General features: G+C 35.6%; 2 protein-coding genes across 2 annotated transcripts; both read left to right on the top strand.

Annotated features, from left to right (window-relative positions):
- The first annotated feature begins 39,218 nt into the window (after nt 1-39,218).
- LOC149551491 (ubiquitin-like-specific protease 1D) lies at nt 39,219-219,444 on the top strand. The gene is made up of 13 exons (XM_089786986.1): nt 39,219-39,853; nt 45,869-45,914; nt 46,244-46,511; nt 63,322-63,370; nt 92,173-92,252; nt 92,427-92,459; nt 92,606-92,701; nt 124,044-124,146; nt 125,319-125,410; nt 164,099-164,218; nt 188,014-188,128; nt 218,625-218,732; nt 218,830-219,444. The coding sequence occupies exons 1-13, from the start codon at nt 39,617-39,619 to the stop codon at nt 218,929-218,931; spliced, it is 1,449 nt and encodes a 482-aa protein (XP_089643112.1). The 5' UTR covers nt 39,219-39,616; the 3' UTR covers nt 218,932-219,444.
- On the top strand, nt 149,402-151,893 carry LOC149551492 (uncharacterized). Its single transcript, XM_089789518.1, has 3 exons — nt 149,402-149,429; nt 149,790-149,877; nt 150,022-151,893. The coding sequence occupies exons 1-3, from the start codon at nt 149,402-149,404 to the stop codon at nt 150,539-150,541; spliced, it is 636 nt and encodes a 211-aa protein (XP_089645644.1). The 3' UTR covers nt 150,542-151,893.
- Nucleotides 219,445-280,392: the final 60,948 nt, after the last annotated feature.

The following is a 280,392-nucleotide window of genomic DNA, read 5'->3' as shown; positions in this document are numbered from 1 at the left end:
TAGTGGAAGAATAGTATTAGATCCATCAAGTGTGCCCTAAGGGGTTGTAAGACCCCTTAAGACACACTTGATGGTTGTATTGTGTTCAAAGGGGTCAAGTAATGTCCCATTCAAGAAATTCTAGGACCCCTTATGGCCGCTTTTGACATATTATAGCCATCAAGTATTCCCTAAGGGGTCTTACAACCCCTTAGGGAACACTTGAGGATCTAATACTATTCTTCCACTAGATCTATATTTTAACCCTTTTGTAGATCTACATGCTCCATCACATGCCTAAAGGATTGGCCAAGAGGAAACTGTGACTTTATATCAACTGATAACAAAATATTAAGTTGAGGAGAAAATATTGTAATGATCGAGATGAAAATTGGCTATGTAGAACATGGTTATGAATTTTATTAAGAATGAAACTATTAATGGAAAGGATAGATCTTCTTGGACCCATGTCAGAAGTTATAGACAAGGACCTAAATATATAGGAGGGGGAAAGTGACAAAGGAAAGAAGCAAGATATGCATGTGATCCTATGCAAGATGATGATGAAGAATACTCATCATCTACTAGTAGTTCAAGTAGTGATAAAAGGTATTCAATGCACATATACTCAAAAACAAAATTTTAAGGGATCTTAAGGGGTCTTAATGTTCCTTTCAACACACTAGGACCCCTCATGACCCCTTTCAACACATTAGAGCCAACAAGCATTCTTTAAGGGGTCTTAATACCCCTCATGGAACACTTGATGGTTATAATGTGTCCTAAGGGGTCATATGGGGTCCTAAGAGGTCTTAATGTCCCTCTCAACACACTAGGACCCCTTATGACCCATTTAGACACATTTGAGCCATCAAGTGTGTCTTAAGGGGTCTTAGGACCTCTTACGACATACTTAATGTTTCCAATGTATCTCAAGGGTTCATATGGGATCCTAAGGGTCAATACAATATAAATGGAATTTACTTCCATGAGGTTGTAAATGACTGTAAGTGTGATCATAAAGATGCTTTAATAAACCCATATCTACTTTCCTCAAGGGACATCTGGTTTTTTTTATCGATTGTAGCATATTCAAGAATTAGCAATCTCCATTTAAACTAAAGTCTCTGAAAGCACTTGTCAATGGAGGAGATACACCCATTAGATATGCAATAACTTTATATCCAAAGAGAGGGAGAGGAATTCTAGGGGTAAGGGGAAAGAGAGAGAGAGAGAGAGAGAGAGAGAGAGAGAGAGAGAGAGAGAGAGAGAGAGAGAGAGAGAGAGAGAGAGAGAGAGAGAGAGAGAGAGAGAGAGAGAGAGAGAGAGAGAGAGAGAGAGAATGTGTAGTAGGGGTAAAAGTGGAGTGTGAGAGAAAGAGGGAAAATCCCTATAAAAAAAGGAATGGTATAAGTTGGATAGAAAGGATCACTCGACTTCATAAATCAAGAAGGAAAACATAATCTTAGATATCTCACCTCAATTGATGTCACTGATTTTGAATCTTTCTCCCATCTAGACCTCCTTGTCCTTTTATAATACCAACATGAAAACAAAAATCTAAAGTTCAATGATAAGCTCTACAAATACCTTTAAAAAGTGGTTGCATTGAAACACGTATTCACATGATTTATTAACAAGTTATAGGAGGGATGACAACATATAAAGCATTCCAATTGTAAAAAACAATATCAAACTGAGCTTGATTCAAAAAGGCTACATGTATCAACTTGATACCTCTGTCCATCTCTACTAGTATGTTCTTGTTCTTACTCTTGTCACTCTTAAGAGTTTTGTGAATTAGGATTCAATGGTTGTACAAAAGCTTCCAGGCAGGCTCTAATTATTCTTGGGATTGTTTAGACTGGGAAGACCTAGTTAACATTTATCTTGGTTGCACTTAACACGTGAAATAAACAAAACTTCTGATGAAGATGACACCTGCAACTACCAGTCTATCACAATTTTTTTTACCTCTCTTGTTTCCAATATTTTGTCTGGCCATTTGAGAAGAAAATTATTGCAATTTTCCTTGTTTGTCACGATAATGCACCCTTGGTTCAACTTCAGACCCTTCTTCCTCCTATTCAACACACACAAAAATACATCACTGAATTTTCCTACATGATAAAAATCAAAGAGAAAGTTGACTAAAATGAATGGATATACCTTAGAGATTTCATTGGAAATTCCTATATTTCTCTTTAGAAGATAATTTATCTTTTGGTTCAACCACAAGAATCTCTCTCCTATATCCTGACCTTACATTGTATTGTTTCATTGCAATCAGGTGTAATGAACAACAAATTGAATGATTCCAAGATCTACAATATGATTTCCAAAAGCTAAACTTTCCTTGATAGAATTAGCATTTGAATCTTTGTATAAAACTCATTGTGCATTGTCCCTCCACCACACTTCTTCTATGATGGGCTTTGGGTAGTCTTTCGTAATAAACATGTTTTCCTTACAGTATTTTTTCTTATGACTCTCACAATATTTTGAACCAGATGATGAAATGATTGAAAAATTCACAATGAGCATAAAAATATGTAACCGCGAAATCAATTTCATCATGTACAATTACAAGAAACACTTGATTGTTTTAATGTGTCATTCAAAGTGTGAAACTTAGAATTTTAATATTTTTTAGAGTGCCCTAGCTGATCCAATCATTTATTTGGTTAGACTTGGGTAGTTACTTCTTACTTGCACCTAATTAGGCCCATTAGGCCTTTGAACAATTGACTCTACTTTTGCATAGACATAATGTGATCACATTATGAGTAGCATAATTTTACTAAGCATAATGTGATCACATTATCTCAAGTATAACGATTTACTCTTACAAAGCATAACACAATTACATTTTGTTAAAAAAAAGTGTGATCATGTTTAGGCTTGGTAATAAGTGTGTTAAATTATCTAATGGCTTGGGTTGATGTTTTCCCTCCAATTTTGTTGCTTTAGACAATTTTTTCATCTTCTAAGATCAATTATCGTCTTTGGCTTCAATAGGTTTGCAAATGGTGAAGTGGGTATCTCAAAATGACCACCATAATCTCACATATTTTCTTACCTTTCTAACCATGTGATTTTTTTAAAATTTTGAACAAGATTAGCATTGTGAAGTTAATTTTTCACTATCAATGCCTTGATAGTCCTCTCAGATATACATCTACCATTTTTTAAATAACTTTTGATCTACTTAACCAAGTGGGAAATATATTATGTATTACTATTATACACTTGATTCTATACACTTAAAAAAAAAGTGTTGATGAAACAAAGTGCCAATTTTAGATTATCTTGATGCAAGTTATGCCCTACATATGAAGAGGTACCAAAATTTCAGGATGGGGTCACTTCAAAAAATCATAGAAAAAAACTACTTGATAGAATTTTATGAAAAAATATAAAACTTCTAGATCTTACTCTTACCTACCATCTGACAAAAAGGGTTTTTTTTAATATTAAATATAACTATATGTTTTGTGGAGCACATGGAAACATCTATGTTACATTTTTCAATAAAAAATGGAAACAAATTTATGTGTACATAGGGTTCACCCCTCTTAATCTTATGCATTTGAAAAAAACCTTAGTATTTTAAAAACTACATTCAAAGTACTGCAATTTTTGTACTTTACACATTTTCTCATATTGAGTATGTGACCCTAAAATGGGTCTTTCCATTATCATATTATCCTGATTTTAGAAACAAGGTGTCCACTTATACCACCTTTTTGCACACCATCTTGTTTCACTTATCCATAATCCAATTAGTAAGAATCAATGAGATATGAAGGGGAAAATAATTATAAACAAAAGCATCACAATTCATTCCTATGATCGAAAACATATAGAAACCCAATGCTAAGGAACATGGAATATTTAAAAGGATAGTAATGCTTTAAATGGCCCATGAATAATGATGGATGATAACTAGATAGAGTATGGTGGGAGAAAAATGGGAGTATTAGTGTTGGAAATCTAATTGAAAAGATCACTATCAAAGAAGGGAGATGGTTGATAAAGAATGTTTTCAATCATTGTTTTGTCATTGATGTCAAAACTAATATTTGTTGGAATGAAAATTGCTTATAAGATCCAAGTACTATTACTTAGTTGATTGATGAAGAGGATTTAACCAACAAGATGTAACAAAAGCACCTAAGGGAAAGGTTGAGTTATGGTTTTGTAATGAAGTGCAAGAATCAGTTAAGACAATGGTAAAATGATGTATTGATAGTATACTTGAAGATGCAAAGGTTGGCCACACTTAGAAATATTGGAAGAATAAGTTGTAACAAGGTTAACTGCAAAGCTTAACTAAGTTCATTGGTGAGTGTCGAGCAAGCTAGTTAGAGCCGAGCAGATTTTCAGTTAGTGTCGAGCAAATGCAAAATCTAGTGTGTGTCGAGTGATATAGAAGGAGTCGAGCTTGTTCAGGTGTCAAGCAAAGTTACAGGTGCCAAGAATCATAAAAACTTAGTGGATGTTGAGTGAATTCACAATAGGTGTCAAGCATCAGTAAAATGTAGTTGATGCCGAGTAATACAGTATGTGTCAAGCACTAGAATTTTAATAGTGTTGAGCTACGCATTATTAGAAAAGTCAAAGATTCGCCAAATTTGAGCTGACAAGTTTGTTACCTTGAATTTTGTGAACCAGTTGGAGGATAAGGATGATGAGCTGGTGGCACAGAAGTTTAGATAAACCATTTGTTAGCGAATTCAAGAGGATCCTTCAAGATGTTTCTAGAAGGAACAAGATATGGGTTCGATTCAATGAATCCTACCTAATCCATTCAAACTAAAATTAAAGGAGGGAAGATTTGAGCGAGAAAACCAAATCTAGAGTTCTATTTAATGAGTCATAGACCAAGAAGCAAGAGTTGTTGGGGTGCCAAATTGCAAAGCGGTTAAAGGGTGTCAAGGAGAAGGCATCGAGAGGAGAAGGAAGAATAGAGCACAGAGACTCTACTTCAATAAGTGGTCAGAAAGAAGATTGCACTAGTATATTGAGCATGAAGACTCAAAGAGACAAAGCTTGAAAGAGGAGTATGAGCTGTCAGAGTTGAAGAGATTGAAAGTCAGGCAAATTGTGAAGAGCTAAACAAAAATATGAAATATGTAAGATAAGTTGTAAATTGTAAATAGGTAAAAACCCCTTATTGTTACTCTCTAGCAATTGTATTAGTTAGGGTACAATTCTATGGACTTAGGTTGGTTTAGCAACCACTTGTAAATCCTTTAATAGGGTGACATTCCAAGTGAATGTTCTAAAGTCCTCTAACCAGGCCCACTTTTATCAAGGTGGTTAAATCCTTTAACCAGGTCATATTTAACAGTGTGTTGTAGCCTTTAACAGGGCAAGCCTTTCACAAGGCATCATTTCAGAAGAGTGAGAATTAAGTAGCATGTTATTGGTGGTTTTTTCCAAATTGATTTTCCATGTAAATCACTGTGTTATGTGTTGGTCTTTTATGTGTTATGCTTGCATGTTTGATATTAGTAACTTGCTAAGTAGGAAATTTTAAGCTTGGATGAATGAACAATTTTATAGGATCACTTTACTTGATGAAAAAGTTTTATTAGGACATTTGGACCTTGAATACCTGATTCACCCCCCCCCCCCCCCCCCGTCTCAATTATTCTAAAGTATTTCTAACAATTGGTACTAGAGAAATTTTTTGATTTAGTTTAAAGGTACTAGAAGCAGGAAGATCAAGATGTCCAAGAGGGAAGTTCCCAAGCTCAATAGAGATAACTTTGCTGCATGGAAAAGCCTGATGAAGCTACACCTTGGATCAATAGGTGATTATGCAAAAACCTCAATTGGAGTGGAACATGTAGACCTGGCTGGACCCCTTACTATAGATTATTTGAACAAAAGGAAGGAGCACAATTAGGCAATGTTGGAGATTTCCTTTGCACTCAACTATGTTGAATTTAATGACATTGAAGGATGTGATTCTGCATTCAAGATGTGGAAAGGCCTGTCAGATATCTATGGAGAAGATCAAAATGTACAAAGAGAAAAGAGAGAAAGCCTTAGAGGAAATTTTGATGACATGAAAATGGAGGAAGGTGAGAGTGTTGCCCAGTATGCCTCTAGAATGAAAGAAGTGGTAAGTGCAATAAGAAGTCTAGGTGGTCAATTGGAAGATGATACTATCAATAAAAAAATACTAAAGAACCCTACTCCCTATCTATGCTATTAGATTTTCAGCCATCCAACAGTTAAGATGTGTACCAGGAAACCAGCTAACTTTTGAAGGTATAGTGGGGAGACTCACTACATTTGAATTGTCCAATTTTGATAACTATAGACCTCAGAATCTTGAATCTTCTTTCAAGGCCAAGTTGACATTAAAAGACACTAAGGAGGTGAAATCAAATCAGAAGAGTAGAAAAGGAAAACATGCATCCAATGATAGTAGCACATATAAGAAAGATGTGGAACAATTGGAAGCACTATTGGCTAGAAGATTTCATAGAGGCAAAGGTAAATTCAAAGGTAAGTTGCCTATCATTCATTTTAATTGCAATGAAGTAGGACATATTGTTGCAAGGTGTACATAGAAGAAGAACTACAAAGAAAGAAACAAGTACAAGAAGAAAAGAGAAGATGATAACAAAGATTATAAGGACAAAGTCAAAAGATGCTACATTGTTGAAGAAGATTCTGTTGAGAATGATGATGAAGTAGTCTATGTAGTCATGAAGGATGAATCAGATGAAGATGAAGCAACAACACTGGTAACCTATGTGAACAATAATGACAAGTGGATCTTAGACAGTGGATGCTCACATCACATGACAGGAGACAAAAGTAAGTTTATTACCATTACTCAATATCATGGAAATAGTGTTAGATTTGGAAATAATGCCCCATGTCAAATCAAAGGAAAAGGTCCATTAAAATTACGGAGAAAATCTCATGTGATAATGCATACTATGTTGAAGGATTGAACTACAATTTGTTGAGTGTGTCATAGTTAGGCAATGTAGGTTGCAAAGTAGAATTTGGAAACAAAACTGCCAAAATCTATGATACTGATGGAAATCTAATAGGAAAAGGTGAACAGACTAGGAGTAATCTGTTTTACCTAGATATGGAAGATGCAACCTGTCATATTATTAGAATAGATGATGTTTGGTTATGGCATAAAAGACTATGTCATGTTAACTTTGACAATCTGATTAGCATCAGCAAAAAAAAGAAAGTTAGAGGTTTGCCTAAGACGAAGAAGCTTGAAAATACAATGTGCAAACAATGTCAACTAGGGAAGATGACTAAGTCTAGTTTCAAAAGAAAAACCTACGCTTTCAAAGAAGTATTAGAGCTGATCCATATAGACATATGTGGTCCAATAGAAGTGCAAAGCTACCAAGGAGATAGATACATAATGATATTTGTGGATGACTACTCCAGGATGATGACTGCCATGTTTCTAAAGAAAACATTTGATGCATTTTAAATGTTTAAGTGGTATTTGGCCAAGGTTGAGAAAGAAACAGGAAAGAGTCTGAAGTTTCTGAGATCAGACAAAGGAGGAGAGTTTACATCAAAAGAATTTGAGATATTTTGCAATGACAAAGGAATCAAGAGACAAACATCAACACCAAGAACTCCACCTCAAAATGGCATTACAGAAAGGAGGAATAGATCAGTGATAGACTATGCCAGAACATTGATGATGGAGAAAAATGTTGCTCTGAAGTACTGGAGAGAAGCTATAAGTATTGCTATTTACACCTTGAATCGATTACAAGTCAAGAAAGGTAAAAATGCAACACCTTTTGAACTATGGTATGGTCACTCACCTAATGTAAAACATTTCAAAGTATTTGGTTGTAAATGCTATATTCTTAAAGATACTAGGAATGGCAAGTTTGATGCAAAGAGTGAAGAAGGCATATTCCTTGGATACTCCACTAGAAGCAAAGCATATAAGTGTTTGAATACTAACACTAACAAGATTGTGGAGAGTGAAAATGTAAATTTTGATGAGCATACAGAAGTTCAAGTTGATGAATCCAAGAAATCAGAAGATTATAAATCGTTTTTATACTTCTGTGAAGGAATGTCTATTGAAGATGATGCTATCAATCAAGTTGGGAATTAGCAAAAAAAATTAGTATTAGCCAAGTTACAACCAATGAATTTTGAGCTGCATTTAGAATCCAAGTTGCAGAATGAAGAAAATGCACATTCTAATTCAAAAAATAGTACACATGGGAGAGTTGATGAAACACTTGAAAGTGATGTGCAAAGTGACTCTGAAGCTGAAGGACCAAACATGGAAAGAAGGATAGAACCAAGACTATCTAGATATGTGAGAAGACATCACCCTACAAAACAAATAATTGGCGACAAGGATACTAGACCAATGACAAGGAATAGACTAAGGAATGAATTATGACTGTTGAGAAAGATTGAGCCTAAAATAGTGAAAGATGCACTGTAAGATGATAATTGGCATAAAGCTATGGAAGAGGAAATAGACCAAATTGAGAAGAACAAATCCTAGACCCTAGTTCCTAGACCAGCTGATAAGAATGTAATTGGTACCAAACGGGTGTTTAGGAACAAACTTAATGAGAATGGTGAGATCAAAAGAAATAAGGCCAGACTAGTCTGTAAAGGTTATGCACAAGAAGAAGGACTGGATTATGGAGAAACATTTGCCCCAATTGTAAGAATGGAAGGAGTCAAAACATTACTTGCATATGTTGCTTACAAAGGTTTCAAAGTCTATCAAATGGATGTCAAGTCTGCTTTTCTGAATGGAATACTGGAAGAGGAAGTCTACATAGAACAACCAGAGGGATTTTTTGATGACAACAACAAGGATATGGTTTGCAAACTACACAAAACACTCTATGGTTTGAAGCAAGCACCTAGAGCATGGTACGAGAGACTGCACAAATATCTTGTGAAGATAGGATTTGAGAGAAGGGATGACAACAACAATCTGTACATTGAAGTAGAAAAAGATAAAGACATTTTGATATTTAAAATTTTTGTTGATGATATAATATTTGGAAGAAAAGATGTCCTATGCAAAGATTTTGTTGATCAAATGAAACATGAGTTCAAGATGTCAATGTTTGGAGAAATCAAATTCTTTGTTGGATTGCAAGTGCATGAACTGAAGCATGGCATTTTTGTGACCCAATCCAAATATATCAAGGAGATACATAAGACATTTGGCTTAGAAGACTCAAAACTAGTTAGTACACCAATGGTAACAAGACATAAGTTATCCAAGAATGATGAGTCAGCTGAAGTGAATCAGATAATGTATAGATCAATGATTGGAAAGTTGCAGTATGTTGTGCATAGTAGACTAGACATTGCATTAGAAATTGGAATAGTGGCAAGATTTTTTGCAAATCCAAGAGAAAATCATCTAATGATAGTAAAAATAATACTGAGGTACCTAAAAGGAATTGATGACTTTGGCTTATACTACAAGAGGAGTGAAAATTTTGAGTTGAGAGCCTATACTGATGCAGATTGGGGAGGTAATATTGATGATAGAAAAATAACTAGTGGAGGAGCACTTTTCTTAGGTAAAAGATTGGTTACTTGGACTAGCAAAAATAAAAGTTGTACCTCACAGTCCATAGTAGAAGCTGAGTATGTTGCAACTACTATCAACTGCACTAATATTGTATGGATCAAACATCTGTTGCAAGGTATGAAGGAAGAGGTAATTGAACCTATGATACTCTATTGTGATAACACAAGTGCCATCAACATATCAAAGAATCCTATGATGCATGCCAAAACAAAGCATATTGCAATTATCACTATGTAAGAGAATTGATGCAAGACAAGCAAGTGAGAAGGGAATATATCAGCTCAAAGGAACAAATTGCTGACATCTTCACAAAGGCACTACCTAAAGATGCTTTTGAGTATCTTAGATGTAAGTTAGGGGTGATACCCCTAGCCAAGGCCACTTAAGTAACAACAAATATTGCCTTGCATCAAATGAGTTGATTGTTGAAATATTACATTGATGCAGAGGATACTTACTTTAAGATTTTGCTTGAAGTAATCAAAGTGCTATAGTTCCAAATCAGTCACAAGCAAGGTGACAAAGGGAGAAATTGGAGTACCTACAGATGCTATACTTGCATGATAAGATGCTAAAATAATGTGTCTTTGGCATTGTTGTCAAAGAGGTAGAGATATGCAGAAACTGATCAACAACATTCAATTGGATAGAGGGAGAAAATCAAGAAACTAATCAAATCTACAGGATCAAATGGACAAAGTCAGAAGTAGTTGATACCAGAACATGATCAATGCATATAAAGGGAGAAATAATGTAAGGAGACAGGAGCAGTACAAGATCAAAGTGAACAGTGGTAAGCCACAAAAAAGAGAACAAAAAAAAGGATGTTCAAGAAGACATAGTAGAAAGGAAAGAAAAAAGAAATAGCAGCTAAGAGGGAGAAGAAAAAGTAAAATAATTATGATAGCGGATCAAAAAGGGAGATGTAAAAATTGATGGTAACACATTTTTCTTTTTGGCATTTGACCTACTATTCTAACCTAGTTAGCATTTTGATAACTTGGTTGAATAGTTTGGTCTGATGGTTGATCAATTTGGTTTGCCATCAATGCCAAAGAGGGAGATTGTTGGAAATCTGATTGAAAGGATCACTATCAAAGAAGGGAGATGGTTGATAAAGAATTTTTTCAATCATTATATTGTCATTGATGTCAAACCTAATATTTGTTGGAATGACAATTGCTTATAAGATCCAAGTACTATCACTTAATTGATTGATGAAGAGGATTTAATCAGCAAGATGTAATAAAAGCACCTAAGGGATTGGTTGAGTTATGGTTTTGTAATGAAGTGCAAGGATCAATTAAGACAATGGTAAAATGATGTATTGATAGTATACTTGAAGATACAGAGGTTGGCCACACTTAGAAACATTGGAAGAATAAGTTGTAACAAGGTTAACTGCAAAGCTTAGCTAAGTTCATTAGTAAGTGTCAAGCAAGCTAGTTAGAGCTGAGCAAGTTTTCAGTTAGTGTCGAGAAAATGCAAAATATGGAATGTGTCGAGTGATACAAAAGGAGTCGAGAGTGTTCAGGTGTCGAGCAAAGTAACAGGTGTTGAGCATAAAAAAAACTTGGTGGATGCCAAGTGAATTCACAGTAAGTGTCGAGCATTAGTAAAATGTAGTTGATGCTGAGTAATATAGTATGTGTCGAGCACCAAAATTTCAATAGTGTTGAACTATCGCATTATTAGAAAATTCAAAGATTCGCCAAATCTAAGTCGACAAGTTTGTTACCTTGAATTTTGTGAACCAATTGGAGGATAGGGATGATGAGCTAGTGGCACAGAAGTTTAGATAAACCATTTTTGAGTGAATTCGAGAGGATTCTTCAAGATGTTTTTAGAAGAAACAAGATATGGGTTAGATTCAATGAATATTACCTAATCCATTCGAACTAAAATAAAAGGAAGGAAGAATCGAGTGGGAAAAGCAATTCCAGACTTTTATTTAAGGAATCACAGACCAAGAAGCAAGAGTTGTTGGGGTGCCAAATTGTGAAGCAATTAAAGGGTGTCAAGGAGAAGGCATTGAGAGGAGAAGGAAGAACAGAGAACAAAGACTCTGCTTTGATAAGTGTTCAGAAAGAAGATTGCACTGGTATATCGAGCATGAAGACTCAAGAAGACAAAGCTTGAAAGAGGAGAACAAGCTATCAGAGCTGAAGAGATTGAAAGTCAGGCAAATTGTAAAGAGCTAAACAAAGATCTAAAATCTGTAAGATAAGTTGTAAATTGTAATCAGGTCAAAACCCCTTATTGTTACTCTCTAGCAACTGTATCAGTTAGGGTAAAATCCCATGGACTTAGGTTGGTTTAACAACCATTTCTAAATCTTTTAACAAGGTGACATTCCAAGTGAATGTTCTAAAGTCCTCTAGCCAAGCCCACTTTTAACAAGGTGGTTAAATCCTTTAACCAGGTCACATTAACAATGTCTTGTAGCCTTTAATAGGACAGGCTTTTCACAGGGCATCACTCTAGAAGAGTGAGAATTGAGTAGCATGTTACTAGTGGTTTTTTCCAAATTAGGTTTCTACATTAATCACTATGTTATGTGTTGATCTTTCACGTGTTATGTTTGCATGTTGATTTATAGTAACTTGCTAAGTAGGAAAGTTTAAGCTTGGATGAATGAACAGTTTTATAGGATCACTTTACTTGATGAAAAAGTTTTATTAGGACATTTGGACCTTGAATAACCAATTCAACCCCCCCCCCCCCCCCCCCCCTCTCAGTTATTCTAAAGAATTTCTAACAATTAGTACCACAAATTGTATGTATCACTTGCAAAAGTCAACCTCTTCACACCACTCCAGAGCTTAGACAATAATTAGTATCCCTTTAAAGATGTTTGTGATTTTGGAGAGTGCACAAATATAAGAATGAAGGTGAAAGTTTGAGTACGAGAGCATTCCATCAAAGGGAAATATTAAAAGATTGTTGCAAAAGAGACTATGGGCCCTTTCAAATAAAATGTAACAACAAAGATGGATACACTGGCACATTTGCAAAAGGGGGTTGAAAGATATCAATTATCAGCGAAATGATTTTATCCAAGTGGTATCATGGTGGTTTGTATTCCAAACAAAAATGGATAGTAGTAACAACAAAGATGTGTTGTTTAGTGTGGAGCTTGATCAGTCCCCAAGTGGGAGATTGTTAGATTGTGGTGACTAATCAGGAAAGTATTGTACATATGTCATAAATTATTTGGAAAAAAAATTTGGGTTGTGATTGACGTTGTAGCCAATATATGGCTGACATGTTGTAACCCTAAAATGGCATAAAATACTTGTATAAAAGAGTTTAGGGTTAGGTATTTTTTCATTATGTTGTGATGCGAAATTGCTTCTTATAGCAGTATTGATTTGTAAGGGATTACGGATTGTAATCAAGTTGTAATCACTGGATTGTAATAATATCGAACTTGCAGTTTGGTGGACATAGCCCAGGGATTGGGTGAACCACGTTAAATCTTGATGCCTTATGTTCATTTTTGTGTGATCTATTATTTCCTGTTATTGGTTATATTTGCATGTAGGTTTTTTTGTTTTTGTTTGTGGTTTTATCCTAACAAGTGGTATTAGAGTAAGGTTGCCTTTTAGTTATCCGCTGTAGGAAAGCCTCATAGTTGAGTGGGAGCAATGACAGACGAGGGTAAGCTGAGGGTTGATAGGTTTAATGGGCAAAACTTTCAGTTATGGAAGATGCAAATGGAAGACTATCTTTATGAGAAGGATTTATGGAAGTCGTTGGAAGGCAAAGCCAAGAATCATGGATCTATGTCAAATGATGAATGGGATCTTTTGGACAGAAAGGCACTTGGAAGCATTTGATTATGCTTGGTACCATCGGTGGCATTTAATATTACAAAATTGAAGACAACATAAGAGTTGATGAAAACCCTAGTGATACTGTATGAAAAGCCCTCTGCTTCAAACAAGGTATTTCTCATGAAGCATTTATTTAATATGAAAATGAAAGAAGGTGGTTCTATTGTAGATCATTTAAATGAGTTTAATACTATTACTAGTCAGTTATCTTTTGTGGGTATCAATTTTGATGAAGAAATTAGGGCTCTCTTGATTTTGTGTTCTTTGCCTAAAAGTTGGAATGGCTTGGTAATGGCAGTGAGTAATTATGTGGATCTACATCAGGAAGTGCTTTGAATGCACAAAGCAGGGGTAGAATGATTGAGAGAGGAAGTAACTTTGGAAATCATGGGAAATCAAGAGGAAAGTCAAAGGGGAAGAGGTCTCAATCAAGAGGACCAAATCAAGAGGACCAAATGACTGCTGGTACTATGGGAAACCAGGTCATAAAAAGACAGATTGTTGGAATCGAAAGAAAAATGAAGGAGATAAATCAGATGGAGACAAGGAGGCAAATGTGGTAAGTAACAAATTTGAAGAGGATGCTTTGCTTTTTTCTTTAGAAAGTGTTGATGATTCATGGGTTTTAGATTCTGGTGCTTCATTTCATGCTACACCTCATAGAGGTTATTTCATTGATTATGTCCAAGGGGATTTTGGGCTTGTTTATTTGGGGGATAATGAACCTTGTTAGATTGTTAGAAAGGGAAAAAATAAGATTAAGTTGTAGAATGTAAATCATTGGCTACTACATGAGGTAAGACATGCTCCAAGGCTGAGTAGGAATTTAATTTCAGCAAGGCAACTCAGTGATGAGGGTTGTGTAGTAACTTTTAATGATAAAAATTGGAAGGTTTCAAAGGGTTCCCTTGTAGTAGCAAAAGGTGTGAAAGTAGGCACCTTATATCTTTGTATATGTCATATTGTTCCTTGTACTTTGATTGTTTCAGAGAAAATGGATGTTTAGGAACAATTGCTACAGTTGAGCAGGGAGAACAAATAGTTGTTGTAGATTTTGATACAACAATGTGGCACAACAGACTTGGGCACATGAGTGAGAAAGGTATGAAAGTACTTCATTCAAAGAAAGTTTTACTAGGTCTGAAATGTGTTAATATGGATTTCTATGAAATTTGTGTGTATGGAAAAGAAAAAAGAGTGAGTTTTGTAAAGACAAGGAAGGAAAACAAAAAGGAGAAATTAGAGCTTGTGCATACAAATGCATGGGGGCCGGCTCAGGTATCTTCCCTTGGTCGCTCTCATTATTATGTTACATTTATTGATGATGCAACTACAAAAGTATGGGTTTATTTCCTTAGACAGAAATCTGATGTATTTCAAACTTTTAAGAAATGGAAATGCTTGGTTGAAAATCAGACTGGTAAGAAATTAAAAGTTCTCAGATTTGATAATGGTGGTGAGTATTGCAGTCATGAATTTGAAGATTATTGCTCCACTAATGGTATTCGTAGATAGAAAACTATTCCAAGGACTCCACAGGAAAATGGAGTGGCTGAATGCATGAATAGGACTATAATGGAGTGCACAAGGAGCATGAGTTTGCATGCTGGGTTGCCCTTACACATGTGGGTAGAGGCTATGAATAGTACTATATATTTGATTAATAGAGGTCCCTCTACTCCTTTGGGTTGTGGTATTCTAGAGGAAGCATAGACTGGTAAGAAGGTGAGTTATTCTTTTCTCAAGACCTTCGGTTGTGAAGCTTTTGCTCATATAGACTCTAAAAATATAACCAAGCTAGAAGCTAAATCAAAGAAATGTGTCTTTGTTGGATATGGCCTTAATGAATTTGGTTATAGGCTTTGGAATTTTGCAAATCAAAAAACTGTAAGAAGCAGGGATGTCATATTCAATGAGAAATTGTTGTACAAAGATCTGTTGTAGCAACATGAGAAGAAAGAAGATGATTATGTAGTGTTGGATGATACTCCAAAAGATGATGTTTCAGCCATTCCTCGTGATGTGCAACAACTACAACAACAAATACCACACACACCGGTGACTGTTAGACGGTCAACGAGGCAAATTAGACCTCCACAAAGATTTTCTCCCTCTTTGTATTCTATTTTACTTACTAATGCTGGTGAACCTGAAAGTTATGATGAAGTTGTGCAGGTGAAAACTAAGATTCAATGGGAGTCTACAATGAAAGATGAAATGGACTCTTTGCTGAAGAATAGGACATGGGATTTGTGCAAGTTGCCTGCAGGTAAAAGAGTTTTATAGAATAAGTGGGTTTACAGGTTGAAAGAAGAGGAAGGAGGTAAGAAAAGATTTAAAGCCAGGTTAGTTGTAAAAGGATTTGCACATGAAAAGGGAATTGATTTTGATGAGATATTTTTTCCTGTTGTTAAAATGACTTTTACCCATACTGTTTTAAGTCTTGTGGCTACTGAAGATTTGCATTTAGAGCAGCTTGATGTTAAAACTGCCTTCCTTCATGGTGATTTGGATGAAGAAATATATATGGCTAAGCCACAGGGTTTTGAGGTCAACGGTAAGGAGAACTTAGTGTGCAAATTGAAGAAAAGTTTATATGGCTTGAAGCAAGCACCTCGGCAATGGTATCTAAAGTTTGGCAGTTTTATGCATGAGCATGGATATAATAGGTGTCATTCAGATTACTGTATTTATTTTAAGAGGTTGGATGATGATAGCTACATTATTTTATGTTTATATGTTGATGATATGCTTGTAGCTAGGTCTAACATGGATCATATTAAGGGGCTAAAACGCCAAATAGCACATGCATTTTCTATGAAGGATTTGGGGACAACAAAACAAATCCTTGGTATGAAGATTTCTAGAGATAGGAAGAACAAAACATTGACGCTATCTCAGGCTGATTATGTTGAGAAGGTGTTGCAACGTTTCTCTATGGAGAATGCTAAAGCTGTCAACACACCTTTACTTGGTCATTTGAAGTTGACTAAGGAGATGTGTCCCAAGACACAAGAAGAGTAGGATAAGATGTCCAAGGTACCCTATGCTTCAACTGTAGAAAGTTTGATGTATGTTATGGTATGCACTAGGCCAGATATTGCACATGCAGTGGGAGTTGTTAGCAGGTATATGAGTCATCCAGGAATTGAGCATTAGAATACAGTCAAATGGATTCTCAGATATTTGAGAGGCACATCCAATAAGTGTTTACACTTTGGGGGCTCTACTACTAATTTACAGGGTTATGTTGACTCGAATTTGGCAAGGGATATTAATACCGGGCGAAGTACTACAGGTTATGTCTTTACTATTGGTGGGGCAGTTGTGAGCTGGGTTTCTAGGTTACAAAAGATTAATGATCTATCCACTACAGAGGCAAAGTATGTTGCTGCTATAGAGGCAACCAAGGAGATGATATGGCTTTAGTTCTTCATGGAAGAATTGGGACATCCTCAGAAGGATAATTAATTGTTCACAGATAGCCAGAGTGCCATTCATCTTGTAAAGAATTTAGCTCCGCATTCTAAGACCAAACACATACAGGTGTGGTACCATTTCATTCGATCATTTTTGGAGGATGGACAGTTAAAGCTGGACAAGATACATACAAATGACAATCCAACAGATATGTTGACAAAGGTCGTAACAAGGGAGAAGCTAAACTCCTCTTCAGTTTCGGTTGGTCTTCTAGACTGAACATGAATAAAAGAACAACAGAGTCCAGGGTGATTTGATCCAGTGGGAGCCCCATGTGGTAGTGGTATTGCTACATGATCAGTCTCCAAGTGGGAAATTATTGTTTAGTGTGGAGCCTGATCAGTCGCCAAGTGGGATATTGTTAGATTGTGGTGACTGATTAGGAAAGTACTGTACATACGTCATAAATTCTTTGGAAAAAAAAATTTGGGTTGTGGCCGATGTTGTAGCCAACATATGGCCGACATGTTGTAACCCTAAAATGGCATAAAATACTTGTATAAAAGGGTTTAGGGTTAGGTATTTTTTCATTATGTTGTGATGCGAAATTTCTTCTTGTGGCGGTATTGAGCTGTAAGGGATTACAGATTGTAATCAGGTTGTAATCACTGGATTGTAATAATATCGGACTTGCAGTTTGGTGGACGTAGCCCAAGGATTGGGTAAACCACGTTAAACCTTGGTGCCTTGTGTTCATTTATGTGTGATCTATTATTTTCTGTTATTGGTTATATTTGCATGTAGTTGTTTTTATTTCTGTCTGTGGTTTTATCCTAACAAGATGGATACACTATCACATTTGCAAAAGGGGGTTGAATGATATCAAATTATCAGCAAAGTGATTTTATCCAAGTGGTATCATGGTAGTTTGTATTCCCAACAAAAATGGATAATAGTAACAACAAAGATGGATACACTGGCATATTTACAAAAGGGGGTTGGACGATATCAATTATCAGCGAAATGATTTTATCCAAGTGGTATCATGGTGGTTCGTATTCCAAACAAAAATGGATAGTAAGAAGTAATAAAAAGGAGGATTCAAATAACAAAAAAATGATATGGTCACTACCCAATAGGGACGTTCAACAAGTGTTGCATCAACAAAGAACAAGTTGCATTGCCACACCTGCAAAGACATCATTTGATGTCACTTCATCAACCAATGGAATGATAAAAAAGAAGGTATTAAAAAAATATTTGAAATAAATTAGCTTGAAACATATTGGATAAATAGTGTGCCCAAAGACGAAAAGATAAAATGGAAGCAATAGGATTGACAAGAGCGTGGACCCCATAATGAAGTATATGATTATAGGGAAAGGATATAGGAGAAATTTAAAAAGATGGAACAAAATGTACAAATCTCGTTGGCACAATTCACATCACACTGTCATAGTTGACTACAACCAATTAGCATTATGATATATACAAGGTCTAATTAATTTATTTGTTCAATTATATGTAACTATAATATTATCAATGAGTATTAGGATTGAGGAATAAATATGATGATGAAGAAAATTAATTATAATCTTTGAAGGGGATACTTATTGAGAAAACATGAATAAAATCACAATTGGAAAGGTACAAGAAACAATCATAAGAAACAATACAATAACCATTTGAAAGAAGATGAGTTAGTAAAGCTCATTACAGTGGATAAGTTTGTAAGAATCCCTTTGTGTTTAAGTTCGTGATGGATAGGAAGTTTGCACATGGGGGAGAGTAATTTGATTGCACTGAGTCAATTGAGTTCCACTATGGATAAGAATTATGAGGGAGTCTTGGGTAGATTATTTCTTTCCTCAAATAACAATAATTCTACCATCCATTACATAATTAAATACACAAGGAGAAAGATAAATAGTAGTCAAAATAAAAATGAATATATCAAGAAGCATGCAATTGAAACAAGAATTCATAATGAATAACCCTTTTAAGTACATAGTGGGTGGGGAGCTTGTATAGGGGGAGGAGATTAGTTCCAATATGGATGTAAGCCCAAGGGAGTCCCAAGCAGATCATTTTCAAACTCAAGCAACAATAATTCTACCATCCATTACATAATTAGTGGGTGGGGAATTTGTACAAGGGGAGAAGTAATTCAACCACATTGGTGAAAGAGAGTCCCAATTATATGGATGTAAATCTTGAGGGAGTCCCAAGTAGATAATTTCCAAACTTGACCAATAGTAACGAAATTAAGCACATAAGAGAAAGTATTCAATGAGGGAAGAATTGCTAAGACACTCGATTGTAGTACTGGCTAAGGAAAAACTACTATGAGACACATCTTCAAGATTTTTTTCCACACAAAGGAAATGAGCATGAAATTTATGATCAAGCCAAGTAAAAACATCTTCTAACCTTTTTGTAACTATAGAAAAAAAATTCTAACAAAACTTTAATATGTGTATGCTTTGTGTCTACTCTATGTCTTCATGCACTAATATGTTTGCTTCATGTCCACATCATGTATGCCTTGTGTATTCATGCATTAATGTGTCTACATTCTATATGTCTCATTTATTTATGCATTCATGTGTTTACTTATGGATGCCTCATGTCTTCTTGTATCCTAGTGTATACTTTGTATGGTAGTTCTACTAGAAAAGCTTTGTATAAATGGTCATTGTTTGAGGACAAGTGTTTTTGAGAAGGTAGGAATATCATGTACTATACTCAAACCCCCCCTAATTACAGCAATACAAATAAATAGATATATGAGATAATATAGTAATAATGTTATTTATATTAACATATTAATTATGATAGCTAATTATTGTAAGAGGAACTAACAATATATTAATTATATTATAAGTTCTTTAAATAAATATATTAATAATACATTTGGACTAATTATATACAACATCATTAATATAATATATCAATCACTAGAATTTTAAAATAATGAACCAAGTTATAATTAATAATGCATAATGAATAAATAATAAATAAGTCAATGATGATATTGTGAAGAAATATAATTAATAATAAATATATAAGAATTTTGATAATGTCACACACACACACACACACATACATACAAACACACGTATGTGTATGTATGTATATGTATGCATGTATATGTATATATGTATATGTATGCATATATGTGTTTATATATATATCTATATGTATACACATATAGAAATATATGTTTATATATTTATATATGTGTATATATATAGATATATTTATATATGTGTATATATATAGATATATATATATATACACACATATATACATACATATGCATATATGTATACATATACATATACACATATACATTTATATACATACATACATATATACACACATATGTGTGTGTATGTGTTGATTGAACCTTCTAGTAGCCCATAGAATAGTAGGGTAGTCACCCACCTAATCTCCTCTAAATAGTTGAGGGAGTCTCAGTCTAGCCCCACTAACTTGTGAAGGCCTAGCCATCATTTGTTAATCACCATACAAACCCTATTAGTTACTCAATCTGAGCCACTTGATCCACCCAGAACTTATATATTGCTCAAGGTTGTTGCCCAAGCCCATTACACTGCATCCGAGAACCCACCTATGTGCCCTACATGCACACTAAAGATTTCAACATTGTGCTTCTTCATCCACTCTAACTATTCTAAGGGTAACAATTACTATTATCTCTGGCTATTAATAAGAACTTGGCCCTACCTGCTATAATGTGACAATAAAAGAATGCTATGGATATTGGGTATTATGTTGCTTAAACTACTAAGTCACCTTAATCTATTCGAACTGAAGCTGTTGGGTCAATTCATTTTTCGCACCAGCACACCATCAAACCCCTTACTAGAATATTATCCCACACACACACACACACAAATATACATATACGTATATTATACACACATATACATATACATACATACATACATACATACATATATACACATATGTGTGTGTATGTATATATGTATATATATGTATGTATACATACATATATATACATATATATATACATACACATATACACACTCACTATATATATATATATATATATATATATATATATATATATATATATATATATATATATATATATATATATATATATATATATATATATATATATATATATATATATACACGTGTGTGTGTGTGTATAAGTAGATGTGTGTGTGTGTGTGTGTGTGTGTGTGTACATACATACATGTCTATACATACATATATATCTAAACACACCCATAATTAATCAAACGATGATAATATATAAATAATATATTTAAAGGCAAGAGCCTACTACACAACGGTAAATTGTGAGCCTCTTATCTAGGAAGTCTTGGGTTAAAATCTACTTGACCTTAAGTAATAATTGTTATAATTAATCACAACAAATAACAATAATTAACTTGGCTTCAACCTTTTACTGATATATATATAATAATAATAAAAATACATAAAGAAATGATAATATAATCATAGATTAATCAAATAATATAATTATTGTCAAAATGCCCTTGGTCTACTAGTTGAATGAATCACAAAGAGCCAACCAAGGATCAAGTCTTGCTAAGTGCAGGGCTTGACACCATAAGGGACAAGGTCGGGATCGTTCCCTGGGTGATTTTGATGACATGGATGCCCCTCAGTCCTTGTCCCTAAGCTGAAGAGGTGCACATGTGGGCCCGTATCGGGTTCCTAAACCCTCAACCAAAAATAAATAAATAATATAATTATTAACTATATAATATAATGGTAACATTTGTAGGAAATAATGTTAATCACATTAAAATTATTCTACAACATTATTAAACAACCCCAAAGGGCATGACCCTTGGGATAAATAGATATATAATACAAGGATGAAACATTAATGAGATGGTACAGAGTGATTTTCATAAAATAGGATATTTTGAGAGTCTGCAATCTAGAAGAACATTATAGGCTTCATAAATTGATAAAAAGGGGACATTATACTAAAGCACTCTCTACAAGATCCCAATTCACGTGACAATAATCTATGATACAAACCTCCTAGTCATTGATACAATTTATCCAATGATCTTCAAGACGAGTCTCGTGCACATAACTCTTCCCCTTTATCTCATTGAAGAACCGAAAAGTATCATAGACCAAATGAATAAGCTTGAATTTGTCCATTGGATATTCATCCCACTCACTACTAAGGGTCATGATTATCTTAATATATGTGATAGTGTCAGGGATAACTTTAAGAAATCCCTCCCAAAAAAAATGCCTAAAATGTTGGCGAATCCAACATTTTGTGGGCTAGAAAATTTTAATGTCGAGGGCAATTTTTCTGTTCCATATAGGGAAATAAAATATTGTATGTTGGCGATTTTTTCTTGTCCTAGCAAAAATTATTTTAAATGTGGCGAATTAATATTTTTTCTTGCTGACAGATAAATAAATGGTGGCTATTTTTTCTCTTTCCAAAAATGAATTAATAATGTCAGAGGCAAATTACTTGTTTTGTAGAAAAATGAATAATAATGGTCTTGGCTAATCTTTAGTGGTAAACTGAAAAAGTGTTTAATCTTAAAGAGAATTTGCACGTGTATTGGCTAGTGATTGTACCCACTACTAAGTAGTCACTTCAACTTGTGTATTGTCTTAGGTCTATTATTGATAATGTCGTTACGTCGGTGTCACCATTACCAAGTCAACTATTGTCACTTTCGTATTATTAATACAATAGTTTAATCAACCATTGATTAATTAGAGATCAACAACAAAAGATGCATTTCAGGACCAATCGCTTGAAAAGACCTAAAGTCACATGAAATTCTTCAGAATGGAGACACGTGGAAAGTTTTGCATGAAAATCATTAACTAGAATGTACTCAATGTAGTGAACATCACATCAAGATTAAAATCATAAATGTGGTACTAATAGTTACAATTATTACATTCCATTTACAGCCACCTTGGCAGACACTTTCGACTGTCCGACATTAATGTGAGTACATTTTGCACACTTGAAAATTAATAGGAATACAAAAAAAAAGATATAAAAGATCATGAATACCAAAAAATTTAATGCAACTACCATTAAATAGCCTCTTCAATTCCTCTTTCATTATCATTTCTCAAATTCTTGAATTTGAATTCGGTTTGCAAAGTTTCTTAGTCATGGATACGCCAATTCGCCTGAAATGCACTATAATGGCTCTACAAAAGCCCTTTTTGGGCATGATACCTGATGATGTCCTAGCCATGGTTTGCAAGGAAGATGCTCAAGGTCCTTTTATCCACCATGCTTTATTCATGGTCATCGGCCATGAATTCTTAAGAAATGATAAGAGGTATCGTGTGTCCACAGATATTACCTCCTGCTTCCTCGCATCTCTTGTCAACCTTGGAGGCAATCAAGTAGACATTATGATGCTTCTGCATAATGTTTTTAAGGAAAAAAATTTAAAAGACGATGTCAAAATTCTTGTATTGGTCAAGCAGGTACCAGAGTCAGACATTGGCATCCCTTTTGCAGATGTAACAAAAAAGTGTTGGAAGCAAGGCATAAGGAGCATTGTACATAAGCATCCCTTCTTGTTCAACGTGAATGGACAACAATTGACTCGCCATCGGAAGTGGGCACGGCTTGAAAGGGATTTTCTATAGAAGTGGTTGTTGTTGGACGAAATCAACAAGACAGATTTCACATGGCTGGACGAGTTCAGCGACATCATCTTCTCCAACAGATTCCTCACAAAGGGACTTGAAGATCTTTCTGATTGAAGGCTTCAAGCCCTTAGCCCCTCAGCTCGCTGATGCTTTCAGCCTCCCTATTCCCTGGTTCCCTATTCCCTATTTTCTAAATCATGTTTCCTTGACCCTTGCCCTTTGGGAAAAAAATGTTTTTAAGATATATGTTTTTTCTTTGCACTCGGCCTTGCCCTTTAATGTAAATTATGAAATAGTAAAACTAGGCTGATTTAATTAGCTATTTTGAATATCTATGCTATGGATCAATATTATGTACATTGTACACTCTAAACTATTATCAATGGAAATAATAGTTTTTGGCTTCTCAAATTGTTGTTCATGTTAGCCTACAACTTTGTTTTTGGCATCTCAATGCACTATTGAAATGTTAGTCTGCGACTCTATTATAAAAAATTAACTCTTAATAGTTATAAAATTAGAAACAAAAAAAAAAGATTTCAACAATCCCTTTATGGTTTCATATTTGATTAATGATTTATAGTAAAAAATTATTCAATTGAAAATTATCCAATTAAAATTTGTAAATTTGTAATATGTATATGTATGTCCTTTAAATTTTAAAACTTGTAAAATTCTATAATATATGAACGTAGGGGCCAGGGCCATGCAAGTTAATAATTATAACAGTTTTAACTATTATTAATTTATTTAAAAATAAATAGTTTGTTAAAATTAAACTTATGATACATGTAACATCATGAATCATGAATCTTGAATCCTGATCAATGATCATGCAATTTAAATTGTATAGATAATATTGAAATTTAATTTGAAAATTAAAAAGTTCAAATTATAACTTATATATAAATGTTCATATAAAATATTGAATATTAATTAATTTATTCATTTCTTCCTATTTTGAAATGTAGATTTATTTAAATATCATGATCATCATTTTTAAAAAACTTTTTATCATATTTTGAATTAAATGAAAAATGTCACGGTTATTTAAATTTAAATTAAGTTATCACTATCATTATCAAGTTGAAGCAATTTAGCAAATATTGATTATAATCTAAATCAATTTTAATTAAGTAAAAATGTCATGATTATTAAATCAAGTTATCATTATCAAGCAATTAATGATCGATGAATGGCAATTGATTACAATTTACAAATTATAATATTTTATTTTTGAAAATTCGATGTTTCATTAAATTTACATGTTTAATTTTATTCATCCAAATCATGGATTTTGGAAATTGTCAAGAACTTCAAATAATTGGTATATTTGCAACTGGTTACTGCACTTTGTGATTTAAGTTTTAATTTGCATTGTGCAATAATAAGATAGAGAGAGGAACTAGTACTCACGAGGGCTAACTTCGTCAACATGTAGCCGCTACATGAGATATCGTAAGACCTTCATTTTTTTAAGAAATGTAAAATGGACATTGAACTACCTATAGGCTACAACTAAGGTTTGAAGTTGTGACTTGTCACACAACTCGTTAAAATAGTGCACCTAGTGAGATGTGTCCAAAAAATGACTTTTTAAACATTCGACCAAAGTTTAATCTAAAAACATCTAATAATTAAAATTAAAATTATTATTTGTTGTTAATAGAATATTGTATAACATATGAAATGTAACATATATGTAACTCAAATGGACCAAATAGTTATTATTAATCACAAATATTTGTTATATATAACTTTTATATATAACACAAAATGACAAATACTTCAAAAAATAACACATTATTATATAAAATACAAACCTATAACCAACACAAAGGGACCATTAGTTGAACACTAAAAGTTTTTGACAATCTTACACATTTCATAAGAAAATACAAAACATTTATTAGTATTCACCTTTTATATAAAATGCAACCTATAACCAACACAAAGGGACCATTAGTTGAACACTAAAAGTTTTTGACAATCTCACACATTTCATAAGAAAATACAAAACATTTATTAGTATTCACCTTTTATATTTGTGAGACATATTATTGATATGATTTACTTTATGCATATACATTACTACCCCAATAGGTGTACACATAAGAGTAGTATTTGTACACTTAGATATCAATGTTTATTTAATTGAGCATATTATGTTTTGAGTGACACATATATGAAATAACTATGATATTTTTATTTTTATATGAGGCAAAAAGTTATTTATTTCACTCATCAATGAAGTCGTATATTTATTTTTTCTATAACATTTATAAGTTTTCACGTGTTCAAGTATTGGTATATTTTTATCGACGCTTGGATTTTTTTATATGTACAAATAGTTCAATTAATTATAATATACAGTATAATAGTAAAAATGTGTTGGAAGATTGGACTCTATGTTCATGATAGGGTGATCATAATTTAAATAATTAATATTAGTTATGTGAAAGGTTTAACAATTCACGATTTTGATCTGGAATGTTCAATGAATGATAGATCAATGACCGCGGCTCTATTTTGAGCCAAATTTTAAAAGATTGAAGTTAAATTTTATTTCTACCCGAAATTGGGACACATGTAGTCGAAGATTCTTTCTTATAAGCTATAGTTATGTCTGTCTCCCGACTCCTGACCATTGACTAAAAGAAAGATCAACAACCTAAGATGAATTTTGGACCGATTTGGAGAATGTTTTCCCGTGTGCCTAGATTCATCCAGAATCGTGACACGTGTCCCGTCATTGCAAAACTCAATTAAGTGTCAGGACTTGGTTAATATTAATAATTATTATATTTTTTCTTTTAAAAAATTATTACTTAATCCAAACTCGGCGATGTCGTGATTGTTAAGAAAAAGACAGATCAATGAAACGAGATAAATTTCAAATAAATTTTAAGAATACTATCGCTATTGTCAAGAAACATCCATAATCGTGACACGTGTCCTTGATAAGTGTCACGATTCCATATGACTCTTGACAATAGTGATAGTATTCCACAAATTAACCTAAAAATCATATTGATTATTAAGATCGATTTTTATCAATTAATTTATTTAAAATGAAAAAATTTCAAAATTCAAATGTATATCAATGTAATGAATTTTTACTTTTTATTATTATAGTTATGTACAGTATTGAGTCTTTAATATTTATGTTGTTTACATGCACATTGTACATAGTATTAGTAAAGTACCTAAAACCATTAATTACTTAATAATTACGTTTTAACTTTTATCTATTAACCTTTTATGTTTTTAGAGTATGAAGTTCAGAGTTCTCCAAGTCAAGAGTCCGATACGATAGGGTTTTCAAATTTCAACTTTTCAAAGATTGATTGAATTCTATTTTGTATTCTGAAGACTGAAAGTGTGAAACTTGAGTATCATAGGACAACACCAATTATTTGAGTATCTACTAGCATCAGTATTGTCGAATCTCGATTCTCAATTCTGGGTATTTAATTTAATTTTTAAAAAAATTGTGCAATTTGTAGCAATAAAAATCTTGATTCTTATTGTCTTAGGTTTACACTTTACAATTTTTTTAAATGGGGCTTGAAGAAGAATTGTGTAATAACCAATAGCAGGCATGGGAAAAACAAAGTCAAAAACCTCCAATACAAGTGCAAGCATAAAGGAAAAGAAAGACATTATAGAACTTAGGCAAGTGCTACAAACCCCAGGTTTTATCGATAAATGTCATGATATTTTTTAATCCTATTATCCATAGAGATTTAGGAATCATGGGAATTAGACATTCATTGTTTAATAAGTGGAAAGATCCACAAAAGGGGAGAAATTGTTACAAATATAACAACAATATTCGTGCACATACAAATAAACTAGCTGCTTTAGTTACTAGATTAGCAAACTTCGTTGTACTGAAGTATTCCCTTGCCCTAAAATTATAATGTTATATGCTCATAATTATAATGAAAATAGAAATGTAATTGTAAACCAACAAACTCAGGAGGAAATTTTATCCATAACTGAGAGTGAATTTTTTACTCTATTAGAACTAGGGCTAGGATTTAAACCAAAAAGCTTTTATGAGCACATTGACTTGGATAAAATAGCATAGGCTTATGACAAACTAGAATTTTTTTTTCAAGATTCATATATTAAGGGTTTAATAAACTCAGAGTCATCTACTAATGTTATTGTTACACTGGACATAGACCATAAGCCTCCTTATCAGTATGATATTTTTGTGCCATGGGTTCATAATACTATTTCTTTGTTATCATTTTGTCTGGGATTGGACAATGACAAGGAAGTGGGGGCTAGTGTTCTTGAAATGATTTATATTATCTATTATCGAGGTTAATCAGTTGAGAAGGTAGATGTAAGATATAATTTTGTTTAGCACATTGTTGAATCTATGCAACAATAATTACTAATGATTAAACAAAGTACAACTACAAGTAAGACAAAGACATTTAGGTTCACAAGTTACTTGTGCTACCTTCTTTTAGCAAAGCATCACCCAATATTTGAGACAAAGAACAACAAGCTTTATATTGAGGTCTATAAGTTTGATGAGAAAACATAGAAGAAATCAGAGACTACAAGTTTAGTATATGAGTGGACACATAAGATGAGGATGATTGCTAACAATAATAACTACAACCATTTTGTAGACTTATTTTTGGCACCTATTTGCCAAAAAATCACAGGCACTTTGATGCCTAGATTGCATGTGTCTTGTAAAGATTATATTCAACTGGAAAGTCAAATTCAATTGGCTGACTGGTTCTTCATGGAAGAGCACACTATTTTAAGGTTTTACAGTTCAGTGGTTGAACCGTAAAAACTTTCAATGCATGTTACAGAAAGGGTTTTTGCACTGGAATATGTAGGATAGATGGAGAGCACAGATGAACTTTTCACTAGACAACAAAAGAAAACAATATTTCCTTCCTTGACTTTCACCATTGGAGGCTTTAAATTTGAGAGAAAGGCTTTCAAAGTGGCAAATGAATTGGTAACTTTTTTTTGCTTTGATTTTGTAAGTCACTGGAATTACAATCCATTGAACATAATAAATCAAGAGTAATTGCCAATAGGAACTCTGTAAGAAAATATCAACTTTAGAAGATTCCATTGATAGAAAAGTTTAAAAATAAGATTTTTTGGGATGAGGTTAAGAAAGAGATGGAGAAACATGCAACAAAGAATAATATTTCAATGCAAGAATTGGCATCCCAAATTACAACATTGCACATATCAGAGTCACACAAATCAAAGCCTCTAACATACTTAAATTTATACAAGAAAGCATCTCAACCTTCTAAGAGGTCTATGCCGAAAGAAATTAAAGAGGCATGTGCATCTTAATTTTGGTGTCAAACCAAAATGACTAATTTTTGGTAAATGAGGCAAAATTTGGGTGAACCAAAGACATCAACAGGTTTTGAGGAAATTGAGGAGGACGAACTTTTTATCAATTATTGGAATAAAGAGTATCCAACTATACTATATGATTTTGGTAGTTGCAATGACAGTGATATTCAAAGACAGAAGGACCTAGAGTTTGATGGGGACATTCAAGGTATTCAGGATTCTGGGTCAACCAGGGGCAGACATATTGTCAATCTTCAAATGAGTGATTCTATTAAACAAACATATAATAAAGGGGCAACTATGATACAAAAAATGGGTTATGCAGGTATAGGGCCCATTGGTGCAAGTGGTGAAGGGATTTGAAATCTAATTCCAATACCAGATCCACCCAAAAAAGGAAGTAAACCAATCATTGGACTCTCTGATGAGATTGAAGATGATTCATCTAGAAAGGGTAAACAACATTATACTTCTACTTCTGAAGGTCATCCCAACACATTATTTGTTAAATCTTCAAATCCAGTTGTAGTTGATCCCACTAGCACTAGCATGGATGAGCCTTGTACGAAAAAGCAAAAAGTTATGACAATTACACTGCAAGCAATGTTAGCAGTTACTTCACCAATGTATGCACCAGTAGCTTCTGTACAAAACCCTGTAAATAGTCCTAAAATGTCAGGATTTGGAATCGACCATCTTCAGTATGTTGGCAATTCTCAAAATACAACTGTAGGTGGAGTAAGTTTAATTGGAGTTGGAGGAGCATACAAAAATACAACTGATAATTCACCTTTTAAACACTTAATTGTGTCAGCAAACCCAGGTTTTAGTTTAAAAAAGTTTGCATCAAAGTTTGATTAGACAAGCAAAAGAAATAGGCAAATTATGAAGACTTTGAAAAGTGATTCAATTATTGAATGTCAAGGATCTACTAATAGTATATTTCCAACATATGATCCAAACACCGAAATGATGAACTTCATGGCTATTATGCCCCTAGCTAGAGATAATAATCCACTAGAAAATGTAATAAATTGTAACGATGTACAAGTTACCAATCTTCAAATGGATTTCTCAAAAGTGAAAAATATTGACAAAATCAATATATCAAAAGAGAGCAACAAAATGGTATACTCTATACTTTTGAAAGCAGAGAGGGAAAACAAAAGACTTATAAATAAAATAGAAAAGTTGCAGGCAGACCCTGATAATGTGAAGGCCAAGGAGAAAGCAACAGGCAATAGGTTCAAAGAATTGAAAAATAGGATAAAGAATTCTTCTCCTATAGAGGCAATTGTCCAAGAAGAAAAGATGAATGAACAATTGAAAAATTTGACTATAGAATTGGACAAGTGCAAAAAAAGAATTCGACATGAAAAAACCTCTATTACATAGTTGTTTAAGTCTATAGAGAGTAGTGCATAGGTCAACAATAAATTGAAATTTGACTTGGACTCTGTTGTCAAGAAAAATAATAGTTTGAAGATTGAATTAGAGAATGAAAAGAAAAAAGAGGAGTCTAAGGCGAGGATAATTGATAATTTGTAGAAGGAATTGGGGAATGAGAAGAAAAAAGAGGAGTATAGTGCAAACACAATCCATAATTTGAAGAAACAATTGGAGAATATGAAGAAAAAAAAGAGTCAACTGCAAAAATAATGATTTGAAGAAGCAATTAAAGAATGCAAAGAAAAAAGAGTCTAGTGCTACTGCAAGCAGTAACACAATCCATCATATGAAGAAGGAATTGGAGAATGCAAAGAAACAAGAGGAGTCAACTGCAAAGAAAATTTTGGATTTGAAGAAGGAATTGGAGAATGCAAAGAAAAAGGAGTCTTCTCAAACACTCCATGATTTGAAGAAGGAATTGGACAATGGGAAAAAAAAGGAGGAGTCCACTAGAAGACAATCCATAATTTGAAAAGAGAACTCGGGGATGAGAAGAAAAAAGAGGTAACTACTACAAAGACAATCCAAGATTTGAAGAAGAAATTGGAGGATGAGAGGAAAAGAGCAACTAATTGGCCAAGGCAACTAGAGGAAATACAAAAAAGAGTGAAATAGAGATGTCTGAAATGAAGAAAAAGATGGAGAATATAATTGCACAAAATATAACGACATCTTCTGAAGACCAGCATGTCAAGGATACTATAATAAACATGGTTAAGCTTATCAAACAAGAAAATTGGGACAAAATAATGAAGAACAATGATAGTTTGTTTGAATAGCTTGATTTAAATAGAAATCTTAGACTTGTCTTTGAAAATCTAAAAACAATATGTTGAGGGTAAAAGAAGTATCTTCGCCAATTCTTTAAAAAAAAATGCTAAACAAATTTTGAATAAATTACAGAGATCCAATAACAGGGATTTGGCAAACCAAGGAATAAACAACCGCTTGGATGCCTCTGTAATGACCTTTACTGTCAGTCACAATTGTGAACAAGTAATGGAAATAGAAGAAGCTCTCAAATTTTCTTTCAGAGACTTGATGAAGATGAATCACAACATATTGAACTTGTTAAATGTTGGATTACCAAATACAACTTACTCAAATGAAAAATTCATTGGAAAAGAAGATTACATGAAAAAGTTGCACAACACCATGAATTCTAATTTAGGCAACTTGCCTAAGGAAACCACTCCAAAAAGAATTGCAAGTTGCATCAAACCACTATCAACAATGAATGCAATTATAGATGAATTCTTTGATTCATGTAAAAATATCTCTTCGAAGTATTCATCATTGACGAGGTTACAACTATTTAGCTACAACCTCAAAAAAATAGAGCTTCCAAATGATGCAGAATGGAGCACCCTAAAGAACATCATTGGAGTTAGGTCATCTTCTCAAACTGTTACTGTTGTTGTCAGTGATAATCATAGTTGATAGCACTAAGAAGTAACAACTTAGTGAGTGATAGTACTGTAATCATTTTGTTACTTGTTGCTCTTTAATTTCAAAAATTGGATTTAATGTCAACTTTGTTTAATGTTAATTGTTACAGGAATCAAGAGGCAGCATTTCAGGATAGTTGGAAAGACAGGAACTAACATACTATTACTACATAGAGCAAATGAAATTTTTTTCCCTACTCCTACTTGAAAAAATTGTACAATTGGCAATGTGATTGTACACACATAATGTATTATGTAGTAATAATTTGATTATATATATACAATTACAAACCAACCTACAATTATTGTTGCTCCCTTGTATCTGTAAAAGGGAATTCAGGGTCATTTGACATTGAGTCATTTACAAAGGGTTGTAATTGTTTGTAATTGTTAAATGTATTATGTTACAGGCTAATTTATAATTATAAATTATAATACAATTCTTTTAAAAATAAAGCTTATTCTATTAAATGCATCATGTTACAATTTCTTAAAGAAACTAGAATCAATGAAAATCTAAAAGTAAAAATGTCTAAAAACTATAATGAATGAAAATCTCAAGTTCAACATGTATTATTGTATTAAAACTAGAATCAATGAAAATCTCGAGTTTCAACATGTTTAAAAAATACAATCAATGAAAATATCAACATGTAAGTTTATAACATCAACATGTTTAAAAAACAATTTAAGCATCTATAAAAGGATGGTGAATGAGGGCTATAAATTAACTTCTACAAACATAATTATTTAGTAGATAGAGTCTTAGATCAGAGCTACTAGCCTACTACTTGACTCATGCAGAAGTTAAAACTTGAAGTTGAGAAGCTGTTATAGTTGCCACTCTGCCTAGATTAGCTCAGCATCACTATCATCAAAATCCTCGTCATTTATTGCATATAACATTTCATTGTTCATTGTATTTTCTTCAAATTCACTGTTAGTGTCAGTATGCATGCCAAAGTCAACATCAGCTTCATTGCTTCCAATATCAGGACATGAACCACTACCACCACCACTACCACTGCCACTACCATTGCCATTCGGGTTTGAAATGTTGGCCATCCCTCTTCTTCCACATTTGTTTCTCCAAATGTTGAGAGCTTTGTCATAAGAGAAACTATCTATCTCATACCTAGAATTATAGAGCCTCAAACGATTATCCAAATTCTTGTCTAAATTGTTTCTAACCTTTGACTTAAGGAAACCCAAAGTACTGAAAACTCTCTCATCCTCCACTAAACCCAATATCATTTTCAAACATAAATCAGTAAGCTTGAAATATTTTGGTATTGACTCTCAACTGATTGCTTTGACCAAGGTTTTTCCAAAGCTCTGTTACCGCTCCCTCTTCATTTGGATTCTCCATAAGATCATATTGTTCCCTCATTATGTTTGCAAAAGAATATGATTGATCTCTTAGTTGAGGTTCATCTAAAATTCCATTTATAGATACTCCATTGATTACTTTAGGTTTGCAAAAGTGTTGAATCAAAGTTGTCATCCTTTTTCAAAAATCAATCGGACAGTTTAGAGACCAATATTGAGGAAAAAAAAAATAGACATTATTTTGAGCAGTTCCTTTGGAGGGAATCTGAATCTAATTTCTGACAAAAGATTGTAGAAAACTCGCTTGACATAGTCAAGCACAGAGTCTTTGATCTTCTTGAAGTCTTCACTTGTAACACGTGAAAGTACCTTCTCTATTTCTGATTCTACTTCACTTCCTACTTCGTTTGAGTTAGAGTCGGGGTTGATGCAGGCATAGTACTGCATTGGTATGTCAACTCCACATACCTTGGCACATACCTCATCATTTGCACCAATATGTAAAAAGTTCTTAGGATTGTTCAAATCTGTGATTTCTATCCACTTTGCAAACTTTGATTCATCTAATGGTAGTAATCGATACAGAGTATCTAGGCTATTACATGCCATTTTATGTAGCTTATTATATTCTACAATGTACATAGCTCTTTGTTGAACCTTTTTTTTTATAATATTTCTCATGTCCTGTAACATGGGGAGAATAGTTGCTAAAGTTAAGAGTATCTTAACATTAGTTAGACTTGAATATAGCTGAGGGAATTTTTCTCGCACGGAGTGGATTAGTCTAAGCAATGACAAAAATTCAGATAATACTCGATGCGCTGGTCCATCCAAAGAGATCCATCTGGTATTATTGTCTTTAAGAAGCTTTCTCCCACTAGTGAGTCCTTGAGAAAAGTGTTGAAATTCCTAGACTCATTTTGGACTTCGAAAAAAATATTGGTAAATCTCTTTGATTAGAGATTCCACTTTACTTACACAACCAAAATCGCTGACATTTCAAAAAGCTAGATTCATTTGATGGGCCATGTAATGAATGAGAATAGCGTAGGGTGGCAAATCATTCTTGAACTTTTTGCAAAGACCTTCTTTATGACCTTGCATAATTGAAGCTCCATCCGCTCCAACACACTAACTTTTTGGCAATCTCCATGTTATCCAAACCTCCACATTCAATTAGAGTACTCTTTAATAAATCATATAAATTTTCAGCTGTCACACTACAATTCAATTTAGCAACAGATAGTAGAAAGGGTTAACGACAAAGATCGTTTACAGTATAAACATGCATGCACACCCAGGAAGTATTATCAATTGTTGTAACTCCATCTAGAGATAATGCAATGAAATTTGAGTGTTTTATTTTTTCCTTCATATCTTCTTTTTCAACCTATGCAAGACAACTAGCCCATTCCCACCTGTTGTTTATTGACCAGTAACTGTTCAGATAGTTTCAAACTTTAAAAAAGTGCAATAAGGTAGTAATTGAAGGGTAATCTATCATAGGACATCCTCTACTCAAAGTATAAAAGACCACACTTAATTGAACTACTTTTCCCATAATTTGCACTTTTGTTGCTTTCCCAATGAAATCTTTAATAAAACCTTTTACTGCAGAACGATTCTCCCATAATTGCTTGTGTAACTCATATATTTTGACATTCCTCATATGCAGACAATTGTCCTTTGTTTTCCAAGTTAGCATGGATTTTTCAATTCCATCTATTGTTTCCTTTTTGTAAACTTTACCGACATGCTTTTTTATGGTATCAAGTTTAAGCTGCAACTTCTCCTTCTTTTTTATCTCTGCACAAATATTACATTTGCATTCTACAGGAGGCTCACTATCAATTGGATTGGCCATTGGTTCAATGAACCAGTACTTTTTGACCCATTCTACTTGAAAATCCCTTTTGGACAGATCCCATCAAGATTGATTTTTTTTTAATTCCAATTTTCTTTTCCCCTTTTGTGCATGAACATGATTTATGGAATCACTTTCACTCAACTGGTCATTAACTGACTCCAAGTCTATAATATCAGTTTGTGACTCCCTACTCAGGGGAAGTACCTCCAAATCATGTTCAAGTTCATCCTCGATTGAGATATCAGGTTCACCAACTTGAACTTCTTCGATATGGTCTCCAACTTGTGAATCTTGTAGATTGCCAACATTTCCACCACCAAAATATGTGGATATGGTTCTGCGTTTTGGTAATGAGTCAAAGATTGTGAACAATGACAATAGACTACTTAAGACTACATATAATAACAATAATATGATTCATTCTCATAAAGAGGATGCTACTGCTATGGTACTATAGTCTATGGTTCTACCCAATAAAATTTGCAAACCTATAGGCCATCTTAGCATGTGAGATGTCCAGTCACCAGTGGACATTGGATAGTAAAACTAAAAAAAAATTAGTGCCAGTACCACTGTCCACAAAAAAAATATAAAAAAATCACTTGCCTTTTACGAAAACCACGGTCCACGAGTCAATGGGTAATACACTTAGCACTCTGAAACTTCGGCAATAATAAGAAATGCCAGTCTCAAGACCAAAAAAGAGAGAATTGTGTAGAATAATAATATCTTATAGTCCAATCTAGGTTGGCGAATTACACAGGATTAACAAGTGGGAATGTCAAATGTAGGTGAAACACACCTTCCTATGCAAGCCCACAATAGGAAACAATTGGCTAAATGAGGCTAGTGGTTGACACATGTGGCGAAAATGGTAGGCGATGCCCAACCCAAAGGAAAATTATCTGGTTGTAGTAATGGTGAAAGAACGTTGTTCAATAAGAAACAACATGCAAAAGTTGGCGAAATGTTTAAAATAAATGTATCCAAAAACGTATATTACATTGGCAATTGGACTGATATTTTTGACCAATCATGTGATAACTAATAGGCGACTACCACATGCATTGGACCCAAATTTGATAAATATCCGGTGATGTGGTTGACCTACGTTACATGCGCTATTCGCCAAATGATGATCGACCCATGAGACAGGATTGCCAAATGGCGAAGATTCGCCACTAAAGTAATCTCTGGATAGTGTAGGCCTTGATAAAAACGGAAAAATTCTAGCAATGCTTCTTTTTATCCTTAATATCCTCGCAAGCACTCTCCAACTATCTACCAATCTCCAGAAGTGCAAACTAATCAAAGGGGTACCTTGGAAACTTCTTGGGGTAAGTGGTAGATCTTGATACCTTGAACTATGTGAAGGTGTGTAACTAAATATAAAATGCACCAATTTGATTAAAATGAGTAGTAGCTTCGTGAAGGAATTAACCAATAACTATAAATACTCTAAACCCTAAAAGACATCGAATAACTCTAAATAATAAACCTAGAGCCTAACGTACCACTTATAAGATGCAAATAATCTGAATGACACAAGACTCAATCCCTAAGAAGGCCGACCATGACCCTACACAATAAAACCAAAACCAAGGCACACTAGGTTTAAAAGATGCAAGAATACTTCAAACAAATACTAAAAAATAATGAAGATTCCTTGGTGGAATATAATATACCCTAAGAAGATGGTGATGAGGATGCAAAAAGGGGAACAAAACACCTCGAGGTGCTAGTATGCGAGGAATCAAAGACAATATGAGGCTTGGGGATATGGCAGATGTTAGAATTCATAGAAGAAGAAAATATTTATAACCTAAAATGACCTCGATATGCACTCAAATTGGCTCGAGCTTGTGATGAAGTTGGTACAAAACTAGACTCTAACCCTAGTTTTGGTGTTTGAGTGTCTAGAACTTTGAAATACTAAACCAAGACTCAATCAAAGACTGGATTTATGGGGTTGCTGGACTTCTCAGTGCCTAACAAGTCTCTAACTATGAGAATACACTAAAATTTTAAAACAAAATCAATAGACTAAAAATGACTCTCAACCTTTTGAGCATGTTGGACATCACATATCCGATAAGTTCAAAACATTTGAACTCTATCCAAAACCAAAAAAAACTTCAAGGGACAATTGGAGTTGTTGGAGCTTTGAAAATATAAGAGTCCAATAATTCAAAAAGTCTGAAGAAATTACAAACTTAGAGAAAATAGAATGGAAAAAGGTCAAAACTGACAAACAACCCAAAAGACTCAAAAGATTGACAGGGGTCACCTGAGACTACACCCACCTATTAGGGACACTCAACAATGAGCACAATCTAATGCATCAAGGAGAAAAAGTGATCAATCCAGATAAAATCGAAGGACTCCAAAAGCAAAATAGGTGGTCCCCATTTCAGGTAAGTGCTTGAAAAGAGGCATGTGTTGTGAAACCACAATAAACAGCCCCAATAAAAGGTAGAAATGATGAAAGCATTTTTTATCAACAAATACCCTCTAAACTCCATCTTGTAATAACCAAATACAAATATCCCTTTTGGAAATAGTGTATCACTATTTCGTAGGATTTTATCCTTAGCTTTCACATCTGTTTGTGTTTGTTTATTCATTCTTTCAAAACTTAGATGAAGACGACTCAAGTAAGAAGTTGCATTGTCTTAAATTGGAAGCACTTCAATTAAATAAATGTTCTGCACCCATTTAATGAGATTTCATCATAATTGCATTTAATTTTTATTTTCCCATTTCTTCTTATCTATATTTATTCCTCCTTGATGGAATTGGGTTAGTATCTAATAGATCCTCCATGGTGTTCCTATTCTATGTCACAATTCTTAAGATATGACCTATCCCTTTGGTGTCCTCCTCTTCCATATTCCAATCACCAAAGTCTCTTTTATGCATCGAAATAGGGATTTTCTTGAGATCTACACCTAATTTCCCAAATTCAACACTTAATTTCCTAAAGTCAACACTTAATTTCCTAAAGTCAACACTTGTTTCAAAACCCTGGGGGAATCTTAGAGCTTTATGGGGCAGTGGGTCAGGGATGTCTAACATCCCTACCCTAGGATATGGATGTATTCCATCCCTGCCCCCATGTTAGGGACGTATTATGTCCCTTGCCCGGGTCAGGGATATAGTGCATCCATACCCACAACCTATTTTGGGTCCCCTTCTCAACTCTCGTGTCTTGGTTGATTCAGGGCAATTTTCCTTGTCTACTTGGTGAGCAGGAGAAAGTTTATTCTGAATTCTTTAAAGCACATCCCATTGCCTCATTTTGCATATCATCTCCATGCATAACATCAAGCACATGAATATTCATTCAGACATTCAAGCATTCAAGACATTTGCACGTACATTTAGGGAGATCCTTTTGCAACCCATTGGAGAGTGCTATAAAAAAATGACTTGTGGAAAATATCTCCTACTTGTCAATTGATGAGCTTATGGAGCTTCCTAACAAATGGTTCATAAGGCACAACACTTGGTCAATGTTTTGCAAATGAGGTTGCAAGCAAAGTGGGTTTAACCATAGAGGAAACTCCGTAGTTAAGCACACTCAAGTCGGAGTAGTACTATGATAGGCAACCTCTAAGGAAGTCTTGGTGCTTCTCCTCTATGAGCAATACTTTTATCTAATGAGTGTTAAGTATTCCATTTATTCTCGTGAGAGATGGATTTGTATGAACCACTACTCATGAAACATGGGTTGATGAGTTTGACTCAAAAACTACAGAGTTAAATCCTGATAGCAATATCAAAATTTGACTCACTATGGAAAATATCTCCTACTTATCAATTGATGAGCTTAAAAGGCTTTCTAATGAATAGTTCATAAGGCATACCACTTCGCGAAGGTTTTGCAAATGAGATTGCAAGCAAAGTGGGTTTAACCATAGAGGAAACTCCATAGTTAAGTGCGCTCAAGCTAGAGTACTACTGGGATGAGTGACCTATCGAGAAGTCCCAATGTTTCACCTATGTGAGCAACACTAGATTTAATGAACGTTAAGTGTTCCATTTATTCTCATGAAAGATGGGTTTGTGTGAACCACTACTCATTAAACAAAGGTGAATAAGTTTGACTAAAAAAATATACGTTAAATGTCAAATAATGAGAACAAATCCGAATAGCAACAATAATTGAAAATTTCCATCTCAACTTAGAATGTATGACTCTTAAAAATTCAATGCTAGGCCAATGTATTAAACATAACACTACCTTAAAAAAATTGTAAAACGGAGGAAGATCCCTTCAAACTGAATTCCACTTAGGTCTATATTTTGAGTAAATTTAAATCTCAGAACATGACAGAGACACGGTTTGCACTAACTTTTACAAATACGCGGGAGCAAGCAATAGGCAAAGCCTTGCTTTCGTGGCCAACATATATATATATATTTTAATATCGGCGCTCTTCTCGACTGTAATCTTCTTCGTAACGATTGAATTTGGAGGGAGAGGAAGCTTTATTTTCGTTTTTTTCTCTTTGTTGCAGAGAAGAAGAGAGAATTTTCCCACGAATCAATCAATGAAAATTTGTAACACTTGAAAGGATGAAATTGTCAGCTGTAATTAAACAAAAATCATCAGGAAACGGCATCGTGTTTTGAGCAAACAGTGTAGAGGGAAATGAAGAGACATAGGGAAAATGGTAATAATTACAATAATGCAGACGAAAGTTCTGCTTCAATTGAAGTGGAAAGTCTTGATGACCATATGCTTGATGAGAAAATTAAAAGAACAAACAATTTGTTGCACAGACCGTTGCTCCGTAAAGTAATGGACGGCAGAAAGAAACTAACGACTTTTCTGCAGAAATTATTGGGAGAGAGAAAAAGGAGAGAACAGCGAGTGCAAGTTCAAAAGGTTCGTTTGATATTTACTGAATGTTTTAGGTGACATTAATTTGAATAAGTTGATATGTGTCGGTCCTTTTTTTAAGTTTTTGGGATGATAAGCTTATTCTTCAATCTTCTTTGATGCGAGTTTGATTAAAATTCAGAGCATGGGAGACACAGTAGACACAATTAGCAGCCCTAGAAGCTACCAATTTTGACACTGGTTAGAGGGGTTCTTAGATGAGTGAAGAGTGAGTGCCCATTTGATGGCCCGCTTCAGGCTAAGTGTGTGCAATTTTCTTTCGTGTGTAATTTGCCAAAATTTTAAAGAATTCAAGCTGTTGAGCTGTCAGATGTTTTTCCAATCGTTTGACGTGTAAGCATTCTACTTCACATATGATAATATTATGGGCAGTTCTGGTATCACTTCTTTCGAGCCCTCTCTGCTTCAGTTTGTCATCTACGTTTTCCTTATTGCCGTGGTAGTATAGTCCCTTTCTCCGGTTCGAAGTCTGCCCGTGTTTTTGATTTCTTGCCTTACCGACCCTCCCTGGCTTGCTGTTGAATTGTCGATATCTATTTTTTAAAATTAGGCGGGGCTTTCATTGTGTATCAAACTATATAATGTTTTATCAGGATTCAAGTGCATAGTTAACGAGTCAATATTTATTAACCTAAGAAAACTATGGAGTTTCTCCAAGATGAAGATCAAGTCCTATTAGCTTGTTATCCCATTTGTAAAACCTTTAGCAGTGTTGGACCTTATGAACCATTAATTTCAAAGGTCCCAAGCTTATCCATTTTTCATTGAGGTGATATTTTGTAGTCTACCAAAATATATATCAGCACTCCATTTCATAATTTTTAAGTCAATTTTAATTGAGTCATATGTTATAAAATCTCCAATAATACATAGTGCTTTACAGGGTTCATGAAAATCATGTTTAATCATGAATATTTTGCAAGATCATGTCCACTTGGCTTGCTCTCCTGTTTGCAAAACATTAAGCAAGTGCTGTATCTTTTAAACCATTCATTTATAGGGCTCCCTAGCCCATTTATTTTTTCATTTAATTGGTGTTTTCGTTCTACATCAAATAGTCTAATGTTTTTATTGGGATTCAACTGCATAGAAGTCTTGGTGTTCCCACCTGTGAGTATCATCTAGATACAATGAGTGCTAAGTAGACCATTCAGGATCATCAGATATGGGTTTTTCTGAACTGCTTTTATAAAATATGGGTTGATAAAAATCGACTCAAAAACTATGCAGTTGAATCTTGATAAAGCATCATAAGATCTTGATAGCTCTGTTATGCCCTAGCTCTATGTGCTTGTACACTCCTCACTGGTTCTAACATTAATGATTGTTTCAGTATCATAGTTTATGGGGCCTTTGTGGTTTGTGGGTAATATGTGTGAGATGCCTCCAAGTGATGCTCTGTCATCCTTCCTTTCGTTTGTCCCACAATAGCTAGCAGTTTTGGCATTATGACTAATGGGGCCTCTCTAACTTAAGATCAATATATCTGTGTTGTGTTTTGCATTGACATTTTTAGAGTTCTAGTTGCCAGTGGTTTTGGTGTCATGAATTATGGGTTTTCTCTAGCTCATGGCTTTTTTTCTATGCGATGATTGTAACTTGTCAGTGTTCTGAAATGTAAAAACCTAATGATAAATCTGGAAAATATAAAAAGTTATTTGAAAGGAGTCCCCTTGTTGGCTTCGACAAAGGTGTATGCTAATTTGATGTATGGTTTAGTTGTGACTGAATGTAATTTCCCCATCTTTTTAGCATCTTAGTGGAGTTCTTAGCCTTTATGTTCTCCGAAGGCTAAGTGGAGAAATAAGGAGAAATTGATTAAATTGATTTCTTATAAAGTCATTAAATAAATTAAAATTAAAAGGTGACTTTATATTTAATTAATTTAATTTTTTAGAAGCACAACTAATTATTGTATTGGAAAGGGGGAAGCTTTTAGAGAGTGCATTTTTTAGAAGTACAACTAATTATTGCCTTGGAAAGGGGAAAGCTTCTAGAGAGTGCAATTAAATAATATTTTATTTCTTTCTAGAAGGGTAAAGGAAAAGAATAAATAGGGAGGGCAACCTCATTGTTGAGCATCAAATGGTTGCCATCTACTCTTCCAGATAGCGTGTGGAGCCAAGGGTTTTTGTAGTTGTTATATTGATTGTTGGGAACAAACACTCCCATTGATTTGCATAACTGAGGTGGTGAAATATCTTCCGAAGGGTTGCGACTGTTGGAGAGGACAAATCAATCTTTTCATTGTGCCAAATCTATGGCCTAGGGCCAGCTTTGTGGAGTAAGGAATAAGTTGGAATTTGCTACAGGAAAATTCATGTTTTTGGAGCAATTCCAATTTTTTATCTACATCTTGCATTGTTTGAGAGTAGATATTTAGGGCATTGGGAGGGTTTGTAAAATCTATTGTAATTTGATTTATATTAGAGTTTTATATTAGAATTTGTTGCCCTAATGTCTTATTGTTGTAGATGCATATTTTCCTATTTGTAATCAGCGTTATTCAAAAACAATTGCATCTCCATTGTTAGTTGTTTGGTGTGTTCTTTGGAAGCATATTTATTAAAGTTTGGCATTTAGAAAGCAATCAAAATTTACACATGCAATATATCTCTTTCTTGCAAAGTGTTTGACAAAATGTCAAACAATTCAATTTGAGAAGGATTTGGTGTTTCATGAAGTTATAACCTGTTGGGGTTATTACATTGCTATCAGAGCTAAATCCTGTCATCTTGAGGGTTTAGCAATCACATGCAATCACCTGGTGTTGGCTCTCACAGATTTTCCACTTGCAAGCAAGCTTTGTTTGACAGGGAACAAGATCTTGATAGGCAGCTAGACCATGGGTGATAGGCAAGAGCATAGCCCACCAAGAGACAATAGGAATGAGGATCGGGAAACAAGGGAATTTTTCAGAGCAATGGTTACAGGACAAAAGCGGATGGCTCAAGCTTTGCAGGCACTCACCACCATGGTTGAGCGCATGAACCCACAAGAGAGACGAAATCAAGAACAAGGGGATAATAGGAGTGCAATGGGATCGCCTAGAGCTCATAGAACTCTTTCCAGAACAACAGACAGGCCCACACGTCCTACCTTTGTTAGAGAGGAACTAGTACAAGAGCCAGCAGAGGAAGCTGAGGATGGGACATTTGCAGATATTCTTATGGCTGCTAATGATGAAGGGGAATTACTGACACTGTAGGTATGAGAGAGAATGACTTTTGAGAGGTTTGTGAACCAAAGAAGAGAACACTACCGTGCAATCAGAAAAGACAGGAGACCTCGTGGCGAGGATAATGAATTAAAGCGGGCTACAGGGAAGCTTTCCTTGACTACATTTGATGGGAGTAGTAGAATGATAGCGCAAGCTTAGATTCACAAGCTTGATACCTTCTTAGCACTAAGACCTATGACAGAAGTGGAGGCAATAAAATATGCCACGCTACATTTAGAGGGAGCTGCACATGATTGGTGGTACCATGAGATGGTTACCCTTCAGCATAACCAAGTGACTTCATATTAGGATTTCGTGGATAGGTTGGTAGAGAGGTTTGATAAGAAGGATCCATAAGTCTACTTCAGGGAGTTGGCACAGTTGAGACAGACAAGCGGATTGGAGTATTTCATTAGTGATTTTTAGAGGCTATCCATTATGGTTCTAGATATATCAAATAGGAGATTGGTTGTTTTGTTTACGGAGGGATTATCCGAACCACTGAAGGGTTGGGTAAAAGTCTTTGATCCATTCAATTTGCAAGAAGCAATTAAGAAGGCTAGAAGTATGAAACAAGCAGCCCCAGTAAATAAATTTCAGTCAAAGGGAGCATCATCTAGCAAAGACAAACCATTCTTCAAGAAACCTGACAAGAATGAAACAAAGGCTGAAAATAAAGATAAATCATTTGCTCCTTTGGATAGAGAGACATTGAATGATTTAAGGAAGAAAAAACTTTGTTTTTATTGCAAAGGACCCTATGACATGAACCATAACTGTCCCTTAAGGCCAAAGGGGAAAGCAAACAGGGTTATGTGGGCATATTATGAGGATTCTGATTCTGAAAATTCAAACCAGCAATCTGAAAATGAGGAATCAATTGAAGAAAAGGAAGGCACAGATGATATAGCTGATGAGAAGACTTAGGGTGGACTTAAGGAGGCCCGCCTCACTAGTGTACAACAAGAGGGATCATTTAGGATGAGAGGGGTATTGGTTGGTCAACGAGTTATTACTTTGCTTGATATAGGTGCTACTCACAATTTAATTGATTCCAAATTGATTGAGAGGTGTGGGATACAGACAGAGCAATTTGAGGCTCTGCGAGTGAGGGTAGTTGATGGCTACATCCTCAAATGTGACAGGAAGATTACAGGTCTGCCCCTAAAGATCAACAATTTTGATTTCAAAGCAGATTTTTATGTTGTTAACATGGGTGATACAAATTTGGTCTTGGGTATGACTTGGTTACATGACATAGGGGAGTTCACTCTCAATTTGAGAGATATGGAGATGAAGTTTCAGTCAAAGGGGAAGACCCATAGACTTAAGGTCATTCGTGACAGTGGGTTTAGGATGATGTCTTGCAGACGCATGGAGAGCTTGTTGAGACATGACTAGGTTGAGTGAGTAGCCCGTTGCACTTTAATGCCATCACAGGGGCAGCAAAAATCAGAATATCACCCAAACATATAAGAACTGAGAATCAAGCACTACAAAGTTTTCAGTGTGTTGGTACACATATGGATCCAGATTTTAAACTTTCAGTTTCAAGTCTTGAACCTTTTAGTTTCAGGTTTTGAACCTCTTTGAACTACTTCGAACTTGGTTCAAAGTGGTTCGAAGTGGTTCAATAGCTCAAAGCAATTCAAAGTGGTTCGGTGGTTTAAATGGTCCATCTTGCACATTCAAATACGAAGTCTTCATATAGAATTTATGCTCAGAGTTTGAAGGCCCAACATCTACAAATCAATGAGCCAAATTCAGAGGTTCAGTTTTGAAATTTGGGTTTATCAGAGACACACTTTCAAAAGGCTCAAGATTTTGATTTCAAGTGTTCAAACTCAGGTGTTCATGACTAAAATACAAAGTGCAGATTCACTAGTTTTAAAGTGTAAATCTCAGGCTTTGGAATACAGGTTCAGAAGATTTGAAATTTGGTTCAGTATTTGGACTTTCAGTTTCAGGTCTTGAACCTCTTTGAACTACTTCGAACTAGGTTCAAAGTGGTTCAAAGTGGTTCAGTGAGGTTCATTTGGTTCAGAAGAGTTCATCCCATAGGTTCGAATGAGTTTGGCAGTTCAAAGAATTCAATCGGTTCGAGATGTTTCAAATGGTACAGCAGGTTCATGGAGGATCAAATGGTTCATAGGCTCAAGGAGCTCAAATAGAGACAAGTTCAATGCAAAGATTCAACAGTTCAAAGTTTGTTCCCAATGATCTAGAAGCTTCCCCCTTTCCAATGCAATAATTAGTTGTGCTTCTAGAAAATTAAATTAATTAAATATAAAGTCACCTTCTAATTGTAATTTATTTAATGACTTTATAAGAAATCAATTTAATCAATTTCTCCTTATTTCTCCACTTAGTCTTTGGAGAATGTAAAGGCTAAGAACTCCATTGAGGTGCTAAAAGATGGGGACATTACACTGAAGAATCTCTATGTTTAGATTTTGTTTTACATTAGTACAATCCTAGGCAGTGCACTAGCCCGCATGTCTGTAGCAAGGTTTTGTATTAGCATGTGACACACCTTAATCTCTTCTTTGTGAAGTTACCATGAAATAAATGATGGCAAAATGGAATTGTTCTGCTGGTGTTAGAAAGAAACAAGGAATTCTCTGACAGATAGACAGCCATGGTTATTGTAGGCTGAAGGATCTTTGTTTCACTCTGCCATTTTTTGTTTACTTTATGTAAATAATCTTACCCTTGGTGCAATCAGAATGTAACTTTATTTGGATATCATGGCTTTTGATGTATGTTGTTTATGCTTGCAGGCTGAGCCTGATACACTTTCTTCTGTACAAGAACTTGAGATTATTGGTAAGGGAATCATCTACCTTTTTCTATGCTATAAGTGCAAGGCTTTCAAAATTTAAATATACTCCACTGCTACTCTTCTTGTCTTGTTGTGTTTTTTTGAGTGATGGAGTTTTCTGGTTTATTGGCATGATGTTAATTCTTGGTATGATATTTCTAACTAATGGGAATAGTACTCATGCCAAATGTGACCATCCTAATAAATGAACGGCTTTTTGCCTACATGGTGTTAGTTAAACATGTAGACTTGTTGGTTTTCTTTATGACTTTCGCTTCCTATATAACAGACATTGATCTAGGTATTGAAATGGATTCTTGTGAATTTTCTCCAGGGAGAGAGGATTTTTCTTGTACGTCTTGTACTACAAGAAATTCAGATTATCCAGACAGTTCCGGTCTCAAATTAGAGCATTTAAGCCCTTCAAGTCACAATGCCCATCCAAGGAATGCTAATCACTCTTTGATTACATATGGCAAGAGGGCTTGTAATTATTTTCTTAGGGAAGAGGATTCTTCTCAAAGGAAAAAACAAGTATCAAAATGTTCTACACCTACTTCTATACTCACAGAAAAAAATGCTTGCAGAAATTCTGATGAAAAGTAAGTTGGCTTCCATATATGTCCAGTTTTGTTTGATTTTCTTTTTGTAGTTTATAGTATGTGTCAAGCTGATTGTTCTTCCTTGTTTATATGTGTTGGGGATTTTTAAATCACCTCTATGGGGAGAGTTGAATTTCTTTGTAAGGACATTGTAAATTGTTAAATTCTATGCATCATTTTGCTTGTATGATTATATCTCAAGTACTTGTATGCTTGCTTAATACATCACAGATGATGTATAGGAGAAAAAAAAAATACCACATTATTGATAATATCTCTTGCTCTTTCTTGTTTGGAAAAGGCCTTATGGCTCTAGCATAATTGATAAGTAGCGAAGAACAAAATGTTAATAATGAAAGAAAGCATACTGTCACTAGCATCTAATGTTAGAAAAAAAGGCAGGGTCCATTCGAAAGCATGACTAATGATACATGAAGTCAAGAGTGTGTACAACATAGAGTCTACCCATATTGTATGAAGGGTTTTCCCAAGATAAGTGCTTGTGTCCTCTGTCTGTCCTGTTTTGAGTTTAGTATATTGCATTTCTTTGTATTCTGATTCGAAAACATTATCACGCCCTACCATTAATAAGAGAAATGTTCAGTTACATTTTATATCTTGATCTTATATTGATTATGAAATATAGAACATAGAATGATTACAAAAACATTCGATAGTGAACAAGGAGCAAAAGACTTTTAAATAATAGTTAGAGATGACTTATCCACAAATAATAAGATTGAAGACTAATAAAGCAACAAGATAAAAAATTAAAGATGTAATTGACCTTTATAAAATAGATATTACAATATTACTCAAATACTCTCCCTTAATGGTCAATCTACTAACTACATGTAGTTTATTTTGGAATTATACAAATTTGTTAGGATTTGAGGACTTAGTATAAGAATGTCTGCAGCTTGCTCCTCATAAGGATAGTATTGCAAAATTCTGATCCATCTTTTAAAGCAATAATGTCTACAGTGCTCCTTAGAAGGATAGTATTGCAACATTTCTGATTCATCTTTAACAAGTTCTTGGTAAAATGACAATTAAGCTCTACATGTTTGATATGCTCATGGAAGACTATTTTTGGCAAGTTTTAACACACCTTGATTATTGCAAAAAAAGGATGAATATAATGTCCCAAATTGTAATAAAATATTTTAATTAATTAATGGTCCCAAAATTTAAATAATATTATAAATGGACCTTAATTAATAAATAAAGGTGTTCTTGTTTTTGTTTTAATTGTGTATAGGTGTTTGTTGCGTCAACACATTTTGTAAACCCCCAAGAGTTTCCCAAAGGGGTATTTATCACTAACATATAGGAAGTTGTTGGTATACATTTTGGAATATTTTATTTGTATTGCGAATTCCAATTGGAGTTCTTGTTTGCCACTTTGGCGGTGAAAGATCCTCCCTATTTGATGTTATGTAGTTTTGGTGAGAGTAAATCCTCACCCTAGTCTTCTTTGCTTTTCGTCCAAAACTATTGTAATTTGGAGGACTATTATTATTAATCTGAACATCTCCTACATGTGCATTCTAGCCCATCTTGTAGTGTTGATTTTCTTGCTATTTGGCTTTAGTGTTTTTGGATGATTATTTGTTTGTGCAAATAGGATTATACGAAACCTATACACTTCAATAGAATGTGGTGACTATTGTACATGCCTAGTAGAAAGGTAATATAGAGGTAGTACAAAGCTAGTACTGAGGTAGTGTAAATGTATTATGAAGCTATTAGGGAGGTGGTACATTGCTAGTACAAGGAGAGTATGGAGGTAGTACAAAGCTAGTATGGAGGTAGTATGGGTGTATCAAGTTGCTACTGAAGGTGAAGGAGTTGTATGAAGTTAGCATTGGTTGTTATACAACTAAGGAGGCCTTCGGGTCATTACAGATTAGAACTAGTGATCTTGCCAACGTGTTGGGATGGTTGAGAGGTTTTGGGATTCAGATCACACTATGGCACCCAACACCGATGTTTAGTGGTCGTTGAATGCACTACAAAAGATTGACAAAGAGCTCTGCAATGGCATTGATCTTCCATTAGATATATTGGATGCCTGTTTGTGTAGGGTCAGTCACCTTCAAAATTTATACTGAGGATCCTTTCTCTGATCAAGGTCACCTTAAGACAATCTAGTTTGTTGAAACACTTTGACAAGGAAATCAAGTTGGTAGTTGTAACATGTCTAAGGAAAATATTGAGAACCTTGGCTCCTTGAGTACCATATGATGATGACATCTTGACAAAAATACTATACTTGATTATTGACAACTTTGAGAGACTTGATGACATCAATGGTGATCCTTTTGGTAGGAGATTTACAATATTGGAGAGTTGTGCAACTATCAAAGTAAGTAACATCCCCTTAGATCTTGAGTTGTAAGATTTGATCCATGATATGTTTCATCACTTCTTGGTCACAATCAAGGAATGCCATGATAGTAAGGTTTCAATTGCTATGAAGAGCCTTAGAGCCTTAGAATTTCTTGCATTGAAGAGATGGAGGAAATACCCCTATGGGCTGTTCATAATCTAGAATGTGTTCCTTTTTTAGCAACATGTAAATTGGTTAGTAACATATTTACACATTTCAAAGAGAATTTGATCTCATTTGCACAAGTGGGAGAAGGTAGGTGAAGGCAATAAGTGTGATGCATTACATGAGGAAAATGAAGAGCTACACGAGGATAAGCAAGAATTTTATGCTACCCCTACAATTGGAGAAAACCTAAGCCTACATAACAAAAGGAAGGTCAAAGATTGTACTTGCATGGAGTTTGTCTGGAAGACAACACTGATCAAGCATGGAGAAATAAACACTACAAGTGATCCTCTTTATGGTTATGACCACACAAAGATTTTGGATCAAAGCTTTGATGTGTTTTATGGTTGGCTTTCATGGGGTGTTGATGACTTTGGGCATGACAATGTTTATATCTTAGTGGAGCAGGGAAATATTGATGGAGAGTTACTCTTCATGAGTAATGTGGTAGTGCCAATTGATATCATGGTAATGTCAACTAGTATTGTAGTGCTGATTGGTATGGTGGAAGTATTGACTAGCATGGTGGTAGTGCTGATGGGTACATGGATTTTGGTGGTGTCGAGTGGTATAGTGGTAGTGCTGATTGACATGATGGTAATGCCAATTGGTACTGTGGGAGAACTGATTGACACAATGGCAGTGTCAACTAGTATAGTGACAATGCTGATTGGCACAGTGATAGTGTTGGAGTGTGGTGCATTCGGGGAAGGCATTGTTTTTGTGCTCATGCAAGACCATCCTCACGGAAGCAACAAGATTTATGCGAGTTATGAGATTTTGGAAGCAATTGGTGTGCATGATCACATAAAGGTTTTGGATTGGAGCACCACTATGTTTTATGATTGGTGTCCATGGGATCTTGGTGCCTTTTGACATAACAATGCTTATATTAGAGTGGCGCAATGGAGGATTGGGGGTAGTCTACTCATCTTGACCAAATCCAATTATGTACATGTGATTCTAAAGCAACATGGAGCTCTCAACAGATATAGCTATCAACATCCACTCATGGTTTATGATATTGGAGTTTGTGGATCCCTTAAGGGCAAGCAATCTTTGGGCGACGAGGATTTGTAATGTCCTCAGTTTTAATAAAGCATTATAATTAATTAATGGTCTCAAAACTTAAATTTTATGATAAATGGACCTTAATTAATTAATAAATGGGGGGCATTTTTATTTTAATTGTTCATATGTGTTTGTTGTGTCACACTTTTTGTAAACCCTTAGGAGTTTCTCCAAAGGGGCATTTATGATTGACATGTAGAAAAGTTGTTTATATGCGATTTGGAATATTTCATTCATTTTATGAATTCCAGTTGGAGTTCTTGTCTACCATTTTGGGGGTGAAAAATCCTCCCTATTTGGTCTTCAAGAGTTTTGGTGGGAGTAACTCCTCACCCTACTCTGCTTTGCTCTTCGTTTGGAACTATTGTAATATGGAGTACTATCATCATCAATCCAAAGATCTCAATGTGCATTCCAGTCCATTCTATAGTGTTGATATTCTCGCCATCTAGCATTAGTGTTTTTGGCGTATGTGCGATGAATGATTTTTTGTTTTTGTGAATAGGATTGTAAGTTGAAACCAAGACACTTCAACAGATTGCCGTAACTACCGCACATGCCTAGTGCGAAGGTAGTATGAAGCTAATACAAAGGTAGTAGAAGTGTATCAAGATGTCGTTAAAAACAAAGGAGTCGTATGGAGTTGGCATTGGTCATCACATGACTAAGGAAGCCTTTGGCTTATTGTGATGAAGGTCTTACAAAAAGTATTTTCATGTCTAAAAGCATACTTTTGAGCCATATTGCCTCACATGTTGCTCATACTGTTCCTTTATATTGTACTTTTGTCGAGGAAAGATCTATTTCTTGTTGCTTCTTTTTGGTCATGTAATTAGACTTGTACCAAAGCTGAAAACATATCCAATAGTGGATTTTGTGACATCGACAAAATTTTCCCAATCTAAATCTATGAACCCAACAAGTTTAGGATCTTTGTTTTTTGTACAAAATGCTAAAATCAAGTGTCCTTTTCACATATCTTTTAATGTCCCTTTTTGGGACACCTTATATTTAGCCCAAATTGACAAATTCAAAATGAAACAAAGAGCAAAATATAGTTAGAAATATAATTTTCACTCAAGAATAAGATGAGATAAGCCTGTTTTGAAACCTGCACTAATTTAGATTGTAACATAATATCACTCATGAAATGCAATAAGTCTAGGTTTAGGAAATCTATATCAATTTAGACAACAAATCTCAATGATTAGGTAGGAGCTCAACTGTAACGAGGGTTGTGATAGAAGACATGATGAGGTGCCCCAAGTATCCTCTACCCTAGTCCGAACAACATGACCTTATCCCTTGTGGCCTTGTGTGGTTCTTTACCATCATCACAAGTTGGTGTCCCTAGTGAGGGCTATACACCATTCCCCTCCATCATGTCCTCTCACCTCTTATGATTGATTATCCCTGTTGGCTCACTTCAACAATAGAAAAATGTGGGGATAGGAGGGAGCTGCAATAGGGTGCCCTTAACCTTTCTTCTGAGGCCAGTTGCCTTTTCCCTTGCCCTTGCTCATGGAGGCATGTTTAACACTCAGTGTATCACTGCTACTACCAAATTGCTTATTGCACGTGTCCTGTTGCAATCAAAGTAGTAGATGTGATGTTGAGTTTCTCGAGGAAATATTCATATGCTCATGATAAAATTTTCAGCATCATGACCGCCATATCTTCTTCCATTGTGAGACCTGTGGCTTGCAATTGATTACAAATGCCTTTGATCTTCATCAAAGGTTCTCTCAAAGACATCTTCTCATCCATCATGATTGAGAAAAGCATATTTTTAAGAAGTCCCTGCCTCTATCTAATGTCTTGTGCAAACCTCCCATATGCCCCAAAATCTCTATAGAGGTTTTTGCCTTTTTGAACCTCTAGAGAATTTCATTTGTCAATGATAACCTGATCAACTTGATGGCTTCTTGGTCACACTCATCAAACTTGTCCTAGTAGTTACTTTCAATCATTGGTCGAGTGTCAATACTAAGGATGATTTTATCAAGGCATCTACATGTAAAGATATGATAATGTGTTGTTTCCAGGTGTTTTTGTTCTTGCCAATGAGGCACTAGTTGCTTTCCAACGTGATGTTGAGTAATGAAGCCTTCTGGCTAGGTGTTGAGTAATGAAGCACTAGCTGCTTTGCAAATCTCTTATGCGCTTCAAAATCTCTATCAAGCTTTTTGCCATTTTGAACCTCTAGAGCATTTCACTTGCCAACGATAACTTGATCAACGTGATGGCTTCTTGGTCACGCTGATCAAACTTGTCCTAGTAGTTAGTTGTAACCATTGGTCAAGTGTCAGCATCAAGGATGATCTTATCAAGGCATCTACAGTTGAAGATCGTGAGAATGTGTTGTTTCCAGGTGTTTTAATTCTTGCCAATGAGGCACTAGCTGCCTTCCAACATGATGTTGAGTAATGAAGCCATCCCTCTTTCTATTTGAAATTGCAAAAAGTATAAACCTACTATTTGATAAAAGACCACAATTTTTAGGAACTTATTTGAAACCACAGTTGCTGAATAGCAGAAAATATCCGCAGTTTGATTTTGAAAAGTTGCCTCATCTTCAAAAATCTGTTGTCTGCAAGTAAATGACAAAAAATCCATGGTTTTATTGAAAAAAATTGTAAAAAACAGATAAAAGAACTTGTTAGATGTGCATAAAAAACCTCAGGAAAACTTGTTCTATACCAAAAAACTTATAGAATTCCTCAAAAAGAATGTGTGCACAATTTTCATCAAAAAATGCCGATGTGGATTTTTAAAGACACATGATTTTTACAGTTGAAAAAAATTCTGTTAATTTAAAAAAATTAAATGCAATTTTACAGAGAAAATAACTGAGAATTTGTAAAGATGCAAATCATGACTTTCCAGAAAAATGTTTGCATGATTTGTGTTAAGTTTTATGGATCTTTGATAGATAAAACAATTGCAATGAAATGGAATTCTTACTTGTACTATAGAAGAGCAGAGTATGTCTTCAAATGATGATGATCTCTTACTGATCTGAGTCAGTATCTTCCTTTTATAATTCGCTGAGAATCTGAACTGTACGTTGAATGTGATTTGAATGCTGTATGTCACTACAAGTTAGATTTACGTAGAATATACTGGAAATAATAATAAGATAATACTTGCAGTTCGTTGGATCCTGTGATGCCTTTGATTGATGACATTCCTCAGCGATCTGCTCCCTTTAATATGTAGGTGGAGAGTCATGACCCCTGTAGAGTCATGACTAACTGCCCATTAGTTAACACAAACTAACTAAAGTAATGAGCCCAATCAATACAAGTTAATGAGCCCAATAACTCATTTATTAATGTGTCGATACAAACAGCGATTTCTTTACTGCTTTAATATGCAGTTAATCATACTGCCGATAGGCAATGTTTTGCAAGCATATATTAATCTAGACACACACACACACACACACACATGCATATAGATTTAACAATCAGCAGTAACACTCCCTCTTTAGCAAGGGAGAAGTAATACACCATTAGAATTTCAGTATAGAATACCTGATTGCTTTATCTGATATTCACACAATGAAACAACTATAAGTCAGATAACAAAAATCACCATGTTATGAACACTATCATAATGTATATTGGAATCTCTAATTATCTGAAACAATATCTAGAGTAATCACAATGGAAATGTTACCTATGATCTCTAATTGCTCGAAGCAATGTCTAGAGATGTCCATAGTGATAACATAAAATTTCATGATCACTAATTGCTCGAAGCAATGTCTAGAGATGTCCATAGTAATAACATAAGATCTCATGATCTCTAATTGCTCGAAGCAATGTCTAGAGATGTCCATGGTAACAGGCCTATTATTTACAAGATTGTCACCTTGTAAATAATTACCTTGTGAATAAATATGTCCATGAAAAATCATCACCTTTCATTACATATACGATGCTACTAAACAACACAATAGAAGCATAAACTCACATGAATTAAAATTTAATTTAGTATTCAATATTACAAATTAATCATACCAAGTTTTTCTCTGAAGTATTTCAACTTCACTTTAGCAAGAGGCTTGGTAAAGATATCAGCTGTTTGCTCATTAGTACAAATGTACTCTAGTTTAATGATTCCTCGATTCACCATATCTCGAATGTAGTGGAAAAGAATTTCAATATGTTTGGAGCGATTGTGGAAGACCGGATTGGTTGAAAACTTGATGCAACTTTGATTATCACAATGAATCACTGTGGGCTTCAAAGGTCTTTTAAACAAATCTTTGAACAACTTCCGTAACCATACCGCTTCTCTAGCACCCAAAGAAGATGCAACGTATTCTGCTTCGATGGAACTTAATGCAACTGAAGTCTATTTTCTGATGGACCAAGAAACCATACCAGATCTTAGACTGAAGCAATATCTAAAAGTACTCTTCTGTTCAATAGAACTGCCTGCTCAATCAGAATTTGAATATCCATGAAGTTCGATGTTGACTTTATCATATCTGATTCCTATTCCAATAGTACTCTTAAGATATCTCAAAATGTACTTAGCTGCATGTAGATGTATCTTCTTTGGTGCACACATAAACTGACTTAATGTGTTAGTAGCATAGCATATGTCAGGATGAGTATTAACCAAATACATTAAAGAAACAATAATTTTTCTGTAGTAAGTAGAATCTGTAGGTTCAGATTTTATCATATCATCCTTCAATTTGTGTAGATTTACTTCCATAGGAGTAGCTCTTGGTTTGCATTCCATCATTCCAAATTTTGTTAGAATGTCCACTGTATATTTTCCTTGATTTAGAAGAATGTAGCTATCATATTGCTAGAGTTCTAATCCAAGAAAGTAGTGTAGTAGACCTAAGTCTTTCATTTCAAACTCTGCTGTGAGTTCTTGTTTGCATTTCTTTATGAGATGTTCATCACCTATTATCAATAAATCATTAACATATAACTCAAGAATAATCATATCATCACCATCAATTTTGAAATATAAGTTAGGATCAACTTCATTTTTGGAATATCCTAACTTCAGTAAATAGTTGTCTATCCTTTCATACCAAGCTCTGGGAGCTTGTTTGAGACCATAAAGTGCTTTCTTCAATTTACAAACATGAGTTTTGCTGTCATGAGTACTGAATCCTCCTGGTTGCTCGATATAGACTTCTTCAATCTTGCCATTAAGAAATGCTGTTTTGACATCCATTTGATGTACCTTCCATCCCTTGGATGCTGCAATAGCCAAAATGATTCTGATTGAAGTATATCTAGCAATTGGAGCAAATGTTTCTTCATAATCAATGCCTTCTTTTTGAGAGAAACCTCGCGCTACAAATCTGGCTTTGTATTTTTCAATGCTGCCATCAGATGCATGTTTAATTTTAAACAACCATTTGGAAGAAACAACTGATTTGTTCTTTGGTCTTGGTACAACATCCCATACATCATTTTTTAATATAGAGTTATATTCTTCAATCATTGCTTCTTTCCAAGACTGATTTGAAAGTGCTTCTTTAACATTTGAAGGTTTTGTTTTTATAAGTCTAGCTAACAATGCGACATAACATGATTGATTTCTTGTTCTTTTGCTCTCTCGAATTCAATTTGATTTTCTTCTATCATTTTCCTAGCCCAAAGTGGCCTCTTTTTATTATTGACATTTTCAAAATCTTCATGATTAGACATGGAGGAAGAAGATGGTTCAATGTTATTCTCCCTCTCAATTTCTGTTTGTTGATTTTCATCTATTTCGGGAATAGATTCAGAAATGGATTCATCACTGTTTCTAGAAATATTAAAGGCAATATCTTCTTCAAATTTTACATCTCTGCTAATCTCAATTGTCCTTTGACCTGGAATGAAGACTTTGTACCCTTTTGTAGTTTCACTATATCCAACAAATATCCCCTTCTTCCCAGAAGGTTCTAGTTTTGTTCTTTTCTCTTTAGGAATATGAATATAAACTGAACATCCAAATATTCTTGAATGACTTAGGTCAGGTTTAATGCTTGTGAATACTTCTTCTGGAATGGTGTTCTCTAATACTGAGTGTGGACATCTGTTTTGAATGTAAACTGCAGTATTAGATGTTTTAGCCCAAAAAGAATAATGAAGGTTTTGATCGTGCATCATTGCTCTGGCAAATTCAACAATTGATCTATTTTTACGTTCAACGATTCCATTTTGTTGAGGATTATAAGGTACAAAAAACTCTCTCTTAATCCCAACAGCAGTGCAGAAATTTTTAAAAATATCAGAGATGTATTCACCTCCATTGTCTGACCTTAGAGTTTTAATTTTCTGTCCTGATTGATTTTCGACTAAGGCTTTGAACTCTTTGAATTTTGATGACTTAAGCTGATTCTTTCTGTTTTAGAAAATAGATTCAAGTTCTTCTAGAGTAATCATCAATGAAAATTGCATAGAAGAAACACCCATTCAGAGAAGGTACAAACATTGGACTACAAAGATCAGTGTGGATCAGTTCAAGTATGGATTTGGATTTGTGAACACTTTTAGGAAACGATTGTTTAGAATTTTTACCTAAAGCACATCCTTTGCAAATACTTAAATTATTAGATTTTAGACTAGGTAAACCATTTACAACTTGTCCTATGGATGACAATGCTCGATAGTGAAGGTGACCTAGCCTTCTATGCCAAATTTCAGTGCAATTTGAAGTTTCATGACTAAGAGCTAGGTTTAGATTTTGATTATTACAAAGTTTATAAAGACTTCCATCTCTAAATCCAATGGAAATGACTTTCTTAATATTAGAGTTCTTGGGCCAAGATAGAACTCTGTCTTCTTGAAATGTAATTCTAAAGACTTGATCAGCAAGACCAGAAATAGAGACTAGGTTTTTCTTGATTCTTGGTACATATAAAACATTTTTGAGTTGTAGTGTAATTCCTGAATTTAGTTGAATTGAATATGAACCAATTCCTTTAGTAGGGTGAGTAGAGTTATCTCTAATTGTGACTTCTTCTGAGGCTTGTTCAAAGAAGGTTTCAAATTTTTCTTTGAAACTGGTGATGTGACGAGATGCCTCACTGTCTATAATCCAAGTGTTGTGGTTAGAATTTAATTCACTTGAAAGAGCTAAGTAAAAGTCATATTTTTCTTTTTCTTCTTTCTCTACACTTTCTCCTTTAATTTCTGCTAAGGCTGCTTGTATTTTCTTCTTTTGAGGGCAGAAGATATGAGAGTGACCAATTTTATCACATTTAAAACATCTAACTTTGGACCAATCACGTTGTTTGTTTGATTTGTGATTTTTGTTAGATTCCCTTTTGTTATATTTAAATTTTCTTTTCCAGTTTGATTTCATACGAAGTGCTTGAACTTCTCCCTCTTGATTTGTACTTAGACCTCTTGAGACTAATCTAGATTCTTCTTGTGTGCATTCATTCTTTAATAAATCAAATTTTGGAAGTTCTGGTCGAGAGCTTAAACCTCAGATAAATGTTTCCCATGATAGAGGAAGACCTCTTAGAGCTATCATGCTGAGTTCTTTGTCCTCAATTTGATTTTTCATTGTTGCGAGTTGATCCTTCAGTTCAAAAATCTTTAGAAAATATGAAGTTATAAATTCTCCATTTTTCATTTTTATATATAGTAGATCTTGCTTTAGAGTTAATAATGTACTAGTATTGTTGATTTCAAATGTATCTTGAATAGTGGAGAACATTTCGAATGTAGTCTTGAGACTAGATATGGATGGAAGAATATGATCTTTTACAAAATATATTATGATTTTCATTGCTTTATTATTATGTCTTTTCCATGATACCTTTTTTGGTTCATTTTTAGGCATGGATATATTTGATTCAATATATTCCTCTAACTCCATTTCTCTTAATATTATTAATACTCTAATTTTCCATGAAGAGAAGTTAGATGCACCCTTAAGCCTATCTTCTAGTCTCACATGATTCACCTTTTTAATAATATAATTTTTAGCTTCTTTTCTATACAATATGAGTTATTAGATTTTAGATTGTAATAGTTTTTCTTATAAAAAAAGCTCTGATACCATGATAAGTTTTATGGATCTCTGATAGATAAAACAATTGCAATGAAATGGAACTCTTACTTGTACCATAGAAGAGCAAAGTATGTCTTCAAATGATGATGATCTCTTACTGATCTGGTTCAATATCTTCCTTTTATAATTCGCTGAGAATCTGAACTGTATGTTGAATGTGATCTGAATGCTGTATGTCATTGCAAGTTAGATTTACGTAGAATAAACTGGAAATAATAATAAGATAATACTTGTAGATTGCTGGATCCTATGATGCTGTTGATTGATGACATTCCTCAACGATCTACTCCCTTTAATATATAGGTGGAGAGTCATGACCCCCATAGAGTCATGACTCTATGTGACCAAAGGCCACGTAGTGTCATGCCTCTTCGATGGCATGACTAACTGCCCATTAGTTAACACAAACTAACTAAAGTAATGAGCCCTATCTCAATACAAGTTAATGAGCCTGATAACTCATTTATTAATGTGTCAATACAAATAGCAATTTCCTTACTGCTTTAACATGCAGTTAATCATACTATCGATAGGCAATGTTTTGCAAACATATATTAATCTAGACACACACACACACACACACACACACACACACACACACACACACACATGCATATAGATTTAACAATCAGCAGTAACATTATATATGTTAAACAGAAACACAGATTAGTACATCAGATAAACATTATTTACTTCTACTGATGCTAAAACATTAACAATTTGCTGGACAATGACATGAATTTTTGTAGGAAACAATGATTGTGATATCAGTAAAAAATATTTTGAGATTTTGGGCAAAATACCTAGGGAGCAAATTCATATACAAACTGTGCAACTCATCCTTGTATGAATTCGTACAGTATTGTATTGTTTTGTATGGCACTCTTTTGGCGTGCTCTATATCGTGTGCATTACTTGAACCATCATAACTGATGGTAGCCCCTAGGCCTTCACACTTTCTCTTATTCTGAATCTCAACTTGGGCTTTAATACTATGTAATGAAAAATATAACATAGAATGATTACCAAAATATTCAATATTAAAACAAGGAGTGAATATCTCCTTAATAAGAGTTAAAAAAGATCCATCTCTAAAGGAGAAGTTTGACGACTAATAAAGCAACAGGTAAGAACTTTATTAATAGAATATTCCTAAAGTCTTATCCTAAAAACTTAATAATAAAGCAACAGGTAAGTACTTAATTAATAGACTATCCCTAAAGTTTTAACCTAAAAACTTAATTGACCATGAAAAATTAAAAATTACAATATTACTTTGATACCTAAGTTGCCGGTTCGAATGCAGGTTAAAAATTCTCTCTAAATTTTTTTGGGTTGGGTTAGGGTTCATTTTGGGTTTGTTCGTACAAGTTTTTTTATTTATAATTTTATAGTTATAATATATATATATATATATGCTATAGCAAATAAGGTCATACACCACTATGCTAATATAAAGCAATTTAGCAAAATACACCACCACATATATTAAGGATTTTGTTTGAATGGCATTACAAAATGTCAAAATACACCACCATATGAATGTTTCGGTTAAAAAATGTTAAAACAGCAATGTCAACATTACTAATCAATAACACCAGTAATCAGTCATAAACTCATATGTGATCAAATATCAATGTGTCAAAAATCATCAAATAATTCATCATCAGTAGGCAGTTGTTGATTAGAAGCACAATTAGTGCCACTAGCATCAACAGTCTCAACTGTAGCCTCAGGATCAGCTCCATCAGTACCATGAATCTTAGGATCACTAGCTTCAATCGCAAGCGCATCAAAGTGGACTTCCAATTTCGCAGCCTTTGGGTTGACATCCCATTGTTTTGCCTCCCTCTTTTTGTAGGTATTTTCTTTGTGAGTTGTGAGCCTCAAGTTTGAATGCACAAACACCAAATTATTTGCTTTCTTGGAGTTTAGTCGGTTGCGTTTTATTGAGTGGATGGAGGAGTATGTGCTCCAATTCCTCTTAGATGATGATGAACTAGCAACCTATCAAGATTTGCAAATTTACCAACAAGAAACTAGAAATTAGATTTTGAATATTTACCAACAAGAAACTAGAAATTAGAGTTTTTAATATTTACCAACAAGAAACTAGAAATTAGAATCTTAAGATTAAAGAACTTACCTATGATAAAATTTTGATGGCAATGGGCTGCAAGTGTTGGTATCTTTGTCCATGGAAGTACCACCATTTATGAGCATCATCATTGTTCTGTCTTCAAGAGCGTCAAGACCACAATCATTGTTGCTCGTGAAATTTATAAATTCAGACCTCACTGTAGGTCGTAGGTGCTTAGGAAAGAGTCTTCAAAGGGCTGCCTTGTACCTTTGAGCAACTTCAGGATCTCTGTATAGAGCAACTCTATTGGTACTCCTCTTGAGGACCGATTGGCTATAGAACCTGGGGCTCAATGCAAAGGCAAATAGATGCAAAGGGGTAGTCATTTTTTTCCACCTCTCTACCATGATTAGTTGTAGCTCCTTGAAGAACATTTCATCAACATCTTGCTCTAATGTCCTCAATCATGGAGTCAATGTCATCATATACCTCACCCAAGCAAGCCCTATCCATGTCAGTGTATCGGAGCATACTCAATATAGGCTCAGTGATCTTCAGAAGGTACTCAACACGATCCCACCAAGGTTCATCTAGTATCAATCCCCTTATGACAGCTGCCTTGGCACTATTAGATTGCCTCCATACGCTCCAATTAGCAATAGTTACCATTCTAGTCAATGTGTCTTTAACCTTGACAAGGCATCTCAACACAATAGTGTTGGAGGCAAAGCGGGTCTCAGCAACCTGTTTTAAAATCAAAACAATAATAGGTTAAAAATTTGAAAACATTGAAAGTTTACTAAAGAGATTAGATTTCTTAAACATGTTTAAATTTTAAACAATTCAACTTACCTTCAAAAGCTCCAATTTCGAGAATTGTCTGAATATGGCTTGCGTCATATGGTGGTTTGTGACAAACACTTGGATCTCTTGTGCCTCTTCATACATTTTTTTATCCACTCAACCTTAGTGCCAATTTTTTCGCAGCATTAGGTTATGTGAGTGCATAGCACAAGGTGTCCAATAAATGTGTTCATACCGCTCCTCAACCAATAAGCCGAGAACCCTACAATTCTTCGAATTGTCGGTTATTACTTGAACAACATTTTGAGGGCCAACTTGCTCGATAGCATGGATGAGAATGTTTGCAATGAAAGGACCATCCTTTACCTCTCCTTCACAATTCGTAGCTTTTAGAAACATTGCACCTCTTGTAGACATTGTATTCACCAAAGGACGGTTCCTTGCATCTTTCCATCCATCTGATACTATTGTCACACCTCTTTCGACCCATGGATCCTTGATGAGCAACGTGGTATTCCCTACAGGAGCCACCTCATGATCTAATAAAGTGGTGCGTATCTTCTCATAACCAGGGCCAATGAACCCAGGAGCCTCATTAACTGCCCTCATCATGTATTGCCAATACGGTGAGTGAACAACATTAAATGACAATCCATTTGCATAAACACATTTGGCTATGGCTTGATCAACAATGTCTCTAGCTTCATTTTGGAATGATGATTCCAAGGGTCCCACTACTCTCTTGCTTACAATCTGCTGTTGAGGAGGATGCAAGAATGGATGGTCCTTTGCAGGTGGCTCACTAGGAGTGGTAGTTGAAGACATAGATGATGTTTTTCCTTTCTCTAGAGGCCTACCACTTTCCAATGGATGTGAAGAATTTGCTCTCCCAACAGCTTCCTCTGCTTGCTTTTGTTCTTGAATGTATTTGTTTACAACGTGATTCAGAAGGAAGGTTTTAGGTAGCACTCCGTTTACTCTTGGCTTCCTAGTGCAAAATTTGATGCCCTTTTGAGGAATAAAGCACAAATGTGCTTTTACTCTACTGTAAGAGCTACTAAATTCCTTCTTGCAGTGGCTACAAATCCACACATAACCTCCTCCACCCGACATTGGTCGAATTACATGTTTCCAAAGTGGGGAACATTTGTCGATTTTGAAGTGGGGATTATTGGCAACATAAGCACTTGCAGCCATGATAGAATCTACAAAACAATACACAACAACTAAAACAAAAAGTAAAAAATGAAAAAAAACTCATTTATGTACACATTGTCAAACTGTGATGGATTCTTAGTATCTATTAGTAAGTGTAGAATGAAAAAAATAAGAACAGTTCAAATCCAAGAATGTCAAAAGCAATGAAATTATAATCTCAAATTTAAGAGAAATTAGAATCTCAGAATGCTATTCGTATCTAGTTCTAGTATCAAACTATGATGCATAAACAAGTTGCATCAACATGCAATATTATAATATTTGCCTACCTTTGTTTTGATATCTGGAGTTGCAGTAAATATCATTGCCTCTCTCTCTGCTATTAAAGATTAAACACAAACACAAAGCTTCCTCTGTTGTTGTTCTCAAGAGTCAGAAGTAATCACTTAGCCTCAGCCTCAAAACTTTGAATGTTAGAGTGAATTGCTGCCTTAGGACGAGTTTATGAAGGTGAATGTGTCATTTCAAACAACTTAGAATGAAGGACGAATTTATGAAATATTAAAAATGAAGCCAAATGTTAGGTGTGGGCGTGTTTTAGGGTTGGTTCAGTTGGAAATTAAGTAGACTAAAATATATTTATAATAATAAACTTAAAAAGTGCCTTTTTCAAAACAAGTAAAAATTTTAAAAGACATTTCTGGTCAAAGTCAAAGTCATTCCGCCCGGGCTCTTCCGTCGTCCACCAAATTTGCTAGACATTCGCCTAGATTCAACATTCGCCTAGATTCGACCAGTGTGCAAAAACGAGAATCCACAAGGAATTTATCAGGAAAACCACAAATTTGACACGAATTGGGCTTGACTTCAAATTAATTGTGAATCAAATGTCAAATTTGCCTGTAGAGGGGTGAATATGGTAACTTAGTTTAATACTATTGTAGTCTTATTGGATGTGGGATGAATCAGGTTGGTACTTGGAATTTTATTTAGAACTATAATTTATGCATCTTCTATTATATATATATATATATATTTTAATGAGTCATTTTTCTTCTTTCTCATAATACTTGATGTTCCTATTACAGGAAAAGAAAGCCTTTGCCACCCGCTAAAGAAGGTTGGAACAAGAAAAAGGTATACCTTTAAAAATCTTTTCATCCTTTAATCTTTTCAGTGTTATGATATATAATCTAAAGTCTTGTTTGTATGAATAAATCTCAGCTTTGTAAATATGAGTCATGATCAATGGAACTAATAAGTGAGCATATGAAGGCAGTAGCTAGTTATGTGAACAAAATCGTCCATTATTGAGCTTTCCCTTGGATGTGGTAAGCCACATGAAAGGAAATTTTTAAATAAGCAAACCCTCAAACAGTAATGTTCAAATATTTTTAATGCCCAAAATATCCATTCACATTTGCCATGTTGTATGGATGCTAGGAGGATTAGAGGGTAGGAGCAATAACAAAAATACACACAGCAAAAGTATGTATGGTGTCATGTCCCATTTTTAGCTTGAATAAATACACCTGGTTTTCTGTTTTGATGAATTTGTTAGCCAACTTGAGTGATACAACACAATGTAATGAAATAAAGTTGCTGATAGAAATTCTTTTCAGACTAAATTCATTGACTCTGTCATGAACATTTGCATATTGCAAACATTGAGATCAGCAACACTGAGGAGCATAATAACAAATTGTCTACACATAATCTGTTTGTGATGACCTTGCTCAATTCTGATCCCAAAATGCTGATAAAGGTTCAAGAAAACACTTTGCATACAAGGGCCATATGACTGATATAAAATTTCAGTTTGCTTTTATGGCTCTTTCCTTCACACAGCATCAATAAGAATGCTTGCAAGTAGACTCTGAATTGACTAAACAATGACCTAACATGGATGTGCAACTTATTTTGACAATAATCAATGCATTTATGTGACTGAAACTACTTGCAATATGCAGCTACAGCAACTAGTAATTTTGACAAACACTTGGGATGCAAAATTTTAACATTATTTATGCCAAAAAAGAGAACCTACAGCCAATTGACATTTTGTCAAACAATTGGCATGCAAACTAATAAGCTGATCATGAATGATAAATACATATTCAATGACATTATATCAGACCAGCAACTTATGTCTCCTGTATTGCACATAAAATGTCAATTACAATGCTAGTATGAAATGGCCAAGACTCTTGGCTTACATCTGCATGAATAATGCTTAAATCTGTTACAGGATTTCACCTACAGCCTTACCTCCTAATATGCATCTAAATGATAGGAACAATGCACGTAATATCCGAAGGAACCTGATTGGAGATGGCTGTAATAATTTTCTCCAATATTGCCTTTCTGCTTTGCTTTTTCTGATCTGCTTTTTCACTTGCTTTTTTCGGATTTGCTTTTTCGCTTTGCTTTTTTGAACTGCTTTTTCGAATTTGCTTTTTTGAATTGCTTTTTCGGACTTGTTTTTTGGGACTGCTTTCAAAAACTCAAACCCTCAAGTAGTCTGAGTATTCAAATTAAGCTCAATTTGAAATGGCTGAATACCACTTCCAAAGTGCAACCCTTCAGAAGGTCTTTCACTTCTTCAGTTATGCAATCTCTTGAGAGGTATTGTTCTCAAGGATTATGCCGAATATTTGAAGACCTAGATGGTGCCACAAATGCTCAAGAGAAAATATAGTAGAATTATCAAATCCGGTATATCCAAATGGGATCCTAAGCCCTCTATTTATTTACTTTCCTAAGAAGTTATTAAGAACTTCTAGAAACATTATTTTCTAAGAAGTTACTAAGAACTTCTAGAAACATCCATTATAAAATCCCATTATAATGCACTTTTTATAATAAATAACTTTGTAAAATAAAAATGCAACTCAACTTAGAATTATAACATGTAGGCCCCGTATAAGAAGTGATGATAAAATATAAATAAAATAATATCTCCAAGAGCACAATGAGCCATCTAATCACCAAATAACGCCAAAAAATGACTCTCTCATCAACCCCATCTGCCTATGAGAGTCTGGAATAGGCAAATCCACAATTAATGCCATGTTGAACTAAAGAGGGGACATTACAGTCCGCCCCTCTTGAAATTGCTTGGCCTCAAGCAATCTCAATGCCGGGTGCTGCAAAATAGCTTCCCCCTCCCAAGTAGCATCCTCCACAAGTAGATCTTTCCACTTAACCAAGTATTCTCTGATCACTCTCCTACGGAGCTGCTTTTTTCTGCTCTCCAGGATGGATTCTGGCAGTAAGATCAATTTTCCCTCATCATCTAAGGGAGGTAATACTGCAGAAGGCACCACATTCTGACCCAACACCTTTTTGAGGCGTGACACATGAAACACATTGTGTATTCTACTGTCTGTGGGAAGCTCCAACTCATAAGCCACCTCGCCAACTCGCCTGACAATCCTGAATGGTCCATAATAGCGTGGCTTGAGTTTCTCTGCACCACTCTTCTTAAGAGTAGATTGCTTGTATGGCTGCAACATGAGGTAAACCATATCATCTACCTCAAAACTACGCTCAGTCCTCTTCTAGTCTGCATATTGCTTTTGTTGGTTCTGAGCTCTAGCAATATTGTCTTTAGGAGTAGCAACTATATCCTTACTCTCCTGTAATAATTCACCTGCACTGGGTACCTAGTTGTCACCCAACAACAAATCCAAGAAACTGGGTGCCTCATAATCGTAAAGTGTCATGCAGGGTGTCATTTGTATAGTTATGTGATATGTAGTATTGTAACAATACTCGCAAAGATATATCCACCTGACCCAAGCTCGCTGCTGAGCTGCCACATAATTCCTTAAATACCCTTCCACCCATTTGTTCACAATCTCCGTCTAACCATCGTTCTGTGGGTGATAGCTAGTGTTGGGTGTAAGCTCAGTGCCACATAACCGGAATACCTCCTGCCAGAAGTGACTCATGAAATGGCTATCCCTGTCACTCACAATGTTCTGAGGCAAACCGTGCAATCTGAAAACCTCTCGGAAGAAGACCTCTGCTACCTGAGCTGCTGAGTATGTAGTGGTGATAGGGAAAAAATGAGCATATTTCATTAATCTATCTACCACCACATAAATACAATCCCGTCCTTGTACCTTGGGCAAACCCGTGATAAAGTCCATGAAGATGCACTCCCACTTCCTATCAGGAATTGAAAGTGGCTATAGGAGCCCTGCCGGATAGGTGTTCTTGTTTGTTCTGCTGGCAAACAAGACACTCTCGAACGTACTGCAAAACATCAGTTTTTAGCCCCTTCCAAGTGAACTGCTCTCGAATTGACCTGTAAGTCTTGAAGTACCCAGGATGGTCCGCTGTCAGTGAGTCGTGAAGTGCTCTCAAGATCAGCTGCTTAACCTTTGATCCTGGGACTAAGTTGATCTTGGGACTAAGTAGATCCTGTTCTTGTAAATGATCAAATCATCCACAATTGTGTATTTGGTATCAATCACTGTTCCCTCCACTATATTGGAGGCCCATGTATCCCTGGCATACTCTGCTATAATCAAGTGTCGCCAATCCTCTAATATCTGAACCATAGAAGTGAGGTGTGGCCTTCGAGATAGAGCATCTGCAACAACATTCTGAGTTCCCTTGACATATGTGATGTCAAAACCATATGCCTGCAGCTTACTTACCCACTTCTGCTGGCGATCATTCAGGTCCCACTGTCCCAAGAAATGCCTCAAACTGTTATGATCAGTTTTAATACAAAACTTGCTACTTACAAGATACAATCTGAATTTGGCTAAAGCATGCATGATGGCCAACATCTCCTTATCATATATACTGAATGAACGCTCGGGACCTCTGAGCTTCCTGCTCTCATAAGCTATAGGGTGCTTATTCTGCATGAGTATAGCACCTACACCCTCTCCAGATGCATCACATTGAAGCTCAAATGGCTTCTTGAAGTCAGGCAATGCTAGAACTGGGCATGTCGTCATTATATCTTTGAATTTCATAAAATAGTCCTGTGCCTCCTGAGTCCACACAAATGCCCCTTTTTTCAGAAAATCTGTCATGGGAGCTGCATGTCGTGAATAGCCACTGACAAACCTACGATAGAAACCACATAAACCAAGGAACCCCCTCAACTGTGTAAGGTTCTTTGGTGGAGGCCAATCAACAATAGCGCGAATCTTTTCAGGATCCATCCACACTCCATCTGCACTAATGATGTGTCCCAGATATAATAGCTCTGTCATCCCTAAGTCACATTTGGACTCCTTGGCATACAAGGACTCCTTCTGTAGAATGCTCAACACCGTCTCCAAGTGCTCTAAATGTTTCTGCCATGATCGGCTATAGATCAAAATGTCATCAAAAAACACCAGCACAAATTTCCTCAACTAATCGTGGAAAACCCTGTTCATAGTGGATTGGAAAGTGGCAGGTGCATTGGTAAAAAACGAAAGGCATGACTACAAACTCGAAGTGCCCACAATGACATCTGAAAGCAGTTTTTTCAATATCCTGTTCACAGACTTTGATCTGGTGATATCTTGATCTCAAATCAATTTTCGTGAAATAACAAGCCCCATGCAATTCATCTATCAACTCATCAATGCAAGGAATGGGATACTTGTTTTTAATGGTTCTCTTATTTAACTCCCTGTAATCAATACACATCCGAAGAGTTCCATCCTTCTTTTTTACCAAAACAATAGAAGATGCAAAAGGTGACTTACTTGGTCGAATGTGCCCCATAGCTAGCAACTCCTCAATGGTCCTCTCGATCTCATCCTTGAGTCGCTTTGGGTGCCAGTATGGTGTGATCATGACAGGCTTAACACTTTCCTCTAGCTCAGTAATATGCTCGATGCCTCTGTGTGGTGGCCTGCTTGGTGGAATCTCACTGAATACCTTCTCGTACTTAATCCTCAATTTTTGAGTATCAGGATGATATTCAGCCTTATGCTGCTCCTCCTGTGTAGGCATCAAAGTACAAATTGCTGCCCACTCTATATCATTATGCCTGGTTAATCTCTCCATCCGCCTAAATGAGATAGTCCTCACATCACCATTACGGATAGCCTTCAGCACATGAGTCCTGCCATCTACCTCGAATCGTATCTCCATATCCTCCAGTCTCAGGGTAACCTCCTTCAAGGAATGTAGCCACTGCATCCCAAGTACTATGTCCATGTCACCCATGTTGACCACATGATAGTCCGCCTTAAACTCATAGTTGTTCAGGCGCAAAGGTAGATCTCGTACCATCCTGTCACAACGAAGAGTATATCCATTAGCTACCTCGACTCTCAGTCCCTCAAACTCCTTAGTAATGAGTCCACGCCTCTCCACAAATCGTGCATCAATGAAATTATGCGTGGCACCTGTATCCAACAATGTAATAACCTTTTGCCCAGCCAAGGCTCCCCGAAGTTTGAAAGATCCCTCTCTCTGGATACTAGACAGACGTGCCTCCTGTAAATGTAGCTCTAGTTCATTCTTTTGCTCTGCACTGTCTATCTCCTACTCACCCTCTGCGTCATCAGGATCCTCATCATGGTTTTCTGAGCTATTTGAATTTGAACCCTCATAATAAGCCCACATCGCCTGGTTGGCCTTCCCTTTAGGCCTCATAGGACAGTCATGGCCATACTCATAGGGACCTTTGCAATAGAAGCATAGCTTCTTCCTACGCAGGTCATTAAGTGTCTCATTGCCCAACCTCTTACTTTCCTCCTTAGGTAGCTGAGCCTCTCCATGAAAAGGTTTCTTGTCCTTATCTTTTCTCGAAGGGAAACTCGTTGCCTAGAATTTATTTTTAGACGCTGAAGAGGAATCCATGTCACGAGCTTTCTTAATGGCTTCCTGCAAAGTGGGAGGGTTGAGAGCTTTAATCCACCCTCTCAACGGATCCGCTAACCCATCCATAAATAAAACCAGTATCCTCCGTTCAAATACATTTGTTACTAACACTGCAAGTTTCTGAAACCTTGAAATGTGTGTTTCCAATGATCCCCATTGTTTAAGCTGAGCTAACTCCTTGAAACGGAGTTTTGGATCCTTCCTATCAAAACGTTCAATCAGTCTCTCTGTAAACTCCACATATGAGGTAATGTGTGCATGACCCATAGTGACCATACCATGATGCCACCACTCGTGTGCTAACCCATCCAGATGAATTGCTGCGTACTTAATAGCTTCTTCTTCAGGCATAGGCTTCAATTGAAAGTATGTTTCAAGCTTTTGAACCCAAGCGCTTGCTGTAGACTTCCCCGAGCCATTATAATATGGTAACTGAAGTTTCCCTACTTTCTTCCGCAGCTCATAATTCTGGTTCCTGTGTCCACGTGGCATATGTTTCATCCGCACATCCATATACTCCCTAATGGTGATTACAGTAGTAAAGTCTGGTCCTCCAGCTTCCCAATCTCTCCTCAGTTGATCCTGTATATCAGTGATCGAAGGCTCTGGTTCCGACTGCTCCGGAGCTCTAGGAGGAAAGGTGGGAATCATAGGCCTTGAACTCACTGTCCTAGCTTGCTGGGGTACATGACTGACATTGTTCCCAACTTGTTCACCTCCATTTTGTGTCCCATCCTGGTTATTCTTGTTCGGATTATTACCATTTTGATTATTTCCACCACCCATGTTAGCATTCAACCCCATTTGACGAGCCATCATTTGCATCATAAGCTCCAATCTTTGATTCTGTTCCTGTGCCCTTTGTTCTGCTAATCGCTGTCTCTGTGCCAAGGTCTCTAATAACTGTAAAAATCTGTCCTCTCCAGGATCCCTAGTATTCCTGTCTCCCATATTGCCAATAACCTGTTCACCTGTATCAATATGATCCTCTAGATTTCCCTGTTCCTCTTGTCCTGTGTTTAGACGAGCCCTGGTTCTTCTTAAATTATAATGATGAGTTAAAGATTGAACATTCCAATCTGTCATATCACCACTTTTCATTGTGTTTGTACCCACTAGGATGGCAGGATAATCTAGCTTTGATACCACTGTGATGACCCTGCTCAAATCTGATCCCAAAATTCTGATAAAGGTTCAAGAAAACACTTTGCATACAAGGGCCATATGACTGATATAAAATTTCAGTTTGCTTTTATGGCTCTTTCCTTCACTTAGCATCAATAAGAATGCTTGCAAGTAGACTCTGAATTGACTAAATAATGACCTAACATGAATGTGCAACTTATTTTGACAATAATCAATGCATATATGTGACTGAAACTACTTGCAATATGCAGCTACAGCAACTAGTAATTTTGACAAACACTTGGGATGCAAAATTATAACATTATTTATGCCAAAAAAGAGAACCTACAGCCAATGGACATTTTGTCAAACAATTGGCATGCAAACTAATAAGCTGATCATGAATAATAAATACATATTCAATTACACTATATCAGACCAGCAACTTATGTCTCCTTTATTGCACATAAAATGTCAACTGCAATGCTAGTATGAAATGGCCAAGACTCTTGGCTTACATCTGCATGAATAATGCTTAAATCTATTATAACATTTCACCTATAGCCTTACCTCCTAATATGCATTTAAATGATAAGAAAAATGCATGTAATATCCAAAGGAACCTGATTGTAGAGGACTGTAATAATTTTCTCCAATGCTGCCTTTCTGCTTTGCTTTTTCTAATCTGCTTTTTCACTTGCTTTTTTCGGATCTGCTTTTTCGCTTTGCTTTTTCAAACTACTTTTTCGGATCTGCTTTTTCAAACTGCTTTTTGGGACCTGCTTTTTCGGACTACTTTCAAAAACTCAAACCCTCAGGTAGTCTGAGTATTCAAATTAAGCTCAACTTGAAATGGCTGAATACCACTTCCAAAGTGCAACCCTTCAGAAGGTCTTTCACTTCCTCAATTATGCAATCGCTTGAGAGGTATCGTTCTCAAAGATTATGCTGAATATTTGCAGACCTAGATGGTGCCACAAATGCTCAAGAGAAAATGTAGTAGAATTATCAAATCCGATATATCCAAATGGGATCCCAAGCCCTCTATTTATCTACTTTCCTAAGAAGTTACTAAGAACTTCTACAAACATCCTTTTCTAAGAAGTTACTAAGAAATTCTAGAAACATCCATTATAAAATTCTATTATAATGCACTTTTTATAATAAATAACTTTGTAAAATAAAAGTGCAACTCAACTTAGAATTATAACATGTAGGCCCCGTATAAGAAGTGATGATAAAATATAAATAAAATAATATCTCCAAGAGCACAATGAGCCATCTAATGACCAAATAACGCCAAAAAATGACTCTCTCATCAACCCCATCTGCCTACGAGAGTCTGGAATAGGCAAATCCACGATTAACGCCACGTCGAACTAAAGAGGGGACATTACATTGTTCATTGTTCACAATACAAATTGACTAAAAATGAAAGAATATTCAAAGCCAATAGACCTGTAGAAGCAATCCCTTGAAGCGGAAATTTTGCAAACTAACTGATATTCACCCTTTTGATCAATCCTAGCACTGTCCAGAGGTGCTGATTGGGTTCCAATGCCTTAGCAAACAGTGCATCTAGCTTATTATGAATGCAGTTCTGAGAAACAATGTCCACATGCATTTTTTTGATCCTCCATCGACTGTAAAACAGCATCAGATTTCTGTACCAGAATTCTCAGCATTCAGAATCTCAAGAGTGATTCGTCAAAATGATTCAAAGGCACTAAACATGCCTCCAAACTGCTGGATTATCTTCAGTATGCCTTTTCAACACCCAAATGCCTCAGAAGAGGGTAATTGCAGCCACTAAAAGGCATATTTTACTCAGAAAATATCCCATGTGCCACTTCAGCAGTTAAACAGCCATGCCAAGTGGCAATTTCAGATTTAAAAAAATCAGAATCAAAATGAACCTTGGAAATGGCATATGGAACTTGGTCACCCAGCTGAGGAATTTACAATGGCAACTACCCAAGAGCAGATAATCATTGCCCTATGAGATGTGAGCCAAAATGAGGATTCAAGTATGAGTGTAAGCAAGGTTGAAAAACTCGGACAAGACAATATCTTGACTAGCCCAACAAATTTGGAAAACGCGGAATCGCCAAAAACTCGACGAAAAAATCGCTAATAAATTGACACTTTTATCGAGCATCTAAAAATATATAATTTCTTAAAATATTCTTAAAAACACCCACATATACACCAAATTTGTAGACTGATTTGACATATCTACCATATATTAATCAAAATTTTGAGTTAAATACAAGGCTGATAGTTTTAAGTTTGATTCTTCAGAGTTAAATAGGCTGTAACTGCTTTATCCTCTTTCAAATTTTCTTGATGTAACTTTTAGTCACTTATGGATATTATTACATTTTCTTTTAGTTTACTTTTATCTAAGGGTGGAGATGTCTTATAAATTACATTTAGGGTCTTTCTTGCTATTTTATGTCAACCACAGACATCAATAAAAATTTCATTTCTCAGTTTAAAGATTTGTCCTACCTTTGTTGACTTTACCACTGATTCAAACTTTTGATACATCATGCTAATTTCATGATTTTTTTTGATAATATTGGGGCGTGAAAATGAAGAAATCGCTGGCGATACTAACAGAGATTATATCTATGTCGAGTTTGTTTTGCAATATGTCATGCTATAGGAGATATTATTGTGAGATTTTCAACTATGGCTGCAAGTGTACGGCCACATATGAATTTTGTCCCTAAGTTTGCCAACTGCAACCAAATCAGTGAAAATTATCAGTCAAACTAAAAATCCAGAATTGCAACTCAAACTTCATAAGTCTTCAACTTGCAAACCCAAAACGCCAAGCTCAAGCAAAAACTAGCGTAATCTTTGAATGAAACAAAGAACCAGCTAGCATGGGTCTTTCACCACTAGAACTAGACAAATTGCAGAAAGTTTTCGTCTTTAAAAGCTTGTAGAACTCCAAAGTTAGTTTTGACAACATCTTTGTTTGTGTGCAAACTTAACATGTAGATTTGACAGCCCGAATCACAATATATAGAGCTTAGAGGGAAAATATAGGGCATTTCAAGTATTTTAATATTTTATTCCCTTGAAAAAGGCCAACATATAACCTATTAAAAACAATATTATCCCACACAACCTAGGTGTCCAAATTGCAGACAATCTTTTCAATACATTTAACACTTAATTCTTAGAAGTCGCTTTTAAGACCTAAGTGAAAATATTAATTATTGTGATATTGCTATCAGGATTTAACTGTGTGATTTTTGAGTAAACTCGTTGAACCATATTTCATGAGTAGTGGTTCACCGAACCCATCTCTCATGAGAATCAATGGGACACTTAGCACTCATTGGATCTAGGTGATGTTCACAGAGGTGAAGCACTCATTAGAAAATATCTCCTACTTATCAATATAGTTATAATTTCCATCACCATAGAGAATTCAGCTAGGCATCAAAATGAAACCACTTCACACTGAAGTAGGACTGAAACTGAACTGGATGCCTAAGTACCCAAAAAAAAACTTACTAAAAGTAAAAATACCACTGCTGCCAAAACGCACTGAAACTGAAAATACTAGCTCTACATGCAATCATGAGGCCCCTAACCAACTCCAAATAGCCTACATAACCTGGAAATAAGCTAGTGCAATGCAAAATTGATCAGGAACAAGAAAGGGACGTTACATAATTAATATAGATTTATGAATAAATCACTCATTTTTCAATAAGATGGTTTATTTTTTGTAAGGCCATTACACAACTTGTAATTTTTAAACTTTGGGCTCAGGTGCCCATTCAGTTAGGCCAACAACCTTGGAGGGGTTATATTAATTTGTTTTCCCCTGTGAGTGAGGCATGGTGTTTTTCTGTGCCTAAGTTTGTGTCACAGCGCATTAATCTTTAATATTTCCATTTGGGAAATTATCTTATCAGACACCAATTTATTTGCTAGATCACTTTGTGTTTAAGTATCTTTCAATGAACAAACACCTAGAGGGGATTGTGGCCTGTGGATAAAAATCTATGATTATAGGTGCTAGAGGAGGTAAACCTTTTGATTCAAGAGGGCATGCTTATTCAGGATTGCACCAGATCTTCATAGATTTCCCTGACATATAAGCTCTTTGGTGTGTGTTCGTTTGTTGTAGTTCAGTGTTTGTGTCTTCTCTTGTTGTCTTCTGCTGTAGGATTACTTGTTGCTGTACTTTTTCTGTTCCTAATCCTTTCTATGACATGGGAATATCAAACTTTTATGTGGAAAATTAGAGATTTTTTTATGCTTTATTTGGCAATGCATATGAGTTGAGCATCGTTAGCTTCAAATGTTGGTAATGACTGTCATATTAAGACTGATACAGTGCAACACTCATTGTTAGCTTCAAATGTTGGTAATGACTGTCATATTAAAACTGATACAGTGCAAGGCAGGTGTACCTCCAAAGGAGATGACCTAGGCCCCAACAAGTAATCACACAACGGAATATAAACAATAACACAGAGACTTAAATCGAAAAGAACACCAATTCTCATAATAGAATTATAAGATTTACATCCAACATGCCTGACTGTAAGGCCTTTTGGGTTATGGCCAATACAAAGAAGAATGCAACTCAATCCACATATGCGAAGATCCACCTCCCAGCTATCATCCCTCAAGATGCTCCTAGGTACTCCACACTCTAATGATTCATCCCCAACTGATTGAATGACTCTAGCCATCACAAGGCCCACTACTTATACCAAACCAAGCCACAAGCCGGCTTAGTAAGTTACATTAAATAACTACTTATATTAAATAAGCACCCAGGCCACAAGATAACATTTGGGACAGGCCCCAAGTTTACAACCATAACTAAATCATAAGATTAAAAAAACCTTCGCAGCCTTAGACATAGCTTTACACGCCATCCAATGATCCACATCTAAGATCGCACGAGCCAACTCCCGTGGATCAAAACTCGCGGAAACAATCTCCAAAGTCCTCCCAGGAAATAAGGCACACATTACCAACGACCACCAAAAGAGCTATAACTCCTATATGATCAATCCAATCATTATGCATACATAGGACAAGGTCCACCAATATGCCTCAAACATAAACCAACCGTGTGAAACATAGGGTCCACAAAATCCAAGCTTGATGTTCCTACATCAGCAAGATACAAGATTGCCGACTACCCCAGACTATCCTCCATCAGACACCCAAGGAGTGAAAAGATGTTTTCACTAGTTAGAAGAACATCTTCTGGGATTTAATACATAAACCTCAAATTGGTTCTTTGCATACATGTCCTCCTAGTTATCAACTCGTACACTTTTGCCTTTGTTCCACTTCTGCAAATCCTTTCATACAACAAACAAATTTACATCTGTCCTCGGTGTGCCACATGTCATTTTCCCACACTAATCTCTAACCCTTTGAGAATCCTTTGACTCGACTGGCCTACCCACACTTAGGTTCCTCCTACCGAGTTCTGCATCTTGCAAAGGAATTAAGGAAAACTTCCTGCCACCCTTCTCAACAGTAAACACATTCTTGACACGATCATGCACTGCCATGCAATCATACTACCAAGGTCTACCGAGTAATATATGACAACTATTCATGCCTACAATATCACACAACACTTGATCCACATACTACCCAATTTGAAAATTAACAAGACACTGCTTCGTCACTTCCAAAGCATGTTCATCTTGCACCAACTAATCCTATGAGGACAAGGACGTCTCACTCTCTTCAAACCAAGTTTCTGAACCATCTCCTTAGCAACTAGGTTATCAGTACTATCACTATTTAAAATTACATTTCAACATTTACCTCTAGACTTACATCGTGTTTTGAACAAATTTCTTCTCTGACATGTTAATGTTTATGGCCTTTACGACAAAGATCAACAATAAATATGCAAATGTAAGCCAAGAGTAGCTACATATTTAATGGCAATATAATAATAATATGAAATATATTATTTTATTATATGATAATTCAATTAAGTGGGAAAGCTTAATTGGCCCCATTTGAAGTGTCATGTCTTTTGGAAGATGCACCTCTTCATCTCATATGTATATTATATGTGTTAGGTGGTAAATAATGAACACACCAGAACATAATGTGTAAGTAATTATTCACCATTTTCTGCCCTAAAATCTGAAAACTTAACATGGTATCAGAGACTAGTTCCTTCGTGGGAAGCTTAATCGCTTGAAGGTAGATCCATTCAGATTCATGGATAGAAACAAACAACTTCCAATACTGCATTGATGTAATATTTCAAGCGAGTCCAGATCAATGCCTTGGCGTATTTCTCTATAATTTGGCGATTGATTCAAAATGTATTGAAGGGGCTGATCCAGTCCGGGGGTTGGATATGTTATCCATTCCAGGTTATATATTTGGGGCATGAAAAGGCAAGGAGAATTTTCAATCAAATAATTTTGAGTTAACTATATCGGTACTTTAATCAAATTATTTCATTGGCCAATGAGTTGAAATTATAATTCCATGGGTGTTGAGTTCATAGTTGGGATCCCAGATACAATGACTATTCTCCAGAGCACCCAATTGGCCTGAGAATATTGATTCTTGTATAATGGTATCACTCTGAAAGCAAACTTTGTTTATAGTGACATTTGATTAAGACAAGAGTTACATTTGTTGCTGGAGATTGTGAAGCTGGGTAGAGTTTACTAGCTTACTATGGAAATCTTGAAGGAGCCCCAGTGTGCCTTTAACTGCTCGTAACTCTCATATCTCTTGGTAGTAATTTTTGGGTACCAAAAGTGAATTGTGTGACTTGGAACAGGTAGAATGACAACTGGCTAGAGTAGTTTAAATTATAGTCTGTACCGTATGAGACAGCTTAGAGTTAGTGGCATTTGAGGAGGCTTGGTATGACAACATATTTGGGACTTAGCCAATTTTTCCAAAATGTTGCCATCAATGCCAAAGGGGGAGATCGTTGGCAATATGGTCGATCAGTCAAATAAAATGAGATATGTGGTTGTCATTTATGGCAACATATGTTTTATAGTATAGCTATGATTGCTTGTGATGGAAAATTGTCTAAGTATTGGACAATGTTACAGCAACACGATGAGATTTACTAATAATGGAATATTACTTTGGAATATCCTCTTGAGTAGTTAACTACAGATTAATGATGTCATCCTGATGATGTAGACAAGTGCGCATGTCCATACAGTCAATCGAGTTCAAGTTATGGAGGAAATATTGTTGCAGACATTTCACTGTGCAGAATAGAGTATGTCAGTAAATTGAGTTGTAGGACTTACAAAATTATTTTGATTACTAAATCTTGAGTGGCATTTGAGGAGGTTCTATCGATGCTTTTCGCATGATTGGAATATTGCTTGTCGATGGGTTGTCTTTTGTAAATAGCAAGGCCTTATAAGCCCGAAAGCAGTTCAAACAACCACAGTAAGAAGATAAGAGAAAAGCGTTCACATCAAGTGTCTGGCAAATATGAGGGCCTACAAAGTCTGACTGTGGATGTCATAGTAAATGAACGAGCTACCAGGGTGCTATGTGGGTTGTAGAGAATGAGCTTGTTGCCTATATGAGATCGTGGGTTTGGGATGAAGGTGCCCAATTTTCAATTTCTCAGACTTAGGTTGAGGGGGTGTCAATTTGTCCAAACCCAAGGATGTCTTTGTCACATGAGATTGAACTACATGATTTCTAGCAAAGGCGGGGGCTCTTTGATTGCTTGTAGTCTTCCACCATGGATGTAGTAGACCAAATGAGGCTATGAAATCTGCTTTAAAGTTTGTTAAATGGTAATGGTTGTGGAAATTTGATTTAGACTGCATAAACAAGAAGATTGAAATCTTTCTTGAGTCATATTGGTTTCCTCTCATTTGAGAAGGGGGCATGCTAATTGCTACATCAAAGCAAAGCAAATAGCTAGTTTTTGGGGAACTGTGTTCTGGTTCATTGTTTTGTAAAAGTTGTATTGACAGGGTGAAAGGAAGTGTGACGTGGAACAGAGAATGCGGGGGCACATCCATTGCAGATTCAACAATCATATAAAAGTTGATTCATGCATGATATTTGAAAAGTTTAATCGATCGTGTTTGGTGTAGACTTATCAAGGTATTTATTATGTATTTTGATATATGAGATATTCTGTATTCTGATATATATATGTTTGCTGTGACTACAATGACCTTCCAAATCAGTATGCATGTTGTTATTGATATGATTTGAGAATGGAATTAAAACAAATATAAATATATGTTGAAATATGACATGATAGAGTCACAAGTACATGTTTCAACACATACCGATTCATATAATCAAACACCAATCGGTGTGTTAAGATCATTAAACATAGTAATTCATTACTGCCTGATATCAAAGATCGCATAGGGATTAAGGCGTCATCTTAATTGTTATCGGGTGTTTTAAAACAACTAACAATAAACATGATCTTTGGAGATAAACAGACTTTATTAAAGCTAACACCCGTCTGTTACTGTCTATGCATATAACTAGATTTGAACTATTGCATTATTATTAGTGTGTATATATATATATATATATTGATTTTAACTATTTCATTATTATTAGTGTGTGTGTGTGTGTGTGTCTATATATATATATATACACCTGTCTATTACTGTTTATGCATATAACCAGATTTTAACTATTGCATTATTATTAGTGTGTGTGTGTATATATATATATATATATATATATATATATATATATATATATATATATATATATATATATATATATAGTCTCAATGCAGACATTTCATTACTCAATTGCTAACTTTCTTAACAATATTATATGGGCTCATCTTACGAAAAGAAATACTTTGAAATTTCATAAAAGATAAGTATTTCATGTTTTATTATCCATATGAATTTTAAATAAATCGTGTATGCTTCTATCATTTGTATTTGTGTTTGAGATAGTTTAGCTTTATGAACTATTCGTAATCTATCTTTGACATACTTTCAGGACGAACACATATGAAATTCAAATTTAGAGGGAGTCTGTCATCTTCAAAGAGGTCAAGAAGTTGATAAAATTGGCTTCAGAGGGAGTAGATGGTTTAGCAACTTGTAACAATATTGATAATATTGATTGAGAGGGAATTCACTATTGAAGGTGAAACACTTCTGAGGTGCACAGAGGAAGCCACCAAATGTCAAAGGATATCATTTCCAAGAGCATTCAAACATTTCTAGGTGCACTCTAAACATAGCAGAATAGTTTTCTATTTAAGGTTGAATGTTAATAGGGATATTACATTATATTCATTTCTGAGTATGAGTTAAAGATTAAAACTAGTTGTATAAACCATTAATTTTGAGATAAATTTGGACTAAGTGACATAAACAGAAAATTCTCATGATTTGATGTCGGATTTAGTACTTGGTGGACTTAATGTCCAGATACCAATACGGGTTACATCATGGATTTGATGCTGAATTTAGTACTTGGTGGACTTAATGTCCAGATACCAGTACGGGTGACATCATGGATTTAATGTCGGATTTAGTACTTGGTGGACTTAATGTTCGAATACTAGTACGGGTGACATCATGGATTTAATGTCGGATTTAGTACTTGGTGGACTTAATGTCCGGATACCGATACGGGTGACATCATGGATTTGATGTCAATTGAGTCCTTGTGACTCATGGATCTTAGATCCATAGGTTGAGTACATGGTGACATCATGGACTTGATGTCAGGAAGCCATTACTCGGAGCATTTAGTGAATATCATGGACTTGATATTCGGCCAATGCTTTTGATATCATGGATTTCATATCGGTTGAGTTAGTTAGACTCAAGAGACTAATACTTAAGAGTATATGATGATGACTTTGAGATCTTTTGAGATTTGCATGAGTTTTACATCATGAGATGATGTATGGGATATATAATAGATTTGAGATCTATTGAAGTTATGTTTTTGGTACCTCTACCAATTGTGAAGATAGAGAAGTTGAGGTCTTTTATAGACTTGAGACTTATTGGTTGATCTTCTTCTCAAGTCCGAGAGGGAGTGTTAATGTTTATGGCCTTTACGACAAAGATCAACAATAAATATGCAAATATGCAAATGTAAGCCAAGAGTAGCTACATATTTAATGGCAATATAATAATAATATGAAATATATTATTTTATTATATGATAATTCAATTAAGTGGGAAAGCTTAATTGGCCCCATTTGAAGTGTCATGTCCTTTGGAAGACGCAACTCTTCATCTCATATATATATATATATGTGTGTGTGTGTGTGTTGGGGTGGTGAATAATGAACACACCAAAACATAATGTGTAAATAATTATTCACCATTCTCTGCCCTAAAATCTGAAAACTTAACATGACAAGGTTCTAACATCTTTTTACCAAGCAATACTCATCGAACCAACAAGTTATTCTCCACCTCAGGCTCGTTTACCACAACAACCCTTTTATCACCGACCTTCTTGTTAGCATTGGAACATTCAAATGACCTATGTCCTTCACCACATTTGTAGCAAGTACCTTTAAATCCTCCTCTACCTGTTCTTCTCCTCGGTTCAATAGGTTTCAGTTCATCCTCAACAATTAGTTTATCCTTCATCAAGTGTTCATGCTTCTCTTTCCCTCAGGAATTATCTTGAACTCCTCTTCAACTTATCTTTTGCCTTCAGAGCACACTGATTAACATCCTTAATCGAATCAACCTTCAACATACCAATCTTATCCTGGATATTGAATCTCAAATTCTTAATATATCTAGTTACCTTTTCCTTAGAATCTTTAGAAAGTTCTCTATGTCTAGATTAAATAGTTAACTTGTAAAATTTCTCGGTATAATCCTTTGTAGTCATATACTTCTACTTTAAATTTTGCAATCTCTTAAACAATTCAAGTTCATAATCAACAGGAATGAACTTAGCCTTTAGTTTGTCACCATCAATCTCCGCCTAGTGATCTTCATCTTACCATCCTCTTCTCTATCTCTTTGCAATTCATTCCACCATTAAGCAACATGTCCTTTCAGCTTAGTTTGTGCCAACCTCATTGTGAGCAGATATTTAATATCCTCTAACTCAAACAAGTCTTCTAGATCACCAATCTAATCAATCAAGACCTTGAGATTCAAAGTACCTGAGAAATTAGAAATCTCCATCTCATGTTTTAGTTTTAACCGAGCTCCAGATCTATGCAATTGACCAGTTTTGTCTTCCATAGATCTCTCCATCTGATTGATTTTGTCTTCTCCACTAGATCCAACAACCTCAAATTCTTCAGCAACTTCCTCATAACTGTCATCCGTACCCACATTCCTTAGTACACCAACTATAACTCTCATGATCTCAATGACCATATCATTCCTCATCAACTCCATCTTAGATCTGAAACCTTAGTCTCCACCGCATCATAAAGATCTGCGATTGGCCTAGCGTCAAATCTTCTCAGAGGCATCTTCCAAGATCTTCAAAAACTATGCGACAAATACTATCCGAGCACCTTGTGACAAACCCATTTTCTTTGCAAGTAAGATTGTAACCCACCACTTTGGACGAACAATAGAGAAGGGTTTCACGACTCTAGAAATACGGATCTGCAATAAGAAGTGCACATAATCTTTGTAATCACGCTCTAACAATCACCAACCAAATCAAACCTTCACTTTGATACCGCTTGATGCCGTGGAAGGCATGTGTACCTCCAAAGGAGATGACGTAGTCCCCAACAAGTAACCACACACCGGAATATAAACAATAACACAAAGACTTAGATCCAAAACAACACCAATTCTCATAATAGAATCATAAGATTTACATCCAACATGCCTGACTGTAAGGCCTTCTGGGTTATGGCCAATACAAATAAGAATACAACTGAATCCTCATATGTGAAGATCCACCTCCTAGCTATCATTCCTCAAGATGCTCCTAGCTACTCCATGCTCTAATGATTCATCCCTAACTGATTGAATGACTCTAGACATCACAAGACCCTCTACTTATACCAAACCAAGCCACAAGTCGACTTAGCAAATTACATTAAATAAACACTCAAGCCATAAGTTGGCCTAACAGATTACATAACACTTAGGAAAGGCCCCAAGTTTACAACAATAACCTGAGTTACCAATGCTGATTCTGATGTTGATGTGGGTGCGGGGTGCTGATGCGCAGATGCACGATTTTTTTTTTTTGGGGATTTTGGATGCGTCCATATATATATACGCAAAGAAATGCAAGAAATATACAAAAATAAACCATTCCATAGCATGATGCTTCACCATTGATAGTTCAACTTCAAATTCATTAATCAAATTCAGTCATTCAAAATCATAAGGATTCTCAAAAAAATCCACATTCTCATCATCATCAATTAAATACTGTCGTCGGTAGAAATTGTGTATTGACTGATGGGTCCCTTCGGAAAAGAAATTCTGTTTTTGACGGGTCCCTTCGGAAAAAGTCTTGTTATGTAGCCGACGGGTAAATAGTTTGTAGCGAGCATAATGTATCTGGCCAATGGACTCCTTCGGGAAAGTTCTTCGGAAAGTATTTATAACCCCTTCGGGAAGCATTGTAATCATAGATCTTACCATGGATGCATAATGTACTATGGGCATATGCGAATAATAATAAGAGTTCTGCTGTTTGCTGTTCATGTTCGTATCCATTATCTGTGTGCAATTCTTAATTAACTTATGCGGTAAACAAATACATGCTAAAATTAACATCTAAAAGGTATTTTGGCTGTGGGTGCTTTCTAGATGGGCCTGGATGTTTCTCAGATTCTCCTTGGAAGCACATCCTGGACCTGTGGATTCTTGCTGGATGTGCTGCAGTGCATCCACCAAGAACCCACAGTCCCAGGATGTGCTTTCAAGGAGAATCCATGCAACATCCTAACGCACCCAAGCATCCAGAGGAATAAGAACCAGCATCCGGCCATTTCAGCAGAGAATCGATAATTAAGACGATAACTTACTCATAAGATAAGATAAACCTACGCGGTCTTAGACATAGGTCCACATGCTATCCAATGATCCATATCTAAGATTGCACAAGCCAACTCCCATGGATTGAAGCTTGTGGAAACAATCTTCAAGGTCCGCCCAGAAAATGAGTAACACGTTACCAGCAACCACCAAAAGAGCTCTAACTCCAATACGATCCATCCAATCATAATGCACACATAGGACAAGGTCCACCAACAGGCCTCAAACATAACTCCAACCGCGTGAAACATAGGGTCCACAAAATCCAAGCTTGATGCTCTTGCATCACCAACATACAGGATTGCCAACTACCCTAGGATGCTCCTGTATCAAAAACATTCTGTTGTAATAATTAAAATTATATTAATACAAAAGTTGCGCATGGTACTGATTCATTTATGCAAGTTTGGGTGTTGATTAGCTGGTTTTTTTGGTGTGATTTGGTGTAGTTTGCTGGAGTTATTATTTATATTCATCTGTTATTATCATTGAAAAATACAAATTTAGACATTACAGTGCTATTAGAGCTAAGATCTTGCCAGCTTGTAGGTTAGATTTGTTGATGGTTTTAAGTGACAAAGGACTCAATACCCAACAAGATAGTAAAATAAGTTAGAGCAAAATCCTAGTGACATATATGGGAGTGGTAGATAAGGGGAAATTGAAGTTTGACTTCTTAGTTGAGGACTGGATCGCATTGTCTTACTTATGAGACTGGTAGAAGACTATACCTATGAAAGGATGGGAAATGAGATTATGCCTATTTTCTAGCAAGGAAAGTGGTGGAGATAGAAAGATACATCATGGAGTTCACAACATGCAATGGTTGCTGTATCTAGTATGAAAACAACTTGAAATTGGGCAACCTAATTTTTTTGTTTTGAGGAAGCAAGGCTTAGTAGAACTACAATTTTTTTGACACAAAGATTAGCACAAAGAGCTTGACCAATGTGTGTTATATATCAATGTATTTTCAGTCTTTCTCAATCATCCTATCATAAACAGATATCTCTTGTGAGCTTGAAGAACTTTGGGCATGCTCTTACATTGTTTGAAAGCTGTGCACACTTTTGGTAATTTTGTAAATTGCCATTGTTTTCCAAGTGGGAAGACTTCAACATGTTGCTACATAAACAAGTTTTTCCCATATACCATGAATAGGAGTAACTGATGCAATTACATTACTTGAGAAAAGGCAGGTTTGAAGTGTGCAAGTGTCAACAAGCAAGTTTAGGGAGAGGACCATTCAAATGGAAGTGGCATAATGATCTGCAAGCTCCTCATGAATTATGTCAGAGGGCTGTTTAGACTCTTGAAGTGGCATGTCTTAATGGTCAAATCCCAAAACATAGATGAGTGTGTGCGCAAGTGCACTACCTTGAGCCAGATAAGAAAGGGTATTCTTGCCGTATAAACAAGCAATGTGATTAATAATGATTTGGTGGCAATAGAACTGAGGATGGTGGCAAAGGAAAATGGAAAAAAGAATGCTACTATCTTTGTAAATAAGATTGGAAAGATAAAGGGAAATATCATCAATCTGTTTGAATATAGATGGGCACTTGGAAGAAAGGTGTTGGAAATCACACCCTAAATTGGTGCCTTCAAATGAGGATAAGTCAGCCAATAGAAACTCAATGTACTTTGAATGTGGATGAGCATTTGTACTGTGCTGCAACACCACAAAAGGTTGGTGACAATTTGCATGAACACTATGTTTGAATCATGGTCTTAAACAAATCTGATTTCTGATAGGCTGGTCAATGAGATGGGATTGGAGGCTGAGAATCATCTACATCCATACACCTTGGTAGGGTTGCAATTTAGAATGGAGTTGAAAGTGTTGAAATGAAGGAAGCTGTATTTTTCCCACTGTAACTTGGAGACGTGTCTCCACCCCTCAGACATGTCTCGACAAGATATGAAGGAAGCTGTATTTTTCCCACGGTAACTTGGAGACGTGTCTCCACCCCTCCGAGACACGTCTCAACTTTACATGTACCCAAAGACCTCAAAGTTTAGTGGAGACTTCATCTCGACGTCTCTCGGCTTAACACAGTCTCCAGCCAACTCTGATGCTGTCTCCCACAAGTCTCTAGCAGAAAAGGCACTTTAAAAGCAAATAATATTTTTTTATCATCATTTCTCACTGCTGAAAGCACAAACATTGCCATTTTGAAACCCTGGTTGACTGATTTTAGTGCTCAAAATTACACCTTTTCATTGTTCTTGTTTTCAAAGTTCAATGTTGCGTTATTTCTTGAAAATATTAAGTTATATTTTTAAAAAGTTGTCATATCCAAGTACCCTGTCCATCATTTTTGAAAATTATCTATACTAGTACGAATACTAGTCTTCAAGTCTCCTTGCCTCCAGGTGACCTTGGTTTTCCCTTTTACCTTTTTACCTCGAGTGCAAGGATGGAGAATTGTTTGATGCTTGTTCAATTAAGATGCAAGTCATGTGATTCTTTGGAGTTCGTATTTTTACATAAGAGATACTCTTATTATAGGAGAAATAATGAAGATCATTGACATTGAATTGGAAAGACTACTTTTTGAGCTGTTATGAGGATAGGTCAAAGAAAGCTATTGTTTGCAATTAAAATCTCAAAATACGAATTAATGGGAATGAAAGGATCGTTTCCCTGGTGCTAGACAAACAACAAGTGCATGATAGATAGATAGATGAAATCTTAATGTCCACGAGGCTAAGCATAGCCTATGGGACAACCTTCCCACGAATGAACCAACTTAAGTAATTCAGTTCTTTTTTTTGTGCAAGTTGATGATGAGCCCACCCAATTGTTAAACGTTCTCCTTGCTGAAGAAGTTGTGCCACGAGTTGTTAGATAATATCCACAAATTCAATCTTGCTGTCCCTCTCTGCATCGCATTCTAAAATAAAGTGTTGTTCGGTTTCCACCTTCCCAGAAGTGCAAAATGTGCAAACTCTCTCTTCCCAAGGCTCTTTTGGCCTCTTCCACCACCCCGTCTCACGTCGGAGCTGATGAGAGTTGGTTCTAAGCTAAGCAATAAGAGTTTTAGCTCTTTAAGAAATGTTGGCCTCTATGTATGCCTTTTGGAGCTGATTGTATGTAGGGTTGAACTCGCTGATGTGACAAGTCTTTTTCTTTTGTGCCCCTTTCCCCAATTACTCTTATAGAATTTTTCCATAACAAAGGTCGTAATTTCTTTATTGTTGGTGGGACACATATTGCAAAGAATATTCCATTTCTTCATCCATTTGATGTTTTGTTGCATCCGTGTTTTTTTGTGTTTGCACAAAATATCATCAAAGACCACTTTAGGCCACCTACTTGTACACATACCCATAAAGAGGTGGTTGTTGAAGTTGGAAGCCAACCTCATACCCATAGGAATAGCAAGATAAGGGGTAGTGTGTGCAATTGTGTGGATGCAACCTGCCCAAATTTTAAAAAGTGATTTAATTATTTCAAAAATTAATTTAATTTCTTAAGCATGAGCTAATTTAATTAGTGTAATTATAAATAAAGTGAAGATAATAAATTAATTAATAATTAATTAAATTAAGTTATTTTATTTAGATAAAGTCAGGAGTAAGATTTATTTTTTAATTAAGTGCATCCAGACTTTAAAATTACCGAATTACCGTTTCACATAACGGCAACTAAATATTTATCTCGTGATAAATGTTTGGCGAAAATAGGTCCGAACAGTATTTTTCTTTCCGTCAGAAAAATAAAGACAGTGGAGACTAAAGCCAGTCCATTGTTGGGTTGATAAAATATGCAGAACGCATATATTTTCAAGACAAGACAAGAATTTTAAAAAGCATAGAGTAAAGTTCTGTTGTCTCAATTTTCATTTGGGCGTTTCTTTGAATGATCGGCGCTGGACACTATTGCCCCAGAAAAGAATATCTGGTGGTATATATATGTATAGCCTTGGTCTAATATTATGGGTTCGATATATATACCGTGGGAATTGAGGATAATATTTGAAGATTGCTGGAGTGACTTTGACGGAGACATTTTGACACAATTTCGATGAGCTTAGTTTAATTGTTGGCTGGAGAATTTTGGGTTTTCTGCGATTAGCGGACACACTGCGTTCCATGTTTCAGACTCACATTTTGCATGGGGTAGATTGAATGGGCGGGAGCTGTTCAAGACGGGTCTAAACTATATTACACTTTAGCGTTGCTCGAACTCCGCCGTCCTTCTGCTGTCCGTCATGAAATTTACTTTGGTATTTTAGCGTGGGGTCTGCTAGAACAGTAAGGAAGGATTTCATATTTGGTGTGAGAAGTTTTAGCGTGTAGTCTCCTGAGAAACACCGTGACCACAGTTGATTCTATTTGCTTCTATTCAATATTTTCTGGACTTGCAAGCTCTCACGCATTCTTCTGTCAAATACCAGTATCAGAACCCTTTGAATAATACATGTCATCTTCAGAGGTCCATGTCAGAAATAACTCCTGTTAATTGTTAAAGTTGCTTAATAATAGCTTCGATCTCCACTTAAGGGTTTGCAGTTGTCGTTGACAGTGATCATGAATGCTTAGTTTCAGTTGAATTTAATATCTTTTATCGTTCATGCCTATTTCTTGCTTATATGATTATTGAAGCTTAACTACTTTTTAATGCAAACATATGCAAATTTCTAACTGCAGTATTGGTTGAACTGATTGATGAAATGTTGTTGGGACAAAGAGCGAATTTGTAGTTCAAATTGGCTGGGGTTATTTTGTTTGTTTAATAAAGATACGAAATCGTACTTTGAGAAAGGTAAGGTGAATGAAACTAGTTGAAAACCTTCAAGAGAAAATAGTTGTTTGCCTTTAACCTTTGTTGAGGTTGTGTGTGGATTAGTCAAAAGGGCCAGTTGTTCGTCTTTTGTGAAGGAAGAATTAGCTTGATATTATTGTTATCGGATTGTGTTGAGAAGAGTCATAGTGGAGCTATTAAGATAAGAGTTCCCTATTTTTAGTCACATAGAGCTTTCAAGATCAAAAGCCTCTTTATGGGGGATGTATGAGCCACAAAATCAGGTCTATGTGAATCGAACCATTGGGGTCAAGGTGTTCTACATTTTTAAAGAAGGTTGTCATATGGAGCAAGAGTTTGAGGTTTTTATAAGTTAGTTAAAGTTGTGTTAAATTAGTCCATTGAGGATTATGGCAATGTTAAAGGTGTGTTTGCGGGTGGTATGGGACATCTCATGAAGTCCTTGAAACAAAATGCAGGCTTCATAATGACTTGAAAAACTTAAAATGGTAAAATTTCCAGTTTGTGTATGCATTGAAAGTGTCACAAATTGTGGAAATTGTGTAATCACGATTATAAACATGGAAACACCCTGGTAAAAATGAATTTGCTGGCTTTGGGGAACCAACAATATCATCACAATATAGGGCTCTTTGAGGGAGTGACATTGTACAATCCTAAGAGTTTGCAAGTTGGTGCAGGTCAAATATACCATTGTAGCATTGTTAGTATTTGTAATGAACTATTGCGTAGTGAAATAGGGGATCATATTCTCTATATGGCTACCCAAATAGAGTTTCTCTTGAGTATCTTTGCATGCTGATGTTATCATGTATACCTTATTCACTTATTAGTATTCAGAAATTTTCTTTGTTATTTCCTTAGATGTGCAGGTGAAACAATGATTTGAGAATTAGTCGAGGTAATTAAGTTGTGTGTGTATGAAAGGTTTGTTGGGGGTGCTTCCATCAAAGGTTTGTTGAGAGTGCTTCCATCATAATCCAGTTAAGAGCAAGGGAGAAATATCTTCCAGTATAGTAAAGCAGAGTTGAGAAAATTAGATTCGATAATCTCTTAACAAGCTCCAAAATTTTAAAACTTCTCAACAAAAACTTCAAAAAAAATCAGTAAATTTATCAAATATTTGAAAACACATAAATTCGAAGAGTATTCTTAAAAAACTTTATTGAATATATAGAACACTAAAAATTTCCATCATATATAAATCAATATTTAATGGTTGTATATCATAGACCAAAAAGTAAATTAAACATTTGAATACATATACAACTAATTTTAATCTTGATAAAATTTTGGTGATCGGCGTCTGAGTTCTAACCAAATTTTCCCATCAAATTGTGGTGAAGTTAAAAATTGCAAATGTTATAAATTAGAGATCATTTTTATGTGGCATTGCTTGGTATTGGATAGTTGTCTATGGTGGTTCCTTTTATCTTTTTTAATTGGAAGGTTGTCTAGAAAAGTGTAATGTCCCTGGTATGAGATTCACCCGGATTTAGTCTTGAGAAAATACTTCCAACTCAAAATAAGAATTGTAGTCCATTTATAATATAATTAAATAAAATCTATGATTGCTTCCTTATGATATTTAACTTAACCTCAGAGATTGATCAGAAAAAACATATCTTTGTTGAACCAAGTGCTTGGATTAGCATATAGTTTACTCTTTATTATGTGATTCATCTTTCTCTCCATTTCAAAGCTTTGAAGAAGCCCAGTGATTCCACAGATTATATGATGGTTGATGAGAGATCTCCTTAATTAGTTTGATCACAGTTCTTTTGTGTTTAATGCTCATAACTGCTCATGCTTTATAAATCCCTCCACAATGATAAACTCCCTTGTCGTAGTGATATGATACAACTTGTTCATATGCTTCCATAATAATGATTAGCCTTCTCCTTTAGTCCTTGAGCAGTTTAGCAAGGATAATCTCTGCAACGAGTATTATTCAAGCCTTTAAACTGAAGCACATTCTGATGATAACAATAAACACCAATGGTCCTGTTGTAATCTATTAACCGGTGGTCATGACCATTCTTTGTCTCGATATAATTCTTTACACCCAAATCACATGACATGGGGGAAAAACTATTTGTGGAAGTTTTGCAATATGAACCAATAACTGCATGCTTACTGGGTGTGTAGCTTAGTTGGATACAAGAGCTCTGTACCTGTAGCTCATGCAATCCACGACAGACACATCTCATTGCATCGTCAACTGACATAGATACTCCTGTTTGTGATAGACTCACCAGAGGAGTCTTCTTTCTGGGTATCACTAGTGGCAGGGATATAAAGTCATTGTTTCAGTTAGCAGCCATATGTTTTCTAGATATCCAATTCAAAGTCAACCTGGTGGAAGCAGCACAACAATCCCAGTCACATCACTCTCTAGTCCATACAACACAAGTTTTATACAAATTATTCTATCCTTTGAACCCGGCTCCTTTTTCTTTGCATCGATTGATTATTTTTCTCTAGAACGGTTCAAGACAGAACTGTTTTTAATTTGTAAAATGAATTTTGTATTGCAATTCCCTTACCGCAGTCCTGCAATCACGAGTCTGTTAATATTTTATCTTCTTCTTGACTGTGAGCTTTGCATTTGAAAATGCTTCCTCTTCAATTTCATCAAACTTTGGTAGTAATATTAGACTACAAAAATCTCCTGGCGCTGGTCATACACAGCCCACTATAGCAAGTTAGTATTGAATCTTGCCCTGTGGTGATGTTCAGAATATAACTTCCCATAGAACTTGCACTCCAAGTATCGAGAAATTTTTATTTTCTTTCTCAAATCTTCACAACAGATACATTCCAAATATTTTTTAAGAATAATATTCAGTGCAAGAGTATTTTTTTTTCTCCAGAAACCAAACAGGTTGGCAGGATTTTCGGCTCTGATACCACTGCAATTTCCTCATCCAAATTTATCGCAAAAACTATTTGCAGAACACAACGGATAGCTCATGCAAATAAAACCAGCAATATAAGCCCACAAATGAACTAGTAGATACTCATTAAAATATGCAGTTTAAAACAAATCCAGATTTGCTATTTTATTATAATAACCAGCAATACAAGAACATGACCAGTAAAGCCCCATATAAATTCTTCAGAATACGTTATTGCATCATACAACAGCAATACAATAACACACACCGAATATCCAATCTTAGAAACAGTCATACAGTCAAATTGGAAAGCTCAAAGAACCTGTAAGCACAATGGTGAATCCCATCTCGAATCCACTCCAAGTTGAACCAGGTTTGCATCCAGTCAACCGAGAAGAGCCTGAAGGTTTTTGTCCTCAAGTCCTGGTAAACTGAAAGTCAAAGCTTCCCCTTTTCTCAAAGAGAAATCTGAAACCAACTCCTAAAATCCAAGCATATCCAAATGAATGAAGCTTACCCTTACCTAATGCTCAAGTTGCGACCCTTTAACTCCCTTCGCTTTATCTTTTCATCTTCTTTTCCTTTTGTCACATTATGACCTCCTTTTTAATAATTAAATGACTTCAAATAATCTGCCTTAAGCTTCATTTAACTCTCTTTAAAATATGTGTTGCATTTGACTTGAATTTTTCTAATGTCGCAAATTTGGGACATTACAAGCTACAGTGCAGATTGCTAGTAAACTGATGAATCTCAAGGAAATCATGCAAAAAAGTGTGTACAGTAAAAAGCATATAACATAAACATTTGAATTTAAAGGGCTGGACTTAATCCTCTGCACCAAATGATAAATCCCCTTGATCTGTTTAAAGAGATAGAAATTGTTCACGATTATGATACACTAAGCTTGTAAAGTTGAACTTAAGCTCTACTGGAAAATGTTTAGCAAGAAGCATTCTGACCATTGTTAATCTTTGATGGTAGTCGTGCATCTGAATGCTTTTAGTCTTGCACTTTGAATAATGCTGGCAAGAGGTAATCGATAACCTGAAAAGATCAATAGTTTGATAGTGCAAGATGAATGCTTGCAGTAGCTTTGTTGGATTTAAATGAAGATTTTCATTTAATGTAGTCAAAGAGGTAAGCTGATATTAGTTAGTTTTAAAGCTGTAAATTATCCACAACATTTGACATTGAGTAAAAGTATTTGTAAACAGAAGAAAGTCACACAAATTTGTAAGACCAGAGAAGTTTTTAGCTTCTTTATTATTAAACAAGTTTTCTGCCAATGCACAGGACACTAAATTAATAGATTTGGATGATGAAGATGACAAACAACCAAAGCAATTATACATTGATCGGATTTCTGAAAGATGGTAAATTGAGTAACTAGACATGATCTTATATTTTGATTAGTTTCTTGAGCTTGGTTAAGTTAGTTGTTTATCTTTTACTTGATATATCAATTATGCTCCATTTATCATTAAAATTTTTTTTCCGTCATGTTTCTCTTTTTAAAATTATTTTTTGTTCATTTTGTAATGGTTCAGGATGAAGGATATGAAACTTTATTATCCTGCAAGGTATGCTTTCTAACTTACATTACTCAAAATAATGTGCTGCCCTTGATCTTTCCATATTTTCCCTTGAATTTTTGGTATCACACATCTTTATTTTTTTTCCTTATTTTGATTAATTCTTTATCTTGCATGGCTTGCCTAATCTACAGGGATGACCCAGATTCTGTGGAAATCTGTTACATTGACATGAAATGCCTGGAGCCCTTCTCATATTTGTCTTCACCAATTATGAATTTTTACATCAGGTTAGAAAAGTGACATTTCTGTCATTCTAGAAGATGTTGCTAGTTTTGGATATTTTGTGGTTTGAATTTTTGTTAAAATTTAGTAAAATGCTTTTCGGAATTTTTAGTTTGAGATCGCAATGATAATTTCTATTGGGAAAGAAAATCTTACTGGATTTCTTCAAATCCTCACACTTTAAGACAGTTGATATGGTTCAGCCTCTAAGCAGTTAACGTCAATGTCTTGCATCTTCATCCTTATTCAACATTTATGTTGATAGTGTTGGTAGTCTTAAGAGTTTTCTGGTCGTAACACTAGTTCCAGAAGAAAAGGAAGAGAGAAGAGGGACAATAAGGTCAACTCTCAAAACAATACTTTGAATCTGACCCCACCAAATGCATGCATACCTCATCAACAATTATGTTTTCCCTATTCACTGTAATTTCTTACTCACCATAGGTATGTTATATAGTACAAGCTTGGGCATAGAAAGCTTTGGTAACTGTTTTAAGGACTTCTATTGGGATTAAACTAAACAAATGTCTTGAATCTATCCTCAAAATCGATTAACTACGGTATTATAATTCAAAAAGCTAAAACAATTTAAAAGAATCCAACCCTACTTAACCCAAAAAATGACTTTCAAGTCTATTGGTGTGCACTGTGAATCAAATGCTTATCTAGTTTTCCACCTAGGTCCTACTCATACTAGTTATGTAAATTTACCTAGGGTGCGCATAATACTTTTCACTTTATGTCCCAAGTTATAAGATTAATTCAGATGTCATAACATTTTGTAATCCCGTGTTTCACCTTGGTCTATAAGAACCAAGAAGTTGAATATCTTGTTCACCTTGGTTCTCATTAATCAACATCATTGTATATTTTCATCCTTTGATAGGATAGACTTATTCTCTTATATTTAATCTCTTGTCTTTTCATTGGAGCTCCTAGATCTTGGGCAGCTAGATCTTGATCTAAATATTGCATTGTATAGAGCATTCTATACCAACTGTTACTAATAAAATGCGAAGATGTGTTCTGCTTTCATTCCTTAATCACTCAAAACCCATTTTCTACACATTGCTTAGAGTCGGTACCTTTTTGAGTGTTCATCTATTGTAAAGGTGTTATTCCTATGACTAAAGGAATGTTAGATAGCTTCTTTGGAAATCAAAGTACTCACATCAAGGAAAATAATCTTTCAAGATAATAATATTTATTATTATCTTTCAATTGTTTTTCATTATTTAACAAGGAATGATAACCTTTCGTTACATTATTGTTTTTACCTAGTTTTTTGCAAGTAATGGTAACATGGGTTGCATCATTTTATTTTTTGATTTTAGAACATAGATTATAGCTTTGCTGATATGTAAACATGATTGAGCAGCTTGATGTAGTTGAGGGTTATGTTTGGTATTATAAATTAATAACAATTGCCAAAACTAGTGTAGGATCTCGTACTGTCAAGTGAAAGTGCACTTGTGTGTGAGTGCCAACCAAGTAATGAGAATTTTCGGTTGACCGAGAGTGGGTTGTTAAGGGGCAGTGGGTTGGTAAGGGGCAAACTCTGGCTTATATCAAAGAGCAAGAGGAAACCATCAGCAACTGAAAACGATAGATTGAAATCTCATTCTTTGGCCAAAAAACAATTATGCATGACATTTTAGATTGAGGGAGAACACTTATTGGTGCAATGTGTTATTACGTTAACATTAGAGAGTTCATTTCAATGTCATGAGATCACCATCCCAGCAAGAATAATATGCAATTAATGAGGTATCCACATGACATAGATATTGGCCATGAAAAGACATGCACCACCGGCCGTTGGTTAATACAAATGGAATGTGCTCCAATGTGGCAAATGTTATTCAAGGTAGTTGATTGATTGTTTTGTTTTTGATTTTAATTTAAGTTTGCTAACACATATTAATCTATGTTAATTAATATTTATTTTAGTTCTTATATCATCTACTTTTCAAATGCGTTTTACTGTTTTTAACAGTGTGAGGCTGCTGGCACTCAACTTGTCTTAGACAATCATCTTGAAATGACCAAGGTGTGAGAAGCATTGAATGCCATGGCTATTGACAATCTATCAAATGTATGCAGCTAGGCTAATATAGAGAGGGCATAAGAGGTCAAGCATTTCTCTCATATGATAATTGGTGGGGTTGTGTAGAATCTTTGTTGAGCTTAACATGATTATGATTGTGGTAACTGATATGGATCAACAATGTTTGGGTGAGATATAAGACGCCATTGATTCCATGACAAAAAAGTAAATGGGCATTATAGCGGCTAGGAGAAAGACCCCATAAACATTTTTTAAACACGTAAATAAATCATAGTTGAATAGTGTAACAAGATGACACCCTCTACCATCTCCTACCATTTGCTTTGATCCTTGAGTATCATAGCACAAAGACACTTTCTTTGCCCAAGAGGGCTTGAACCTAAGTGTAGGATGTGCACTGTGCTCGTGTGTGTCAGATTCGGATGCACTTTGGCTCGGATGTGCACAAGGTGCACACCACAGCTTGTGGTTGTGTTTTGGATGTGCAGCCCCACATTTGGGCACATCCACAAGTTGTGGTGCAAACCCTTGCACAACCAGGTGCATCTGCACACTAGTAAAATAAATTGACCTCCAAAACACATAAAAAACGTATTTTTCCCTCAAAACCCTAAAATAGCTTTTATGAGGCCATTTGACCTAAAATAATATCATTTTGCTTGCTAATTTGCTCTCAACTCATTGTCTTCAATTTGACATTTCAAACGGTACATTTTTTTTTGAAGGGGTTTGTTTTTGTATCTTGATTTTGCACATTTATGCCTGCATTTATTAGTTTTTTTCTAATTTAAAATTATGTAACTTCTTATAATAGCAGAAAATCAGATTGCATTAGTGGATGTAGAGGGAAACCAAGGATTCAAAATTGATAAACGTGTAATATCCCTTGCAATTCTGATTTCTTAACCTTTTTGTCTAAATGCCAAACATGAATTGATACTCTTGCAAAACTCCAAGCAACCAACAATAAAGATGCAGCAGAGGTCAGAAATGGAAGGACCCCATGCATCTTGATGAGTGCCATTCCTCAAGCTCCTAGTATCCCTGGGGCAGTGTTCCTCAACAACCCCCACAATGAAATCAGAGATGGCAATATGAGACTTAAGTGGTCAGATGGCCCCATGCCCTAGACGCCATTTCCTAAGACAGCATGGGTTAAAGAGTGGTTTAGTATCTGGTCTTTATGTCCTTTTGAATTACTTAGATTGGCCCAATGCTATTTATGGTAGATCTGAACAGTCCATAGATCACGGTTATGTACTCTGTCTTGGTAAAGTTGTGGTGGTCATGATACTTTGATAATCTCTGATGTTTTAGACTTTTAGTCTATATCGAATAGAATTTTTTTTCCCAATCAACTTGAAGTTGTAAGGGACCATGCATTGAATGAATTTTATATGTATGTATATGTGTGTGTGTGTGTGTATTTAATCAATTTCAACCAAATGGGAGCCAATTCAAATTGATTTATTCAAGGAGTCATCAATATTGAATATCAGTTACAAATCTTGTGTTCATTAAAAAAACAAGATGAGAGATTCTAGCTCCTTATGAGCAAGAGCAATTGGGAGACTCTGAGAAAGCCACAAAGATGTCCCTCCTAGGATTTGAACCAAGGTCTTTACAGTGAGAATACATTACTTCAATGTAAAGATCTTGTGCTATACCAGAGTGGAAATGACCGTACGGACGTTGGGTGTAAGATTAGAAGGATGGCTGTACAGGTATTGAAGTCACCATACGGTGAAGAGGAGTGTGAGGCCGTACAGAAAGTGGGGGTGGGGTCAATGTACGGTAGTGCAGGGAAGTTTGCCGTACGGTGTCTTGGGTGACTATACGGTGAACAGGTTGTGAGTACGGTGAAGGGGGGAAATTGTCCGTACATTAAGACACCCGTATGGTGATGTTTGTACAGTATAGAAGATGTTCGTTAGGAAGGTGTGGAGTTCGTATGGGATGGCAGAGATGGAAACATGGAGCCGTACGTTCGAAGGTGAGGCGTAAACTATCAATGTAATTTGCAGGTGGAGGGAGGGGAAAGTGCACCATCAGCTATTACAATTAATCAATGAAGAATAATAATGTAATGACCATACCAATATGAATGAACATCCACCAGATCGATACAAATTGCAATCAATGAGAGCACTCCAAATTGTTGGATACAAAACAGATGAACATCAGCGGAATAGGGTGAGGGTTTATTCCCACAGAAACCGAGCGAGCCAAATAGGGAAGGTCTTTCACTTCCGAAATGGCGAGCAATGCCGAACTCTAGTAGGAATCCACAGTACAGAAAATATAATTCCAAAAGCATACCTATCGACTACTACGAGCCATGCTTAAATACCCATCGGGAAAAGCTTTTCGAGGGTGTACAAAGATTAGCCGACGGCGACACAAACTACTATGACAAAAATTAAATTTGGGTCCGAGTTAAATTAAAACAATCGGCCTGTTACACAAAATAATTAATTACATTTATTTTTTCGTCAAGGACATCACAATCCTCCTGCCCCGAAATTTGCTTGTCCTCAAGCAAATGCAGTGTCCGATGCTGTAGGATGTGTTCGCCCTCCCACGTTGCATTGTCTAGTGGTAGATGTCGCCTACGTACCAAATATTCTCTCACAGTTCGGTTACGTAAGAGCTTTTTACGCACTTCGAGAATCTCAACAGGTTCCAGGATGAGTTTCCCTTCCTCATTGAGTGGTGGAAGATCTGTAGTGACGGTGATGTTTTGCTCGATAGCCTTCTTTAGATAGGAAACATGGAAGACATTATGAATGCGGCTACCTTCAGGAAGCTCCAGTTCGTACGCTACCTCACCAATGCGCTGGATCACGCGGGAAGGGCCATAAAATCGGGGCTTCAGTTTCTCCTTCCCTGTTCCCTTCAATGATGACTGTCGATAAGGTTGTAACCGGAGATAGACTAGATCCCCCACTTTGAAACTCCTCTCTAATCGATGTCTGTCGACATATACCTTCTGTCGGTTTTGTGCTTGTTGCAGGTTTTCTTTCAAGCTCCTCAAAATGTCCTATCCTTCCTGAAGCCAATCCTTGGCCCTTGGAGTGCGGTTGTCACCCAGCACTGTATCGATGAAGGAGAGTGGTTCATGCTCGTATAGAGCCTTGAACGATGTCATCCCGATTAACATGTGATAAGTGGTATTGTAGCAGTACTCCCCGAGGTGGATCCATTTCACCCATGCGCGTTGTTGTGCCGAGACGTAGTTCCGTAGATAACGTCCAAGCCATTTGTTCACAATTTCAGTTTGGTCATTTGTCTGTGGGTAGTAACTTGTGCTCGGTGATAGTTCAGTTCCTGCCATTCGAAAGAGTTCTGTCCAGAAGATACTGACGAAGCGTCCATCCCGGTCATTGACGATGTTTCGGGGTAATTCGTGTAGGCGAAAGACTTCTCTGAAAAATAGATCGGCGACCTGTGCAGCTTGAAGGTCTGAGGGGATGGCGAAGAAGTGAGCGTACTTTGTCAATTTGTCAACTACCACAAAGATGCAATCCCTTCCGTTCACCTGGGGAAGACCTGTTATTAAATCCATTAATATACTTTCCACTTATGTTCGGGAATCGGCAAAGGCTGTAGCAGTCTGGCAGGAAGAGCATGTTCGGATTTGTTCTGTTGACAAATAGTACATTCTCTGACATGCTGCAACACGTCCCCTTTCAATCTCTTCCATGAGAACCTTTTCCGCATACTTCTGTAAGTCTTCAGGAAGCCAGGATGACCAGCCAGGGGGGAGTTGTGCATATGCTTTAGGATCTTTTGCTTAAGCTTGGATTCTGGCACTAGGTAGATCCGATCCTTATAATAGATGATATCATTCACCACCTTATAACGATCATCATGGATGTGACCATCCATTATCTCACAGGCAAAAGTATTTTTGCAATATTCCACCAGCAGCTATGCCCTCCAGTTAGCTGAGATCTGCTCTAGTGAGCAGATGGTGGGTTTTCGAGACAGGGCATCTGCAACAACATTGTTTTTTCCCTTTACATATTCAATGTCAAAATCAAAAGATTGAACCTTGCTTACCTATTTTGTTGCCGTTCGTTCAAGTCCCTCTGCTCCAGGAAATATCTCAGGCTGTTGTGATTTGTACGGACAACAAACTTGGCACCAGCCAGGTACTGTCGGAACTTGGTCAGTGCGTGAACAATGGCCAACATTTCTTTATCATAAATGGAATATAGGCGCTCGGCTAGTGTAAGCTTCCTGCTTTTATAGGCGATGGGGTGTTTGTCCTGTATCAAAACCGCTCCAATACCTTCGCCTGATGCGTCGCATTCCAAAATGAATGGTTGGGTGAAGTCAGGCAGTGCCAACATCGGACAAGTGCTCATGGCCTCTTTTAGCTTATCGAATGTGAGTTGTGCTTCTTCATTCCATTGGAAAGCCCCTTTCTTTGTCAAATCTGTTAAAGGCGCATTGAGCTGAGAAAAACCCTTGACAAATCTCCTGTAGTAGCTGCACAATTCGAAGAACCCTCGCAGATCCATGAGTGATTTCGGGGGAGGCCAATCGAGGATAGCCTGGATCTTCTCCTGATGCACTTGAACCCCATATTGACTGACAACATACCCCAAGTACAATATCTCCGTCATTCTGAACTCACATTTGGATTGTTTGGCGAACAGGGACTGTTCTTCCATGATACTTAGAACCTCGTTCAAATGTTTGAGGTGCTCCTCCCACGTCCTGCTATAAATGAGAAGATCATCAAAGAACACCAACAAATACTTACGCAACTGCTTGTTAAAGATGCGGTTCATGCATGACTAGAATGTAGCAGGTGCGTTGGTCAGATCGAACGGCATGACCAGGAACTCATAGTGTCCGTAATGGCAACGAAAGGCCGTTTTCTTCACATCCTCTTCCCTCATTCGGATCTGATGGTATCCGGAACGGAGATCTATTTTGAGAAATAGACCGCACCATGTAGTTCATCCAGCAGTTCATCTATCCTTGGAATGGGGTACTTGTTCTTTATTGTCCTCTTGTTCAGTGCACGATAGTCCACACACATATGCAACGTTCTGTCCTTCTTCTTGACCAACACCACTGATGATGCAAACGGGCTAGAATTGGGACGGATCCATCCCTTATCAAGTAACTCCTGGATCGTCCGTTCGATTTCATCTTTGAACTTCTTCAGGTGGCGGTACGGTGTGGTTATAACAGGTTTCGCTCCTAGTTCCAACTCTATTGTATGTTCAAATCCTCGATGCGGCGATATGCCAGGAGGAATATCCATGCAAACCCTTTCATGCTTACTTAAAACATCCTGAAGCTCTTTATTATGTGGAGGTGTTCGGTGCCCCTTAATAGGTTCCGCTGAGATGAAACATTGTGCAGCCCACGCAACATCATCATGCCGTAGGATTGCCTCCATCCGATGCGCAGACACTTCCTTCGGTCCTTCATTTGCCATCCCTTGGAGGACCACCTTCCCGTCAGCCACGAAAGTGAAGTCCATTCGCTTGAAACTCTGAGTGTATTCATTAAGCGTCTCCATCCACTGTATGCCGAGGATGACCTGCATGTTGGCCAGATCCACTATGAATAAGTCCTCTGTCACTGTGTAATTTGCCATCGTGATGCTCAGCTGAGGAATTAGGTGCGTGCAAGGCAGGAAAGTCCCTCCGACAACTTTGACTTGAAAGCCCACGTGTGCTTCCGTAGGAAGATTTCTTCACAGTACTAAAGATGAATTTATGAAATTCAATGTAGCTCCGCTATCCAGCATCACTGTGACCCTTTGTCCCTGAAGGGTACCTCGCACACGGAAAACTGTGCACCTCGGACTGCGAGCCAAGGCAATGGATCCTTCACGTTTGATTAAAGCGGCAATCCTCTCCGTATGGTTGAAGTTGGCCATGTCAATGTCACCGCTAGGTTGGATGTCTTCCACTGGCGTTTCCTCTCGATCTTGCTCATCTTCTTCATCGGACATCACTTCGATGTAATGAATTTTCCCTTTCTCGAGGCATCGGTGGCCAGGTTCCCAAGGCCCCTTGCAATTAAAACATAACTTCTTTCTTCAGAGTTCTTGTCGGGATGCTTCATCCAGTGATGGCTTCTTGGGCGGAGGTTTGTCCCTCGGGAATGTCGGTAGTTTCGGATGTGAATGAATCCGAGAGGATGAGGATGATGCTGACGATGACGCCATGCTTTGTGCCTTATTGATTGCTTCCATCAAGGTTGATGGGTTGAATCCTTTCACCCAACCTTTCAGTGGTTCTGCCAGTCCATCCATAAAGAGAACGACCCGCCTTCGTTCAGAGATGTCTGTCACCAACACAGAAAGTCTTTGAAACTCCGCAATGAACTGATCTACTGATCCTGTTTGCCTCAGTTGTGTCGGATCTTTGAAATTGAGCTCGGGGTCTTTTCCATCAAATCGTTCAATTAGTCTCTCTGTGAACACAGCATAAGTCTTTATTTGATCATGCCCAAGAGTGATAGTGCCGTGGTGCCACCATTTGTGCGCAACGCCCTCCAAGTGTAACGCGAAAAATTTGATCGCTTCTTCTTTGGGCATAGGATTTAGTTGGAAGTAGGTGTCGGCTTTCATTACCCATGCCTGCGCTGAAATGGAGCCTGAACCTTCAAATGGAGACAGGTTCACCTTACTCAATTTTCTCCTTAGGTCATCGTTAAAAAATCCTCCTTTGTTTCCACCTCTTGCGTATCTCATTCTTAGATCTGCGTAATCCTTGTAGGAGATGTCTTCTTCAAGATTTGCATTCCGCCAATACTTCCGTATTTCCGCGAAGGTTGGAAGTCTCTCTTCATGATATGTCTCAGTCCGTGGTGGGAAAGTCGGCATGGATGGTCAAGAGTGTGCAGTGTGAGGGTGTGATCTGCCTGCCACCGAATCTGTGCTATGTCCATTCGGTTCTCCAAAATTTTTGTTTTCCGCCAACTTTTTGAGAGTTTCTTCCATAAGCCGCTGAGTATCAGTGATTTGTGCTTGGTTTCGCGCAAGATCCCTCAGAAGTGCAATGAGTTCGGCACTTGTCGGTTCTCGTTCCCGTTCTTGTTCTTCAGCCATTCGATCAACAGAATGTGTCCTTCTTCTCTTTCGGCTATAAACTCACATTCATCGATCACAGGTTGGCAAGATCGATTGCTCTGATACCACTATAAAGATCCCGTGCTATACTAGAGTGGAAATGACCGTACAGATGTTGGGTGTAAGATTAGAAGGATGGCTGTACGGGTATTGAAGTCATTGTACGGTGAAGAGGAGTGTGAGGCCGTACGAAAAGTGGGGGTGGGGTCAACGTACGGTAGTGCAGGGAAGTTTTCCGTACGGTGAATTTGGAAGACCGTATGGTATCTTGGGTGACTGTACGGTGAACAGGTTTTGAGTACGGTGAAGGGGGGAAATTGTCCGTACACTAAGACACCCGTATGGTGATGTCTGTATAGTGTAGAAGATGTTCGTCAGGAAGGTGTGGAGTCCGTACGGGATGGCAGAGATGGAAATATGGAGCCGTACGTTCGGAGGTGAGGCGTAAACTATCAATGTAATTTGCAGGTGGAGGGAGGGGAAAGTGCACCATCAGCTATTAAAATTAATCAATGAAGAATAATAATGTAATGTCCATACCAATATGAATGAACATCCACCAGATCGATACGAATTGCAATCAGTGAGAGCACTCCAAATTGTCGGATACAAAACAAATGAACATCGACGGAATAGGGTGAGGGTTTATTCCCACCGAAACCGAGCAAGCCAAATAGGGAAGGTCTTTCACTTCCGAAATGGCGAGCAATGCCGAACTCCAACAGGAATCCATGGTACAGAAAATATAATTCCAAAAGCATACCTATAGACTACTACGAGCTATGCTTAAATACCCATCGGGAAAAGCTTTCTGAGGGTGTACAAAGATTAGCCGATGGCGACACAAACTACTATGACAAAAATTAAATTTGGGTCCGAGTTAAATTAAAACAATCGGCCCGTTACACAAAATAATTAATTACATTTATTTTTTCGTCGGGGACATCACATTCGACCATGTTAAACCCCTTGGACTGGAGTCATCATATTTAAATGATTAACATTGATTTTAGACAAGGAAAATAATAATTTTTAAATGATGCTGATTATTGTTGGTTCCAAATCAATTTGAATAGGAGAGATGAGATTTCAATTTGCAGTACCCAATTGTAGCTTGTAATTGGAAATTAAAATAGGAAGCTAGGATTTAAATAAAATCGATTGGAATAGTTCTGAGAAGAAAATTGAATTGTAGATTTGATTTCATATCCATTAGTTTCCTCTCATTTCAAGAGATAAATTAAAAAATAGCAAGTCTGTGATGATTTTCTAAGTCTTACTAACTTGATATGTTGAAATTATCATTTAAAATTTCACGATTATTTACAAATGGTGGTTTGCCTTGTAGGTTAAGGAATGATGCAGTGTGACTTTTATATGATGGAGCTGTGATTTTACTAAAAAAGGGGGCAATTTTAATTGATAAATTAAAATTTATTTTTTCCATCTCTAACTGAGTTGGTCTAGGTTGCTGGTCACACCTTTTGGGGTTTTATTGGCCATATAGAAAGCAAGTCAAAGAGCCTCATCTCAGACTCAAACCCCATTGGTGAAAAATAGAAGAAACCACCAAGTACAATTTCAAGAAAAAGACAATACAAGTCAAAATCGCCCAAGTACTAGTCCAAATCCAAAATTGTAGCATAAACTAAAATTGTAGTTGCCCATGAGTAGACAATGTCTGCCATGCTAATTACAAGTCAAATTTAATCAAAGGAATGGACTTCATATGAGCAAATTGCATTTGTGGGAGATATTGCAAACATTTAAAATCAGACTTGAAGCAACAAAGAGATTTTGGTGAATCCAAGGCATACCACTCAGAAATTATCAAAGAAAAATTTGAATTGAAGGGACTGAAAAAATAAATTTGTGCTAAAAGTTGAAATCTGAACATATTGAAAGCATCCCAAGGGGTTCGAACATTCCCAGATCTGAGATTCGAACTCAGAGTATGACTGTTGTTGAGTTAAATCTCCAAGTCTGTAAGAAATAATGAAGATGAAATAAAGAAAAACAAATCAATCCAAGAGAGTTTTGCTATGTAACTAGTTACCATAAACTCCAAGCTTTAGAAGAGCTTTCCAAGATCAACACAAGAGAGGAGACATGATTTTGAAGGGAAAAAAACAAGAAAAATCGCCAAGTGAATTATATGAATGAGGCAAATGCCTAAATAGTGTGTGTGTGTGTGTGTGTGTGAGAGAGTGAGAGAGAGAGAGAGAGAGAGAGAGAGAGAGAGAGAGAGAGAGTGAGCCACAAGCTCATTACAAATGCCTAAAGAATGAGAGAGAAAATGAGAGAGAAATGGAGCCATAAGCTCATTACAAGCACTACATAGTGAGAGTGTGGTATATAGAATGAGAGAGGAGCATCTCTTATATAGAGATGAGAGGAGGAGTTAATTAGTAACTCCTTAGTGAATGAATGCCACATTCATAAGTGTGTGCATAACAAGTGTGATAATCCTCTTAAGGAGGAATAAACTATTTTCCTTAATAAAGGAATTACAAAAATGAGTTGTCCTCACACATGGACAAGAGGACAAGCAACATGTAGGGATCCTTGGAATTTCTGAAACTAAATACATCCAAGGAAAGATTAACAATACTAACAAAGTCTATGGTCAAGGCGTTCATCTTGTTTATCATCTATATGTTGATCCTAAGTATGTGAAAAGATGAGGTTATTTTCATGTGCATTTCTCTGATATTAATATAATTGTTCATCCCCAGTTCAACAATGACATTGGTGTTGAATAGTTTGCTTCACTCTTGGACAACGGATATAGGATTTGAGACCAAGCAATAGCTGCACAACTTAGAGGGGTCCTAGATCTTGAAAGGAGTCATGGAAAATCAATTGTTTCTAAATTTTACAATTTCCTCATATGATTAATTCATCTCTTCTACTATTTGTTTATTCATAGGTATAAACTTGTAGCTTGAGTCCATTTATACCACTTTGATTACTAAATGCACTCTTTCCACCCGCAAATTCACCTTTAGGAGTCTTGTATCTAGAAATTATTAGACTATGGTAAGCACATGGATTCCACTAGATTTCATGTTGGTTTCCTTGTCACATAAATACTTATCCAAGATAATAGGGGGGTTTGATTCTATGTTGTAGACACTCCATTACATAATGTGTTATCCTTAACCCCTAAGGTTTATTGGAGAAAGTTGTCTATAGCTGACTTGGTTACATACCCTCATTCACTCATCTTAGAAAAACCTATAAATAATGAGTCTTCTAGTAGTTTTATAGTAAGAGCTAATCAATGGCTAGAAATTCTGTCAATTGTCCAAGCACACTCAATAAGTTGTATAGTTATTACAATCTTGTAGAAGCCTCCACTTCTTGTTCTATGTCATGCCCCCCCTTCTTGAAATAGTATTAATTAATAAACAAAAATAATCAAATTAATAATATAAAGAGTAAATATATATTAGTTAAATTAAATAGAAAAAGTCAGAAGGCTTGAGTGAAAAAGTTGTGTTTCCCTCAAATGAGAGGAATGAAATGGAGAGACAACAACATCATTTGGGGATTAAAGGGAAAGAGTAATATAGGGTGGAGCATACGAATTAAGGTGGTATGAAGGAAAGGAAAGGAACGAAATTAGTGAAGTGACTTTGACTACTTGTAAGGATTGTGACTCTTTGAAAGGGTTGTCATTATGAAGGTTGTGACTCTTCGAAAGGGTTATGATTATGAAGGGTTGTGACTCTTTGAAAGATGGTCAACTATGAATTGTAATGTCCCCTCCTTTCACATGCTGCAAATTTAGATTTCATAATCTTTCATTCCATAAACACTTTTTTTTATATCCAATTTTCTTGTATGTCTCTCCTCCCTTCTATTTTTTTCTTATCTCTTTGCTTTCCAGAAGTCATGTCTTTTGGAATATTTTATCTAAATAGTAGATTATGATTTTTTAAAATCTAAGTTACTGATTTGGGTTTAGGGATGGATTCAGGTTCAAGTTCGAGTTTGTGGGTTTGGAATAAAAAATTGCCCATTTAGGTTCGTGGATGGGTTTGGGAGTGTATATATATTTATATATGCATTATATATACATAAAAAAAAGAAAAATGTGCATAATTGCAAAACTTAGTCATTTCATAGTATGAATATATGTTGCTTGGTCATTGATCAATGCCAAATGTCAAAGATATACATTAAATACAGCTCATTAAACTATGTTCATGATTGTAAAGAAAATCATATGTTGAATTACTAAATTGCAAAATGAAATTTCAAAACATAGTGTAGTTCATCAAATAATAAAGTTTGAAACATAATGATAAATGGCAAGTGTTTAATAGTTTATCAATGATCATTGTATCAAATGCCCTTCAAGGGTCAAATGGGTCATCAAACAATGAGGGATCAATGGCTTCATCCCTGGCTGCAACTATATATAGATCCTCATCATTGGAACAAACAATCTCTACAATTTCTCTTAAAACTTGCAAAATGGGCACACCAAAACTAGAGAACGAATGAGAGATTAGATGAATGAAATGTATTTTATTAGGTTCCTTTTAGGGTTACATAATTTTTTTATAATAAAAGCATTATTTTAAGTTGTTTTATTTCATTTTTTGGAACTTACTGCTGTGGGCCCTCTAGGTTCGCCTAGGTTCATGCCAGCAAGGACCCGGATGAACCCATAGTCCGAAATCTAGACCATGTACGGACCCGCAACGAACTTGAACGTGAATCGGGACCCACGCGAACCCAGATCCAAATCCAGGCTGGAGGGTGCAAATCTGACTTTTTTTGTGTTATTTACTTATTTACTTATTATTTATATTTATTTTGATGGTTTATTGATTATTGATTATATTCATTCATCAATATATAATTGTTTACTCTTCAAATGATATATTTGAACTATTACTTTAATCATTATATAAATTATATATATTATAGTATTACATTATTATTATTGTGTCTTACTATTATTATGTATTAATTTTTCATTTAATTATACATCTTATTCTAGTGATGGGATATTACAACCCTCCCCTCTCAAATTTGCTTGTCCTCAAGCAATTTATAACTTGACTTCGTTCTCTTTCCTGCATTTCTGTTAAACACTTGCAAATAACACATGTTAGTATATGATGGCCAATGCAAGAATATATGATTGAAGACATAGAGCATACACAAAGTAGATGCATTATTGCATGAAGACACAAAGCAAACTTGAGGTAGACACATCAATGCATGAAGACACAAAGCAAACACATTAATGCATGAAGACACGATGTAGACACAAAGTATACATGTTAAAACTTTATTAGATTCATTTTTACATATTGAAATAAGAGAAGGTTAAGGAATTTTTTTCCCAACTTTGACTGTAAATACCACACTCCGTTTTCATGTCTGAAAATCAAAAGTTCTTGAATATGTGTCTTTTAGCAACTTTCCTTTAGCTAGTACTACCATAGGGTGCCCTATTAGTTCTCCCCTCATTGCAAACTTTTTCTCACGTGCCTACTTCCGTAGTAGATGGTAGATTTACTTCTGCTCGAGTTTGGATAGATCTACTTGGGGTTCCTTCAAGTCTTTATCCATATTGGGATTCTCTTGCCCAAAAGTGAGCGATTTACTCCTCCTACTGTGCACACTCACTACCCGCTTGACACTTGTTTAATTCTATTGTGGATGGTAGATTTAATGCTGCTTGAGATTGAACACGATCTACATGGGGTTCCCATATTAGGATTCTCTTGCCCCAACGTGAGCGATGTACTCCCCTTGTGCACACTCCCTACACACTTGGTATGTGCTTGGATTTGTAGTGGATGGTAGATTTACTGCTGCTTAAGTTTGGACACATATATGTGGGTTTCCCATATTGGAATTCTATTTCCCCAACGTGAGCGATTTACTCCTCCCCTTTGCACAGTCCCTACCCACTTGGTACGTGCTTAGTTTTGTAGTGGATTGTAGATTTACTGCTGCTCGAGTTTGGACAATCTACATGGGGTTCCCAAATTAGGATTCTCTTTCTCCAACATTATCAATTTACTCATCCCCCTATACACACTCCTTGCATGAGATCACATCATATACTAATTTGGTCCCTTGGCTCGATTACGTTCTTCCTAACTCAAATGGACTTCAATGTCTATTAATTAAACTTGCATTAAATCTTTTACCTTTCATTGGACACTTTGCCTATTAGCGTCATCCCTCTTTGTTCTCAAGTCTTTATGGGCCCACTTTGGTGCCAGGTGCAACGGTCTTGTTTGATGGGTGGGATTAGAAGTACATCCACTTACCTTCTTTCATTTTTTCTTTTTGTATGTTTTATTCCTAAAGCGTCCACTGATGCTAGGGGCTGTTAGAGTGACTCCTCTATGTATTTACTTCTTTGTGATTTACTTTTTCCCAACTTACCATGTAATATGGGTCGAGTGCCTTGCGTGGATATAATTGTACCATCCTCCCTTTTTGTTTCTCCATTGATGAGCATTATTGCTCATATAATTCCCATTCATGAGTAACGAGATAGCCTCTTCAGTGATTTTTCATCCAAGAACGGTTATTATCTTCTGTGATTACATATCTTCCTTTGAGATTTTTCAGCTTGTGAACTGTTATATAACTCTTAAAAGTTGATGTTCAATCAATGAATTCCATGTGTTCTATCTCTGCTGATGACAAATCTACCAATTCTATGTATTGCCACTGAATAAACTGGTAAAAATATTCTCCCTACTTTAAAAGGTACATCATCCATAACCATTACCATCAATTTATAGAAGGCACGACATTAATGAAACTTGCACGAAATCAAGGAAAGCCAATTTCACAATATAATTGTTGGCGATGGCTAAGAAATAGTACATTGATAGCTTATGTATCGTCTTGTATATCATTGGTATGTGTGATTCTATTAATCTTCACCATGTTAATTATTGGTTCATTTATTAATCATTTCTTTCATTTTCCGTGTATTCATTCTAATACAGAGCCATGGTGGTTGTTGATGCTAAAAATAATCTCAAACTTCCAAATTGATAGATAATATCAGATGTTGAGTGTGTTGGAAAGTTTCCAACGCTAAACATTATGTCTAATATCAAATACTAAACGTGCCATTGTCAATTGTTATAACTATATCCGCCGATTGCTCTACCAAACCAATGACTCAATAGTATCGCGTTGGTCTTTATATATAATTTGAATGCTTCCCGAGCTAGGTGTATGTATATTATTGCATATGTTGGTTAATTTTATTTTTCTTTGTTCATCCCTCTATTCAATAAATAAGTTTGAGTCCACTACACAAGAATTTATCATATTTATCTAATACTGGTATAGCTCATTGTCTGTGATCTGCTGATTGATCCTGGTACTCTGATGATTGTACAGGTTTTAGTGTTGATTGGATTATTAATCAGACTGTGTAGTAGACAATAGATATTTCTACATACTCATACTGCATTTTCCATATCAATCGTGGATATGCTACAATGCAATTTCTCAAGTTCTTGAATTTTATCACGCGGTGAGATAAGCTCCCTTCTGTTAAGGTTGTAGCTTTGGTCGGATTGATTCGATCTGAGATACATTATTGTTATTGGTAAATCATCATTTCCTATATATACTTATTCATGTTAAATAATGTATTATATTATTGTATATATATATATATATATTGTTATACATATTATTATTTTTGTTAACATATTATTATTAATTAAATGATGATTAAACCATAGAGACTGCTCTCATATTTATATGAGATTCAAATCTGCATTTGGAATACACCAATACCATGGCAGTGTTATTACATTTGCAGAAACGATCCTTTAAACCTCAATATGGTATCAGAGTAACAGGCTGTAGATGAAATAAAATTAGAGGTAGCATCAGTATTCCAGGTGCAAGTTTGATTGTCCCAGTAGTCATGAGGAAGCTTGTAAATAAGAAAAAATCAGTTATTGACATTACGGAAGGAACACGATACACAATCAACATATTGTCGCTGAATGGAAATTACAGAAAATACAGTCCTTGCACATGCCATTCTTACCACTTAATCCCCTTATTATTATAGCGTGTGCAGACTCCTAAGCAATCTTTTTTTTCCTATTTGCCAACAAGCCGTTGAATTTTATATGGAAGATTATTATCATTGTGAACTAGGATTTCTGATGTAATCATGAGGAGTGCAGACGTCCGGAAGTGAAGTTGTATCATAGGTATCCTTGATTCTTCATGGTGGGCAAATATGGGGTTACAGGCGGAACCAATGAAATATTGTTGATTGCACACTTTGCGTAACTTTTGATTTTGTTCTGCATGTTCAAAAGAACGAGTTGCAAGTTGAACTGAAGTGGCGGAGCTTCTTCATATCCTTTCAGAGAAAAGAATTACTTGTCTGGAGCAAGAATAAATCTCTCTGGGATCAAACTATGGAAGACAATGTTAAAAAAGATTTTCTTTTTCTTTATATCTGAAATTGTCCATGCTTGACATCATCAAAGACAATCATCATCAAAAGTTGTATCCCTGTACCAAGATTTGAAGGCACACTAGAACTTCCGGCTTGATCAACAAAAAGCTACATAATCAAATAAATCAATCAGCGGTACTATATATAACAAGCAGTGCTATAAACATAAGGGAGGAAATAATAAAAACAAAGTAGTTACCATTTTTGACTTGGCATAGCAAGGAGAAAAGGAAATGTGAAGAGGCAATTTTAGAACCACCTCAGAGGATTGGAAGTCTATGGCAATAAAGATTGGAAACAATAATATGAAGCAAATGAATTCGATAATGACAATGAATTAAGAGAAGTTTCTAAAAATCATTTGGATGAAGCAGTACAACAAGCAAAAGCATGTCGTAAGGGCCATAGTGACATTAAAATTGATGCTTTAACAAGCCTAAACCATCGTGTATGTGCATTGGTAAGTGATGTGATTAGGGAGAAAATGGCCTATGAAGCGGACCCACAAAACAAAGCGGATAACTTTGCATATCAGCCCAATCTGTTTTACATTATTATACACTCATCGGTGTTAGAGTTTGTCACATTGGTCGAGGAATCGGGCCCAACCGCTATGGAAGCTGAGAGAATACAAAAGCAAAGGGCAACCATAATTTGGACGAAGCAAATGATTTGATGTGGGAATGTTGGGACCACTGATATGAAAGAGAGATCCTACCATCCAAATAACATCATACAACGATGTCAAATGGGAGGATTTCATTGACAAATTGTATCATATCAATTTATGGATTGGAGGACCGACTAAGAGACACAAAGTAAACACCAAGAGGAAAGATAAATAAATTTTAACACTTATGTCAACATACAGTATGCACCATAGTAGAATATTAATATTTACCACTTGATTAGAATGATAGATTGACGATAATTTATCAACTGTAGTTAGTCCATGGAATTATATATTTACCCCTCAAATATAGTTCACTGGCCTTTGTAAAGCAATGATAGGGGAGGAGAATAGTTGTGAGAAAACAATAAATAGGTGTAATACCGCAGAACAGTGATTGGCTATATCTCAATTTTTTGTGGGAAGACATTGATGTGGAACATGAATTATCATTGGGAAGCATGAATCACAAGTTACATAAGGACTGTAGTAGGTTGGCTTGTATATAAAGAATGGTTAAGTCCCAACATCAAAATTATCGATCAATCAGATCCTTTTATATACTTTCTGAACTATAGTGTAGTCAATACATTGTTGAGAAGATAAGCAATAAGGACACCTATCATTTATGGCAATAAAAGTTGGTGCATATATAATTGTCTGTAGACAAAGCATTTATTTCAAATACTTAAATCAGTGAAACTTCATAACAAATAAGCATGTCTCTTAGTCCCAATATGGGACATTATTGTACATTAATTATAAACAAATTTAGAACAATGATAATTTAAGAGGTGAAAATAGTGTGAAAATCAAATTACAATGATTTAATATATGTCCATTATGAAATCTGAAGAGATGACTTATAAAGGAGCCATTAGTATATACAAGGCATCGAGAAGACCTTGGTCTATGATATACTTGGAACTCCTTCAAGTATTAATGGAGAATACAAGTGTAAACATTTGAGGGTTCAGACTTGATAGAGCATTAGGTACTACTTGCATCTACATGATTGAACAATTCTAGGATGGTCATCTTTCATGCTTCACAAATATTCCACATCAATTGAGAACAAAAGTGTAGCTTCAAACTTAAGAGGAAGAATTATAGCACAAGTTTTGCATGACATAGGTACAAATACATTGACCTGCAGAGGAACTTACCACATGATTTAATTACTCATACACGGGTCCTTAAGAGATACATCAAGCTTGTCCCCAAACTATTTGAGATCTACCCTCAATTTTTTTAAAGCAAGGCCACACATACAATGAAGGGTGGCACTACCAAGTGGTACTTCGAACAAGGAGTACTTGGATTGCTTGGACAAAGAAGCAGATTGCATTAGGAAGGACGTGAATGAGCATCTTGAGGGATAATCTATTGCAAAGAGGAAAAAGATGAACATAAAGTTGTTTAAAAATATAACAGTGGGAATTTTACATTGTGGGGGGAAATAATAACAAATGTTTCATTCCCACTTGAACTATCTTTAGAAGAGATGTTCCACTCACAAATATCTATAGAACCTCATGTACAGATAAGTATTTATTATTCTTAAGTATTACATTTATCTACTCATTATAGTTTCTCTGTCATTTGCAGTTTTATATATACTATGCATTATTTTTCCTTGATCTTTTCCTTTGTATCTGAACTTGATCTTGTCCGAAAAGAAGAATGGCACATTAGGCAGCTTATGACAGTAGCTTCAAAGAAGTTGTGAGCAGACTGGACAAAGAAAGGCTTGTGAAGAAAATATCTTTGATGATTGAGATTATGAGTATCCTTCTACATTAAGAGGGAGTATGACACTTCTTCCAAGGCAATGCAGGAGTTTAGAAGATTGATACTCAGAGGGAGTCTAGAAATACATGTGTGATTGCATGATTTTGATGGCCATACTCTTGTGTGCATCATGAGTAAGTATTGACTTATCACTAGAAAGTTAGAAGATCGATATCATATTCAGAGTGAGTCCGACAAGCATCCTTGGGGGAAGAGAGCCTCTAAGGGAGTAACTTTTGGACCTGACTTCCCAAGATTATCGTTCAGAGGGAGAATTTTGAGGTGCAGTCCTTTGTGAATGATATCTTCTCTATGAGGGAGAAGTTCTAAGTGAAATTCCTTGTAATGCAATCTTCTCTGTGAGAGAGAAGTAGATTTGAAAGTCCTGGTTCCACCCTCTGTCTTGGTTCATGGTGGTTACTATTTTGCATATGTGGATTATGTCATGAAAGGTGACGATCTTATCAATAGCTTGACTTGTTATCATGACATACTACATTAAGTTGCTGTCCCGGAGTGCCGGTAGTCATGATAACGAACGTATCATGATTAGACTTCATTTGTTGTCCCAAAGTGCTGGAGATCATGATACTTGTCATGATAGAGACCATGACATTGTGATTTCTTGTTATTTGATCCACTATGTTAAGTTGCTGTCCCGGAGTGCCGGAAATCAGACAACTCTTATCCTACTAGGATATAACATATTCTTTTGGTAGGCATCAAGGGTTCTTTTGATGCCAGTGCACATACCAAAAGAATATAAGTAGGATGAATATCATATCATTGATATTTCTTGTTGAATCATACTTTGGATGCTATTGAAAGATAACATCTAAGTTGATGGATATATGTTGATATCCATAAATGCTTGAGAGCATACCGTGTTCTACAAATCCTCCCTAGCTAAGAGGGAGTGTTAAGGTTGTAGCTTCAGTCGGATTGATTCAATCTTAGATACATTATTGTTATTGGTAAATTGTCATTTCCTATATATACTTATTCATGTTAAATAATATATATTATTGTATATATATATATATATATATATTGTTATACATATTATTATTTTTGTTAATATATTACTATTAATTAAATGATGATTAAACCATAGAGACATGTCCTTTCATGAGACACGTCTCTTGTCATATCTATATGAGATTCAAATCTGCATTGGGAATACACCAATACCATGGCAGTGTTATCACATTTGCAGAAACGATCCTTTAAACCCCAATACCTTCTACCATGCTTCTTGCATTAATGCATTCCCTAGGAATTGTGGTTTAGTTGCTTATAATATTCTTCTAATCAACTCCTAGAGACATATATATAATTAGCTGGGTGTGAAGTGCAAATGTCAACTATTGCATAAACCAGTTTGTATTATATAATTAAGACTCGTCTTTATGTATGTGGTGTGTACTGTATTCTTTTATTTACCCTCGAGGATGGCAAGATCGAGTTCTGATTGTAATGCCCCCTCCACTTGCATGCTTCAAATTTAGATTTTGATTATCTTCCATTCCTTAAACTGTCTGTTTTTAATATCCAATTTTCTTCCATGTCTCTCCTCCCTTCTATTCTTTTCTTATATCTTTGCTTTCCAAAAGTCATATCTTTTGGAATATTATTTTATTAATATATGTATTATATCACTAATAATATAAATATATTGTAATTTGTTATCTTATTTCATTTATTTGTATTTTCTATATGATTGAAATATTTTATCTAAGAGTAGGTTATGACTTTTTTTGTGTTATTTACTTATTTACTTATTTGATTATTATTTATATTATGATTTATTATATTCATTTATCTGTATATAAATAATTACTCTTCAAATGATATGCTTGAACTATTACTTTACTTATTATATAAATTATATATTATAAAATTTTATTATAATATTACATTTTATTGTGTCTTACTATTATTATGTAATTCATTATTCATTCAATTATATAAATCTTATTCTAGTGGAAAATTACATGAATGATCACGACTCTCGCTAAAAGACAAAGGAGAAAAAAGCATCAAATGAAATGGGAAAAAAAGAGGAGAGGAGATATAGTGTAGATTTAGAGCGGAAGGAGGGATCTGAAGGAAGAAGAAAACATGAAGAGGATATGTAAATCTTAACTGTGATATGTGCCAATTTGAAAATTAGCAAAGACAGATTTGACTAGTGAGAGATAGGTGAAGATTAAATAAGTAGTGAAAGGGACAATATTTGTTGTCAAATAGATGTATCTTTTCATAGCCAAGGGGTGTGACCTTTCCATAAGGGCATTAATAAACAAAATGGTGTGACTCCCTACACTCAAATGAAATATTAAGGAGAAGGTTTCATTTGAAGAAGAAGAAAAAATGTGGGAAGCGAAGGCAAGAATGAAAAGCAGTACTAATACTTGACATAATATGTAAGTCCTACACTGGAATGGACCATGCTTCATCATACAAAGGAAATAGATAAGTCCTGTGATGGAATGGGCCATCCTACATCATACAAAGGCAAGAGAATAAGACATATGGTGAAATGAACCATGCTACATCATACAAAGGCAAAGACAAGTTATGCGAAGGAGCGGGCCATGCTACATCATACAAAGGTAGGGAATAAGGTCTACAGTGAAATGGGCATGAGTTATACCATACAAAGATACTATTTGTGAATGATAGGCCATATGGAAGATTTCTTATGAGAATCCATTACCATATAGGCAAATTATATTACATTAACATTATAGTTAGTTTGCATATACTTGTTCCTTGTTTGATGATTGAGGTTTACCTTGTTAGAAGGCATTTTAAGTGGTAATGTTAAATCTCTTATCATCTTACAATTCTTATTTTAATGGGATTTGTGGTTCTCGGGCAAAAATTAGGGCAGTCCCAAAAAGGGGATGTTGTATTCTTAATTCCTCTAAAACAACAATAGTATTCTAGCCCTTCAATTAATCCTTATCCATCCAAATCTTCCATGGATATACTTTAAGATCTGAGGGGTAATCCAAAGCTTATGGATGCCTTGGCTAGATAAGTAAGCTTGCAACTTGCTCTAATGCATGAAGAAAAAGAATATTTAGAACAAGACAAGAAAGGAAAATGAATTATTATTAGGAAGATGCTAGGAAAAGCGACAATAATAATATAATCTCTCTCCGAGTCAAACAATAGAAAAGAACAAAATTCTAATTGGAAATGAAAGGCAAAAAAGATGAGCAAATTAGCTATTAGCCTAGAAGGCAGCCAATCCCAGAAAGGATTCCATACTCTGGGGGAAGATATGAGTCAAGATCACACACAAAAAGTGGTGCGAAAGAAGTAATTTTGAGGCTCAGGGGAATTGGCTGGCTTGAAGCAGTATATATACACATAATAATATTGATGGCTTGGCCATATGAAGTAATAAGTTAGATGTTGTACATAAGTCTATAATTACTAATCCCTCAAAGAATTCTTCATTGATTCACACTGTGAAAACCACACAAACTACTATCAGTAATTTCCAACATAGCCAACAAAGAATAAGTTTGTATGATGGTGCAGTCTGTAAGATTAAAAATTCTATTGATGTTAATGATAAATTGGAATGTAGTGTTGAGAGTAGCATTTTACCATCCACTCACATCATACAACAAAATTGGCTCTACTTTCAAAGTTTTAGATTTTTGAATTGGGTACAACACTCCTAGAGTAGATTATGAGTTCTAGCAAATGGGAAAGCGGAGAGTTCGAATAATAAAATGTTGAGTTTCTAGTGTTATCTAGAGTCGTGGCACAAACATAACAGAGGACTTGAATCATTTCAAAGTATGGAAAGGGGGACTCTAGTGAATGACATTTAGGGGCATACTTTTACAAAACGGTGCTCTCGAATGAGGAATAAGGATTCATTGGGTATACTTTTATAGAACGGTGCTCTTGAATAAGGAATAAGAATTCATTACAGCCTAAGTTAGTTTGGAGGGTGCTCACTTGCCTTGTAAGTGTATAATTTAGCAAAGACAACTTCCAAAAATCAATTCATTGGATACATAAAATGCGTGCTTGGTGGTTTGGGGTGCATTTATATAAGGAAAAGTTGAATTTCAAACAAAATTATCTACTATAATGAGTTGTACCTCTAGTGTAGTAAGACACTTGAGTATTGAGATGATCAAAGTTGTGTACAGGGGTGCACACACAATCAATAGGTGCATGCACATAAGAAAGGAAATTAGTCTTCAATGAAAAAGTTCAAACTATCAATACATTTGTGCACTTTTTAAAATCAGGTGGGTGCTTATATAAATAGAAGAGAAGGGATGTTTCCAAAGACTAGTAGCGGTACACATCTTGGTGAGAAGTCTATGCTTGAACAATGACTATTAAAGTTCAAATTTAGAACGACAGAGGGATAGTTTAGGGATGCACTTTGGGAAGGAGGTACACACCACAAAGAAAGTTGTTTGATATCAAAGTCAAGATCCAATGCAAAGATCTATACCTAACTTGTGATTGCACACCACACAAGGGGAAATTCCACAAGCTTTAGGGTAGAAAGACATCTCATGGGCTGTTAATTAACAAATGAATCTTGAGTTCAAAATATCAATTTTGACCCGAGGTCTAACTATTCTTATTTTTATGATGGATGGAACTCAAGATGAAATGCTCTCGAGTATGGAATGTTGCAAATGAAATCTGCTAATTTGTTCTTTCCATGTTTGGGCTGAGCTAAGTTTATTGAATTTCAATATATAGATGTAGCATCTAAGTAGAGCTTTGCCCAAACTTTTACTAGTTTTGATGTATGGTACTTGGACTTGGTTTCCAAAGACTAGCAATGGATTCTACCCCTTCCAATCACCATTTGTGCCTTCTTCTATTTGTCTAGGGAAGTCACCACATAAAGGAATAATAATGCTTAACATATATTTTTCTCAGAATGAGCTATTTAGAGGCGTGCATTTAATATAGAAAAGTGCAAGTTCAAGAGGACTTAGTGCATGAAAGAGAGGTAGTTAATAGCTTCATGCTTGGCCACTAGGTACACACAAGTGTTTTGGTTGAAGTTCAAATTTCAAAGTAACGCATGTGGTGTGCTTCAGGTGGACATGTCCACTTCAAGTGAGAATTTTAAATTCAAAAGGCAGTTCATAGTGAAGGTGCATGAAAAGGGTGCACGTGACATAATGAAGCAAAGTCGAAAGCCAAGTTAACATTTATATAGAAAAGTGCAAGTTCAAGAGGACTCAGTGCATGAAAGAGAGGTAGTTAATAGCTGCATGCTTGGCCACTAGGTACACACAAGTGTTTTGGTTGAAGATCAAATTTCAAAGTAACGCATGCGGTGTGCTTTAGGTGGACATGTCCACTTCAAGTGAGAATTTTAAATTCAAAAGGCAGTTCATAGTGAAGGTGCATGAAAAGGGTGCACGTGACGTAATGAAGCAAAGTCGAAAGCCAAGTCAACATTTATTTAAGAAGAGATGCATCTTTTCAAAATAAATGATTTGACAATGCTAGATAAGATAAGATAAGTTTAATTGATTAATGTCCAAGAAAAGATCAACAAGGGGGTTCGAGGGACGGTTTGAAACAAAGCAGTAAAAGAGCATATAGCAGGAACACCAAATGGTGTCTAGGGAAAAGACAGAACGAAACAAACAAGAAAGCGGAAGAAGAAACAACCAAGCCAAAATGCTCAGCTAGGGTCTCCGAGCAATTGCGAAAAATTCCAAAATTGATGGATAAGCTTTAGGACAAGAAATCCCATGCTATCTCCGAGGACCCCTGAAAAACATCTTCTGTGTAACCAATCGAGTTTTCAATAAAGAACAAACCATATTTATAGAAGAGAGCACCACTTTTTGAAAAGTCATGACCTTTCAAACAAAATCAAACTTCTTAAATTAAGCTACTAGTAGCTATATTGAAACAAAACATAGTATGTGGTACCCTATTTTAGATATCTAGAATGGTGCTCAAACAAGACTTCTAGTACTCCATATACAACAAGAAACTAAAGACCAGCAATTTTTCTAAGAAGCATTGGCAAAATACCACAATCTTTGTAATCAATACCTAGTCAAAACGGAGCAAGGGATGAATGGGCTGTTAAGGTTGTAGCTTCTGTTGGATTGATTTTATCATGAGATACCTTGTTGATGGAAAATCATCTTAAAGATAAATATCTTATATATATATATAATATATATATTATATATGTAATATAATATATATTATATATATTATACAATATACATTATTATATAATAATCTAATAATATATTATATATTATTATATAATAATACGATAACATATTACATATATGCTTAAAGATGAGTTATACATATGCTTAATTGTATTATTAATATATTAACTAATGATGATTAACTATAGAGACATGTCTCCTCTCATATTTATGAGTCTTCAAATGTGCATTTGGAAGACATTAATCAAATTGGCAATGTTAGTACATTTGCAGAAAACGATCCATGTTACTTAACATGGTATTAGAGCCAAACTGCAAATGAAAGAAAGAATGAGTGCTTGGATAACTTTCATATATGAGATTCAAAAAAATTATTATCAACACTTGTCTCCTTGTGACCAAACAATGCAGAGGATTAATAATCAGAGAGGAACAAAAGTAATGAAAGATGAAAACATATAAGAAGTATGAATGTTTCCCAGTGATGTGTTTAACCGGATTATAACTGAATCACAATGATTCCTCTCCCAGAATATGCAGTGTATGGAATTGTAGACAAGTATGTAAGCCATGCGATCAAATGCTCTATTAGAGTCATCTCTCCTTGTTATACTTATTTGAGTCATGGTTTTGCACAACAATTAGAAAATTGTTGATTAAAATAACATTGCATGCGAATTGTTTGATGAAATACTTCTAATGTCCTCCAACCAACAACATTGGGTGACTTGAGAAAGTTAGTGATATACTTGCAACCTCCTTCAACATCCACGATGAGAGCATGAAATATGGGTGGATGTGCGATAAAGAACATGAAAAATGATGTGTGCAACATGAATAAAACAATGCCATGAAATAGAGATGAAGTGTGTAGCAGCCTCAAAGTCGTGTGACTTGTTTTATCAAATGCATTGAACGTAGCGCTATGACAGGTTAAAATGCCAAAATGCCTCACAAGTCATGCCCATAAAATGTCTGACAAACTTACCCAACACTGAGCCATGGAGATGGTACAACCCAATACGGATCTTCTTTGCTTGAATTCAAGTCTTCCTTGCATTTATAAATGAAATTGTGCGGTCTTTGGGAGCCCTCAATCCAACTCTCTCACCTCGACGACATCGATAGAAAGACTTCCATGTCGCTGTTGTTTCAAAGTGTTGGAAAAATGATTAGATGCTTTTGTGGTGTTTGAACCAATGAATGAGATCTAGATGGTTGAGGTTGCCAAGCCTTCTTAGGTTGTAATGTGCCAACAATACTCTATCCACTGTCAACTTGTCTTCAAATTAACCATAGTTTGACTGTTATTAATGGAAAGTATTGATGCGCATAAGACAACAAGGAGAGATGACTCTAATAAGTATAACCAAAATGCAAACAATTTTATCATGGACTGGCATTATTTTAAGATGATTTTGAAGGACATCAATAAGATCTCAAAATGCATTGCAAACTTTATCATTTATCTTTTAAATGGAAGATTCTGCTCTGAACCCTATTTTATTAAGCCTCATTTATAAAGGTAAAGTCGTATTTAAAAGGCCCAAACTAAGGTAATGGATAATGGGGCCCAATAAGGTATGCAAATAATTATTTGTACTTATTCTTTATGGAAATGATATATTGAAAGTATAGATTAATTTTTTTTTTTTTAATTATATGTATATATTTAAATATTCATTTAAATTTTATATTTATTTGATCTATACTATATTAGAAATTATATAATGATTAATATGAGTTACAATATGAATCATGATAATATTAATGAGAAATATAATTATGTTGTAGGAGCTATTTTGCCTTGATCTTTCTTCTGAGAATGTTCTTGCAGGAAAAAGAGGGAAATTAAGAATCGTGGACGAGCTTTAAAAAATGGAAGGAAATGTTTGCTTCTACTATTAAGCTTAATGAATGTTTGGAGCTTCAATCGATGAAAAGAGCAAGTTGGAACTTGGAAAGAAGTCATCAAATTTGATATGATGCAAAAGTGTTCAAGAGTGGAAATTTTACATTGTGGGGGGAACAATAGTCAATTTTCCATTCCCACTTGAACCTTATTTAGAGGGGAGATGTTCCATTCTTAAATAATTTAAAAAGACAATTTTTGAATCTTCATGTGCAGATAAGTATTTTTATCTTTTACATTTATTTGTAATTGTATACATACTATAATGGTTATTTGCCTTGATCTTTTCTTTATGTTTGAGGATATTCTTACAGGAAAATAAGGTTGGTACTTTACATATGCTACCTAATATTTTGTAGACTCAATCTAATGATAGTAGCTCCAAGGACCTTAATGATCAAGATGGATAAAAAGAGGCTCTTGAAGCAAATATCCTTGATGATTGAGATTATGAGATTCTTCTACATTAAGAGGGAGTATGACACTTCTTCTAAAGCAACACAGGAGCTTAGAAGCTTAATACTCAAAGGGAGTCTAGAAATACATGTGTGTGATTGCATGATTTTGATGAGCCTACTCCTATGTATATTATGAGGAAGTATTGACTTATCACTAGAAAATCAAAAAGTGATATTAGATTCAGAGTGAGTTCGACATACATCCTTGGGTGAAGAGAGTTTTTGAGGAAGTAACTAAAGGACCTGACTTCCTAGGATCGATGTTCAGAGCGAGAAATTTTGAGATGCAATTCTTTGTGGATGATATCTTCTCTATGAGAGAAGTTCTAAGAGAAATTCTTTGTAATATACTCTCCTCTATGAGAGAGAAGTCTGAGGTGAAAATCCTTGTTCCACCCTCTAGTGGCAGCTATGGTGGTTCATGGTGGTTCATGGTGGATATCATGTAAGTTACTACATGATGTTGTTATGATATGTAATGAAAGGTGACGATCTTTCATTGACATATATAAACAAAAGGTAACCATTATAAGATGACAATCTTATAAATGGTAGACTTGTTATCATGGTAGATTTCATTAAATTGTTGTCCTAGAGTGTTGGTAATCATGATAACGAATAGACAGAAGGTAACTATTGTAAGGTGGCGATCTTATAAATGGTAGACTTGTTATGATGGTTCTTTGGGCCGAATTTTGCCGGACACCATGATAACCAACTTGTTATGGTTCTTTGGGCCGGATCTTGCCGAACACCATATAGACCACACTTAAGGTGGTGTTTTTAAAGTCATGGAAATTGCTTCAATTGTGTGTTATGAAAGGTGAGGAATTTAGCCTCATAGTGAATTGAATATCATACTGAGATGATATCTCTTTTTATTCTTGAGAGCATAATGTGTTCTATAAATCCTCCCTAGCTAAGAAGGAGTGTTAAGGTTGTTGCTTCTATCGGATTGATTTTATCATGAGATACCTTGTTGATGGTAAATCATCTTTAAGATATATATCTTATATAAATAATATATAATATATATTATAATATAATAATATAATAACATATTACATATATGCTTAAAGATCAGTTATACATATGGTTAATTATATTATTAATATATTAACTAATGATGATTAACTATAGAGACATGTCTCTTCATGAGACATGTTTCCTCCTCTCATATTAATGAGTCTTCAAATCTGCATTTGGAATACATCAATCAAATTGGCAATGTTAGTACATTTGCAGAAAATGATCCATGTTACTTAACATGGGCAAGTATTTATGACAGACATTCATGACAGTGGGATACTCATCATTAACAACAGCGTCATTTGAAGCATCAACAATGTTCTTTGAAAGAAAATCATAATGAAGATCAGGCATAACAGCAGTTGTACTAATCACAACAATGATTACAATTCTTTTCTTTGAATTCTTCCTTTCTTCATCAGCTATCTATAAAATCAAAAGGATATCAGAAGAGGGCATTTAAAATATTTCCAAGGATTCAAAGAAGTGCTTCTACAAAGTGTTCTATATGTTCAAGAGCATTCAAGATGTTAAGATGCAATGAAGTAAATAAGAGAAGATTTTCAGATTTAAAATGTCAAAAGAGGTTTTCAGAGTTTTAGAATGTCACACTGAGCAGAGAAAGGTTTCATCCAGATTTCACCTAGAGAAGTCTATCTTTATCCTTCATTAAAGATCAGCAGATTGCCAAAAATCTTTAGGAAAATACAATAACATTTAATATTAGTAGCTGGTCGAAACACAGCAAAGGATTGATGAAGAACTAGGATTTATTACAGATAGGGCACCAAGATATTCATCTTCAACAATTGTGTTGTTGGCAACATTATCAACTTTATTTGAAAGAAAATCACTATGAATATCAGTCATGTATCAAACATAACATCAGTTCTCTTCGTATGTATCCTATCTTTTATCAGCCCCCAGAAAAACCAAGGATATCAAAAGAGGGTTAGTTAAAGATTTCCTGTAGGTGTGAGGTTGATTTATTTTATTTTTGAATGTGAGTAAGGTGTTTACCTTATAACGTTTTTGTATGTATTGAAGCTTATTCAATATTTGTTTACTTGCATTGTGTAAACATTAGTCTTTGCGTTTAGCTAAACAACACAAGTGTGTAGTTATAGGACTTATATTTCAATTAAAAAGTACAAACATGATTTTTGTTGAGTTGAAGAGTGCCTCATATTTTTCTCTTGGTGTTCCAAAGAATTGCTTTTAATTTATTTAGCATGAGCATGAATTTCTTAGAAACCATTATATATTGTTAATAGCAAGTATATTTTTGTTTGTACTATTTGTTTAAAACTTTATAAAGAGCTTCCTCTTTTACTTCAAAGAATATTTGGTTGATTTTGTCACTTCATCCATATAAACACATACATATGTGTAAGTATGTATCTCTGTATGCATAGTTGTATGTATTTTTACTCATGCACACACATACACAACTTGAGTGTAGTTATAGAATCAAGGATTAGGAAATGGAAAACCTGAACCCAATCATAGAACATAGAAAATTATTTTTACTGATATTTTCTTTGTATCATAAACGATTTGCTAATAAATGTAGATGTGATCGTTTCATTTGTTTGTTTATAAAATAATTAAAATCATGATTGGCAGGTACCTTCAAAGACCTGCATCACTAACATCGGCACAGAGAAACAACTATCACTTCTTCAATACATACTTCTACAGTAAATTGGATGAAGCATTGTGTGCACAGGTATGTTTTGATGGTCTTGAATCTAATTTGTCTTTATTTATCTGTAATTTTGGTTTGTACAGTGAAAAAATGTTGTCCATAAAATAATAAATGGGAAATTTGAAAATTTCTATTGTAGGATTATGGACTTGCTGAAAAGATTTTTGCTGAGAAATTGCCACTTTTCTTAACATTATTCTTGTATTTATTCTTTTTATCATCTGTTCCGGTTATGTTTTCTAAGTATACACCATGCAAAATCTTTCACATATGCTTTTAGGGTTTGTGATCTTTTTGTTTGTAAATGAATTTTACAACAAGAGTCCATTGTGCATAAGTTGACTACAAGAAATGTGGTGGATGCTTCAGTTTATTTGAATAGCTAGGCCAAAAGACGTCACACCATTATCGGGGTCTGGAGAGTCTAAAATGATTACAATTTCTAGGAAACTTTCTCATTTCTTAAGGAACCATGTCTTGTTTTGATGAAATTGTTCCTTAACACTTGAAATTTTGAGACTACTTAGACACATTGTTTTGTGGGATAGGTATTGACTAGCTACAAAATTGCTAAAAAGATTGTATTGCATTCACAAAGTAGAGGTGTGAGATTTTAGAAAGAATTTTAAGTTTCTAGAGGGTGGAAATGTTGGAGGGAAGTCACTCTTGGAAGCCATGCTAGTATGTAATAGCTAGTTACATGTTAGAATGTTTGTAAGTTGCTCATTTTTATCTCTAGATGCAGAGAATGGATATCCTGCTTAGAGATTACATCTCAAGACAATTTGTTCTCATTACATTAGTCTTTGAATTTGATCAGTTACATTTTTTTTTTCACTATCATTTTGAATGTGTTTCACAAGGTTGACATGAAGATGTTGATTAATAATTTACTCTTTGTTGACTACTGGATTCTCATCCTGATAACACCTCTTTCTTCTGCTATCGTCTGTTAGTCATATACAGTTTTCGTTGGGGAATTAGAATCTGAGATTTTAGCTATAGTATAAATTGCTTCACATTATTGTTTTCTTTATGTGCTGCTACAAATTAATGACCTGTTAATCGTTTGTAATTACTTGGGGGCATTAATAAAATTGAATTCCTCACAATTCTCTATTTTTCTCTATAGCTATTGAAGTGCTTTTATACAACATGACCTTTAAGGTGCATTTATACTGATGATTTAACAGGAAAAAGACGATTCACTTGTGAAACTTAGGAGGTGGCTCAAAGGAGTCAGCATTTTTGAGAAGGCATATGTATTTTTACCTATATACTATGAGTAAGTTTTGAGCAAAATTATCACACCTTTTTAGTAAGGGTAAGATTTGTTTGGTATATGGATGCAAATGTATCTTATTTTTGTTTATACTGGAAAGGGGACATGTTATTGCATCAATAAATTAATGTTCTGGATATTGATTAAAAAACTTATCTTCTAAACTTTCAAATAAATAGACATGGACATGGAGCATTAATATTGTTTCATGATGTATTATAGACTTGAATCCGAACAGATCATTTTGTGAACATCTTCTGCAAAAGTGTTTGAAGAATAAGAATCAAAAGAGATGAAATAAATGAAACTCATGGGTGAGTTAACAGGTCAATGGGACTCAGAACATTATCAAGTAATAACTACAGTGAGAATGTCTACAAATGTAGCATGATATCAAGGAGATGAAAACATCTCTAAAGAAAAAAATTGAGAGACAAAGAAGCTAATTGCATGTCTGTAAGACAAACAGCATTGTTAGCAAGTATCTGATGTAGAATGTCCAGTGCCCTAGAGTATTAGCCTATTAGGGCTTTGTGCCTAATCTTTAATGGAACCGAATAATATTTAACATCAGCTAAATATGCACCGTTCCTAAACTCAAAGTATGAAAAGTCCTTGGTAACAGTGACATGGTAGGGTAAAAAACCTAAAAATGTTCCCCTTTTCTATATGCTGTGTCGTATAATGCAGGTTTTTGTTTAAGTAGTCAAGGTGAAAGTGCAATTGTTCTATGACATTAATGGTAAATATTCATTGTAGCTAGAAGATGTTTTCCAATCCGGGTGGTCATGCCAGGACCAAAAACATAACTTGCGTACCCATCAACTTAAAATTCCAATGTAATATGTCAGATGGAGTCTGTTGGTATTGCTATTGATGGAACAAAGACGGACATCTTTGATTGGGATATTTGAAGAATAGTCAGTGATCCATTTGAGTCTCTAAAAGGCATTAATATAAACGCCTAATTGCAAAATGGTTTGGCATCTCAAGATGTTGTGCTTTTGGACTCACAGCGCATTTAAAATGTTTTTAATGATATGCCTCTAGGTTTTCCATCAGATTGACATTCCAACAGATCAGAGTTGGAACCAATCTCTAAGCCTATTATGGTCACCACTTTATTGCCATTGTCAAATCAAAATGTGCATGTTAATGCCAGAATTTGTACCCCTTAGAATTTTTGCTGTTAATTAATTTTGTACCTTTAAATCAATATTTTCTTGTCATATAAACAATATCAACTAAATTCCATCCTTGTCAAGCTTTCAAGGTTGTCTTCATTTCTTTTAAAACTGGCAATCCTACAAATTGTTCAACATGGCTCCAGATCAATCCAAGATGAGGAAATCCTGTAACTACTGGAGTCTCCAACATGAAAGTAAAGGAAAATAAATGGTGAAACTCAGATTAGGATCAGAGTAGAGACATGCAACAAAAAACTCTGCCAAACCAAAGAACTTTTTGGAGGCAAAAATGAAGTAAGGCTGTATGCAACAATCCTATCTGCAATGTTCAAGATGGAAAAAAAAGGAAATGATATCACAAGTGTCAACAAAAGGTTGATAAGACATGGGAAGATGAAGTGCAGTTTTAGAGTTGCTTAGCACATCTTTGAGTTTTTCAATATGTCAAGGATGTACTGAGATGCTTTTAAAAGTCCATTGGAAGATTAAGATAAGATCTAGTCAAACTTGGTGCTAAAATAAGGTGGCTCAATCAGCTGAAAAATTAAAAAAACTCAATCAAGAATGACAATGTTATCTGAACTGACGAGCTTCATAGACAATAAGTTTCACACATTTTGAATGGTTTAACTAGGGGAAAGGTGCAAGAAGATGGTGAGTGGGCAAAATTTCATGATAAGGCCAAGAAACAATATAAAGTAAGCTATTTGCACACAATATAAACTAATCTATTCGCACACATGTTGACTAGCATTGTCACTTTAGAAGCATGCTGCATGACCATACTGGTGATAGTAGATAGAATATGTGACTAGCTGATGAAGGAACTAATCCAAAGTCCAAAGTTGCATGTTTTCAAGGGTTTTTCCACTTAAAAGAGGCAAGTCAAGTGATAGTAGTGGTGAAAATTCATGAGTAGTGTTGGTAGGATAGAGTTGCACTGCAACCATCAGGTTGAAAGATCAAAAGGCTGGCTTAATGGAGGTCAATAGTGAAAACTTGCAAGGCTGCCAAAGATTGCTAATACAAGAAGGACATTTCATGCAGGTTTCAAGGAGATAAACTCATATCAAGCCAAATGTGGTGCATGCAACCGACCTACAACAAAGTCAGAGATTCAACAAGGAAGAGGGACACACACTGTAATTACCCATTTCCTGTTTCTCTTGTAGTGCAGTTGGTGTTGGTTTTCTATGTTTGTATGAACATGAACAAAGGGGTATTATGATGTTGCTAGTTTGTCCAGACGGGATTAATGAGTATAACACCATTTTCTGGAGAATATTTGGGACAATTTCCCCTGTACTTACTATTCTTAGTTATTTAAGAACATCATGGTCAATTGCTATTTTTAGTAATGTCAGAGGAGTTGATTTTGCTGTTTATCTTGAGATTGGATATGGTCTGGAGTTATTAAAATTAATAACAATAATTTATTGATTATTAAGTTAATTAGATATTTAACTTTATCACTTAATTTATTCTATAGGGGACTATGGAAAGGCCAAATATTTAAAATATAGTGTATAGTTTTAAGTAATCTTTTATTTAAAATTGACATGGAGAAATATTAAATGGAAGAATTTGTGGAAAATAGCAAAGAAATATTCCTGTAAAAATAGGAGAAAAAAGCAAAATTCTGAAAAAAATGGGGAAAGGCAAAAAGGGGTGCTTTAAAAAAAAATCAACTTAAAAAAGTGATGGGGAAAATGTGATTTTTTTCAATTTATTTAACCCCACATGCATTGGCGAAGAAGTTCAAACTTCTTGGGAGTAATAGAAAAGCAAATTGGTGGAGCTCATTTCTCATGCTTGGCTGAATATTGTTATTACTTATGCTTTGGTTCTTGAAGGAGATTGTGCTTCTTCTTGCTTGTTTCTGAGGATGAAACACCTTGGAGGTGACATTCTCGACGTTGAGTGATACAATCTGGAGGATTGAGAGTGGCTTCATTACAGGAGTCATATTAGAGCTTATTCAGAATTATCATTTCAATCTTCAACAGAAAATATTGCAAATTTGATATATAGTGGCTCTTGTGGGAAGTTTGGGACTTTGGCAAGTGTTTTAATTGCTATACTTATTTTTGCTGCTGCATAACAGTTCCAACTGTGGCATTTTTCCGATGTACTGATATGAGCTAGGGTTTGAAACCCTTTGTATTTGTTGATTATAATTGCTGCAGACATTCATATTCATGTTCAGCATATGGGTATGTTGAAATTGTGCTTGTAGTTTTCTTTATTAATTTGGGTAGCTGCAGCTTGTAATATTACTTCAATTTCAGATTTGTATCAGATTTTGAGTGAATAAAGTAAAGTTTTCAGCATATAATTTCCATTCTTAATTAGCAATATGAATCTGGCTTTTATTCTAGTCTATCTTCTCTCATCAAGTAAAAACAAATCAGCACAGCATGTTCATATATATATATATATATATATCACTTGTAGGAAATGGAGAAAAATATTAAATAATGTAATGTTTCTTTAATGGTCATCTCAGTTAGATGAGTTGGTTTCTATTTCAGTAGTCTATTGCAAAAGTTCAAATCCACCTCTTATCCTTGATGTCAAGGTCTAAGTACAACTTGCCTAGACTCTTGGTTTATGCTGTCGTCAGGAAATAGTGTATCGGGATGTTCCTGATGGGGTATGGGGAGGTTCCTGACGGTGCATCAGGAGGTTCCTGACGGGGTATCGGGAGGTTTCCGTCAGTGTATCAGGATGTATGCCATCAGGCCAACATGTATCGGGATGTATCCGGAAGGTTCTATTATTGTAGTCGACATGTTGTATGTGGCCGACAGATACCTTTGGGAAGGTTCCTCAGATAGTATTTATATCTCCCTTCGGGATCATGTAAGCATCAGCATCATAAGCATAATGTAATATCTTGGCGTATGCGAATATAATCGAAGGAGTTCTGCCATTCTTATCTGCTATTTTGTTCTATTATCTGTATGCTTTGATTTCTTTACCTAGTACGGTAAACATTTGGCGCCGTTGCCCAATGGACCTGGAATGGTAGGCGAATAAAGAGTAATGCCGAATCAGCTAAACAAGAATAAGAACAAGTTGAAGGAAAAAGATGAAATACACACAACACACGGAGATCTAATTTTGGTGCAACAAGCCGAACGTAGAAGGAGGTTCCAGAAGATTGCTGCCCACGGACGCAGAAGCGCAGAAGCATTGTTGAAGGAGACTCGACAGCAGGTAGAGTTGGTGGAAGAGGCAAGGGAGGAGTTTTTGAATTGGTGTTCGCCGAGGGAAGACAATCCAAATGGAAGAGAATCGACTCGCACGGCTCAGAGTGCCAAAAGAGCAAGAGTGTGGAGTGAACTCTTCGTCCAGAATCCACTTCCAGAAGGAACATATTCGCTTAACGGAGACCCTTCTTCACTAAACAGCACAACTGTCGAGATACCAAGTGTGAGCGTCAAGATACCAAGTGTCGGGATGGCAGGACCAAAGGAGAAGTTACCTAAATTTGATGGTGATGGAGCAGCTGATCCCATCCGACATTGTAGGACCTGTGAAACGATTTGGAGGGCCAATGGCATAACAGATACAAACGAATAGATGAGGCAATTTTCGGCAACCCTACGGGGGGTGGCAATTGATTGGTTTACTGATATTGATCCACAAAAGTTAAATAGTTGGGATAACATTAAAAAGGAGTTTATTGTAGAATTTCAACTCTTGCGTGACAATAATGAAATTGTAGCGGAGATATTCAATACTAAGCAGGGGAAGAATGAAACAGTTTAAGTCTTCGCGAGGAAGTTGAAGGACTTGATCAATAAGATGGAAAATAAGCCAGCTGATTGGTTACAGAAAAGATGGTTCATTGAAGGCCTTCACCCGAAGCTGCGAAAGAAGATGAAGATCATGCCACCATCGACATACATTGAAGCATACAATCAGGGAATGAACCTAGAAAGTGAGTAGAAAACCAAGAAGAAGAAGAAGAATAGTTCATCTCATTCAGATGACGACGCGTCTTCAAGAGAAGATAGCAGCGATGATGAGGGCAGCAGCAAGAAGGTCCGTGCCCTTTAGAAGGACATGATTCAGATGATGAAGGAATTCAAGAACATGAACAGGGAGACTAAGGGCACTGAGCTATGGTGCACAGAGTGTAAGAAAGAAGGCCATATGAAGGGATCTTGCCCCAAAGATCAATTTTTTGAAATCTGCCAGATTATGGGACACTCAGTAAAGGAATGCCCTTTCAACTTGAAAACAAGAACACCGCAACAAGTGTTCCTGACACAGGAAGCATCCGCGTTTGGAGGGAGAGGAAACAACAGTACGAAGGGTGCCACGTTGGGAGGCTACAGAAATAATCGGCGCGGTCAAAACAACAACAACAACAATAGCGGCAACAACAATAATGGTGGGAGGAGTCGAATCCAGTATGGTGCGAATGGCCGATTGATAGTCCAATGCCGCGCATGCAATCTGTGGGGTCACTTTGCCTGAGAGTGCATAACGACGAACACACCGAAGTTGCTATGCTGATGGTGTGGACCTGGCGATCATGACGATGCTAAGTGCTCGAAGTCTGGAGTAAACTTGATTACCGTCGGGATGGACGAGGAAGAAGTTCTGGCAATCACTCGGAAGCAGGCGAAGCTATACCCCGATCCGACGGAGGAAAAGAAGAGACTGGAGGAAGCACGGGTAGAAATCCAGAGAGTGACGTGGGTAGAAACGACACACCTGAAGGACACGCCTGGTACCTCCGTACGGAATTGCGCAGAGCAAAACATCATACGACAAATATTGCAAGCCGAGGTACCTGTCATGATAAATGATCTATTACTCACTATGCCTCAACTTTGTACAACACTCACAAATATAGTCCCAAATGCCAAGCAACCAACAGAGCAAGAAATGGAGAACCAAGGGGGCACTAGTGCAGAAGACCCGACGCTATTCGGCGTTTGTCAAAATGGGCATTCTCAGGACTGTGCTAACAGACACAATCGTGGATGGAGGGTCTGGTGTCAATGTGCTGCCAGAGGAAACTTGGAAAAAGTTGGGACAACCGACATTGTGGCCACCTACCTTCCAGTTGCTAACAGCCGATCAACATGGAATCAAGCCATTGGGAGTCCTCCCAGCGCAACCAGTGACGATTGGAACACAACCGTTCTTGTTGGACTTCGTTGTCATCCCTCTGAAGCGAAAAGGATACGATGCTATTCTGGGTCGGGGCTGGCTGATACAAGCCAAGGCAAAGCACGATTGGAAGAAAAATACTTTATCACTTGAAAGCAAAGGCCGGAAGTACATCATCGATCTGCACACTCAAATGGTTGGGGAAGAAGCTCTATTGTCAGATTTTGAAGGAGAAGAGGAGGAAAGGAGGCAGAGTATGGAACCAGATCTGGAGGGAGTCCTACGATTGGAAGGAGATGACGATTTGGATTCGGTAAATGGTCTTTACCATTGGTAGATAGAGGACTATGAACTGTTCCACAGCTGCAATGTACTGTCAATTGAGGAAGGTCCACGGAGGAATGAACTTCCAAAGGAGTTCACTGAGGTAAAGGAGGGGGATGCACCGTTGGATGTTACACTCGCCCATTGATTCAGTGAGGATAAGACAATTAAGTATAATGAAGCCTCATTACAAACAATGAATTTAGGGGATGAGGTAGAGCTGAAGAACATACTGGTTGGAGACATTTGGGACCCAGTACTGATGGCAGCGATTTTTAAGATATTCTTGGAGTATAAGGATGTGTTTGCATGGACATACAAGGACCTGAAAGGAGTACCGTCGGAGGTGTGTGTGCACCGCATTCCGTTGATCGAAGGTGCAGTACCTGTACGGAAGCGGCCCTACAGGATGAACAAGAACTATGCAGCACAGGTTACAGAGGAAATCGATCGAATGTTGGAAGTTGGCATTATATTCAAAGTGCAAACTAGTGAATGGGTGTCGCCGATAGTGATCTCACTGAAGAAGGATACCACTCAGATCCGGATATGCGTCGATTTCAGAAGCCTGAATGCAGTCACCATCAAGGATCCGTTCCCAATCCCATTCATCGACATCCTGGAGGAGGTAGCGGGAGATGAGATCTACTCATTTATGGATGGTTTTTTCGAATACAATCAAATTTCAATCGTCGAGGAAGATACGCTGAAGACGACATTTGTCGTAGAAGAGGGAGTGTACACCTATAATTGGATGTTGTTTGGTCTGTGCAATGCGCCTGCGACATTCCAGCGGATCATATTGCACATCTTTGATAAGATGTCCGTCGAAAACTTCAAGGCATTTCTGGATGATTGGTCGGTGTTCAGCACGGAGGACAAACATCTGGCAGCCTTGAGCGAGTGTATGGAGAGATGTTGACATGCGCGCTTGGCTTTGAACCCGAAGAAGTGCAGGTTTATGGTTCCCTAGGGAAGGTTGCTCGGACACATAGTCTGTAAGGAGGGGTTGAAGACAGATTTGGATAAGGTGCGAGTGATATTGGAGATGCAGCCGTCTACCAATGTAACGGAGGTAAAATCTTTCCTCGGGCACATAGGCTATTACAAATGCTTCATCAAATTTTTCGCCAAGATAGCATATCCGCTGGACAGGTTAATGTGTAAGGGAGAATCATTTCGATGGGAAAAGGATCAAGATGAAGCATTTGAAGGGCTCAAAGTACAGTTGGCTATGGCACCCATCCTGGCGTATTCGGATTGGAGCAAAGAATTCCATGTACATGTCGACACGTCCAACTATGCAATTGGAGCAACCCTAGCGCAAACAGGTACCCACGGGCTGGATCACCTGATCTACTTTGCTAGTCGACTACTATCAAAAGCCGAACAAAATTACAGTACGATTGAACAGGAGGCTTTGGGGATGGTCTATGCAATACAAAAATTTCGTCATTACTTGCTGGCGACACCGTTTGTCTTCTATGTCAACCATTAGGCTCTACTGTATATGATCAACAAACCTATCATTCAAGGAAGAATCAACCGCTGGTTACTTTTGTTGCAAGAGTTTACCTTCAAGATCATCGTACGGCCGGGGAAGAAACACGTAAGCGCAGATCATCTGTCACGTATCAGAACAGGAGAACCGATAGATGGGGTGAATGATGACTTCCCTGATGCACAATTGTTTCAGATTGCTGTACTACTGAAGTGGTACATGAGCATCGGCGAATACCTGTCGACGGGACAGTTTCCAAATAGCATGCCACCGAATGAAAGATAGAAGTTGGTGATACAGAGCCGAACGTTTCAATTGATTAATGGGTTGTTGTATAAAATGGGTACCGATCAGATCCTAAGGCGATGCATCCTGGAGGAAGAGATCCCACGAGTACTGAAAGAAGCACATAAAGGACCGGCTGGAGGACACATGGGGCCGGACACAACTGCATGGAAGATACTCTTGGTAGGACTATGGTCGCCGACGATACACAACGACGCCAGGGAGTGGGTCGGTTCTTGCGATACATGTCAGCAAGCCAGGAAACCTTTGAAGAGAGACTTCATGCCTCTGAATCCCTCTCATGCTCAGGAACTCTTTGAACGATGGGGATGGACTTCATCAGACCTTTGAAGGCGAGCAAGACCGGAAGGTGCCGATACATCGTTGTAGCAATGGAATACTTGATCAAATGGGCGGAGGCATGCGCACTACCGGACAACTCTGCGGTAAGCACAGCCAGGTTTATATATGAGCAAATTATTACTAGGTACGGAATCCCATTGCAGCTAACGAGTGATAGGGGAGGACATTTTGGAAAGCATGTTATCCCCCTGCCCCCACGAAGTTCAAAATTTATCATTCGTTATCAAGCTCGTACTACCCAAGAGCAAACGGACAGGTCGAGGCTACCAATAAAGTCTTGGTGTCGATTATATACAAATCCTACATGGTCGAAGGTGAGGACTGGGAGGAAAAATTACCCTTCGCCCTTTGGGCTTACCACACGGCATATAAAGTCACAACGGGGCACACGCCGTTTCAACTGATGTTCGGACAGGAGGCCGTAGTACTAGCGGAATTTATGATTCCGAGCCTACGGATAGTATTGGAAAACAAGTTGGGCGACATGGAAAGTTTAAGGGAGCGGCTGTACAAATTGAACAGGCTGGAAGAAAAGCAATTATTGGCACAGTGGGCGACTGAGGTAACACAGAATAGGCAGAAGGCGTGGCACGATAAGCACTTGAAATTGAACAGGTTTCAACTCGGATAGTGGGTGTTGAAGTACGACAACCGGAATGAGATCAAGCCAGGCAAGTTCAAGGTCAAGTGGGTCGGGTTGTATCAGATTTGGGAGGTAGGCGACAATGGAGTGATCAAGTCATGGACACTCGATGGATAGGAAGTTCCGGACACAGTCAACGCGTGCAAGTTAAAAATTTATCGCACGCAAGGTAAGCCTTCGCCATCTAGAACTGTGAACGAGCAATAGTATTATATTTGCTAACTTAAAATTAAAAAAAAAAAAGAAAACAAAAGAAGATTTAAAAAAAAAGAAAAAAGAAGTGAGAAGCACCGTACGATCTCTTGGCCGTACGACATATGGAGTCTCATGTCCGTACGGACTTGGTACCGTATGGTGTCTTGTGAAAAGGCATAAGGAACCATATGGTTGAATGAAAGGGCAATATGAAGCATATGGTTGATAAAATGGCATTTCTTATTGAAGGCAATCATTAGGTTCCTGGAGGCATATGGCTATATCACCGTACGGGAGCTCTTCCGTTACCAAGTGAGTTCTTTGGGTGGAAAAGCTCAGTAGTCGGGATTGTATGCCCTCTCAACTCACACTCCCATCTTTCATTGTGGACTGGTTTGATTTTCCAAATTCGCGTCGGTAGAATTCGAGGGCACATCACCATTAAGTGGCGATTCTTTTTCATGGCGAATTCACACACTTCCTTGCCATTCCTTCAAACACAAGAGGCGCCTGTTAAATATTCTTCACGCCAATGAAGGAAATGAAAACACTTCTGCTGAGTAGAAACTAATAACGATGACGAGGAAGATTGGTTGGAAGGATTATTAATGCTGTTCGACCCCAACAAGAAGACTAAGTCTGGAAGAGTTCTTCCCAAAAGCTTTGTAAAAAGTGCAGAAGTGGTGAAGAACTTGCGGGAATCGCTAAAGGAAGTTTAGAAGAATGGCGGACTTGGCCAGAGAATTGATTGGGGATTTCTTACAGAACTGGATAGAGGGATTTCTTATCTGCTATTCTTGCAAACTTCTACTCTAAGGAAGTGCCAATAGCTGCTATGCCCGAAGGTGTTAAGACAAAGGAATTGGCAGAGTAGCGTACAGTAGCCTACAGGAGAAAATCTCAGCAGTACTAAGGAGCAAGAGAAGCTGTACAACACAAAAGCAAGGAAGTCGTACCGCTATACGACATATAGTGGGAAAACTAAAGGTTCATTCGTACATACTTCAGGAGGGATTTTCTTCTTTTCTGTACGGCCAAATAACTGACCTAACGGCTTTAACCCCAGCAAACTGATATGCAATCAACCGGTAAGAGGGCTTGGAGGAAGCAACTGGAGCCGGATTCGACCATGAATCAAGATGTGCAGGCAAGACCCTCGCAAGTACGGTCACGGGGAAATGACAAAGGCAAGCACAGGGCAAAAGTGCAGAATCAGCCGGATGTGCAGACAACGCCACGGACGGTAGTCTTTGAAGGATTGAATGGTTGGGACTGTGGGAAATGGTGGGATGAACATTTGGATACTCACCTCGTTAAGGCAAGCATCAGGAAGGCGCAGGTGGAGTGGGCTATCTGGATGCCACTTTTCTGTATTCGAGACTTCGAGGGCGTCTTGCGGCCGATGATTGAGGCTTATGATAGGCATTCTCGAAAATGCTCAATTCCGTATTTGGGGTATGACATCGTGGTATCTTTTCGGCCGGCTGATTTTATGAGAGTATTTGGTATACCAGGAGTGGTGCAAGGTGGAGCCAAGATTGATGGTAAACCCAAAAAGATGAGCAAGGAGACAAAGTTGCAGCTGATACGGATGGTGTGTAATGACGACGTACAGCAACACATCGATACCCTCATGGACACTTCAAAGAAATGAGGGCTGCGGAAGTCTGATATTCGCGAGGGACATTGGAAGTGCTTGATGGATGTGGTGAAAAGCAGGCTTACAGGATCCAGCAGGGCGTCCGACATTTCTTTCCCATTGGTCAGTATGATGAATGGTATGATGAACCGGAAGGTGTATGATTGGGCTTCACTATTAGCCACACGCATGGATGAGTTCATGACCCTCCAGCACAAAACATTCTATATGCTGCACTACGCCATTGGACTCTTTCTGGAAGCTACGGCCAAGATAATACCCCATGAGAAGCTGGAAGTTAAGCCATGTCCGGCGGTATTTGGTGAGCCTCCGGTAATGCAATGGAAGCATTTGGATTTACCTACAGGATAGAAGAGCGTGGGCCAGAAGAGGGCATGACAAGAGATGGAGGAATCGGGTAACACAAATAGTGGCCGTTAGGACACATCTTGCGAGGAGGATGACAACTCTGAGGGCATGGAGGAGGAAGAAGATGAGGAAGGCAGAGTAATTTCAGCAGTCCCGCTTCGCTTCCTGCGGCAGTTGATAGCTGCACCGGTGACTACTACTTCAGCTTCGGTAATTCCAGCACCACACATACACACCATGGCGGATGTTCACATTCCAGGGTTCGGTCAGTTTTGGCGTCCAGTGGTGATGACCCCGCTCACTCTACATCCTACATCACGAACAACAGTAGCGCCCTTGCAACCTTTAGTGAGCCAGCGGACAGCATCACCAGCAGCCACGGCTATGGGTCCGTAGCCAGCAGTTCAGGAACCGGCTCCCATACCTGTAATAGAGAGTTTCCCTCAGCCACTTCCGGAGGCGGAGCCAGTAACAGAGGAAGGAGTCAGTCAGGGAGGCACGCAGGAGCAGGTTCGGCTGGAAGTGATTAGGTCAAATGCATTAGTCACCATAGCAGACACTCTGTTGGATGAGGATCAGGGTACACGTTCCAGTATTCCTGAAGTGGCACCCCAAGAGCCATCAGTAGTACCAACAAGCATAGCAAGTCGAGCGAGTGAGTACTTAAGGCAACGGTTACTTGCCTCAGTCACCAAAAGTCCCTCCATTCAGTCTCCCCTGAGAGAGCACACGCACTTGGAGGCCAATTGGTCGAACAGTGAGATAGTCGAGATACCAACATCACCAGAGGTTGAGGATCAAAGTGCAGCGGCAGCTGAAAAAGTGGATGGAGGAACGCAGGTGTAAGACCCTCTGCCAGCAGAGGAGGAGGACATGGATATTCGTTCTCGCCTGGCTGTCATCGCAGAACAGAGCAAGTCCATAGCGGAGTTGGTGCTAACAGAGCGAAGAAGGGCAGAGGCTGGGCAGAAAGCTCGAGAGACGGTAGAGAAGGCTCGGGAGGAGATGGCCAATCGACTTACCACCCAGCAGCTTGCATGGGAAGCAGAGCGAACAACCCTGTTAGCATAGCTCGAGGAGAATGCTCGAGGGAAGCAGCAGGTAGAACAACAGTTAGCCGAGGTGGAGCAGCAACTAGCAGCAACTGAGCAGTGGTTGGTAGCAGCACTTCAGGAGAAGGACTCGATGTAGTAGGCTCATGATTAGAAGGAAGCTGAGTGCCACGAGGTTGCGTTGATGTTGAAGGAAATGGTGGAGGAGAACTCTCAGATTAGAGCTGATTTGCAGGTCCGGACAAATCAGGTGTATCAGCTTCGCCGCAGCCGGTCTTCACAGTCGGAGACTCAGCCATCGGGCTCATGATGTATCAGTCCATGTTCTTTTGTTTTATGAATAATGTGGTTAGTTGTGGGTTTTTTGTTGTCTAGTCATCGGGAGACGACTTTTTTTTTTGGGGGGGATGATGTCGTCAGGAAACAGTGTATTGGGAGGTTTTCGTTAGTGTATCAGGATGTATGCCATTAGGTCAACATGTATTGGGATGTATTCAGAAGGTTCTATTATTGTAGTCGACATGTTGTATGTGGCCGACGGATACCTTCGAGAAGGTTCCTCAGATAGTATTTATATCTCCCTTCGGGATCATTGTAAGCATCAGCATCAGCATCATAAGCATAATGTAATATCTTGGCATATGCGAATATAATCGAAGGAGTTCTGCTATTCTTATCTGCTATTCTGTTTTATTATCTATATGCTTTGATTTCTTTATCCAGTACAGTAAACATATGCTATCTATTTCACTAACATATTTGTTCCATTGTCGAGACCCAAGTGAATGATAAGGAAAGAAAAGAAGTTGGTAGTACAAGTAAGATATCCAAAGCGAGTTTCAGGTGAAACTTGTAGCCAAATGTGGCACATACAATTGACGCAATAATTGTGCTCTGAGGAGAGAGTATACGTACCAAGATGTCTTGACAAGGGAAGCAAGCACATGTTCGTTCACTTAGATAAACATGCAACTAGACTAGCAGAAAAAGATGTAGCCTTCAAGAATCGAACCTACATGAGTGAATATAGTAGTTTCTTAAAATATGTGGACAGGCAATTAGCTACAAAGCCCACTTTGCATCAACAAGTTGCAACAAGGATTAGCACAAAAGGCTAGGGAAATGAGATAGTTCTGCTGCAAAATAGATACACCAACAAATCAGAAAACATCAGTATTAGAACAAAAATGTCAAAACAAAAATAAAAATGCTAATTTATGGGTTTCACTTTTCCAGGTAATTGACTATATGGAAACACCAAGTTGTAGGTGCACACATTAAAGCAAAAAATAGGTGCATCGAAGTAGTAACCTAACTAGCAAAATGATAAGGACTAGTAAAATTCCCCCAAAACATTAAATCCCTATAATAGTTAGCAACGATGAAATAATATGCTAGTGAGTTGGTGAACCATAAAATATCAAAAGCATGGAAAGAGAAATGTTTAAAATTAGGAAAAAGAAAATTTAGGCCTGAGATATGAAGGCATCAAGTCATGAAACATAGACATTCCGGGGTGATAGAGATGTTGCATAAGGAACAGGTACGGCAAACTATGGCAAGGTCTGGCAGAAAGCAAATAGATTAGCAAAAACAAAGGTTAACGTGCACTAAAATTATAGACTTAGCCTGCAAATAGGTCGGAGACTTTAAAGTTTGTAAATAAATACAACTGCAAGAAACTTCAATCCCTTATATGGTACGAATAAGCAATTTTGGTGTCGAAAATAAATTTGCCAATTGACAGAAAGGACATAACATGGTAAAAATGGGAATGTTGATGCGCCATATGGGTTTGCCAAATTGCAGCAGGGGCCAAGATACATGAGAATCCAAAGAATAGAGGGTTAATTTGCACTTAAACAACTTAAGTACAGAAGTAAAATGTTAGAGTTATAGATTCGGACGGATTGATGCTCTCAGTAAATCACAGTAAAATAATGTGTGACTGTAAGCAATCATATATATATATATATATATATATATATATGATATATTCAGAGTTTGTGCTGTATCATACATCAATGGTGAAACTGATTTACTATATCTACTCTCTGACTTGTCTGCACATTATATTTAGTTATGACTGATCAGGCACTATATTGTGAAGCCACCAAAGATCATGTTAGTGACTTGGTATTGTGATCGGGATTTTACTATTTTAGATTACTGTGGATTTAAAGGCATGCGATTGTTATGCAATCATAACAAATATGTTTAAGTTTACAAACTAATATTAAGGGACATGACCATGTAAGGTCATGACCCTACGTGGCTCATGCCATGTAAGGGTCATGCCCTTATGTTGTCATGTCCCTTCACCCGAGTTTATATATGCTGTGCAAATCAAGCAGAAAGGACATCAATCAACATTGGCAATCTCCTGTAGGCATTCGATCTGCACTTATATATATTCAGTGATAATCTTCTTCAGCGAATACAACATCATTCTGAATATTCAGAATTAGAATATCAGTGGTAGTAGATATATATATACTGCAAAAGAGCAATCATAGACCTGCAGATTGAAGAACAATTCATTAATATCTGTAAACCAAACCGAGTCTGAAATAAGCCTATCTCTGTCTGCGATCGTACATTCCTTTACACGGTATCGGAGCCTAACTGATAGAGATCAAACAAAAGGCAGTAAAATTCAAATTAAAATTGTTTCAGACTTGCATTCAGTGCAATCATGGCGAATCATGTCAGACTCTAGGATAGACTTGAAGGAGTATCAAATTTTGTTTGATGGAGAATTCAAATTATGACAATACTTTGAGAACTTGAACTCGAGTCTTACATAGAAGAAAACAAATCAATGCCTGCAAATGATCTAGATAAAACCATTTGGAAAAGGCATAATAATAAGGCCATGAAAATAATTATCGATGTTGTTAAGGATCATATTCTTCCAACTATATCAATATTAACAACTGCATATGATATGTTCATGACCATTCAGAATACGTATGAGATCAACAATACAAGTAGATTGCTCACCTTAAACAACAACTTCTGCATATAAAAATAAATAAAGGAGAATCCATTGTATCCTATTTCATGAGAATTTCAGAATTGAAAGATCAACTCTCTACAATTAGAAATAATGTAGATGATCTAGCATTGGCTCTAATAGCCCTAAAAGGGTTACCTACCTCTTGGGAATCTTTTATTCAGGGTATTAGTGCTCGACCTACACTACCAAAATTTGATCAATTAAAAATTTATTGTACTCAAGTAGAATCAAGGCTAATCATGAGAGAAATTGATTTAAATAAAGAGGGAGAAATTCAAGCCCTTACTACTAACACCAACAATAAAGGAAAGAAAAGAAATTTTAAGTGGAAAAGAGGAAAAAATAATCAAACTTCAAAAGCAGAGATCTGTCCAAAGTTAATTGCTACAAATTCGACAAGTTTGGACACACTCACAGGTTCTGCCCAGATAGGGAGAAAGTCCAAGCCTCCATAGCTAAAAGTCAATGAAGCAGAAAATCCAGTATTTCTCTTAGCCTTGTCAAGTGAACCTAGCTCAAACAAAAGTACTTGGATAATTGATGGCAGAGTATCCAGACAAATAACCTGATTCAGAGATCAGTTTTAAACTTTTGAAGGACACTCTACGAAAGAGGTCACAATAGGTGATAATTCCACCTATCTAGTGAAAGGAATTGGGACCTGCTTAAATAAATTAAGAATCAGACTCACTCTACAATTAAAAGTTGTTCTATTTGTGCTTGACATCAAAATAAATTTGTTCTCCATTTTGGGTCTAGTAGATCAAAGATATTGTGTCACCTTTCAGGAAGACAAAGTACTACCTGGCCTAAAAACTCCATCATAAAAAATGCGATTTCTATAGGATTCAGAGATGGAAGCTCATATAAACTATGTAATGTTCAAAATCAAGTCCTAAATCATAAAGTTTCACAAACTAATGAAATTTGGCATAGAAGTTTAGGACACCTTCATTTTCGTGCCCTACCTTTCTATACAGAAAATTGTGATAGGATTACCTCATCTAAAATTGGAACATATTGGAACTTGCAAAGGTTGCACCTTAGGAAAGAATTCAAAAGGATATTTTCCTCACAGTGAACATAAATCGTAAGTTGTATTAGAACTTATCCACAGTTATTTACTGTGGTCCAATGTCATTACCCTCTTTGGGAGGATTTTGTACCACGTCATTTCTGTTGATGATTACTCTAGGAAAACATTGATTTAACTCCTTAAAGAATTAAATGAAGTATTGTTGAAATTCAAAGAATTTAAGACTTTAGTGGAAAATGAAATTGGGAAGAAAATCAAGACCATAAGATTTGGCAATGGGGGTGAATACATTTCTGAAAACTTTAAAGAATTCTACACTTTTGTTGGGATGAAGAGGGAGTATACAATACCTTATGATCCACAATAGAATGGAGTGGCTGAAAGGAAAAAAAAACTATCATTGAATCTGCTAAAGCCATGATGCATGATCAAAATCTTCACATCTCATTTGGTGCTAAAGCTTCAAATACAATATTATACATCCAAAATAGATGTCTAGATTCAATCCTAGAGAATATAACTCCTAAAGAAGCCTTTACGGGAAACAAACCGGATTTAAGTCATTTAAGAAATTATGGATGTCTTGTATATATACATGCCCCTAAAGAAAAGAGGTCCAAACTAGAACCCTTTGGGAAGAATGACATATTTGTTAGGTATGGCGAATCCTCTAAAGGTTACAAAGTTTACATTCCAGGACAAAGATCTATTGAAATCAACAGAGATGTTAAATTCGAAGAATATACGGCACATAACCTTTCCAAAAACATTGAAGACTCTAAGGAGGATCCACCTAATGAATTAGATGAAAACCCTATAGTTGAGATTCAAAGGAAGAATTGTTCCGAAAATCATGAACCCTTATCATCCATATTGAAGATGTTTGAAGAAAACAATGTGGCACCTGATGAAATATTTAGAGAAAGTAAGAAAACTAGAGGCCATTCGTGTTATGTTGCTCTCATATCTAGACTCATCAAATATGAACCATCAAGTGTTAAAGAGGCTCTAGTATGTCCAGCGTGGAAAGATGCAAGCATTGAAGATTATCAATCTATATTAAAAAATGATGTTTGGGATGTTGTACCTAGACCTAAAGACAAATCAATTGTCTCTTCTAAATGGTTATTCAAAATCAAAATGCACCAGATGATAGTATTGAAAAACACAACCAAATTTGTTGCTAGGGAATTTTCTCAAAAGGCTGGAATTGACTATGGAGTGACAGTTGCTCATGTTGCTCAATACACCTTGGGAAGAACCATTACTGCTATTGCAACATCCAAAGGATGAAAGATGCATCAAATGGACATAAAAACCGCTTTCCTGAATGGTGTAATTGATGAAGAGGTATATTTGGAACAATTGGAAGGCTTTGTACTTATGACAAGAACTCTTATGTGTGTAAATTGAAGGTTCTCTATGGCCTTAAACAAGCCCCTGAGGCTTTGCACTTATGATTGATAATTATCTTACCAAACTAGGATACTCTAAAAATGATGCCGATCTTGATATATACTTCAAAATGCCAAATGGTGACATGCTAATTATTTTTCTATATGTTGATGACCTATTGATAACAGGGGAAGATCATCTTATTGTAAAATGTAAACATGATTTAGCATCTAAATTTGATATGAAAGGTTTGGGTCTTTTGCACTATTTCCTGGGTCTAGAAGTATGGCAAAAGGAGAATTGCGTTTTCCTAAGTCAAGGAAAATACACTATTTACATCTTGACCAAGTTTAGAATGATGGAATGCAAACCATTATCCTCCACATCGATGGAAACAAAACTTCATAAGCTTAAAATTGATGCATTTGAATCTGAACCTACAGATCCTACATACTATCAACAAATAATCAGATCCCTAATGTACTTGGTGAATACTCGCTTTGATATTTGCTATGCAACAAATGCCTCAAGTCAATTTATGTGTGAACCTAAGAAGATTCACCTCATGGCAGCCAAACACATTTTGAGATATTGCGTGATACTATTGGACTTGGTCTAAAATATGACGATGTTGAGATTCAACTTCAAGTATATTCAGATTTTGACTAGACTGGCAGTTCCACCGACTGTAAAAGTACTATTGGATGTTGTTTCAATCTTGGATCTGCTATGATATCTTTGTTTAGTAGGAAGCAGTTAGCTGTTGCTCAGAGTTCCATTGAGGCCGAATATATAGCAGCTTCTATGGGAACTCAAAAAACAGTATGGTTAAGGAAGTTGTTGTTTGGACTATTTGGAAAGCCATTGATTCCCATAGTTATACACTATGATAATCAAAGCTGCATTAAACTGTCCATAAATCTAGTTTTCCATAACAAATCCAAGCATATAGAAATTCCCTATTACTACATCAGAGATATGGTAGACATGGTTGTATCAAATTGGTATATATCAACATTGAAGAGCAGAATGCCGACATACTTACCAAACCTTTTCCAAAGTTGAAAGTGGAGTACTTTAGAGGTAAACTTGGTATGACTAAAATGTAAATGTAATTCTTGAGATTAATTCTCAGTCAAGTTTAAATTTAATATATATTTATTTATATTTTAAATGTTAAAAATGTTACAAGTTGTATATATGGTTTATATCATGAAAGGTGACGATTTTTCATTTGATATATTTATGAGGTTGCTATTGTAAGGTGACGATCTTGGCAATAGCTTGACCTGTTATCATGATACACTACATTAAGTCGTCGTCCCATAATGTGCTGAAGATCTTGATTGACTACATTAAGTTGTCTCAAAATGTGCTGGAAATCATGATACTAAGATTGTCGTTCTTGAGTTCTTGATCTGTGATCATGATAGAATACATTAAATTGTTGTCCCAAAATGAGCTGGAAATCATGATAACTTATGTATCACAGTAGACTACATTAAGTTGATGTCCTGGAGTTTGCCGGAGATTGTGGTACTTGTTATAATGGAAACTATGTTGTTTCTAAGATCAAGATTCTTATTTGATAGACTTTTTTCAGTCATTGTCCTGGAATGTGCCTGAAATCAGATATCTCATATACTTCTAGGATATACTTGTTTATAGGCATCTTGATGCTGATGCTAGCACTCATATGTGATGAGATTGATTAATTTAGATCATCATTCTTGTGATGACCATATTGGCTATATCCCCCTTTGGTAAGAGGGAGTGTTAGAGTTATAGCTTTAGTTGGATTGATGCTCTCAGTAAATCATAGTAAAATAATATGTATGACTGTAAGCAAATCATATTTTACACACACAGACATATATATATATATATATATATATATATATATATATATATATATATATATATATATATATATATATAGAGTTTGTGCTTTATCATACATCAATGGTTAAATTGATTTACTATATCTACTCTGACTTCTCTGCACATTATATTTAGTCATGCCCAATCAGACACTATATTGTGAAGTCTTTGAAGGTCACGTTAGTGACTTGGTATTGTGATGGGGACTTTACTATTTTAGATTGCTGTGGATTTAAAGGCATGTGATTGTTATGCACTCGTAACAAATGTGCTTAAGTTTACAAACTAATACTAAGGGACATGACCACTTAAGGTCATGGCCCTACGTGGGTTATGTCCTTATGTTGTCATGTCCCTTCACCCAAGTATATATATGCTGTGCAAATCAAGCAGAAAGGACATTAATCAACATCGGCAATCTGCTGTATGCATTTGATCTGCACTTATATATATTCAGGATAATCTTCTTCAGCGAATACAACATTATTCTGAATATTCAGAATTAGAATATCAGTGGTACTAGATATATATATCTGCGAAAGAGCAATCATAGACCTGCAGATTGAAGAAGAATTCATTAGTATCTGTAAATCAAACTGAGTCTCAAATAAGCCTATCTCTATCTGCAATCCTCCATTCCTTTATATCAAAAAAAGTAATGAAGTGAAAATCATTGGCATAAAAACCAGGAGTAAAAAATATTCAAGAAAGTCAATAGAAAATGTCAAGGCCATTTATTTGTTTTGCTCTTAAAATACCAACATCTCACACTATGGTCAAATACACTAAAGCATGTGTTCAAGGTGTTGAAAGTAAACATAGATGCATCAAATTGCTAATTGGCAACACAAATCATTACAAACAAGCTACAAATAATGTTAGGTAGGGACGTGTCACACCCACATGCCAAATGTGGACAAGCATGCAAGTAACACAAAGAAAAGATTTAAAAGAACAAGATTCAAACCTTTATTGCACCTAATTGTCACCTTTGGTTGAGCCTAAGAGACTCGTACATCCAAGATAGAAAACTAAATCATTGAAGCCTCTTGTTCCACACAATAGTGTGGTTGCTCAGGATTTTTGATGAGATAGATAAGAGGTTGGTGCTCAATGTGATAGCATAAACTTTCATTGAAAGTGTTTTAAAAAAAAAAACTAAAATAGCTCATTTGTTGCATTATTTATAGAGCATAGAGATATTGAATCTTGGGTTAAGATTGATTTGAGTCTTGAGACATTAATGGATTTTCTCACTGGAGAGGTTTGGAATCACGGGACCTACTACTGACACCTTGCATTTGGTTCACAAAACGAGCTCCATGATCCAAGGAGATTAGACAAGATTTGCCTTGATTAATTATGCTTTGACTTGTGCAGATGCTAGCGAGATTAAACATTTGGTTTTAGTGAACTAACAATGCGAGGGAAGAAAAGTGAAATATGTAAATAGAATTTGTTTATTTAATTTTTGAATTAGGAATGACCATAAATGAATATTGGATTTATTTATTTCAGGTTGGAAATTAGAAGAATGATTTATTAATTTAATAAAGTGTCCTAAGTTATTCAATTTTTATTTATTTTTTGATCGGTAAATGGTCGAAGCCTTTGAATATATTAATTTAATAAAAATAAAAATACAACAAAGTATCTCCGTTCAAACAGGCACTGGTAGGAAAGAACGGAGAAGAAGACCTCCAGTCTTGCTCGGGACCATAGTCCTTTATTATTACATTATTAAAAGGGGCATACCCCAGTTCCCAATTCCCAATTTTTGTTGTTGAGTACAATATAAATGACTGATTCGTTCTGTGAATTATACAAGCTCCAATGATCTTTATAATGATCATTTGAACTCTTCAGTGTCTGAGATGAGAGTGACCACTTCGAACAGATCTATATATACTTAATAGTTGACTCTTCTTTTGCAAACCTGGATGGAGTGCTAACACATAGCTAACCTGCTGATTAGTAATGCAACTCAAAATGAATGTTATTACTATTAATTAAAAACTTCGATTTAGATATCCTAAGTTATTCGATCACTGTCAGGAGAAGAGTAGATTATTAATTAAAAGTACCTGGTTAATGTTGGTAGACAAAGTTGGATAATTATTAAATAAATATAACATATCTAAGCAATATAAAGGTGATGATGTGAAGGGATTCGTGACAACATATGGTCGATGGATGATTTAGATGTCTGTAATGATTTCATATTCAAATTCATAGGTTGATTCACAAAGAGACACCTGTTAGGTTTTTGGTCAAGTAGATTTGGCATCAAGAAATGATTGAATTGACTACCAAATTATTTTCGGGGACTGAAAATGCATCAAGAAGTCATGTAATTCACTACCAAATTCTTTTCAGGGACTGAAAATGCATTGTCTAGTATTGCTGGATTGCGTGAAACCCTTGAAATTGATCCCTCATGTTCCTTAACTGAGCCAATTTGCTGGTTCACCATCATACTATAGGGATTTATTCAGACATGGATGGCTGTATGAGGGATAGATAAAATAAGTCAAACAAGGGGGAGATTCAAGAAAATTAATTTGGATACGAGAGAAGAGTAGGACGAAGAGGTCCTAGAAACCACTGCTATCTTGAGTGGTCCAATAAGATCGATGGAGAGGCTAAAGTAATGGTTCAATCTACCTAATCTTACTGTAGAAAAAATTGAAGTCATCTTCAGAACTGTAGTAAATTGGATAAGTTGCAATGTCAATGTGGGTTGGCATTTGACAGGTTCAATTGCTCTGGAGATTCCCATGGGCGTCATTACAAAAGGTTTGTGCAATGTGATGGAGCCTAATTTCTTGTAAAAAATTGAGCGTCCATTTGAAAAATAATGTTTGAAATCTGATGAAGTTCTCCTTAATATCATGGAATGAAAAGAAGAAGATTACAATAAGAGGCTTGAATAGGTGATAAGAGATTTTTGGAAATCAAGTTGTAGTATTGACTTAGGTTTATGTGTAGTAATAAGGAATTGGTGTTTTCTTGCTCAATAGGTTCAAGCATAGATTAAAATCTCGCCGTTTTATCATTGAGAAGTCTACTTTTCACGAGAAGTTTTTGGTGGTGAGAAAACTCTAGTTTTTATCACCACATTAGGGCCCTGAGAACTTGAACTTATCGCCGCAAGAAGTTGGCAAGAAGACGGCGATATATCGCCAATTTCGTGCGATAACTTAGTGTCTTCTCGTAGGCGGCGTCCAGTATATACCTGCGATTTAAAAAATGCAATTTCATTGTTTCATTTGCTGTGTTTGGCATCTTGGGTGGAGGAGAAGGGTTTTGGAGCAGCACTTAGGTGTTTGGTAGTGATTTGTAGTGATTTCCAGCGGATTAGGAGCGGATTCGAAACTCTTTCCAAGCAAATTATGATCCACAAGTAAGTTTCTCAATTTTATTTTCTTTTGAGTTAAACTTTTTTTTGTCTTTCCATACTTGCACATCTTACATTTGTAATGTTCTCTAATACATTTTACGGTTTTAGAGTGTAATGTAAATGAGTCATGACAAAGACCTAACACCATCTTTTTGCAATTTTCCCAAAAACAATCAAGTTTTTCTCAATAATTTCAAAACTTTAAGGCTAATACATTTTTTGTTTTATTCTTTGATTTTCCAGCAAATATAGCTTCCTCTGCATCTGGGTCAGTTGCAGCGTCTCCCAGTGGTCCCGTAGCATGTTCATCTGGATTCATAGGCACGCGCCCTAAAGGGGCTAGAGACTTTGCATGGAAATGTGCCTTTGAAGGAACATAGTATAATAGTGTCATATGCATGAAATGTGAAAGACAAATCCGTGGAGGCATATCTCGTTTGAAGTACCACCTTGCTGGTATAGAAAAGCGTGACACAAGGATTTGTGATGTGACTATGGAGGAAATAAAAAGGGAGACGATTGCTTTGCTTAGTGCCCAAGAAGAGAAGTTGAAAAGGGAAATGACATAATTGGCCATGAGGGCAGCCATTTGCAAATCACAAGGTATGTTTCCTTTTAACAATCATTTATTATTTTCTAATCAAGACTAATGCTTGTGCTAAAACAATTATCAATTTATCATGATTCATAATGAGATGATGTGGGTTGTGTCATGTGACTAGGTATCCCAGCCACCCTTGATGAAGAAGAAGAAGCAGTTGAGGGGATAGTGGGCTCTTTTCGTGGCCCAAGGGTCTAGTAGACCACAAAACTCTTCTATTGATGGTTATTTTGTGCATAGAAACACACTTGGAGCACAACCATCATTGGAGGGTACTAGATGAAATTGTGATGTGCATGAGCAACTTGACATTCAATGTGCTGATTTTTGGTTTTTTAACAAGCTTTCCTTCAATGTTGCAGCAAGTCCATATTTTTTGAATTTTGTGACTGGTTGTACGGTAGCAAGAAAGGGCTACAAACCACCTACTCCTGCAGCCTTGAGTGGGAGGTAATTCACTTGTTTCAAACTTTAATACTTTTACAGTTTTACAATTTACTTGTTTTTGTTGAAAGTAATTTTTCTTAATCAAACTCGTGTACTTAAAGTGAATTGTACTTAAAGTGAATTTCAATTTTTATTTTGTGCTTGTAGATTGTTGAAAGATGCTGTTTGTAGGGGTGAAGATGTGGTTGAAGAGCAAAGGTTAGAATGGAAACAATATGGCTGCACCATACTTTCAAATGGATGGACGGATGGAAGAAACTGTACCATCATCAAATTTTTAGTTTATTGCAAGTATCAAGTAGTCTTTCTTAAATCCTTGGATGCCTCGGATAAGTTAAAGACGGCTGAGACTTTGGTTCGAATGCTAGAAAATATTGTGATAGAGGTTGGGGCTGAAAATGTGGTGCAAATCATAACCGACAATGCAGCGGCATATGTGGGAGCAGGTAGGATCTTACAAGAAAAGCATAACACACTCTTTTGGTCTCCTTGTGCAGCACATGTTATGGACCTTCTTTTGGAGGATATAGGGAAATTGGATCGGGTGAAACCGGTTGTAGAGGAAGCAAGGACGATAACAAAATATATCTACAATCACCCTTGGGTCCTTTGCTTGATGAGAGACTACACCAAAGACAAGGAGTTGGTTAGACCTGTTAATGTTTAGCATCAAAAGAAGCAAAACATGAATTACTTGATATACTGAAAATACTGTTGATACCATCATCGGGATATATGCATATATATGTGTGTGTGTGTGTATTAATATACGTACACACACACACAGATATGCATATGTCCATGAAACACCATATGTATTATCGACATCATTGGGATCATGTTTATCGACAAACTTCATTATGATCGGGCACTTATGTTTATTGTGCCTTGTTATTGGGTAACAAATCCTTTATCATGCCTTTGTTATTGTTATCGGCACTCATATAAAGTTTGATTGTTTATTGATTAATTAAACATGCCTCCGAAGAGGCATGTTTGTTACCATTATGTATATGGGAGTATGCTGCCATAGGGAAAGGATCAATCTCACGACATTCAAGTACCTGCAGTCAGCGACAAGATTATAAACACTACTTTCTGATATCATCAGTATTTCATTTGTTATATAACATTTCAGTATTGTAGTTGCTGTAAAGGAGGAAGATAAACAAATACATATTACTGAGATCACTGCCATAGAAAAGCAAAGATATTCTGCATTGTCAAGTAAGATACTCTCTGCAAATATTTATTTGTAATTGTTTTTATCTATTAGAGATCCACAAAACTTAACATGGTATCAGAGCCAAGTGGCTTCTATAAAGCCTAAATAGCTTGAAGGTAGATCTTGATTAGATTTATATTCATTTATTTTGTGGACTAAAATCTTTACCAATCAAAATGGTCAATGGTATCAAAGTTGAAGATAGACTAGAAGGCGATTCCAATTATACAACATGGAAATTACGATTGAAGGTAACCTTAAGAGATAACTATCTCAAACAATTCATTGAAAAATCGGACCAACCACCAAAATAAAATGATGAATTGAATAAATGGGAAAAAGACAATGCTAGAGCCATGAATTTGATTGTTGATGGAGTTAAGGATCATCTACTCCCTATTATTTCTGAACTAGACACTGCACACGAAATGCTTCAAACACTTGAAGAAATGTTTGAGATAAACAATACAACGAGAATCCTAAATTTGAAAGACAGTCTCTCCAACATTAGGATGAACAAAGGAGAAATGATTACATCCTATTTCATGAGGATAAATGAACTAAGGGACCAACTCTCTAAAAATGGTCACGTTTATGATGAAAAAGAATTAACCATGATAGCTCTAAGAGGATTGCCACCATCATGGAAAACCTTCCGTCAAGGAGTATGTGCTCGATCCAAACTTCCCAAACTCAGTCGACTAAAGGGTGATTGTATTCAAGAGGAAAGTATGTTATTACAAAATGATACTTCGAGTGGAAGCAATCTTCATGCTCTTTCAACTCATGTTGATAAAAAGAAGAAACCAAATTTCAAAAGGAAAAGAAGGAAGAGGGAATTAAATGAGGAGTCCTATTTATCATTCAGAGGGAAAATGAGGATGATATTTTGTTAACCACAGTAAACCCGATCTTATTGATTAAGAGGGAGTAGACCATGCTGAGATGGCTTTTTTATTGATTAATAAGTTGTCACAGTCAAGAGAACTTTGACCATGTGACTATGTTTGGGCTTATCCCCTGTGTGTATCATGAGGAGGTGACAACTTCCAAATGATTATCACTTGTATTTGGGAGAAGTTGTTGTAAGGTGACGATCTTACAATCAACTTGTATTATGAGATCTAATAAATTGAGTAAATGGTGAATGTCTTGTATCTCAGCATTCTGGGAGACCGATACTGTTGATGTCAAATGTGATATCTAAAACATTTTGAGTAAGTGGTGAATATCATTGATATTTTGGGAGGCCAATGCTCTTGATGTCAAATGTGATGTCTAAAATGTTTTGAATAAGTGGTGAATATCATTAATATTCTGGGAGGCCAATACTCTTGATATCAAATGTGATGTCTAAATGATTTTGGAGTACTTGGTGAATATCAGATGTCAATATTCTGGGAGGTCAATACTCTTGATATCAAATGTGGTATCAAACCTTGTTTTTGAGTACTTGATGAATATCGGATGTCGATATTCTAGGAGATCAAGACTCTTCATATCATATGTGATATCTTACCCTAGTTTGAGTAATTAATGAATATCATATGTTGATATTCTGGAGATTAATACTCTTGAGATTATGTCTATCATGGACATCTCTAGACATTGCTTAAGTACAAGTAGAGATCATTGGATATACCATCTACTGTTCATATTGCGTTGATTATATGATGATTCTGACTTATTGATGTTTTTCTTCTCCCTAGCTAAAGAGGGAGTGTTAATGTTTAGCATCAGAAGAAGCAAAACATGAATTACTTGATATACTGAAAATACTGCTGATACCATCACAGGGATATATGCATATATATATATATATATATGTGTGTGTGTGTGTGTATATATTAATATACATACACATATATATTTGCATACGTCCATCAAACACCATATGAATTATCGGCATCACTAAGATCATGTTTATTGGCAGACTTCATTATGATCGGGCACTTATGTTTATTGTGCCTTGTTATTGGGTAACAAATCCTTTATCATGCCTTTGTTATTGTTATCGGCACTCATATAAAGTTTGATTGTTTATTGATTAATTAAACATGCCTCCAAAGAGGCATGTCTCTACGTGGCCTACTCTTCGGAGTCATGTCAGTTACCATTATATATATGGGAGTATGCTGCCGCAGGGAAAGGATCAATCTCACAGCATTCAAGTGCCTGCAGTCAGCAACAAGATTATAAACACTACTTTCTCTTATCATTAGTATTTCATTTGTTATATAGCATTTCAGTATTGCAGTTGCTGTTAAAGGAGGAATATAAATAAATACATATTACTGAGATCACTGCCATAGAAAAGCAAAGATATTTTGCATTGTCAAGTAAGATACTATCTGCAAATATTTATTTGTAATTGTTTTTATCTATCAGAGATCCACAAAACTTAACAAGACCTGCAGTCACAAGATTTGCAACGATTTTTTTAACGTTGCAAAGTGTTCTTAAACATATGAATCTTTTGAGGCAGATGTTTGTGTCCAAAATGGCTACAGTCAAGTTATTCAAAGAAGGTTGATGGGTAGAGTGTTGCACGCATTGTGTTTGACCTCCAGTTTTTTGAGCGAGCTTCAGAAATTGTGGATGTGAGTTGGAAACTTCAAAATTTGATTTTTTTTTTGTACTTATTAATCAAGTCTTTCATTATTATTTTATAATCCTACTCTCTGATTAATAATTGTTTTCTACTTTTCAATTGTAGGTGGTGAAGCCCTTGGTTAGAGTTCTCCGCTTGGTAGATGGGGAACAAACCCCAATGGGGTCCCTTCATGAGGCCATGGATAGGGTGAAAGAGGCTGTAAGAAATAAGTACAAGGGAGAGAGCCTAAAATTTCAGCCCTTATGGGATATTATTGATAGGAGATGGGGCAATCAGCTCCACCAACCCATTCATGCAGCAGGGTATTTCCTCAACCCTTGTTACTAGTTCTCTCCATCATATGCGGATCCCAATAGAGAGGTCATGGAGGGCTTTAGTGAATGCATGTAGAGGATGGTACCTGACATTGCGATGAGAGACCTCATTGTGGCCAAGATGGAAGTGTATCAAAATACAACGAGCAAACTATTCTCCTCAGCCTTGGCAAAGAGAGGCAGATAGACTCAGACACCAGGTACAAATTACAATATTTGGAATTTTGAGTCTCTCACATGCATGTTAAGTAGATAAATAAGCTACAAAAACTTGTCCTCATCTTGCTTTCTAACTCTTTAATATTTATCTTGCAGATGCTTGGTGGCGAAATTGGGGTGGTAATGTCCCAAATTTGCAAAAGCTTGCTCTTCGCATCTTATGTCAGCCTTGTAGCTCATCTAGTTGTGAGCGTAATTGGAGCTTGTTTGAATCTATTCAAACAAAGAAGAGGAACAAGTTGGTACAAAAGCGCCTAAATGACCTTGTTTCTGTGCATTATATCCTCAAGTTGCACATAAGAAAGGTAATGACAACAGTAACTGAGCCACTTGATCTGGATGACATAGATCCTTTTGGCGATTGGACAACATAGGAGTAGCCTTTACTATTCATTGAGGATGGAATATATGAGTTGGAGAGGGAGGCTATGGAGGAGGGTGGTTTTGCAGTAGGACTAGATGACATTCAAGAGGACGACATTGAGAATGAGGAGTCTAAGGATAGTGACAGTGAGCACAGTGATAGTGAGGATGAGGATGATGAGGAGTCCTTGCCAGGGCCAATGCCAGCACCACCACAGACGACTGCTACGGCTAGAGCTGCTAGACCCCCTCCCTCTCCCATAGTTTTTACTAGAACTACTGGGATGGGGAAGAGGAAGATGTAGACTAGTTTCATATTGAACTTGACATTTGTATTTGCTTATATTTTGACAAAGACAATTCGGTATTTACTATTTGTAGCTTGTTTTAGAGTTCAGAGTCTGTACACTGTGATTACATCGGCATTCAACATGAGGATGCGATATTGTTACTTATTGCATTTATATATATCTAGATCATCTTGTTTGGTTTGTTTAGTCATTTACTGACTCAATACATGCATCTACTTATTGAATTTTGTGAAGAAAATGCATTTTTAATTAAATTAAAGTCATTTTTTAAATTCCCGATATTTTCCCAAGAAGTTGCCAATTTCTCTTTGATATTTGCCGAGAATTTTTTTTTGCCTCGCCGAGAAGTGGCAGAGAATGAGAAGTTGAACTATGCGTTCAAGTATGTAGAAATAAATATAACATAATATGAGCAATACAGTTTAGCACATACACAATATATATGTATATATACACACACACACACACACAAGTTATTCCACCATCTGATTTCACAGTGAGAGATAGATATATATAGTAGTGATGAATAAGCAACGATGTATTAAGGATTATAACTACAAAAGGTAAAAACTGCAGTGTAGTGTGAATACAGAGATATTAAGAAGTATTGTTATGCACCTATAAAAATTAGAGGTATAGCGTGGATAGAGTTGATCTGTGTGTGCTAAGAAATAAAGTTTAGACTGATATGCCAGTATGCATTTGTAGAAGGATATTAAAGATAGAACGATGATCATCAGTGATAGGTGAAACTACAGTAAGCTATAGCTGTTTAAAGAAGCCAATATTTATTGAGGAGTCTTCAAATGTTTTGAAACTGAATAAGAACGATAGCTCCAATGAGAAGAAAGATGAAAAAGCCGTTGAACACAAATAGTGCGTAAGTGTTAGAAGTTGTAATCTTTCCTTGGTGTGTTTATAAACCAAGGTTAGACCTCCTTTATTTATTGTTATAATATATTAGGATATAAGCCAAGGTATCCTAATATATTTCTTTTTTGTCCTTTTTTCCACTACATCTTATTTTGTCATCTAGTGGAATATGTGAGGACAAATATATATATTGTAATTTGTAATTTAGATTATTCCTCCTTAAGAGGAATCTCACACTTGGCCTCACACACTTATGAATGGTGGCATTCATAGACATGGGAGTTACATTCTAACTCCTCTCTCTCATCTCTATTTAAGAGAGGACCCTCCTCTCTCATTTCTAATGAGGTTTCTTCCTCTTCTCAAATTATTGTATGAACGATTGCTCTCTTGCTCTCTCTCTTTTTCTTCTTAGGCTTTTCATGCCTCATTCATAATGTCACAAGGGGTTTTCTTTGCTTTCCCCTTTCCAAATATCTTGTCTCATGGTGTTGGAGCTTGAAGCTTTCTCTCTCTTATTTTATGGTAATATCTTTTCATGCATTAACTCACTTAGATTCTTTCCTGGTTTTTGCTTATTTCCATATTTCTTTTTCCATTTCTAACATGGTATCAGAGCAGTTTAATCTTTGTTTTTGAGTGTTTGCATGAAGGTACAATTCGAAGGAGACTCTTGAGAGAGATTTCACTAATTTCTTTTTTAATCTTCTTAAGTTGTAAGAAATTGAATTTTTTTTGGATTTGGCTGGTTTACCGCCAAACCCGATTAACTCCTGTTTGCTTTAATTTGTACTAACCCTCTTTGAAAGCCAAAGGGTATTTATTTTGTTTTAAAAATAAAAATCAAATTTTGTTTTGCTCTTGTTTTTCACAAGAAGCATTTATCATTCATATTATCATAAATATTGTTTATTATTTAGTGTATAATTTTTGTTCAATATTTAAAATAAAAATTATTTCCCTAATATTTCATTGTAGGGAACACTTCAAAATCATATTTATGATTACCTTTTTTTATTTCAACTTACATTATTAGGTTAAAAACTATTCATATTTTTTTTGAAATTTAAACTCTCTCTTATCCATATCTTTTGGGTTTTAATATTGAATCTCTAAACTACTTCAATTTTTTTAGTAACTCTTGTGGTTGCCATATCTGATCTGAACCTCCTATCTTATCCTCTCAGACATTTCCTTCAATACTCTTGTTTTGTCTCCTTCTTCAAGCTTGCTTGCTCGGCCCTGCTTTGTGAGCTTTTGGTGCACTCATCCAGCCTCTATCGTTGTCTCTATCCTGTTGTTTTTTTGTCTCAAAGATTTAATTAGGCAATTTGCAGGAAGCAAAATTGCTCCCATAGGGATTATCTTATTTTAACAGGTGCCTCCATTTTAGAGAGTATTAATTTAATGTGGCAAGGATGTGACATGTAAGGATAGATTCTTCCATGTGCACGATAAGTTCTTTTGCATTGCTTTTGTGCCTGGTTCACTTGGATGCGAGATATATATTATGCATCAATAGGAAGCCATTTCGCTCCCTCGACGAAGGTTCGAATCTCACGTCAAAACCTCACAACCCCAACCTATCTGAGCCCATCAATGTCTTGGTGGGGGATCGCCTCAGCAGTGCCTTGTTGTCTATCACTTTATCAAGGTTCTTGATAAATATATTTGCCGCTCCACTCTTGTGTATGCTAGGATCACGATGTGAATACATTATTCGAATAGGCTTTCCATTGATAGGAGTAAATTCAGTGCCTCTATGGCCTTGCCAGCATTTTCGGCAGAGTCGTAATTAACATAGGCGTAACTGAGAGAAGTCTTGGTAGTGACATCCCTGCAAACTCGAACAGAGGTAACGGGAGCAATCTGCTATGTCTGCCAGGTTATTGGTTATTGGTGCCGTTGTGGTCATTTTGATCGACCACAACAATGGCTATGGGATTGTTGCCCAAGACTTTGACGGAATCTCTTGAGGGAGCCCGACTGTCGAGAGCAAAGGGATGTGGGGTTAATGCTCTGAGGGTCTGGATTGATGTCAGGGGAAGCGGTGCCAGGGCTCCTAGGCAACCGATGAGAAATCTTATCATGTCTTCCCTTGACAGGTAGCACCACTTCTCCTCCGCCCCCTCCTTGCTCTCCATTGATGGATTCAGCCATTTGCTGTTGTGGACGTCTGATCTGAGTAGGGCATGCCCCCTATTTTGATAGCCCTTGGGCGCCCTACCATTCTCAATTTGGGGATCTCAATTAAGCTACTCTGAGAAAGACTTTCAGTAGAACAAATTGTTTGGGTAATGACCTGTTTTATATAGCATCTGTCAGCATGCATAGAGGGATGATGGGGCCACGCCTAAGAATCAGTTCCTCAGTTGAGATATCTTAACTGTTACGCAATTTCAAGGAAAGTTGCGAACGATAGGCATATGCGGGATTGTATTCTAAATTTTTTTTTCATCTGACAGATTTATTTTACTGATTCCCAGTTGGGCTCAATCCCCACTTTTCATCCGAGTTATTTCTTTTGTTTCTTATTTCATTGCATTGAATTATCTGGACATGCATTGGATTATTTACATGCATTATTCTTCCTTTTCTCTGATTTTCTCATTATATTCTTTCTATTTTTAGTTGTTAACACTTGTTATGCAGGATTGAATGATTTATATAACGTCTTTGATCTATTTGTTGTTTCACTCCAGCTCATACTCTATTATGAATTTGTACCATTTTTTTTATTCGTTATCTGCATTCTCTGTCATTTTTTTTTCAAAAATCAAATCATTTCAATTCAATTTCTACAATCTCTTTTCTAGAAAGTTTCTTAACTTTTTTTAGTATATTCTTATCTGCCAGATCTGAACTCTTAATTACTAATTTTTTTTTGGAGTGTTAGTTGTAACAAATTTTATATTAATCATATTCATTCGTCTCCTTTGTATCATTATCTCATTATTGTTCTTCTCCTTTATTATTATTTGTATTAATGTTACCAAGTAATCATATTTTTTTGGTTTATCTTATATATCTTAATTTCCATTAAAGTATTTAAAAAAAAAAAAAACATCTATCTTATGATTCTTGTCTTTGTTGGTGGGCCCATCCTTTCTATTTTTCTCACTTATGTTCACCATGCATGGAGATTTTAACTGATATCTAATAATTTATGCTTATTGCTCTTTCACATCTCAATTATTCAGGTTTATGAGTTATCTTACACTATTGCCTTCATTATTTAATAATTTGAGTTAATTGATCTATCTGCACATGGTTGCAGTTTTATGCTTTTATAGCATCGTTCCATGCCCATGTTGGCACTTTATGGTTTTATACCATTGATTTATATGATATTTTTTGTAAGTTGCATCGGGAGCCAATTTATCAAGGTTAACTATGGTGGACCCGACAGTTTTAGACTGACTCATAGTTGCCTTATCTGGCCCGTGGAGTATCCCTCCAACCTATAATTGGTGGCACTTACTTCAATGGAGTTTCCCTCCATTTGCTCCACTTTGTTCCTCAATGCGAGGATGATATTTTATGGGGATTTCCCATTTCAATCTCTTTATCTCCTTGGTGTATGCTCCTAGTTTTGATTTAGTCATGGTATGACTTCCTACACTTTGCTCATTTTTGAGTGTATAGGTGACGAGGCTACCATATCTTGGAGCACTCCAATATTGGAGACTCTATTTGAGAAAGTTGTTTGACCCATGATGTTTTTTTTCCTCGTGGCAATGAAGTTGCTTGTCCATGATGGATTTTCAATTTGAAGGCAATATGTTGTTACACCCTCATAATCCATTCGTTTGAGTATCCTAACAAATCATGATAATTCTAATTTGATCAACATGTCTCTCCTTTTACTTTATTTTTATATATTAATGTGATAATGATTTGCATACTTTATTGCTTAGAACATGAGTCATGCATGTTATGGAGGGACACCCCCATTAACTTGTAGTGAGATGATTCATTAGTGGACTGTCTATATCCACGTGATTGATGCAAGTATCATTAGTTGGCCTTGTCTGTGGTCATTTGTGCATTAGTGTAATATACTTTTCATGAGAGCATTGATCAAGCTTTTTACTCAATTTGTCCTTGTTGACAATTTTTTGAGCATATAATTTATCTTGATATCAGGTTATCTCCATTGTTTTGTGGTAACATGTTTTATTTTCCTCATTGTTTCTCTATGAGAGTTTTATTATTCAAAGGATTTCTAATTTGAATATAAGATGAAATACTTCTTGTGGATAGTTGTCTTGTTTCTTGTGTCTATGTTTTTCAGGTAATCCATCAGGCACATACAAGACAATATTATTTGGTGTACCTATCCACTTCTCTCTTGGCTCTATGAAGACTTACATACACTCACAGAGACTTTTTGCATAATTGAAGATGTGTCTATGCTTCCACTTGATCACATTCAAAGGACTCATGTACTTCTCTTGGATTTGCAAATGTACCATATGGCTTGAAGACAATCAAATTACTTCATATTGAAGATTAAGTTGCAGATTTTTGTAAATTATGGGTTTAATACCCTTTGATGTAATTACCCCAAGTAAAGATTAAAGGGGGGTGTTAGAAGTTGTAATCTTTCTTTGGTGTGTTTATAAACCAAGGTTAGACCTCCTTTATTTATTGTTATAATATATTAGGATATAAGCCAAGGTATCCTAATATATTTCTTTTTTGTCCTTTTTTCCACTACATCTTATTTTGTCATCTAGTGGAATATGTGAGGACAAATATATATTGTAATTTGTAATTTAGATTATTCCTCCTTAAGAGGAATCTCACACTTGGCCTCACACACTTATGAATGGTGGCATTCATAGACATGGGAGTTACATTCTAACTCCTCTCTCTCATCTCTATTTAAGAGATGACCCTCCTCTCTCATTTCTAATGAGGTTTCTTCCTCTTCTCAATTATTGTATGAGTGATTGCTCTCTTGCTCTCTCTCTTTTTCTTCTTAGGCTTTTCATGCCTCATTCATAATGTCACAAGGGGTTTTCTTTGCTTTCCCTTTTCCAAATATCTTGTCTCATGGTGTTGGAGCTTGAAGCTTTCTCTCTCCTATTTTATGGTAATATCTTTTCATGCATTAACTCACTTAGATTCTTTCCTGGTTTTTGCTTATTTCCATATTTCTTTTTCCATTTCTAACAGTAAGTCACGATGGTTTCATATTGTACTGCAATATTGGCAAGATAAATTGACAATGTAAGTTACACAAAAAGATAGAAGCCACAAGAAACACATATAACATTGCAGTGATTTTCTTAGAGACACGGAAGGGAAGTGTTGATGCATATTTTATTTACAAAATATAAATCCTAACACGTGCAAGATAAGTGTCTCACATTGATGCTGAACCTAGAAGGGCCGAAAGTATTATCTGGAAAGATTATCAAAGTGCGTATGAAGGCCACCGCCCTAGGCACAAGTAGCATTGAGAAATTCTACGTCGGCGAAGAAACACAATGATCAAACCAAGAAATTCGAACTCGTTATCCATGTCAAACAATCAATTCATAAAGATAAAACATTGCCGATAAATCAAAGATATATATGTTTATTGGTGACTAGTCTATATTTGCAATAAAGGAAAGTCCAATGGATGCAGAGTCTCGGTGGATACAGAACCAAACTTTTAGAGTTTATGTCAAAAAATAGAGATGCCATCATACTCCTTCGATACCATCTTCACTATCTTGGATGACTACATGTGTAGGCGGGTGAATCATGAAAATAAAATTAGAAAGGAAACGGTGTAGATTACTAACGTACAAGGAGTCTGATTCATATTATCAACATGTGCGCTACAAAAAAGCCTGATAATATTGAAGAATCGATGAGAACAAAGAAATTATATGCCATTAGTAATAAAAAACATAGATGTAAGGTTGTAAAAGTGTGATTAAATATTTTAGTAATAACTGAAGTGGTGCAATTAATTGAGGAAGTAAAAAGGAATGACTTTTTATTTGAAAAGTCCCACCGATAAAAATAAAAGATATAAGCGTAGCAAGATATATTCCATCATTCGGAAAAAGATATTCCAAGGAAGAGATATTGAATTGTATGGAGGAATAAGGAGTTTGAAATATGACTTTGTAATATGAATTCAAATATTTTATTTTAATAATAAATAAAAAACCTTTCGTTTGTATTTGAGGCATGGAGATTTAAACTGCAGTTGATTCGTCCTTTATAATCATTTTAAAATTTCTATAAGCAATTTATGTTAGGTAGGCGGACAAGGTCATCTATGGCATTTTAAACTTGATCATCACAGATATTGTGAAATATTTAATAGTTTCCAGATTTGTGTTCAGTTTGTCTCCCCAACCTTAGGAGTTAACACACAAATTGGACTAGTTTAGAGTTGTGTATATATATTTGATCTATGGTGTCTTGATTATTAAACTGTTATAGTTTATGTGCGTATAACATTATAAAGTTGTACGTTATAATCTTCATTGTAGTTGACTATGTTGCCCGAATAAGCTAAAGCACTAATCTTTTATGATTGAAGTGTTGGGTTTATATTTGAAGTCAGAAAATCTATGACTTCCTTTTTTACAAACCTAAAATTCATTATTAAAAACCTTATACAAAATATTCATTTCAAACTATCACATAACTCCACATTAATCGAGTTCAAAGACCTTGCTATCCAGAGAACTCCAAAGCTTGAATTTGCTATAGAAAAGCCTTCAACCAAGTAGTTAGCATTTGAGGTGAAGGTCTACCCGCCTAGGTGTAGCAGAGCCTAAAGTGTAGGGGAATCAAGGTGATTCTCGTTCGTTGGCCAGAACTGATTGTGGAATCTTGTCAAAGAATTGGCAAGCTCTTCGATTTCCAATCTGCAGTTTTGGGAACCAACACAGTGCAAAATCCTATAGGTTGGAGTTGGGTGATAGTGGAAGTTGGAATATTATAGAGGGTCTATATTGTTGGAAAAGGGAGATTTTTGATACTCAAATTCTCTTTGGTTTCTCTATATATGTTTAACCTGGGATATGGATGCGAAACACTCTCTAAACGTTGTGTATGCATACCTCATCTTGAAGAAGGGAGAGGCAGCTGGTAGGTGATGAAGCAAGGAAGTTTCTGCTAGAGTAATAGATGAGTACTTTTGGCATGGGTCCAAGAGCTTCTGTGGATGCCATTATGGGTGACCATTCTTCATGGGATGCTATTCTTGATGATAAAAAATGTTTATATTTGTATATTTTTCTTTTTGAGGATTTCAATGGCTAAAGGATTTAGTTCTGAGTTTTTTATTGCTTTTTTATACTTATATCCAAGTTGTTTGTTGTAATAATGGACTGACTTCTTCCATGGTTATGCTGGTAAATCGCTTGAAGGTGCTTCCTATTATTCTAATTTTCTTATGCCTTTAAACTACCCATTGGTCTACATGTTCAATAAATTTTTTTAGTATTTAATAATTTACAAATATAGTTGACATTGAGCTCCAAATTACAAAGTCAACCAATATGAAACATTGAGAAATAGACAAAATGCAACAGAAAACCTTGCTACAAATTACAAAAACCACTGATTGAAAAACAAAACAGAGCAGCAGTATTCTATCATCCCTAAAACATAGAGGAGATCAGAGTTCTGGACCCAAATCAGCCTAGCAATTTTCATTAATAATTCATAATTTTTTTTGACTGATACCTCTGAATCAAAATTGTTGGCAGAATGTGGAAAGAAACAACTTGATAGCAGTTTGTAGGTTGAGTGTAGAATGATAATAACATTGCCATTGTCTAAAACAGAATATCTTTAGGCATTATTGTTCAAGCTCAAGGTACTGATTTATGGATTCATGTATGTTAAAATGTACTTTGTTTCAGTAGAAGCTGAGGAAATTTGTATTGAATGGAAATAAAATTTCTTATGCCAGGAATGTAGGTCTGCTGCAATCTGTACAGGTGATCTACTCACATGGATTTTGTATGCACACACCTCTGCTTTTATAGCTCGTTGCATCTTTTGTGTAACTAATTTGAAATTTTGATTCAGCATGATGGCAGCTTGGTATACATTTCATATTTGACAATCTAATGCCATTTGTTAACTTAGTTTAAAAGTTCAGTAAAGCTCAACTAGTCAAACTTGTTAATTGGATCTGTTTCTCTTGATTTTTGAGCCCTTTGGAGTTTAGATGTGCATTAACAGCCATATGTTTTTATGCATACTCATTTATTTTGATTTAAATGCATAAACCTGTAAGTTCAATTGATTTCAGTTCCTCTATCTTATACTATTGATGTAGTCTGCATTGGAGTTTGGCAATAATCTGTTTCCCTCAAGAAGAAAAATCTGGGCCATTAGTTCTTCATCTGGATTCGCTGGGCCTTCATGCAAGTCAAGTCATCTTTAGGAATATAAAGAGGTTTGTTAATATGAGCTTTCTCCTGTGATCAACATTTAGAATCTCTGAAATGATATAATTGCACGTAAATTATCAAATACTTCTTTTAATGCGTTTTCACTTGTTTAATAAGTCATGGCAGGATAAATTATTTGGTTTCTGAATTAAAGTGGACATGATAATCAACCATCTTAGAGACTGTTGTCTTGAAACACCACATTATATTTGATGAATTAGATCAATTGCCATTTAATAGAATGAAGTACATTATTGTCTAATAGAGAAGTGTAATTAGTAGCACTTATGATATATAGAAATAAGATGCTTAATCTGTCATCTGGAGTTACAGTTAATAGCTTTACCACTTATACATCCCAGTTTATAGTTTCAACATAGAATCCTTCTTATGTATTTTTAATAGAACTTTCTTATGAAATCTCATTGTTGCTTGCATTATTAGTTCTACTGAGCAGGAAAATATGCCTTTAATTGATACTTCTGTCATGAGATAGGATATTAGGATACTTGGTTTTAGTGATTCTTTCTGTTTTATCAACTTAAATATTTTTTTCCCTGTTGTCTTTTATAAGTATACATTATTGAGATGTCAAGATATCTCTTCAGAGTTCTCTTTAACTAGTACTGGGCTAGTAAGAAAGTTGCTCTTGCTATCTGGATGGAGTCAAGAATTGAATAGGCCTCTACATATTTATTAATGACACTTTAAGATGTATGATTTCAGATGAAACCTACTAATTGCTTTGGATGTGTACAGGGTTTCTTTCCATGATAAAGCGTGTACACGATTAGATTTAGTTTTAAATGTCGGTCCTATATTGTGCTGGATTCACCTAAAGTGCAGATAGTAGACTCTTTGAAAAGGAAGCATTATGATAGCCATAGTTCAACTTCTCGTTCTTTGCCACTTCTTGGTAAGGTCAAAAAAAAAATTCTCCGTAAATATCGAAGAGAAATCGGCAACTTCTTGTGAAAATATCGAGAATTTAAAAAATGACTTTAATTTAATTAAAAATGCATTTTTTTCCACAAAATTCAATAAGTAGATGCATGTATTGAGTCAATAAACGAGTAAACAAACCAAACAAGCTGATCTAGATATATATATAAATGCAAAAAGTAGCAAAATCACATCCTCATGTGGAATGCCGATGTAGTCACAGACTCTAAACTTTGAAACAAGCTACAAATAGTAAATACCAAATTGTCTTTGACAAAATATAAGCAAATACAAATGTCAAGTTCAATATGAAACTAGTCTACATCTTCCTCTTCCCCCTCCTAGTAGTTCTAGTAACAATTATGGGAGAGGGAGGGAGTCTAGTAGCTCTAGCCATAGCAGTCATCTATGGTGGTGCTGGTGTTGCCCCTGGCAATGACTCCTCATCATCCTCATCCTCATCCTCACTATCACTGTGCTCATTGTCACTGTCCACACTGTCACTGCCTTCGTCACTGAATGTCGTCTAGTCCCACTGCGAAACCACCCTCCTCCATAGCTTCCCTCTCCAACTCATATATTTCATCCTCAGTGAACAGTGAAGGCTGCTCCTGCACTGTCCAATCGCCAAAAGGATCTATGTCATCCAAATCAAGTGGCTCAGTTGTTGTTGCCATTACCTTTCTTATGCGCAACTTGAGGTTATAATGCACAAAGACGAGGTCATTTAGGCGTTTTTGTGCCAACTTGTTCCTCTTCTTTGTGCGAATAGATTCAAACAAGCTCCAATTACACTCACAACTAGATGAGCTACAAGGATGACATAAGATGAGAAGAGCAAGCTTTTGCAGATTTGGGACATTACCACCTCAATTTCGCCACCAAGCATCCGCAAGATAAATATTAAAGAGTTAGAAAGCAAGATGAGGACAAGTTTTTGTAGCTTATTCATTTACTTATCATGCATGTGAGAGACTCCAAATTCCAAATATTGTACTTGGGGTCTGAATGTGTTTGCCTCTCTTTGCCAAGGCTGAGGAGAATAGTTTGCCCATTGCATTTTGATACACTTCCATCTCAGCCACAATGAGGTCTCTCACCGCAATGTCAGGTACCATCCTCTGCATGCATTCACTATAGCCCTCCACGACCTCTCCATTGGGATCCGCATATGATGGAGAGAACTAGTAACAAGGGTTGAGGAAATATCCCGCTGCATGAATGGGTTGGTGTAGCTGATTTCTCCATCTCCTATCAATAATATCCCATAAGGGCTGAAATTTTAGGCTCCCTCCCCTGTACTTATTTCTTACAGCCTCATTCACCCTATCCATGGCCTCATAAAGGGACCCCATTGGGGTTTGTTCCCATCTACCAAGCGGAGAACTCTAACCAAGGGCTTCACCACCTACAATTGAAAAGTAGAAAACAATTATTAATCAGAGAGTAGGGTTATAAATTAATAATGAAAGACTTGATTAATAAGTACAAAAAAAATCAAATTTTGAAGTTTCCATGTTACATACACAATTTATGTAGCTTGAACAAAAAATTGGATGTCAAACACAATGCGTGCAACACTCTGCCCATCGACCTTCTTTGAATAACTTGACTATAGCCATTTTGGACACACAAACATCTGCCTCAAAGGATTCATATGATGAAGAACACTTTGCAACGTTATAAAAATCGTTGTAAATCTTGTGACCGCAGGTCTAACCAACTCTTTGTCTTTGGTGTAGTCTTTCATCAAGCGAAGGACCCAAGGCTGATTGTAGATATATTTTGTTATCATCCTTGCTTCCTCTACAACCGCTTTCACCCAATCCAATTTCCCTATATCCTCCAAAAGAAGGTCAATAACATGCGCTGCACAAGGAGACCAAAATAGTGTGTTATGCTTTTTTTGTAAGATCCTACCCACTGCCACATATGCTGCTACATTGTCGGTTACAATTTGCACCACATTTTGAACCCTAACATCCATTACAACATTCTCTAGCATTCGAGCCAAAGTCTCAGCCGTCTTTATCTTGTCCAAGGCATCCAAGGATTAAAGAAAGACTACTTGATCCTTGCAAGAAACTAAAAAGTTGATGATGGTACAATTTCTTCCATCCGTCCATCCATCTGAAAATATGGTGCAGCCATACTTTTTTCATTCTAACTTTTGCTTTTCAACCACATCTTTACCCCTAGAAACATCTTTCAACAATTTACAAGCACAAAATAAAATATGAGATTAAGTACACAACTTTGATTAAGAAAAATTACTTTCAACAAAAACAAGTAAATTGTAAAACTGTAAAAGTATTAAAGTTTGAAACAAGTGAATTACCTCCCAGTCAACGCTGCAGGAGTAGGTGGCTTGTAGCCCTTTCCCACTACTGTTCAACCAGCCACAAAATTCAGAAAATATGGACTTGCTGCAACATTGAAGGAGAGCTTGTTAAAAACCAAAAAATCAGCACATTGAATGTCAAGTTGCTCATGCACATAACGGTTCCATCCAATACTCTCCAATGATGGTTGTGCTCCAGGTGTGTTTTTATGCACAAAATAACCATCGATAGAAGAGTTTTGTGGTCTACTAAAACTAGCAAATGTGGAAGCTGAGTCTGAGGACTTGCCACAGGTAGGTGTGTTCTATGCGCAGATCCGTGGGCCACAAAAAGGGCTCACTATCCCCTCAACTGCTTCTTTTTCATCAAGGGTGATTGGGATACCTATTCACATGACACAACCCACATCATTTTGTTATGAATCATGATAATTGTTTTAGCACAATTATTAATTGTGATTAGAAAATCATAAATGATTCTTAAAAGGAAACATACCTTGTGATTTGTAAATGGCTGCCCTCATGGCCAATTTTTCCCTTTCCCTTTTCAACTTCTTCTCTTCTTGGGCACTAAGCAAAGCAATCATCTCCCTTTTTATTTCCTCCATAATCGCATCACAAATCCGTGTGTTACATTTTCTTACATCAGCAAGGTGGTACTTCAAACGAGATATGCCTCCACAGATTTGTTTTTCACATTTCATGCATATGACACTATTATACTCTATTCCTTCAAAGGCATATTTCCATGCAAAGTCTCTAGCCCCTTTAGGGCGCATGCCTATGAATCCAAATGGACATGCTACAGAACCATTGGGAGATGCTGCAGCTGACCCAGATATAGAGGAAGCCATATTTGCTGGAAAATCGGAGAATAAAACAAAAAATGTATTAGCCTTTTGGTTTTGAAATTATTGAGAAAAACTTGATTGTTTTTGGAAAAATTGCAAAAAGATGGTGTTAGGTCTTTTTCATTACACTCTAAAACGTATTAGAGAACATTGCAAATGTTATTCCAGTTCCTAGAGTCTTAATTAAGTTAGATGCAAGATATGCAAGTATGGGAAGACAAATAAGTTTAACTCAAATGAACAAAAAATTGAGAAACTTACTTGTGGATCTGGATTGGCTTGGAAAGAGCTTCGACTATGCTCGTAATCCACTGGAAATTGTTACAAATCAATGCCAAACACTTAGGTGCTGCTCCAAAACCCTTCTCCTCCACCCAAGATGTTGAACGCAACAAACAAAACAATCAAATGTCATTTGTTTTTGGCACAGGTATTTATTGGACGTTGCTCGCGAGAAGACTGCAAGTTATCGTGAGAAATTGGTGATATATTGCCGATAAACCCTCTTAAATCTCAACCCTCCAAAATGGCGATAAACACTCAAGTTTTCTTGCCGCCTAAAACTTCTCGCGAGAGGTTGACTTATCGGCGATAAAATGACGAGAAGTTAAACTATGATGTTAGCTGCATAGGAAATGAAGATTCTTCTCGCATGACATTTAGATAGTCCTAGGATCTCAGTAATAGATGTATCATATAAGTATGTGGAAATCATTGAATCCCATAACCATTAACCCTGCAATGTTGCCGAGTATTATGTTTCACAAAACATATCACTTACAATACAGAATTTGGAACCCACAAATTTTCTTTGCATGTTGTGTTTCATACAAAGAAACCATGCTTTAGTAAAATAATAAAATGCTGAATGGTGCAACATTAGATTGATCCCTCAAAGCCTTTGCAGAGGCTAAAATTTCCACAATAATTTTTATAATACCAAACAATCCTTCCCTAGAAGAGATTTAATGCATTATTAGACTTAACAAATTTAATTAATTATGTCAACAAAATTCATGATCTCTGGTGTCAGGAGAAAAAATAGCAATTAAAAAATATCAATAATTTTTATAAATAATTGAGAATAGCATCAAGCATTACAAAAGAAAAATTTGATCAACTATAATAGAAAGAAAGAAATTAGTTTTAATGTCAACAAGGCTAAAAATAGTGTGTGGGATAGACCGCTTGCACATATTGATTTCTACATTTTGTTCCTTGTTTAATTTGATGATGAGTGCCCCTAGCTCCTCAACAGTGCCCTCCTTAAATAAATCTACCCAAGAATTTGTTGTCAAGAGACTAGAAAAACTGTCCCTGCTGTCCTTGAAGACATCACATTCTAAAATGAAATGCCTATCTGTTTTCACCTTTTCGAAAGTGCAAGAAATGCACTCTGTAATGTCCCCTTTTTTCTGGGACATTATAATTTTGCGTGTTGGCTCACTTCGCCTAGGTTTCGGGGGCGAAAAGGTTCTTTACAGGGTTCAATTCGAGGTTTGGCCTAGGCATTTCTAGTTTTCGACCCATCCGAGCAGTTTTGGCAGGTTGTTCGGATACTTACTACTTTTAGTAAGTAAACAGAGCATAGTATTTTCGGTACCTCAATGTTGGTTTGGAAGCGTCTCGTTGAGAGCTTTCCAACGAGCTATTGCACGTGATTATCTGAGTTCATTTAGTTAGCTATTTTAATGCCCGATGATTATATGGTTTACTGGCTAAGTGACTATTAAAGTTCATTTAACTTGTCACTTTATTTAAAAAGGTACTATGTTCACTTAATTAACTGAAGGACAAAAAAGATGCTTTATCCCACATTGCTTAAAAGAGCGTGTATCACATTGAGAAAAGTGATAAAGGTACAATAGACTCCACATGGGTAGTTATGAAGATTATAATATTAAACAAGTATTAATCTAGGAGTTGGAAACAGTTACTGGTTATCTCTTCAAGGATGCAAACCCTTGAAGAAGCTTCAGAGGTTGGATGCAAACCTAGCCTTTTTACAGGTTTTATCTATATTGCCAATTTGACTATTATTTTTTGTTTATAAGATTGGATTGCTGATTTATAATACAATAATGTTATTTGACAACTATTTGTGTTAATTCTTGGTTTATATATGTACTTTTGAATACTGGAGGAATAAAATTAACTTTCCTAAGTTTCCTTTGTATTCAGATCGACTAGTTATAAATTGATTACAGTTCTGGAATTTACATCAAGTATTGGTTATCTGTTCGGTTTTAAATCTGCACTTTAATATCAAGGGTTTTTGGAAAAATATCTGTAAAGGGATATTACAGTGGTATAAGAGCCATGCATCCTGCCAACCTGTGAAATTATATCAACAATTAAATTGCAGAGGGAATTAACACAAGAATTTTATGAGGTCAAATATCAGTTCTCACTGGTTGCTTAAATGTGACTGGAAATACCAAGGACGAAAAACCCTTGGAATGTGTGTGTAAGGAACCTAGACGTAGCCCCAGCTCCAGTCAGTAATGTTAGCTATAGTTGCAAGACTTTCAACAGTGGCAGATTTCTATGTTCCTAAGGTCTTGAGCTTCTACGGTTTCAAGAGTTATAGGTGTTTAGGAAGCTCACGTGGTGGGCACTTTATTATTTCAAGCATGTCATAGAATCATTATAGAGAAGACATGCAGTTTGAGAGGGTAGAGTTTTATCGACACCCTAAGTACTAGCGGTTAGTGTAAGCAGTGGGAGAGTAAACCAAGATTGGGTCGCTGGAACGTATGGAATGGGTAAGTAATACCCGACAGACTCCTCTGTGAAACATAACCCACAGGTAGTGGAATCAGTGAGTAGTCGGCAGCCAATTCGTGGAGTGAGTAAGACGACCCTTTCTAGCATCACACCAAGACACCAGTTTGGTCAGGTGCATAGTTGTGGGGTATTCTCGTGAAGAAATTCGTCGGGTAGCACACAACAGTGGACGAAAGCATTTACCTTTTCCGTGATTGGGGTTGCTTGTATCGTCCATCCGCGGGTTTGTAGGTGACAAGGAGATACTTAGGTCCAATCCCTCCATTTTCGAGCCGGTTTGTACTTTCAGAGCATTCTAGATGCAAGGAGATTAGTGTTTTGTTGAGGAAAGTTGAAGGAATGTTGGGCATTTGTGTGGAATGTTGTTACTGAGCAAAACAATATAAATCGTGACATGAAAAGATCAACAATGGGGTAGGGGATGGTGGACGCCTCAGTTACGGGATGGAGGGCTTGTCTCACGTAGATGCCAACAATCACGTGAACAAACCAGGAGCATTTCGGGCCTTAATTCCATACAACTGGGCAGATACATAGGAAGAGAAGTAGTATATCGTAGTTCGAGTCACCATACAAGGAGATTTTTCATTGGTAAATTCTGCACCTTTCCACACATACGGGGCATAGTTTAATTTGATGGTTGGCCGCTTGGTTGTGATAGCAGAACCCGTGAAACAATAGTTTCTGCTTCAGCTACATTTCGTGAAGGATATTCATAGCATTCGGGTGAATATATTAGAACTATTTGAAACGGTTGTGACTATTCTTGAGAAAACTATTTATAGTTTTGGACATCGTGGCGTTATTTTTTGTAGATTACATATCGCAAACTTATACCATCATCTTATTCTCTGTAAAAGTCCACTAAAATACTATCATGAATACGTGGTCATGATTTTTTAAAAAGTTTTAATGTTGGATTTTATGAAACTTATCATGGCTCAAACATCAGCATTCAATACTTAATAACTACAGATGTTGTGAGGGGATATTTTCATAACACATTATTTGCAACACTAGAGTTCATTATTTAACGTGTGAAAGGACATCTTTTTAACACACCTGTGAGCCATGAATTTGTAAGCCTTTATATCACTCAAGACACAAAAACATCAGCTGTTACCCGCATTATGATTAGGTGGATTTTGAGTTACAGTCCAAACAGTAGAGATTCTAACAACACAGACGTGAGGCAGGAAAAGAGCCTAGTTAAAGATCATCAGCTAGTCATATAATTTTGGCATTTATTTATGCGTTGCAAGCCACTACAAACATCAGAGAACATACACCAAGTGTTTGACCAAATTCCTACAGCAATCTGTTCAGGTTAGATAGTATTGTGAAGTTTATTACAGCGGTTTGATGAAATACCTTCAATGTTCAGAGTTCAGCAACAATTGGCAGTTGGAATTTTTAAAGTTTATTACAGTGAACTGGACATTGAATCAGTTAGTTAATCATGTTTACTTCAAGTACCCAGAAGCAGTGGACAAGAATATGGAGAAGCTTAAACAAAGTTTGAAAAGGTTGGATGAAAGTCAAAAAAGGATGAATGAATTGATTTTAGACCCTGGAAAACTAGATAAAGTGGCACGATGTGTGGTTTCTATTGTTAAGACTAGTAGAGAACCATTAGTTGTATCGAGTTCTCTTGAGGTTAGTGCTGTGACAGTTGATACAGGACAATTTGCTGGTAGCTCTTGTGTCACAATGGTGGATTCTCCTAAGAGTTGTGTGGTAGTACACGACATTACTCCATCATCCACACAAGGTATTCACAGTGTCATCTGGTTGGGAGTATAGCTCTCATGTTGATTTGTTTCCATCTCCTGGAAGCAAATCTGTCACTTCGTTCCATGCAACTGATTTTGGATGCCAGCTTGTTTTTCAGAGTCAAAGGGATCAGCTACTTGATTCCGTTTTTTTAGTGAGGAGCCATTGACAGAGGTTGGAGCATTTTACCGCGAATACACAGTGAGGAGTGCTCATCACTTTTCTTTTGACCCATGCACGGAGGACTTGATGATGCATCAGTATGGGTTGGTTCTGGAATTGTACCATCCTTTGTGGGATGGGTATTCACCATCTTTAGAAGATGGGATTGGCGACTGCAAGCGTCCGACTTAGTTGTTTGTGGGGGATTACTTGCAGGGAAAGCTGTCAGTTATACATCATGCTGATATGTATCCAACATGGTTTGCTACTTCTATGTCACAAAGTTTTCTTATGGGTACATGGTTACCAGACAACTATGGTGTCGGTTGGCATGATGGTTTGGTTAGTTATCACATCCATGGGAGTTTAGCAGGAGCTGTAGAGAGATGTTGTGTTATAGACGCTCCCGGACATTTTAATCTCTATATGGTGAATGGATGTCGGGTTCGGTTGTTTTGGGATCCAGGTGGCGACAGGTTTGACACGATGTATTGGGTAATCGGGGATCCAGGTGTTAATAGTATCTTACATCTGGTGGATTATGCGGTGTTGTTACACAGTTGCAGAATTATGATCTGTGTGTTTCAACCTTCTGATACATTAGAGTTCCAGAGATTAGGATTACTCCGTTTTTACCAGGGTGATATGATGGTGGAGTTAGATTGGTTGGATCTGCCATTGTCATTAGTATAGATATTGCAGGAGTGGTAAAGTGTTGCAGATATTACAGGAGCTGGTTAGTGGTATCTTAGACAGCACACGAGTTCTCACTTGGGATCCAAGTGGAGCATCCCTATGATGGTTTGGTTAGTTATCACATCCATGGGAGTTTAGCGGGAGCTGTAGAGAGACGTTGTGTTATAGACACTCCCAAACATTTTTATATCTATATGGTGAATGGATGTGGGGTTCGGTTGTTTTGGGATCCACGTGGCGATAGATTTGACACGATGTATTGGGTGATCGAGGATCCATGTGTTAATAGTATCTTACATCTGGTGGATTATGCGGTGTTGTTACACAGTTGCAACATTATGATTTGTGTGTTTCAGTCTTTTGACACATTAGAGTTCTAGAGATTAGGATTACTCTGTTTTTACTAGGGTGATATGATGGTGGAGTCAGCTTGGCTGGATTTGTCATTGTCATCGGTACAGATATTGTAGGAATGGTACAATGGTGCAGATATTACAAGAGTTGGTCAGTGGTATTTCAGTCAGCACACGAATTCTCACTTGGGATCTAGGTGGAGCATCCCTATGTATTGCTTTTCATCGGGGAGCTAGGAGGAGAGTCTGGTTGTTATCATCTTGGGGTGGATATTTGTATATTGTTGAGCTCCCATCTTCACTTGACAGTAGAGACTAGCAGAGTCACTCATGGAGTGAGGTATTCATGCTCACTGAGGGTTTTGGCACACAGGGCAGCAACACATGGCAGTTGGTGTCCCTTTATGGTGAGACTTGGGATCCTGGCATTCAATTATTTGGCACATCGATTCCTATTGTATTGTTTCACCATTCCAAATTTGGGATGATGTATGTCGGGTTACATCGGCTGAGGAGTAAAATCTCATTCTCAAGGCTAGTATGGGATCCTGGCATTTGGTTTCTGCAGGTATGAGTGGATTGCTTGAGGGCAAGCAATCTTTGAGAAGGGAGGCTTTGTAATGTCCCCTTTTGTTTGGGACATTATAATTCTGTGTGTTGGCTCACTTCACCTAGGTTTCGGGGGCGAAAAGGTTCTTTACAGGGTTCAGCTCGAGGTTTGGCCTAGGCATTTCCAGTTTCAGACCTATCAGAGTAGTTTTGGCAGGTTGTCCGGATACTTACTATTTTTAGTAAGTAAACAAAGCACAATATTTTTGGTACCTCAATGTTGGTTTGGAAGCGTCTCGCCGAGAGCTTTCCAACGAGCTATTGCACGTGATTATCTGAGTTCATTTGGTCAGCTATTTTAATGCCTAATGATTATATGGTTTACTGACTAAGTGACTAATAAAGTTCATTTAACTTGTCACTTTATTTGAAAAGGTACTATGTTCACTTATGTGACTAAAGGACAAAAAAGGTGCTTTATCCCACATTGCTTTAAAGAGTATGTATCACATTGGGAAAAGTGATAAAGGTACAACAGATTCCACATGGGTGGTTATGAAGATTATAATATTAAACAATTATTAATTTGGGAGCTGGAAACAATTACCGGTTATCTCTTTGAGGACGCAAACCCTTAAAGAAGCTTCGGAGGTTGGATGCAAACCTAGCCTTCTTATAGGTTTTATCTATATTGCCAATCTGACTGTTATTTTTGTTTATAAGATTGGATTTTGTGGATTGTTGCATGTTATTGTATTGCTGATGTATAATATAGTAACGTTATTTGGCAACTATTTGTGGTAATTCCTGGTTTATATATGTACTTCTAAATATTGGAGGAATAAAACGAACTTTCCTGAGTTTCCTTGTATTTAAATCTATTGGTTATAAATCGATTACAGTTCTGGAATTTATATCAAGTATTGGTTATCTGTTCGGTTTTAAATCTGCACTTTAATATCAAGGTTTTTTGGGAAAATATCCATAAAGGGATATTACATAGTCTTTCTTCCCAAGATTCTTTTGGCCTTTTCCAATGCCCAGTTTCTCATCAAAGTTCATAAGAATTGGTACTGAAATTGTTTCAATAGGAGCACGACCCCCACGTCACTCGATATGATATCATAGGGAACTGTACTTTTAATTTTAAACTTGTTTGTAAACAAGCGTTTTTGAATATTTTCAGTTTCCTTCCTCTGTAAATAAGAAGTGATGCTGATGCACAGTTCACAGCTATAGAGAGCATCTGGCAGCACTAAATGCCCAAAGAGAGTTTGGGTAACTTTCCAAGTCCATAGCTCTGCCTCTCTACATCTGTTTTGGAAAACATAAAATGCTTTGCATCCTTCCAGAATTCGCTTCTTTATGCATTTTTGTCAACTTAAAGCTTTTATTGAGGTCAATACCGAGGTATTTGTAGTTTGACAATTCTTTGATAGTGCTGCTATCAAAGGTAAAACTTATGCTGGATATGTTTTCTTTTATTAGAGAAAAACATCACTTTAGTCTTGCTGATATTGACTTGCATCCCCACCATTCTGCAAAAATGCTCACGGGAAAATTAAGTGTATTTGTAAGCCACAGGCAGAATTAGAGATCAGAATAAGGCCATCTACATAAAAAAAAGAAGCTTTATAACAAATGAAGAACATAGGTTCAGTACTAAGAGGGGGTGGGGGTGAGGGTGGGGTGAGGGTGCGGGTGGGGGGTGGGGAGCTGAATTAATAGTGAATAAACGTTAGAATCAAATTCCAATTTTAATTCACACTTTATTTGGTTGATTCAAGTTGATTAATTTGAACTAGAGCATCGAATCTGAATATAAGAAATATGCTATGAAAACATGAAACAAGACATAATACTCAATGTAATAATCCGCACTTAAATTTTTTTAGAATTACTGAATATTAGCATTTGGCATTAAGTCAAACAGTTCATGCGCAGCCTGAATATACCCTGATATTACTGGACTATTCTGAGATAAATTTCTCTCTCTTTTACTTTGCAACGGGGGTCTGAATAGTTGAGTTATAATTTTGTCAAACAGATCACAGTCACTGGAAAAAACAAAAAACCACTGTATGTCTAGCTTCCCGATTCAGAATATAATAAGAGATTCCAAACTATTTTGATGTGTTTGCTGCTTAATAGAGCACTATTTTCACATACAATTTAGCAATGCCAGCAAAGCTCACAGTTTATATGAAAGAAGATTGAAAACTGATAACAGTAATCCAACTGAGCATATTTGTTTTAAAACTCGAACTGGGCACCATTAAATATCTTCAAACACAAAACCAAATCCATACAAATGCTGGAAAATTAACAATCATCCACGTGAGTAAATATTAATGCAGTATTGGGTTGAAGAGTCCAACCCTTGTGGTTGCAGGAGTGATACTGAAAGTCCACATTGGCTAGCAAGCTTAGATGACCAAGGAAAAACCCGACTACTATCCACCTGCCATCGTGCTAGGTTTACCATGCCGCCATTGAGTGAAGACAAATCTGGCTCATGCGTGAAACACGTTACCGACTTGGTTCTGCCTGCCTGCTGGTTACACACTCTATTATTCTGGACGTGTTATAGAAGCTATCCTCGGCACCCTTAGGGTCAACCACGCCTATTTCCAAAGCCGACTTTACCACTGAAATGAGTTCCCACCTGTAACTTATATCCCGACTGGTGTGAACACCAGTACGTCTAAACGACCATACAATACCAGTCTGCTAGGAATCAAAACGTGGCAGTTCTAGTACGCCGACCATAGTAGAAAAGATAAAGGGACTCCACCACAAAATTTACTCTTGAGTACTACGCCCAGACTCAGTTATTCAATAACTTACAGTCAACTGGAAGTTCGGATTTGCAAGAGAAACATCTTCAGAATAAGGAATATTCAACTGGTTCAGATTTCCTTACCTCCATAGCCTGTTTCACTGACTTTTCTGCCTTGCCGACCTCTGCCCAAAATAAACAACTGAAAATATTTAAGAAGCTTGGGGTAACGTCCAGCTCCTTTGGAGTTTCCAGATTTGAGGGTTTTTATCCTCAAAATCCAAGACCAGTCACATCAAATGCAACCAGAACTCAAGAGTATTTAGTTCATAAATTCTCGCATGGTGTTAATCCCAATGTAAGCTCTCCTTTATAGCCTCGAAGTGAGGGAAAACACCAGGAGCAAGGAATGTGGGATTAAAACTTAATTTTTGTCCTGTAGTCACTTAAAGTCATTTTATGAAGTAAATAATTTTATAATATAAAAATGACTAAATTCCACTCTCTTTAATAAAGTTCTGAAGTAAATTAAATAAAACTCCTGTTGTGGCTGGTAGGCATCCTGCTAAATAATATTATTAATCTATCCGGATGTGGAGATAGATTAAATTGGCGCCCGACTGTCTAGTGCTGAGAAGGGGACATGACACTCAATAACCCAATGCAGGAGAAAACTGTGGTGAGAATAGCTGCTAGAATTACTGTCCTAATTCAACCTCATGAATCTCCAATCCAATTACAACTTTAAGGGCTTCAATCCTAGGGAGTCATCAAACCCCTGCAAGAGCAATGACTCTTTCAAAATAAGGTACCCACTCAACCAATATTCTGGGCTCCAACCCACTCAATTCTTCAAGTTATTAATGTTTTGTTATAGTGAAATGATTGTCTAATACAACACAAGTTTTTTTCAATATGTATTCATCCTTGGAACTTGCATGTGTAATTTGTAAATTGAAATGACCAATATGTTTCAACCCTTCTGATAATATGAATTAAAATTCGTGATAACTGAGTAACTGGATAACTGTTTCAGACATAGTGAAATATTTTACTTTTTTTCCAGAATACTTCAACTCTGGTATAACAACATTTAACTATAGTTGCAGTATAACATTAATTATAGGATAAGTAAACTAAACCTGCAAATTGAGCATTTGTGATCCAACTATCAACCTCTTTGCTGACCTCAAAGATTGTGAAACATACTCTATAGGCTAAACATTAATTCTTATGAATTCCTCTTATTTGTGCTTTGTAAAAAGTTAAGATCTCTGCATAATAATTAGAATTATTCTTCAATCAAAGTCTCCTTCCAGCACTTGTTTTCACTTCATATGGAATTCAATCTATTCACCATGTTACCAAACCATGCATAGCACCAAATTATATCATCCAGATCTTTCGTAAACTCTTCTATTCATTCATCTGTCTCACACACCACTCAATGTTTGAATGGAGGCATCTAATATAGAATTCGAATTAAGTTGGAGTTGATTCCAACTACTTGTTGTTAGTTGCCTCCTTTATTAGGTACAATCATTTATCACAATATCTTTATTTAGAGAATAGTTGCCAGTTTGTATACGTGACAGATAGAATCCGGTATCACAATTAACAAACTATAATTTCATTACCATTCAAACTCATAAATTGCTGCTTTGAAAATATATTTTCTAAACAATTTTTCACTGTGACAAACTCTGTTGTCTTCTTCATTCGCATGAACCAATTTAAATAAGAGAGATTATCTGCTTGTTCAATACCTATAAAGTTTTAAATTTGAGTCGTTTAGTTTCGGTGGTAATGAGATAATTTTTGACTTTTTCCAAAAATTACCAGGTGGCAGGTAATGGCAAATTATTAGACACATTCAACATCCTATTAATGTCACTCTTTGCGTGGCTGTGTTAGGAGCATAGTAACGAGAATCGCGGTGATTCACACGATTTGATTCAAGCCAAACGTTGTGAATTTGTGAATCGAATCAGCGATAAAGGGTTAATGAAATAAGTTACTAAATTTCAAGGGTTTTTTAAATTTGCCGATTCATGGCCGATTCAATTCAGCCTTGCCAATCCCGATCCGATTCTGATTCTCTTTACTTTGGAACTTAGGAGATGCTGCTGTGGCATTATATCTTGATCTGACCTTATCTAACATATATTCCAGCTGCCATTGATATATAAAAAAACTTCCTTCACCTTCTTTACTTTCATAAAGCTCGATACCTGTATACGTATCAAGCATGATGGTCATATAATATTATTTTTCACTGTTCATGGATATTGTCAATCATATTGGAAAAACCAGTTGGAAGCTCTATATAAATTATATGATCTGGAATGCATATAATCAACCTGTACTAGATGAAACTTGAGTTCTTCAACCTCTTCAATCATGACAAATATTCAGGGAATATGAGACCGGTAATGCACAGCATATTATCAGCTTTTTTAATTTTCATGGTGTCCACCACATTAAGAAAGGTTTATCTATTGTCTTTCTCATGCTCTAATTATGATCTCTGTCAGTTGTAAACTGAAACTATTCCCTTCCTCTTTGACTTGTGTTTAATGAAGACAAATATATCTGGATAATAAAGTACTTCATATGAACATCAAACTGAAGACAACAAGTGCTGAAGACATACAAGTTCATAACATAAATAGAAGAAAGCACATGAAATACTGTTAGTATAGGCTTTATGTTCTCTATCAGTACTTTAAAAAAGTCTTATCTTGATTATATTTTGACATCAATGCCTATTAGCCTAACAACAAACTTGTCCAAAATGAACACCATCTCCCCCTTGTAAGTTTAACCACTCTTCAAATTTCTCAATATATAAACCAAAAACAATTAGGGAACAATGGGCACCCTTGTTTGATCCCTATATCACTTCTAAAACTTTTGGAAATACCATCCGCAGTTCTGATTTTGACTTAACCTCCTCATATACTCTATGAACAACTCCTCTAAGATGAACAGGGACCCCAAGTTTCTCTAACCTGAGCCAAAACCTGTTCCTAGGTACTGTATCAAACATTTTTCTGAAATCAGTAAAACAACAAAATGCTTCCTCCTTTTTCTTCCAAACTTATTCAGTGATGTGCCTTAAAGTTATATTATGTTCAACTGTGGAATGCTTAGGTCTGAAACCTGCTTACCTTATAGCACATTTATTCTTTTTTTCTGCCCACTTGCTAATTTTGTTATCTAGCTCCCAAAAAATTTGCAAACAAAGGGTTTATCATAATGGTTCTATAGTTGGACAGATTATTGATGTCACCACTCTTAAAAAGAGGAATAACAAGACTAGTTATCCAATGTAAAGGGATCCCCTGCTGAATGATGTTATTGTAATGTGAGGAGCAAGAATTTTCATGCTGCACTCTAGATACTCTGCTTGAAGACCAACAAAGTCTTTTTCTTTTCTAACACCTAATTTCTTGATTCTCATCTCTAGCTCTATCTCTTGAACAATGAAAAGTACAGTAGATGTCATGTCCCCTTCTCAGCACTAGATAGATGGGCGCCAATTTAATCTATCTCCACATCCAGATATATTAATAATATTATTTGGCAGGATGTCTACCAGTCACAACAGGAGTTTAATTTAATTTACTTCAGAACTTTATTAAAGTGAGAGAAATTAAGTCATTTTAATGTTACAAGTTATTTACTTTATAAAATGACTTTAAGTGACTACAAGACAAAAATGGAGTTTTAATCCCACATTCCTTACTCCTTGTGATCTCCCTCACTTCGAGGCTATAAAAGAGAGCTTGCATTGGGATTAACGACACATGAGAATATTGATATTTAATGTTCAGATACACTTCTGGTTGCTTGAATGTGACTGCTTTCCTTCTTGAGGACAAGACCCCTTGGGATTGGTGCAGAAGTTGGATGTAGTCTCAGCTTTGCATTGAGAGTGGAATCACCCAGATTTCACCTTTGGTTTTCAAGGCTCGTTTTTGGAGTATTATGTGACAGGCAGTAGTAGCGTATAGTGGATGGTTGACAATAGTAGAAGGTATTTCATACTAGCTAAAGGAATGAACGGCATTTCTATATACTAGTGTGGGCACTGAGGAGTTGTAATGTGATACCGACCATCAAGTAAAGTGATTTCGATAGGAGGTATTCCGATATTCAATAACAGACTGGGACTCGTGGAGGGCAAAGGGGAAGTCGGGAGTTCATTGGAATCACGGAAAACCATGAAAATGCCACAACAGACTGATTGGGATTAGACGCCAATATTTATGGTTACCTGCGACACTACAGACCCCGTGTGCATGAAGCCCACGTTTTTGCAACACGTGAATGCCCAGCGACGACTTAAAGAAATTGCGGATACCAGGTGCAATAATTTATTTCATGTTTCTGTCCTTCGAATAAATTTATAGACAGATATACTGCACTGTGTTGTTTGTAATGACTGGAAACGTTGAATCCAATATTTGCAAGAGTTCCACTAGCGTGTACTGTCTAATGCATTACTGTGTATAGGACCCCAGCAAAACTCTTTCTGCAACAAATTCTTAAGTTTGTATTATTTGCAAGTCTATGATTAGCATAATAGATACAGCTGGGTGAGTTTACTTCATAAGGGAATTATAAATACATGTCTGGGTTCAGTGCTACAATGACATAGAATATATGCAGGTTGCATGGGAACTGTTTGACTAAATTTCCCTCAACAATATAGCCAGTATGTTGGTCTTACAACTTTATTAAAGATCAGTTCAATAGGGTTTGGGCAGTCTGGGTATGACTGGAAACTGTTTGACATAATTTCTATCCACAGTAATCAGCATTTTGAATTAATAACTGAGACAAAGAATATTACAGTAGAAGTGTTGACCACAAGAGGATTTTCAACCTTGGAGTCCTACTCACACAGCTTCTTAGCATAATCAAACCACTAAGAAGCTGTAATATTATTCTCCATTTTCTTTTTCTTTGGTTGCAGCTCTTTCCAAAATTCTTTTGGGTTGTTTTTCCCAAGAAAGATATGCTCTCCCCGCCTTGTAATCATGGAATCAACTTCTTCCTTTCTTAAAATCTGTTTGTAAGCTTTGAAGGAATAAGGAAACCATGCAAGCTCCAGAATACGTTATCATCAAGCTTCAATACAAACTTTATATCTTGGTAGCTCTTAGCAAAGACCCTAACATTTTATCCTTTACAAATGAGAAGTGAGTCCTTTACCTAGGCCTCAAATCACAAAGAGTGGACATGATTGAAACAAAATCAATGGCCCAAATCTTGCCACCGTAGACCTAATTAGGGTCAGTTCAAGAGAAGGAAATCTATCATTAATGAGCGGGTCCACAAGGACCAATAAGAAGAAAGCCACTCGCTTCGTGGGAAAGTAGTCAATGTTGACCTATAAATGGAACAAGATTCCCACTAAGTAATATACACTCATTTGACCAGAATAGCCCATGCTTGATTCCTTTCCTCGAATGCAGAAAATCTAGCAAGCACCATCTCCAACTCATCTATATTGACACTCGTCGTTGATTCTTGTTTGAATTCCATAATTATTATGTCCCTGTCCATCTGATGAAGTTGTTCTCCCAATCTAGTATTGACTTCTAATTGGTGGGACAATATTTGAAACTATGGAAATATTCGCCAAGTCTTCTCTTGAGAAGGAATTTGTTTTTTATAGAACTCTTCCAGTTTGTCCCTCAAGCCATCCTCAATTTTTTTATTGCTCAATTAATCTTTGTGCCAATGATGGTACAATTGTATTGAAGATTCCCTTTTGAACATTTCTGATCACCTTCCTTAATTGAGCAAGCTCCTCATTTGATTTTAAAACATTTATTTTCCTGTGATCAGTGCATTGTACCAATGGGGAAAATCATATGCCTCATCTTTATTTACTACTCCACCATTGAGCAGTGTCTACTAACGAATCTTCGTCAAAGCCTGAAAGTGTGGGATCGTCTCATTTTGGTGAAGATGTGTATCATCTCACTATTCACCCAAACGTTATACCCTATGAAGGATAGCTAATGATTTTTTCGTACATTTGTGCCAATCCTCAACAAATTCTTATGCTTCATTTTGAATGTCTTTCATCCATTCTTTTGCACCTTGTGTGATTCTCCTCATTTCAGTAGTAACTTCTATTGATTCCCTTGGAAGATCTATAGGGTGAACAAAAGCTTGTTCTTCTTGCCTAACTAGATTAGATTTGTACTGCAATTATCCACACAAGGCATTGTTCTTGTTTTTCACTCTCTAGTAGTTTTCTTTGATTTTCTTCATTCTTTCTCTTTTCTTGGGTAGAATCATGAACAAATTAGGAAGTTGACCCAAAATGAGCATTAACAAAAGAAAAAAACAAATAAGTACCTAGTTCTGAATTCGAAAATGAACAAATAAGGAATTTGACCCAAAATTCACCAAGTTTGAGAGTATCCTTGAGAATCTTCCAAAAGAGAAAGGGCATGAAAAATGTTGAAATTTGACCTAAGTATGGGGAAAATCTTTGATCCCGTCCCAATAAACACCAAAAGCGAATTCCATGACCCCTATGTGCATAAGTTGGAGAAAGAAAAGAACGATCAAAATGGTGAAGTCTTGATCAAAGGAATATGGAGGAATGCAAAAATGACCAAATATATGAAATTTCCTTCACCAACCTCTAAGAATGGCCAAGAGCACTAATCCTACGAGGTCAAGAACTTCCTCAAAGTGAAAAAAATCTGCCACCAAGTCCAAAGAGTGCTCTGGAGCTAATTCTCTATACCCAAGGATTTTCCCTGAAATAAAATTCCTCAACTATGTCCAATTGGCACCCAAGGGCGTGGGTCCCGAAGAGCAAGGAATTTCCTCAACATTCAAAGATCCACCTCCCATTCTCCATAGCGACCCATGAGTAGTTTTTCACCTAGGCCATAAAGTTTTCTTTAAGGTGAAAAAAAATCCCCCACCTTGTCTAATATGCACCCAAGGGCGCTAATCCTACATGGGCAAGGAATTTGTTTCAATAAATAAATAAATAAATATATTAAACAATGGCAAAGATTGGTACATTGAGTAGCTCGCACAAGTAGGTGACTACGACTTCGTACCTCAACCATGTCAAGCACATCAAAAAGAAATGTAAAATAAACACGTTATCCATACAAATGCAAGTATGCGATTAGTAACTATTAAATTCATTTAATAATAATAAATATACATAACATCATAATATAGATCATCATCATGAAAATAACCATAATCATCAAGTGAAAGCACATAGTTTTTTAAAACTAACCAATGGGTAATGATATATAAATCAAATCATAATGTGGTTCCATACATCTATATCCTTAAGTATTACAGAAATAAGTTATAACTAATGCATACATGGAAATGGCCTAAAAGAGTTTGGCAATATGAATTGAAAAGGCAAATTATAGGTAGGCACCACATCCAACCCCCTGTAGAATTAGGCTTACTCTTGGAAGCCTACAAACAAATAAAGATATAAATCCCATAACCTTGCCATGTCCAACTAAGTTAGAACAGACTCAATGTGCGGGTCCCATTGGGTTTTGCCCTGCTCTATGGCTCAAACTCTGAGGATCATTCCCTATTGCAGGAGCACAAAATCTAGCTGCAAGACCTCTACTAGCAGACCCAAGGTGGTGGATTGAACATTAGGTCAAAAAATTGAAGACAAAGAATGTTCCCTTAACTTTTCAACTTGATTGGAGATCCAAAGGTTCTAGATAATGAATTTGGGCAATCATTAGAAGTTGGAGTAGTAGAAGATCCATCATAAAAGGAAGAACATGGAAAAGCATCGTCTAGGATAATCAACCAAAGAAAAGGCTTGATCAACCAACTAAAAGGCCTGAACACATAAGACAAACATCAAAGATAACACAATCATCATCCACTAGTTCCTCAAATGTACAAGAATCTGATGTTTTTATAGGAGAAAGGATTGGAACTAGCAAAGGAAGATAATGGCAAGACCAAATAATTGTAACAATGCATGATAGAAAAATTATCATTGCTTTCTAGGAAGTTATTTAGCTGAGGAATGAAGAGAAAGGACCTTGTAGAAATAAATGTCTAGTTTCAAGAATCCCTTGAGACAATGTTACTTGAAGACTTAGTAGAGCCAAAGATTCCCATCCAAAGGGAGGAATGCTACAAAGAGACAATGCTAGAGTGTGAGTAGATTACAAGCATATAATCAACCTTTAGTCGCTCGAGATTGGTTGAAGGAAATTATGCAAAAGGATCTTCAGGAAGAGATTGATCCTGCGCTTGAATTGTGAGAATTTTTGAGCCAAATCATAAACCAGAGAAGAAAGGCAAGGCAAAGAAATTCTCTAAGGTCACCAGGGACTTTACATGTAGCAATGCCAAGGGTTGACAAGGCCAAGGATAAGATTACTTGAGAAGAATGTGTGTGACAACAATTGACTTAGGGTGTGCAATCGAGGCACAGGTAATGGAGGAATTTGATGATTCCATTGAGGCAACGAAAGAACATATAAAGAAGATGGAGGAGAAATACAAAAGATTGAAAAGTGAGAACAAAGATTTGTATGGGTATTTGCAATATTTGACGGATCATGTTAGACAAGAAGATCAAGCATTTGTTCCCCCTACAACTCTTCAAAAAGAATCAGTAAATAACATTGAAAGAATGAGGAAAGTTGTCCAAGACATTGAAATGTCGGTGAAGAATGTTCATGGTTTTGCATATGGGTTTGTTGAAGATTTGATTTGGATGTATAGAATAACTTTAATATTCCTTTGCAGGATATAGTGTGCAGATCAAGCATGAGAAGATATGGATATTTGCTAGAATGAGACCTTCCCACACTCAGGCTTTGATGGAGATTCCTAGGCGGGCACTAATGGATGGTGGAGTACTAAGAGATAATTAGGCATATGATTTATCACGGTGGTATAATAGAGGGATCACTAGGAACAGTTTGAGAAATCAAATGAGGAATTAACTCAATTGAGAAAGATGATTGACAAACATTCAAGGAGTCCTTAACATAATTGAAGCATGGTTCGCAAAAGGTTGACTGATGAATAAATGACACCGGATGGCTTGAAGAATAGAATGGAATTTTTTTCGACATGATTTTGTTCTTTGCAAGGATGTAATGACCCCTAATAGGCTCTTAATTTTTTCTAAAATTCTTAATTAAGGTTTAGACTACATTTATTTCATACTATGAGAATCGTAAAGCTCTATCATTTCCATAATCATAAACACCAATTGACTTATAATACATACTTAAGTCATAATTATTTATTCCTCTCCTAACCAACAACTCCTAGTCAGATGGTAGAATTATTGTCATTGGAGTACAGAAACAGTCTACTTGAGGCTTCATCATGATCAAAGCTCGTTATCTTTTCCTCAATGTGATCAAATTTTTCCTTCCCCTGAGAAAGCTCCCTATCTGCTTGGTTGTGTTAACGAGTGATTAAAGAATTGACTTAATAAATATTATTATCTTTATATCACAAATATATATTAGATGTAAGGGTCCCAAATAAACATCCAAGTTCATAATACATTTAGCTATGAACATGTTTAAGTATATTCCTTACTTCTCTCCTAAACTCAACCCTAAGGAGAGTGTGGATTTAATTTTTGTGGGATGCTTGACACAAATACATTTTCTAGATTTAGTCCACCTTTCCCTACACAACTCCATCTATCAACTCCAAGGACTATTAATGAGACTATAAGAGAATAGATATAAACACTCTAATTCCTTTACATTTCCAAATATATATATATTCACATAAGTTTTATACAAATCTTATTGTTATAACTATTTCTTATATGTTATAGGTTGTATTCTATATGCACATATGTTTATGTAATATATATCACATCAATACTATGTATATATTCTTGACATATGACCATGCATTATCAATCAATTACATTTAAATATCTCATTGAATTAAATAAATCAACTCATATTTCAGAAAACATTAGTTAATGCATCTTATTAATCAATTAATTGATCTTATAACTAATCTTTTAATCAATATTAATAAAATTAATTAATACATCTTATTAATATACATTTATATTAATTAATCTTAATCCATACAAGTTTTAATATTTAAGAGATTAAACTTGAAGAGAATGGCTTTATGTACCTTCTAAGATAAAGTTTGTAAGATTCTTGTTATTAGCTTTTTTTTTAACTTCCACTATCCACATGGACTTCCTTATTTTTATTTCATAGATTTTTGCTGCTCATGTCCTTTTTTAAAGATGTGATGTGCTGATGACAAATTAAAAACCTTTAAATCTGCATGTTTGGTGATTCCATGTCATATTTTCAAACTGTATTATTATTATGTTAACCTGACGTGACAATATATCTTAAGAGCATTTTCAAAATGATGTTGTGTGTGCCAAATTATTAAAGATATTATGCGCCCTACAAGAATAAACATTAATATATTTGTAGAAGATTCACTCATAATGTTAGGAAATTTCGAAAAGAAATGTTTTGTATATATCATTCAACTTTATTCTATTACATGTTTACAGTTTCTTGAAAATTGAATGGGAGTACTTGAATCAGACTGGATTGCCAAGTCATATTCCTATTGACGATAGCACCTGGATTACATTGATTGAAAAAATAGAGAATAGAAAAGTACAGGTACTGTATATTCTGTACTTATTTCTTTAATTGAGCTTTTTAAATTTTTATTGGCTACGAGACCCGATGCCTCTGGCTTCATTATGAGTGTAATAGTCAAGCTTTTTAACATTTTATGAATTTTAAGTAAATTACGATTCTACAGTATGAAGATATCATACTATTATTAATTGCTTTCATTTAATTTAGACCAGTTTTAAGCAATTATGTTTTAAATTTTTTGATTCTATTGTAGAAAATGCTCTACCTTTCTCTTGCTGTCAGATTTTCTGTGAAAGAAATACATTATAAAGAAAAAAGTGAAAATTGAATCAGAAGGCCAGTTCTTTAATTTTAACTACATATATGACCAAGAGACCATGCCTTGTGACCATAAATGGGTTTTTACAGCATACTCTTTTGCCAACCCTTTGCTCCCCTCATAAAAGAAAAGAGAAAAAAAGAGGTGGTAGCTTGCATAAAATAAAGTTGCTGAATCCAAGTCAAAATTAAGTTTGCCAAGTAACGAGTTTTAAGACTACATTCTGACAAGGATTTTCTTAGGATTTTTCACTCCTTTAATTAGGGTTTCTTCTTTATTATTTTCGACTAGGACATATGCACGGGGCCCACTCTTTTAAACACTGCCTTGATGTAGGATTCTATTGTTTGTTTGTCCATAAAAAATGTCTTTTTTCCTTGAGAATTTTATATCTCCTTAATAGTATAACTTTTTCGTTGTGTAATTCAATGACACGTTTAACTTTTGAAGTCATTTGCAGCTGGGTATCTGTTTGATTTAATCAAGGTGTTGTTAGATCTTGTCCTTGTCGCCTGAAGTTTGATTTGGATAATTTGATCTGGTAATGCATTTTTGCAGTGTTAAATCTCTTGCCTCTCAGTCTGAAAATTCTGCTTTTGGCTATTGGATTAAGAGCTATAATTGTGCTTATATTCCTTTGGGAAGGACATGGATCATAGTCATACTATCTCCGGCTTCCTTTTTTTATATTGTTTCTCTTTTCCTTGCTAGATAGCTATGTAGTGTTAATATCCAGATGCCAGCCTAAGTGGGAAGTTGCTTTAAGTCTGAAACATTCAGCACTTCTCAATGTCATGGTGTGACTACAGGTGGAAGAAACAGCCAGTTGGAAGTGTAAAAATCTGTATGGCAAAAGACTCCCTAACAATTGAAAAACGACATTTGAAATTTTATAATAAAGAGCTAGAAGAATTGCTTCTTTAATTAGGTAAAATTTATCTATATTATATATGAAAACTACAAAGCAATAATGTCATTGCATATTTCAAAATTCGTGACTCCTTAGAGCTACATTATCAATTGTCAAAAGTCTTAGTTTTCCTGAATTTTCTTTTATATAAAAACTTGATAAACAGTAAAAGTAACTGGAAATTAGCTCCCAAATGTTCATTTCTGAGTATTCATTTTCCTCATTAAGATGTAGCTGTTAATAGATACAAAAGATATATTCAGTATCAATATGCTCTGATCTTTAACTTCAAAACATTTCCTACTTTGTTAGTTTACATCACTGTAGCTTCACCCATGTGATGCAAATGGCTTCATACTTCTGCTACATTGCCTTCTTCAAAGCTCCTGTCATCTTTCCCACAGCTTTGATGATGGTTTCATTTATTTCCTTAATTCCTCTATTAATTTCCCTGTTCATGTGCTCTTTGTTACACACTCTATCCTTAAGCTGCTCCCTGTCGGAATATTTTCATGTGTTTCTGACTATCTGTCAATTAATTGAACTAATTCGTGCTTGGATTGAGAAGAGCAACCTGTTTCAGAATTGCTTAAGCAGAACATAAATAGGAGGTCAAATGGTTAGGACGTTCACATTGTAAATCAAAAGGTAAGCAGTGCAGGATTGTGCATAAAATCCTAAACAGGAGAGTATGATGGTATGGGGATAAAAGGTGAACTCTTTTCGTGCTCATTAGATTTCCTGGGTTGGTATAAAAGATAATTCTATTTTTCCATTAGCCACATTGTAAGAACCCTGCTGGTTCTAACTTCTGAAACCCAATTTTAACTTTTTGACATTTTGTCAAAAGGTTAGCATGCAATGTTTGAAACTGCTGTTATGAATCTTCTGATTGTCTTCCTTGAGTTTGTAGGCTGCAAATGTAGTTATTGAATGCTTCTAACAATCCAAGGTTGTTACAGGAATGATATACTAGTTGTTTCAGACCTTTGACAAACATGTAAATGACTGAAATTGATCATTCACTCTGTTTTTGTATTATGACAAACACTTGGCATGAATTAAACATTCAGCTGCTGTCGTTACAATGTCAAAACATTTTGAAAAGACACTCATACAGGAATGTCATTTTGTCAAACATGTTGCATAGAACACAATAAATAGAAATAGCAATTAAACCTTCATAGTTATTTCATCAAACATTTGTCCAACAATTATTTAATTCAAAACAAAGGAACCTAGATGCTGATCTCTGATCACATTCAACACCATCAAATTGGGCATGCCTGCTACAAGGTGTAATACCAAGGCTGGGAAGTGGATGGAAAACACCCAGCAAGTGAAGACAAGCCACCAAAAACCCCAAATGCCTCCCTTCTTTCAGCTTTCATTGCCTCTACCGACGTACAGCCTCTTATTTATTTCAAACTCAGGCTTATGTAAGTTCTGTGATCTGCATTCAACAAAGTCTTTAGCCCTTCTAAACAATTCTGAAAATAAAATAGAGCAATCTTGAGCATCCTTGACCTCTGGAGTGGGATTTAGCCTCCGACTGTGTCAGTTGGACCCTCTAAAGAACTCCATTAGCCTATGAGGGTTAGGAAATAGGCTAATCCTCTAAAAGATGACACTCGCAAAAAAGGGACATTACACACACATAATCTACATGTTTAAGAACTTTAATCTTGAAGTGAGTAAAATTTGACCTTAAACTTCCACCTCTACCTCCTTTTATATGGCTTTTTGTGGCTTTCATAGTCATTAAAATTGGAGAAATGCTTATATGGTTGCTGGTCTTTCAAAGTAACAATAGAAGTGCCACTCCCACTAATTTGCATATGAGCTACGTTCACCAACTGGTAATATTAGACGTCAAATTTAAGGATAATGTTAATGGCTAATTTGAGACATCCCCTTTTTTTGGAAACAAATGATGATTTTTCCATTTCTTGCTACTATAGGTGCTAGTTGGTCTTGTTGATGTGAGTTTTGTTCCACTACAACATACAAAGTCGAAGATTTGTTATTCCAAGATACAAATTTCAGATTCTATCTTGAATAAAGATGTTCATATGCTAAACAATGTAGATGACTTGTATGATCAAATGAGACAACCTCAAATTTCCTTCTTAATTGTGGACTTTCTCTCAGTTTTATTATGTGATATGTTGGTTTTTACAACGGGATCTCCAATTTGAATGACTATGAAAGCCACAAAAAAACTATATAAAAGGAGGTAGAGGTGGAAGTTTAAGGTCAAATTTTACTCACTTCGAGATTAAAGTTCTTACACATGTAGATTATATGTGTGTAATGTCCCCTTTTTGCGAGTGTCATCTTTTAGAGGATTAGCCTATTTCCTAACCCTCATAGGTTAATAGAGTTCTTTAAAGGGTACAACTGACCGAGTTGGAGGCCGAATCCCACTCCAAAGGTCAAGATTGCTCTATTTTATTTTCAGAATTGTTTAGAAGGGCTAAAGACTTTGTTAAATGCAGATCGCAGCACTTACATAAGCCTGCATTTGAAATAAATAAGAGGTTGTAGGTCAGTAGAGGCGATGAAATGCTATCCATTCATTGGATACCAATTTGATTTTAACTTCTTCCAATCAAATAAACTGTAATAGAGAAAGGGTTTAGGAATTTTATTTAAGAATGTAAGATAGTGTTGATGAAGGGGTAAACCTTTAACCAATCCTTGCTTTGCTAAATCAACTAGGCATGGGAGAGTGCTATCTTCTCTGGATGCAAGAATGATTTTCACATTGTCAATGTTCATCCAAATATGCTTTGAAGGCGCAATCTAAATGAGCATCTCCAATAGAAATTACACTTGCAATTTAGGCCGAGATGTAACTTTGCATTATTATTTAAAATCAGCAAGTAACAAAAGGTATGGACAGTAGCACTACCATCAATCACCATTCAACAATATCTTTCATTCGTTTGCTTCCACTTCTATATTACATGAAATGAAATAATCTAAGGAAGGAATTGAATAAACCATGCAATACCTCAAATCAACATTAAGTAATCCACCGGGAAGACCAACAATATATTTGTTACCAATTTAACATACCTCTTAAATTGCTATGTTATGCTTGCCTTTATACTAAAATAAGTGTTTTCTGTTGCTGAGCATACATATTACAGAATGAAATGGATATAGAAAGTAAAGTACAGAAATCAATAAACAAGAAAATTGATCACTTTTATTCAAAATACAAGTACCAAAACAGTACATTTTTATTGAAGTATTCAAAACTGTTTTGATAAGGTACAAAGTGTTCAATTTTTTATAAACAGTACTTAATACAATGCATGCAGATATCACACAAGCATTCTCAGCTCCTAACATAATATTTGAATAAACACACTATATAAACCAAAAAGTACTGACAAGATAAAGGGAAAGGCCTCCACTGCCTGAATAGAAGATTTGTTGTTCTGGATGTTGAAGGATTGAGCCCGCATCTCCGTTTGAGAATAGCCCTGCAAAAAAAAAGAAAAATGAAAGAAGAGGAGGGTCAGTTCATATGCATTGAGCAATGGAAATCGTTCCAGTTATCTCTACACTGTTGTTCCTACAACATGGTTCTCCAGATAACTAAATTAAAAGACAGGAAGGCAAGAGAGAAATCTGAAAGTAAAACATGTTTATGCTAATGAGTTTGTTTCATGTGCAAATACAAGTATGAAGTTTGAGGTTGTTGAAGGATCTTGCATAAATTACACGCATGAAGCCTTTTGATTGAATCATGTAGAGGCCAAGATTGAAGGACTGAGGAGGCTATTGAAGAGACATGCATAAATTACAAGCGTGAAACCTTTTGGTGAAATCATGTAGAGGCAAAGACTAAAGACATGGGGAGATTGATGAGGGGGCATATGTAAATTACAAGTATGGGACTTTCTAGTTGAACCATAGCAGAGGGTTGAAGACACGAAGAGATTGTTAAAGGGACGTACATGTGTTATAGGTATGAAACCTTTCTGTCAAATCATGGAGGGCATATGGAATTCTTAGTCTACGAGCTGAAGGAATTAAATCTTTACAAGTATGCAGTCAGGGATAAGTGTAATGTAAGCTATAACACAAATAGAAAATTGTTTGTTGTCATTAAAAAGTCAGATATACAGAGCATAAGCATGCATATGAATAAAGCAAAATTCAGAGAAATAAGTTGCAGATTTCATAGGAGCAACAAGACTATTTTCAACATAATATTCAGAAGTAAAACAGTCAAAGCACAACCAAAACTCATGATTTCAACAGCAAATACTTACAACAGCAGCAATCTGAAAATAAAATTATCTTATTAGACCTTGGTAACATGGTTTGTGCTCATAACATCAAATGGACACTATTAGCCAAAAAGATGTTTCTTGCATGTTGTATGGCGATTGCCTAAGACACTCTAGTTTTCCTAATGCAAGGTCTGTATGGATGAGATTTCCAACACATTTGGTGAAGAAGGCAATTCTTGTATGTTCTGAGTTATTGGAATACTATTGCCTTGGGCCAAGAGCGGGAATTGAAAGGCAAGGGTTACAATATAATAGAGAGGATATTCAAATGGCATCCATGAATTTTCTAGAAAACATTTCATCAAATAATTTGCCATACCATAGTGGATTGTGCAAAATGGGAAACTTGCAGAATTATTTGAATGATATAGCTACTGATTTGGATTGTTCATCGTCAAATACCTTCAACCCACATTTTACAGCAGATTTCGGAATAGAAAATGGTGGTGATATTTGGGATAGTTTCAGCATTGATGAAAATCTTCCAACCAACATAAAAACAATTTGTGGTTGGATGACACTCCTGTGGAATGGACGATAGGCCGAAACTATAAAAAAACAGATTAGCAGCAAAACTGTAGAGGGAAATTTCAGTTCAGCTGATATAGACAAATGTAAAGGCTTGTAGAGAATGACCTTTCAAGATTTTGAAGAACAATCAATAGATTCTAAACAAAAATCATGTAGCTTACAAATAAAATCTTCATTTACATGTGCTAATGAACAAGAGATCATCTAACCCATAGTAACTCACAATCATATAAATGGAGTTCATCATCTAGAACTAGAAGAAGCTCATAGCCTAATGAAATCCGCAGCTGAAGAAAGAGGTATCCATGGCTTACATCCATAAGTAGCAACCCGTGAGCTTATGCCAAAAAAATCAAACACGCTAGCATGGAATGGCCCATGATTAAACAGATGGAAGCAGTCCACACCAAAGCATGGCGTCCAACATCCACGCCCAGAAAGAAATCCGTAGGTGAAACTCACACAAAGTTCAAATATGGCATCTGAACTAGAACTGAAAACCATAATGGCATCTCACAACATATAGTTCATAGCGAAAGAAATAACGTCCAAAGATTCACAACAAAGCAAGAAATCACAAGAGAAAATATCCATGGCGGCTAGGGTTTTAAAAAACCCCATTCTTCTGCTTCCTATGCGTGAAACATCAAATGAACTAAACAAAGCAATTTCACCTTTCTTTTTGCCTTTGGTTATAATGGCCCTTTGCTATATTTAATAAGATTTCGGGTCCATAACATAAAAAGCCTTGATTATTCTTTTTGAAACTCTTAAAAAGATATTTTATTTAAGTCTTATATATATTAAATGAATTATGATTATTAATCATTTAATACATACAAAACTTATAAAATATATTTTATATATTCCCTTTCTTATATTTATTAATACTAATGTGTTTAAAATTAACAAATATAATGTTAAACACATTAATATTAATAAATATAAGAAAAAGAAGTTTATGATTGTAAAATTAATATATCAAATGGCTATAATTATAAAGCCTTTTATTTTATTAATTAAATAAAGGCAATTAAGAGGAGTTAATGATTTTAAATGCTAAATGCAAGGAGAGTTTTCAATGGCTATTTTTGAACTCCAAAGTGACATTCAGTTAACTCCTTCATGCAAAGATGAACTATTTGAGTTAACTGAACATTATATGCAGCAATAGAGTTAAGTATGGAGCTATTTTTGGAGGCTAAGGACAGTTCGAGTTTCTCATGCGGTGATTGAGCACTTCAGTGCTATTTTTGGTGATTTATGGAGCAGTAAAGGCCAGTTTTGCATGTAGTTCATGATGAGAGTATGTTTTATGCATACTTTGCATAATTATGAGGAGTTTTACATGCTCTATTTTTGGGTTACTTGAGACATCCGAGTTAAGGTTTTTATGCATAATTTTGAGGAGCTAGAGACAGTTTTCTAGTTATCTATCAGTTGGGTAGGTGGTTGACGATAGTTTTCAAAGACTTCTTCATAGTTTCTATCATTTTTGATTTAATTTTTCTAGGCATGATCTTGGGATCCGAATTAGGGTTATGAGCTCTATATATTGTACATTCACCTCATTAGGAGGGATCTTTTGTATTCAGATTTTTGCGCATTGCAGATTTTGAGTTGATTGTAAGAGCATATTTGTAGCAGAGGTTTCTTCAGCATTAGTTATATAGATTCAGCGGTTCCTTCTCATTGATTCTTGTGCAATATTGTGGATTATTTACTTTCATGTTGTGTTTGCCTTCATTTAAGTTATATTTCTTATTGCAGATTTGAATCTTGATACGTGTGATTACAGGTCTTTGTTTGTATCCATTGTTCTTTTTGCAAAAAATTGTAAAACCTAGGTTTTCCTTTCAAAGCAAAAGATCCTGATCCTTGCATAGAAACACTTTTGTAGTTGCATGTTTGTCTGCGTATTGTGAATCAATTGTGTCTTTCATAATTCGTGTTGATTTAATTAAAGTTACATTCAAAGCCATTGGTGTATCACCTCATTTAGGTTAGTATTCATTATTTGCCATTCACTTCTCATCTTGTATCTCGCGTATAATTTAAATTTAGGTGATCATTATTTAGGAATCGGCCTAGCTTCCGAAGATTCATCTCTCGTTTTAGGACAACCCACCACCCGAGAGAGTTTCCATGTTTCAACAGGATGGCTAGATTCTGCATCTTGCTATAGGCACAATCCTGATTGACAACAATATTATCAATTACTTTGATAGCATTATGGCAACAATTTCATCAACTCTCTTATCCTAGTCTAATCCAATCTTAATCTCCTCTTCAATGAATCTGAATCTAACCCTTTACAAATGAGAGACCTGGGTTTTATAGTTTCTCAATTAGAATGAAGGGCCAAGATTTACCTATTACAAACCCTAATTAGGGTTTTCACCCTATCATCCAATTACAGGAAGGACCACTTCGTGAGACTAAAGTCACTTGTACACACCCACATACATATTATCCAAAAAATGATCACAAAGAAAATGCTTGGCTGATTGGGAGGGTATTACATCCTTTCCCCTTAAGAAAATTACTATACCTTTGAGAGCCCACTATCTCCTCAAGTGCTTCTTCTTCATCAAGGTTGACTGGGATACATGGTCACAACCCACATAATTTCATTATGAATCATCATAATTGTTTTAGCACAATCAAACAAATAGTGGTGATTAGAAAATAATAAATAATTCTTAAAAAGAAAACATACCTTGCGATTTGGAAATGGATGCTTTAATGTCCTTTCCCTTTTCAACTTCTTCTCTTCTTGGGCACTGAGAAAAGCAATCATCTCTCTTTTGTTTCCTCTGTAGTTTTACCACAAATCCTTTTGTCACGCTTTTGTATACCGGCAAGGTGGTACTTCAAATGAGATATGCCTCCACGAATTTGTTTTTCACATTTTATGCATATCACACTATTATACTCTGTTCCTTAAAAGCCATATTTCCATGCAAAGCTCTAGCCCCTTTAAGGGCGCGTGCCTATGAATCCAGATGGACATGCATCTATAGGGCCACTGCCAAATGCTGTAAGTGACCCAATTGTATCGGAATCCATATTTGCCATTTAATATAAAATCAACCCACACATTTAGAAATTTAATAAACATATTTAGGGACAAACTATATTAGATTAAAACTTCAAATAAGTTTAAACACAAGCTGAAACTTCAAAGAATAAAACAAAAATGTATTAGGTTGTGAAATTTTGAGATTTTTCTTTTTTTGGAAAAATTGCAAAAGCATGGTGTTAATCTTTGTCATTACACTCTAAAACGTGTTAGAGAACATTAGAAATGCTATTCTAGAGTCTTAATTAAGCTAGATGCAAGTTATGCAAGTAAGGCAAGACAAATGATTTTTTAAAGAAATTTGTGAATTTGGATTTGCTTGAAAAGAGCTTCGAATCCGCTCCTAATCCACTAGCAATCGCTCTAAATCACTGTCAAACACTTAGTTTCTCCTCCACCCAAGAATCTCAATGCTGCAAAGAAATTATGATTTGCTGTTTTTATGGTCGTGTCTTTTTACTGGCAATTAGCCCTTGAGAACTTAAGTATTTCTCGCCGAGAAGTTCCAATATAGCGCAGAGATTTTGGTGTTTTCTCATCATGATTTTAGCAACTTCTTGTCAAAATCTCACGCTAAAACCTTTAAGTTTTTGTGCCGACTCCAGATTCTCGAGATAAAATGATATATTCTGCGAGAGATCATCGCTATTTTGAACTATGATTACTAATGCATCTACTCCTATTATTATTGCTTCTCATATTGGCAGCACTGCTACACATTGAAAAATTAGAAGTTGGCATACAAGGTTGGGAACAAAAGCTGTTAATGTGGAAAGACTTGCATGATCATTGAATGATGGTTAATGATTATGAAGAAGGCATGGAAGAGAAGCCCAAATTTCTGGATTTGGACAGTTCGAGTTTCTTTCTTCATTCTTCTGAGATTGCAGCCTTGACACATGAATTTAGCAATGAAGAGGAGTCCAACAAGTTTGTCACCTAAGATACAACGACTCAGCATGAAGTTTACAATGGAAGGGTGCTTGTGACCATTGAAGATTTGACACAGAGATATCATAGTGATTGTGAGTCTTATAAGAGTAGTGATGCAACCCATCTTTCTCAAGATATTGCAGCCCTTGGTCAAGATGAAATCGATGATACGAAACCTACAATTGGTGATACACAATGTACAAGCATGAGACATTATAATGTGAATGATACAATCCATCATGAGTCTGATTTGTGTACTTTGGATTAGCTGATATAAAGCATCGCCCAAGGTTGAGTAAAGATTGGTTACCTAGAGCTACCCAAGCAAAGAATCTTGCTAGCCGAGCAGAGGGACAAAGAGCGACACAATCAACTAGATCACACAAGTGAACAAAGGGAATCAGATATTAGATCTTTAATTCTTCCAAGGGAAGAAGAGGACAGCGAAGACATCTTGAAGAGGTATGAGTATAATTCTGATTTTTATGAGCTTGATCAAGAATTCTCTTTCATCTCACCAGTCAAACTTTGAACCTTGGGTTAGGAACATTCAAGTTGTGTGTTAGTATGAATGCTGATGGTATTCCTTTGGGGGAGTATGTTAGCATTGTTGGAGGCATGATTCAATGGTTAAAGTGTTGCATTCATGACAGAGTTTGTCATTGATGTCAACATATGCATTATTATGTGCAGATTACCAAAGTTACAGAGGAAGATTTGTTTGGCGTGATCAATGGTCAATGACTTATGTTTTGCACTCATAGATATATGTTCAGTGATGTGTAAAGATGCAACAGTTAATTGCACATAAGGAAATATGAAGACATGACATAGTTATACTATGTTTTCTGAAGAGAATTTCTAGAAAGCTGTTGTTGGTAAATCAGTTGTATCTTTTGATAGAGATGGAATTTGGTTAAGCGAGCTTGGAAAAAGGTCAGAGACATGTTGAAGATGCTATGGTTGAGATAGTGAAATCAAATATGCAGTTTGAGCCGACTTATTAAGATTGTTCGAAGTATTATTTCATGTGAGCTGACTATTGATGATATCATTAAGGAAAAAGTTTAATTGTGATGTAATGTGTATTGTAATATCTCAAAGATGTCCTGTATCATTATTGTAAATTGGGAAAGCCTTAGGGCCGACTCAATGCTTGTTGTTAGGACTTGGTATAAAGGAAAGGTCATTTATTTGTGGAAAAGTGTAAATGGTGTGGTTTTTGATCAATAAGATCATTGTGCGAACTTGAAGGCGACTATATGTTGATTAGAGAAGAGATTGATGATGATTGATGTATTGTGAACTTCAAAGGAACTGTATTGACATAGGAGTTGTTGTTTAATCAATTCAGAGATCTTGGATATGCTTATTCGGAAGATTGTCTAGCGAATTTTTTGAGGCTATTTGGATAGTAAGTTCAGTTGTCCTCCTTTCAACTCCTAATAGGGTTGGCAGAACACCTTACAAGGTCAAAATCTGCTAACAGGGATTCAAAGTCTTGTAGCAAGGACTCTATGTACTAATTGTATTTCATTGACTCTTAACATCATCTATTCTTTCACAAGGAACTTTTATATTAGTACATCAGCTTGTGGGCATCATTCCTATTAAGGTTTTCCCTCTGATCAAGGGTTTTCCCATATCTGGTGTTATTGTGCATGGTTATCTTTCTATAGTTGTTGCATCTATTGTTTACATGTTTCACAATTAATAACGATGTTGAGAGTTGTTTTAAATGCATAACTAATTCACCCGCACCCCCTACCCCACTTCTCTTGGTTATCTTGGTGGACTTCAATTTCTAACATTGGGATGATCAAGCGTGAAGTTCTAGATGGAGTTGATAAGATATTTGGTTGCATGCATAGTGGACCAGCCACAAAAAGTCTGTCTTTGTTGAGAAATAGAAACATCTCTCATTCACCAATGGACTTGCCACCTCTTACATATGATAGGGAAGTGATATACATAGTGATTTAAGATTCAGTCTTTTTAGATATTACATGGGACTATGAGGGTTAAAGGTTAAGGTACTTTATTGGTTGGATGGATTAAAAAACATTTACTTAGCAAACTTTAACAAGTCGCTTGATCTTAATTAGTTGCTATTATTTCTTCACCCAATACAATAGGTTTCATATTATAGTATGGGATTCAAGTAGTGGTTTTGTACCTATATTGGCTCAATTCTTTACCCACAATAGTACTTATAGGTTTCTTCGTTGTGTGATTTGGTTTGAGGCTCTTCTATATTGGGATTATGGTATTGTGCTTCATAGTCTTGGGTCTTATCATGTTTACATCAGTTTAGAGCAATAGCGATTTGAAGAAGATGCTCCAAGATTTGCTTGGTATCCATGAATTAAATGGTGTATTTGATCCTAATCAAATTTGATTTGGTGATTGCTTGGGGCAAGCAATCTCGGGGTGGGAAGATTTGTAATGTCCTCAATATGGAGCCTAGGGATTAACAAGGGTATACAATAATTAATTAAATAAGAGGCCAAAAAGCTAAAGTCCCATCAAATATTATTTTAATTATTCATGATGGGGCAATGCCTTAAATTCTTATTTTCCAGTGATAGACATGGGGCCATTTTTAACTTATAAATGATTTTACTAGGCAAATTATTCATGGAAGGATTTCTAATAAATGATAAAATTAATGCTCAAGTCAAGTCATGTAAAAGTCAGGATTTATGGAGGAGTTTGCTACATTTTGGAAGGTGGGGCTTTATAAAGGGGATTGAGAGCAATTAGAAGACATCAATTATGCTATTATGCTTTATTTGTGATTCTTATATCTCTATGTAATGTCCCCTTTTTCTGGGACATTATAATTTGGTGTTACCGGCTCACTTTGCCTATGTTTCAATGGTGAAAAGGTTCTTTATAGGGTTCAGTTCGAGGTTTGGCGTAGACATTTCCAGTTTTAGACCCATCAAAGCAGTTTTGGTAGGTTGTTCGGATACTTACTATTTTCAGTAAGTAAACAGAGCTCAGTATTCTTGATATCCCAATGTTGGTTTGGAAGCGTCTCACTGAGAGCCTTCGAATGAGCTATTGCACGTGCTTATCCGAGTTCATTGGATCAGTTATTTTAATGCTTGATGATTAAATGGTTTACTGACTAAGTGACTATTAAAGTTCATTTAACTTGTCACTTTATTTTTTTTTAAGAAGGTATTATGTTCACTTAAGTGACTAAAGGACAAAAAGGTTCTTTATCCCACATTGCTTAAAAGAGCGTGCATCACATTGGGAAAAGTAATAAAGGTACAACAGGCTCCACATGGGAAGTTATGAAGATTATAATATTTAAAACAAATATTAATTTAGGAGCTGGAAACAGTTACTGGTTATCTCTTCGAGGACACAAACCCTTGAAGAAGCTTTTGGAGGTTGGATGCAAACCTAGCCTTCTTACAGGCTTTATCTATATTGCCAATCTGGCTGTTATTTCTGTTTATAAGATTGGATATTCTGGATTGTGGTGTGTTATTGTATTGCTGTTGTTTAATACAATAACGTTATTTAGCAACTATTTGTGTTAATTGTTGTTTTTAAAATGTACTTCTGAATATTGGAGGAAATAAACACAGCTTTTTTGCGTTTTCTTGTATGCATATCTGCTAATTATAAAGTCGATTAACATTCTGGAATTTATATCAAATGTTGGTTTACTGTTCAAATCTAAATTTGTAAGTTTATATCTCAGGTTTTTAGTAAAATATCTGGAAAGGGATATTTCAGAGGTATCAGAGGTGGTCTTCTTGCCAGCTTGTGAAACAATATCCAAGAGCAGATTATTGTTGTTTTTGCAGATTAATTCTCAGATTGTTCAAGTACGGACATTGGGATTCCGAATCACAGTAAGTACTTTACGTGCACAACTTAGAAGTTATTGTCGAACTTATAAGGCATGCGTATGAAGTTGGAAGCCGAGCCATTGGTTTTATGAAAGCAACATTGGAAGGTCTTTTACAGTATAAGCAGGGGAGATCAGATGTAAACACGTCAGGTATTCACATCTGAAGCAAGACAATAGTTTCATTGTTTATTCCTGGTAATGTGTTTTGGAGTGAGTTACGAGTTTGGAAGAAATAAATCCGAAGGCATGTACAGTTGTAATACCATTTTGTGTGAACACATTTTTTGATCTCCATTTTGGAAGGCTTATTATGGGCTGAAAGTAAAAACGTTTAGAATAAGGAGTGAACGAGTTATCTCCAAGTTCCATTGTGGCAGTTGGAAAACGATTGATAGGAAGAGGTTACACGCGGGCAGAATACTAGTGTATATCTCACGGGTTGTGGAAGGATTTGGAGTCCTGCAAACAATAGTGGAAGAGCATTGGAGGGCTGCGACATCATTTGAAATCACAGGTTGAAGTGTGTAGGGAGGGACCACAACTCCAGGCGAGTCTCACGTCAACTTCTGAAACCATAGTAACAGTCGGATATAAGAACATAACCAGCAGAGAGCATGGCAGAGGGCATACGGAAAGACTCGACATTTGTTTTTACATCAGATATCCCAGCGCATAGACACTCCATGGTGAAGCCGACTCCTGATGTAACACTCACTTCACGGGTCGAGCCTAAATCGAAGCCATAGTAGGTTGGATGTGACCCATAGTTGTTGTCTACGTGTATACTGGAGCAGGTCGGGTCTTCAAACGATATTAAGCCTTGCTCGGGTCTGTAATCTCTTAAACCTCCTTGCCTTTGTTTTGGATTTTTCAGCGTGAGTAGGTCTGTATGTAGGTTGACAAGGCACATAGTCACATTGTAATGAATGCTGGGTTGAGTCAATTCGAATTTAATCACAGTATTATTTCATTGGCCAAATCGAGTACTGTGTTGTAGTCATTATTTCCTCAAAAGCTGAGTACTAATTGCATGAATTCTAAGAAACTATGATTTCATGATATCTGTTCGTCATAATACCACATGGTTTAGATTTAAAACAAGTAAATAGAGCTAGCTGAGTTTAGCATAGTAATAGCATAACTTCTCCAAATTGGTAAAAAACTGTTTGACAAAATTCCTCTCAGTTTACATTCAATAGTTTGATTAAAAGAAATTCAAGTTCAGATTATTACAGTGGTATCATAACAAATTTCTGGAAGAGGTAGAAAGACATTGCAAATTTTGATAAAACCTCAGCAGACGATACCCTCTTCAACAGGCTTGAAAACAAAGAGAGCCAAAATAATGTAGATGATGTTTGGAACATTGTGCAAGGGAAACTTACAACAGCTGTGAATGTGATTGAGAAAAATGATAGCTACGGAACTGTGTTCTTGGAACGTGAAAATCCTGGGAATAGTAATATGATAAGTTTGCAAGCTATTAAAAAGGGTCCAAGACTAAGACTTCTCTGGACAACATTGGACCATCTTCACAAAGAGTTGTGTTAGCAGATTGGCAAGGTTCGAGTAAACAGGAAAAAATTAGACCAAGGTGAATGTGTAAGGCTTCTCTTAGATATTTATAATGCTTCAATTGGACTAGTTTATGCACGATGGCTTCAGGAAGGGCATAGAAGGAATGCCTGTATTCTTACCAAGGAAGTAGGTAATATGACTCCTGATGATTTTAAAAGGAATAATCTGATATTGCTAAGAATCAAAAACTTTGGTAAAGAGGGCCTATATACAGACTTGCTATACAACCTACGCTTTGGAAAAAGGAGAGTTGGGAGTTGTTGTTCTTATGACCTTGTAAAACACGGTGTTAATATTCTAGAAGATTTGGTTATTGAATTAGCTGATGGAATTGCAACCTTCTTCTTGGAAGTTATATCCATGGATAGGTCCACTTCAAGTGAGGATGCCATCTAGAGCTTAATGAATACATGTATGTTTGTTTTCATAAGTTTATGATAAGCCTTCTTATCATTTTGGAATCACTGGTATGACTAGTAAATTGTGTGAGGAAAGCTTTCATGATATCGGTTTGACAAGATACCCCAATTTTAAATCAGCACTCCGTGGTCTGAATTAGTAGATTTATTATGGTGGTAATATAACATTCTGAAAGTCAGTATTCAGCTTCAAGGTGCAGTTTGCAAAAGTAAGCCTACAGGTAGAACTTATGAAACAAGATTGGGTCCATCTCAGGCACATGAAAAGCTACATGGTAGAGGAAGTGGGACGAGACTTCCAACTCGATATTGAAATTGAAGTAAGGAGATTGTACGGTGATTATAACAAATTCCCGCCAAAGTGTCAAAAAGATTTTCCTTTCATTGATTATGTGGACCTTTAGCTAGAGCTGCAAAACAAGACGGATACGATAAGGAACAAATGCTATGATTTGGTTCGGGATCTCCTTGCAGAGGATGGTTTTAGAAATCTGCATGAGGATGATATCAATCAAATTGATAATAGTACCAAAAAAGAAGAGCAACCTTTGCATGATAATATGCAAAATACTAATGTTGGCACAAGTATACTAATGGGTAATTGGGAGACAGAAGTAACTTATGGAGCTGTTTACACTGGTCCTCCTGATGAGTATATTGATGACCTAGGCAGAAAAGTTGACCAAACCGCCTACGTTGGCAACTTCCCATCTTGTTTAGACATGGAAAATACCATCATCTTATTTGGTGACATGGAAATTCACTTGGATAAATTTTATGGTGATATTAGGCTGGAAATTATGTCAAGTTTTGGGGAGGAGCAAATGGACTGCAATGTTGGCAAGATAGATGAAATAGCACGCATTGAGTTGGAGGACATATCTGCAAATGTCGTTCCCCTAGGTGATGAAAAATCAGAAAATTCTATGGAGAGCAACCCACTTGTGTTCGAAGGAGATGGTCAAAAACCATTATCGCTCCTTGACTTATTGGATATGCTTTTGGTCAAAGAGGACGAGATTGTCCAAGTGTTGACAAAGATGGATGATTCTGCCAAATTGGTTGAGGATCTCATGTGGAAGATTGTGATAGAAGAGAGACATGGTAATGTATGTGGTGACACAAGTCCTCTCTTACATACTATTTTTGAAACTTTAAAAATGATAAAATATGAGTACTTGCAACTATTAATGGATAGAGATCTAGCAATAAAATTTGGAAGGGAGAAGGAGAGTGAGGTAGATGAGCTATGCCTTCATTGAGCTTAACACATTAATTCATCCACAAAGCTGAAAATCAAACAAGTGGGGCAGCCACTTATGAAGAAGATAACGATGGTTCAAGGGCATGAGAAATCACACAAATCATTGAAAAAATTCATAAAGCAGGTAGATGTGAAGGCAAACAATGTAAATCAATCACGTGTTCCCCGTCGGAGACCTTCTATGATGAGAAAGATTCTATGGATTAGCAAGTTGATGAGTCTAGAAATTTTGATTTTTATGACAGCAGCTGTACATCTTCACATGAGCACATGGTTAGTGATACAACAAGTGAGGATAATTCCGAGATTTCAATTAATGGTGAACCATTCTTTTACAAAGACCTTGACATAAGCGAGAGTACTTATGGTGGGGTAGGAAGTTCAGATTTATCCTTAGCATGCTCTGAGGGATTTTTCAGCTTACCTAGAGATTTATCACCTAGCTCTTATGAGATGGCCATGGCCTACTTGTTGATTAGTGATTTTTGTTGTTGGTATATTTCCGCTATCAGTGATTTGCTTGTGTATGTTGGTAATATATTCACTGATTCTATTTGGCCTTCAAGGGTCAATGAGTTATTTGCAGATGAGTGGGGAGATCACACATTACCCTACATTTCACATGAGGTGTCTACAATCTTTATTCAGCGGGATATTGAAGACAGTGTTAGCACTCATGATGTTGGTGATTCACCAACCACTCTTTCCTTTACCCAAGATCATGTTGATAGGGTAATCGGGGATCCAGGTGTTAATAGTGTCTTACATTTGGTGGATTATGTTGTGTTGTTACACAGTCACATGATTATGATCTGTGTTTTAGCCTTCTGACACATTAGAGTTCCAAAGAGTAGGATTACTCTGTTTTCACCAGGATGATATGATGGAGTCAAATTGGCCAGATCTATCATTGTCATCGATACAAATATTACAGGAGTGGTACAAATATTACAGGAGCTACTCAAGGGTATCTCAGATAGCGCACAAGTTCTCATTTGGGATCTAGGTGGAGCATCCCTATGTATTGCTTTTTATCGAGGAGCTTGTTGGAGAGTTTGGTCACTATCATCTTGGGGTGGATATTGGTATATTGTCAAGCTCCCATGTTCAATTGATAGTAGAGACTTGCAGGGTCACTCATGGAGTGTAGCATTCATTCTGACTGAGGGTTTTGGTACATAGCGCAGCAACACATGGTAGTTGGTGTCACTTAATGGTGAGCCTTGGGATCCTGGCATTCAATTATTTGGCACATCGATTTCTAGCGCAACAACACATGGCAATTGGTGTCACTTAATGGTGAGCCTTGGGATCTTGGCATTCAGTTATTTGGTACATCGATTCCTATTGTACTGTTTCACCATTCCGGATTTCGAAAGATGCATGTTGGGTTACATCAACTGAGGAGCAGAATCTCATTCTCAAGGCGAGTATGGGATCTTGGCATTTAGTTTCTGTAGGTATGAGCAAATTGCTTTGAGGGCAAGCAATCTTTGAGAAGGGAGGCTTTGTAATGTCCCCTTTTTCTAGGACATTATAATTCGGTGCTATCGGCTCACTTCGCCTATGTTTCGAGGGCGAAAAGGTTCTTTACGGGGTTTAGTTCGAGGTTTGGCTTAGACAATTCCAATTTCAGACCCATCAGAGCAATTTTGGTAGGTTGTTCAAATACCTACTATTTTTAGTAAGTAAACAGAGCTCAATATTCTTGATATCCCAATGTTGGTTTGGAAGCGTCTCGTCGAGGGCTTTCCAACGAGCTATTGCACATGCTTATCCGAGTTTGTTTGATCAGTTATTTTAATGTCTGATGATTAAATGGTTTACCGACTAAGTGACTATTAAAGTTCATTTAACTTGTCACTTTATTTATAAAAGAAATGTACTATGTTCACTTAAGTGACTAAAGGATAAAAAAGGTTATTTATCCCACATTGCTTAAAAGAGCGTGCATCACATTGGGAAAAGTGATAAAGGTACAATAGACTCCACATGGGAAGTTATGAAGATTATAATATTTAAAACAAATATTAATCTAGGAACTGGAAACAATTATTGGTTATCTCTTTGAGGACGCAAACCCTTGAAGAAGCTTTTGGAGGTTGGACGCAAACCTAGCCTTCTTACAAGTTTTATCTATATTGCCAATCTGACTGTTATTTTTGTTTATAAGATTGGATTTTTGGATTGTTGCGTTGTATTGTATTGCTGTTGTATAATACAGTAACGTTATTTGGCAACTATTTGTGTTAATTGCTGGTTTAAAAATGTACTTCTAAATATCGGAGGAAATAAACACAACCTTTTTGCATTTTCTTGTATGCATATCTGTTGATTATAAAGTCTACTAACATTCTGGAATTTATATCAAATGTTGGTTTTTTGTTTGGATCTAAATTTGTAAGTTTATATCTCGGGTTTTTAGTAAAATATCTGGAAGGGGATATTTCACTTTAGCACTTAAAATATTCTTTGTGATTACTAGAGAGTTAGCGGACGAAAACCCTGTGAGCAGTAGTTTGGACCATAGTTCCAAGAATCATGACGATTCATGCAATTCACGCGATTCGGTGATTCAATTCAAGCCAAACGATTTTTTGTGAATCGGTGAATCGAATTAGCGATTAAGGGTTTATAAAATAAGTTGCTCACTAAATTTCAAGGGTTTTTTTAATTTGCCGATTCTTGGGCGATTCGATTCCGATTCATGGCTTATTCACGATTCGATTCAGCCTTGCCGATTTCGATCCGATTGCAATTCTTGTTACTTTGGTTTGGACATAGCCCCAAGTCTGCAATGATCTATTGGTTCTATTTAGAAGGTAGTGTAGTAATAATTTGGGATTCATGATTTGGGACTGGTGAGGAAATCTCCTACGGCAAGTATTAAGGCTTTCATTACTGCCCATTTAGATCAAACATAAACTATAAGAGTAGATTATACCGCAAAAGTTGTTTTGGGACTGATTTATATTAGATAACAGAAGTTACCAAATTTATAGACTTGGGCATCATGCAATTAAATGGGTACGCTTTGTATCCATCATTTCAAATAAAAACATTAGTTGGAGTCTCAGTTTGAGAATCATTTACTAGCTCAATTATTTTGTTGCTCTTATAGTATGACATAAATTTTGACGAGTCTATGGAAACCTCATGAATAAATTGTCTTTCTGGGTTTAACTGTGATTTTTTACTAACTATTGACAAAAATCTTAAGCGAGAATATTTCATTGTCGATGGCTAAACTCAATTACATTATAACTTATTTCATTATTTTCTGAACTATGTTAGGCCTCCGAAAAGTAAAGTTTATCTTCTAAACGACAGATGGCAATAACAACTTTGCCAATCAAAACTTTTATCCAAACAATAACTTCAAAAACTGAAATAAACAATAGTTATGCACATGAACACAATGACACAATGATTTACGTGGAAACCCAATGTGGGAGAAAACCATGACAAATAAATGCTTTCTTATATAAATTGTTTTATTACAATGTTTTGTAGGCTATGACTTACTAGAGGCTCCAACCCCTATATTTATGAGCACCCACTCACTGGAAGCTCCAACTTCCACACTTCATAGGCTTCAACCTACAGGAAGCTTCAACTCCCTCTATTATCTTCGTGAGCACCAACCCACTGCACGCAAACTTCTTTTCCACCTTGATGATGTTGCTTACTCAACTGACGATGGAAACTGTGTAGCTCTTACTTTGAAGTTAGTGAACCACTTCTTTACTTTACTCCTCACCCTTCAGTATAACTTCATAAATTTATATCTCAGATAATAATCTGAATGTATCAATACTTTACTTACCTTCACTCAGCAATTTATAAAAATGTCTGAATATATACTTTCCTTTTATATCTTAAATCCTTCTTCTATACTTCTTTAATATAAATATTTGTATTATTTCCTTATTAATCTGTTATTTGCTGCTCACTTCACACGTATATTTCACATTCATTTCTATTATCTTATTGTTTTACCCCTCATCTCATACTTCTCTCACGTTTCTAACATTCTGATTGGTTTCCTTTTATTCTTTTCTTTATTTCTTCTCCCACGTACTTCATTCTCTATTTCTTATAATATCTTCTTTCACGTCATATGCTTATATACCCTTTTTACATCCGATCTTTTCAATTCTCCACAATACTTCTTCACATTCTTATATCAAACTTTTTGGAAATAAGACTTTAATTATTTATATTGTGAACACAAGTGAGTGTGACTTTTCAGATTTAAAAGTCACGTTATTTAGTTGCATCACTTCATTTATTAATTAATAAATTAGCCTTATCTTTTGTGTGATACTTATTAAAATAAACTTCAATAGTTATCCTTATGTGCTGATGACTAACTTCTCCTATTCACGATATTGTTGCCACCATTCCACTTGTTCTGTAATGCCTTGCCCAAAGATCCTTGAAACAAGGATTCAATACAAGCCAAGATAAAAAAATCTTTTTAAACAAGTATGGATGTACTCGACACTCAACATACTAGGATCACGAAGATCACAACAGAAGACTTGACCACAATCCCGGCAACCAACGAATCTCCAAATGCCACTACCTACTTGACACAAATAAAAAAACAAAGACCAAAGACGACAACAGAACGACGAATCTAAGATCTGTTAAAGCATGGAAAATTAAGTAAACCCAAAGGGTACTTAAAACACCAAAAATTGATCCCCAAAAACCAGTGGAGACGCCCCCTATTTTTCGCACGAGGACCAATAGCAGACAGAAATCTCATGCGAGGAAGTGCAGTAAGCCACACGAGAACATATCTTTCGTGTGAGGACGTGAGGAAGTACTTGGCCTAGCAGCCAAAATACCCAAAACTGGTGTGAGGTTTTGCACGAGGAAGTACCGCGAGCTGCACGAGAAAACCCAGCACACCAGGCGAACTTTTGCATGCTCGTGCGAGAAAGCACAATTTTGCGCGAGGATCCAAAACAACAATTCAACAAACATTTAAGTGCAAAGCTAAGAAATGAATTTCCTCCACACCGAGGAGTATCGGATCCACAAATCGAGGCATAGACACTCGAATACTATTATTGCTAGACGGAACTACAACAACCATCTGAAAGATAGCAGTAGAAGAACGTACTGAAAGTAACATCGCAATGAACTAAAACAACCAAACTAAGTGTGCGGTTCCTCCCAACCGTAATAGCATCATGAGACCTCAAAGGTCCTAGCCATTCCTCGGGCGTAACATCCCAAACTACCGACCAAATCGTCAAAGCTGTCTTATGAGAATGTCACTACTAAAACGTACTACAGCATAAGAATAAGGAAATCTAACATGCTAGAAGTATAGCATAAGATAATCTCACAAATCAAACTCATCATGTAAGATATGCTAAATATTATAATATAGGAATGCGTCAATTTAATTAACATCATCTAACATGATATCCAAGCATTCCAATGAAAGCATAACTCACAAGATAACATACTTTGGAACTCGAAGTACCAAGTGAAACACAAGCAACGGTCGTATTGGAATAAAGAACCGTCTCTGTACACCGGTCCCCAGCAGTGGTGAAGGTAGCAGCACCTCCCAACCATGTGGAACTCGTAGGTTCACTCCCACCATGCTGATGAAGATAATGATCCAACCACAAACACACTAAAGCAAACATCCATGGCTATCACTCACGCCAGACAATAATGATGACTAAAGCCAAGACCATGCAACAATGCAAGTACGACAGGTCCTAGTCAAACACTCTATGGGTACTCTTGGTGGAGAGTTGGTAACATGATAACAAACTGTTCCCTTGGGTAATCCCTCGGGAGGCTGACATGCTGCGTTCGCGGCTTAATTGCAAGGACTATGTATCACTAATCGTTCCCCTCAGCACCACCCTCAGGTGGCCGACTTTAGCAGTTTTATCTTATTTAATTCTCTAACAATTAATTATGTTATCACTTATTAGAAACTCCCTAACGCCAACCTGGGCTAGGACACCACAAATGCGTAAGGAGCCCCTCCACCGACCTTACCCTACATACCCATACTCATCACACGATGAGTGCTTGTAGGCATGGATATTCCCAATCCAACCCCAAATGAACATAACTCCACTGAAATACAAACCGGAGATCGGGCCTCACAAGTCACCCGACGAATGCATGTGCACGTGCTCATGTGCGGTGCACCACCATCACGAAGATCAAACACAAGGGCTAAATGAAAGCACAAGCAAAATAAGACTCAATCGAATAACAACTCGGGAGGACGGATGTGGCACACATCTCAATGCAACATAAAATGTGCAACAATGATTTGACTGACATTCTACAAATGATCCCAATCAACGATCAATATCATGCCAAGAAAACCTGAGAAAATTGGGCGACACACAAAACGAGGTAAACACCCCAAAACTGGTAAGACTTTGAAATTAAAACCCATTTGGTCCTTGGGCACAAAAGCCTCAAAAATCCAATAAAATTTGGGTTCGGACACCGTATGCAAAAACGACCAGCATAATAGTGCGAAACCCCAAGCCCTCACCCCAAAAATAAAGAAAATGCTCATACTCGACCAACCGGGCAGAATCAACAAACACAAACAGAGGCAAACACTAGTTCTTAGCCTTCAGACAATCAGCTACCAAAAACAAGTACAAAATCTGAGCTGAAACAAGAAAACGAGAGAGCCCCACCTGACAGCAAAAGGGGCTGAAACGGCAAAAGGGGCTGAAACGGAAATCAACCTGATAAAATAATAAACCCATGAAAGCTGCCGAAAACTACAGCAAAGCAAGGTCTCCCCGAGCTAGATCCAACGAGTTCGTCCTCGCAAAGATCCCACGCCTATAGCTTTCACAACGAACAGAAAACCAATCCTTCAAAAAAGGATTTCAGAAAAAGCTCTCAAATTTCCAAATTACAAAAGTGAGAAGTGAGAAATTAAATTCCTCTTTCCATACTTATTTACTTTTCGAGTGAATAATCGTTTGGGGCAAGTAGCCAGTTAGAGTAGCTGGACTCCGAATCAACTCAAATGAAAACAAGCTATTCCTAGAAATGGGAATTCATCTATGGAAAAGCTGCCATAAATTAAATTCAATAAAATTTAAAGCCCAAAAACCCAAAATCACAAAAATTACCTTAACAACTTTCGCAACAATGCGAACCTCTAAATGCACAGACACGCTCACTGGTCTAGTCACATAATGCAAATGAGTTCAGATTTAATAATCACCAAAAGGTTTAATTAAACAATTAAAATAAGGATATGTCGACCATATAGGGACGACATTGGTAAAATATGAATAGTTGAATCACTATCTCCAGGTGCCACTGCCAGGGATATATATCCTGCACACTAAAACACATGATCAAGTGCAATTGCATATAATATCATAGCCGAAGCAATAAATGCATTAAATACCTAATTTAATCATTTATATAACTCATGTTTGCATAAAGCATAAAGAAGCAAGAATGAAGTAAACATCCATAGCATGAAATCCATCACATAACAGAATCAGAGATATGTCCAAAATACTAGATAACCAGATATCATCATAGACCTACTATCTCAAAATAGCATCAACATGCAGATATGATAAACTGAACAGCATAGCAGTATAGCATCTATGGTACTGAAATCAAAGTATAACATCTAACTCTCAGGTCATCTCAAATGCAAAAATAATAACAAGAGTACCAAGCATCTCTCGAATCAAAATATAACAAGGTTTAGACTGCAAACAGGTGAGGCACTACATGTTCAATAATAGCATAATAAACACTGACCTTCTTCTCTTGTTGGGCCTTCATTTTAATCACAGCCCAGTCATCGTTTGCTTCTAATATTATCTGTCAAACACCATGGATTCATTCCAGTCAATGCAGATCTCAAATTTGAAGTTGTTCTCATAATTCAGCCGCTGCCTTCGTTACGTCAGACAAAATATATATTTGTCCCTTCCATGTCGCCACTAATTAGTACACAACATGGTTGATTCTGCTTTGGTGGCTTCAACGTTTTATATGTATGGGAATTTCCTATGGCATCCCGACTCCTCCATGTTCCAAGTGTAATCGTATTTCTTATTCACCCTTTGACTGCATACATGTGTGCTAGTGTGACTATCGCTGTAGCATATTTTGACTCTTTTAATAATACTCTTGAAAGCTCAACATTCCTCTGTAGTTGACGTGTTTATGATATGTCTTCAGCATTGTAGATTATTTCATGGTTGTCGGTATTTATCAATGGTCTCTTTCTTACCTACGTGGCTCCTTTTGATTTTGTACATAGTTGTCGTTACTTGTTTCCTTATGAGGATATATCACATTGCTGTCGATTTGAGACTTCAGTTTCTGTTTAAAGTGGCTCCCTTAACTTTCAAACGCTTACTTTCTCTATGGTTTGGCACCTTCATTTTGAATACTGCCTTTGTATACTCATCGCTGCTGATTTGGAAACTCACTGTGACTCACCTCTGGCAACACACGATGCCATAGTGTATTGTTGTTATTTAGATATTCAAGTTGCTCTTTCTCAAATACTTATCGCTGCTCCAAATTTGACTATTGCTTGTTTCTTGCCACATAATTTATGGAAACACACCAATATAAAATTCTTTCCAAACTCGTCTATGGAAAGCACACAATAGAATGATTGGTTTGCTGTATGATATGCCCGATACGACATGTATTACTGCTCTGTCATCAATTTATATCAAGCTTCCAAATCATTGTCATTGAACTTCAGTGTGTGTTCTATCAGGTACTTACAACTTTGTAAGTCTTGTCCATTGCTATATCTTCTGTCCTGTATTATTATATATGCACTGTCAGTATCTGTTGCTCTGCTTCAGAATGAATCTGTATGTCACTGCTTCATCTATTGCTGTCTATATGTCAACGGGAGTATGAGAGGTTTCCATAATAGTTTGGGGTTAATAGTTCTGAGTTGGTCATCATTCCTCTATAATATGACAGTACCTCTAGTGGTTATTGGTCATTATAAACATCTATCATATTTGAAAAGACTTAATCTCTGATGGTGTTATAACTTCAACATTTTGGGTTTCTTCCAGCTTAGATTACATATTAAAGATGTCCCTTATCTTAATTGCTTAGCTTGTCAAAGCTATTAAATCTTTTCCAAATGCCAATTACTAATTTTCATATTATTACTTTATATCCATCTCTTTTTTTTTGTTCATCCTTTGACATCAATGACAGTACTTCTATCAGTGTGTGCAGGCATGAGTGAGGCACTATCAGCAACCAAGACTAATTCTTTGTACTGGTCAAAGTCCCATAGTCATGAGCCCTAGAGAGGAGGGAAAGGGTGAACACCACTAGGATCCCAAGTTGTTTTAGCGATTTGTCAATCTTATTCTCCTCTGCTACAACAGTGTCTCTAAGCAACCCAGTATCTTCAAGAAATGTGCTTTTAGTTGTTGGCTATCTTGCAGATGCTAATGGTAAGGTAACTAGCATTGTTGATAAGAGGGTAATCAACAATGGAAACATAGCTGGTAGACACTATATTAACAAAATAGCCTCCTCAATCTTATTCTTGGGTGAAAATTAGATATTAGTGACAAACAATACCTCATTAGTTTTCATATTGACTGATGTAGATGATGAAATTCTATAGGCCCAAATTCCTCAGTACTGTTTTCCCCATTGACAAAAAACATCCTTTTATTTCCATTTCTTTTTCATCGATATTGTTGGTTAATCTTCAATGGATGCATAGCAAATGTCATCGAATAGAATGTTGTGGGTCTCAAAGGGTCAAATTGAGATATTGGCTGAAACCTATCTGTGAAGGGCCTCCCAAAATAAGGCAATAGCATGCTATGTCATATAAAATGCTTTATGTTACTAACTTTCTAGGATAGAAATTCTCAGATTCTCTCTAAAAACAAATGCCCCATCATACACCTTTTCTGTACCCCATCCGATCATAAAATCAATCATCTTGATAGCCACACCCAATGCTTGACTTACATCGGTGACTCTTCATTCTGCAAAGTCCAAAACACATCTCTATTTCACCGTAGCCAAAAAAATCTATGCTCCCAACACCATATCTTGTCACATTGTTGTTGTGTGAGGTCTGACCTGCATATTCTTAGGATAGAGGCCTCCTTGTACCATGGAGCGATTTTCCTGATGATTTACATATAGACACTCCTGTGGAGAGTATTCCAAATATTCCATCCTTCGTAACTGCAATAAACTTATGAGCTTGGCATTATATCTATTGAAGTGTCGTCATATTTTGCTTTAGCAGTACTTCTTGAAGTAATGTGTGGCCTATAATGTTGCCCCATTCTCTTCTTCTAAGTGCATGTCAGCATCCATTGCTGGTAATTTTTCTTGCCAAAAATTGACTAATGGTGGTGCACCGATGAATTTTAATACACAGCACCTTAGAAATAGTTGTGATAATTGTCTATCAATGTGGATATTTGTGAGTTGTAGGATTAGAAGAAATGACGCCACCAAAATTGCAGTCATGTAAAACTTAGAATTGGTATAGTAGAGTGAACACATAAGAAGATAGGGGGCCAGACTTGTATTTTACAATTGTGGATGCATCTCATTATAGGTTGAACACTAGGTAATGGATGAGAAAGTCTTATGGTGAGAAAAGAAGGATGTCTGATGCAAAAGAACCAAGGCAATAGGCTGAGGATAAACCTACATAGGCATCATACTATGGTTGTCACATGGTGTTGTATAATGAAGGATTGATTAAATCAAGGTTGGAGGTCATACATTGGAAATAAATGTTGATGTTGTCTGATGAATGAAAGACGGGATCATTATATAGAGTCTAACGTTTTGGCTTAAGCCTAATGTGCCATGGAATCGATGCCCAACTTTAAAGATTTCCACCTTGTTTTCACGAAGAAAAGTGGTCTGGAAACATCCTCTTGATCATTTTCGATTTCATATCTTACTTCCATTGTAATGAACCCTGCTGGCTCACTCTGAATCTATGCTAAAGAAGTCTCTTTTTTCGTTTTGAAGTTCTATTAAAAAAGACCTGTTTTGAGAATATATGCTTTTTTGGTTTCTCAAATGTAGAGAAGTGCTAAACATGAAATGCAAAAGACATGATAACAATTCAACTCCAACTTGTTTACTATAATTCACTTGCAAATATTTACGATGGCAATGTAGTGTGCAATTAACTGATTATTAAAAGAACTTGGCAAAGAAAGATGATCAACTTGAGTTCTGGAATTTGCCTTCATTGCAAATTCCAACCTTTAATTGTAAACACTGCTTCCAGTAAAATAACTGCAGCCTTCAGATAAGCATCGCCACCATATGTGATTTGATAATTGATTGCAGTTGTAGAAATTCAAACTCTGCTATAGCAGTTCAGATCAAAGCACAATAAAGACTTCCAAATGACATTAGTCCTTGAGAAATCCTGCAGAAAAATTCAGATGCCAATGGAAGCCATCCTTCCTATCTTCAAATTGCAGCAGTAGTAATTAATTTACTCTCAGCAAAATACCTTAAAACTCAGATTGTAATCCAGACCAGTATCAGAAAGACACACAATCCATTGGCAATGAAAGCCAAATCAAACTGCAGATCAGATTGGAAGAAATCCTCAATTTCTCCAAACTCCAATGCCAAACCCTTGAGCTCTTCAAATTTATGAAAATCATGATAAGAAGAAGAGACAATCTTTTGCCAAGCATTCTATTTATGACCTTTAATGCTAAGGCTTCAAGCTCGCACTTTTCACTTAAGAGACTTCCACATTACACTTAAGTTATAATTTTGCATTTGGAAGCATTTTAAAATTTATAATATAATAACTCCTTTACAACTGAATGGCTAGTCTTCTTGTGCTCACTTTTCACTAAAGAACCTTCTTCAACACACCATTCAATTAGAACAATAAATTGATAAAGTTAGTAATTAAGCTAGATTTAATAAATATTCTCCAATATGCATCATACTATCAAAGACCAGTGAAACACTGATATAGTCTAGACCCAAGGGCTAGAGTCTTCTTGTGCACACTTTTCACTAAAGAGCCTTCTTTAACACACTATTCAATTAGAACAATAAACTCATAAAGTTATTAAGTTAGACTTAATAAATAACCTCCAATATGCATCATATTCTCAAAGCTCTATGAATCACTGATAAGTGTCACTACTGCACTACCAAAAATGGAACCCACTCTCCTGAGTAAGTTGCACAAACAAAGACCCTCAAAACCAAGTGTCAGCTCACGAGGGTTGCAATGATGAAATGACATACCCATGCTCCTGGAACCTGCTAAATTGGGGACATTACATCCATTAGCGAGTGTTATGTTTCCACGTCTAAAGGTTCCTTTCTTTTGAGCAAGCCTATAGAGTCCTGTAGAATTTAAAGAGCCCTTATTGAAAGCAGATTGGGATCCAATACTGTATTTCTGCCTTCAACAATTTTTTGACAGGCTGTTTCTTTGAGGCATCCATTCCAAAAGAATGCTGATCTAGAATTAGCTGCAAAAGTTCTACAGCGTGTTTGTGGCTCTTTCATATTTTTATCATTTCACATGACTTAAAAATATCCTCAAGCATTTATGCTGATCCTGAGCTCGTCTATAATCGTCTCCCTCCCCTATTTATTTTGAGAGGGAAACTGCCATATCCTTTTGTTTCTATTCGCATTCCTTATTGCTAACTGGTTGCTCCACTCATTCAAATCTTCCTCTTCAAAAATAAGGAGAGTTCAATTTTTTTGTCAAAAAGAGAATGATAGAATGTTGATAGATGTTACATACTCAAATCTCTTGGTCAACAAGATATATTTGGCATTATGAAAAAAAATGGGCAAAACATTTACAAATTCATCCAATCATACTAATCTGTAGAACAGATTTTGAAAATTTTATTCAATTTTATTTTGAATTTTGAAAAGACTAAAACCAGTTTAAACTGAAGAAAAGTCTTATAAGCTTGTCTGTGAACTGCATAACTGAGTGAAATTTTGATTTCAAAATGTCCACGATAAATGTTGTCTATGTGCGGAATTTTTAATGTGTTTGAAAATTGGAAGAATGTAGGCAATTTGCATTGGTTTAATAAGATAATAAGCTGATCTGCAGTAAGAAATATATTATGCTAGTCAATGATGGTTGAAAAGAGTTTATTAATTCAGGAAAGGCAAGTAAGTGCTTTGTGCAGTTCACTAGAGTGATCAACAAGAGAGAGGTCTCTAAAATAGGTAATAGTTGACCAGTATTCTTTCATGTTCTCAACAGGTGCCTCAGCAGGACAATAGTTACGACTGTGGTTTATTTGTACTCTACTTTATTGAACGCTTTATTAAGGATACCCCTGCAAGGATTAGAAGGGAGGACTTGAATATGGTAGGTAACTATTTATTATTTAAAATAGTATCTTCCATCTCTTCCAAGCTTGTCATATTTTTGTAAGATGGTATGAATTGCATGATTGAATTTGTAGTTTGGAAGAAAGTGGTTCAAACCAGATGAAGCTTCCAGTTTGCGGCACTCTATAAAAGGTTTACTTGGGAAACTTTTTCAACAAATGAGGGATGCAAGATAAGATATTATCAAATAATTGGTTCTCGTCAGCTTCAGTCTCAAGAAAAGTTGATTTTTGTGGGCCCTCTCAATTGTACATAGACGGGGTCTAACTCTTCCATGGATAATGACATTACAACTTGTCAAGGATTAGAAAAATCATCATTTCTTAATTCTTTTTCACGGATGAGTTATTAATGTACAAAATATTGTCACTTCCACTTTCACCTTGTAAATGGAAATCTGAGGATTTTGTTTTTTGCAAAACTAATGCAATCCAATGGACAATTACCCATTAGGAGCAGAACTTTGTAAGTCTATTAAATTTTGACAACGCTAATTCCTTTTGAACATTTGTTAGAACTTATTTGCATTGAAGCAAAATGGGTTACATCTTTAAAATCCTCAAAGTGAAAGTGCATATCTGTTTATGCAAAAGCTGCATTTTACTTTTACATGTAATGATTCTAGATGTATTTTTTAAGACCACAATTAGGATTTCAATGTAAATGAAAAGGTGTTTAGCTTACAAGCCTACACAGCAGTACCATTTCTGCTTTCTGAATATTGTGGCTGTATTAATGTTCATTATTCAAACATTTGCAGTCGACAATCACTTGACTGCTTGACAGCCATCAAAAATGGGTCATGACATATTCTTCAAAGTTCCTCCATTTTCTCAATGCAAAATTTATACAAACATGAATTTCTTAATGAATGGTAAGATGCTCTCTGAGAAATTAATTTCAATCATATTAAAGCTCGAGTTTCGGAAAATTTAGAAAGGCACGATGCTAAGAATGATGCCAAATACAAGGTTTTTTTTTCAATTGAAATTTGGTTATATGGCATGTTATTGAAAATTTTAGGTTTGATTTTTAAGAAGTGAATCCCTAAGGCATGAAAATAGTCAAAATTTATATGTAAGGCTAAATAATATTTTCACAGGAACTTCTATTGAAAGTTAGGCTTTGGTTTTTTCCTTTACTTTTAGTTATAATTGTTTTTGTGTCAGTAGAAGAGAATGTGATATATTGAATGACACACCTCAACAATACGAACCTTCTACTCTACTAAAGTAGCAACTACCACCGTACTAGGCAACACATTGCCATTGAGCTAGTCAACAACACTTCCACCTTACTAGCACCGTCAACCAACACCACCACATGTCACGCTAACTAGCATTGCCAACTAATACTACCACCCAACGCTACCACTCGACACCTTCACTCAACACGCAAAACAATTCCAAACGGTTGTACAACTACATTCCTCGTACGATGATGCCATATATGATCCCTCCAAGAAGCCCGTATGGCAAAGGCGCCGGTGCCGTTTAGCCTTTCCGTCAATGGCCTTCCGTCCGTTTCCCTTCAGTCTGATTCCGTACCAGTCTGAGGTCGTACCTGACAGTAGCAAATCGATGTCAGGGAAAGATATGTTTGCTGCCGTAAAATGTAATTTACCAGGGAAAGATAGGTTTGCTGCCGTAAAATGTAATTTACCGTTTTGTTTGTTTTTATAGTTCTTTATGTAATTTAATGAATATTTTTTTATATAATGTTTTTATAATATAATTGTAATTAATAAGATCAAATAAAAATATTTATATTATTTTTTAATTGAATGTATTCATATTGTAAATTTTAATTTATTCAAAATAAATAAATAAAATTATATTAAATAGTAAATAAAAATTAACTATAATCGTAAGTTTATACCTAATTAGTTTATCATATTTTTTTAATATATATAATATTTCAAAAAAATTATCCTTTTCTTATATATTTTGTTTAACTTTATTCTATATTGAATAACTAGATGGTACAATAAGGAGGTGATCAAGATGTTCACAAATTAACTATTAAAACTATTTCATTTATTTTTTGCATAGTTAAAACATTTTTGGCATGAACAATTATGCTTTGCAACCTTGTTTATTTTAGTTTTGAATTTGATTTTAAAAATACTAATAATTATTTTACTCAGATAGAAATTGTATATAATATTTTTATAATATAATTGTAATTAATACTAATAAAATGATTATTTGATTTGGTCACAAACTAAAAATTTAAATGATTGGAACAAATTATCATTGTCATTAAGAAATTGAAATTAACTAAAAGAAAAAGGTTGTTATTAGTTGTCTGCTTGAAAAATTTGTAACGTCTTGAGATTAATTTAAAAGCAATCAAACAATATAAATTGTAATTTTATTTGGAAAAAATTTTCTATTGAGAAATAATTATTAGTATTTTTAAAGTCAAATTCAAAACTAAAATAAACAAGGTTGCAAAGCAACATAGTTCGTGCCAAAAATGTTTTAACTATGCAAGAAATAAATGAAATTGTTTGAATAGTTAATTTGTGAACATCTTGATCACCTCCTTATTGCACCATCTAGTTATTCAATTTAGAATAAAGTTAAACAAAATATATAAAAAAAGGATAAATTTTATGAAATAATATATATATACTAAAAAAATATATGATAAACTAATTAGATATAAGTTTATTTATTTATTTTGAATAAATTAAAATTTACAATATGAATACATTCAATTAAAAAATAATATAAATATTTTTATTTGATCTTATTAATTACAATTATATTATAAAAACATTATATAAAAAAATATTCATTAAATTACATACTTGTTGGTAAACAGATTTGTCACAGTAGAATTTGCCCAACGGAGTGTGTGGCAAACCGTTCACAACAGTTGGATAGGCCCTTGGTATGCGGCCTTCCTCTGCGTTTAGAGGGGCAGCTCCCTCGTATGATGTACTTTTTAAAAGATTTTCCAATAAAGATTTAAAACTTCAAAGTTCAAGAGAAAGTCATCCAAGATGAATGCACCACACGCCCTCACAACCTTCTTTGGTAAACAAGATTGATAACAAGGGTGATCAAGGACTACGCTTGAAAGCAACTAGTATTATCAAGAACCTGTATTAACATTCATAAACACTCGCATAATACCATGATAATGTCTATTACAACGCATAACAATTTTGATTTTAAAATAAGAAACCCAAAGTACATCTCATTTCGTTTCCTTGCAGAAAGCAATAGAGAATTTTCAATTTCAGCGATAAAAAGTGTACATACTTTCCAAAATTTATCCCTCAATCAAAATTTCAGCATAGTGTTCCCTTATTTTTAAAACCCAAAAAGTCCCTTTACAAAGCCAATAGGTGTCCTTATATAGACATAGAGGTTAATAACTACCTCTTCGTGGTTAATAACCACCTCCAAAATACGCAATTTTGGAAGGTTAATTAACCTCAAGAAAATTAACCTATACGAGGAACTTGCAAAAACAAAACTTTTAGCTATAGTTCCTAAAGATGTTTGTATATACAATCATTGATTTTTCTAGCTACTAACTCTATCTACTCGGACACAATTGATCTATCTCGGAAAGCCCTATAAGCATCTAGGATGATTATCATTGATTCATAGTTCGGAATGAACACGTTTTCCATCTTGAGTTTGGTTGTGAAGTATCTATCTTGAATTTCTTCTGACTCCTGTTGATAGGCTGGAATGTTACAATCTCCTAGCGTGACTGCAACCAGGCTAAGCTTCATCATAGTTTCAACATCCGATACACGGTTCTCTATTTCTGAATGAATCTGAACACTGAAGGAATCAAGGAGAAGCTGACAATCAACATGTTGAAGACCACTTACTGGCACCCCATCTGTGATAGTAGAGATTAATTCATCTGTACTTTTTGTTTTCAGTTGCTCCAAAGAAGCTATTAGCTTTTCGAACTCAATGATTGCTTTGCTGATGTTTATCACCTTCCAACCAACACTTTTACTCCAAATGCGTGTTTGGTTGTCACTTAGATCAGCAATAATTTTCTCAAGAAGTAGGGTGCTTGTATCTAACTTGGCCATTTTTTTTAATTCATTAGCTACTTTTTGCCAGTTGGATTTATGTTCCTTTCTATTTTCCAGCTCCTTAGAAATTTCCTGTATCTGTGCGATGGCTTTCCCATATACCTCTTTCACTCCAGTTATAAGTTTTCAAGCATCTTCTATCATCCTGTTTATCAAGCCTCGATCATCATACTATGTGACTTTTGTTGGTCGATTCTTTGAACAACAGTATGATCTAAAATACCATCAAGACCTATTAGAACCGGCGGAGTGACCACGACTTGGGTATTAGAAGGATTGCTGATTGAATTAATATAAGCCGCCATCATCTGAACTTGTTCCTTGAGTTGCTCCTTAGCTCTTTTCTCTTTCTTCACCCTTTGCAACATCTGAGTGGCAATCAGTTCAAAATTTCGAAACTCTCTTTCTGCATTAGAAGGACCAAGGTCAACCTTTTCTAGAATGAAATCTGATTCAGATGCTTCATCAACATTCTTTTCAATTATAGGCTTGGCTAATTCCACACACAAATTGCCTGAAGTTTTATCAATAGCTAACCTGGACATCACCTTGGTCTTTTTCGCCTTGGGAGGCTTCTGAAGAATGCTAGAGATCATATCAAGTGGAGGTGGGACCATTTGAACAACTTTCTTCCTCTTCTGAAGACTATCCTGGAACCACGAATGTGTGATTTTTGAAGCTTGTACGTCACTTGTTATATTCTCAGCAACCACCATTAATTCTTCTAAATTAGATAACGGGTTATCTAACTGTGTGATGTCTAGTATTGGCATATCAAGAGGAGAAAGACTCAAGTGAGGAATCACTACATCATGAGGGGATGTAACAGGGGCATGTGATTCAGCAACTTGAGGACTTCTTTGGTCTTTTTCATTGGATTTATTCCCTTCTTGATTCATTCTACCTTTCATTCTTGTCCTTTTTCTTTTAACTGTAAACTTATCCGACTGATTGAGATCTTCATCCCGATCTTGAGCACCCGTATCCAGTTGTTGTATCTTCTCACCAGAAGTTGCCTCTATCGCCATCCGAGACAATTCCCCTATATTATTTCTCCTCTCTTTATTTTGAAATTCACCAGTTGCTTTTTCGGCTCTGACTTTACTGATCCAGTCCCTTGTTCTTTTAAGAACATAAGAAGACCTCTCCTTCAAGCTTTTTAATTCAGGAATTGACCAATCAATAGGAGGGAGCTCTAGCAATTCAATTTTCTCATAATAGTAAGGATCGACCAAAGAAACTTCATTGTCATCTACACCTATCACATCAATGTCCAACTTGAAATCTATTACCTGTCGTACTGTAAGCCGCATCCAATCTCTCTTCCTGACTTTGAAGTCATTTTCACAATCCTCCCAAAAGTCTTCTAGATCCGGGAAGTGACCAAGACTGGGATTTTACTTTAATTCATTCACTGCATAGCCCTTACTATCATAAGGGAAACGCATCGTGTAAGGATGCAAATTTATTGTGGCAATAGATCTTTCAATGTTCCTGGCATCTGATGCAGTGTCACAACTATAATATCCAATCCCGATAGGAAAAGCTATTTCACCTATCCTCCTGTTCCTGCCAAGTTTATTGATTTGACTAATTTGCCTGCACATTTCAATTAAGACTAGTTTATCATCAACAAATCTAGGTAACATCAGCGGACATCCATCATAGGCAGCTAGCCAGATATAAGTGAACTTCGGGAATTGTATGAAAACACTTCCATATTTTTGTACTTTCATCGCTGCTTCTGGTGAAATCCTGAGTCCAATGTTCCCCTGAATTTCCCTTACAGTTAGCATGGTGAATGCGTCATTCACTCTTCTGAAATGGTGCAGGCTATTATCATATTGAAATTGAGGAAGACGATTATAAATGATGGTTGTGTCATCACAAACACCTTGCTGGTTAAGTCCTGGCCAACTTTTGGTGCTTGAAATAGCATAGAAAAGATATGAAGTCATATAAAAGTAGTCATTTTCTTGAAGTTCCATGAGCTATCTATGCAGTGAGTCGCTGATAATTTTAGCCCAATCAATGTATTGTTTTCCTTCACAGACCATATTAATGAATAAAAACATCCAACCTTCGAACTCGTGTGAATCCCGAAGACCAACGATCCTGCTCAACAAAGTTACCATATTCGCCACATCTTCTTTCAGTGATGATCTGTGAATGGATTTGCCTAATTGAGACTTTCCTCTTCTTGGTTGGAAGAACCATGATCTTGCCACAGTATTTAAACATTGAGTTTGATTGGCAGTAAAATATTCCTTGGCAGTTCTCAGATTAATGCTGGCATATTGCATCCTAGTGGGCAATCGAAAAATAATAGCAATAGAGGCAGGATCTAGACGGACAATCGCTTCATTGTTCGATGAAATAACTTCTCTAGTGTTGGGATGATAAGCCTTCATGCACTCCAACACTAATTCTGGGCACTGTACTGAAATGGGATGTCCACCTGCTTGAGCCAAGCCACTTTCCAATATCTTTCTAGCTAATGGAGTCTTTTCTTTATTTACAAGAGATGACTAGAAGTCTTGAATGCAGACACTTCCTAAAATGGTATCACCGATATCTGGAAGCGTACTTCTTAAAACAGGAGCATAATTCGGCCTCTGATACTTGTACTTCATGGTTGATTATCAATTTTCTGGATATCTTCAGCCCTGTACAGCACTCCTTATTCCCAACTTCAAAGTAACAAACCAACCATTCAATCGAAAAGATTTGCCAACATTACACTTGACTTAAGGTCACCATGTTTTGTATTAAACATTCACATACATTTGATCTTGCTCAGACTATAAATCACTCATAACTTTGCACGACATTAATGATGTTCCAACTTATTTGCAGATTGTCGATTGCCTAAGAAAGAAAGGATGCATCTGAATTTGAAATGAATTAAGGAGTGAAGCTTTCAGAGCTACAGGTCAAGAATGGATATTTCATTTTGTCAAACATTTTCCAAGCACTCTATATGTCCTGTTCACATTCACCACCTTGTTATTCAGGCATTATGTCAAACAAGTCAAGAGCAATCTCACTCAATACTTGCATTCCTCATTACATGTCCATGGATTTGTATTCTGTCTTCACAAATACCCGAGCTAGATAGTTCTCCATTCATATTTGCAGATGGGCGTTGTCCACAACTTATATTTTAAATGACTTAAGGCAATTTGAAAGCATTACGAGCCTGAGTCAATATTTTATACTTTGGGCATGCGGTTGGTACTGTACCTACGTATTTTCAGACTTAGCAAAGGCAGTATAAACTCGAGTTTTAGTATCATACCCACTGCTCACCAGTTGACGTGTTTGTTAAAAAAACCCAAAATGCATTTGGTTCTTTAACGTATCCTTCCCTTGCTCACGTGGACAGGAGTATAGACTCCTTTGTATCACTCAACCACTCATGCGTGAGGTTGGCTGGCAGCGTGATTGTTTAATTAATCACATTAACCAATGTGCATTTGAACTTGTGCCACGTTATGGCCCCATATGGCTTACGAAATTTTGAAGCATCTCCCACTGTGAAGGAAAGCCGCTGCTGAAAATGACCTCAATAAAAGTAGAACCGTGGGTTGGCAAAGTGTTGAATGAGGTGGTGTGAAGTTGTTTGATAAACTGCACTTTCTTGATCCTTTTTAAAATAAAATAAAAACGTTCTTACCCTGCACTTGTGAAGAGGACAGCTTACCCATGATTGGTCTCAATATAGCCACTGGCCAACCAGTTTAATTTCCTTATCATTACGACACCCTCTACACCAGCATTTGCTACAGCTGCATACGCACGGGTCTGAATTGTTTGCATTCCAATCTTCTATCTGGTTGTTGCATTATTAACCAATGTTGCATATGTCACCTTAACAGGTTAATAACTACCTTATAGAGGTTAATGAAAACGTGTTTTTGAGTGTTATCATTAACCTATAGAGAGGTTAATGAAAACGTGTTTTTGGTAGCTCTCATTAACCTTTTGAGAGGTTAATGGTTAGGAAAAACGTGTTTTTGGGTGTTAACATTAAATTTTTTTTGAGGTTAAGAAAAACGTATTTTTGAACGTTATCATTAACCTATTGGGAGGTTAGGAAAAACACGTTTTGGGTGGCGATCATTAACCTTTAATTACTTGAGGCTCAAGAGTCGGATTTCAGCGATTTCAAGTGTTGTGCGGAGCTGCTAACGAGCAAGAGACATGGAGGCTTAAAGACTCACAAATTTCACAAATAGAATGGCCAATTTAAGGCATAAAACCACGCAAGTTATAAATATTAACCATGGCTCATAAAATTGAAACAAATTTAATAGCCGGGCAACAATACTTCACTCATAAAAATTATAAAAACAAACAAGAAGGTAAATTACATTTCAGGGCAGCAAACATATCTTTCCCTGACATCGATTTGCTACTGTCAGGTATGACCTCAGACTGGTATGAAATCAAACTAGAAGGGAAACAGACGGAAGGCCATTGACGGAAAGGCTAAACGGCACGGTGCAAATAAGTTGCACCGTAGCTGGTGCCGGCAAAGACATGGTGATTCGTATGATCAATTTATGGTAGGGATCACTTCCCTCATTTGGGTTGTTTCTTTCGCACAAAAACAAGAAAAACCTCTATTTGATTCAACCCATTGGCTTCAAAATGAAACTTAATGATTATTGAGGATCAAACACATAATCATGCAAGTTGGAATTAAATTACCAAGGATGGGAAATAATCTATATTCTCAAAATATGAATATCTGACAATAGACAAATCTTTACGAAGGAACTTTGTATTAAATAATGCTAGCACTTTAGATTATATCAAATAGATTTTCAATGTGACAATTTTAAACCAAGAGTTGAATGCATGTTGGTCTTCAAATAACACTCCATCAAATTGAAGCACAATGTAAAATAGTGCAATGATATCTCCAATGGTAGACTAGGGTGGCTACTAACCATCAAAATTGTGAATACAAATAGAGAGGACCGTCCACCTCCAAAATTGCATACAAACCCCCTATAGCCTTCAACTTTTAGAAATACAAAAAAGAGTTCAAATATACTCCATGATGATTTACAACATGCCAACATTATTAATTTATTTGATCATTTGGGCCCCTTTACTAATAATTTAATTAATTAATTAAATTCTTTATAGTATTATTTAATTTTTGTACCTCTTATTTAATCAACCTAATTAAGACACTTATGAAAATTGGGCACATTACAAAAAAAGGGTGTACTCATATATGATTTGCCTATATACATGATAATAGATGCAACAAACCCATGTTTAAACCTGGTCATGAATAAGATTGCAATACACGCCTATTCTCATATACAAGTTATTTTACAATGTAATAACATATCATATAGTCAATCTTGGATTATTGTGCATATGTATAGAACCAAGTCATGCTCTAAGAATTGGGAGAATTCAGCAATAACTAAATTGATCCTTTAAACATAATAGCACAAATGGTTTAGAAGCAAATTATGTTAAGCTTTTAGAGTAATGAGGAAAAAATAGAAAATAGGAAAACATGCAATGACCATAAGAGAAGGTCTGCAACGATATGGAGGGACTGGCCTACACAAACCAAGTCAATTGACCTTTCAAAAGTATTAGGGTTTGAATTATTTGGATCGGGCTTATGATAGTTGCCCTTTCAATTGATGAAACACGTGAGTCTCTTGATCTAGCACACAATCTAATTGTCATAATGAATGGAAGGTTTCAATAAAGCTAGGCTGTGTTGTGTTGAATCTAAATGATAGGATCATAAGAGCTTTTTTTGTGGCAAGATAGGAGCCAAGTTTCCAACTTTAAACATATTGAACATAAGTTTTGGCACCCAAAAAGATCCAAGAAGGGGAATGTTACTTACTCCAAAGGTAAGTGAGCAAATCATCCATGTCAGGGCTTCCTTTGTTCTAATAAATAACAAATGATGGAATGAATTGTTGTCTTTTTTAGAGGATAGAGCTTTTCTTATGAACTAGGTAAGGCCTTGGCTATCTCTAAGAGAAGTCTAAAATTGGTGTACTGAGAAGTGGGGGAAAGATTGTTCTTCGAAAAGTATGGCCAGTGGTTTTTTTCTTGTGAGTTTTCCATCCAAGCATGACAAGGAGTGGATTATGAATAGTGGACCCTTTTGTTTGGTGGGAAGGTGATCTATCTCACTAAATGGCTTCCCAACATTAATCCTTGTTTGGAAAAGATAAAAGAATCCCTATGTGGATTAAGTTACACAATTTACCTCGAGAAGATTGGGATTTGGAAACCTTACAAAGGATTTGGGACAAGATTAGTTCTTTTGTGAGGGCAAAAGAGACTTTGGAACATAAGAATTTTTCATTTGCATGAGAATTTTGGTGTTATGACAAGGAGGAGAACCAATTACAGAATATATCATTCTTGAATCTAAGAAAGGAGAATGGGGGCAATCTTCGGATGTGGATAAAGGAGATTGTGATATTTGCAATAAGGGTAAAGTGGAGAAGGGGAAGGGCTTGGAATGTTAAAGACTAATTGAGGAAATTATTCAAAGAACTAAAGTATCGAATAACAAAGGCAAGAGCCTACAAGACAATGGTAAATTGTGAGCCTCTTATCTCAGAGGTCTTGGGTTCAAACCTACTCGAAATTAATATATAATAACAATAATTAACCATGACACATAATGATTAATCATGGCTTCAGCCTCTTACCATTTTTTTAATTTTTTTTCTTTAAAAAAAAACCTTCTAAGTGAAAGAAGATTATGGGACTAACCTTTAGAAGTAAAAATGGTGAGAAGAGGGAGGAACAAATGCAAATGTGGGATGAAGAGTGGAAAATTATTATAACACGGATGTTTGGCTCTCATTGGGAAATGGAGATAGAGTTTATTAGGGCTAGTCTATCAACCCAGGTGGTTGAAGAGACACTTCTTTATGCAAGATGAAGGAAATCAGGGAGACAAGATGGATGGGATAGATGTTGGTGATTTTGATCTAGGTATGTAACCTAATAAGGTTGTAAATCAGGATTTCTTAGGTATTGTAAACAATTAGAAGTTACCAAGGGAATATGATCTTGAGGTTGCATAGGGGAACAAGTGTGTTGAGGAATATTTCTCAAAACCATCTCAACTATAGATGATGGATGTGTCTACATATATTTTGGAAAGAACAATAAAGTTTTCAAACCTTAAGAAGAGGATGAGCTTGACTTTGGATTATTGGATGACAAATTTATCTCTTCAACCTCTAAAAAGAGAGAGACTGGGGAGGATTCTTATTTTAAGGATATGCAGATCTTACCTATTGGAAACCTAGATAGTTCTTTGGAAGAGATGAGAGGGAGAATGAGTCTCACAATGAGAATAAGTTGGGTTTGTTAGAGACTCTAGGTATTCTAGAATTGAGGACATGGAATAGACACCCTCAACTCAATGTTGTTGTCCCAAACTAGTAATTAGAGTGGGGGGTGAATCAATTCCTACTTTAAAACCAATTAGCTAAGCTACATTATCAAATACTTTAAATACTAGTTGCTTAAGTAATAATGTAATGATAAAAGCAATATAGTAGAACCACGCAAACTCACACAAGAATGCATACGTCAATGTCACATGGATTTTGTATGTGGAAACCCTCAGTGAGAGGATGAAAACCATGGTGGGAGTAATATACCCACTAGCCTTTTTACTACAGATAGAATGCTACCTAGTTAGAGGCTACAACTTTTCTTTCAAAGAACACATTCGATTAAGAATGTTGGTAATTAGTTAGGATTATAATAATCTTATCAAAACTACCATGTGAGAGGATTTATAACACCCCTATAAGGTTCCTTGTTAGAGGATTTACAATTACAATAAAGCATGTCTAGTTAAGATCTTACAGGTAGATGCAATGATAAGAAAGAAACTATATCAATAATCTAAATGATAGAACTTGTCTTGTAGATCTGTTGTGTAATCCTTGAAGATTCTCTAATTTCCTTCCCTTGCCTTGTCTTACCTTATGAGCAACTTTTGACACTTATTGCTCTTGCTTGTTTCATAATGTCTTTGTTAACATGTCTTGTGTTTGGCTCTTTGCTCTACAACTCTTATCTTCTACTCTCTTGCATAAAAAAATTAACAATATACAATTAAGTGTACAAAACCTAGTTATACTTCACAATGTCTAGGCACCAAAACCATATTCATAAATCCCACTCACATGATGTATTCAAATTTTGAATAGCATATATGGGTTAGTCATGGAAGACCCATAACTACTTATGAGCAGGTATCTAGACTGGCAAACCTGTCAATCTCCCTACAATCCTTTGATGTAGCTTCAATATTTTCTATCTGCAAACACTCTATCCTGCAAACCTGTCACATCATGCTACCTACATGTTCCAATGTCTTGTCACATCATCGGTGACTCATTATGTTTACTAGTTGCATGTGATTGTTCATTTGAACCTTTGTGCCTTTGTTCCTCATCATAACCACTTTCCTTGTTCTAACTGGTATAAGACTCTACTAGTAGTCAACTTGATATCAGGCCCTCTGCCATATATATCTATTGGTTGTCAATTAATGAAAACACTAAAGTGTCTGATGCTAAGCATTAGTCCTCACCTTCTCCAGTCTCCATGCCAATTTGACTAATAGGTCCAACAATCTCCCCCTTCGGCATTGATGACAAAACCTTTAAGTATCCTTGGACTTATTTGACAAAACCTTTGGCCTTATACATTTCCTTCTTCATCTCTTTGACTATACTGGTGGAGGTCTTTATGTCGGTGTGGACTTAGTTGAAAACATTGAGGCTTCCCCTCAATTTAGTCTCCTATTCCTTGTCTCTTTTCTTTGTCTTTATGCATTTTGAGTTTCTCCATACATCTCCCCTTACTGGGCATTATTTTTTTATGTTTATTAGTACATCAACTCTCCATTTATTATTATCCTTCTCCTTGAATGTTTCTCTCCTTTACTCCTTTTTCTATGTTCTTTCTCTCTTCTCTCCCTTCATCTGTCTTGTTCTCCCCCTTTTTTCTTGTTCTTCTTTTCCCCTATTTTGTCACCAATGACAAAGGGTTTAATGTTGTTGTCATAGTATGTCAAACACCTCTTTATAATGAGCGCAAGCACTCTCTAGTTGTGTCTGCCACGATGCCTTGAGATTTGTGAGTACGTCTCACTACGGATATTAGCCATATGTTATTCAGTGTCATCCATGGTACTAACTAGCGGCTTTCGATTTGTATCTCTGCATTGTTTATATGCTCTTGAATGATACCTTGCAATTTGACAAGAAACTTTGAAGTTCTAAGAGCTTAAGAGCTTGTTTGTCCTACTCAACCCTTATCCAATTAATCAAGTGAATATTTTTTGAACCTTCATTGTATATGTTGTTGTTGAACACGTACATGGATCAAATGGGGTGATCACTTGTTGAATCTCCTATTGAGTTGTCTTTATTCTCTACCACAAATCATTCGTAAAAGTACTCAGGTCATATGCCTTTTGTAGCACTAGGGTGATGGCCTATAATGCCTCAGACATTTCATCTTTGACTTATGCTAGAGTTACCTTTCTTAGCTCAATAAGATTCATGAGCTTTTCCATTCTCTTTCCTTTAACTTTCTTTTCTACAACCTTTTCAACGTCTTCAATTTGTCTTGCAATATTGTCAACTATTTGTGTGAGTCGATCAATTAAATCGGTGTCAAGGTCATATGTAACCTGTGATGCTAACTCCACAATCAGATCTCTAGTGTTAACCATCGTCCTTTCTTGTTGTTTCTTTTTGCTTGCTTGGTCAAGTGGTTCATTCTAGCGAGCCATTTTAGAGTATTTCTTTAGTTCTTTTGAGGTCATTTCCCAAAACTCTCCATTTTATTAATTTCCTTGATTGGGTTCTTTGTAATCTCTTCTTCTGTAGCGTGTTCAAATAGATCTCCTTCATCTTGGAGCTAGATGATGGGGATGGTGAGGGTGACCCATTTCAACCCTTCCTCTTCTTCTTCTTTCCAGTTTGTTCTTCTTTTAGGCTCAGCTTCCTCTTTGAGGACCTAGTTTTCTTTACACTCCTTTTATTTTCAAAACTTTTGACCTTGTTGGCATCACTTCTCTTATAGGTGATTTCGCGTTCTGCTATTTCATTTCCCCTCTAATACAATAGTCTTCTTCTTGTTAGCAGTTACCTCCCTTTCTAGTGTCCTATATGTGTGCTTATCTCTTTCTTCACCATTTTTTCCTCTTTCAAAGTGGCCTCCTTCACTTGAGTGTCCTCTGTGACCAGTGTGTTAGTGCTTACTGGTATATATGTTTCCTTTTATGCTTTAGGTTCCTTCTCCTGCTCAGCCTTCTCAAGTAAATGTGTCTCTTTTTTTGTGTTGGGAGATTTCTCCTCTCCAATATTCTTTGGTGATGTCTCCTTTACTAAAGTTGCATCCTTGTTTGGTGACATGCTCTTCTTCAAGTTTCTCCTTCTCTGGTTGAGTTTCTAGCTCAAGATATTTCTCTTTCTCCTATGTCGTTGTCTTCTCTATCGTTGCTTCCTTTTGTTCCTCTTGTGCCTTTTCTTCTCCGATTTTCTTAGTTTTGTTTTTTTTATATTATTGAGTCTATCTATTTGGTGTTGTTGTCCTATCACGTGTATATGTCTTTACTGGTGAAGCTTCATTTTCTACTTTCTCTAGTGATTTCTCCTTCGCTAGTGTATTCTTCTCTTGAGGAGTTTGTTCCACTACAAGATTAGGTTGGGCTTCAGTCCTTGGCAATGTGAGTGTATTGAAATTTACAAGTATGTCAGGTAGATCTTGTACCTATCCTTCTTCATCCTTACTTGACCCTAATCCTCCTTTGTTTTTCTTCTTTTTCTTTGCCTTGGGCATTATGCCTTTTCCTTTGGGTTTGTATGCTTAGGGAGTTGTGTCTTTTATTTTTCTTCCTTCTATTTCATGTTGAACTCCACTAATTTTTCAGCTGTTGTGTTCTAGTAATTTATTGCATTTTCATATACTTCTTTTAATTCACCAGTGGTGACTAGAGCTACATTCTCCTATATGCCAAAATCATGTTTATAGGGTTCTACCAATGTCATTCTCTTTGAATTGTATTCTAGCCTCATCTTTGTAAGAGCGTCATCATGTATTCCTTTGAATTGTATGATCTCTGCTTGTCATCTATTAACTACAATGTCTTCTAGTTCCTTAGGTAACTTTTCTCTTACGTCTGATGGCCTTTTACTAAAGGTTCTCTTGCTAACCAACACAACATTAACAACTTTATTTTTATTTACTTCATTAATTTTTTAAATCTATTTTTCAATGTGTTATAGTTGTCATTATGCATAACATCAACAAGTATATCATCAATCGAAAGTGAAGGTATTTTCTTCTTACCTATCTTCGTCACCTTTGTCACAATGTCAGTCTTTTTCTCAGAGGATCCTTTGGCTTCAAGCTTTGTTGAACCTTTATTTTCAACTTTCTTTTCCTTCTTGTTCCTCTTCCTTTTATAAGTCTCAATCTTTGCAGGTTTAACAAGGGTGAACTCCTTACCAATAGCTTTACCTATCTCTTCTAGCTTAGCTATGGAATCTTTCTCAAATTCACGTTTTGCCTCAACATCCACCTCTGGTTGAGGACTAGATAAATCTCCACTAGTAAGCTCTACCTAAATTTCTTTGACATCCATTTCTCCAATCTCTTATGTTTGAGAGGTCTTGGAAGCCTATTTTTTGGTTACTTATAATAGCTTCCTTTTTATTGATGTCATCTCTCATTGTTTGAGAAATCTACCTTCATCTCCATGCAAGTTCCAAACCTTAGCAGTGTAGGATTCTCTAGCATAAAAACCTCTCAATGTGCAGTCTTTTGTCTTGTTCATTCATCTCAGGCTAGAATGTTGTCAATTAATGGGTTCATAGTTGAATAGCTTGTATCATACATTTGTCTTTGTTTGCAATGAAACAAAGTTCATTCATGTACTCCTAATAAGTTAAAGGGAATCATTTCCCTTTGGTACATTTCATGTAGGAAAATCTTGAAGTACCCCCATTGTCTAACATTACCTTTCCCTTCCAATTTACCACAGAGTCAACTAATTTGTATTGTGATGGGTTGCTCCTTCGATCAGCTGAAGGGTCTAAATCATGGGAACTCCTTTCTAAAGTAAAATATAATGCACACAAAAAGAGCTCCAAATTCCAGTATATTCTTGTTGTAATCATTTTTTTTTGTCTTACCTAGATTTTCCATTTTTTTCCCATGAAGCCATCCACTTAGGTCAAGTATAGCATGATCATGGATTATCTAGCATGCCCCATAAACAGAACCACTCAGCACATTGTTATTTCATGTTGAGTAATAGATATGGTAAGCAATCACTATTGTTGCATACCTCATCTTTGGGTTTGTGATGTTGATCACTGTGCAAACTCATCAATCCTGGTGACATTTGGTCATAATTGCAGCTCTATTTTCTGAGGTCGTTCTATTGGTTAGTTCTATTCTGATGGAACTGAAGCCAGTAACCCTTTGAATCACTTCCTTTGTAATTTTGTAGAATCTATCTAATCATGTGTACTAGTTGTGCACTCTATTCAACACAAACCTCATCCAATCCTCATGGAAGAAATTAGTAATATCCATGATATGATGTAGTATTGTTTTCTCTAAGTTCTTGTGTTCACTCTTCAGAACTGTAGCTTTATAGAGTTTACCATATATATCGTGAATTTCTTATCACCAAGTTCTTTAATCTTAACTTTTAGAAATGCACTTACACCCTCAATAAGAAGAATGTCACCTAGGATTGATGATAATGCACTCGCCATATCTTCCTCATTCGCCTTCAATGGAAGAATCTCATACACTGGATGTTTAGTCACTTTCCATCGACCAACATCACTTTGTTAATTTCTTTCACATTTAGATATGACTAGTAGCTGACAATTGACTTTTTCTAGTACTCTTATCAACAAACCACTCGAGATACCTTTCTCTTCTTGCTCAAACTGACACAAAATTCACACAAAGTTCGCACATAGAAAGGGTTATGAAAATTAAAAAGCTGAAGAGAATTTGAATTCACAAAGCGGTAAATAGCTCAAAATGAGTCTATTTATAGCACAAAATTTTAATGTTAGGTTTACAATGGTAAATAATGTGTTTACCTCATACTTAACCCATGTAATAAATGTTCAATGACGCACTAAGAAACAATCATATTCTTACCATTCTCATGTCTTACTACAAGTTCAACATACTTGCTATGTAACCAATACTTAGTCAATTTTGATACTATAGCAACCAACTTACAAAATTAGATACGGGGACCAGTGTATGATTTTCCTTATGCTTGCAACCCCTTAGCTAAAGTTAACTTAATTTGACTTAAAGATCTCACCACTGACTAGTTAGCTCACAACTTTTGCAGGTTTGGTTGCCTCTATTTCATCACTCTTCTTGTTCCACACTTTGTCCTGTTCTTCTCTTTCTTGATAGGGAGTTGATTATTTGACTTGTTTCTTGCCTTGTAATATTTGGGAAGATTTCCGACCTTTTGACAATTGAAACATGTCATTCATGTACTCACCACGATCCTGTGCTACTTTTATGACATGTCCTTAACTTGCAATAGGTTGCAATATTCCCATGGTTTCCACAAGTTGAGAAGATCTGTGTGGAGAACTTGTCCCTTTCAGTGAGACTTTTTGACTTTGGGGATGATTGGTACGATCTTCTTTGTTGTATTTTTTGGGCAGATTGTGTTACAATTTTTTGCATCAATGTTTCAGATCACTCTATGTGATCCATCATCAGGATGAGAGAGCTAAAGGAAAAATACCCGGTATGATCTTGTCTTTGATTTGTAGTAGTGAACTTTGTGCTCATACTTGTTGCAATAGTAACGATAACCATTGACCATTTTCTCATTGAAATGAGACTTGCACTTTTATGTCATGTCACTTTATCAATGGCAGTTATGATAGTATCCATCAAAGGTGTATTGGATACCGAAGAATGTTTGTTTGTGGTAGTATACATTTGAAGTATGTCCTACTCTACCACAATTTCATACCTTTAGATGATGATCTCCCTTGCTTTTTGTAATCCAATTCTTTATTCCAAGCCACTCACCCTTTTTAGTCTTATTTCAATTTCTTAGAGTTTCTCCATAATTGCAATTCACAGCTGTATAATGATTCCTTAATGAAGCTAGTGGCTTTAGAGGAGGTTTAAAACACATTTTTTCATTTAGGGGTTGATAAAGTACTAGGACTGGATGGATTCTCAACAATCATTTTCCAAAAGGCTTGACATTATTGGGGAAGACTTGATGGTGGTTGTAGAGTTGAGGAGTGGTCATTTTGGGTTGAAAGATTTGAATAACACCTTTATTGCTCTCATTTTGAAAAAGGCAGATAAATTTCTTTGATGATTTCCAACCAATTCGTTCATGTAATATTGTTTACAAGTTAAATTGCAAAAGCTATTGCCCATAGGCTTATTAGGAACATGTTAGGATCTATTATCTCAAGAGAACAAAGTGGATTTACACCTAATAGATCAATCTATGAAGGTGTTATTGTGGATCATTAATTCATTCATTCAGTTAAGATAACCAAATTGGAGAAGATGTTGATTAAACGTGACATTAGGAATGCTTATGACAATGTAACATGGATTTTTTTGTTGGAGGAGCTCAAAAGATTTGGCTTTTGTGAAGATTGGATTAAATCTATATAGAAGGTTGTATCTCCACTCCAAGTTTTTTTTTTTTTTTTTTTGTTAGTTAATGGAAGCCCATAAGACTTTTTTTGAGTATGTTGGCCCCATTTTCAACACTCAAATTTTTGAACTTTATAATACACCCAATGGCTAATTGATCAAATAGGTGTCCCTATCAAGAAATTTTAAGGTTAGCTGTGCAGTTATAGTGAAGGCCTTTGTTTCAAATCTTGTAATGATTTTGTTGACATTTATCTTCCAAAATTTTCATCAAGTTCATTATGAATGTCCATCTTGAATCTACACATTTCAACAATTTGTCAAGGAAGTGATAAATTATGAAGGAGCCTATTTACATAATATAGTGAAAGTAATATGGTTGATCAAACCCTTTTGTTGAGTTATTCATGACTCAATATTAACAACATTCTAGTTATCAATGAAAGAAAATTGTAAGATTTGACATGGTTATGAGTTATATTCAAAAAGTCACCAAAAGGTTGATAATTTAGTTCAAAATGGAAAAAATAAATTTAGAGTAGAAAGATGTGAACTCTTTATATTAATAGCACTTTTCTAAAGCTCGTGGCCTAGTGATTATGGATAAAAGCCATCAAATTACTTACTTTTCTTCAAACACTAAGACCAAGTGAATGATGTCAGGTTTTTCCACATGAATCAAAAAAACTCACTAAGATTTGTAACCCTCTAAAGATTCGATAGAAAAATAAGACTCCCATAAGTAGGTCATCAACAACTATCAAAAGTTGTTGAAATTGTTCAAAGACCGGATAAGGGAAGCATGTCTTTTATCAATGATTACAAAATGTATCTCTTCAACTCGGGGATTTAAGCAGAGTAAATTCATTGCATAGTCAGATGTTTTCTTTTTAAATTGAAATTTGTTAAAATGTCGACAATGTAAACAATAAATGAAGCTGTATAATTAAGTCGATTGGTGTTTTGTGCAGCTGGAAAAAGTTGGTGGAAGGTGGTAAATGTTATATTACTTTAGGGAGATCAAGAATATATTTCGTTAAAGATAATAATTATATTTAGCTAAGTTTTCAAAATCTAAGTAGGTAGTTATAAAAACTACTCACATAATTGTTTATAAGAATGATGAAGTTAACAATCTTTTAACAGGGTAAATTTGAGGGAAAGATTTTAGAATATTTTGATTCAAGGTAGTGGTGCTAAATGTGGAACCTTAAACAATATGAGAGAATGTGCAACATATATAATGCATTTGAAGTGTCTAATATAGTGCTTAAGACCAGACAACTTAAATATCATACATATTAAAGCTTGACTCTTGTGTTAAGTGTTAAATAATCAAAGTTGACTTACGTTTTTTAAGATTAATTTTCTACTTAATGTGTGATATTTAAGAATGTCTGTAATTTTTTCTTTCAGAGATTACAGATAGTTCTCTGAACTGCTACTATTAACATTCATTACAAAATATGGAAGAAAATTACAAAATATAGAAGAAAAACAAGACCCACAAATGATTTAACACAATGCTTGAAAGAGATGTCATCTCAAAGATCGCAATCTCAAATGCAACATCATGGAGTTCAAGCATAGACAATCTCTGGGAGATTTCTCTATGCTTGTGCCAAGATGGGATCCTTAGGAATTGTTTATAGATATCTGACAAATCTCATCTGTGAAATTAACTTAATTAAAAATCAAAGTTACAATTGTCCTTGCAAACGTACATGCAGAACATATAACGTGACCTGGTAACTGAAGGTGGTAAGATAATAGAGTTATATGCTTTACCAAATCCATATATGTGTCTGTTGACAATATGACTAGAAATATTTCCAAGTGTTTCAATGAGACGTGGCCTCATGGAATTAAATTATTACAGGATATGCACAAAATTGATTTGTGAAACTGATCTATAGAAACCTTCAAAGTTGATGTAACTGGCCTATATAAAGTTGAATGCATCCAAATTTGTTTTCTTCTTCTTTCTTTTCTTGCAAGGAGAGAGATCATCTTTCGAAAGGGTAATGAACATGCATTGAAGCATCATGGAGGGAGTTTCTTATCAATTTTAACTCTCATATTTGCATACAAAGGGATGATCATAACCCACAATCGGCAGACAGAAGTTAATTGAAAAATCCTTGGAAACCCCAAACAGGTATAATTGGTGAGCTTCCACCATATATTCATAACTTTGTGCTAGAGCTATAACTGATGCTTAGTAATTGGAAATGACTAGAAAATGTGCTAAACTATTATTGACATCAAGCCTAAAAGAGTTATCATCTCAAAAATGAAATGAAATTTTTGTAGTAAGTGCTCAAGATGAGTTTCGTGAAAAACCTTTAAATACTTTCAAACATATTCAAATGTTTGTTATTGTTATTTTGTTAAACTAATTTTTCCCATAGTTGAGGCATTGAAAGGTTGACATAATGAGAGAGAGTGTGAGAGAGATCATTTCAAGGATATAAGTAAAATGCTCAAAATGAATTTGGTAAACGAAACTCTATAAACTTTTGTGCAAACTTTTGAACAAATGCAATTACTCAGTGTGGAACTAAACTTTTGTGCTAGAGAACTCTGCAAATTTTTGAACAATTGCAATTGCTTAGTGTGAAACTAAACTTTCAATGCTAGATTTGCAATCTTGAGGGAATGTATGGATATTAAACAATCCTTCTAGTGAAATGAAGTGAAACTTAGAGACTTGATGAGTTTCTTTCTCTTATCTAGAAGTGAAGGTGTGGATGGTTATGGATCCAATGTAAGAACCTAACAGCTAGTGGTGATTGTGAGTCTTTCATCTAATTCATTGTCAAGATTATTGTGGCATTGAAGATGAGTGTACAAGAAATGAGCATGCATCATACAAGTCTCTACCTATTCAAAATAATGTCATATTCAAGAAATAAATGAATTTACATTACAAAGAAGACATGGATTTGACAGAGGTGGAAGGGATAAACTTTTGAAAGAAAGGGGCATTTAATCATGTTGAAGTTAAGGAAAGCCCAACCCATAGCTCCAAAGAATCACCTGCATTGCAAACATTTGTTACAATAAGAGAGAAGCAAAGCTATCAAGGCTTGAATTGAGAAACTTATAGAAGATGAGACATGCTTGATGTGCAAAAGATAAATTACAATTGTATTTATTGAATTAAATGTGTTTATTACAAAGAGAGATTGACCCTTATAAAATGGGATCAAAACCCTCAAAGATATCTAACCTAGGTTATATTATAATAATTAATAAGACTTAATTATTATATGCTTAAAATTTAGCTTAAGTAAAACAGAGATAATTAGTGACTTAATAATTAAATCAAAATGATTTAATTATTAAGAAAATTCCCTATTACTCCAACACCCCCTTAAGATAAACTTAGGGAGTATCTAAAACGCTAGAAACTACTACTGAAAGTAAATTTGGGTCTCAACAACATGGCCTAATGAGGTACCCAATCATAACCAAATACCTATATAGTGGATAAATAGAGAAAACCACATGAGAAAAACCATACTCTAAGAAGAGATAGAAAAAATGTTGAAATAACTAATGAAGGACTGCAGAAGCCCCCAATTTAGAGAATGTTCCAAAAAATAGGAACAAAAGGATGATCATGAAGAACACCATTGAAGCATGAAGAAACTGCAAAGCTATGCCAAAAAGTAATTGTTGATCTGAAGAACCTCCACTAAAATAGAACCTGAGCAAGTAGAGAAGACTATGATCTACATGAGTGGCCTCAAATGACACTACTCAAATTAGGAGACAAACAAAGGAAATCAATTGAACTTGAAGATGCAAATGGCATAAAACACCAAAGCTTGAAGAGCTTATCAATGGAACATAGAAGGTTGCATCCAAAGTAGGAATGAAAAGAAAAGTGTGCATATGGTAAATGATCCATCTCACCAAAATGCATAGGTACCCAACCACTACATTTGCCTAGTACATAGGAACAATTATTATATACATAGCCCACTCCATTGAACCAAGGAAGCATAAGAATCAACATGAGAACCCCCCTAATGTAGAAAAGGGTGAGGTGATAGGCAACTAAAAAGGTGGTCTAATAAGAACTCCATGTCAAGGAACCAAAATGAAGATGCACAAAAGAATATTTAATAGTGTCATGAGGTGATCAATCTCAGACGCATCATGAGGCTAATGCCATGGAAGGAATACTCACTAACAAAAGTAGATGACAAGAAAAGGAAAACATAACACCACCACCGCCCCCCCCCCCCCCCTCAATGTCACTTAATTAGAGTAGTGCATGTACAATAAGGCAGAAGATATTGTAGTTCCCAAGAATATAGTAATCTGTATGACTGTCCTGAGATGACACTACTGAAGTTAGAAGGCAAAACAAAGCAAACAACTAAAGAGAAAATACATATTGAAATATGACACTTTATCTCAGTGCCTTTGCAAAAATGATTACAAAATATGTCAATAAAAATCAAAAGAGACATAAGGCTAGTACAACAAAAATTACAACCCAAGATGACTTATCTCGTGTAACAAAGATAATCTCTCGACCTAAAACAACCAAGATATCCACTAGAGTCAAAAAATGAAAAAATAAATGGATAGAATGTACCTCTAGAAAAATTTGAAAGAAAAACCAACATCACTGGAAAGAGCACAAAACAAGATTTCCAATGATATAAAGTTTTTGAAAAATAGAGTCTGGGTGCTCAAGATATGTCATATGCGGTGCAAAATAGAACCTCTAACTTTGACTCCATAAACAAGCAACCCAACACCAAAATTCAAAATAACCACACCATTGTAACATGCTCATAAAGAGATTTCTGATGATATAAGATTTATCAAAAAATACCACTGTAAGACCAAGATATGACCAAAACACCATCCATTGTTTTTTATGACAAAAAAACAAACACTTGACAATTTAAAGGTTGTCAAATTTTAACCCACAATTTTATGATGCCATGACTTGTACATGCAATGTACCTATACTAACATGAACCAGTAACTGTGCTGACATGCATCAATACCTGATTGATGCAGGCATCCTTTGATGATGCCAGCATCTCACGTGACTTTTTGTTAAAAGAAAGCACTTTTCTCATAAATTTTAAACTAGGGCCTCTTTTTTTCAAAGAAGTTTTTATAATTTATTTTTTGATGAAAAATAAATATGTTGTCTCAGGTAGCATGTTTGAATTGGGAGCAATTTTTTTTGCCTCAGATTGTAATTGTGTCTAAATTGGATGTGTCTTATATTAAAATAAATAATTTTTTGGGTGTTGTGAACTCAACAATAAAGTCTATTTAAGCTCAAAGTGCACCAAAAATTAGTGACCCTTCTATTGCAATAAAAAAAAAATCTTAAAAAGTTATAGTTTGATCTACACAAACCCTTGCTTTTATGATAGCTTCAAAAATCAACTAGGTTGCAACAAATCTAGTTTTGATACCATGTTGAAATTGAGGAAAGCTCAACACACAACTCCCAAGAATCACTTGCATGCAAGCACCTGTCACAAAAAGAGAAAAGCAAAGCTATCAAGGCTTGAATTTAGATAATCATAGAAGATGATACATTCTTGATGTGCAAAAGATAAATTACAATTGTATTTAATGAATTGAATGTGTAGATTACAAAGAGATATCAATCCTTATAAAAAGAGATCAAAACCCTTAAAGGTAACTAACCTAGGTTGCATTATAATAATTAATAAAAGATCTAATAATTATATGCCTAAAGTTTAGCTTAAGTAAAATAGAGATGTTAATTAAATCAAAATGATTTAAATAATAATAAAATAATTTATTACTCTTACGAATTGGGAATAGATGTAGTTGAAGAAAAGCTCCTAGAGGTTATGTTGTTTATAAACAAATGGCTCATGGATCAAGAAAGAGATATAGATATCAATTCACTAGCATCAATGTCTTGGTCTTATTTTGATCAATTTTGAGTAGCATCCTTGTAAAAGTGACTTATGTCACTTGTTAATAAAGATAGACTTCAAACTTCATCATTTTAACTTTGGTAGATCTTAACTTTTTTGTAAATGGGTTGTTAGTCTAAGTGATCACTTGGGTAGTTATTATAAGTGGTTTCTCTTGGTAGTTATTCTAATTAACTATCTCAAGAAACCACCTTAGATAGTTATCGTTAGTAGTTAGACAAAGTGGTTAGGTAGTTATGATAAGTGATAACAAGTTTTTTTTATCAAAGAGAACCTACAATTACAAGGTCATTTGCAATGTAAAGGGGGAAGGGGACTTTTTGTAGAGGGGATACTATGAAGAAATCTCTTTATAGACTTTTGGATTTATGTTTTGTACAAAAGTGTCTTTGAATTTCTATATCTTTAAAGAGATAATGAATAAAGCATTTAGTTGTACTTCTCAAATGTGTTCATGATTTTTTATTACTAAGTTTGTGTATGTTAAATTTGTAATTTTTTAGGTAGTGATGGAATCCAATAGTCTTCCTTATTTATGTAATTGGTTTGGAAAAATGCATTAATTTCTCGGTATCTTGATGTGAATGTATTAGAATAGAATTTTTTTTGTATGTCAAGGTTCATTATTCTTATTTTACCACTATTGCATTTGTGCGTAAAACCTTTTGTAATCATTATAATTTGTGAATCTCAACTAGTATTTGTGTGTCTACTTTTGAGATCAAGTTATCTATTTTCTTTAGTTCTATTTTATCTCCCTTCTGTAGTTTCCAGTGAAAAGTATTAAAAACTGCAAATAGCTCCATCATACGAGGGATGCACATCTTTGCATGCAGAGGAAGATTGTGATATGACCATGATCGGATCTAATCTTTCTAGCTATTGGTGCATTTGTCACAGCTTCTTGGGAAAATTGGGCCATTTTTTAAGCACTCATACTAACAAATAGTTTGCCAAAAAAATCTAACATGGATCCTAGACATAGGGATCCAATATCTCCTTTTCTTGTTCATTATTATGGTTGAGGTTTTGGGAAGACTCATAACTAACAAGAGGATGGATGGGCAATGGAAAGGAAATCAGGTTGCATATGGGGTTGATACTCTATCACACATCCAATTTTTGGATTGTACTTATTTGATGGGGAATGCCTCTTTAAAGGATTCAAGGGTGATTAAGTCTATTTTTTATAAGTGTGGTGTGGCTTCAAGATAAAAGATTAATTGGTAGAAATCTAAAATCTAAATTTTTAATGCAAATTTACAAATGCATAAAAACATTTGCAGAGTTTTAGGAATGAAATCTAGGAAGTTGCTTGGTAAATATTTATGTAGTCCCTTGTTTGAAGGAGTGTCTAAGACTAGTCTATAGAAGGAGCTAACATATATTTGTGTGAAAAAGATGGAAGGCTAGAAGATCAAGTGGCTATCTGCAGCTGATAAGAACCTCCTACTGAAGAATGTTATTTTTGTTATCCCCATTTATGTTAAAAGTTTCCTTAAGATCCCTAAATATATTATGCAGTCATTTGAGTAGAGAATGGGGAATTTTTTTTGGAATTGGGCTCAATATGATAACAAGATTCTAATGCTCGTGTGGGATCAAATTTGTAAAGGAAAAATTTATGGTGGGGTCAGTATTAGGAATTGACAAATTATGAATATGGAACTAAGGGGAAAATGGTCTGGAATGTTTTTCCCAATCCCAACTTATTGTGGGTTAAAATCATGAAAGATAAATATTTATATTTTGAGAATGGAAACAAAATCTTGATAATCAATGTTCCTTCTCATGGATCTATTATTTGGAACTTTTGATTGATTCCAAGAAGTTCATAGCATAACACTTAACTTGGAAAATTGGCAATGGGAGACAAGCTTCCTTTTACAAATGATTCATGGGATGGATTTCCATCTATCAAGGACTCGGATACTTATCATGATTTTAAAAACTTATTTATAGATATGTGGGGTCATGAGAGAGTATGTGACTATATGGAAACCAAGCATGCTCAATTTAGTGATCAATGGGTTTGGAAGGATGTGGAAACCTTAGGCCTTTCAAATATCCATAAGGAACTTGTGAAAGATTTTCTTAGAGCTAGGGATTCGGTGATATCTAACAAAGACAATAAGTTGAGTGGGAAGTACTTGGTAAAGCTAGGGTATGGTCAATCTTGGACAATGGAGATGAGTTATTAGGATGGACTACAAAACTATGATGGGGGGTAGATTGTGTGCCTTAGTCTAGGTCCTTTGTGTGGTTAGTTGTGAAAGGAAGAATCTTGAATGTAGAAAGGAGGAAAAGTGTGGCTTTATTGGACCCACTAAATGTGTTATATGGAGAAGTTGAGGAGGAGGTTGACTATTGGTTAATACAATGTAAATTTGTAAGGGAGTGTTGGGAGATATTGAGATGTAAGTTAGGGTGGTATGAACCTTTTTTTAATTATGTTAAACAGGTTTGTATGTGTTGGCCTCTTTTTCAAAAGAAAATGGTTCTTTCAAGTGTTTGGAGCATTATCCCATCAATTGTAATTTGGGAGATGTGAAAAGAGAGGAATTAGATAATCTTCTAGGAAAAAATGGAACCACCCGGTAGGGTTTAGTTAAGAATTAATAATTCTATTAAAGAGGTGGTAAGTGTTGAAACTTCTAGGGTGAGTTCTCTAGTTTCTTTCACTAATGGAGATAAGAACATCCTAGAGAATTGACTAGGAATTAAAATCAAAGTAAGAGAAAACTCCAAAAAAAAGTGGCTTTAATGCACAAGAGGGAGAAGCAGTGAAACAAAAGTGCGTGAGGAAGGATGGATCAAAATTAACTTTGATGGGGTGACTACAGGATATCCAAGGAAATCATAGGAGGGGACAATATGTGGAAGAGGGAAAGGTGACAAAATTGGCTTTAAGACTGAGAAAACTTGAAAATGTGTGGAAGGAGCATCTTGAAGATGACTCACTAATCATAATTAATTCTATTAAAAGAAAGAATACATAGGTGAAACATCTTCAGGGTTTTATTCATGTAATTTGGGAGTTTTTAGGCTCCTTTAAAGATTGTAAAAGTAAGTCATACTAGAAGAGAGAGAAATGTAGAGGTAGATTGTTGGCATTACAGTTAAGTTTGTTTATTAGTGACACACACTTATTCAAACAACCAATAGTTACCAAGCTTATTGTACAGTTAACAGTATTAACCAAGTAATTCAAACTCTACCAAATTCTAAAAAGTTGCTACTAAGTATCAGGAACAGTATTCAGTTTGCACCAAGCAGTTTCTACCAAGTTGGTGATAATCAATGTAAACTGAGCTTCATAGTGTTTACCGAGTCACTCAGTGCAAACTAAGTTCTATAGTGGTTACCGAGTTTGTAGATTCAACAATGTGAATTTAGTGTTGACCGAGTCATACAGTGTCAACCAAGTGATTCAATTTATACTGAGCTCATAGAAATAACATTGACCAAGCTATGTAGTGTGAATCAAGTGATTCAATTTGTATGTTGAGTTTCATAGTATTCACCGAGTCACCAGTGCAGACTGATTTCAAACTACTTGGAAGTTATCAGTATGGACCAAGGTTCTACGTATACCAAATGCATGACAATGTCAAGCATTGACAATGGATACCAAGTATTAGAACCTCACCGAGTTAGTCTTCAGAACTCGAGTTCCTGCAGTTGGGTCAACTTTGTGTATTTTGGTGAAACTTGTATTATAGCCAACTTTGTTGATTTGTCAATTGGATTGGTATATATGTAATGTATTGTATCACATCCAAAGAATATATATGACATGAGTATAATGTGAATTTAATAAGAATAAAAGTGTGAAGTAAAAGGGCTACAGTAGTATAAGGAGTAGCAAAAATTTATCTATCATAGCAAGGTGATCATACACTCAAAGGAATCACATTCAGCAAATCAAGTTGCAAATCAAAGATCATCCATTGGTTCATCCTAACAGGTGGAATAGTTAAATCCTTTCACAAGGTAGACTTAACAATCTTTTGTAAATCTCTTTACTGAGTGCATACTTCACTATATGTTTGTAAATCCTTTTGCAAGGTGGACCTAGCAATCCTTATTGCTCCTAAAAGGGCAAATCATCAGAAGTGATCATTATAAGCCTTATTAGGCCAACTTTATATTGCAGTACTAAAGCTTGTGGGTATCATCCCCACCCTAGTTTTACTTTCTATTTGCAAGGTTTCTGGGTCACCATATTGTGTGTCAAGTGTTATGAATGTTTTAATGCTTTTAGTTTTTCATGCATTCAATTAAATTAGAATACACATGAATTGGTGAAAATTAGATTTTATAAGTTACTGATTCACCCCTCCCCTCTCAATAACTTAGCCTATCATATATCTCCAACAATTGGTATTAGAGCTTTGTGGTTCTCCGAGAAGAAGTTTAACAACTTGAGCAAAGATCAGAAGCTATGGAGGTATTCAGACTTGATAAGGCTATTGACAATGAAAAGTTGGATTTGATAGTGGCTATTTGGCAACTCAAGAAAGAAAAAGAGAAACTCTCTCAATCCTTCAAAAGAAGAAAAGATCTTGCAGTACAAATGAATGACCAACTCTACATTGAAGAAATAATTGAAGACATCCATTCAAAAAGTAATTGAAATGAAGCAAATGAAAAAATCAAAGAACTATTAGAAAATAATGGCACACTTCAAGAGGAAATAAGAAAGCTGAGAAGAGAGCAAGAAATTCAATCAGTAATATTGTGTGAAGTCATGGAAGAGAAAAACAAGATAAAATAAGAGTTAGAAGGAAAGAACAATGAAATTCAGCATCTATCCTTCAACAAATAGACTTCATTGATCAACTTACTAATGCAAATGAAGAGATCATAAATATAAGATTAGATAATGAAAGATTTTAGAATGATCTAAACATTGAAAGACAAACCAATGAGAGGATGATGAAATCTCAAGCAGACATGAATCAACTAAATGAGCAAATCCAATACAGACAAAAGGGAAAAGCAGGAATTGTATATACAAAAGAAGGTGAGTTGTCTAAGAAAGGAGCTCAAAATAATCAAAGACCTTCTTGCAACCACTGTGATAAACTAGGTCACACATCAAACAAATGTTGAAGCAATGGGAAAGCTAAATTCAATGGGAAATCTTACAATTGCAATCAGCATGGTCATAGAGCTAATGAATGCAAAGAGAAACCTAAATTTGAGGGAAAATGTTACAAATGCAAGAAGCATGGGCACAAATCTTCTAAATGAAAAACTAAGATATTGAATCTAGCATAACAGATTGTAAAAGCTATATTTGGTTGGGACTATAACACTTGGTGCAGATGTCATTACTATGGAGAATTCGGACACATTGGAATGAATTGTGTAAAACATCACATGAGACAAGAGACACCACTAGAAGATGTTTCATCTGTATAGAACTTGGTCATCTTGCCAAGAATTGTATGAAGACTGGAAGAATTAAGGATGACAACATTAGAAAGTAGATGAGACTACAGCAGACTCCAAAATCTTTTGAGGATGCAAGTACAAGAAATGAAGCACATGTTACTCAAGCATCTCTACTTGATCATCCTCAAGGAGAACTGGAACTAGGATTCTAAAGCAAACATCTTACATCAGTTCCAGTTAGCTAAAAAGAAAGATACATATCAACATTCAAGATGCAAAGGTATCACCGAGTGTTTGAAGAACTCTAGACATTACCAAGCAAGGTTAGAAGTAACTAAGTTTTATGTGGACACCAAGTCATGAATTTTCCTATCGAGCATTTAATTCAAGTCAAGTGGAAGATAGTCTATCATCAACCAAGCAATCATACTAGGCATTTATGGTAATTGAAAGACAATTTTGATAAAACGGCGAAATCAAATTCATTTGTTACCATGAATTTTCAAGAGCTATTTGAGAAAAGTGATTTATGTGCATTCGAGTGATCTATGCAAATTATTCCCATATTTTCTCAAACCCTAATGAGCGATGGAATCCTCTAGTAGAAAGACAAAGAAAGGATCCAAAATGTTGGTTCGAGGCATTGAATGGAAGACACCAGATTTCAAACTTAGTCCAACTATTGTAGAAACCCTAGATCCAAGAAGAGCTCAATCTCAAATTCCATCTAAGGTACTGTTGATTAATGATATTTGTTCACATTTTTTATGTTCTATTCAAGACATAGGAACCCTAGAAATGGATGAAACTTTGGAGAAGTGTGTGAATGATGTGCTAAAATTGGAACATCAACACCTGGAAGTGAAGGGTTTGACTCACATTCCACACATGCCTTCGTAGTTTCAAATAAAGTGGATAAAATTTATCCTCAACCATGTGCATAATGGGAAATTATGGTTGGAGCAACCTATTTTGATAATGAAGAAAATGATTCATAGGATCATAGGGCTTCCAATGTTGGCAAAGGCTAAGACCATCAAAACCCTAAGTCGGGTGGAACTAGAGAAGAAAACCCTTGTTGAATGGGATGGAAAGGATATGAAGATCAGTAGTGTCACTGATATGGAGTTAAAGTTTGAAGTACATGTAATTTCACATAAGATATATAGCTCTAGCCATCTCAACAATGTATCATGTGAAGTTACGAATCTTGTGTTCAAAGTGGTCAAGAACAATATGTCATTTGACCTTGCCGAGTTGATGTTGAACCAACTCAACAAGAACATGGAGAGCATCAGAACTTCAAAGAATAACCCTTGTAAGTTTGGTTCACTCTTAACTTGTTTCTTTTTCTTTGTACAAAAGTTATTCCCATCAAAAGGTATAGTTGTATGGAGAAAAGATGTACCTATTCTTTATCAAATCAATGAGTATATAGTAGAAATGGTAGAGAATTATTCAATATCATGGACAATTACTTTGATGCATTTAAAGATAAGATGAATAACAGATTCAGAATCCCAAAGAAACTTTTTGAAGACTACAAAGATGATATTTTTTTTTATGGTTGATTGTGATAAAGTGTATATACAAGCAGTCAGATCAAGAATTGTATGGTTCAAGCTTCTAGGTTATGAGGTTAATATCGATGAAACTAAGGACATCATTGAAGCATTTTTAAATGAACCTATTGATTCAAAGGCTACATATTTTGGGACATATGATGAAGCCAAAACAAGAATAGAATTAGAAATAGAACTCCCTCAAGCGGTTAACAAAGGGAAGAAAATAATAGAAAAAATTAAACAAACCAACACCACTCTCCTATTGACAGAAGGAAAAGGAGATGACATAGAAGAATGATGCAGAAGATGAAGAAAAATCAGAAAAAGAAGAGCCATTAAAGAAGAAATGTAAGGTTATTATAACCAAACCTACCAAACCATCTACTGCAGTCTTTACAAGGAGGGCATCTAGAAAGAAACTTGGTAAAAACAGAGGAGATGTGATCTTCAAACGACCACTAGCCACATTCCAAGAAAAGCTGAAAGAAATTAACTCAAAAGCCAGCATGGAAATTTTCAAATCATTAAGATATGAGATAAGAACTATAGAGGAAGATAAGCAAGTTGAATGCATGGTTATGTCTAAGATGGGTAAATGGAAATATTCTCCTGACCAACTTGCACAACATATTCCCAGTGAATTAATGGAGAAAATCAAGCCAAGATGGGAACATGCTATGAAAACTGCAAAAGACATAAATGAGTAGACCTTAAGGTAACTCATGTCAAGCTTGAGTAACAAAGAAGATAATGAGTCCATCAAGAAAAATGAAGAGAAACTTACTTTGAAGTTTAACACTTGCTTGATATTGATTAATGACACTGAACATGTGATAAGGAATGCCACCAACGCATGGAAGAATATTTGCAGTCTTCATAAGAAAATTGATTTTTTGGTTCATGTCAGTGATAAGGATGACGATGGTGAAGATGACAAGGAAGAAGAAGGAAATAATAATGGAGAAGAAACAAATGATGAGAAAGTGTTATGAATGTTTTAATGCTTTCAATTTTTCATGCATTCAATTAAATCAGAGTACACATGAATTGATGAAAAATAGATTTTATAAGTTACTGATTCACCCCTCCCCTCTAATTAACTTAGGCTATCATATATCTCCAACAATAGATTTATTATAAAAATGGGTAACTAACTTGGAGATAATGAACAAAATAAAGGTGGGAAGATTTTAGTCAGGAGATTTTTATTTTTAAGTAAATTATTGTGGGTGGTAGCAACGTCTCTTTCTCCTTTCAAAGGAATTTAAATTGTCCCTTCAACATTAAAAATAATTGGAAAGGTGACAATGGACATCATTCTTGTAAAATTGTGGTTTTTACATGACTGAAAGGACAAGGGATTCATGTGGATTGATAGGTTAGTTGATGGGCTCAGAGTTGTAAAATTTTCTTCCTCCAAAAGAGTGTAAAGTGGGTTCACCTAGTTGCATCTTGCCAAGAATTTGAGTCCCTTGCATAGATCCCAACACCCCTAGAGAGATCATCACATGGAGAAGTTCTAACAAGGCTAGTGCCAAATTGAGACCTAGAGATAGAAACTTCCACCTGAGAAAAATTATTAGACATGCCAACAAAAGCTTTATCATCCACCAAAGCAGAGCTAGTGCCAAACTAAGGCCCAAAAAAAAAAACATTCACCCGAGAAGAGAAAAACACTTACCAAAAAGAACTCTATCATCTACCAAAGTAGTTACAACACAAATAGATCCAGCAATATCAACTAAAACCAAACCAGAAATAGCAGCAGACCAAAGGGAAATAATATCAAAAATAGTTACATTGTCAACTTTAGGATCACCACTATCACTTATAGCTATAGGGGTTGAGGTCAAAAGCAACCCAAGATCCCCAAGATCAAAACCAACAACCTCAATAGATCCCCTTGGGCCTTGTTCCATAATTAAGAAGATCTCACTCAACTACTTGGGATGAACTCTTAAAGGATGTCAAATGTTGATAAGAAGCTCCTTTGCACCATAATGATGGTTTCCTTGAATTCAATTTCTCTAGGTCACACTTAGTCATGATGTGCCCCATTTTATACTTTCCCAATCTAAAGGGAATCAATGGATAGTTCAAAGGTTGGATTGGATTACCCTTTGGGTTCATAAGTTTGATTTCTCCTAAGAGTCCCTTACAAGCATTAATATCTACCAAATTACAAGCATAGGTAGAATAAGAAATATTATGAGACTGTACATCCACCATTATATAATTGAGATAAAATCCCAAAGAGTTTCTCCATTTTGGTTGCATAGGATTTTCTACAATTTTTTCTTAGGTTGTTCTAGTTACTAATGATGGGATTGATAAGGCCAATTTGCCTTGGGTTTTTACTGTGATCTCTTCTAGGTTGAAGTTGTGCTTGTAGAGGATTTTTTCTAATATATTGTCCCTCATTTTGTTTCATAGGATGTGTGAAAATAGACCCTTGATGTCTACATCCTCTAATTGTGCAATGGCTATCAATTCTTGTATCATTCTTGGTGAAGCTTTGTCGATTGGGAAAAATTGTGATGGTGTCTCTCCAATAGTGGTTTCTACTAGCTTTCTTTTTCATGATGGTGATGTTACAACAATGAGTTCGTTGACTTGGTGGATGTTATTGCTAAGGTGGAAGAGGGATTGGATCATTGTGAAAGGAAATTAATCAAATACTTTTATGCCCTCCTTTGACATCACTCTTTGTTATTGCATAGGTGGTGCTAATAGAAAATCTTGAGAGTTTCTTGTTGTGAGTGATTGGGTTGGAGCTTTCTCTAGTCCTTCTTTGGTTTTTGGTTATTTGTTAGCCTTTTTTCTATAGTTTTTGTTTTAAGTTGTGGGAGATGTTATGGGCTAGGGTTGTGATTGCACCAAAAGATCATTGTAGCAATGCTCAATACAACCACCATACTTATAAAACGCAGGAGATGGTTGATCCATTTCATGAATCTTAAATGGGAACATTGGCAATTAGTCCAACAATTTCCCCCTCAGCATTACTTAACAAGATTTTAACTTGTGACTAAGCTCTAATACCACTTGTTACAAGATAGAGTTTTTGTTGCACCAAAAGATTGACATGTCAATGCTTGATACATCCACTAGACTTATAGAACACATGAGGCAGTTAATTCATATCAAGAATTATGAAGGGGAACATTGGTAGTTAGTCCAATAGGAGCCTTCTATTAAAACTTATATTCTAGTCTCATTTTATTCCTTCTTATTTAGTCAGGATTTTATAATATATCTTTTGTAATCCTTTTGTTTTAAGTTTTGAGTCTCATAAAACTTGTTTTAAATCTAAACAAAAATAATTTAATCTATCACAAAGATTAAATATAACTTGCTTCTTTTGTTGATTGAGAATTGATACCCACTTTAAAATAAAAGGTTCAAAATGAAAGAAAAAATCATATTAGTAATAGAACCCCCCTCATATATAAAGACAAGATTTTATGAGAAAAAAGTGGAAAATTATAACTAACTTGATTTATTCAATAGCGAAGTACTATTTAAATTTTTAATTTTTTTTTCTAATTAGGGAAAAATAGGTTTTGGTGGGGGGCCAAAACCATATACATGAAAGGAAGGGGGGAAAATCCCCACATAGGTAAAATATTATCATAGGTAGAGCACTTACCATTTAATAGCCCAAAACTAATTAATATAGAATAACACAGAAAGTATATAACAAAAAAACATCAACTACTCGAAACACCAAAAATAAGTAGTCAAGATATGAGACAAACAAAGCCCAAAGTGCCCTAGGAGATTTTGATTATAAGATCCCACATTCTAAAAAAATATTGAGCACTATAGGCCACATTAATATTTCCATGGCTCCCTTCTCATGAGAATGAAGGGTCATATTAAATGAAGTTGAAGACTTGTTAGAATGTTTACCTTTGACTTAAGTTCATCCATCTTCAATCTTTATACCTACATCCTACCAATCGTGTAAGCCCCTCATAGAGATCACAAATTCCCTATAGAAACCATCAGGCTGAGAAGTTATAGTAGAGATAAGGATAGGTTGAGACCTAGAGATAGAAACATTCATCAAAGAAGAGTCAGAGGATAGACCAACATTAGATCTATCATCCACCAAAGTAGAGCTAAGGACATACTAAGGCCTAGAGACATCAACATTCACTTGAGAAGAGATCCAAAGGGAATACTTTCATAGTCCAAAGGTTGGATCCAATAACCCTTTGGAGTTATAAGTTTAATCTCTATAGGAAATCCCTTGGAACCATCAATATCTACCCAAATATGAGTATAGGTGGAGGAAAAGAAATTTAGAAGACTTTGCAGCTACCATCATAAAATCTCTAAGTTCCTCACCCACTACCTCAAGGAGTGAATCCACCTAGAGGTGAATTTGGAAGGGGATTCTAACTCATATTAGCATTTAAATTGGTATTGTTCTTACATGTAACTACATATTTACAAGCTACATGTAAAATATCATACATGAACCACAAAATTCATATATGAAAAACGTAGAAATATAAACTAAGTGTTTGAAGAACATTCTCATTATCAACATTATTACCAAGTCATCTTCATATCTTTACAAGTTTGCTTTTATTTTTGAATCATTGGTTCTTGGAGTATAGATGGAACTGTCTCAAGCCTTTGTAATGGAGTTCTCTTTGTTGATGAAGATCTTGTGTTTATAAATAATAAAGTTCAAGTTATCAAAACTATCTTTAAAATCTATTAACTTATCAATAGAAAATATTGAAAATTTTCTTTGTTCTACCTCTGTTTGAATCAATGAGGTGAACTCCTAGAAAATTATGTTTAGGAAGTATTCATTGGTTCTCTTAAAATAATTTTCATGGGTTCTCTATGAAATCAGCAATAATGTATAACATTTTATTGATATCTAATTCCTAAGCCTCCTAGAAATATTTTAGTAATTGATTGAGGACCTCCTTTATGTGTTTCATACTTTACTTCAAAGATAACTAAGAATAATACTCATACAGTAGGACATGATTTGTCACCCTCTAAAGTCAAAATTAGAAAATGGCTCATTGATGTAACCAAATAAACTAAGTATAAGGTCACATAGAATTTCAAAGTAGTTGACACCTTTGAAAAAAAATCATTAAAGAAAAATTGGTTTCGAAGGGGCCTATAAACCTTGTACAATTAAAAGAACATAAGCTAAACACTACTAGATTTGGGGCTGAATTGTGATGATAGGACATCACAATTGTGATAGCCGCATGTCTCCCAAGTTGTAGAACCACAAATTGGCTCCCGTCAAATGGGCATCAAATCTTTGTTGTCACAAATTATGATGAGAAGGGTGTCTGTTGCAATTCAACAAATAAAATTGTCGTAACTTGGAAGAAATAAGGGGTAAGAGTTCATCTTGATGCCATCACAAATGTGACAATAGGTCATTATAATTAAGGCATCTTAAGCTTCCAGTCCATCATCACAATTGTGATTTCCATGCAACAATTGTGTTGTGGAAGCGGCATTGATCCGTCGCAACTAGTCATTATAATTGCGATGACTATCCAATTTTTTTAAAAATATATATTTGTTGTAACGTCAAATTTTTCCAAATAATTTGATTTTTTTTGTCATTTCAGATATGAGTTCGGAGGAGGAAAAGCTAAACTGGCACTTCTTTCATAATGTTCTCTTAGCTTTCAATTTTTGTCAAAAATGGTGCAAGTGTATCATGCAATGCATTAGAGGGGTCACTTTCTCTATCCTCATTAATGGATCCCCAGTGGGTCATTTCAATAGCACACAAGGTGTTAGACAAGGTGATCTATTCTCTCCATTTTTTTTCATAATTATGGCAGAGGCATTAAGTAGATCAATATCACAGGCTTATGATCATGGTCTTTAGAAAGGAATCACTATTCCTAACTCTCTCATATCAATTACACACACACTATTTGCAGATGATACACTATTATTTGGGTTGGCTACTACATCATAAATCACATAGATGAAGAAGGTCCTCAAATTTTATGAAATAAACTCTGGGCAAAAAATCAACCCTCACAAGTCATCATTAGTATGGTGTTGCATATGAACCTTGAGATATCTATTTCTTAAGAGCAAGAAGTTCATTTGCTAGCTTCTGAACTAGTGAATCAGATGTACTCAATGAAGAAGATTATGCGAAGGAATTGTTCTTCAATCGGTTAGCATCTTTGTGAATCTTCCCCACAAGTATCAAATCATCTTCAATCTCAGTAGCCAAAGATTATGCAAGAGCCAACATTGTGGGAGTGACTCTTTGTAACAAAAAGCTTACTTCAGGAAGTTGAGTGTTGATGAAGAAACACTTCAAATTTGTGGCAATGGGATGAGAAGCGGTAGGAATTCAATTGGCTAATTTATTGAGCTTAGCAATCAACTCCTGCATTCCATCATTTGCTTCCTTCTTCATTTACATGAGCTAAAGGCTTCATTAAAAATAAGTTTGTCTCTATTATGGGCTTCCAGGAAGCTACTCTTCCCAATACATACTTGGGAATCCCACTCTTTATGGAAAGTAATAGAAGTAAATTCTAGAATTCCATTGTTGATAAAGTTAAGGAAAAAACTACCTCATGAAAAGCTTGTTAGCTATCCCTTTCAAGCATGCTACTTCTGGTAAAATCTTGCCTTGCTACAATCCTGAATTATGTCGTCTTGGTCCCCAAGGACCATAGTGTTGTCATCAAACAACTTTATAAGATCATCTCCAACTTCATTTGGACAGACAACATGATAGGCAAGAGAAGGATTTGTTTGGTTTCATTCAAAAAAATGACGTTGGGTAAACTATTTGGCAGTGTGGGACTACATGATCTTACCCTTAGAAATCAATAATTTGGTGCAAAACTTGTATGGAAAATTCTTACATGCCCCTCAGACCCTAGGTTAGAATAATGAAAGACAAATAGCTAGATTCTCCAAATTAAACACAGATCTTCACTATGCAAAATCCTCCTTCTAGATCAGTGATATGGAATTTCATGCTTCACTCAAGGTAGCTTATCACTTCCTACATTACATGGGAATTCCACAATGGTGAGGAAGTCAATTTTTGGTTGGATTCTTGGTCTATTTTTCCCCCTTTGGTGTCTATTCAGGAGCTTAGGGTAATTGCAGCTTTGGTATATTCAGTTTGGGGCACAACACTTGTGCACTACATTGACACAATTCAAATTGACACCAACAAAGTCATATGGAAAAATAAATTGATCTCCCTATTCCTCTTTCTCACCAACGTTATTTTTTGATATTCTACAAAGAAAACACATTTTCCTTTCAGACATCCAAGATGAAGTTAAATGAACCCCATCAAATATTGGGCAATATTCAGTCAAGCGAGGATATGTGGCACTCTTCACAATTCAAATGATATAGCTAACTGTAGACCCTTCATTTTTTGTTGAATTCAACTCATTCCACCTAGAACTAGATGCTTCTTATGGTTGGCTCTGTAGAAGAGAGCATTGACAAGTGACTGTCCTGCCAGACTTAATATCTCTAATCCATTTCTTTGTGTTTTTTGCAAAAATAATGTAGAAGAGTCAGACCACATATTCCTTAATTGTGATTTCTCTCAAGAATGTTGAAGTTTTATTCTTGCAAGGCTAAACTTGATTTTTCCCCTTCCAAAGCATCTTTGGAACCTACTACAATCTTGACCCTTGTTGTACCAATCTTCCCTTTTTGGCTCCTTGTGGACTATAATTCCAACAATAGTTGTTTGGGTACTATGGTGGGAGTGGAATCAAAGGATCTTCTAACAAAAGGTATAAGGTATCCACTAACTTCGGTATTCCTTTAAATATTAGAATGCTCTATGTTAGAATCTATGAATGCACAAGTATTAAAGAAAAACTCCTTGTCAATCATCTTCTCACTATGGGATGTAGAGGTTCTTAAGAACTATAAATATATTAGTCTTCCTCCTCCCATAGCCTTTACCTTTACCCCTCGATAGAAAATCAATAGAAAGGAAATTTAGTGGTGTACCCTCGTGCCCCCTACTACAAGTTAAATTTTGATGGTGCATCGCATGGCTACCCAGGAGTATCAAGTGTAATATTTGCAATCAGGGATCATAATGGCTCCCTAATTCAGGGTTCTGCAATTTCTCTTCATCCCATGACAAAAAATATAGTAGAAGGACTTTCCATGTTATATGGTCTTCAAGCATTTCTATTCCATGGCATAATGAAGGTAGTCATTGAAGGAGATTCAATGATCATCATCCAAGCAAAAAAGACCAAGAAATCCACAAACTAGAGATTTTGCTACATTGTGATGTAGGTTTGGAAGACATTACCAAAATTTAGAAAAACTTATATTGTCCACACATATCATGAGGGAGACTTGTTGGCCGATGTGTTTGTAAACCTAGTATGTGACGAGATCAATTTAGTAGTCAATTCAAGACATAGCTAGCCTTGGAGAATTTTCAAATCAGTATCAATGATATGCATCCAAAGACAAGAACAATTTTGTGACTTTTGCGTTTGAGGCAAGTTGGTCCTTTTTCAACTTGACTTGTCTCTATTGCTTTTTCTGTTTCTAAAATAGGAGTTAGTGATCACTTTTAGATGTATATAAATATTCTAGTGATATTAACTTTCTAAGGAACTTCATTTTAGATCTTCAATGGCGTGTTTCTAAAAAAAAATTCTTATTTCATAGATTCTTGTGTCTATTGTTATTTAATTCTCTTGCTTAATTCTTTCTAGCTATCCAAATTTAAAAAGCATAAGAGAGTTGATTTACAAGAGAGGTTATCATTGAAAGGTTGATAAGAAATGGATTCCTTTGACTAACAACTCTGTCATTGAAAAGGTACTTGTGTTCATGATGTCTTTTGTGTTAGTTAGTATGCTTTCCCATTGCTTATTATTTTTACCTTGTTGCTTGTGAATAGATTTTAGGTAAATATGGCATAATCTATATTGAAGATCTTATCCATGAGATTGTTACTATTGGCCCCAACTTCATGAAATCAAACAATTTTTTGTGTCCATTTAAACTCCGCACTCCATCTAGTGGATTGAAGAAGAAACACAACCACTACATTGAAGGTGGTGATGCTGGTAATCGTAAAAAGTCATACACTAAGATTAGACTGGTCAAACATCCCAACATTGCACAACTATTATTAGAAAATTTCAAGACATTTTAGGACACACCAAAACTAACAAAAGATGTTCAATATATTCTCTATATGTTCTCTTCATATCAAGTCAAAATATTAAGTCAAATTTGAAGAAACTAGATTACAAAATAAAGATGTTTTAGAAAATGTATACACTCAACCATTTCTTTTTCATGTCGTCCTTAAATTGGTCTTTGTGTCCCCATATTACAAAGACAAAAGGCCATAGAGTGTCCAAGCTATAGGGTTCAACTGATAATACCATCTCCCCCATAGAGGAATCATTTGTCAAGCTGCAGGTGCCCACCCTACTTGTGAATGCCACTCTTAATCTAGAATGCACGTGCAACTATGTTCTATATGCATGGACAATAGGCGGAGTTGAGAAAATGTACAATGTTTACATTTATTTAATAGGTCTATTAATTTTTTTGAAATAAGAGACCATCATGAACGGTAGAACTCTAGCTACTATGGACAAGAGGATGTCCTCAGCAAGCCAGCACATAGAAAGTCTTGATTTTCTTGCATGATGGGTACATTACCCTTGCCTATAAGAGTCAAAGTTACAATTTTTGTGATGGTCTATAACTTAAAATACCTAATTAAATAACTCTAAAAGAACGCAAACCTATTGCATTTTTTCAGCTCCACCTAATGTCGTGTGCATATGAATTGAGATTGCATATTTAACTATGGCCTCCTTCTACATTACCTAAAACCAAGAGAATCACACAGCCAGTTATCATGCAATCATAAGTTAATGTTGAGTTTCACTTGGTTTTGAGAATAGTTCAATATTCTCTACTAATCAGGGCCAACCACATGAAGGTGGAAGCTTATTTGGCCCCACCCCCCCAACATCTAAATGTTGGAAATATAAGAGGACTAACTAAGAGGGGAGGGGTGAATCAGTTACCATTAAAATAAATACCAAATCCTTTATATGTCAATATAAATCAAAACTAAACTCTATTGCAAATGTTTTGACTCAGTAAACACACAAGAAAATGTTGTAACTCAATAAATATTGAAATAACTCGGCAAATTCTTAACATTAAAATATTAAAATATTATCTATTACTGATATTACTTTAACTTAGTTGCAAACATATAAAATAAATATCATGAACACAAGATTTTAATGTGGAAACTCAATTTGGGAAAAATCACAAATTGCAACCAGTTACAGATTTTCACTCTTCTAAAGTGAGCCCTATTAGGAGCCAACCCTATTAAAGGTTAAAAACACACTGTTAGGTGTAACCCTGTTAGAGGATTTAATTACCCTATTAGGAGTGGCCTTGTTAGAGGTCTTTAGACAATTCATTAGAAATGACACCTTGTTAGAGGATTTACAAGTAGCTATTAATCCAACTCTATTAAGAGATTTAGATTACTGCTACAATGGTTAGACAGTAACAATGATAGGACTTGATTCTTGATGCAACTAAATTGCTGATTAGAGATCTCAATTCTGGTTTATATACTTGATCCTTCTTGATCCAATCTATCATTGTGTCTCAAGAAGGATATTTTGCTTATCCTTCTAACTCACTTCCTCTAAGCATCATCAAATCTTCAATTGTGTTCCACACATTCAACATAGCTTACACATTTTCAAGTCTTCTTCCTATCTATGCAATTAGAGTGCCTGTTATTCAAGAAATGAGATGTGATCCAAATAGCAATATAAATTTGGATGCTCTAGGTGGAAGATTGATAGCTTCTGAGTTGGATAGCTATGATAACTATGTCCCTAGTTCCAAAGGTATTAAGTCTACATTTGAAGCCAAGCTTTCACTCAAGAAGAAAGGTAAGAAACCAAAATCCAATCAATTCGAAAGTGAAGAAGAAGAAGAAGAAAGTTTATACAGTGATCTTGAAGTTGTTGAATCCCTACTTGCAAGGAAATATTCCAAATGCAAAGGAAAGTACAAAGGTAAGATTCCTCTAATATGCTTTTCTTATGAAGAATTTGGTCACATTGTTGCAAGGTTCCCAAACAGAGAAGACAAGGATGGAAAAAAAAAAGTAATAAGTTCAAAGGCAAGAAGGAATTCAAAAACTACAACCTTGGACTACAAGGACAAAGGTAAGAAATATTGTTTTATGGATAAAGATTCTAATAATAGTGAAGATGGAATGATATTTTACATAAATGTGTTTTGTTTTGGTATGCATCACCAAATTCTTTGATATATTAATTACACTAGTGTTATCACTGTATATAACCGTCAGATCCTTGATCTTTATCTTAATACCTGCCAACAATTGTTTGAACCAAACAATATTAGAACAATTAGCTATTGCTACCACATATTTTGCCTCTATTGTGGACTGACAAATACAATTCAGCATTCTTTCTTGATAAAAGACTAGTGTCTTGGACAAGCAAGAAAATGAATTGTATTTCTCAATCCACAGTAGAGGCATAATATGTGGTAGTAGCAATTAATTATTCTAATATTGTTTGGTTCAAACAAATGTTGGTAGGTATGAAGATAGAGATCAAGGAGCCAGTGGTTATATACTATGATAACACTAGTGCAATTAATATATTAAAAATCTAGTGATGCACACCAAAACAAAACACATTACTATAAAATATCATTTTTTGAGAGAATTGATACAAGATAAAGAGGTAAGATTGGAATATGTGAATACTAAAGAATAAATTGCAAACATATTCACTAAGCCATTACCTAAGGATACATTTTTGTATCTAAGAGGTAAGTTAGGGGTCCTTCCCCTATCTGAAGCTCACTAAATGAAGTTTAGTAATGCATCAACCAAAGCATGTTAAAGATCAATCAGTTGATGCAATATTGACAAGGGCATGTTGCAAATGAATCAGTACATGAGGTACATTAATATTCATTGAATATTTTCTTTGGCATGAGATGTCAAAGAGGGAGAAATTTGATGTCATATCTATAGAAATTTTAGCACTTCTAAAGATAACAAAGAGGGGGATATCAAAGGCAGAGGTTTGCTAACAGAGGGAGAAACTGAACGCAGAATGAGTTCACACTAATAGAGGGAGTTCTCATGGATGAGAATTAGAACAAAACTAAGGATATGTTCCTTACTTTATTCTTGCTCTAAAATTTCATTGCATTATGACATGTTGTGTGTCCATCAATACCAAAGAGGGAGATTGCTGGAAACAATTGATTCATTGTGTATTGTCTTTGATGTTAGACAAAATGTCATATCATTTCTAGTTAGTGTATGTTGAGCTCACTCAAGCATTAAGACAATTTCTTGAGGTTGTTGAGCATTCTAGAGTTTGCCTAGTTTAGAAGACAGTGTCTATTGAGTTCACTCAGGTGACAAAGTAAAGTTTGCAGAAGTTGAGTGTTAACTGAGATCACTCAGGTAATAAAGGAAATGTTGGATGGAACTAGTAGTAATTGAGCTCACTCATTTACCAAGGAACTTTGTGAATATTCAGTTTAACTGAGTTCGCTTGGTTTAACACAAAAAAATTTCTTTGAGTTAGTATATATCGAGCAGGGTCAGCTAACGACTGATTTTCTTATTTTAGCATATTGAGTTCAATTAAATTGTTTGTTGGTTCTACCTAACTAAGAAGATGAATTTTAATTATTCTAAGTTGTATTCAAGCCAACTTGACAATTTTGAAGATATAAATATAAGGTCAAGTTGAGGATTGAATGTGTGGAACTTAATTGAAGATTTGATGACGCTTAGAGGAAGTGAATTAGAAGGATAAGAAAAATATCCTTGTTGAGATGAAAAGGTAGATTTGATCAAGGATCTAGTAGTTATATACTATGATAACACCAATGCAATTAATATATCAAAGAATCCAGTGATGCATACCAAAACAAAACACATTGCTATAATATATCATTTTTTGAGAGAATTGGTACAATATAAAGAGGTAAGATTGGAATATGTAAATACTAAAGAACAAATTGCAGACATATTCACTAAGTTGTTACCTAAGGATGCATTTCTATATCTAAGAGGTAAGTTAGGGATCATTCCCCTATCTAAAGCTCACTAAATGAAGTTTAGTAATACATCAACTAGAGCATGTTGAAGATTAGTCAGTTGATGCAGTATTGACAAGGGCATATTGCAAATGAATCAATACATGAGGTACATCAATATTCACTGAATATTGTCTTTCGCATGATATGTCAAAGAGGGAGAAGTTCGATGTCATATCTCACAAAAATTGTATCACTTCTAGAGATGACAAAGAGGGAGATATCAAAGGCACAGGTTTGCTGAAAGAGGAAGAAACTAAAGGTAGAGGGAGTTCACACTAATAGAGAGAGTTCTCATGGATGAGAATCAGAATAAAACTAAGGATATGTTCCTTACTTTATTCTTGCTCTAGAATTTCATTGCATTATGACATGTTGTGTTGCCATCAAAGAAAATACACAATTAATCAATTGTTTCCAACACTAAATTCCTTGTTAACATCTAAAATATTTAAGAAATGATCAATTTTTAAAGTACTTGGAAGTTGGGCTACTTGTAGGGGAAGTCCATCTTCATTGCTCACAAGAAATTCATCACAATTCTTTAGTGTTCCCGTACATCTAACACAAGTACATCTAGGAATGTCCTCATTGCCTCCTGCATAAAATGAATCTAATATTAAAAAATGCCCCTAAAGATTAGTTCAACTAAAATAAACACATGATAAATGAGAGAGAAAAAGAGGAATCTACTTACTAATAGGCATTTACATCGCATATGTAGCCATGCTATGTCTTGAGTGAGTTTTATTATTTTATTATTTGGATTCTGGAATATGTGTGCAGTCGGATCAATAAGCACCTTTAAAAATATCACTTCATATATATACATACATACATAGATAGGCACATGCATATGTGTGGATGTATATATACACATATATATACATATAGACACACACATATATATATGTATATACATACATACATATACATGCATACATATATATACATTCATACATATATACATGCATACATGCATACATGCATATACAGAGATCACAAGGGAACGACAACAAAATGCAGAGATCACAAGGGCATGGCAATGAAATGTAGCAATCACAAGGAGAAAAATGAAATCCTAGATCTCCACTGATCTCCACCAATGTTCAAAGCTCTCCACAATGAATCAAAAAAATGGGGAATGATTAATGTCGTGTTTTCTATTTTTTATTTATAGTCCATAATCCACAATCCAAAAGATCTCTCTAATTTCCTCTAGTTTTATTATATTGCATCTCTCATTAGAGCAGCTAGTTGAGATGCACTGTAATCGAACTAGAGGAAATGATTGATAAACCAAACTTATAATGAATAGGAAACTTGAAAACTTGAATGCTAAAATGTTGAAATGAAAGCTATTGAGGATCAAACAACTATGCCAAATTTACAACATAATGTGAAGTTGATTTTAGATATGGTAGAGGTAGATATTGAGAATTTTGATCAAAATTTAAGGCATGAGAGAGACTTTGTGGCAATTTACCAGAAGGAGAAGGAATGAGTTTATAAAGAGGTTGCACGGAAAAAACAACAACTAGAAAACATAGAGGATATTATGGGAGCACTGGATAGAATCCAAGAAAGTGTTATAGTAGGTACTATGACATTGGAATCACTTTCAAGTGTCTTTGAGAATTTATAGTCCAAATATTAGGAGGACTACAATTTGTGAAATTTTTCATGTATTGCATCTACATTTTCTTTTCAATTTCTTATAAGAGTGTTTCAAGGTTGGTAACCACTTCAACATCATTTGCATGGTTTAGAGACCTAATGTCATTGTGGCAGATGTTTCTGCAAGGGAATGAGCCTCGTGATTATGGCATTTACACATAAGCAGAACTTGCTTCTTCAACTCCTTACACTCAACTCTTCATTGAAGTTATTCTTCTAGTAGTGACAATAGTTGCTACAAACTCCTAGGAGCCAAGGGACCTTGAACCTATGCTACATTTTTGGGAGACATGGGAGAAGTTACTACCGACTTCAATACTTGATAACATTCTAGATCATATAGTGATGCCCAAATTAACAGTAGTACTAGATACTTGGGATCCTTGCAAGGAGACTATACCAACACATGCATGGTTATATCCTTGGCTTCCATTGTTGGGCCAGTGTATGGAGTCTTTATATCTAACCATTCATTATAAGTTGGGGAATGTGCTTCATGTTTGGCATGCAAGTGATGCATTTGCATATGCAATTTTATCATCTTGGAAAATTGTATTTGATCCTGCTAGTTGGGAACAATTGATTATTCATTTTATTGTACCCAATCTAATGAAAATTCTACAGGATATTGTAGTCAACCCAACTAACTAGAAACTAGACCAATTTAATTGGGTTATGGCTTGTTTCTTTCTAAAAATATCTTCTATGATATAGTTTTGTAAAATTTCTTGCAAACTCTGCCCATTTTTCTTGGTCTACATTATTTTTTGCCAGATCTTGGGGTAAGTCTCTTAGCACAGGTTGAGTGAGTTTTATTGTTTTATTATTTGGATTCTAGAATATGTATTTTTTGTTGTGCTAAGATGTAATAAGTATCTTTAAAAAGATCTCTCTATATATATACATACATAGACCTAGACATATGTGTGTGTATGTTTGTATACACATATATATACATATACATACATACATTTATATATCCATCTACTGCATCAACACAAATCCCATTTCATATTGAATTCTTATCTAGACTATCTTTCTCCATTGATAAGTTTACAATTGTTCAACAAAATTAATGTTTTACAAGAAAATGCACCTGAAGAATTGTTGGCTCAGAAGCAAGAACATGGTGTTGAAATAGTATAGAAAGTGCTTAACATGAGAGGTTTGCAAGTGAGGGTGTTGACCAATCTTGAAAACTTGAATGCTGAAATAAAAGCTATCAAGGATCAAACACCTATGCTAGAGTTACAACACAATGTGAAGTTGATTTTAGATATGGTAGAGGCACATATGTTGGAGTACTTTCGTAAATTCTCAAGAAGGAAATTACAAGAAAGTCATTATCTTGAAACACACTCTCTCACAATAGTATTCAATCATTAAAAAAATTCCATGTGAAGTAATAAGATAAAATCTCTTTAAATAAAATTGAAAAGACATGTTTATTTCAGACTGTGTTGAATTCAAGACTTCTCACAATCAATCAATCTGAACAAAGAAGACACTTTTATGTTAGAATTTTTTGAATTCAAGACTCCTCACAATCAATCTAAATAGCTTTACAAGCTCAAAAAGAAATTTTTATAAAGACTTCTCACATCCAATCTGAGAAAATTGACATCTACAACAACATGATCCACAATAAATGCAGATAACAAACCAAGGAAAAAAAGTGGAAACAAATTGATTTTAAACCCCAAAAAACCATTGTGTAGAGATCACTCTTCAATCTTAAATTACGTGTGATGGTAATGGTAAGAATTTATATAATAATAATAATGTCACCCTTCCTTCACCGCAACCACCACCACATTTTCACACTATCACACTTTTGATAATAAAAACATGTTAGGGCTAGGGGATAGTAGTGATAGGAAGAAAATTAATTTTAAACCCAAAAAATATATTTCAAAGTGCTAGGTCTTAGGGACACGTGTTAAAAAATACAACGTGGTATGCCATTGCAAATGATACACAATTTTATCCATCTTAGTAATGCAACATAAATTCATCAGGTGCCTTGAAGCATGCAAAGAAATACCTCTTAGTTTCTTTGAATTCATCATGTGCCTTGAAGCCTGCAAAGTCTACTAGATATATAGGTATTGGCTTGAATATAAACTAGACATAAGTAGTGACACCAATCAAACTGCATACATACATCAAGCTTACTAAATCAAGGCTAGGCTACTCCCACAAATTCTTCTTACTTAAGGCCTCTATCATCACAAGCAATAGAGGAATTGCTAAAAAAATATAGACCATTGCTAATAAAGTAATGGTATGCCAACTTAACATTCTTGGCATTGATAGAATGAAAACAGCTAGGTAGTTTCTTGTAAACCCTAATGGAGAATCTTTGGGATCCTATAGTAGGGCCATAGCTCTTAGACTCTCTATACACGATCTCAATTGAAAATAACCCATGTTTATTCACCATATTGGCAGTGCCCTATAATAGAACAATACTCTTCTAAAGTCCAACTAAAATCTTATATAATACCCTACAAACAATTTTGAAACTTTTCTAGAAGGCTATAGACCTAATGATCTAATAACAGCTTGAATTACACCTTGGCCTATAAGCTCAATAAACATAATTTCTCAGCATATTCATTCACTTATGAAACCCCACAAAATGCACTTGGTTACAAAATTACTCGGAAAGAAGGTGGTATGATATTGCATGCACTTTAAGATACAAAACTTGATATGTAACAGCTTGAACAACAACCTGAATGATGAGCTCAATCAATGCAATGAATCAAAGGAAAAATGATAGAACATAACATGCACTTCAAAATGACCAAATTTTGATATAGAATACCTAGAACCATGAGCTCAATGAATTCAATGATTTAGAAGAGCATTTCACATATAAACCCCTAGAAAAATAATTGTCTTACAAAATGGCTTGGAATAAAATAGAGAGAGTTCACAGAGGAAGTGTTAAAAAAAAACAATGCACTCATTTTAGTTTACTCACAAATAGTGTCGAGACGTCCTCAAATGAGACAACCCTAAAAGTATTTATAGTCTTTGGAGTATAGATGAGTATAGTAACCTAGAAATCAATTAATTATTGCATAAGTTACTATATTACTACTAGCAAAAATGATACTGCATTCTTACAGGAAAATAAGTGAAAATGACATAACTTCATAAACTAGAGAACAGGTTTTAAAAATAAATTTTGTGACCATAAATAGGAAAAAGCCTAGATAAATTATAGGAGCTAGTTGATTATTTTGAGCCTATTTAACTTGATTGTTCATACCTAATCAAACGAGTAAATGGTGATTTCTGACACAGTTTGATTCACAAGGTTATGACAATGTTTAGAGCTCTCCATAATAATGAAATGCAAAGATCACAAGGGCATGGAAACTTTAGAGCTCTCCACCCTCATTCGAAGCTCTCCACCTCTTTTGTGCATAGCTCCACAATTGATCAAAAAAAATGAGGAATGATGTCATGTTTTTTTTTTGTCTATAATCATGTTGGTATAGAAATTATGACAACAATGTTGGTATTGCAACAATGTCAGGAAAATTGCCAAAAAAATATGAAAATCACCCACAAATTACACCATCATCACAAATTATCGTCATAATTTGACCCCAAATGTTGTAGTGAAAGTATTAGCAACCCCCTTAAAGAAGGTAATCAATAATAAATCTAGAACCATGACTAACCAAAAAATAACACCACCCACAACCATCGACAGTTAAGAAATAAAGGGCAAGCATAGCCTCACTACCCTTGAGGGTTTTAAACAACAAGCTCCCTCAACCTACAAAACACAAAAACTAACCTTAAGATTTTTTATTAGCTCCCTTCTAATGTAAATGAAGTGTCATGTCAAAAGAGGAAGAACATCTCTTAGAATGCTTCCCTTTAAGCAAAATCCATCCATCTTCCACCTTAACAATTTTGTAAGAATTTTCCTAAGGGAAAAATTCACCCAGAAACTAAGAACTCAAACACAAGCACTACTGTAGACCAAAAATGGATATGATCAATTAATCAAAGTATATCCCAATACATTGCCCTGTCTAGTATGTGATGAATGTACACACTAGGAGTGTCTGTATATAAAGGCCTCTTAGGAAGCACCTAGAATGTCTCTAGAAAGAACCAGGAGATAAGATAAGCATCATGACAACTAAGCACATGCCTCATCCATCATTCTAGATGAGTGGATAAGAGTGACAAGGTTGTAGACACCATGTGCATAAAAGAGGTGTGAACTCTAGTGTTGTCAACATGACAACTCACAAGAGTGCACATACTCCTAGGTGGCTAATAAATAAATAATAAAAATATGCATTAACCTAAGTAAACTTAAGTAAGTGTAAATAGTAATTACTTATTTACCAACACCCCCCCTTAAGTACAACTTAGGGGAATGCCCTTAAGCTTACGAAAACTAGGATGAGATGCATGATGGGTCTCGGCTACTAGGCCATGTTAAGTACCCATGTACATAATGATATGCAAATCTCTCATAAAGCGGAGAAAGAGGGAATAACTCTTGGGAAAAACCCTCCCCCAAAAGAGAGATGAATAGGGATGCATGGATCATCCGCAACAAAGAGAAGCGGTAAATCATCAAAGAAGTATTCCAAATCTATTGTGTGTGACTCCAAGAATAGAGCTGAAATGTTGGACAAGAAGTCATCACCTAGAAGACAAAGTGTACCCTATTGTGTTGAAGTACATGAATCTATCATTGTGGAAATGAATGTATTATTCACCTCAAAAAGAAGATGAATATCATCTAGGATGTCTCCCACATCTTCAATGTGAGACTCCATGAACAGGCCTGCAAGGACGGGAAGGAAGTCATCGCATGAAGGTAGAGTAGGAAGACATAAAGGGTCCTGCTACACTAAATTTGAAGCATTTGTGGCTAGAATAGGATCAGTAGGAGCAACAAGAGCTAGAGGTGTGATCTCATCTGAAGAGGATGCAACAACAACTAGAAGTAAGATATCTTCTAGGAATGGAGAAATGTTTGGATCTCCATACTTCTCCCAAAGATACATCCAATAATCATTAGGAGGCCATATCTTGGCAACCAGCTTATGATGATCAAAAGAGGAGAGACTGGTAAGAATGATACAAATTAGTCTACCAACAAGTTCCTGTGATTCATCAATGATCAAGTCGTTGGAACATAAATAAGGAAATACTCCCTTATGCTCTCTTCTAAGATGATCAAGAAGTGTATCACTCCATGTGTGATAGTCATTGTTTGTCAACTTGGGTCTAATGCCATACCAACATGTAGAACAATACTCCTCTTCCATGATGGACCAATCACTGTAACCTCCAAAGAATCAAAGAAATCAAAGAAATCCCCCTAATGTATGATTTAGGCACTTGGTAGCCACTTGCCAATTTAGGGGCTATTTTTGAAAGTTGTATTTCTATCTATAGAACCTATAATATGATTATAGATTTGGAAAGTAGAAAAAAAAAATGCACTTTCAAAAAAAAAAATAGGAACTTGATTTGGAGTCCAAATGAGCCTGTACTAAGCATTTTAAGTGGCAAAAATTGGGATTTGCGAGTTGCAAAAAAATTCAAAAACAAAGATCTCAAACTTCTTGCACCAATGTGTAGATCACAAAATCCTACCCCAAAAGAAAAAAAAAATGCTTGTAAAAAGGAGTCCGTATGAGGGAGATATCACTGTTTGAAAATCATTGCTGCTATTATTTTTTCTGAATCACCATCGTGCCTCCAAAAAACAAATGTCTCTAGATTTTGCCTTAGATCTTTGATTTAGATGAAACAAAATCTAATTTGGGCTCTTTTGGACCTTTTGAATGTGATGCAAATATCTGATTTGCACCAGCAAGCTCCAATCTTCACCTGCAAAAAATCTCTCCTATGGCCCTATGGCCAAAAAAATTCCAAAAAATAATGTAGATCTAAAAAAATAGTAGAGATACAGATGAAAAAAATGCAGATCTGAAAATTAGATGTACAAATTTGAAATGATCATACCAATGCTACAAATCAGTCCTTTAGGTGTCGATTTGCAAAAAAAATGCCTCAATTTTGACTATGCCTAGGGTAGGCAACTTTATAGCCAATTTTCATCAAATCAATGTTCCAAACACAATGGTGAGGTCAGATATGGCTCTAAATGCTCCCAATTTCTGCAATACTCTGGATTCAAGCTGAGGTGTTGAAGCAAGCATAGTCTCGAATGGCTATGTGATGAGAAAATCTCCAAGCTTTGATACCATGTAAGAATTCACCTAAGGGAAAATTCACCCAGAAACTAAGAACTCAAACACAAGCACAATTGTAGACCAAAAATGGATATGATCAATTAATCAGAGTATGTCCTAATACATTGCTCTATCTAGTATGTGATGAATGTATAGGCTAGGAGTGCATGTATATAAAGGCCTCTCGAGAAGCACCTAAAATGTGTCTAGAAAGAACTAGGAGATAAGATAAGCATCATGACAATTAATCACATGCCTTATCTATCATTCTAGATGAGTGTATAAGAATGACAAGGTTGTAGACACCATGTGCTTAATTAGTGTGCTAACTCCTGTGTTGTAGGCAGCATGTGCATAAAAGAGGTGTGGACTCTTGTGTTGTCAACATGACAACACACAAGAGTACTCATACTCCTAGGTGGCTAATAAATAAATAATAAAAATATGCATTAACTTAAGTAAACTTAAGTAAGTGTAAATAGTGAATACTTATTTACACCAAAAAATTTCATCTTGCCAAGCTAATGAATCCAACACATAATTTCTAGCATCCCTGTTATGATCAACATACTACAAAGAGCCACTATACCCAAATACATCCCAATCCAACGTGGTAGCATCTCCAGGGAAAATACAAGAAGACCCTCCAACAAAATCCTTAACACAAACAACACCAACAAGATGAGAAGAAACCATATTAGAATCAGTTGCTTCCCTAAAGGAACCATTTTATCAACACTTGTAGTAGCACCAACAACTTCATTTTCCTAAGAGTCCATCATAGAAGCCATAGATGTAGCACTACCAGCACCCACATCCGTATGAGAACCATTGTTAGGAGAATCCTTCTCATCCTCTTGCAAAGAGCTCTTCAATACTACATGATGATGAGAAGATTCTCCAAGCCACCATGATGATGGATTCTTTGATTTCTTATGTAGCTCACATTTAATTACAACATGTCCAATGTTGAAGCATCTTTTGCATCTAAATGGGATCCCTTCATAGTCTAGAGATTAGATCCAATAACCCTTTGAAATTTGATTACATGTTGCATCACTTAATTTCTTTCCCCAAAATATTTTTTGATGTCCCTATCTGTTAAGCTCAATTTTTATGGAGTGAGTAAAAATAGGGCTAAGACTAGGGGAATATTTAGGGACTACAAAGGATAAGTTTTATATTCTTTTGTTGGCCCCCTCCATGATCACACTACTAATCAAATTGAAGGTATGACCCTCTTTTAGGGTCTTAAAAATTCTCTCTTCATTGAAACTAGGAATATTTGATTGAGAGAAACTTGAAAATCATAATTGATGTTGTCAAGGGAAATTCCCAAGTAATTTGGAAGGTTGATATCATTTTTCTAGACATAGATTACCTCCTATCTAGATTTGGGGAAACCCAAATTAGGTATAGAGTGTGACACCCCTAATGTTCACAATGATGTGTCATCGTACTCATGTTTTTGACCTCTCTTTTTTTTTTTTTTGGGCCTATCATGGATCTTTCCACATTTTCCATCCTTTTAAATTTCTTGATTGTAATTTGTTTCTAATTGGATCACATATGGGGCAATGTTATTTCAATAATTATTTGGCATCATATCACTATGCACATGTCATTGTGGAGGTTTAATAATCATTTACTATGCATCTATTTAAAAAAGGAGAATTTGGTAATATGCATTATGGTTTAATTTCCTTGGTTTTCACAAGGTTTATTTTAATTAGTTCCTGAACGATTGTGACTTTTGGCATGTCTTTTTGCAGTCATTTATGGTTGAGACCTTTGGACATTCATTGTGTGTACATATTTATTTATCATGGAACTTTAATTCCTTTCATCCAACACCCTCAATTTTTCCTTGTGTTTTCTCCTTGTTAGGTTGGCTTCTGTGTGTTTTTCTTGCCCTAGTTTTTTCCCTTGATCTCTTCTTAGATCATGGGAGTGATAGGAATAGAATTGAACCTAATAAAATTGATGATAGGTACAAAAATGAGACCATGGTGATGTTTATCTATAAAAAGGGGAGTATTCTCCCTTTCATAGAGACTGTGGTTGGTTATGATGAGCTTGTTTCCGGTCAATTCATCTCAACCTAGAATGAGCCCAAAGTTTTTGTTTATGGTACCTCCTTTGAGATCAATAAGGAGGTTATTGTAAAATCTATGTGACTCTCCATGGAGGGAAAAAATTGGAAATATATTAGTTGCATCTCATACCAAGCTAGCTTGAACCAGATCTTCTGAGTGTGTGATGAGAGACTTTTCAACAAGCAAGGTGGCTTCAACCACAAGAAGTTACCCGACATTTGTCCAATGTGTGTGATCTTTTTATAAAATATTGTACTCTAGAAGTTTTTTATGGTGTATTTTATTGTTACAATTTCCATTCCTTAACAATCTGAGGAACAAGGATTATATTTCTATCTTATTCTTTTTTTTTTGCACTCTATGGAAAGCAACATTGGAAAAATCATTGAAATGAAAGAAAATGGAAAGAATTATGTTATCATTCACTATAAATTGATGTATTGCCTTTATAAATTCCATGTGGCCCTCTACGACACCCCCCCCCCCCCCCCCCAATATCTATGTGCAAAGTATGGTACAATGACTCTAGTTGTTCCCTTCTAGTTTTAATCATGACTAAGGCCTCCTTCATCCCTCTAAGTATGGTTATAACTGTTGCGTCAAAACCCCTTTCAAAAATGTTAAAAGTTTAATGAGGTTTCCTCATTTGTGGAACCCCTTAATAAATCTAAAAATTAAAAAGTTGAGAACCCCACCCTTGAGCTCCAAATCATGAAAAGGAACAACAGGTCTACAATGAAAACTCAAAGGTGGAAATTGTTGAAACCCCCCACATCTCGAATCATATTTTAAATTAAAAAGAAAAATGTGTCATCAAAGAGATAATTGAACAATCTGAAGAGTTTGAGATCAGTGAGAAAGACTTAGAGAGAGGTTATTCCTATAAAGTCTTTGAAATTCTTAAAAGAGACATGTCTCTTGGCCCATCTATCAATCCCACCCACCCCCCCCCCCCCCCCCCCCCCCTTCATCCCTCAAAATGGATTTGGGTAAAATCACTATTGAGGAAGTCCGGACCAAAGATGCCTTAATTGAGGAAATGTAGACCAAGGTTGTCCTTGCTAGTAGCCAAGAATATTCATGGTATTATGGGTAAGTTCAAGCTCTATATTGTTGATCTCAAGTGTGTTGTCAAATAATATAAGTGGGAAATCACAGGCCTGAATAGAAGGTTAAATGTTATTAGCAAATTTTTCTTGCAAGTGATGCATACTTATGCCTTTGCACTTTGTATGTTTTAGGACAAAGAGATTGCAAAAAAAATTATGGATGAAGCTGATAACATGGACTTAATTAAATTTCTTAACAAGGAATGGGTTGGCATCCTCTTGTCCAAGAGGTCAAGGTTGTGGAATGTTATGACTCACATGAATCAAATTAGAAATTATGTTATTATTCCCTAAATTTGAGAAAGTATGGATAATTTAGTTAAACAAATGCTCGAAATAAACTAGGCTTTCTTAAGTGTATTTAACCTTATAAAATTTAAATGTTTTATTGTCAAACGTGCAACTAAGTTTCATAATAATATTTTAATTTATAATTAGTATTCATAAAATTTGCATAATTGTAGTGAAAAATAAATAAATGGCTCTTCTCCTTCTGAATTTGAATATGAAAGATGGAATTTGGTCACAGCAATTCTTCTTTAACATAACAAAATATGATCAGTTGCCAATGGTAGAGTTTAAGGGAGGATATTTTTCATATTTTGGGAGGAGTGAGGCTCTCCTTCCTCTATTAGTTCTAGATAATTCATAGAAAATGGTGAAATCTAGGAAGTCCAAAAGGGTGGGGGTTAGGGTTTGTAAGGATTTCTCTCATGGAGGGAATCTAGCTATAAACCCCTCTTGGAAGAACCGGATCCCTCCATGCAATAATAGTTTTCAAACACTACATTATCTTGAGGAGGTTTCCTTAAAACCATCCCCCTTGGCTGATTTAAGAATTCCCAAAATCCCACCCCTTAAATATTCTAGGCATCATAATGAATTCCTAGAAAAATATCAAGGAAATTGGAACCATGATACTATATTTTTTGTTACAAATCCAAAAAGTTGCCTTAATCTTTAGGAATAATTCATTCCTAGAATGTAGGGTACAAATATTCAACTAAATTCAACTCCTTAGACCTTGATTTAAACAAGGATATCATTGAGGGTATGTACTGGGAAACTCATAAAGTTTTTGCAAAATGGTGTGGCACTAGGGTTTCAGAAGAAGAGGTAGTAGAATGGTTCCAAGAATCCTTTAGAGGTCAAGTAGGTATCAGTGTTTTTCCTAAAGATTTACTTTTTGTTGATTGTTATGCTGCCAAACTTAGGAAGGCATTTTGAATGATAAATTGTCCATATTTAAAGGTTCCATTTTTTTTTATTTCCTTGACTAGACCCCAAATTTTAACTCTCAAGACCTTAAAATATGTAAGATAGAAAGATTGATTATATTCCTAATTTGTTTGTTAAACTTAAGGAGGAAAGTATAACCAATAAAATTGGTAATACCTTGGGAAATTTGGTAGGGTATGATGAAGATATGTATTCATACTCTAACTATTATATTATAGTTAGAATGGACATTAGTATTAAATCTTTGAAATGTACCCATTTAAAATTGATGGATGTGATCTAAAATATTAGACCTATATTTTTGAAGGGTTCTCTAAACAAAAATATTGCTTCCAAGCCTTGTTTAGGCTCTCCCATCTCTCTTAGACTCTACTAGTAAATATCAAGTTAAATGAAAATATTGGGGGTTTTGTTGTTGAAACTAGAAAAACTAAAAGAGAGGGGCATATAAACAAACCTTGTGAACTAGATGATGGGAAGGATGGTGGGATTTATAAAAATGTAGAGGGTAATGGAAAATAAATTTTGGTGATTAAATCATCAAAAAAATTGATAAGTATTACGATATCCATGGAAGAGAGTCGGGAGGTTCTGTGGAGAAATGATGTAGGAGTATCATGTTATGGTAATGATACAGATGTGGACATAATGAAGGGCCCATATGAATATAATGTGTTGGGAGTAGAAGCAATGGGTGATAAAAGAAAGCTAGTTGAGTCAGGGATCAAATGCTTAGGTAAGAGTTCAGAGGTATTGAAGCATAATTTGTCTCCTTCTCATATGGAAGAGGTAGAGTTAAGTATGATGGAAAAATTAAAGAGGATGATGGGAGTCCCTAAATAATAAGGACAAGAAGGAAAAGGATGTGAATGTATGATCAACTATTTATACAATGAACTAACCAATGATCTGATGGAGTAAGTTATGGATGATATAATTGATTGAGTGGAAGTGGACTTGCAAAAAAGACTACTTATGGATTAATTTATTAAGGACAATAACTCTCTTCCTTTAATAGAAGTTATCAAGATTATGGTAGAAATGAATGAAAAAGAAGGTGGTAAGGACATAGAAATCTTGGGAATTTCTCAAATGGACATGGAGAAGGAAACCCCAAATCGTGCTAAGCAATGTAATAAAAGGGGTAGGAAGCCCCTCTCTAAGTTAATATCAATTGATGGTGTATATGAAGAGAAGAATAAGCTAAGTTTTCTATTTTATGCAAGAAATGAGGTCATTCCCAAGGAACCATGAAACTTTTAATATAGCATGTACCCCTAACAAGAAATGAATTATCAAGTGTTACATAACTACCTTAGAATTAGATCATGGTCTAGGACCCAATATTGGGAGGAAGTGTAAAGAGTGTCAAGTGGAATCATATATTTTTCTTAGTTAGTGTATACGAACCAACATAAGATAGGGATAAAAATCTATTTTGGTAGGAAATCAAATAATACATTAAGAAAATGTTGGACCAGACTTATATCATCAAGGGTAATTTTAATGATATTATCAATCATACAAAAATATGAGAAGAAAATGAAAATGTCTAGGGAAACTTCTAACTTTACTAATTAGATTTATAGGAATGATCTTGTAAAACTTAAAACTGCTCAAATACCTTTACTTGGAATAATATATAGAAGGCAAGGGTTTAGCAATATAGCTCATAAATTGGATCGATTCTTTCTCTATGATAGTTTAGTTACTTTCCTGCACATTATGGAAGTTAAAATCCTACCTTTATGAGGATCATATCACTATCCAATTCAAATTAGGATTAGAGAAGATTTTAGGCCAAAAAGATGTTTGTTTAAGTTTGAACATATGAGGTTGAGGGATGAAAATTTTCTCAAATTAATGAAGGGCTAGTGGAAGGAGGTAGATGTATCAGGCTCCAAGATTACAAGGTAGCCAATAAACTCAAAATTATCAAATAAAATCTCTTAAAGTGGAATGAAACACACTTAAAAAACATTTTTTCATCAAAAATTAAGCTAGAGAAGGTTATTAGAAAGAGATGGATGAAACTCCATTCAAAAAAAAAGGATCATTGAAGGAATATGATGATATTTTGGCCAAAGAAGAAATTTTGGCAATAGAAATCTAGAGAAACATGGTTTGATGACTAGGATAGAAAAACTAAGTTTTTTACAGTGTAAAATAATGAAGGATCATTAATAGAACTACAAGGATAAAAACAAGCAAGGGTGTGGTTATAGAAGAAGAAAAACTTGTTTGACACAAGGTAGACAAATAGTTTACTAACATCCTTAATATAGATGTAAGCTTCAATTGGTGGGTAGAACTAAAAGGATAAAAGCAAGCCAGGGTGTGGTTATAGAGGAAGAAAAACTTGTTTGAGATGAGGTAGACAAATAGTTTACTAACATCCTTAATATAGATGTAAGCTTCATTTGGTGGGACCAAGAATATATCATTAATCGCATTACTAAGATAATAACTAAGGATCAGAACAAGGTCTTAATGAAAATAATTAGTAAAGAAAAAGATCAAAACTAATTTAAAGCTTATAAACCCAAATAAGTCTCCCAATCCAAATTGATTCTCTACTAGTTTCTTTCAAAAATGTTGATCATTATTGGGGATGAAATTATTGAATCCCTAGAAGGTATTGGAAATTCAAGATACTTTCTCAACAAGATTAACAACACCTTCTTGGCACTAATTCCCAAGAAAGATAAGGTGGAAATATTTAATGGTTTTAGACCAATAGCTCTATGTAACATGATATATATATTACTCACTAAGACTTAGGCCAATAGTATACAAAAGCTTCTCCCCCATTTGATTAGCGAAGAACGAACTAGATTTTTCCTAGATAGATCTATTTATGATGACATTGTTATAGCTCAAGAGGCTATTCACTGCACCCAAAAGAATGGTATCCTGAGTATGCTCATTAAGTTAGATATAAAGAAGACCTATGACAAGATAGATTGGAGATTTTTGTGAAGTATTTAGAAGCTCTCAAATTTTCTAAATTATGGATTAATTTGATATGTGGATGTATTGCTTCACCAAAATTTTTATCTTAGTTCATTGGACACCTAAGAGTTTTGTTAACACCTTTAGGAGTTTAAGGCAAGTTGATCCCATATTGCCTTTCTTATTCATCATAATGGAAGAAACCATTGGGAAGATGATTTCTAGAGCTAAGGACCAAAAAAATTGTAGATGATGTATGGGCTTAGTGAGATTAAAGAGGCTTTAGCATAGAAGAAAATATCAGATTCCTATTGTAGGCTTCTGAACAAGAAATTAACCCACCAAAATAAAAAAAATCTTCTTCCCCAACTCTAATGATAGTGCATAATCTAAAATTTGTAACTAACTCAATTTCAAAAAGGAAAAGTTTCCCTATAAATATCTAGGGCTACCCTTGGATAAAAGAAGTGGGTTCTCTAAGTTGTGGGATCTAGTGGTTGACAAAACTAAAACTAAGGTTACATCTTGGAAAGGTAAATGGTTGTCTTCTACAAAAAGGGAAATCGTAGTCAAATAATTTTAATTAGTTATGCCTATATATCAACCTTAGTGTGTGATCATTACAAGGGTAAAAATGGGAGAGTTAAATAAACATCTCAAGTCCTTCTTCTGGCAAGGTATGAGTGAAAAAAAATTGGCACTTTTATCTTGGGAAAAAGTTTGTAGGCCAAAGAATGAGGGAGACATTGGGATAGAGAATATTAAGGATCAAAGTAGGGCCTTTGGTGTAAAATTGTTATAAAGATGCTCAAAAATGCACATCTCAAATGGGTCAAGATTCTTTCTTATGAATATCAAAATAGTCAAGGCCCCTTAAGTATTTTAAGGGAAAAATCCCCTCCTATACGGGCTCGGATTTGGAAGTTCATATTAGAATGTAGAAAATTCATTTTGAGGAAGCTTACTTGGAACTTAGGTAAAGGAGAGAAGGTCTTATTCTAGACAAACTCATGGGGATGATCAAGGGCATTAGAAAAAAATGGCTAACTTCAAAAACTATTGAATCTTTGCTAGAATCCAGCTTGGAAAAACTAATAAAGGACTACTTTGTCCCTATTGAAGATAATTTATCTAAAGTATGGAAATGAAGATCTCTAAATAATATAAATATCCTTGCCTCAAAGAAAGCATAATTAGAGAAGATCTTGAAAACCAAAAGTATATCCTTTAATCTTGTAGAAGATTTCCTAGTTTGGGATGGGTCATAATTGGGAGAATATAACTCTAAGGATGGATACAACTTCCTCAATAAATAAGAGATCGGATCCAAACCACTATTCCCTTAAACTTAAGTTGGGATAAATTTATCTTCCGAATTCAGGCCTATTCTCTTGGTTAGCACTTCAAAACAAGATT

The sequence above is a fragment of the Cupressus sempervirens genome, chromosome 6, assembly GCF_028749045.1.
Source record: "Cupressus sempervirens isolate cs-2001-9-10 chromosome 6, ASM2874904v1, whole genome shotgun sequence".
Lineage (NCBI taxonomy): Eukaryota > Viridiplantae > Streptophyta > Pinopsida > Cupressales > Cupressaceae > Cupressus > Cupressus sempervirens.
This window is presented reverse-complemented; position numbering and strand designations above follow the sequence as displayed.

Coding starts and splice junctions, on each gene's coding strand:
- LOC149551491 (XM_089786986.1), top strand. CDS start 39,617: ATGAAGAGACATAGGGAAAATGGTAATAATTACAATAATGCAGACGAA. Junction 63,371..92,172: donor AAGGTTGGAACAAGAAAAAG/GTATACCTTTAA, acceptor GCCAATGCACAG/GACACTAAATTAATAGATTT. Junction 92,460..92,605: donor AAACTTTATTATCCTGCAAG/GTATGCTTTCTA, acceptor CCTAATCTACAG/GGATGACCCAGATTCTGTGG.
- LOC149551492 (XM_089789518.1), top strand. CDS start 149,402: ATGAGGGCAGCCATTTGCAAATCACAAG. Junction 149,430..149,789: donor AGCCATTTGCAAATCACAAG/GTATGTTTCCTT, acceptor TCAATGTTGCAG/CAAGTCCATATTTTTTGAAT. Junction 149,878..150,021: donor CCTGCAGCCTTGAGTGGGAG/GTAATTCACTTG, acceptor TTGTGCTTGTAG/ATTGTTGAAAGATGCTGTTT.